The following is a 288,358-nucleotide window of genomic DNA, read 5'->3' as shown; positions in this document are numbered from 1 at the left end:
ATGTACTCCAGACGCTCATCTACGTCTGGAGAGCTGGAAGCTCACACTCCCCCCCCTAACGTACGTAAGTGTCTGCTATTTGTTTTGCCATCTATCAAGATTATATCTGGGCACTAATTCATGCAATTGGTTACAACACTGATCTTTGTCTTTTCTTCACCACCAAGGGGGGATTCTTTGTGAAAAACATCATTCTCCCATAATACCTTTTACCACCACTTAATATCAGCATACCTAATATGAAAGACAGAACTCATATGAATATCAAGGTAGCTTATCTGATTTATGCCATGCCTATCACTCTATCTATATATGTATTATAAGATATATAGGATTAAGACTATCTCTATGCTAATATTTTTACAGACTTAAAGACATCCTAACAATAGTCTATGTGAGATAATAACCTTCCTTCTCACTGTACTAACAAGACGGTCTAGATTAACCATTTATCTCTGTGGCTCCTCTAACCTGACGACATCTGTAGGCATCATCCAACATCAGTGAGGTAATGGATGCAAGCTCCTCTAATCTTTAGCAATATACACACTTGTTGGGCAACCTACCATACACCCATTTATGATATAGATGCACTCTCTTACCAGATTTCTTACACCACCATTGAGGGTTGGAATCCACCACCATCCCTAACGAACCCGGATATGAATCTTGTCTAGGGGAAACTCATTGGATGGACTAAGGGTAGACAGTGAATCTCCAACAAACCTTACAATAGCCCGATCATATGACTATATATTGGTGCATACACTGAGTGAACCATCACTTACCTAACAGGACTATTACTGCATCCTCCAACCCACATTGAGTGTTTGACAAGTGGACATTGTTCCACCATTAGTGTAGGGATTTTTCCCGTATGGTGAGGGGGATGCCCTATCCCAGCTGCACCTTTCTAGTGACTAGGTAGGGAATAACAGACATACTTATTCCTTAACTTTGTCCTATTGGTCAATATGACCTAAATGTTTGACTATTATTTTCGTGTGTGTTTTTTCACATGAATAAATATCTGTTGTGACACTAGGTAGTGTGTCCGTCCACCACTTTGTTACTTTTCAATTTGAAATTGTGTGAACATAGCCTTTCTGTGTTTTCAATCCACTTCTGGTTGAGGTTGCTATATGAGTACCACAATACTGACTAAAATATACTGTGTGTGAACACAGCCCTATAAGGTCTATGTGGAGGAGAGGTCTCAGACTTAACTCAGAGTAAAATTTATGAATGTATAGCATTCACCATCTTTTCAACCTCAAGACCACAATACTGAACCAACAGCTTGGCTACAGAGTGGTATCGATAGCAACCACAAGAGATGAGCAAGTAGTACTCGATCAAGTAGGTATTGGATCGAATACTACACTATTCGAAATACTCGTTTTCGATCAAGCATCTGTCCGAATACTTAGTAAAAATTTGATTCCCCTCCCAAATTTCCTAGCACCTTTTTTTTAGATCAAAAACTATGCAGGGGGGTGGGAGGTGTTAGAGGCACTAGGAGCACGCTGGCATCGAGAGAACAGTGTCTAAATTCCTTGGCTGGCTTACTCATGTGACCTGCAAAGTACAAAAACTTGGGACTTCCTGTTCGTCGTCAGAAGCCATGTTGGACCTAGAAAGCGAGAGAGGCTGTTGCAGGAAAAGGGAGTTTTTAGCTGATTTTAGGCAGAAAAGACCACAACAGCCCTTGTTAGGGCTACTAGAAGACACAGCACAGTATATTTCGTCCATATATATAGACAAACGGCCAGCTACCGGGACAGCAGCTGCTTTATTCTCACAGATAGAAAGCTGGTGTATATTCTGAATGAGCTGCACTGGGTTTAGTTGCTCCTACAGTATAACTGTTGCAGGACAATCTCAGGGATAGTTTTTATGGAGTAGGTAGAGTGTGGATTTAACTGACTGTAACAAAGCAAGGCACCACAAGCCCTTTCCTGGGGTACTACAATACACAGCATAGCGTATATATCTGCATATACAGTGAATAGGCAACATATATCTATATTCATACAAAAGGGAAAAAAGGCTATGTATCTGCCGAAGTTATACATCAACTTTTCTACCTATACTGTATACGTCAGTGTTTGCTTATCTGTTGTTAGCTACAAGTTGTCGCAGTGCAGTACATAGCGCTCTGCAAACAATTAAAAAAAAATATATATATATATAGAAGAAAAAAAAAACTGCAGACGTTATACATCCACTTTTCTACCTTTATTCTATGTTCACACTACGTAAAACTACGGCCGTAGTTCTCTCCGCAGAACTGTGGCCGTAGTTTTGAGGTTTGGAACATAACCTTATTTTCAATGGGATCCTGGCCGGAGTGTACACTTATCGCATACACTCTGGCCGGGTACAGGTACGTCATGGATCACTGTCACTTAAGGACCGATGACGTACCTGTACGCTGGTCATTTAAGGGGCCGCCGGGTGGCAATCACAAAAAGAGGGTTGCTATTTACTACAGCAGCCATCTTCCTGTGTCACGTAGGGGGCATTGTCTCGCCACGCCCCCCCCCCCCCCCCGACGGCGATCGCCATTACAGCCATCTCCTTCCAACCACCCTCCCTCTGCTTACCACTCTCCCTCTCCCAACCTCTCCTTCCTACCACCCTCCCTCTGCCTGCCACCCTCTCCCATGGATGTGTGGTGATATAGTGTCCTGCCCTCTGCTTTTTTTCTCTTCTTTTTCAGTGTAATTTTTTTTTTGTAAAATATTCCCCCAAGTAAAAAAAAAGTAAAAAAAAACACACAAATAAAACATAAAAACAGTACATAAAACATGCACAGTAACACTTACATGTGTAAAAGCATAACACTTACACTTACACACCCCCTCTAAGGATGCCTTCACACACCAGATTTGCAGTGGATTCACAGTGAAATCCACTGCGGATCCAGGGTCGGTGCATCCCTATAAGAATACATACACGTAGCAGGAATTACATCCCGCTGCGTGTATGTAAGTTAACCCCCCAGTGGCCGGAGCATACATCACCTCCTCCCTGCTCCGGCTTGCTTCGGGGGTTCTCAGCAGGATGTCTTGCTCAGCCAATCAGTGGCTGCAGCAGGGCAGCGCACTGATTGGCTGCGCAGGACGAGCTGATGCTGGGAGCCCCGAAGCAAGCCGGAGCAGGGAGGAGGTAATGTATGCTCCGGCCGCCTGGGGTTAACTTACATACACGCAGCGGCATGTCATTCCCGCTGCGAGTATGTATTCTCATAGGGATGCACTGACACTGAATCCACAGCAGATTTTGCTGCAAATCCACAGCGTGAAATCCGCTGTGGATCCGGTGTGTATAAAGGCATCCTAAAGAAAAAAACAAAAAAATGGCCCACAGGTTGTTCTCGGCTGAGGAGGAATACCCATGGATTGCCTCCAATACTGAGACAACCAGTGAGGGAGAAGAGGAAGATCCGTCATTCCTTCTTCCTCTTCTACCTCATCATCATCATTATTTAGTGATGATAAGCCCCCAAGGCGCCACCCCAGGAAGCCCCACAAGCCCCCTTAAGTGACTCCACCCCATACGGACCACATATTTCTGAGTTTGTTGGGGTTACTTGTGGGGGGTTTACAATGTTTTGGCAGCAAGGGGGCTCTGCGAACCCTGACATTGCCTTCGTCCTCCATTCTGGCCTAATCCAGCTTCCAAAATCCAAATTGCGCTCCTTCCCTTTTGAGGCTTTCCTTGCGCCGGCTTTGCACTTTGGGTCCACATGTGGGTTACTCCTGTAATCGGGGGGAATTTCTCTACATGATTAGTTGTTTATTTTTTCTTTTAGCCCCTTTTGAACATGAAAAATTCAAAGTTACACTGACGTTTTAGCGTAAAAAAATTTAATTTTTTATTTTCACTGCACATTTTCCACATTTGTGTCTTTCACGAGTGGGGTCTATATGCTCACTATACCCCTTGTTACGTTCTTTGAGGGGTGCAGTTTCCGTAATGGTGTCACTTGTGGGGGGTTTCCACTGTTTTGGCAGCACGTGGGCTCTGTGAACCCGACATGGCCTTTGTCCTCCATTCTGGCCAAATCCAGCTTCCAAAAGCCAAAGGTTGCTAATTCCTTTTTGAGGCGTGTCCTGTGCCCGCATGATACATTATGTCCCCACGTGGGGTATTTTTGTACTCGGGGGGGGGGGGGGGGGATTTTCTACAAGTTTTTGAGTTTTATTTCCTTTTAACACCTTGTGAACCTAAAACAATTTAAGGCTGGGTTCACACAACCAAAACCAGGAGTGGATTGAAAACACAGAAAGGCTATGTCCACATAATGTTGTAATTAAGTGGATGGCCGTTATTTAATGGGAAATATTTGCTTTTATTTTAAAATAAAGGCCGTTGTATTGAAATAATGGCAGTTATTTACTATTATATGGCGGCCATCAACTCAATTTTAACATTGTGTGAACATAGCCTTTCTGTGTTTTCAATCTACTCCTGGTTTTGGTTGCCATGAGGACCTGACATGAGGACCAAATACTGCCTAAAATATACTGTGTGTGAACCAAGCCTAAGGCTAGACCAAGTTTTAGTGTAAAATAATTAAATCTTTCAATTTTACGGCACATTGTGTGTGTCACCAGTGGAGTCCATGTGCTCACTGTAATCCTTGTTACGTTCCTTGAGGGGTGTAGTTTCCTAAATGGTGTTGCTTTTAGGGGTGTTTGTTAGGTTTTGGCACCCCAGAGCCTCTGCCAACTAGAAGTGGTACTTTGGCCAATTGTAAGGAGGCTTCAAAATTCACTAGGCGCACCTTTGTATCTGAGGCTTGTGATTGCATCAAATAGTGCAATAGGGTCACATATCATATATTTCTATAAACTGCAGAAATGGGGCAATAAATATTGGGGTGCATTTCTCTGGAAATAAGTTTTCTATTATGAGAGATATTGGGTCACAATATAATTTCTGCAAAGAAAATAGAATTTTTCAATTTTCTCATACACCTAAAGGGTTGAATAACTTTCTGGAACTGATTTTGAACAGTTTGGGGGGTGCAGTTTCTGAAATGGGGTGCTTTGTGGGGCTTCATAATATACAGCCCCCTCAAATACGCTTCACATGTGAACTGGTCCCTTGAAAAATCAGATTTTGAAATTCTTGTGAAAATTTGGAAAAATGATACTAAACTTTGAAGCTTTCTATTGTCTTGAACAAATGAACGCAAGTTTAATAAATGCTTCAAACATAAAGTAGACATGTTGCTAATGCTATTTAATATCTAATTTATGTGGCATAACCATTTCCCCTACAAGCACAAAATTTCAAAGTTAGAAAAATGCAATTTTTCTAAAAGTTTCGCATTATTTGTTTTTTTTTTTCATAAATATAGGCTGTAAGTATCTACTTAATTTTATCAGAAATATAAAGTATAACATGTCATGAGAAAAGAATCTCAGAATCAGCTGGATAGGTAAAAGCATCCCGAAGTTATCAATGGATAAAATGACACATGTCATATTCCTGAAATTTGCTACGGTCCTTAAGGCCATTTTGGGCTCAGTCCTTAAGAGGTTAAAGAAGGTTATACAAATGACCAACATACACTTATTTCTGGAAATGCTTATAAAGTGTTTTTTTTTCTCTGCCCTTACTACTACAACAAGGCTTCACTTTCTGGATAAAATGATGATGTCACGACCCAACTGCCAAAGCTTTGCAGGCTGTGGCTGCTGGAGAGGATGCTGGCAGGGGGATGCTCAGTGTCCCTCCAGTGTCTTGTGTCCCTCAGTGTCCCCCTGCCATAATCCTCTCCAGCAGCCACAGCCCGCACAGCTCTGGGAGGTAAGTCGTGTCACGACTGCTTGATGCTCTCCTACGTGCCTCCACCCTGGGTTGAGCCTTCCATAAATCAAATTTGAGTCCCTTTAGGTCAACTTTTCAAACATTTAAATGGACACCCCTGGGTTGGTTCTTGTGTCATTTCACCTTTTTTTTTTTTTTTTTTAATGGCCCATTAAGCCGCAGGTTGAGGAGAAAATGAGCTGAACCATACACTTCATACACTTTGTTGGGTTGATAGGGGTACACTGGAAGGCCAGCACCTCCTAGGCGTAGAGGTACAGTTTCAGCGTGGGCTGAACCAATTCAATGGACCAACTCCACAACCATGACTCAGTGTGCTGATGTAGCGGGAGATGTAGTGTTTCTGGCCACAAGCTTGTGTCCCTTTTTGGTGGTCAAGAGTACCTTTGTGCTTACCGCGTAACTCAAAGCCCACCTGATGTTACAGCACATGGCTAGGGATGAAATAGTGAGGTGCTGCGGCTGCCACCAGGTCGCGGAAGACTTCAGTCTCCACTGCTTGAGTTCACTGTTTTCTTACTAATGGATTCTTTTTCAGGTCATTCATGGTTGGGAGGAAAGAGGGTCAGAGTGAAGTTTCTGCAGTCCAGACTCTTGGCTAGTGATGAGACTAGACTGTGGGTGGATTACCGGAATGGTGGACAAGTGACTGGAAGCGTTATCATCTATCGATTTTACCCTGTGGCCCAGCTGCTCTGGCCACAACACCGGTGTATCCCCTGCTTTAATGTGCGATAAAGACAGGGACACTGGATGAGTGCAAAAAGAGCCTGGAGCCCATTGTACCCTTAATCTGCCCGGCCTCTGTGACAACATGTGCACAGAGTTTGTATGTATCCTAAATCTCTGCTTGGGGGCAGGGCTAGAAGGGGCTTGGTTAGCAGGGGGCCCAGTGAACAGTGCAAAAAGAGCCTTGGTACCTTTAATCCGCCCCTTTTGCAAAATTTTTTTCTTTATGTCTTTTTCAGGTCATTCGTACTTGAACTGTTTTTAGAGCCCCTACTCAATTTGGAATGGCACAGTGCGCAAACTGCCCTCAGTTTTTCGTTTGCGCAAACATTAAAATATCTCCAGACCAAGGAAGAGCAAGCCCTCAATTGGGGAGCTTTCCGCAGGGGCCTCCTATGGGGAAGAGCTGCGGCCCTGCTGGTTTGAGCCTGCATTTTCACTATGGACTGTCCTCTGCCTCTGGCAACCCCACTGCCTCTTCCTGGCTTTTGCCGTGCTATGCATGCCTCGACATCCCCACAGCTTTAACCGCTAGACATGACACTTGGCACTTCGTCACAAGACAATTTTAAAGAGGACGTGTCTGACAACATAACGCACACACTAACACACAATGGCAGTTAGGGGTGGGTGCTGTTTGATTTTCTCCTTGCCTATGCTATCTGCGGTTGTCATAGGCGACGTGATTTAAAAGGGTGCATAAAAATGTTTCTTTTGCTTAAAATTTGGCTATCTGTCCATGCCAATGTAGAGGAAAGGAGGTTTACTGGTGTATTTTCAACTTTACATAGAAGTTATATTGTGTTTGGAGTTTATTGTTGAAAGGCTGTGATAGTGGCGTAATGATGCAACTTTGGTGAGTTAGATCCACTCAGGCTTGCTTCCCATGCTGTCCCAGTTTCATTATAGAGGTGTTGGCATAATTTCCTGAGGTGTCATTGTGGACTTGGTGACCTTTAACCCCTTAGTGACAGCCGATACGGCTTTTTACGGCGGTCACTAAGGGTCATTACTCTGCTGCCATCAGCTTTTTACGGCGATGGCAGAGAATAAGGCTACGGGGCCGGGACGGCCCCCACCCCAACCCCCCGGCTACCGGAGGTAGCTGAGGGGTTGGGGCAGTGTGTGGGGTCCGTCCCGCCCCCCCCCCCCCCCTTACCGACGATCGCCGCTATTAACGTTATAAAGGAGATTACCGGTGCTGCCGCCGCCTTTCATCTCCCCCCGCCGTGAATCTACGGCGGGGGGAGATGAAATAAGTGTCCCCCAGACCTCAGATCAGCCACCCCTAGTAGGGCGATCACTAACCCCCCTCCCCCGGCGGCCATCATTTCCAATATGGCCGCCGCCATCGCTGTGAACCGACTAATCTCGGTTCACAGCGATGGAAAAGTTAAAATGAATGAAAGCCCCATGCTCTCCACCACCAGAGGTAGCGGAGAGCATGGGGCAGTCATCGGGGACCCCCCTGTTGGGTCCCGGTACAAGCGCTTGTACCATGTGCATCCAGGCACTTTTTATCCCCTGTCACCATGAATGATTGGTGACAGGGGATAAAAAGTGATGTCCCCCCACCCCCCAAGTCGCCCCCCGTCCCCCAGTCACCCCCCCTTCCCCATACACTCACCTGCTCCTTGAGCTCCTTCCTCCTCGACCTCCTGGCTGGTTATGAAGTGCGCATGCGCTTCACAGCCAGCCAACTCTGAAAATTTAAAGTGACAGAGACCAATTTGGTCTCTGTCACTGAACTATGATTACTGAGATAGAAAATATCACAGTAATCATAGTAATACAGTGAAAATGAATATGTAAAGTACAAAAAGTGACAAACATACAAAAAAATAAAACACACACTTTTTATTATAGTAATAATTGCAGTTTACTCCCAAATTACCCCTAACCCCTCCCCAGATTACCCGTAACCACCGCACGTTGCCCGTAACCACCGCACGTTGCCCGTAACCACCGCACGTTGGCCGTAACCACCGCACGTTGCCCGTAACCACCGCACGTTGCCCATAACCACCACAAATTGCCAGTGACCCCCTCCCGATTGCCCGTAACCACCCCAAATTACATGTACCCACCCCAGATTACCTATAAGCACTTCAGTTTATCAGTAACAATCCCAGATTGTCTGTAACCCTTCCAGGTTGCACATAACCCCCCCAGGTTCCCCGTAATCATGCCAGATTACATGTAACCCCCCCCCAGATTGCACGTAACCACAGCGCGTTGCCTCTGACCACGCCACGATGCCTCTGACCACGCCACAATGCCTCTGACCACCGCACATCGCCTCTGACCACCGCACGTCGCCTCTGACCACCGCACGTTGCCTCTGACCACCACACGTCGCCTCTGACCACGCCACGGCGCCTCTGACCACCCCAAATTGCCAATGACCCCCTCCAGATTGCGGTGCCCATGCCAGATTACAGGTATCCACCCCAGATTGCCTATAAAAACTTCAGTTTATCCGTAACCACCCCATATTGCCCGTAACCACCCCACGTTGCCCGTAACCACCCCAGATTGTCAGTAAGCACTGCAGGTTGCCCGTAACCACCGCACGTTGCCCGTAACCACCCCAGATTGTCTGTAAGCACTGCAGGTTGCCCGTAACCACCCCACATTGCCCGTATCCACCCCAGATTGTCTGTAAGCACTGCAGGTTGCCCGTAACCACCCCACGTTTCCCGTAACCATCCCAGATTGTCTGTAAGCACAGCAGATTGCCTGTAACCAGCCCACGTTGCCTTTAACCAGCCCACGTTGCCTGTAACCAGCCCAGGTTGCCGTAACCACAGCAGGTTGCCCGTGACCACCCCATGTTGTCCGTAACCACCCCAGATTACCTGTAACCACCTCAGGTTGCCCATAACCACCCCTGGGTGCCCGTAACCACCCCACATTACCTGTAATCTCATTTTTTTTTATTTTATTTTAGTAACTGCACTATTCTAATAACCATTACTAGCTGCGGTTTTGCTCCTGTAAATTGGTGCTCCTTCCCTTCTGAGCCCTGCTGTGTGCCCATACAGTGGTTTATGCCCACATATGGGGTACCGTTGTACTCAGGAGAACCTGCGTTACAGATTTTGGGGTACGTTTTCTCTCCTGTTCCTCGTCAAATTGAGAAATTTCAAACTAAACCAACATATTATTGGAAAAATTCGAGTTTTTCATTTTTACTGGCCAATTTTGAATACTTTCCTCTAATACCTGTGGGGTAAAAATGGTCACCACACCCCAAAATGAATTCTTTGAGCGGTGCACTTTCCAAAATGGGGTGACTTTTGGGGGGAATCTATTCTGCTGACACTACAGGGGCTCTGCAAACGCACCTGGCGCTCAGAAACTTCTTCAGAAAAATCTGCACTGAAAATGCTAATTGGCGCTCCTTCCCTTCTGAGCCCGGCTGTGTGCCCATGCAGTGGTTTATGCCCACATATGGGGTACTGTTCTACTCAGGAGAACGTTCTTTACATATATTGGGGTGACATTTCTCTCCTGTTCCTCGAGAAATTGAGAAATTTCAAACTAAAGGAACATATTATTGGAAAAAAATCGAGTTTTTCATTTTTACTGTCTACTTTTGAATACTTTCCTCAAATACCTGTGGGGTCAAAATGGTCACCACACACCAAGATGAATACTTTGAGGGGTGCACTTTCCAAAATGGAGTGACTTATGGCGAGATTTTACTCCGCTGGCACTACAGGGGCACTGCAAACGCACCTGGCGCTCGGAAACTTCTGCAGCAAAATCTGCATTGAAAAAGCTAATTGGCGCTCCTTCCCTTCTGAGCCCTCCTGTGTGCCCATGCAGTGGTTTATGCCCACATATGGGGTACCATTGTACTCAGGAGAACCTGCGTTACAAATTTTGGGGTACTTTTTTCCTCTTGTTCCTCGTGAAATTGAGAAATTTCAAACTAAACGAACATATTATTGGAAGAATTCGAGTTTTTCATTTTTACTGTCTTCTTTTAAATACTTTCCTGTAATACCTGTGGGGTCAAAATGGTCACCACACACCAAGATGAATTCTTTGAGGGGTGTACTTTCCAAAATGGGGTGACTTATGGGGGTTTTTCTCTCTGCTGACACTACAGGGGCACTGCAAACGCACCTGGCGCTCAGAAACTTCTTCAGCAAAATTTGCATTGGAAAAGCTAATTGGCGCTCCCTTCCTTCTGAGCCCTACTGTGTGCCCATACAGTGGTTTACACCCACATATGGGGTACCGTTGTACTCAAGAGAACCTGCATTACAAATTTTGTGGTGCTTTTTGTCTCATATTACTTTTGAAAATGAGAAACTTTAATCTAAACCTATATATTATTGGAAAATTAAAATTTTCAATTTTTTTACTGTCTAATTGTGAATACTTTCCTCCAGCCCCTGTAGGGTTAAAATTCTCATTATACCCCTAGATTAATTCTTTAAGGTGTGTAGTTTCCAAAATGGGGTCACTTATGGGGGTTTTCAGGATACCAGACTTCTAAATCCATTTAAAATAAGAACTGGTCCCTAAAAAAATCAGTTTCACGAAAATGTGATAATTTGCTGATAAATTTCTAAGCCCCATAACACCCTAAAAAAGTAAAATATGTTTACCAAATTATGGCAGAATAAAGAAGACATATTGGTAATGTGACTTAGTAACTAATTTATGTGCTACGACTTTCTTTTTTTAGAAGCAGAGAATTTCAAAGTTCATAAAATGCAAATTTTTTAAAATTTTTCATGATATTTTGATGTTTTTCACAAAAAACACACAAAGTAGTGACCAAATTTTGCCACTAACATAAAGTGCCATATGTCACAAAAAAACAATCTCAGAATCGCTAGCATACGTTAAAGCATCACTGAGCTATAAGAGCATAAAGTGAGACAGGTCAGATTTTGAAAAATTAGCCTGGTCATTAAGGCCCAAACTAGCTGCAGCACGAAGGGGTTAAGTGGTCGAATTCTGATTTCCAAGTGTCGAGCATTTTTCTCCCATAAACTCTAATTTGATTTGATATTTGATCGAATAGTCGAGTATTTGGGTCTACTTGACTCGATATTTGAAAATTCAAATATTTCACTGATCGCTCATCTCTAACAACCACCAAAAGGAGTCAGAAAGAGGCAACATGGGTAGACCCAGTGTGAGGAATGTAGACAGTCCTTTCTTTATTCATGTAATATGTGATAAGTGATGTTTTACAGTATGTGGTGGTCTTTTATATGTGTTTTTACAATTGATTCTTTATATATGAAGTGTAACAGAATTTGTGTGCAAGCCCAGAGCTGATTTAAGTTAATGATATGCAATTATTGATTGGTATGGTGTCAGGTTGTATGTTTAGCTTGTGGAAAAGGCAAAATGCTCTCTACAAGGGGCAATAAGTATGGAGCTGTAAAAAAGAGGTTAGATGGTGGAGACCGCATCTCCAAGGCAGACCTGGCGATCATGCCAGCAGAGAGTGGATTCTCTTTCAGAAAATAAATGGGAATATGGGATCTTTCATAATTTGCTCCAAATAAAATGTATAGCCATAGAAACAATTCCATAGCATTGGGTATGGTGGGGACATGGTCTGTCTACCTGTCCTTGGCATCACATAAGGGGGATCTCATATTCTGAATATCTAGGGCATATAATGTTTGATATGCTAAGAATCAGACCAGTGAGATAAGAATTATGAAGAAGGACTGGGGCCCGTACCTTCGCCAGGGCACATGAGGAAGTATCCTTTTGATATTTTCAGGTATGTTCCTTTGATGGTTGAGGAGGATGACTGATGCTCTACCCAGAGGGGTGGAGTCAGAGATGTTGGGTGACAGTCCCCTGGCCAGCCCTTTCAGGCCTTAGATAAAAATAAGGCTTAGGGAACATATGAATGTCACAAAGTTAGGGATCTAAACTCTGCATTCACTCGAGCCAAATAGGCAAAAAGAGTCAGTGGAGCATCCTCTCATACACGAGGCTAGCATGATATCCCTCAGGGCAGGACCTAGCCAAGGATGGCTCCTGTAAGGAGACGACTAAAATCAACATATTAAGTGGCCTTTTTAGTCCATATCCAACTCAATTTACAAGTCTGAGGATTTGACAAGAGAAATACCAAAGCCAGGTATCTATCCACAGAAAGCTGTTTCAAGGTGTTGCATCTCCCCAGTAGGGAGCAGGATCCTGACTAGGCAGGAGCAATGCCTAGTACGCCACCATGGTAAAACAATCACTGATCTCAAGGAGACCAGCTAAAGAAAACACTAGTAAAAGCACTCAACACAGTGAAAACCTAGATGCATTGTCCCCTGGGAAATTCACTTGAAGAAGCAACTCCAAGCTACATATATTCCACAGGTGGAACAACTGGTTTTGTCGCAGCAGGGTAAGTAGTTTGTTATGGCATAGGGGTGGCAGACCTATGTCTTCACCTCTCCCTGTAACATCTGTCCAGTCTAACAGCATGAGATGATTAATACACATTGCTCCCCATTCTATGAAGATCATGGACGGAGATGAAAATACAAGCATCCATCCTCAAGGTAGGCCAAAATACCTTTTTTTCTCATGAAAACCTGTCCGGGCGTTGGACAGGAAGTTCCATAAAAACTATGTTAGCCACCACTGCTGCAGAAGTGTCCTGCTGTTGAACACCAGCAGCGTTAGGCCTTGCATCTGTTCCACTATCGCCATCATGGCATCCATGAGTACAGAAAACAAATTGGTTTTGCTCCAAAATTTGGGCACATGAGCTATTTTGTACATATTGCACTCAATTTTCTACCACTCTTTGTGCAACCCATTATTTTGGACTATAAGCTAACAAAATATGCCTCTCAGAGGTAATTTTAAAATGGTGCCTGTTATTTTCTGGCACACATTTTGAGCGTAAAGTATGGCAAGCTTAACTTGGCAAGTTGACGACTTTTCATGCAGAATGCATCACAAATTCAGGATATTTTCTAGTGATATTAAGAACACACATCTGCATGTACAAGACTTTAATTAGTTAAACAATGAAGTGGTTGCAGAGCTGTCTGGAGATCTGGAGATCCTTTATTCATCTTAATGGCAGGAAAATGGCAGAAATCAAGGCTAATGACTAGACATTAATGACCTATTGATTTAGTTTGGCTTCTCTTATTTAAAAAAAAAAGTGACAAACAAACATAGAGAAAAACAAATATTTCCCAGCTTGAGATATAGGGAGACCTCCATTTCCATAGACTTAACAATAATTAAAGTGGTTGTCTGGTGTTTTTCAATATATTGTTGCTTGTGCGTATCAAACAATAAACATGTTATGCTTACCTGTCTGCACTCTATAGGTGTTCTCCTTTGGTGTTGATGGGGTCCCCCTGCTGACTGAAGAGCCTTAACTTTCGAGACAAACTTGTTTCAGGATTGACAGCCCTACTTAGCCAATCACTGGCAATGGGGCTATCCTGACAATGAGTTTGTTTCGGAAGTAGAGGCTCTGCAGTTAGCTTAGGACATCAGCAACACTGCAACAGTATACTGGGGGAGCGCAGAGAGGTAAGCATAGAATGTTTATTGTTTTATATGCACTAGCAGAAATATGGTAAATATGCTGAACGCTGAACAACATTAATTGTAAAGTCCTTCTGATGAAAGTGCCATAGATTAACCAAACACCATGTAGATAAATATTATCTCCTGCTGAAACCTTTAGGGTGCCTTCACACATACCGACTCGCAGCAAAAAACTTGCTGCGAGTTTCTGCTACGAGCTGAGGTCCTGGAAGGCCCCTATCACTACATACAAGCAGTGGTCTGAAAGACCGCAGCGTGTATGTAATGCAGCCGCCCCCTTAACCCCTTCGGCTCCCGTACCGCTCCCGCACCGCTGTCTCCATACATTACCTGGCCATGGCTGCACGGAGTCCCGGGGTCCTGCTCTGCCGCCCAGCCAATCAGTGGCTGCGGCTGGGCAACACACTGCCGAAGGGGTTAAGGGGCGGCTGCATTACATACACGCAGCGGTCTTTCAGACCACTGTTTGTATGTAGTGATAGGGGCCTTCCAGGACCTCGGCTCGTAGCAGAAACTCGCAGCGAGTTTTTTGCTGCGAGTCGGTATGTGTGAAGGCACCCTTTAATATAAAAATGGTAAATTTACAATGAATAAACATTCATGTAAAAAACAGTTTCTTTTTAATAAAAACCAAGACAACCATAAAAATGTGTAGATTCTAGTACTGTTATTAAACATAACAAGTCTAAGCAGTGTCAAATCTCCAATTTACATAGCAAGAATACACATGGATATCATTACTGGGCTAATTTATTTTCATTGTCAAAGACAGGAGAAAGAGAGTTGGCATATTATATAAATATTAGCAAGAAAATTGTATGAATAAGGAGTATGGCTATTTTAGATATTAATAAAGGTGACTTTACTGTAATGAATTGCCTGGAGAATTTTCTGAATGCTGTAATATATTATAATTCATGTGGCACATCTCTCTACATAGTGGTGGTTAACACTTTTTTTTCCTTTTTCTTTATTTTTTATTTCTTTCCACTTTCCAGTTAAGTATATTTTTGATTTGTGTAAACCACTCTCATTCTTGGCTTTCTAGTAAAGTGGGGATGCTCATCACTTTTTGACAGCTTTTTGTGTATAAATGTGAATGTAGAGGTTCAGTCAACCAGTGAGTAGCACTGCCCACATGACTACTTTGCTCAGAATAAAGAGATTTACAAGAATAAATGACATGCTATTCCAGAGCTTTACTCACAAAACTATATGTAAATCTACCCAGCTGTTCCTGCTCTATACCATGCCGTCTGCTGATAGGACTTAAATACATAATTTCTTAGTTTGTTCTGTAATTTGGCTTGTAATCTAGTTAGTATTTTAGCCAAAATTTTCAATCAGAGAATTTGAACCAAAATACTATGTGTGAATCAAGCCTCCATGTGACAGGTTCCCTTTAATGTGGATTATGGTTTTATGATGTCTAGTAACCAGGACTGTGGAGTCAGTAAGCTGCAGCTCCAACTCCAAAGCCTCCATGTCCTGAAGAACTCAAATCTAGACTAGATGAACATCTTCTTTGTTTCTAAATTAAATATTCACCATACACAAAGAAAAACTGCCAGATACCTGTAATATAGAGGTCAGACATAGGCCCAGATTTAACAGCTCTCTGTCTGCATCCGAGCTCCTGAATCATCGCGCCCCCACAAGAACTACCTGCTCAGCCAGTAAGTGACTTTAACTGTGTCCCGCCTCAATCACTGATTGGCTGAGTGGTCATTTCTGAGCGGGGCCGTGACATCACCGGATTGGTAGTCTAGCGGGGAACCATGAGCTTTGAAACTGCACTGCAGGGGCATAGGGATGGGTAAATAGGACTTCTTTATTATAACCTCACCACCTTTTGTACCCTCTTGGATTTTTCACTTATATCAAGAATACCCCTTTAATTTCTACCTCTCACTCAAACACAAATGCAGCCTGCTGCAGCCATAGCGCACTGAAGAAAAAACGCAATCTTCTCCTAGAGAGAAAACAGCACATTGAGGACAGAGTTTACTGCTACACTCACTACTTAGGGCTTCTTCTCCTCCTCTATATTACACAAGATAACTTCATACTACACTGCAGCTCATATACAAACATCCAACATCCAGAAAGAGAACAGCACTGATCTCCCCCACACAATTGACTCTTCCAGCTCAGAAACAAGCTGCCAAATAGATACTGTCATTTTTTCCCTTACCATCCCTATGTATTTGGGCAAGTGCTTTATTACTGAAATATAGAGGAAATGCTTCACCATTTCTAACTAAATGTGAGAGAGTTTTACTCCACGACTCTGACTCCACAGTCCTGCTTGTAGCAAATCATGCGATAAAGTATATAAATTACATGATTTGCTATGTGAAAAACGCCATAGAATAAAACACTACGTGTAAATACATGTAACATCCAAAAATTGCTGCCATTTTTAGTAATTTTAGAACTCCTTCACACTTTACATCAACCATATGGCTATATACCCAGGCCAATGCCCCATGCAGAAGGAATATGTATAAACTTTCCTGGCGTGAAGGGGTTTTAACGTGTTTGGGGGGGGGGGGAGCTGCTTCAGTTTACCAGGAGCCAGGATAATCACAGGCAGTTGCAATCATGCAGCTGCCTGCCATTATCCCCTTAAATGCTGTTATCTATAGCAATAGCAGTTTTTAAGGGAGAAGTACCTGTTATTGACTGATGGGGACCCCCAAAGCGTGACTGTGGGACTCCTGATCACATTTCCTGACAGGTGGAGGAGTAATAATTACCTCAGGCAGGCTGTATTAGAAGAGATCTGATAATACCAATCAGTGCTACACAATGGAATAGCATTGATCAGTATATGCAATCTAATGATTGCTTATACTGTATAAGTCCCCTAGAGGGACTTATATTGAACATAGTAATTTCTATAGCAATAGCTGAACAATAGTATTTCCTTCAGTCTTTTTTCAACCAAAGCCAGTAGTAAATTGAAAACATAGAAACTGTACAAATCGTTGTATTATAATTTTGCCCTGTCAATTCCACTCCTGATGTTGGTTGAAAAAAGACTGAGCAAAACTATGGGGGAGATTTATCAAACATGGTGTAAAGTGAAACTGGCTCAGTTGCCCCTAGCAACCAATCAGATTCCACCTATCATTTTCCAAAGAGTCTGTGAAGAATGAAACGTGGACGTGGATTGGTTGCTAGGGGCAACTGAGCCAGATTAATTTTACACCATGTTTGATAAATCTTCCCCTATATGTGAACATAGCCTCAAAGAGTAAAAAGAAAATGCGTAAAATATTTTTTTTTAAACCCTCTTCCAATAAATATGTAATAAAAATATGTAATTAAAAATTGATATTGTAGCCTGTGGAATTATCAGATTTATTAAAATATAACTATATTGTTCCAACATGGTGAACAGTGAAAACAAAAAGAGGGAAAAAAAGCACCAGGCTTGCTAATTTTTAAATTATATATCATAAAAAATGTGTAAAAAGCGATTAAAAAAAATCTATTTACACCAGTATGATACTAATAAAAACTACAGCTTATTGTGCAAAAAATGAGCTCCCAACTAGTGCTGCTGTAAGCATTATGGCGCTTAGAAGGTAAAGAGGACCACTGTGTCAATGTGACCTGGACATCCGTGCATCAATGACCTTTGGTCATGAAGGAATTAAAGTGTTCCTGCCATGACGGTCTGCTGATGGATCAGCAGCGAGCTCCTCTGTTAATGCGGATATTCGGGTCTACAGAGTTATCTGGTGGCCATTCATACTAAGGTAAAAACGAGCTTAGTAGCTTCTCAAGTTTTTATTAAATAACGCAGTAATTGCTGCAGAGGCGGACTTATCACTTGTGCAGCCTGTTCAGCTGCACAGGGGCCCAGGCCAATAGAGGGGCCACCTGGCTCAGACTCTTAAGTGTCAGGTCAGTATGGCACATGTCTGTAGTGGGCCCCCTAGGTGGTATAAGCACTCTGGAAGTGCGGGCCCCCTGCTCCTGTGGGGCCCACTTAGTCACTGGATGCTGTGCCCTTCCAGGGCTGGTTCTCCTCTCTCCTCCTGCACACTGCTACTGACAACCCCTCCCCCTCCTGTACTCCACTGTCCAGAATACCTTGTGTGATGGGGAGAGAACATGTGGTGACAGGGGCTGGAGGGATCCTGCAGGATTATGACTGTCAGGTGTGGGACTGTGAAGAGGAGCAACTGCTTCACCCTTCACCCTCTGATGCTGATGTTTGATTGTAAGTTTATGCCTTTCTTTGCCAATATCTGTGCCCCCTCCCCCTGCAGCATAGTTTTTCTTTCATCTCCCTCCTAAGCAGCCACATACAGTACATGTATCCCACCTGTGCAGCCACAGACAGTACATGTCTCCCACCTGTGCAGCCACAGACAGTACATGTCTCCCACCTGTGCAGCCATGAACAGTACATGTCTCCCACCTGTGCGGCCACTTACAGTACATGTCTCCATTCTTTGTAGCCACATACAGTACGTCTTCCACCTGTGCAGCCACATACAGTACATGTATCCCACCTGTGCAGCCACATACAGTACATGTCTCCCTCTTATGCAGCCACATACAGTACATGTATCCCACCTGTACCCCAGCACTGATTAGGGGGCCCATTTGTTCTGTCCCCTATTAGTGCTGTTCTGGGGTCACTTCCACACTCTGAGCTATATATTCTAAACTCCCACACAGAATCCAGTGTACAGTGCACCCAGGACCCTCCATGTACAACAGCTGCAAACACCACAAATCCCAGCATTTACTGCAGTCTGATGTACTCAGGATGTTTTGGGATAGGAAGTACAAATGAGCAGACAACTCAAGGGGTTGTCCTTTTGGAAACTACAACTTCCAGCATTCTCTGAGAGCTTCATAAGTTTAAGGCATTCTGATTGTTGTAGTTATTTCGAGAGTTGTCACAAATACATCAGTACAGGGTGGGACCAGGTCAGCTTGACGCTTCTGACGGGTTCTTTATTCAGGTGTCCCCTTTGATCAGTTCTATTGGTGGGCCACAGGTACCCCAGTCCAACACTGGGGCCTGCACAGACTGCAGTACAGTCCTTTAGTGGTTCCTGGCTTCTGTGCTGTGCTGTAGGACCCTCACGAGAAACCAGGACACCGGATACCCGGACGTACATATATGTGTGCCTTTATGGCAGAAAGGTGGAGAAACAAATAGGTTATGGGGGCCCAAACACATTTTTTGCAAAGGGGCCGTTTGCAGTCTGGGTCCGCCCCTGAATTGCTGGGTGGGTTGTAGCCCCTTACTGACATATTCATTAGCCAGGTCCTAATTAATAGGGCAGGTAAATGTCATGATGATAATTTGGCTGATGGCAATTCTATAGAATGCGTCCTGACATATCTTATATGCTGAGAAGCATTACGAGTGAAATGAAACAACAGAGAAGAAAGATTGTGTTTTTTTAATATCCTGATATCTGATGTGGTATCAGTATACCTCCAGGTAGGATTGAAAGACAATATCAAAGCTATAACATATTATTTTTGTTCTTAAAATATCTGCTAATTATTTAATGCTCACAATAGAAGGGTTGCCAGTTACCACTATAGAACATATCTGGATTGCCTGGGGGATTTTCTGTGTACACTCTCACTTTGCTGCCTCTATTATGATCAGACATGTAGTTTATCACAGTCAGTACATTGCAATGTTCTTTTTCACATACAGTAATCAAATCAAGATAATACATCAATGTGAAGACTTGCAGTTACACGGCTCCCCTTTCTGTGTTTATTTTTCTCATGTTACCAGGAATTAGTTGAAATATATCAAAATAATAATCAAAAGTCAATCAATCCAGTTATGAGCTCTGTAGTAACTTCTATTGTTTGTTAGCCATTCCAGAAAAGTTTAGTTATTGCAGCTTGTGATGTTTACTAAACTACTATGATACTAACTATGACGAAAAGTTGCTGTTATTGTGCATATGTAATGGTTCAATGAAATACAATAACACAATGTTACTAAAAATTGTAGACTTTGACAAACACCTTCATGGGGGCTGTCATTTGTTAATGTATGAGAACATCTGGCTTTCGGCCACAGCAAAAAAAAAAACAACAAAAAAAAACTCAATAAATAAATAAAAAAAAATATATATATATGAAAAAAAAATATATATATGAAAAAATTTGATGGTCCTAAGTCACAAATATGTCAGCAGTGATAAATTCTTGTTACACTTTAATCTTTTTTCATTTGATGTAACATCAAAGAATAGCATCACAGGCAGAAAAAGACTTTGAACAAATTAAAGGATAAAAAGGCTCTGATCTGACAGATTACATTATTGCCACTGTGATATTGAAAGTAACCTTATTACTTATCAAGTATTAGGTGAGAACACTCATTATGTATGCTGATTTTCTACATTATGCAATTATGTACAATATTAACACAGTGGATAAATATATTTAATAGATGATAGAAAAGAAGATCATACAATGAAAGATAAAATGGAGAGGTTTAGCTGCATTTACACAGAGCATATGCCTTTGCAAAGGGATAAAATGTGCTGGTAAACTTTTTTTCATCATCTTTGTGACATATAGGGTATACTGAGAAATGTATAATTAGTTTTCTACTCTTTTTCCTTTGAAGAAGATTAATTTGCAAATATTTCCTGTAGGACTAATAAATGTGGGCCCATAGTTTGAGAGAAATATTTATATATTCAAACTATTTGTACACGCATGAAATATATGAAATTGAATATGACAATTTATATTAACTATTTTGTGTAATTATTTAAAGGTAAATGTGTTTTTTTTTATTATTTTTATTATTTATTATAATTTTTTTTAGAAATGACATTGTGCAGCACTATGCATGATACTAATTTCTCCACTGTAAATATATTTTGAATTTAGTAGATCTATGGAGATGGGTCTCTTACTAGAGATGAACTCTATAGAGAGGAACCATATGTGCTGTATGGGAACAGAGAAAATGGGTGCTCAGAAGTCTATTCTGTCGCCAAATTCATATTATCAATGGGTGATAAATATAGACTGGTGTAAACTGCCCACAGCAACCAATCACAGCTCAGCTTTCAGCTCTGGTAACATGAAAGCTGAGCTGTGATTAGTTGCTGTTGGAAATTTATACCAGCGTATAGTTTACACCCTTTGATGTGCACCCATGATCTATAGCGTCATTATTATTTTTAATTATATTTTTATTTTAAAGAAATTATCTACTTACAACTGACTAAAGGATTTATGAATTTCACTTTTACTTTATGAACAAGAGAAAATGTAGCTTTAAAATAATGTGCTGTTCTTCAACAGTTTTATATAGCTAAACACCTTAAAGGCCACTAATATGGCCAGCGTTCTCTTCTATACCAATTTGCTTTTATAAATCTGTAGAATAAAATCTGCACTAGTGTACTATGCTCCTATATTATACAGTGCTGCATAATGTGAGATAAATTCACGTTCAATTCAGTGACAGTATTGAGGACTGGGTGACCACTGCACAGACTACCTAGAAAAATTCCAGGCCTGCTCACTAAGGCTCTTTTAGGTGGCCTGATATGGGGCCATCTACGGAAGCAAACAAGTGCCAATCAGCGAGGGTGGTACAACTAGTGGAATGGCTGTGCCACATCCCTGTATTGTTCATGCAACCATTCAAAAACATTATCACCTGCACATCTTCTGTTTACACAGGAAGATGTGCGGCAGATAAACAATAATTTTTAGGGCTGCTCAAAAGATGAGATCAACTGATGAGTGAATGTTATCCTGCTCCTCGTCTGACCGCTGACATTTTAACACGGGCTGGTTATTGGCTGAAAGAGTGTTCCAAAGTTCCTCTATATGCACACATACACAGCTGACAATTAATGAACAGACCACCCACATGGCTACTTAGGGGCCGATTCCACAGGAGCGATAATCGGCCGAAATGGCCCCATTCCGCCCCAATTCGCCGATTATCGCTCTGTGGAATAGAGAAAATGATCGTGTCATCGGCTGATCGTTATTTAGGGCCACACCTAAAATCATCGGTCCCCCACCACGCATCCCTACGCTGGAATAGCGGTGCACGGCGGGCAACTGACTATTTGAGAACCGCAGCATACATTACCTGTTCGGGATTCTCCTGCACTCCGTCTTCCTCCCCGGGTCCCGCTCGCAGCATCAGCAGCTCCGGAGCGGCCTGACAGAGCAGTCAGACCGCTCAGCCAATCACTGGCCGGGAAAGGTAATGTTTGCTGCAAGGGCTGCAAGGAAATCAGTAACGATGTCCCTACAGCTCTCGCTCAACGATCATTGGGCCGTGGAATAGGCCCAGTAAACGAGCGGCAATCTAGCAGATCGGTGCTCGTTTACATCGTTTTTCGGCCCGTGGAATAGGGCCGTTAGACTAGAATGAGTAGCAGTTTACTTAAATTACTAGTTTTCCTATATAATTTTCCCACAAAAAAGTGCCCTTTAATTTTAGATAGCTGAACCTTTCTTTGACAACTCCTCCTCCTGACTTCTCTTACTTATACTAGGGGGTGTAACGGATAGGTCAGGCATGAGGAAGTGGATCCCCTGGATCACTGAGGAGTGCTTATGTACCGTCTCCAAGGAATAGAGTCTAAGGAGCTCTTGGTTTTACACCAGAGCCCACCACAAGGCAGACTGTGCTTGGGAAACTCACAGTGCATCGCAGTAATATCTTGACACAAAGGAATTTATGTATAGGGAAACTGACAGGTAGATTTGAGATGTAATGGGGTAAATATATATATATATTAGAGATGAGCGAACCTCGAGCATGCTCGAGTCGATCCGAACCCGAACTTTCGGCATTTGATTAGCAGTAGCTGCTGAAGTTGGATAAAGCCCCAAGGCTATGTGGAAAACCTGGATATAGTCATTGGCTGTATCCATGTTTTCCAGACAACCTTAGAGCTTTATCCAAGTTCAGCAACCCTAGCTAATCAAATACTGAAAGTTCCGGTTCCGATCGAACCCGAACCCGGTTTGCTCATCTTTAATATATATACAGTATATATATATATATATTATTTTTCTCCCCCTCAGTTCGCACCCCCAACAGCTCCAGTATCTCCCATCAAAAGTGCTGCAATGATGTCTACTGTGCACTTGTACATTGAATACTTGAAGCTAAAGCCTAGCATTCGTGTCAGGAGTCATTTGTAGTATATGCATGGAGAGACTCAAGAAACCAGTGACTGTTTGCAGAGTCACATGCTCAATGTCTTGGGACATCATCACAGAAGAATTTCTGCTAGCTTAAACCAGAGCAGGGGTAGCACTATAGTACTGGTCAACTGAAGGGTATGTACATTTTTTTATCCTGTTCCATGTCTGTGTTTATCAATATGTAATCATTGGACAGTCCGGTTAATAATTAGACATTACATTCAAGATTCACTACCATATCCCATTGTATTGTTTACTTTGTTTTTACTTAACTTTGACTGTCATGACCTGCAATAATATACTAATGTTAATCTTTATGTTCTACTGGTCCATAGAAATGATGGATGGGGTCAACGTGAGCTTGAATTTCTCAACCATACCCAATGTAAAAATGTGCTGCTTCCATAGAATCTGTCCTTGGCTTTCTGTGACTAATGAGAGCATTTGGAGGATAGTTTCTAGATTATATTGGCATTGAGAATTGAATTCACTTCACTACTTTAATACACCATTAATGAATCCCTTTTTCAAATGACCTTGTAAACCGAGTAAATAATGAGCACTGTTACCCAACAATATTCCTGGGAACTTTGTCATTAGAATGTACTAAATCTCTGTAAAAGCCGTGCAATTTGATCTCATATTTGTTAGCAAAAGATTCTTTTATTGGGACATATCACTTACAGTGTCCTTTATATTCCATTAGGATTACAATATAATGTCTTAAGATATGTAATGCAATTCTATCTATCTATCTATCTATCTATCTATCTATCTATCTATCTAATATTAGTTTATGTGCATTTGCAACCATAAAGAAAAAATGTAAGCTATGTTCATACATGTTGGAATTTCATTGCAGTAACACAATAAATTGATGTAGAAACATAACAAAATCATGCAGTAACACAATAAATGATACATTACTGCAAATAAAAGATGCAGTAGAAAAAAATAAATTACAATGTGTAAAGACAACTGTCAGGTATCTGCAGTTCCTGGTGTGAACTGGGCCTGGTGTTTGCTTTTATGTGCCACACCCGATTGCTTCTCAGTTTTCGGCAATGCAGGATTTAAGCTGAGAAGCTTTTGGACTTGATTATGCACCTGTCTTGTCTCTGTGATTAACAGGTTTCTCTGCCTGTCTGTAACCTGGTAGATCAGAGTGCCGTTCCAATGGGGATACGGACCGGGCTCTTGGTCAGCATAAAACAAAGCTGAGTCCCAGCGCTGGCTATTCAGTTAACTCCCTGGTCTTAGCTTCCCTGTCTTCTCCTGTGATCCCCGTTCCTAATCCCTCTGTTTACTCGACTTGTTATCTGACCTCCTGCCTGACTTTTTTTACTATACCATTACTGACTCTGTACTGCGCTGCCTGTTTGGATTTGACTCAGCTTGTTTGACTATTCTTTTGTGTTTATTTGTCTGTCTTGTTCCGTGTGCACGCATTTAGCGTAGGGAACGTCTATGTGGTTGTCCACGGCCACCTAGGGCCGACTAAGGAGAGTAGGCAGGGACAGTGGGTGGGTTCAGACCTAGGGCCCACTGTCTTGTTGTATCTGTACCTCTTTGTCCTGACAACAACCTTAACCTCTTCATGTTCACAATGCTTATATACAGTATATGTTCCTATTGCACATGCCCCCCAAAAAAGGAACATATATGTATACCTTCCTGCAGTGAAAGTGTTTTAAATGTGTGGGGCAGCCGTGGTCACACATTACTTACACTGACAGGCAGGGGTAAAACAATTACCTCCGTCCTGTTGGATCAGCGATCTGTGCGTAGAATCTTCTCTTAGGCAGATTATGCCCTGATTGCCAATAGTACTGATCAATACTATGCTATGGCACAGCATTCATTAGTATATGCAATCTGAGCATTGCATATATAATTTGGCCCCGGCCCTTTAGGAGTGACTTTGGCACTATCCCTTTAAGAGCGACTTTGGCACCATTCCTTTATAAGCGACTTTGGTACTGCCACTTTATGAGCGACTTTGTTTTCGGCCCTTTAAGAGTGAATTTGGTATCTGTCCTTGAGGATCGAATTTGGCACCGTGCTTTTGACAGTGCCATCCACAGCAGCCTTATAATGATAAAATTGCTGAAACTGTGGAAATCTGTATTTATATCAGTGAGACAAAAATGTAAATACCTACCATCTTCCCTTGGCTAATAGGGGACATGTGACTAGGTGGATATTGTCAGGCATTGAGTGAAGGACCTGCAAGTTTCGATTGGCTTCAACATTTCTGTCATTTTGCATATGTACTGTGATTGACTGGTTAGGGCTGTGCTGTTTGCTGTTCGAATTTTGCCATTCATTTATATGGGAAATTTTTGGTCTTTAAAGGACAAGTGCCATGAAAAACTTTTTCCCAGTAATTGAAGCACATTACAAAGTTATATAACTCTGTAATATGCTTCAATCACCTATCTGCCTCCCTTCCCTGCCTTTTCCCCCCTCAACCCCCCACCAGGAAGTGTCCTGACTCACACAGACCTAATGACTGTCGTCACCGTCACCAAGCTCTTCTCTCAGCTCCTTCTCCTGTTACACAACCTCCCCCCTCCCCTGCCTTGTCAGGTGACTCAGCTTGCTCAGCTCCCATTGGCTGAACAACTGCAAGCCATCACTTGTCACATCTCACTTGCTTATCTTCCCTCAGACTGACTCTGGCACTTAGGCAGCTCCCCCCTCCCCTCATACCCTCTCTCCTGCTGCCGTGGACTCAGTGAAGGAGTCAAGAAGATAAGCTGAGCAAGCAGAGTCACCTGACAAGGAGGGGGAGGCTGGTGTAACAGGACCTAGAGCAGCCCTCCTGCTAATGACTCATCGTAACAAGAAGGAGCTGCCTGGTGATGGTGACGACAGTAATCAGATCTGTGTGAGTTAAGTGCACTTCCTGGTGGGGGGTGGAGGGGGGGGGGAGACAGGGAAGGGAGGCAGACAGGTGATTGAAACATATTACAGAGTTATATAACTTTGTAATGTGCTTCAATTACTGGGAAAAAGTTTTTCATGGCACTTTCCTTTAACCTCTAGACGACCTAGGATGTACCTGTACGTTCTGGAAGTCTGTGCTCAGACGACCCTGGACGTACTGGAATGTCCCGAGCTATGAAGCACGCTCCGGAGCGGAGCCCGCTTCATAGCAGGTGGAAACCGGCTGAAATCAGCAGCTGACAACTCACAGGTAATGACATTAACTCCTTAAACACCATGATCGCGGCGCGGCCGGCATTTAAGTGTAAGTGACAGGGGGAGTCACCTGTCACTCACCAATCGGTACCCTCAAAGTGTGACTGCGGGGGTCTTGATAATTAAAATGGACCGCCGGAGGTCTCTCACCTGCCTCCGTGCGGTCTGATCACCGCTCTGGTCACTGAACCTGCACAGGCAGGCTCGATGAGCAGAGCACCGATAACACTGATCAATGCTATGCCTATGATGAAGAGTGGTCATGTAACCGCAATTCCCTGCGTAAGTGAAAAATACAAGTGACCGTGCGAAAACTACCCAAACAGTGAAAACAAGTGCCCAAGCCATAGTGCAGTGAAGTGTGACATGCTAGTGAACAAAGTGACTACTAATACTCACCTATCCCAGATGTGTATGGCGTGAAACTCTAAAACATTGCTGCATGATAATTAGTGTACACGTGTATACCAATATAAAATAAATTAAAAAATTATAAAAATATATATAAAAAAAATAAAAAAGAAAGAAAGTGGAAAAAAGTGAATAAAAAATAAATAATAGATAAATAAACAATTAATGGTAAGCAAATACCCAATGAAAATAAAAAAAGTGATGTTTATTGCATGTAACAGTGATAAATCATAACAATGAAAGATATGCAATTATTATGAGTGAATGTATATCATATGTGTGTGAGTGGGCATAGAGTGTAATTGAATAGGTGTATGATTGTGTGGTTAAAAACGCAGTGGTGATGGCATCATTAAATATTACCATACATTGTCTAATCATTACGTGCTTATTGGATATTGTGAAAATAATTTTTAAAGAGACAAAGTATGTGTATATATAAAAATATATATACCTAGGACTTCACTGCATTGAGCGCTTTCACTAGCAGCAGGCAGTGTTGTCGTTTGGCTGGTCTCCCTGAGTTCAGCAATCTGTTTCTCTTATGGCTCTACTAGGCATTGCTCCCACCTAGCCAGAATCCTGCTCCGCACTGATGAGGGGCAACACCCCGAAACAGCTGTGTGTGGATGGTTACCTAGCCTTGGTTTATCCCTTGTCATTAAATTGACTTATAGGGCCACTTAGTATGGTGGTTTTGGTGGTTTCCTAACAGGAGCTACCCCTTGGCTGGGTCCTTCCCGGAGGGATATCTGGCTAGTCCTGTGTTTTTAGACTCTTCAATGAGGCTCCATGGGCTCTTCTTTTGCATGTTCATGTTTCCCAGGGGGCAATACACCTAGGACTTCATTGCATTGAGCGATTTTACTAGCAGCCGACAGTGTTGTCATTTGGCTGGTCTCCCAGAGATCAGCAATCTGTTTCTATATATAAAAATATATAAAGATACAAATGAAATTGTGTATGTGTGTTAAAAATAGTTGTATGAGTGAAGTGAGAAGAATGTGTGAATAGTGTATAATACCCAAGATCCTTCTACATAATTGATATTGTGCCAAATAATTATGAATCAAGGCCATTCTACATAATTGAATGATAAAAATATAAACAAATCTATCAAATTAGAATGTAAATAGACCATAGCAGAATCAAATAACAAATTTAAATAGATATATCTACATACAAGTAGTAGAAAGTGCATAAATAGTGCATAAATACACATATACAAGATACATATAAATAAATAAATAAATAGAGAAGATCAACCTTGTTGAATAGCAAATAATGCCCAGTGCCACAGTACAGACATTGCAACTATACCCGATTATAAAAAAATAATAAGGATAAATATAAATATATAAAGGATCTATCCACTCTTATAAGTGCAAAGTGCATTTCATACTGTACTTCCATCCTATGTCGTGTACCAATCTATCATGTGCCAATAACATACAACAGCTACAGCCCTGGATGTCCAAAACAATCTACAAAGTGTGCCAAGTGTACAAAGTGTCCAGTGCTCCATGTAAACAGTCATTCCGAGGGTGCGTCACCCTTCGCCACCAATTCCACAACGGAGGAAGAAGGTAGAAGGGTCCAAGACAACTGGTAGGTATACTGGGTCTCATTTATGCAATCCACATGAGGAGAGAAGCAAATGGAAAAGTGGGGAGGGTAGTATTGGTCTATCCCTTTATCATAAAATACCTACAAGAAATTGGAAACATAAAATATGTTTTATTAGAAAATCTAAAGATAAAATGCCTCAAAAGAGGCAGTATAAAATAGTTAAAACCAAGGAAAGGGAAAAGGAAATAATTAAAAACGAAGCAGAACGCAGAACAAAGGACCAGTGATAGAGCATTCCAACTGGCCGGACATTGGAGGAACTTCATACATAGTTCATTGGGCAGAAATACCTAAGCCCAACACTATAAAAGGACCTAAAAATAGAAAGGAGAACAAGAGGAAGATGGAGAAACTGTATGATATTATCACAAAAAGGGTACAAAACTGTTGCCTTCATTAAGACCCATGGGGGCTATTGTATTTAATAGATATATCCATTTTGTCTCTTTTTGAGCCAGGCGTTGTTTTAAATCACCTCCCCGGGCATTGATGTAAACACAATCAATGCCCCTAACTCTCAATAATGTTTCATCACAATTGTGTGCTTGCTTGAAATGTCTAGGTATTGTCTTCAACTCGGCAATATCTGTTGTGTTCTTCGCTGCACGTATATCCAAAACATGTTCCCTGACTCTACGTTTTAATTGACGCGATGTCATGCCTACATATATTTTCGAGCAAGGACATATGGTATAGTATACTACTCCTTTACTTTCAAAGGTGATGGAGTGACACTTCCGGTTCCACAATCTATGTATATTGGGAATTAACAAATGTTTTCATATGTGGGGATGACTAACTAGCTATGCGATTCAAGGGGGGTGGATAGGTGCGGTATGGAGCGGTTTTATAAACTGGGTATATCCATTACATTGATTACAATATCCATCACATGACCGGGTTGTATCACATGACCCGGTAACGTCACTTCCGGTTTTGCCGGTATTACGCTTATGGACTCTTAATTTGAATGAGACGCACATGTGGGGGTATGTATCTGATTGGTCCTGTGGGATCACATGATTTGTCATTTTATGATGTGTAGCCTACTTTTCCACCTTTCTGTTGGGGATTTATAATAGCTCCAGCTCCCATCACATGTATTTTAACATAAGTTGATTTTTGAATATATTCAATAAAAGATCATTTTTCATATTGTTGGTCTTGCATTTGTTTTCTTGTTTTTTGGGTTTGCTTCCATATAGTGCATTACGTAGACACAGGAACCCCCCCAAACGTTACCATATTGCATTCTTTTTTTACGATTTCACCTATTTATATCTTCATAAATAATATATTTGGGATTCCGTCATACATGTTATGGTAGAATGAAAGACACCATTACAAAGTACAACTATTCCTGTAACAAACAAGCCATTTTATGGCCTTGTAGATAGAAAACTGAAAGTGCTAGAGCTCTTAGAAGGGGAGGAGGGAAAAACGAAAGCGCAAAGATCAAAATTTGCGCGGTCCACTGAGTCATTTTGGGCCTGGTCCTCAAAGGGTTAAACGTCAACTTCTTAAAAAAGACAAATTCAATGAAAACAAAAAATACTTAACACACCTGGCACCGTTGAGGGCTTTGAAATGCAGTTTAAATGGAGTCTCTATACCGTAGGGTTTATGAGATTAGCCAGTTCTCACGTGGATTGGTGAATACACATTGCTCTGTTCTGGTGGTGCTCTATCGACTAAGCCAGTGCTTCTCAAACTGTGAGGCGCCCCCTAGTTGATGGTGAGCCGCAGCTTGGGAGGAAGTTCTCACAAAAGTGACCACAAGCTGCACTGTCCTTTTCCTGACTGCAACAATCTCTGCTTTGGAAAATAGTAAGAGACCGGCCATTTTGTGACCATTCTCTGTAAAGATCATCCCTGTACTGCAATACCGGCCGGATGATCTTTCTGGCCACAGAGTTCTGATGCGGGTGCATGCGGGTGCTCCATCAGTACTCCCCACTTCCGGGATCCCGGCCGCTCGCTCCACTGTTTGCACTGACAGGGTTTTCTGTGGCCACTGTTCAATGAATAGCGGCTGCAAAAAAATTGTTTGCGGCGCTGCTAGGGATCCCGGACAAAGCTTATACCATGTGAATACATTCCAGCCGGGATCTCATAGATTACATATTTTTTCGCAATAATCACAGCAGTTGTTGAACTGTGCAACAATGGCCATAGTTATCCGAAAAAATATGTAGAGTGAACATAGCCCTAATGTTATACAGAGATTAGGAGACAAATGGAGGGTAGACTGAGCAATAGTTTTTATATTTGCATGGATTTCTATCATAGATGGCGAGGCCCCAACATCCTCTTGGTCGCTTTGGTGAGGCCCAGGCATCATTTTGTCTGTTCGATTAGGCTCCAGTAGAAAAAGTTTGAGAAGCACTGCTTTAGGCAATTCATACATCCAAAGCAAAGAAATTAAGCTGTGGACACTCAACACAAAGTGCTGTTTATTTAGTGTCTATACAACCCTATCTCTTGCATACAGTTAAGATTAACACATAGCAGGTGCATTTCACTAAAGCCCCTATTACACACGGAAACTGTGAGAAGCAAACCAACACTGTCAGTGCTCGTTTGCTCCTCGTTCTCTGCTTGATGCCGGTGCGTGTAGGTGCAGGAGGGGCCGTGGGGAGGTGCGGGGGGGCTGCCCGAATGATCTAGCGAGGATAGCGGCAGGCTGCTGCCGCCACTCCTATTCCACGGAGCAATGACAGCAGATCGCTGCTATCATTGTCGTTTGTCTTTCAACATGTTGAAAGACAAACGACAGCAATGATCAGCCGACATCGTTCATCACGGCTGATCGTTGCCTTCTATTACACAGGACGATTATCAGTCATATCGGCCAATATTGACAGAATATGGCCGATAATCGTTCCGTTTCATAGGGCCTATAAGGCTTCAGTTGTTTTGTGCATCTTCCGGCCTCGTAATACGTAATGGCATCAGTACAAGCAAATTTAAATACCCGCCCCATCCCCATCCAATGTATTTCTTAAATGCAATACAATTTAAAGTGGCAGTGTATCCCAAAACTTTATCTTACATAGATATACATACATACAAATGATAAAAACATACATACTGACTTATAATGTTCCCTGATTCTAATATACATGCATCTTATTGTCTTGCCAACATAGTCCTAATGAAGGAAGGTATACCACTAGAGATGAGTGAACATGCTCGTCCAAGCTTGGTACTCGTTCAAGTATTATGGTACTCGAAGGTGCTCGGTACTCAGACAAGCATCTCGCAATACTCAATGAAATTGCATCTTCCTTTTCTTGCATTTTTGCAGGAAGCTCGGTGACTTAGGAGTATACTGCTGTCCCTAACATTCCTCTTCTCCCCCACATTCTTTATTAATTCCCTAATTGTTCTTATACAAATCTGTTGCCTAAGAGTATTTGGGCATTACCCTACGACCCCCAGCACCACCGTTGGAGACGGGCTGCCTCTCGCACATGTGCGATTCATCTAGGCTTCCACCAATCCTCTCAGAGATGAGAGATGTAAGTATAAGTCTTTGTTTGTCTGTGAATGTGTGTGATTTTTTTTTTCTTTGCAAATTGTATAAATGAGAGTGAGTTTTTTTGGCCTCCTCTTCACTGCTGACTGGGACTTGTAGTGCAGATTTCGCCATCTTGGCTGCACACTGTGCAGAGCGACTGGCTCCAGAAAGAGGACAGCACGTGGTCCACATAGACCCCAAAGAAATTGCTCAAAGTCCTCTCAGTACTCATTCTTGCTGCAGCTGTACCTTGGGTTGCTTGGATTTGTAGTGCAGCTTCACCTATCCTGGCTGTGCAGTGTCCAGTGTAACGTGTGCTCTAAAACATACAGCACCTGGTACACACAGACTCCATAGACTACACCAAAAGTTCTTCCAGTACTTACAGTATTTTTGCTGCAGCATCTTGACTTACTGGGACCTGTAGTGCAGCTACAACTATCCTGGCTGTGCAGTGTCCATTGTAACGGGTGCTCTAAAACATACAGCACATGGTAAACGCAGACTCCATAGATTACACCAAAAGTCCTTCTAGTACTCATTTTTGCTGCAGTATCTTGGCTTGCTGGGACCTGTAGTGCATCTAGACCTATCCTGGCCCAAAATGCAACTTACGCTATTGCCTGATACTGATGAGTGCTGTCTCTTCCGTACTATTCACAACAGTCTAGTGAACATGTTTTTGCCCTCAGGTATATTTGCTACAGTCTAGTGAATACGTGCTTGCTTATAGATACATTTACTACAGTCCAGTGAACTAGTGTGTGCTCTGCGGTACACCAACCGCAGTCTAGTGAATACTTTTTTGCTATCTGATTGATTTACTGCACTGGAGGGAATGTATGTGTCCTTTCAGTTACATTCACTCTAGTCCAGTGAATCAATGATGAGGTAGCAGCTGAACCACCCAAAAATGTATCCTGACACAGCCTGCCTCTTCCTCCAACTCCTCCACCTCTTCCTCTCAATTACCATCGGTACCTTAAGTCGGTAGCTCTAGGCGCAGGGCGTGTGGAAGCCTAACTTTCTGATCTGTCCACCAGTGTAATCGCATTCCCTCATCCTGCAGTGGCAGAATCTAGCTCTAGGCGCAGCAGCACTGCCATGGGTGAGCGGCAACAGGCGCTGCTGAAATTGATGAGCTTAGGTGACATGCCCACACGATGGAATTCCAAATTACACATGTTAGCCAGGGTTTACCAGCACCACAGGGCGATTGTACACTGCCAGATGACAACTTTCACAAGAACTGGTAGTCAGGTTAGTCAGCTTTCTCAAGTCTAAAATGAGGAGTGGACATGGATGTCTGAAATATGTCAGGTGGTAGGCCCCTTTGAGGAGTCAACACAGATGGTCAACGGCGAGGGGAAGAGGATGAGGAGGAAGAGGAGGAGACTGTTTGCGAGACTGAAGAGAGTACCTATGCTCATTCCTTCTTATCTATTGAGCATGTATGGGCTGAAGAGGAGGAGTTAGAGGAGGAGGAAATAAGGAGTCAGCCTATTGAGGAAAGGGAATTCTTGCATGTTGGGACTCTGGCGCACATGGCTGACTTTATGTTAGGCTGCCCTTCCTGTGACCCTTGCATTAGAAACAATTTTTCCAACAACAATTACTGGGTGTTTCCCCTCCTGGACCCCCAGTGTAAGCAGAACTTTTCCACTATGATTCCTGTAGAGGGAAGGAGTATAAGAGTGAATCAATATCAACAGGCCCTGGTGCACAGGCATAAACTATCCTACCCATCTGACACCGCTAGCGGCAGAGGACTTAGTTCTGTGGGCCAACTAGCGCAGGAGAGGAGGAGAGCAGGCAGCTTGTCAAGCACTGGCAGGGGAACAGTCTCCAAAGCCTTTGGCAGTTTTATAGCACCCCAGCACAACTAGACAGAGTGGGGGGGAGCTGTGCAGAAAGATGGTGAGGGTGTACCTAGCTGACCATACCAACGACCTAAGTGATCACTCTGCACCATACAACTACTGGGTTGCAAAGCTGAACATGTGGCCCGAACTGGCACTTTACGCCTTGGAGGTGCTGGCCCGCCCTGCCTCTAGCGTGTTGTCAGAGCGGGTCTATGGTGCAGCTGGTGGCATCATCATGATAAGCGTAACCGCCTGTCAACTGACAGCGCTGACAGGCTGACGCTTATTAAAATGAATAAAGTCTGAATTTCACCCCAATTCTACTCTTCTCTGAGGGAAAGCAGCTCAACATAAAGATTTTTCATGTATCCTCTCCTCTTCCTCCTCCTCCTCCATCTCTTCTTACACAAACGCTGAGCCAACAGGCAATTTTTCAGAGGGCCAACTGGCTCTCTTCAAACAATGTTTACCGAGGGCCACCTACAGGCCCTCTCTCCAATCAATTTTTTAGGAGGGTCAACTACAGAAACTCAAAAACAATTAATTAGGAGGGTCAACTACAGCCTTTCGACTGCAATCTCATTGGTGACTCTGTTGTCACCGCCATGCTGTGTCAGGCAAAATTCTGGGGTGGTTCACCTGCTACCTCAGTCGAACTTGGTTAATCTGTTTTCACCGCCATGCTGTGTCAGGCTTAATTTTTGTGTGGTTCACCTGCTACCTCAGTTGAACTGGTCAATCAGTTGTGATCGCCATGCTGTGTCAGGCTGCATTTTTGGGTGGTTCACCTGCTACCTCATCTAACTTGGTCACTCTGTTGTCAACGCCATGCAGTGTCAGGCTCAATGTCTTGGTGGTTCACCTGCTACCTCATTTAACTTGGTAACTCTGTTTCCACCGCCATGTTGTGTCAAGCTGAATTTTTGGGTGGTTCACCTGCTACTTCACCTGCAACCTTTGGTGTAATGGTATGATTAGGCAGCCTCAGAGGCATCCATGCATTCTGCCCGTGCTGTTTTCTGTATATTTCCATGGTGTTTCCATCATTTTCTGAGGTTTCCATGTTTTAACGCAACCTTCCCTGTGTAGAGCTTTGGTCCCCTGCAAAAATGCTCGAGTGTCCCATTGACTTCAATGGGGTTTGTTATTCAAAATGAGCACCGGATCATCGGGAAAAATTTGACTCGAATAACGAGCACCCGAGCATTTTAGTACTTGCCCATCTCTAATTGTGACAAATGTTCTGTATTTAGAAATATTAGGGCTGCAAATGTTTTCAACCAATGGATGTAAACAAGAATGTTCATGTGCAGTGACCGCTAACAGAGTATTTTTAAATGGTGAAGTAGAAAAGCAAGGCATAGTAGAAAGTTTTGAAATATTTAATTATACAGTAGGTTTTATTTCCTCAGGATCGGACAATTGCTTTAATATATAATTTCATTAAATACTTATAAATAATTAATTCTGCTAAATTAAATTAGGATTAATTATGATTCACATATCAGGCTTTAAGATCTTGACACAATTGATTTTAACCCCTTCTTACATCTTTATGTACGTATAGTTGGTGTACCATGACATACTGCTATTGTGAGCACACAAACTCAGAAACTTGATGTTATGTCTGCGCCCGTTCAGACCTTAACGAGGTACTCTTACAGTATAGTAAAGCCAAGAATGCACTTTTAGGCTGTGTTCTATGTTGTCTGAATGTCAAAGGACTGATCTGATCACGCTCTGGACCAGGAGAAATCCACTTGCTTCTCTAGCTATATCTGTCATTTTGTTTTGGATTGGATTGCTTGGAATTCTGACCTCATTGCCTGTTCTTTTTACCTATTTTTGCCTGCTGTTTATGTACTGTTCTGCACTTGAAAAAAAACAGACTAAACACAGGACTTCCGACCAGTACAGAGACATAAGAAAAACAGATCGCTGATCTCTGGGAGACCAGCCAATACGACAACACTGCCGGCTGCTAGTGAAAGCGCTCAAAGCAGTGAAGTCCTAGGTGCATTGCCCCCTGGGAAACATGAATATGCAAAAGAAGAGCCCGTGGAGCCTCATCAAAGAGTCTCAAAACACAGGACTAGCCAGATATCCCTCCGGGAAGGACCCAGCCAAGGGGTGGCGCCTGTAGGGAAACCACCAAAACCACCATATTAAATTGCCATATAAGTCAATTTAATGACAAGGGAAAAACCAAGGCCAGGTAACCATCCATATACAGCTGTTTCGGGGTGTTGCTCCTCATCAGTGTGGAGCAGGATTCTGGCTAGGTGGGAGCAATGCCTAGTAGAGCCATAAGAGAAACAGATCACTGATCTCAGGGAGACCAGCCAATACGACAACACTGCCGGCTGCTAGTGAAAGCTCTCAAAGCAGTGAAGTCCTAGGTGCAGTCCTAGGTCCTAGGACCAGTACATAGAGTCACGGCTCAATGTGTCCATCAATCACATGACTGCCTTCTCTCTGTGAGCATTTAGATGGTTTGAGAAACACAGAAATTCCTGTTTTCTGACTGTTTCCTGTTTTTTGAGAATAAAAAAGAGTCAGATAACAGGAAGTGCCTTGTTTTCCATGATATAAAAAAATGAAAAACTTGCTTTTAATCATATCTACTATTGATTTATATTTTAAAAGTTATAATGACAGTGACACATTAAGTGTAAAATTGTAGGCTACAACCAAAGCAACACCATAATCTGGCATTAGAATGAATCATTTTATTCTCACAATACCCATTGTTATATAAAATCAATTCCTGCTTTATAGTTATACGGTTGCTCAGGTAGGTTTTCACAAGGTTGAACTGTAGATTGTCCCCATATGGACTGTTTCAGCATACATAAGCAACTGTATAACAATAAAGCAAGAACTGATTTCATATAACAATGTGTATTGTGAGAATAAAATGTTTCATTCTATTGCCAGGTTATGGTGTTCCTCTGGTTATGGCCCGCAATTTTACACTTAAACTTGACTCTGTTGACTCCATTGAAGTCTATTGAAGCTCTTGAACATTCTCAGTTAAAAGTTATCAATAGATAAAACCAGCAGACACAATGTTATGTATTGACTTAAAAAGATTAGGATATAGTAAATTATCATCTGCAGGCATCCAGATGTATATAGAAATTTATTTGTGAAAATCTTATGAAAATATGTTCCATATTATTGGATTTGTACATAAACTCATTTGTATCTCATTATATGATTGACATTGTGACAAATTAACTTGTGCAGCAAAGAACACTGCACATTGCTTCCATATGAGCTGATGTTAAAAAGAAGAAGGTCATACTTTTTTTTTGTAGAAGAGTTATTCCTATTGTATTTTGATGGATATTATTCACATAGGGCAGATGGTAGAATTTCCCTGAACATCTGTTGCCCATCATTTCTACGCAAGGCAACCCAGATGCTGTTGACAACTTGTATGTAAATCATGCTGACAATTTGTTCAGTGTCTTCTCTTTTGAGACTTAGGTTATCATGGTCATAACATTTATCAGGTATTGGAGAGATTACAACCCCAGCAGAGTGCTTTGCATTGAAATAAATGGCATTAGCTAAATACATTGAGATGAGTTTTTCAACATCAATCTATTTCACTCCTGATCACGAAATAGCCCCTAATTCATCTATACCTTTATGAAGGAAAATCTACTTAAACCATGAAAAAAAAAGTAAAAATAGCTGAACCAATCAGTATTTTTTAAAGTTATTACTGACCCCTCGTGGACATAGTGGATTTTGGTCTTGGATGAAGGGTCCTCAAAATGCGGTGTCTTTGTCCAATAAAGCATCCATTACTCTTTGGAAGTCCTGGGAGTCATTATCTTGTGTTTTCTGGAGTGACTGAACAATTTGCCTTACTTTTAGGGAATAGCGCTGATGACATCCACCTTTCTTTGCTCTCTTCTTGATCTACTGCATTGGGTTTCCTTAAGATATATCTTGCTGGTGAAAGCAACATCCCTATAATACATAGAGCTCTTAATAGTGGGGTGCCTAATGTACAACTGCTATAGGTGAGTGTGCATTTCAGTGATTTTTTTTTCTTCTATTGTGTTTTCTTTATATATATTTTAAGAGGCGTCATTCCAATAGTTTTAATGTCCGCAATCGTCACCCACAAGCTGCATAAAAATTCATCCATAGTGCATTCATAATCCATATTATTTCAGATCCGTAAAAAAAAAATTGGATACAGTGCTGGACTTCATCAAAGTACATTTCATACTTCAAGGCATAGCGGCCAGGGACCCAAGCAACACATTTACGTTCCAAACTGCTGACACTTAGTATGATGTTGCAGGCAGCTTAATGAGATAATAATTAATAAGATATTAATTGATGTGTTCACAAGTAGAGATGAGCGAAGCAGTCAAACATTTGTTTCACAATGTTCATGGATTTTGGGTCGGATTTGCAAATATTTTTGAATCTCAAGCAAACAAATCTCATTTAAAAAGCCAAACTACTGTATAGTAGCTACAATAGTGGGACTATTACAGAGTAAGGCCTGTTTTCACAGCACCCAGTGACTTAGTACAATGCACACCCAGCACCTAGTGACTTGGTATTATGTGCACTCATATAATGACTTCATATAGTGACTTCATATAATGCATACTGTCTTTACAGCACCCAGTGACTTGGTATAATTGACCCTGTCTTTACAGCACAGAGTGACTTAGTATAATGGACCCTGTCTTCACAGAACTCAGTGACTAGGTATACTGCACACCCAGTGCCCAATGACTTGGTATAATGAACACCCAGCACCCAGTGATTTGATATAATGCACACTCAGCCCCCATTGACTTGGTATGCTGGACACTGGCTTCACAGCTCCCACAGAAAAACAACCGCAATTTGCCCTCCTATCCTCTCCATCCCTCTTTCCCTGCTTTTCTCTGCTCTGAATGCCTGCTGCAACCTGCACTTCACTACACACAACTGACTGCCCACCTCCAGGAAGAAGAGGTTTGCCCTATATAGATGGTGAAGGGGAGGAGCTGATATCACAGTAGGGCTTGCAGGTGATTAGACGGATACATGGGATTATGGGTAATCCGTTGCTCCTGCCAAGTGACAGTACTGTAAGCTGTCAATTTATGTGGGAAATTCATTGGTTCAGTGTTAATCACCCCAGTGACGGGACCAGAAAGCAGCAATTAGAACAGATAGCTGTTAAGTCAAAGAGATACATGGTACCATTTATACAGTATATCCTGCTGTGCTTCCATAATTTAGAAAATTGCTTTTATTCTCTGGCACAAATAGTCTAAGAGGCTTTCCCAAGCTCCTGATATGCTGCTAGCTGGAATTCTCTCTCTCTCTCTCTCTCTCTCTCTCTCTCTCTCTCTCTCTCTCTCTCTCTCTCTCTCTCTCGTGACGCCTAGAAGCTGAGTCCAAAACAGACTCAGGTATGGGAGGAAGAGTAAGGTGGTGTTACAGCCTGGTGTGTTTCAGGAGCTTGGGAAAATCTCTTTGACTCTTTTTATTATAGCATAAAATAATTTTTTTTAAATTCAGGAAGCACAGCTGATCTATGAAAGGTAACATATGTCTCTTTGATGTATCCTATTTTCTTAATAGATCCTTAATTTTTATTCATTCATTCAGTACTGTTTTATATGCCTAGAAGGCAGTCAGAAAGTAGTAAATGGGCAACTGAAATGCTTGTTGTTAGTGTATTTTTTTCTAGAACTATCAATATCTATAATCATTTTTAACAAATATATAAAGATTTTGATCCCCTAGGTCTGTGGTGTGATTCAGGAAGCACTAATAGGACTCACTTGTTCTTTAATGTCAGCCTACTGTCAATTAAATGCCATGTGACCTGGATATATTCTATTCTTCTGAAAGCTGTTTTCACTATACAAACCGACATTGTTTGACAGTATACCATTGTGCTTTACTGTCAATGCCTATTGGAATATACAGTTCTTTACCTTTTAATACTTTCCCCTTAGTGTTATCACTTTGAAAACCGGGAAGATTTTTTTTTTATTATTCATTGTGTGATACAATACAAGGCATAAAGATCACAAAAAAAGCATATTGTGCATATAGTTATTCATAGTTCTGTCATGCAATACATACACAATAAAAGTATATTTCAGCACAATACATTCATTTTGGATATGCCTTATGCCCATGTAGCAATTTATAGAGAAATGGAAACAATGTTTAAATATTGGTATTTGGTAGAAGAATAAATCAACCACACTAAACATTTTGTTTCCTGAAACATACGCTTAACAAATGAAAATATTTTAATTAATTGATTAATTAATTAGATATATTTTTCCAAATTAAGCAGAGGAAAAAAAAAGATGGACTCAGTGTTAAAGAAAAATGGAATATCCTTTTAATTAGCATTTTTTAGTCTACCATTTAGTCTATAGTTAAAATGGAAAGCCTTCTTGTCTAGTGGTGAGTGAAAAAGTTCATAAATGTTTGTACGTTCTTACAAACTTATCACTTATTGTTCGTCGATCAATTTGTTCTATGGAATGGTAATAACAATCATATTCGAACAGATTTATTTGACAGATTTTTTAAGCCAAAGCCAGAAACAGACTATAAACTGGTCATGAAGGAAATACTGAGATTTGTACTCTTTTCAAATCCATTTTTTGCTTTGGATTAAAAAAAATGTTTCAGATAAATCTGTCTGTGTAAACACTTTATAAGTATGAGCCTGGTCAGCTTTGCCTATTATAGGCCATTTGCACTGCAGTGCATATCAGCACTGCAATGCAATATGCCTGTAATAAGGCAATACCAAGGTGTAGTGGGAAATAAAATAACGTTTAAAAAAAAAGAAAAAAAAGGACACACACACAAAAATATATAACTAAACAAAGTAAAATATACACATTATCACCTAGAGCCAACAATACTATAATAAAAAAAATACACATATTAAGTATCTTTAAAGGAGTTATCCAGTGCTACAAAAACATGGCCACTTTTTTCAGAGACAACACAACTCTTGTCTCCAGTTCAGGTGTGTTTTGCAATTAAGCTCCATTCACTTCAATGGAAATGAGTAGGAAAACCCCTCCCGTACTGGAGTCAAGAAAGGGGTTGTCTCTGGAGGAAAGTGGCCATATATTTGTAGCGCTGGAAAACCCCTTTAACCCCTTAAGGTCAAAGTCAATTTTCGTTTTTGCGCTTTTGCTTTTTCCATTTTATGTTTAAAAGTCCATAGCACTTGCATTTTTTCACCTAGAGACTTATATGAGCACTTATTTTTTGCAAAACCAATTGTACTTTGTAATGACAGGCATTATTTTTCCATAAAATATGCTGCGAAACCGTAAAAAAATCATTTGCGCTGTCAAATTGAAAAAAAAAACAACAATTTGTTTTGATTTCGGGGAGTTTTGCATTTACGCAGTTCGCCCTATGGTAAAACTGACTTGTTATGCATGTTCCTCAAGTTGTTACGATTACAATGATATGTAACATGTGTAACTTTTATATTATCTGATGGCTTGTAAAAAATTCAAACCATTGTTAACAAATATATGTTCCTTAAAATCACTCCATTCCCAGGCTTATAGACGCTTTTATCCTTTGGTCTATGGGGCTGTGTCCGGTGTCATTTTTTGCACCATGATGAGTTCTTTCTACTGGTACCTTAATTGCGCAAATACGACTTTTTGATCGCTTTTTATTACATTTTTTCTGGATTTGATGTGACCAAAAATGCGCAATTTGTGATTAATTAATATTTTGGGCCATTATGTGTGCGGCAATACCAAATATGTTTATTTATTTGTTTATTCATTTATATTTATAAAATGGGAAAAGGGGGGTGATTTGGACTTTTATTAGGGGAGGGGATTTTTTACTTTTTTTTTTACATAAACTAGAAGCCCCCCTGGGGGACTTGTATATAGACAGCACTGATCTCTCATAGAGATCAATGCTGTGTATATACACAGCAAAGATCATTGTAATCGATGATAGATTGCTATGGCCTGCTGCAGGCCATAGCAATCTATTGCCGAGCCGGGATCAGCGTCATCCTGACGCTGAGACCTGGGCCAGCCAGAAGAACGAATCTCCCCCCGCGATCGCATCGCGGGGGGGGGGGAGAGATCCGTGCCACTAGACACCAGGGACGTGCAGTACAAAGCACTTCAATGCAGCTGTCAGGTTTGACAGCTGCATTGAAGTGCTTAATTAGCCGGCGCGCCAACGGGACCCACGCCGGCTAATAGAGCCGGGATCGGTGCCATTCAGAGCGGGGTCCCGGTGGGACCCCGCTCTGAACACCCCCCGCGGCACCATGACGTACCAGGTACGTCATGGGACGCTAAGGGGTTAAGGCCCTGTTCACACAACGAAAATATACGTTACCTTGTCGTCTATGGAATCCCAGCCGAAGCGTATACACATACTATACGCTCCGGCCGGGATACCTAGCTGCACCGTAGAAAACTGACATGTCATTGAATAGCGGCCACAGAAAACCCTGTCAGTGCACACAGTGGAGCAAGCGGCTTCGCCACCACTTCATTGTTTGCAGGGGGAAGTTCTGATGCGGATGCGCACAGATGCGCCCGCATCAGAGCTCTGCGGCGCTAAATATAAGATGAATACAGTCCCAACCGTAAAGCATGGTGGTGGAAACATCATACTTTGGGGGTGCTTTTCTGCAAAGGGGACCGGATGTAGTATGATTTTGGCCAACAACCTCCTTCCCTCAGTAAAAGCAATGAAAAAGAGTCATGGCTGGGTCCAGCATGACAATGACTCACACACAGCCTGGACAACTAAGGAGTAGCTCCATAAAAAGCATTTCAAGGTCCTGGAGTGGCCTGACCAGTCTTCAGACCTGAACCCAATTGAAAGGCTTTGAAGATAGTTTTATTAAGTTGTTTTTCTACTGTATGAAAAACTCATTTTAAGCAATAAAATGCAAAATAGTTATTTAAAAATCAAGCAATTGAATTGATGGAATTTCTGGTTACAAACCTCTCTCATTCCTTTAAACCTTGGTGTGAGGTGGAGTACATGCTGTCTGTTGTCTGTTTGAAAGAAGATTTATGAGTATGACACTTGTCTAAATCATTAGCAATATTTGTCAGCAAAACAAAGGTTTAGACCCACCTGGAAGTTGTTGATTTTTTTAAAAACAAAGACAAATTGACAGAGAACTCATCAAGTAATTAACTTATACTTGTGACAAGGTTGATGAGAAACTGCACCTGGAGATAAGATCTTTTATTCTGTCATTTTAAAATGCCAGCGTACACCAAAGAAGCATATGGCAGGTTACCTGAGCAGCACTAATGGCCCAGTCATTTTTTTTTAAATAGGAGAGGCTGGTTTTAGTAGCAATAAATGCGGGAGAGAATTATGCTTAAGTAATTTACCTGAAATGAAGCATGTTTCAAACATCTGGACCAACTCTGTACACAATGTACTACACAACACTGTAGTTAAAAGTATAGTTAATCAGTTATACTGGTCTTCGGGAGCAAGGGTTCAGAATTAAATAAAAATTTTACAGACATAATTTCCAGAATATTGATGGTGCATACAGAACATAAAAACCAGAATAAAATACTATCTGTAGGGTGAAAAAATACCTGTTTCCTTATGTCCGCTACATAAAACACATTAATTACTTTTTAATCAATATAAAAACTTCAGTATTTAACAAAAAATTGAAAATATTAAAATGTTGGAAATTCACTGCTTGTAAGAAAGATGGTCATGCCACATAAATTATTTCAAAATAATATGTCTACTTCATGATGGCATCATTTGTTAAGTTCTCTTTTACATTTTTTAAGAAATTAGATGACTGAGAAGTTTAGCAGCAAATTTTTTAATTTTCATGAAATTTCCCAAATTGATGTTTTAAAGGGACTAGTTAATTTCAAAAGCAAATTTGAGAGGCTTGTATGCTACAAACCTGGAAACATGACCCCGTTTTAAAAGCTGCACCCATCAAAGAATTCACAACAGGTGTTTTGAACTTTGTTAACCCTTAAAATGGTTCACAGGAATTAAAGCAAAGTTAAGGTGACATAAAAAAAATATATACTTTGTTGCAAATTTTCAATTTTAAACATTTTTTTTTTGTAACACAGCAGATATTAACAAAAAAAAAATCAACAAGATATCTATTACACCGATTCTGTAGTTTTTAGAAATATCCCACCTGTGAGCCTGGTGTGCTGCTGGGCATGCATACAGGCCTCAAAGGTAAAGGACCACCCTGTGGTTTTTGTGGCCGCCTTTTCTATTAAGTAGTTTTACAGGCACCATAATGTGTTTGCGCAGGATTGGAGCTGTGAAAACGATATCCCACCCCCATAAGTGACCCCCGTTTTGAAAACGACACCCCCTAAAGTAATTGTTTAGGCCAGCAGTGAGTACTTTGAGCCCTTACTGTGGGACTGGGATTATTGCAAAGTCAATTTAAAAAATTTAAATTACTTTTTTTTTTTTTTTTTTTTTCACGAATGCATCATTTGGTAACTTATCCACCACCGAGTCTTCCACGCAGTCCAGCCATGCTACCCAAGGAAGTGAAACCCTTGCTCCATTAGCTCAGCTTCCTTCCCCACAGCCTGGCCCCTCCAGGGAAAGAAGGGATTCAGATCCACCACCATGCTCCCAGGAACTTTTTCCTGGACCCTTTTCTGGAGTCAGAGCAACCGGAGCAATTGATCTGTCCAGTGGGTGATGAGCGTGGAGACTTACAAGGGGGGTTGGAAGAGGTGTCTGATGATGACGATGAGACCTGATGGTCAGACATTGAGGTTGTTGTCATGGATGTAACTGAAAGTGAGGAGGAGAGTGAGGAAATGGAGTTGACAAAAATGACGTTTAGGATACACACCGCCACAGTTATTAGTTTGTTAATGCTGTTTGTGCCTTAAAGGGGAGGGTAAATATCACTTCATAGAACGATTGACGTGACTATAACTTTCATATTGGGGGGCGGAGCAAGCCGCAGCCATGAGCAGACGCGTCTGAGAGGAGCTCTGACTTCACTGCTACGTACCAGCTATTATCCTGCCGATATCCTGTAGCCACCTACTTCATTCTTTTGGGCATACATTCTGGCATATCCTGAGCCCACAATGAGCCGCTCCCGCCAGTCCACCGCGACCGAAAAGCTGAATTTCTTCGGCCGGCAAGGCGGACAACAGACCCAAAATGGCGCCCGCGCCTCACAGGATCCGGACCCGACACCCCCGGAGTCCTCGGAGCCCACGCTGGCTCAGGTGTCCGCCCAGCTGCTGGATGCCATACAGGCCTCTACCGTATCCCTGATCGGTAAAATAGACGAGGTCAAACTAGATGTCGGCCTCCTCAGACAAGACCTCCACAAACTGCGTGATCGCGTCAGAGAGAGTGAACACAGGATCTCGCAGCTGGAGGATGCGGCAGCCCCGCTCCTTCGTAAACTGACTGACCTGGAGAAGGCAGCTACCTCATGGGCGCAGCGGGCGGACGATTTAGAGAATCTGCTCCTGCGGAATAATGTCCGCATCCTGGGACTACCAGAATGATCTGAAGGTGAGGACCCCTGTACCCTTATGGAGCGCTGGATAAGAGACCAGTTTCCCAATGCAGAGCTTTCGGGAGCGTTCGCCATTGAGAGAGCACACCGCGTCCCGGCCAGGCCTCCTCCACCAGGCGTCATGCCGCGTCCCTTCTTGGCTAGATTCCTAAGCAGCCACGATAGAGATGCGGTGCTGCGGGCTGCCCGACGCAAGGGGAAGCTGTCCTTCCAGAATACCAGCATAATGATTTTTCCACACTTCTCGGCATCCCTCCAGAAGACTCGGGCTTCCTATACCTCCGTTAAGGCCCGGCTCCGTGAACATCAGATCGCCTACTCTATGTCCTACCCAGCCCGTCTTCGGGTCATCCATGAGGGCAAGACCCATTTCTTCAACTCTGTGGCTGAAGCCGAAGACTGGATCAATACCCTGGGGGGACCACCTCGCCTCTGACAGCCCATGGACATATGGTAATTTGGGAGGGAGGACAGCTTCCCTTACCGATGATATGCCATCATGCCCGGGACTGTTGTTGCTTGATACAGGACACTACGACTGATTCTTCACTTCCACCACTACGTGCCTTTCCACATGTGTGCAGGACCCCCTGCTTTGATGCCCGACGGGCCTGAAACCTCTCCTCCCCCCCCTCTCTCCCTGATTCTCCCCCACATCCTCAACATACTGTGCTCCCTTTTCTTCACCGCCCAACCCCCCCCCCCCCATTCCCTCACCCCTGTCCCCTTGCCTCTATTCCCTTCCCCCTCCTGATTGCCCTGGAGAAGGGGTTTTTCTCGTGCATTTTTGCTGCTTACATCCTCATTGCAGCTGCCCCGACGTAGACCAAACAGAGACATCACCGGAGGGCCCCACTGCGCCACTTGTGATCTTCTATGGCACTTCTTGTCCTCCTATGTATGTGCCAGGTGGCCATTGGAGGCCCGCATCATCAAGGGTGGCGAGTTGAGTTCATTTTTTATGGCCCCTTTGATTTTCAGAAATGTTATATATATGTCGATATGTGTGGTTTACATATACTTTCTATTTAGCAGTGCAGGACTGTAGCCTGCGTAGAAGTCACCAGATCGCAGACTACCCCCCGTGCTTTTCTTTGTTTACTGTAAAGTTTAGTTGAGAGTAGGACCACTTGGTCCTATATTGTGATTCTCGATTTCTCTTGTCTTTCCTCTTTTTCCTTTTACTCTTTTTTTTTTTCGGAAGCAGCACACAGGGTTTTCTCTTGCCTGATATGTCACTTAAAGTATTGTCACTAAATGTTAGAGGTCTGGGAACTCCGCAAAAGCCGGCCATGGTTTTCGCCTTTATACAACAACTACATCCACACGTCATATGTCTCCAGGAAACACACCTCCATTCCTCCACACTCAGATGCCTGTCCAAAAACTGGGTCCAATGGTCCCTGCATTCTACCCATACTACTTATTCTTGAGGAGTATCCCTATTAATACATAAATCCCTAAGGTGGGAACCAGGCACTACTCACCGAGACCCTGAAGGAAGGGGAGTCTTTGTGCAGGCCTGGATTGAATCAATCCCCATAGTTATCATAGGTCTGTACCTGCCCCCCCCCCCCCCTGCATCACTGACCATTGTCCATGAGGCAGCCAAATTTGCGGCCATATACCCCCAGACTATGGTACTCTGTGTAGGGGACCTCAACATGACCATGCACCCCCATATGGATAGGTTTACAGGGAATGCACCACCACCCTCTGACACTTCCCACAGCACTCTTAGTCTGTTGATGACGGAACTGGGATGGACCAACATGTGGAGACTGCTGTATCCCACCACACGAGAATATACATGTCACACTCCTGGTCGCCAGGCACTGTCACGTATTGATTATATGTTCGGTAACGCTAAGCTGTGTACAGCCCTGTCTTCTATCTCCGATTTACAAAGAGCAATTTCTGATCACTCTCCTATCCTTGCAGAATTTTGTCTCCAGCAGGTGTCCGCTAATAGGGGACCCCGTCGGATACATCCATTTTGGTTGGCGCTCTTCGCAGACAACGATAGAGTCCCTGACCAGTTACGTGAGTTTTTACACCATAACCGAATAGAACCATCCCATGGGGCATACTGGGACTCCCTTAAGGCTTACTGGAGAGGGTGTATCCAGTCATCTATTTCCTTTGTCAAACGGGAATCGGCCAGGCAGGAGGAGGGACTGGCTACCGCCTGCAAGTCCCTAGAGGCGAGGTACATTTCTGACCCCACTGACTCACATAGAACAAAATGGCTACGGGCAGGTAGGGACTATCTACTTTTCCTCCAGGAGAAAAGTAAACGTAAACTCTTCTTCAACTCAAAAAAAAAATTTGAAATAGGCAACCAATCGAGTGCTCTTCTAGCACAATTGATTCACTTGAATACTGCATCTCCAGCAATATTGGGAGTTGAGACGGAGAGAGGGGACGTATTGACCACTAGTCCAGACATCCTACAACGATTTTATGAATATTACCAAGATCTCTACCAATCTAAACTAGAACGGACCGAGGAAGAGATAGCTGCTTATTTAGACCAAATTGATCTACCCACACTAACGGATAATGACCTCCTTCTTATGGAAGCTCCATTATCCATTGAGGAATTAGAAACCGCAGTTGGCGATTCCTCTAGGGGGAAAGCGCCTGGCCCGGATGGGCTGCCCCTGGAGGCTATTATACAATACCAAGATATACTACTTCCTCAATTACTCCGTGTTAATCACAAATCCTTTGAGTCACAGACTCTTCCTGATTCATTCTATTCTGCAAATATTGTCCTCATCCTAAAACCTAACAAAAACCCGAAAGAATGTGGATCGTACCGTACCCTCGCAGTGTTATTACGCAACGACCCTATCTATAGAGGAGTACCCTACTCTACTGGCGAGGATCGTCTTGGCCTCTATGCCGACGACCTTCTTCTCTTCCTGTCGGAGGTTGATGTCTCCCTGCCTAGAGCTATAGCGATTATAGACATGTTTGGCACCTATACAGGCCTGTGTATGAACTGGTCCAAATCGTTCCTATTATACACCCATGAGGACAGATTGCAGTTACTAGGCTCCAATGTTAGTGGTCTTCTTGTAGTAAACAACTGCCGTTACCTTGGCATTCAGCTTAGTGCTAGCCCTACCGCCATCCTCTCCCTAAACGTGGATCCCCTTATTGCCCTATTCAGAGACAAATTCAGGGTCTGGGGATCTCTACCGTTGTCTGTGGCTGGTCGTATCAACTTAATCAAGATGGTGGTCCTTCCCAAGTGCCTATACGTACTCCAACACGTTTTTGTCCCAACTCCCAAATCTTTTTTCCAACTTATGAATTCTTCCATTATCTCCTTTATATGGGGATCCTCCCGCTCTAATGGGGATCCTCCCGCTCTAAGTTGCAACTAGCTAAATTTCAACGTCCCAAGGACATGGCTGGATTTGCACTCCCGATTTATATCTCTATTATTTGGCTGGACAGTTGAAATATCTGGGTGATTGGACGATGGCTGTCCACCCCTTGGCGTCTGAACAACACCTATTGGATGTGACTCCTCTTCCCTCCCTCTGGTCAATCCTGACAGCTCCCTCAATACCCACACGACATTTAATGCCTATACATAAGGTATCTAGACAAACCTGGCAGGCAGTATCCAAGATAACAAAATATAATGAGGTCCCGGAGGAAACTCCCCTGTGGCACACCTCGTATCATACCCACTTATTATCTCTGCCAGACGCACGGTATTGGACGAGTATGGGAGTCCTGTATCTCTCTAATGTATATAAGGACAACACGGTAGTTTCTTTTGACACACTAAAATCCAACTACGACATCCCTAATGCTAACTTCTATAAATTCTTACAACTTCGTTATGCTCTCCAAGCTCAATTCCCTATCCCCACCACCTCCATCTCTTCCTACCCTCTCATAGGTATATTACGTACTCAAGGGCTAGAGGTCTAATTTCCACACTGTACTCCTACCTGATTAGGGCCAAGGCAACACACACTCCGGTACCAGGTTTAGAAAAATGGAAAACGCTGATACCTGCTATGTCTCCAGAGGCATATGAGGAAATACTGGAATCCCACCTCTATGTTTCGCCGTCCATTAACAACAAGCCTATACAGCTATATTTCCTGCATCAATGTTAACTGACCCCGGTTCGGCTTCACCGAATGGGACGAATACCAGCCCCTACTTGCCCTAAGTGTTCAGCAGAGCCGGCTGATTTCTGGCATATGGTGTGGGTGTGCCCCAGGATAGTCCAGTTCTGGAATGATGTCATACATGTTTTATCCACTGTGTGTGATACTCAGATACCGTTTGACCCCACTGTGTGCCTCTTTGGCCTGTTAGACGAGGAGATATGGAGTCACCACCTTCGTATCTTTCTTAGAGAGACACTATTTCTGGCCAGAAAGGCTATCGCCTTACGCTGGATTGACAGGCGACCACCTGATAAGTCGCAATGGATATCCCTGATAAATGTGGTAGTTTCCTATGAACGCTGTGTGTTTGTACACAGAAAATGTCCTACTAAATTCCAAAAAATTTGGGACCGATGGTGTAGTTCCCCCCTAACCACAATTGCCCCAGAGGACTTACCAGCCTCCTGATTTGCTACGAATAAGTGGTGACTTCATGTGCTCCTTTTTGCCCCTAATTGTGCTGCTTCCGATCTGTTCCACATGTTTGAGAAGCTTTGGTTGCGCTGCTCCTGGTTAAATTGTTTACAGTAAGTAATATTTCAGATTCTTCTGTAACAAGTGTAGGATCATTGTATACGTATTACTCTATGCTGTTACGACTCTCCTGATCTTACTCTGTATTATGCTATACACAAAAAAAAACTTTCATATTGACATGTCAGCCTCCTTACCCCCAACAGTTGCCAAAATAGGGCAGAGGTGGTCAGGTCGTCACCTTTTTGTTTCTGTTTGTCTATCCGGGAAGTGATGATTAGGAAGGAACAGATGCCGCACTCTGCTGAGGGCCCTCTGCCCCTTCCTTTAAGCAAGTAGGGTTAGGGTCAGCACTTGGACCCTAACAAGTTTGGTGACATGTCAGAGGTTTGGAAATGATGGTTACCCTTCAGTTGAATTTGTTGGGATATATACATATTGTAAGTTTGCACAGTATGAGAGAGAAATCTATCTAGCTGTGCTCATGCTTGTTTTTTAGCACTTAAACCAGTTAGCACTTAGAATTGTGACTTGTCACATTAGTCAACTAGAGATGTCACTATTGATGGGTTCATAGTTTTCAGTTCATAGTTCACATTGTAAAAGTTCAGCACTTATCTCACTTTTCATTGGTTGTTGTTTGATTGCACAGTTTGTGTTCACTTTCACCACTTTGATAGTTTAAAAGGATGTGTGCTTCCCCCCAAACATTTGCACTATGATGCACCACACCACCCCTTACTAAGACACCATGTATAAATATATTGTACTTTTTTCTTAATTTAATATTTTCTTATTTTGTCTTAAAGGGGAACTCTGGATTGAGGCAAGAAAGAAATGAAACTTCTGCAGAAGCATATAGTATTATTTATTACCTATCTATCCCAGTTTTGAAACTACCAAAAATCCACTTGTTTTGTGTTTTTTTGTTCTTTTTTGTGTTTCTGTATTTCCTGGTTGAGCAGATGTACTTAGTACTACAGGTTCCAGAATGCATTGCTGTCCCTCTGTTTTAACCAGGCTGCTGCACAGAATTAGGCATAATGGTGTCATTAGGCAGCCTCAGAGGCATGGATACATGCTGCCCCTGCTGTTTCTTTTCCATTTCTGTTGTGTTTCCATCAATTTCTGAGGTTGACAAGTTTTCACATGACCTTCCCTCTACCGAACTTGGGTCCCCTGCAAAAATGCTCGAGTCTCCCATTGACTTCAATAGGGTTCGTTACTCGAAAGGAGCACTCGAGTATCGGGAGATATTTGTTTCGACTAACGAGCACCCGAGCATTTTAGTACTCACTCATCACTACATGCAAAATAAAGTCAAACATCTGTGAGGTCATAAAATACAGAGAGTTTACCTGAGTTCAAAGCAAGGAGACAGCATAGGTACACATCTCTTATTAGTGACTGTCTATAAAGGTCTGTAACAATCTACCTCAATACGCTGTCAGCCAACAATAAGAAAACTCCGGACTCCAGCCTTTGGGCTTATAAAAAGATTGTAAATTTAAAACAGAACAAAAACTACACAAGAAAAAGGGAAACCACAGAGGGCATAAACAACATCAAAGACACCACATGATAAGAAGGGGAAAAACAATAGGGAGGAAAGGGAGGGGGGGAAGGAGGGTAGTAGGTTTTATCATCTTGCAATTGTAGGAGTGCCGTGGACCAAATCCCAAGGATCCCAGATCTGTCTAAATTTATCTATCCTTGAGTTATTAAGGGCAGAGAGATATTCCATACGTTGTATATTCGCTATTTTCCCCAATAGTTGATCTTGAAAAGGGGGGGGGGGGTCGCAGACTTCCAATTAGCCGCTATCAAACATTTAGCTGCCGTAAGTATGTGTAAAAGCAATTTGGCAGAGTGTTTTCTCATGGATTTAGGAGACAAGTTAAGTATATAGGGGTCAGCTTCTAGGGTTAGAGCAATGGATAGGACTGATTGGATAAGGTCTCTGACCATCTTCCAATAACCTTTTAGCTTATTGCAGTCCCAGAATATATGAGTCAAGGTCCCCGTTCTCGAGAGCAACACTAGCAAAGGTCAGAAACCTGTGGAAAAATATGATGTAGCAAGTCAGGAGTATGGTACCAGAAAAGCAATATATTATATTGGTTTTCCTTATAGGATACACATGATGAAGATTTAGCTGCCTTGGACAAAATGATTTGCCACACCTCCATAGGTAGCGGTCTACCAAGATAAGATTCCCATTTGGACATGAAGCCATGTCAGGCTGAGGGAGAGTCTAGGGGGGTGCCAGCATATCATACATATTAGTGATCAAGCCTCTGTTGGACACTGCACATTTACACACCCATTCAAAAGAGGTAGGCTTAGACACCGGTTCAGAGCCGTAAAAATTTTCCAACCAGCAAGCAAGTACATCATAATATAAATGGGCTTGGGGTGGTAGAGAATACCTTTCCTGTAACTTAGCAAAGGGCAACAGTTTCCTTTGAAATATGTCCGCTATTTCCGCCAGGTGGAAAAGTTTTGCCGCCTGCCAGGGCCTGATCATATGACCCATCATGCTCTCAGGGATAGAGGGGTTATAAAGAAGGGGTAATCAATGAGGTGCGGAACCATTGTAAAGGATACATCTTATTGGCTGTCAGCCAGGTGTCAGTGGTAAGTTTCATAGGGCCTAAAAGAGTGGGCCAGGTAGCTGTGTCTGGTGGATACCAAATCAGAACCCCTGGATGTACCGGTACTATCCACAATTTTTCTATCTTAAACCATCTCGAGAAGGCCTGCAGAGCTGTCCAAGAGGGTATTCTGCGAAGGTAGACTGCTAAGTAATATCGGAACAAGTCCGGTACCCCTAGTCCTCCCTTAGAGGTCCTGGACACCATGACCGAGGCAGGTATTCTGTGTCTCCCCTTGTTCCATATGAACCGAAAAAATTCAGATTGAAGCTTTTTAAAAGCTGATTTGGGAACTGGTACTGGAAGGGTCTCCAACAGGTACAAGATTTTTGGCAATATGGACATCTTAATTGCCTTAATCCGGCCTATAAGAGAAAGAGGTAGTGTAGCCCATTTAGAAAGCAAAGAAGAGATTTCCTTGAACAGTGGGATACAATTATGTTTATACAGGGTTACATAGGAGGCAGTAATATTCGTGCCCAGGTATTGGAGGCAGGTAGACATGTATGGGTATGTGTCTTTAAGATTCTCTACAACTGTTGCTGGGAGATTAAGAGGAAGGGCTTCAGTTTTTGTCTGGTTGATCCTGTACCCAGAGAGCCGACCATATTCGTCTAACAATTTATGGAGGTTAGGCAGGGATATATGCAGGTTTCTCAGAGTCAGTAGGATATTGTCTGCAAATAGAGATAATTTAAATTCCCTATCCTGCGCCAAAATACCATGGACATCCCTGCAAAGACGGATCTGAGATGCTTAAGGTTCTATACATAATACAAAAAGCAAGGGCACCAGGGGACACCCCTGCCGAGTCACATTTCGTATTGCCAATCTAGAAGAAATAGCATGAGGGAGGCGCACCATTGCTCTTGGGTTAGAATATAGTGCTTGTATAGCCGTTAAAAATGGCCCTCGGATACCGAAAGCCTCTAAGGTGGCTTGAAGAAATGGCCAGCCAAGCCTATCAAAGGCCTTTTCTGCATCCAACCCAAGAAGTAGTCCTGAAGTTTTGGATCTATTCACTACATCTATGAGGTCAATGGTGCGCCTCGTGTTGTCACCTGCCTGGCGTAGTGACAAAAACCCAACTTGGTCCTTATTGATGAGACTCGGCAGGAGGGCCCCCAGTCTGTTTGCCAATATCTTAGTGAAGATTTTTAGATCGGCATTTAATAGTGAGATGGGTCGATAACTTTCACACTTGGAGGGGTCATTACCCGGTTTCGGGACAATCTTGATATACTGTATGATTCCAGCATAGTCTGTGGAACAGGAGAACCAGACAGAAACGAATTATACAGAGGCAGGAGATGGGGAGAGAGTTCAGTGATAAAGTATTTATAATAAAGGTATGTAAGCCCTTCAGGGCCTGGTGCTTTTCCATTGGGCAACTCTTTTAGCACCTCAAGTAGTTCTTCTAGAGAAATAGGGGCGTTAAGGTCGTCCCGGTTAGTCTCAGAGAGTCGGCAGCATACATGATTGTAAATATTGCTGGAGGTGGGCAGATCGGGCCGCTGGGTCAGTAGGTAAATCAGATGGAAGGGAATATAATTTAGCATAGTAATCAGCAAACAGGGAAGCTATACGATTCGGTACATACTGCTCACAACCAGCAGTGTCTTTTATAGCCTGTGGCGAGGCCTGTGCCTTAGTGTCCCTCAATTAAGATGCTTATACATTATGGGCCTTATTGGCCCTTTCATAATACTTATGTCTTGTGTAGACCAACAGCTTGTTCCATAAGGTCCTTCAGCTGTGACCGGACGGCTACCAGTTGTTTCAGTACAGAGACAGAGGGGGCTGTGGCTAGTCTACGTTCAAAAGAACGCATACGGGTGATTAAGTGCTGTTTCTTAAGACTCACATCTTTCTTCAAATTTGAGGATAGGGAAATACACTGCCCTCGAATGACCGACTTATGGGCCTTCTAAAGAACTGACTGCGAGGAGACACTAGCAGCGATCTCAAGAAGGTAGTTGCGGATACATTGTGTCATGGACTCCTTATGCTCCGGGACCTTAAGAAGGAATTCATTTAGTCTCCAATGACATCTCCTCAGAGGAGTATTCAGTGGTTTAAGGACCAGGAGCACCGGAGAGTGGTCCGACCAGGTGATACCAGTGATCTCAGATGTATTAATTAACCTCAGACCTAGAATGTTACAAAAAAAAATTGTCTATGCCTGTATGAGTGGAGTGAGGATGAGAGTAAAAAGAAAAAAAGTGAGATGGGGTGAGATATCTTCCACAGATCAAAGAGGTGTTTTTTGCGAATGATTTGCCAAAATCTCTGGGAGAGCTGAACAAGGGAGGGTTGCGGGAGGCCTGGTTTCATGGCTAACCTATCAGAATGCAAGGAGACAGGTATATAAAATCTCCTCCAATCAGTAATATTGGCGAGAGAAGGGATTGTAGAGAGGTAGAGATAAGAGAGAACAGTCAATAAAGGAAACGTTTTTGTCCCGTGTTTGAACAATACAGGTTGCATATGAGTATAAGCGTATCTTGGAGGCTTCCAGTTAGGATCACATAACGACCTACCAGATCTACAACTGATTGGGATACAGTAAGGGGACAGTTCTTAGCTATCAAAATAGCTACACCACCGCGTTTATTGTCTTGAAATGCAGAGTGAGAAGTAGGGAAGTGATATTTAGCTAAATTGAAATTGCCTGAGCTGTCATGGTGCGTCTCTTATATGAAGGCTATATCAGCATGGGAGGATTTTAACTCTTTTAGCAAAAGTCTCCATTTACAATTGGAGTTGAGACCTTTTGCGTTAATCGTTAGGAACCGCACCATGACATCAAAGGAAAAAAAATGGGACCTTGCATAACTTCTCTGGTGTCCAGTACCTCAGAGGTGATAAAACTCCAGTGACCTAGCATCTCCAGATTAGCTCGGTGTGCCCTCATCCATGGAAAATCTTGACTTCGTCCACTCAGGGCTGCAAAAAGAACAGGACCATCAGTAGGGGTAGAGGGAAGGAGGATAGGAAGGGAGGAAAGAGGAGACTAGACAAACAAAACACAGACAAAAACACAACTATACAGTGTCATCCAGCTGTATGTGAAACTCTATAACCTCTGAATAATAAGCCTCAAATACAGCTCCTGCTAGGGGGAAGCTAAAAATCTTCTCAACTAATTAGGGAAAATATAGATAATATGCAACTAAACCTCTTCAGATCCGAAGAGAATTGATTAACCCTAGCAGCTAAAGGGGGGAATGGTACCAATATCAGGGAGAACAGTTAAAGTAAAGTAACTCTTAATCGCGGCGTCGGGGGAACGCCTATATGTAGCAACAAGTAAGAACTTGAAAAAAGAGGGGGGAAATACAGAAACAATCAACTAGCAAGTATGGTGAGCCTGCAATATGGCTGCACTAAGTGGGGCTCAACTAAATGTACTGTCCAGAGGATCCTGTACTCTCAAGACTACGACTGAAGAGTCATGGGTGCAAGATCAGGGTCTCCAATTTCTCGATGATCGTTGACTCTTCTGGGGAGAATCGGCCGGTGGGGTACGCTTCTTCCTGTTGCGCATCCTTGACCAGACCAGTGGCGGTGGTGAAGGAGGTGGGACCAGCTCCCATGGAGGCAAAATAGGTTTGGTCAGGCCCAATTCTTCACAGAAATCCTGAGGGTCTCTAGCTGAACGCATAGTCACTGCACGGCCGTTGTTCCTTGCGGTTAGGCTAAAGGGGTAACCCCACTGGTACGGCATATTAGAGTCTCTCTGAAGCTGAAGCAGAGGTTGTAATAATAGTCTCTTTTGGAGGGTCACCCACGACAGATCAGGCATCAATTGTACTTGTGCATCATTAAATTCTATCTGTTTAAGCTCTCTGGCTTTGGACATTATAGTCTCTTTCAACATGTAGTCCGTGAAACAGCAGACCACATCTCTTGGTTGGGAGGATCTGTACTTAGGGAGCAGTGCCCTGTGAGCTCAATCCAGTTGGATGTTATGGTCAGAGGGTGCAGAGAGAACCATATTGAACAAAGAATTGAGGGTCTTTCTTAAATCCTCCTCTCCATCTACCTCGGGAAGGATCCATATGTTATGGTTATGGCGCTGGTAGTCACAAATTGCCACATGTTTAGCTGCTACAGTAGATTTGAGGTCAGCAACATATGCTCTGGTAGAATTGTGTTCCTCCCCAACATTGTCCATTCTCTGAGCTATATGCTGTAAGTCTTGTCTGACCGCTGCTATTTTGGCACGACAGGCCTCTCATACTTCCTGTGAAAGAGCTTTAACCCCTTAAGGACAGAGCCTGAAATGGCCTTAATGACAGAGACAAATTTTATGAATATGACCAGTGTCATTTTATTCATTAATAACTTCGGGACGCTTTTACCTATCCGGCTGATTCTGAGATTGTTTTCTCGTGACATATTGTACTTTACATTTCTAGTAAATTGGAGTCGATACTCATAACGAATCTTTATGAAAAAACCCCAAATAATGTGAAAAAATTTGAAAAAATGCATTTTTCCTACTTTGAAACTTTTTTGCTTATACAGAATGTGGTTATACCACATAAATTATATATAAAATAGCATGAGCAACATGTCTAATTTATGTTGGAAGCATTTATTAAACGATCTTTCATTTTTTTTTAGACAATAGGAAGCTTAAAACATTATCAGCAAATTTCCAAATTTTCTGTAAAATCTCAAAATCAGATATTTTTAGGGACCTGTTCAGGTTTAAAGTGTATTTGAGGGGCCTGTATGTTAGAAAGCCCCACAAGCACCCCATTTCAGAAACTGCACCCCCCACACTCTGCAAAAGCATATCCAGAAAGTGTTTGAACCCTTTAGGGGAGTCACAGAAATAAAAGCCAAGTGTGTAAGAATTTTGAAAATTTTAATTTTCTGTACAGAGATTTTATTGTAATCCAATATTTTTTATAATTATAAACATATTACCAGAGAAATGCACCCCAATAATTATTGTCCCGTTTCTGCAGTTTATAGAAATACCCCATATGTGGCCCTATTGCGCTATTTGACGCAACCACAAGCCTCAGATATAAGGGAGCGCCTAGTGAATTTCAATGCCTTCCTTATATTTGGTCATTTTTGACTGTACCACTTCAGGTTGGCAGAGGCTCTGGGGTGCCAAAACCTAAAAAACACCCCTAAAGGGACACCATTTAGAAAACTGCACCCCTCAAGGAATGTAACAAGGGGTGCGCTGGGCATTTGGACCCCACAGGTGCTTCACAGATTTTCTGAACAATATGGCGTGAAAAAATTTTTTATTTTTTACACTAAAACGTTGTTCCAGCCTTTAATTATTCATTTTCTTAAAGGGATAAGAGGGAAAAAAAACACAAAATGTGTAGAGCAGTTTCTCCCGAGTACGGAAATACCCCACATGTGGCGATAAAGTGCCAAGGGGGCGCAGGACGAGCCTCCAAAAGGAAGGAGCGCCAATTGGCTTTTGGAAGCTGAATTTCACTGGAATGGATTTCAAGGGCCATGTCGCATTTACAGAGCCCTCGTGCTGCCAAGACACTGGAAACCCCCCACAAGTGAAAAAAAAAATAAACCACTTATCATGTACATAAATTTCCCCCGATTACAGGAATACCCCACATGTGGACACAAAGTGCAAAGCCGGCGCATGGAAATCCTCCAAAGGGAAGGAGCGCAATTTGGATTTTGAAAGCTGGATTTGACCAGAATGGAGGATGAAGGCTATGTCGGGTTGGCAGAGCCCCCGTGCTGCCAAAACATTGTAAACACCCCATAAGTGACCACATTCTGGAAAAAACACCCCTCAAGGAATCTAACAAGGGGTGCAGTGAGCATATGGACCCCACTGGTGATGGGCACAAATGTGGAACAATGTGACGTGAAAGGGAAAATTTTCATATTTTCACTTTCATGGCACAAATGTGCCCGTCATCAAGTAGTCCATATCCTCACTGCACCCATTGTTAGATTCCTTGAGGGGTGCAGTTTCTAGAATGGGGTCACTTGTGGGGGGTTTCCAGTGTTTTGGCAGCATGAGGGCTCTGTAAATGCGACATGGCGTTCATCATCCATTCTGGCCAAATCCAACCTCCAAAATCCAAATGGCGCTCCTTCCCTTCGGAGGCTTGCCCTGCGCCCACATGGTGCTTTATGTCATCATGTGGGGTATTTACGGACTCGGGGGAAATTGCTCTACTCATTTTGGTTTTTTTTTCCTCTTTTAACCTCTTGTGAAAATGATAAATTCAAGGCTAAACCAAAATTATAGTGTAAAAAATGTAATATTTCATTTTCACGCCACATTGTTCCACATTTGTGCCCGTCACCAGTGGGGTCCATATGCCCACTACACCCCTTGTTACGTTCCCTGAGGGGTGTAGTTTCCATAATGGGGTCACTTGTGGGGGGTTTCAACTGTCTTGGCAACACAGGGGCCTTTTGAATGCAACATGGCCCCTCGAAATCCATTCCATCCAAATCCAGCCTTCAAAAACCAAATGGCGCTCCTTCCCTTCGGAGGCTTACCCTGCACCCGCATGGCGCTTTATGTCCACATGTGGGGTATTTCCGTACTCAGGGGAAATTGTGCTACACGTTTTGTGTTTTTTTTTTATCTTTTAGCCCCTTGTGAAAATGAAAAAATCATGACAAGATTAATGATTTAGAGTAAAAATTTTACAAAAATTACACTAAATGTTGGTCTAGCCTTGATTTTTTCCATTTCCACAAGGGGTTTAAAAAGAAAATGAACACAAAACGTGTAGGGTAGTTTCCCCTGAGTACGAAAATACCCCACATGTGGGCATAATTTGTCATATGGGCACAGGGCAAGCCGCCAAAGAGACAGAGCGCCATTTAGAGGCTGGAATGGAGGATTGAGGCCATGTCGCATTTACAAAGCTCCTGTGCTGCCAGGACAGTAGAAACCCCCCACAAGTGACCCCATTCTGGAAACTAAACCCCATAAGGAATTTAACAAGGGGTGCAGTGAGGATATGGACCCCACTGGTGACGGGCACTTACGTAGAACATGTGCCGAGAAAATAAAAAATTAACATTTTTTTCATTTTCACGTCCCAAATGTGGCCGTCACCAGGGGGCCATATCCCCGCTGCCCCCCTTGTTAGATTCCTTATTGGGTGTAGTTTCCAGAATGGGGTCACTTGTGGGTGGTTTCTACTGTCCTGGCCGCACAGATGCTTTGTAATTGCATCATGGCATCCTCTAATGGGAATGGTGGCCATACCTACTTAGCTGGGGAAAAGTGACAATTCTAATTTATTTGGGGGTATTAGGCCAATTATTAGTTTATAAGGTTAAAAATGACAGGTGTCCATCAAATTTAACCTGTGTTGACCCAGAGGAAGGCAAAAAATCCTCGTGAGGCAGACAACAGTAGCCTCATCACAGGGGAAAAATTCCTTCCCGACTCCATAATGGTGATCAGAATAATCCCCGGATCAACGTGACCCCTGAAATAGGAATAAGGGACATTAGAAATGTAGAACCCCAATGACGTGTGGTGCGCCTTGAAGCGATCCAGTATGCAGAGGCCGGGGTGATCAGGACAGTTGTCACACGGGAAAATTGTGTCCTTCCTGATCCCCCTGTTACCCCACACTCTGCACTTCTTCTGGGGTCTCCTGTTTTCCAGTGTGGGGGACGTCACCTGGAAAATGTTGCCCTGGTGCGATACGGGGTCCCTCACATCCAGAAGCGCTGGGTCTGCTCCATGGCTGCTAAATATTAGGGCTCTATTACTGCTTCTGATATGTTCGGATCGTGCCGCAAGATACAGGGCAGCGAGGGACCGGAAGAGGGGGTGCTGGTATAAAAGTTATCCCCGTACAGGTGGTAACCTTTATCCAGCAGTAGGAAGATCAGTTCCCGGACGATCTTCCCACTTGTTCCGAGGATGGGGGGGAGGGGCATCTGGGGGCTGGATTCGGGTGTCCCTTCCTACATACACTCTAAGGGTACGTGCACACTGCGGAATCGCGACAGATAACCCTTTGTGCATTCCGCAGTTGGCACCCACCGGCGGAGTGATGCAGGCGTGTGTCTCCACACGTGTCATAGACTCCATTCTATGCACGGGCGGATTCCGCTCTCCGTCCAACGTATTCATTCTTTGGATGGACGATGGAATCCGCCTGTGCATAGAATGGAGTCTATGACACGGGTAGAGACATGCGCCCGCATCAGTCCGCCGGCGGGTGCCAGCTGCGGAATGCACAAAGGGTTATCCTTCGCCATTCCGCAGTGTGCACGTACCCTAAATCTGTAAGAGTACCCAGAGGTACGCTCACAGAGTTTGTAGAATTTCACACCATACCGTCATCTCTTATTGGGACGGTACTGGCGGAAAAGACGTGTCTGGGGGGCAACGTACGCTACGCTACCCCCCAGACATGTCATTGGATGATGAGCATGAATGGAGGAAAGAAGGATCCCCCCCATTCATCCTCACTGGCTGTTTCGGTGTCGGAGGCAATAATAACATATCCCTCTGATGCCGAAAACACCCTGGGGGCCATCTTTATACGGGGACTAGTATATGGGGTATGTAGTGGTGTAGTGTCAAACTTTATTCAATGTAGTGTGGTGTAATGTAGTGTTTTTTACGTGTTTTTTTTTACAGTAAGTATAAAAAAAAACTACGCCAACAAAGGAGCGTGCGGCACTTATCAGCAGACCGTGGCAGTAGGATATAGAAAAAAAACACCCTACGCCAAAAAGGAGGAGTTGCTGATTAGCAGCGCATTTTCGTGCGATGCTGATCAACACTCAGCGGCGATAGGGTGCGGAAAATAGAAAAAAAAAAAATTGCGGGAATTTTTTTTTTTTCTACATTCTGAACATCCCTGTAGCTGCTGATAAGTGTATTACACATATCAGCCGCTAGGGGGCAGCAGAGCACAAAATCCGGAAAAAGACGAGGCTGGAGCCGAAAATAGCCGAAAAAAGCCGATGGGGACCGCCGGAAAGAGCCGAGGACCGAATGAGAAGACGGAGGACACCGCGAACCCGGAAGGCGCCGATCAGGACCTCGGGACAGGTGAGTAATGTACAAATATCTGCTCTGGACCCCTCAGCTACCTAGCTGAGGGGCAAAACAAATGTGGAAAAATGAAAACTTCTTGCTTAAACAAGTGAGATTTATTTACAGTGTGTAATACTGCAGAGAAAAATGTGCACGTTTTGGTGCTGCACTATACCCTTGTGTGAAATAATAACATGAACCGTAGGGCTGGTAAAAATATAGTCTCTTACAGTGACAGGACTACAGGTCCCATAATGCTCATCCTTAGGCCGAACACATTCAGTCCTATGCCGACAAGTGAATGATGCAGGGTTTTACCGTGATTCAGTAGTCCTGTAGCAATGTTTATTACCAGTCCTTAGGTCAGTCCAAGACTCCTTTGCGCTCAACGCGTTTTTCCTGCGGTTCGCATTCATCAGGAGCGGTGTAGTTGGAGTGTAGTTTTATTGTACCTCTCTGGCTCTGATAACGGCCGCAGATACATGCCCGCGGCACAGATTTATATGCTCAGCACGTCTTAACCCCACCCCGCTCGTGCGTCACAGACTTCCGGGTTACCCCGATCACGTGTCCGTGACGTCATAGTATGCAGAGTGAGTAGGCGTGCTCAAGCTGGTCAAGTATGATGGGGATCGTGGGGAACTCCGCCCCGTTCCTGGCTCGATACGGCATAGTGGATAGTATGTTCCAGTGAGGGTAAGTGATGTACATACTCAGATCATGGCAACATAATGTTAACTAGAGGGGCACTCAGTCTTATCGCTAGTGAGTGACCTCGAATACCAGAAAACAACAAAAAACATAAAACAAAAAGCACACAAAGAACAGCTACCACCAAGTCAGAATAAAGTATGTCCAATAGGTGTCAGCATAAGGTAGTGTTAGTAGTTCTCCCTCGGGCAGCACAGAGGCTACATATACATTGCACACAGGCAGCACAGCGGCCACCATCTATACTGATGCAGATGCCCAGATAAAGAACACCATGGCGGTAAATCACACTTCGGGCGCCTGGTACCAGACCATGGCACAGCACGGCGGCTGCCACAATTGATGAGTGGCACCAAGCGCCCAAGCAGCACGGCGGCTGCTAAAGCATATATACATACAACGATGGTGCCAGGCATTAAGACAGTACGGCGACTGTCAACATTAGAATGCTGGCTCCAGCTAGCAGGGCAGCACGGCGGCTGCTGTACTGGGCTCAGATGATATCAGGCATTAGGACAGTACAGCGACTATCCAAGATAGCATTCTGGCCCAAGCTGCTAGAACAGCACAGCGGCTGCTATGGTATATACAGATAGGGCCAAGCATATAAGGCAGTACAGCGACTGTCAGCATTAGTCTTGCTGGCTCTACCTGGCGGGACAGCACGGTGGCTGTTAGGTCATGTATTTCCTAGGACCATGTCGTCAGACAGTACGCTTGCTACCCCCCAAGAAAACACACATAGTATCTTGGTCCCAACCGAGGGGCAGCATCAGCGGGCACATAGTTTCGGGTTCCCTTCAATCAGTTAGATCATCAGTTCATCTGGTGAGTGTCCAATGCAGCCTATATAAAGCTGCTGTATTAGATGTAGTCATTGAGTCCTTGTGGCTTGAGAGCACAGAGTTTATAAGTCCATTCTGCTTCCTTCCGCAGGATAAGGTTCTCCCAATCACCGCCTCTCACATTTGTTTTCACCACTTCGAGGACCTGGAAAGAGATTTGTCTCGGGTCACAATTATGCATCTCTTTACAATGTAGCCCTACCGGGGTATCCCTGCCATGTGTAACGTCACCTACATGTTCCCTCATCCTCTCTCTCAGAGGTCTGATCGTTTTACGGACGTAGTCTGAAAGATAGACTCACCTCCAGCTACCTAGCCCCTATTAAAAGGGCGGGGACATGGATAGATAGACAAACACCCGGGATGTTTAAATGTGGTCACTGCTCCATGTGTAGATATGTCAATCCAAGCAAGGCAGTCAAAAGTGCTGTCACAGGGATCTCCTATCCCATCAATGAATTCACTAACTGCTCCACGAAGGGGGTGATTTATGCACTTACCTGTTCATGTCCACGTAACTACGTTGGTAAAACGATCAGACCTCTGAGAGAGAGGATGAGGGAACATGTAGGTGACGTTACACATGGCAGGGATACCCCGGTAGGGCTACATTGTAAAGAGATGCATAATTGTGACCCGAGACAAATCTCTTTCCAGGTCCTCGAAGTGGTGAAAACAAATGTGAGAGGCGGTGATTGGGAGAACCTTATCCTGCGGAAGGAAGCAGAATGGACTTATAAACTCTGTGCTCTCAAGCCACAAGGACTCAATGACTACATCCAATACAGCAGCTTCATATAGGCTGCATTGGACACTCACCAGATGAACTGATGATCTAACTGATTGAAGGGAACCCGAAACTATGTGCCCGCTGATGCTGCCCCTCGGTTGGGACCAAGATACTATGTGTGTTTTCTTGGGGGGTAGCAAGCGTACTGTCTGACGACATGGTCCTAGGAAATACATGACCTAACAGCCACTGTGCTGTCCCGCCAGGTAGAGCCAGCAAGACTAATGCTGACAGTCGCTGTACTGCCTTATATGCTTGGCACTATCTGTATATACCATAGCAGCCGCTGTGCTGTTCTAGCAGCTTGGGCCAGAATGCTATCTTGGATAGTCGCTGTACTGTCCTAATGCCTGATATCATCTGAGCCCAGTACAGCAGCCGCCGTGCTGCCCTGCTAGCTGGAGCCAGCATTCTAATGTTGACAGTCGCCGTACTGTCTTAATGCCTGGCACCATCGTTGTATGTATATATGCTTTAGCAGCCGCCGTGCTGCTTGGGCGCTTGGTGCCACTCATCAATTGTGGCAGCCGCCGTGCTGTGCCATGGTCTGGTACCAGGCGCCCGAAGTGTGATTTACCGCCATGGTGTTCTTTATCTGGGCATCTGCATCAGTATAGATGGTAGCCGCTGTGCTGCCTGTGTGCAATGTATATGTAGCCTCTGTGCTGCCCGAGGGAGAACTACTAACACTACCTTATGCTGACACCTATTGGACATACTTTATTCTGACTTGGTGGTAGCTGTTCTTTGTGTGCTTTTTGTTTTATGTTTTTTGTTGTTTTCTGGTATTCGAGGTCACTCACTAGCGATAAGACTGAGTGCCCCTCTAGTTAACATTATGTTGCCATGATCTGAGTATGTACATCACTTACCCTCACTGGAACATACTATCCACTATGCCGTATCGAGCCGGGAACGGGGCGGAGTTCCCCACGATCCCCATCATACTTGACCAGCTTGAGCACGCCTACTCACTCTGCATACTATGACGTCACGGACACGTGATCGGGGTAACCCGGAAGTCTGTGACGCACGAGCGGGGTGGGGTTAAGACGTGCTGAGCATATAAATCTGTGCCGCGGGCATGTATCTGCGGCCGTTATCAGAGCCAGAGAGGTACAATAAAACTACACTCCAACTACACCGCTCCTGATGAATGCGAACCGCAGGAAACGCGTTGAGCGCAAAGGAGTCTTGGACTGACCTAAGGACTGGTAATAAACATTGCTACAGGACTACTGAATCACGGTAAAACCCTGCATCATTCACTTGTCGGCATAGGACTGAATGTGTTCGGCCTAAGGATGAGCATTATGGGACCTGTAGTCCTGTCACTGTAAGAGACTATATTTTTACCAGCCCTACGGTTCATGTTATTATTTCACACAAGGGTACAGTGCAGCACCAAAACGTGCACATTTTTCTCTGCAGTATTACACACTGTAAATAAATCTCACTTGTTTAAGCAAGAAGTTTTCATTTTTCCACATTTGTTTTGTTTCTGATGAACTTAATGAAAACCAATGAAGTATTTATGAAATAGCAATTACCTAGCTGAGGGGTCCAGAGCAGGTATTTACTATTTTGGGGGACTCTGATTGCCGTGCCACCGGCCCGATCGCCGTGAACAGCCAATTGATCAGCCAATAGCGGCGATCGTGAGCACGGGGGGTGTTAACCACCCCCCGTGTCGAGAAGCTAAGATGGCCTGCTATGATTTATAGCAGGCCATCTTCCCCGATCGCTGTGTGCGAACACGCAGCGATAGGGGAAACATCGGGCGTAAATTTACGCCCTGATGCGTTAAGTACCAGGGCGCGAGGGCGTAAATTTACGCCTGATGTTGTTAAGGGGTTAAAGGCATATTTTGGAGACACTGGGGCCATATCTGGTCAGTGGACGGAGTAGACATGGCAGATTTGTCTTGGTCAGACGCAGATGATCTATTAGACCACCAAGGGTCTGCATGCTTATCTGCTTGTTGTGCATGTTTAGACATATGGGGGCCATCCCTTAGCTCCTGGAGGAACCAATGAGGAAAAAGAGAAAGCAATCTTGTGGGGTGAATGGCGGGTGCGCTTCTGTGGGTCCCCTGCTGTCTTTGTTGTAGTGGGGTATTTTTATTCCCAGTAGCAACTCTGGCAGCAGAAGGAGATGAATCTCTGAGGTTGTGCGCCTCAGTCTGTGCGGCGTCTGGGGCTGTGGTGACTTCCTCCTCCGTCCTATTGGAGCGGATCGCTGACAAATAGGTCTGGCGTTCAGGGGCCAATGAGTGCCCGATTGTCACCCCGACAGTCACTTTGTCCCCCTGACCCTCTGACCCGTAAGCTGGAGAGCCGCTGGCGGAGTGTGCAGGAGAGGAGGAGGACGAGCCGTCTGCCTGAGGCGGCGTGTGCCGCGCTGCCGGCGCCATCTTGGATTTCACACATGGCCCGTCTCCTGTCAGAAATGCGTCCTGTGAGCGGTGGTCCCACAGAGCTGGGACGGATCCTGGACCTCCACGTCCCCTTCCCAGACATCGCTGGATAGATTTGGCGGGCTCAGCAGCAAGGTATCCCCAAATTGAGTCGTTCCCCCGGCGAAGCTCCAGAGCACACGTTTGCTCAGTCCAACATCCGGTCCCGCCCCGAACTGTCTCTCTTTATGTAGTGATATCTCTGTGATGCTTTTAACTATCGTGGTTATTCTAGGATTGTTTTTTGTAACATATTCCTCTTTATGTTTGTGGTATACTTTGGTTGATACACTAAGTTTTTTTTTGTAAAAAAACACATTTGCACAAAAATGTGAAAAATTTACAATCCTTTATATTCAAAATTCTCTTATTCTGAGAAAGATAGTCATGCCACATAAACTAATTATTACTGAAACATCTACAACAGCAGACATCACAACCACCCCAGTGAATAGGCCCGGTGAGAGGGCATTGCTTCAAGGGTCAAGAACAAATGAGAGCAATGAATTCCTCCGAATCCATGAAGAGGTGCCAAGGAAAACACACCTTTTCAAATTTACCAGAACGATCGTGGGCCTCAGCAACCAACTCCTCCATTCTACCAAGTTCCCGGAGTTCACCCAGCCACTCCGCTATGGTAGGTACTATGGGCGTTTTCCAGTGATGGGGATGACCATACGAGCCGCTGTCAAAAAATGCTGCATAATCCCCTTTTTAGATGTGGCAATTGAGCCTGGTAGTTTTGACAGTAAGGTCAGCTGGGGAGAATTGGCAACAGTCTTCCCAGAATATGCAGTGTAAATACCTAGGACCTTGTCCCAGGAATCATGAATTTCCGAGCAAGCCCACCAAATGTGTAGCATGTCACCTGCCTCAGTCAGGCATCACCAGCAACGATCGGAGACCTCAGGGAACATGGCATGCAAAGTTACGGGGCAATAATACCACCTGGAAATGATTTTGTAGTTCTTTTCTTTCGCCTTGGCAGCCATGGAAATACCATGGGAAAGTTCACAAGTTTTCTGGAGAGACTGTGTGTCAAAAGAGATCGGATCGGATTCCCATCTATCAAAGAAGGAAGCCCTTTCAGGGTTGGCAGAGCTGACCAGCATCTGATAGAGAACTGAAACACTGTGTAAGATTGCAGAGGGAGAGACCACCAGATTATGAAAATCAGTAAGCGTGGAGGCATAGGTACCCCGTGGGAAAAGAGCCCGCACAAATGAAACCAGTTGCCCATATTCCAGCCAGGATGGCCCACAACCCGTCGACTGAGCTTGAAAAGAAACCAGAGGAGAAACAGGATCACCAGTCATACAATCTCGCATCCTGGCACAAGCAGAGCTATCCCATACTAAGAATGTGCTTATCTGCCATCCCGGCCGGAAAGACGGGTTGTGGAGAATTGGGGAAAGAGGCCCAGAAACCTTGGACAGGCCGTGTTTAGAGACCCATCTGTCCCAGACGCATAGCGTGTGTGACACAAGGAAGGGGAGAGTGGAGAGAGCGCGGCGATCTTCCAGGGAGTTCCAAGGGAGAAGAGAGGGATTCACCGGACATATGGAATAGATTACATCAACCCACCTCTTTAGTTCCTTATAGTGTACCCAGTCCAAGACTCCATGCAAGTAAATCTGGGAGCCCCATACCACCCGCCAATTTAGATTGTACAAAGGTTGCATATTTAATCCGTGGTTTGCTCTTACCCCATAGGAATTTGGAAACAGCCTGGCGCAGAGTCCGGAAAAAGGCCACGGGAACAACAATAAGCACAGTTTGAAATACGTACAATAGCTTAGGGAGGATGTCCATTTTTACAATGGCCATCCTTCCAAACCGCGAAGCTGGTTTAAAAAAGTATGAGGTCATTTCAGAAAGAACCTCGTGCAGCATTGGGGTATAGTTCAAAGCAAACAGAGATCAGAAGGAATTTTAATGCCCAGATAAACAATAAACTCCCCATGCCACTGAAAAGGGAATGAGGCCCTGACCGCACCAAAGGGCTCCTGCGGGATAGAGACGTTGAGGCCCTCAGTTTTGGATAGGTTAACTTTAAAATTGCTCAGGTCACCAAACCGCTGAAATTCTTGCAGGACAGAAGGAAGGGAAGTGAGAGGAGAAGAAAGATATAGCAAAAGATCATCAAAGTGCCAATTTGTGGTGATCCTGCCAAAGCACTGCCCTCTGAATTGTGGAATTTTGCTGAAGTGCTACTGCCAGGTGCTCCATGGTTAGAATGTAAAGCATGGGAGACAAGGGACAACCTTGTGAAAGTGAACCATTGGCCCGGACATATGCTGACAGACAGGTATACAATGCCATGATCCGCTCCACGAAATGTTGACCCAGCCCCACCCCCGCCAGGACCGATCGCAGGAACACCCAATGTACCCTATCAAAGGCTTTCTCAGCATCTATAGAGAGTAAGCACAGAGGGGATCTCGAGCGGTCAGCTCAAGACAGCAACGCAAGCGTCTTGAGAGTGTTGTCCCTTCCCTCCCTACCGGAAACGAAGCCAACCTGGTCTGTGTGAATAATTTGGGGGATGGGCGTACTTAAACGAGTCGCCAAAACCTTAGCGTACAGTTTCAGATTGCAGTTGATAAGCAAAGTGGGGCAATAGTTCTTACAATGTTTAGGGTCCTTACCAGGCTTGGGCAGGACCACCACATGCGCCTCCAACAAATGGCGAGAAAAGGGACAAGTAGCAGAAATGCTGTTAAAACATTTAGTCATGAACGGTACCAGTAGCTCCTTGAACGTCTTAAAAAAACAAGCCGTGAAGCCATTGGGCCCCGGACTTTTACCTCCTTAAGCGTCATTGATGGCAATCTGAAGTTCCCCCTCGGAGAAGGGAGACTCCAATTCCTCAGCTGACTCCTCAGAAACCGAGTGCAAATCCGTTTCTTGCAGGTACGCAGATACCCTACTTTCCATTTCCCGCACTGACAACTCCGAAAAACGACCCTAATATCATACAGAGTGAAAGAGATCTGTAATCTCTCTAGGATTATGTACATCATTACCCTGCTGGTCAAGAAGACTAGAAATGTGCGTAACCTGCGTCCTTGGATGAATCAAGGGTGCCAGGGCCCTGCCACTCTTGATAGCATGTTCGTAAAGGAAGCTACGATAATGCTCCTGCTGGGAGGAAGAGGACTTAACAAGGAGGTCTTTAAGCTGTTCCCTAGCCAACATCAGTGCAGTCAAAGCCTCATCAGTGGGGTTCTGTTTATGGGCTGTACAGAGAGTCTCAACATGGTCGAGCAATTTGATAACCTTAGCACTCCTTTCTTTCTTGATCCTGACCCCCTGCTGAATCAAGGTCCCCCTGACTACACACTTAAGTACGGACGCGGCGATACCAAATATGTGTATCTTATTTATAGGGGATCATTTATAAAAGGGGATGGGGAATGTGTAAATTTATTTTAATTATTTATTTATTTATGTATTTAATTATTTAATTTATTTGTTTTAATTATTTATTTGTGTGTGTTTTGTTTTTTTTACTTGTGCAGGTACATATATAATGCATTACATTACATGTGCTGTAATATTACATGTGCATTATATAGTGAATGAGTGTCAGTGTCACACACATACTAAGTATAGGCATGTCCCCAAGTGGTCACAATCTCCTACCTTTGCCTCCATGTAGTTATAATCCACCCTCCCATACCCCCCATGTAGTCATTATTCTCATTATGTGTTCCCATGTAGTCATAATGCTCCCTCGTGTCCACATATAGTAAAGAAAAAAAAAACATCCTGTGATCCCATGTAGTCGTAATTCCCCCACCCCCTGTCCTCATGTAGTCATAATCCCATCCCATTTCAATCACTCCCATGCTGCTGTGTCTCTCTGGATGCTTTCTGGTGCAGAATGATCATCAATGTCATGGAGTAGCCTTGCCAGGAAGACATAACTAGCTGCTCAAGATCACATCTAGGTCATAGGCCTAACCCAGCTTGTGATCTACAAGTGAAAGGCACAGAGCAGACAGCTGATCCTCCTTGATCTGTGCTACCTGTCAGTTATGTCTGTGACCCTATAAGGGCACAGACACAGCTGACAGCCGAGGCACCCTATATAGTTCAGGAGCAAGCAGTGCGGCATTACACTGGAGTCCCTGCTTCATTACGTATTCTGTTGGTCTGGGCACTATTAACGCAGTGTGCCTCACATTATGCGTTCAGAAGCAGAAACATCTGTCTATTGGTGATCACTCTGCTTTAGCACTGTAGTGAGCAGTCATAAATATAATATCTGCAGAGCGGCACCCTCAAGGGTCATGTGATCTGCCACCTGAAGTGAAGTCTTCACCTTGCCTCACTGCAGATGTGGCCCTGCCTCCTGCGTATTCCCTCAACCTGCGGATAATACTCCCTGTGGTATGTGTACTGTAGGTTGAAAAACAGTGATCTAGACCAGTGCTTCTCAAACTTTTTGTTCTTGGGCCTCACCCGGCAATCCATGTTGATGCTCGGGCCCAGTAGCGGTCTTGGGCACCACGCATACCACGCAATTGCGTGGGGCCCCCGACATCCAGGGGGGCCCCGCTCTGGTGCCCAAGATCTGCCCTGCCCTGTCAGTGCCGCTGCTGCCTGTAACTATGTGCGCTCGTTACGAGCCATTGGCTCCCTCCCTGTCAGTCACTCTTGTGGCCGCAGGAAGTGTTTTCCCTGCGGTCACAAGAGGCTGCTCTGTGTCTCTGGTGCCGGCGCTCGAGGCGTCACTGGAGCGCCGGTGCCATGACAACGGGAGAGCGGCCTTATGTGACCGCAGGGGAAACACTTCCCGCGGCCACAAGTGGGAAGAGACGAGAAGAGGAGACGCCGGACCCAGGTGAGTAAAAATGTTTTTTTTTGTTTTTTTGTGTGTGTTATATATAGGGGGCCTATATAAAACGGGAGGAGCGCATAAGGGGGCTATATAAACGGGGGGAGCTCACAGGGGGGCTATATAAATGGGAGGAGCGCACAGGGGGCTATATAAATGGGGGGAGCGCACAGGGGGCTATATAAACGGGGGGAGCGAACAGGGGGCCTATATAAACGGGGGGAGCGCACAGGGGGCCTATATAAACGGGGGGAGCGCACAGGGGGCCTATATAAACGGAGGGAGCGTACAGGGGGCCTATATAAACGGGGGGAGCGCACAGGGGGCTATAAAAACGGGGGGAGCGCACGGGGGGCTATATAAGCGGGGGAGCGCACAGGGGGGCTATATAAACGGGGGGAGCGCACAGGGGGCTATATAAATGGGGGAGCGCACAGGGGGCTATATAAACGGGGGGAGCGCACAGGGGGCTATATAAACAGGGGAGCGCACAGGGGGGCTATATAAAAGGGGGGAGCGCACAGGGGGCTATATAAACGGGGGGAGCGCACAGGGGGCTATATAAACGGTGGGAGCGCACAGGGGGCTATATAAACGGGGGAGCGCACAGGGGGGCTATATAAACGGGGGGAGCGCACAAGGGGGCTATATAAACGGGGGGAGCGCACAGGGGGCTATATAAACGCAGGAGCGCACAGGGGGGCTATATAAATGGGGGGAGCACAAAGTGGGGGGCTATATAAACGGGGGGGGGCTCTATATAAGTGGGGTAGTGCACGGGGGCTATATAAACGGGGGGAGCGCACAGGGGGGCTATATAAACGGGAGCACACAGGGGGCTATATACAAGTGGGGTAGCTCACAGGGGGCTATATACAAGTGGGGGAGCTCACAGGGGGCTATATACAAGTGGGGGAGCTCACAGGGGGCTATATAAGGGGGAGCACACAGGGGGGCTATATACAAGTGGGGGAGCTCACAGGGAGGCTATATACAAGCGGGGGAGCTCACAGGGGGTATATAAAACTGGGGGCAGCACACGAGGTATATACAACTGGGGGCAGCACACGGGGGGTATATACAACTGGGGGGAGCACACGGGTATATACGACTGGGAGAAGCACACAGGGGGTCTATATAGTATACTGGGGGAGCACACAGGGGGGCTATGTATAACTGGGGGATCACACAGGTCTATATATAACTGCGGGAGCACACAGGGGGGTCTATATACCACTGGGGACAGCACACAAGAGGTATATACTACAGGGGGCAGCACACAAGTGGTATTTACTACTGTCGGCAGCGCAAACGGCGTCTATATAACTGGGGGCAGCACACAGCGGTCTTAATTACATTGGGACTGCACAGAAGTGCCTATATGCCTCACTACTATACTGGGGCACAGAACATACCTAATTATTAAGTGGGGGCACAGGGACACCTTTAATCTGTGGGGGCACAGAGGGGCGTAACTACTATATAGGGGTACAGGGGACCTAACTACTGTATGTGTTGGAGCCTAAAATATTTCTCTGACAGATTCTGGAGGCAAGATTACCAGCCGGGAGAAGACTTCAAGGTGGCCCAGGCTGGATGGAGAGAGAAAGAAAAAAAAGTAAAAGAAGCTGATCAGAGAAGACGCCTCCTGTAAGTCACTGGATGTAACTGCACTCTGTTATAGGGTCTGTATTGATAGGGGTCATGGTGTGGCAGTATTATGTTATGGCATCATTGGTAATATCTTCCTGTTTTGTTCAGAGCAGTTTTGAGGTGATATGTAATCTCTGTATGGTGGTAGGAGGGTTATAAGAGGACTACTGGGGGGGGCAGCGCATGTCGAGGAGGGGGGGGGGCATGGGGGGGGCCCCAGACATGACTTTGCTTGGGGCCCCAGAAATGCCAAGACCGCCCCTGCTCGGGCCTCACCAACAAACATATACAACTATGAAGTGCCAGATACCGCCACGTAGTGCACATAATATCCCAGAGCAATGTCAAAACAACACCAAAGTGCAGAAATAATTGTTGCTTCACCTTTAGTAAACCACCAACACAGTGCAGAAAATACATACTGCTCCACCTACACTGTCAGAGTGATGTGCAGTGGTCCTGACACTGTCAGAGTGATGTGCAGTGGTCCTGGCACTGTCAGAGTGATGTGCAGTGGTCCTGGCACTGTCAAAGTAGTAGGTATTCCCATAATAGCTCCCATATAGTAGTTAATACCTTCAATAGTGCCTTACAAATAGTTAATTCCCCCACTAGTGCCCCACAAATAGTTAATTCCCCCAATAGTGACACATCAGTGTCCCACACATAGTTAATCCCCTGTAGTACCCCACAAACAGTTATATCCCCCAGATTAGGTATGGGGTTTTCCCCCTGTGTGTATGATCCTGTGCTTTTCCCCATATAGTAATAATGTCTCCTGCTGTGTCCCCATATAGTAATAATGGCCCCTACTGTGCCCCCACATAGTAATAATGTCTCTTGCTGTGTGCCCATATAGTAATAATGCTCCCTGCTGTGCCTCCATATAGTAATAATGCCCCCTGCTGTGCCCCCATATAGTAATAATGTCTCTTGCTGTTTCCCCATATAGTAATAATGCCCCCTACTGTGCCCCCACATGTAGTAATAATGCCCCCTGCTGTGCCCCCATATAATAATAATAATAATAATAATAATAATAATAATAATAATAATAATAATAATAATGTCCAGTGCTGTGCCCCCCAACATAGTAATAATGCACCTGCTGTATCCACCAGTTAAGTTCCCCTCGCTGCCTACAATCAACCTGACCACTCTACACACAAACTACTCCACCTGACCCCCCCCCACACACACACTACCCCACCTGACCCCCGACACACACACACACCACCCCACCTGACCTCCATCCCCACACACACACTACCCCACCTGACCCCCCCACACACACACACACACTACCCCACCTGACCTCCCCCTCCCACACACACACATACTACCCCACCTGACCCCCCCTCCCCCCCCCCCCACACACACACACTCCCCCACCTGGCCCTCATCCCCACCTGACCCTCTCCCTGGTTTCCATATGTCCCCCTCTCCCCCTGGTTTCCATATGTCCCCCTCTCCCCCTGGTTTCCATATGTCCCCCTCTCCCCCTGGTTTCCATATGTCCCCCTCTCCTCCTGGTTTCCATATGTCCCCCTCTCCCTCTGTTTTCCATATGTCCCCCTCTCCCTCTGTTTTCCATAGTTTTCCACAGTGACCGGAGGACAGGAGCCGGACGGGCGCCTGCGGCTGCAAGCAAGCAACTTGTGAGCTCCACGACTGCTGCACCAATACTACTGGTCCGCCACTGATCTCCGCTCCCTCCAGGTTCTGTGCTGTCCTATCCCAACAGGATCTGCCTCTGCTTGCAGCTGCAGGCGCCCGTCCGTCTCCTATCCTCCTGTCACTGTGAGGCCCCATTCACACATCCGTGGCAGTTTTTACTGTCAGGAAATCCTGATCAGGAGGCCTCAAATGTCATCAGGAAAGTATCAGGATTTCCTGACAGTAATCTGTTTTTACCCTCAGGAAACCATCAGGAAAAACCTTTAGGATTTCCTGATCAGAAGAAAAAATATTACATGGTGGGAGATGTTGTACTGCAAACTGGATGGTCACAGCTTGCAGAACTACAACTCCCATCATGACCGGCTGACAGGTCATGATGGGAATTGTACTTCTGCAGTCTGTGGCCATCCAGGTTGCAGATCATGATGGGAGTTGAAATTCTGCAACCTGAATGACCACAGGCTGCAGAAGTACAACTCCCATCATGACCTGTCATGGTGGGAGTTTTACTTCTGGGGGGGGGGGGGAGTGATCTCACCTGTCCCAGTTCCATGGTCTTCTGATCTGGAGCGTGAGGATACAGGGGTGCCGTGGGCTGCTGCTGGGTGTGGGGTCCGGGCGGGGGCGCTAATCAGGTCCGGGGGGATGGTGCTGCTGTGTGAGGGGTCCGGGCGGGTGCTTCTGGGTGAGGGGGCAACTAAACTGAGGTCCGGGAGGGGCGCTGTGTGTGGGGGGGGAATTTCGGGGGAGCAGACGGGGACAGCAGCAGCAGGAGCACACAGCCTGCGGCACCAGGAAGCAAGAGGCCGGGGAGCAGACGGAGACAACAGCAGACTGCAACTCGGAACCCAGAGGGAGAGCGCGGTGCTGGCGGCGATTGACAGGTGGGCGGGCCAATCACGAGCAACGTTGCGCTGAGGCCGTACAGAGCCTCAGTGCACCAGATGAAAAAAAAAATAGCTGCAAGGGGGGCTGAGCGGGTGGCTGGAGGAACAACGCGGGGCCTCCCTGTCAGCTGAGCGGCCGATGTCAGGCACAGACAGGGACCCTGCTCCTCACCAAACTGTGAGCTGCGCCTCACCAGTGAGGCGCACCTCACAGTTTGAGAAGCGCTGATCTAGACTATAAAGAATGAATGCTTTGTTTCTAAAGCAGTGAGTGGGTTAATGTAAGGATTTATAGTTATCTATGGCAGTGAAGGGATTACTGTAAGAATCCCTGGTGTCTGGGGCAGCCCCTGTTGCAAAAAATTATCACCCTCATAATAAGACTCTATTGACAAGTTAGCATTTTTTGTTTTTAATTGTGGATTCACTAGTGTACCTCTTAGCAGCCATTGAAATGGCAGTGAAATAAAAAAAAACAAAAAACTTTGCTCTATGGTAAAACGAACATGCTATCCATGTTCCTTAGTATAATTACAACTATAGAAATTTTTTATAACTTTAATTTTATTTGACTGCTTTTAAAAAATTAAAACCTTTTAAAAAATAAATAAATGTTTTTTAAAATTGCTCTATTACCATCCCTATTTTTTTTGGGTCTATAAGGCTATTTGAGGTGTAATTTTTTGTGCCATGATCTGTAATTTCTATTGGTTGCGTATATGCGACTTTTTGATCACTTTTTATTACAATTTTTCAGATTTGTATGACCAAAAATCATCAATTTTGCACTTTGGCATTTTCTCTGCTTCACCATGCAAGTTTTGCCAATTCTGAACATGGCAATATCAAATATTTATATTTATTTATAAAATGGGAAAGGGGGGTAATTTAACCCCTTAAGGACAGAGCCTGAAATGGCCTTAATGACAGAGACAAATTTTATGAATATGACCAGTGTCACTTTATTCATTAATAACTTCGGGATGCTTTTACCTATCCGGCTGATTCTGAGATTGTTTTCTCGTGACATATTGTACTTTACATTTCTGGTAAATTGGAGTCGATACTCATAACGAATCTTTATGAAAAAAACCCAAATAAAGTGAAAAAATGCATTTTTCCAACTTTGAAACTTTTTTGCTTATACAGAAAGTGGTTATACCACATAAATTATATATTAAATAGCATGAGCAACATGTCTACTTTTTGTTTGCGGCATTTATTAAACGATCTTTCATTTTTTTTAGACAATAGAAAGCTTAAAACATTAGCAGCAAATTTCCAAATTTTCAGTAAAATTTCAAAAATCAGATATTTTTAGGGACCTGTTCAGGTTTAAAGTGTATTTGAGGGGCCTGTATGTTAGAAAGCCCCACAAAGCACCCCATTTCAGAAACTGCACCCCCCACACTCTGCAAAAGCATATCCAGAAAGTTTTTTTTAACCCTTTAGGGGAGTCACAGAAAAAAAAGCCAAGTGTGTAAGAAATTTGAAAATTTGAATTTTCTGTGCAGAGATTTTATTGTAATCCAATATTTTTCATAATGATAAACCTATTACCAGAGAAATGCACCGCAATATTGATTGCTCCGTTTCTGCAGTTTATAGAAATACCCCATATGTGGCCCTATTGCGCTATTTGACGCAACCACAAGCCTCAGATATAAAGGAGTGCCTAGTGAATTTCAACGCCTCCGTTATATTTGGTCATTTTTGACCGTACCACTTCGGGTTGGCAGAGGCTCTGGCGTGCCAAAACCTAAAAAAAAACCATAAAGGGACACCATTTAGAAAACTACACCCCTCAAGGAATGTAACAAGGGGTGCGGTGAGCATCTGGACCCCACAGGTGCTTCACAGAATTTCCAAACAATATGGCGTGAAAAAAGAAAAAATTATTTTTTACACTAAAACGTTGTTCTAGCCTTCAATTTTTCATTTTCTTAAAGGGATAAGAGGAAAAAAAAGACAAAATGTGTAGAGCAGTTTCTCCCGAGAATGGAAATACCGCACATGTGGCGATAAAACGTCAAGGGAGCGCAGGACGAGCCTCCAAAGGGAAGAAGCGCCAATTGGCTTTTGGAAGCTGAATTTCACTGGAAAGGATTTCAAGGGCCATGTCGCATTTACAGAGCCCTCGTACTGCCAAGACACTGGAAACCCTCCACAAGTGATCCCATTTTGGAAACTACACCCCTCAAGGAATCTAACAAGGGGTTCAGTGAGCATATGGACCCCACTGGTGACGGGCACAAATGTGGAACAATGTGACTTGAAAGGGAATATTTTCATCTTTTCACATTCACGGCACAAATGTGCCCTTCATCAAGGGGTCAATATCCTCACTGCACCCCTTGATAGATTCCTTGAGGGGTGTAGTTTCCAGAATGTGGTCAACTGTGGGGGGTTTCCAGTGTTTTGGCAGCACGAGGGCTGCGACATGGCGTTCATCATCCATTCTAGCCAAATCCAACCTCCAAAATCCAAATGGCGCTCATTCCCTTCGGAGGCTTGCCCTGCGCCCACATGGCGCTTTATGTCCACATCTGGGGTATTTTCGGACTCAGGGGGAATCGCTCTACACATTTTGGTTTTTTTACCCTCTTTTAACCCCTTGTGAAAATGATAAATTTAATGCTAAACCAACATTATAGTGTAAAAAATGTAATATTTCATTTTCACGCCACATTGTTCCACATTTGTGCCCGTCACCAGTGGGGTCCATATGCTTACTACACCCCTTGTTACATTCCTTGAGGGGTGTAGTTTCCATAATGGGGTCACTTGTGGGGGGTTTCAACTGTCTTGGCAACACAAGGGCCTTTTGAATGCAACATGGCCCCTCGAAATCCATTCCATCCAAATCCAGCCTTCAAAAACCAAATGGCACTCCTTCCCTTTGGAGGCTTACCCTGCACCTGCATGGCGCTTTATGTCCACATGTGGGATATTTCCATACTCAGGGGAAATTGCGCTACACATTTAGTGTTTTTTTTATCTTTTAGCCCCTTGTGAAAATGAAAAAATCATGACAAGTTTAATGATTTAGAGTAAAAATTTTACAAAAATTACACTAAATGTTGGTCTAGCCTTGATTTTTTCCATTTCCACAAGGGGTTAAAAAAGAAAATGAACACAAAACGTGTAGGGTAATTTCCCCTGAGTACAAATATACCCCACATGTGGATATAATGTGCCATACGAGCACAGGGCAAGCCACCAAAGGGACAGAGTGCCATTTAGAGGCTGGAATGGAATTACAAAGCTCCTGTGCTGCCAGGACAGTAGAAACCCCCAACAAGTGACCCCATTCTGGAAACTACACCCCATAAGGAATTTAACAAGGGGTGCAGTGAGCATATGGACCCCACTGGTGACGGGCACCTACGTAGAACATGTGGCGAGAAAATAAAAAATAACATTTTTTTCATTTTCACGTCCCAAATGTGGCCGTCACCAGGGGGCCATATCCCTGCTGCCCCCCTTGTTAGATTCCTTATCGGGTGTAGTTATCAGAATGTGGGCATACCGGTTCATCCTTTCTTATGAAGCATGCTCCGGAGCGGAGCAAGCTTCATAAGAGGTGGGGGCCGGTTGCAGTGAGCGATCGCACTGCAGCATGTCCTTAACCCCTTAAACACCGCGATCTCGGCACGACCGTGGCATTTAAGTGTAAGTGATAGGGGGAGTCCCCTGTCACTTACCGATCGGGAACCCCGCAGTGTGACTGTGGGGTCCCGATCCTTGTAACAGACCGCCGGAGGTCTCTTGCCTGCCTCCGTGCGGTCCGATCGGCAATCTGCTCACTGAGCCTGCACAGGCAGGCTCAATGAGCAGATAGACTATCACACTGATCAGTGCTATGCATATGGCATAGCAGTGATCAGTGTGTATACTGTAATAAATGAATGTAAAAGTCCCCCAAAGGGACTTAAAATGTGTAAATAAAAAAAGTCATTATTACAATACCCCAAAGCTCCTCCCACAATAAAAGTTTAAATCACCCCCCTTTCCAATTATATAAATAAAACATAAAAATAAATAAACATATAATACACCGTAGCGTGCGTAATTGTCTGAATTATTACAATAGTCATTACTAATGGCGAACTGCGTAGATGAAAAAAGGGAAAAAAGTGCCAGGGTTACCGATTTTTTGTTACATTATATATTAACAAAATTAAATAAAAAGTGATCAAAACTTCAGATACTTACAAATATGGTATTAATAAAAACTAGAGATCATGTAAAAACTAGATTTGCATTTCCAGGGAAATACATAGTGCTTGAAAAGAGCACCCGTTTACCAGTGACTTCCTTTTAACTTTAATGCTGGGTGACGTCCCTTTAACCCTTTGAGGACCAGGCCCAAAATGACCCAGTGGACCGCGCAAATTTTGATCTTAGTGTTTCCGTTTTTCCCTCCTCCCCTTCTAAGAGCTCCAGCACTTTCAGTTTTTTATCTACAGGCCATGTAATGGCTTATTTGTTACAGGAATAGTTGTACTTTGTAATGGCGTCATTCATTTTACCATAACATGTATGACGGAATCCCAAATATATTATTTATGAAGATATAAATTGGTGAAATCGCAAAAAAGAATGCAATATGGTAACGTTTGGGGGGTTCCTGTGTCTACGTAATGCACTATATGGTAAAAGCGACATGATACCATTACTCTATAGGTCAGCCCGAACACAACCATATGCAGGTTACACAGATTCTCTAATGTTATATATTTTTTTGAAATGAAATCCTTTTTTTTGGCAATTAATTATAAATAAAATGGGACTATTGTGACGCTTATAACGGTTTTATTTTTTCACCTACGGGGCTGTATGGGGTGTCATTTTTTCCGCCATGATCTCTAGTTTTTATTAATACCATATTTGTGAAGATCGGACGTTTTGATCACTTTTTATTAATTTTTTTATATATATAATGTAACATAAAATCGGTAATCCGCGCACTTTTTTTCCCTCTTTTCGTGTACGCCGTTTACCGTTCGCAATGACGCTTGTTATATTTTAATAGATCGGACAATTACGCACGCTACGGTATATTATATGTTTATCTATTTATTTCTTTTTATATGTTTTATTTATATAATGGGAAAGGGGGGTGATTTCAACTTTTATTGGGGGAGGGGTTTTGGGGTAGTGTGTTAGTGTTTTTAACTTTTTTTTTTTTTACACATTTGAAGTCCCTTTGGGGGACTTTTACATAGTTTAGTTTGATTTCTACACTGATGAATGCTATGCCATAGGCATAGCATTGATCAGTGTTATCGGCGATCTGCTCATTGAGCCTGCCTGTGCAGGCTCAGTGTAGCAGATCGCCGATCGGACCGCACGGAGGCAGGTGAGAGACCTCCGGCAGTCCGTTTTACCGATCGGGACCCCCGCAGTCACACTGCGGGGGTCCCGATCGGTAAGTGACAGGGGACTCCCCCTATCACTTACACTTAAAAGCCGCGGTCGCGCCGCGATCGCGGCGTTTAAGGAGTTAATGACACGCGGCAGCGCGATCGCTGCAGCATGTCATTACCGGTGAGGTCCCGGCTGCTGATTGCAGCCGGCCCCCACCTGCTATGAAGCGCGCTCCGCTCCGGAGCACGCTTCATAGCGGGAGAAACACCCAGGGCGTACAGTTACGCCCTAGGTCGTCTGGGGACAGACTTCCATGGCGTAACTATACGCCCTGGGTCGTCTAGGGGTTAAGAGCGACTTGGGTCCCATCACTTTAAGAGCAACTTGGCTCCCGTCCCTTTAATAGCGACATGGGTCCCGTTAGGAGCGACCTGGGTCACTTTAATAGCGACGTGGGTCCCTTCGCTTTTAAAGGGACCAAGGTCGCTCTTAACGGAACCCAGGTCGCTCTTAAAGAGACCCATTTCGCTCTCAAAGGGACCCATTTCGCTCTTAAAGCGTAACTGTCATTTCAGGGTCATTTTTTTTTAAACCAAAAATATCAATAGTACAAGCGATTTTAAGAAACTCTGTAATAGGTTTTATAAACCAAAAGAGTTTCCTTCTGCACTGAAAAAGCCATCTCCCAGCCTCCCCCCTCCAGGATTTCTGTCTCCATTATGTGGCTATGGAGAGGGGAGGGGCTGTTAGGAGTGACTGAGCACAGAGCAGTCTTGCAAAGCACAACACCCTGCAATCTTCTCTCAGTAAGTTCATAGATAAGCACTGACCTCTCTGACCCCAGAATCCATCCTGTGTTTTAGGTGCCCAGACAGTCTACAAACAGCTGACCTTCATGTCACCTCTTCTTGCTCCCTCATCTCCCTCAGCCCCTCCCCCCTCCATAAGGATAGAATGGAGAGCAGAGCCAATCTTCACTGGCTTCTCTGTAATGAAGACGTGTTTGCCTGATAATGCACAGATAAGAAGTCGGGGGGGAGGCTGGGAGATTGCTTCTTGAGTACAGAAGGAGGCTTTTTTGGCTGATAAAACCGATTACAGAGTTTCATAAAATCTCTTATACTACTGATTTCTGCAAAAAATAAAAATATGACAGTTACACTTTAAAGGGACCCAGGTTGCTCTTAAAGGGACCCAGGTTGCTCTTAAAGGGACCCAGGTCGCTCTTAAAGGAACCCAGGTCGCTCTTAAAGGGACCCATTTCGCTCTTAAAGGGACCCAGGTTCTACTTAAAGGGACCCAGTTTGCTCTTAAATGGACCCAGGTCACTCTTAAAGGGACCCAGGTCGCTCTTAAAGGGACCCAGGTCGATCTCAAAGAGACCCAGATCGTACTTAAAGGGACCCAGTTCGCTCTTAAAGGGACCAATTTCACTCTTAAAGGGATCCATTTTGCTCTTAAAGGGACCCAGGTTGCTCTTAAAGGGACCCATTTCGCTCTTGAAGGGACCCATTTCGCTCTTGAAGGGCCCCATTTCGCTCTTGAAGGAACCCAAGCCGCTCTTAAAAGTGACCCAGGTCGCTCTTAAAGGGACCCAAATTGCTCCTAAAGGGACCCATTTTGCTCTTAAAGGGACATATTTAGCTCTTAAAGGGATCAATTTCACTCTTAAAGGGACCCAGGTTGCTCTTAAAGGGACCCATTTCGCTCTTGAAGGGACCCATTTTGCTCTTGAAGGGCCCCATTTCGCTCTTGAAGGGACCCAAGCCGCTCTTAAAAGGGACCCAGGTCGCTCTTAAAGGGACCCAGGTTGCTCATAAAGGGACCCATTTTGCTCTTAAAGGGACATATTTAGCTCTTAAAGGGATCAATTTCACTCTTAAAGGGACCCAGGTTGCTCTTACAGGGACACAGGTCGCTCTTTAAGAGACCCAGGTCACTCTTAAAGGGACCAATTTCATGCTTAAAGGGACCCAGGTTGCTCTTAAATGGACCCAATTTGCTCTTAAAGGGACCCAGATCGCTCTTAAAGGGACCCAGGTCGCTCTTAAAGGGACCCAGATCGCTCTTAAAGGGACCCAGTTCGGTCTTAAACGGACCCAGGTTGCTCCTAAAGGGACCTATTTCACTCTTAAAGGGACCCAGGTCGCTCTTAAAGGGACCAATTTCACTCTTAAACGGACCAATTTAGCTCTTAAAGGGACCCAGGTCGCTCTTAAAAAGGACCCATTTTGCTCTTAAAAGGACATATTTCGCTCTTAAAGGAACCCAGGTTGCTCTTAAAGGGACCCAGGTTGCTCTTAAAGGGACCCAGGTCGCTCTTAAAAGAACCAAGGTCACTCTTAAAGGAACCCAGGTCGCTCTTAAGCGGACCCAAGTCGCTCTTAACGGGACCCAGGTCGCTCTTAAAGGGACCCAGGTCGCTCTTATAGAGACCCAGGTCGCTCTGAAAGGGATCCAGGTCGCTCTTAAAGGGACCCAGGTCTCTCTTAAAGGGACCCATTTCGCTCTTAAAGGGACCCAGGTCGTACTTAAAGGGACCCAGTTTGCTCTTAAAGGGACCCAGGTCGATCTCAAAGGGACCCAGATCGTACTTAAAGGGACCCAGGTCGCTCTTAAAGGGACCAATTTCACTCTAAAAGGGACCAATTTCACGCTTAAAGGGACCCAGGTCGCTCTTAAAAGGACCCATTTTGCTCTTGAAGGGACCCAAGCCGCTCTTGAAGGGACCCAAGCCGCTCTTAAAAGGGACCCAGGTCGCTCTTAAAGGGACCAGGTCGCTCTTAAAGGGACCAGGTCGCTCTTAAAGGGACCCATTTCACTCTTACAGGGACCCAGATTGCTCTTAAAGGGACCCAGGTTCCTATTAAAGGGACCCAGGTCGCTCTTAAAGGGACCCAGGTTGCTCGTAAAGGGACCCATTTTGCTCTTAAAGGGACATATTTAGCTCTTAAAGGGATCAATTTTATTAATAATTGATTGCAAAAAAAGCATTTCATAAAAAAAATATATATAACATTAGAGAATCTGTGTAAACCTGCATATGGTTTTGTTCGGACTGACCTATAGAGTAATAGTATCATGTCGCTTTTACCATATAGTGCATTACGTGGACACAGGAACCCCCCAGACATTACCATATTGCATTCTTTTTTTACGATTTCACCTATTTATATCTTCATAAATAATATTTTTGGGATTCCGTCATACATATTATGGTAAAATGAAAGACGCCATTACAAAGTACAACTATTCCTATAAAAAACAAGCCCTTACATGGCCTTGTAGATAGAAAACTGAAAGTGCTAGAGCTCTTAGAAGAGGAGGAGGAAAAAACAAAAACGAAAACGCAAACGCAGTCAGTGCCTGGGGCAGTATCTCGCCCCAAATAATAATTGGCTTACCATGCAATTAGTCATCAAGGTATGTGATGTTTTAGCTTGAACAGCTGCAGAAGGCCGGTGGCTGTAAATGAGACCAGGAAGCGGCATTTTGGGGCACAAGGATAGGATCTGACTCTTGTCAAATTTTATGTGGATTTGTTAAAGTGTAAAATCATTCTAGAATGGGAATGATCTGAGTAGTTTTGAACAATGCATTTTCAACAATGCTAGCCTTGCTAGGTCTATTATAAAAAAAAAAAAAAAACTGTTAACCTTGTGGGGATTTTTCATGCAGCAGTGTTTAAACGGGAATCTGTCAGGTGCAATTCATATTCCAAACTGCTGAAACTGTTAGTTGTTAGGTATCTTAGGAGACACATGGTACCTTTTATACATCCATTAGTGCTTCCAGAAAGTAGAAAAGATGCTTAACACCTCCTCCCCTTCCATCCCTTACTGTGCTTGGAGCACGGTTTACAGCTTACTGTTTATCAAGATGGTTCGGGTATGGAATGGTTAGTTAGGAGATGATCCTGTCTGCAGCTGATCAGGAGCTTGAAAAAACCTCTCTGACACTATGTGCAGGGCCATATTTACCACTAGGCATTTGTGGTCCGGTGCCTAGGGCAGCATCTTTCAGGGGGGCAGCACCAGGGAGCAGGGGAAAAGAAAAAACTTTTTTTTTTTTAGTCTCCCACCTCCTGTTTAAATTTGCCAGTAAATCTAGAGCCTTTTTGAAGGGGGATGGGCTTATGGTGGAATTGTTCAGGTCAGGTATGGCGGTGTTATTTAGTAACAGTATAGTGGTATTGGTCAGGTCTTGTATGGTGGTGTCATTGAGTCACAGTATGGCAGTATTGGCCATGTCTAGTGTGGTGGTGTTATCCAGTCACAGTATGGCGGTATTGGTCAGGTCCGATGTGGTGGTGTTATCCAGTCACAGTATGGCGGTATTGGCCATGTCTAGTGTGGTGGTGTTATCCAGTCACAGTATGGCGGTATTGGTCAGGTTTGGTGTGGTGGTGTTATCTAGTCAAAACAATAAAAAAAAAAACACAGCGCCAACTCAGGGGCTGACAATTAGTCAAATGGCACTCCAATTATACACCACCGTTCCCTGAGTCCTACCCAAGTGGGAACAACACCATATCACTATATCACCATCAGAAGTTAGGGAGTATCATCCCTTTACCGGGTTCCCTTTAACTGACTTCACTTATGATGTGCCCTGCAAGACCACCTTACCACAGGCTGTCAAGACAGGAAATAAAACAAAAAGCCCACTCCCGGACACCATCATATTCAAATGATTCTACTTAGGGTGGGCAGGCTTAAGCTGGTCCGAAGGGAAACACACACCTTTTCTTATAGGCATGTTAATTTCACCCCTGGTAAGTGACCTAAAGACCCCTCCCTTCCTCACCAACCTGGCCTCATCCTTCCCTTTCTACCCTTCCCTTGTTCCCACACCATACACTATCAATTTTTTAACCCCTACCCATGATTATAGCCCCAGCTAACCCAGTATTGCTGTGGCTGTGCTAGGGCTGTGGCCCCTGCTACATGCTTTATATTTATCAAAATTGCAAGGGGCACAAGCATTCTGGCCCTCTACCATCACATAGCTTATCCTGAGAATAGGTAATGACTTGTAAACATGGGACAACTTATTTAAAGGGGTTATCCGGGATAAGGAAAAATCCCACTAATGCAGACATCTAACTATGATTTTGGAAAATTGGCACACAAAAAATCAATGTGTAAACATAGACTTAATTGAGCCTGACCAGGTGGTTTTGTGTTAGTCACCACTGTCACTTCCACAGTTTGCTGTTGTCAAGTGAATGCTTTTCAGCATATTTATATTACAGAAATGCCTCTCAGAAATGCATTTCAATCATTATTATAAATAGTACTAAGAGATGAAATTGACAGCAGCATAAGGGGAATATACTCATTAATATGACTTAAATCTGGTCCCAAAGCATGAAACAAACAAAACTCATCTAAAAGGCTGCTTAAGGATTAATGACTTAAAGACCTGGATTTTAAAGATTTCTGGTTGCAATCAGATTAATATTAACTCACCATATGAATCTCCTACATTAACTGAAGGAATGGAAAAGCTTTTCTTAACAAAGCTATATATAGGTAAAGTATGTAATGTGTATATAACATATTAATGGTGGGAATTGAGCAATGATTTCCTAGGAAAACTTGTATAAAAAGTTTCCACTTTACACAAAAAAAATCTCAAGTTGTTTAGCATATATCAAGCATGAACACTCAGGGTTCACACACTGCGAAATCAAACAAAACAAAAAAGTGTAAAATAGATGTAAAAACAGACATTTTTGTCTCATAATAACCCAGATGCACAATAGAAACTGATGTAAACTGCCCAAAGCAACCAATTATAGCTCTGCTTTTATTTTACCAGAGGTGGAGGCTGAGCTGTGATTGGTAGTTATGGGCAGTTTGTACATGGATACAGCCTATGGCTTAATTCACACAGCCTTTAACAGCGTCCGCTGCATAGCAACAGACGCTGTTAAAATGCCAGCCGTCGGTCTGCATTTAGGATGTTCCTGATTCCATTGCATTGATCAGTCCGTTTTTTTACTTAAAAATAACATATTGTGAACATAGGCTTTGGCTTTATCCATATTTTCCAGGCAGTCCTCGGACTGCATTCACCTTGTCCAGGCAGCAAGATTCAATTTCTGATTGTTCTGGTTCATGCAAACCTGAACTTTCACCAAAATCACTCCTCTCTAATTAAAAGATCAAAGATCTAGATGTAGAAGTGTCGCACAGGACTTTTATACACATTTAAACTATGTTCACACACTGTTAATAACCGGCCATTCCGTGACCCCAGCCGGGTCACGGAACGGCCGGTCTCTGGACGGATCATCTCGGCCACTACTTAAGTACCGGCCGGATGATCTGTCCGGCCACAGAGCTCTGATGCGGGCGCATCAGCGTGAGCCCACATCAGAACTTCCCCCTGCACACTATGGAGCGAGCCGCTCCAATGGAGCCGCTCCAATGGAGCCGCTCTGGCCACACGCTCCATTGTGTGCAGTGGTGAATTGAAAGTGAAGATCATTCGGTCGGCACTGCAGTACCAGCCAGGATGATCTTCAGCAACACTAGCCTTTCTGCGATCCGGCCAGGCCACAGAACGGCCTGTGTTTTGCATAGTGTGAACGTGGCCTTAGTACGATTAATCAAAAAAACTGCAGAAAACAAAATTAATCTCTGGATTAAAAAGAAAAAGTATCCAACTCAAAAATATGTCTAATTCAAATTATAAAATCTGTTTGAAAAAAAAATGCTGTTTTTTTTTATACACATAATAAATTACTGTATCCATATCTCATTTGAATCTCTTGACATCAATAGATCTCAATAGTGATGGGTAGTTAAAAAATGATCAGTTCAAAATGAACTAATCTTTAAACTGACCTAAAAATATCCAGTTCACTTTCCTGGCAAAGATTATTTAACCCCTTCAAGACCAAGCCTATTTGCACCTAAAAGACCAGGCTCATTTTTCAAAATCTGACCTATCTCACTTTATGCGCTTATAGCTCAGTGATGCTTTAACGTATGCTAGCGATTCTGAGATTGTTTTTTACGTCACATATGGCACTTTATATTAGTGGCAAAATTTGGTCACTACTTTGTGAGTTTTTTGTGAAAAACATCAAAATATCATGAAAAATTTAAAAAATTTGCATTTTATGAACTTTGAAATTCTCTGCTTCTAAAAAAAGAAAGTTGTATTACATAAATTAGTTACTAAGTCACATTACCAATATGTCCTCTTTATTCTGGCTTCATTTCATAAACATATTTTACTTTTTTAGGGTGTTACGGGGCTTAGAAATTTATCAGCAAATTACCACATTTTCGTGAAAGTTTCCAAAACTGATTTTTTTAGGGACCAGTTCTTATTTTAAGTTGATTTAGGAGATTTGTATACTGGAAACCCCCATAAGGGACGACATTTTGGAAACTAGACACCTTAAAGAATTAATCTAGGGGTATAATGAGCATTTTAACCCTACAGGGGCTGGAGGAAAGTATTCACCATTAGGCCGTAAAAAAAATGAAAAATTAAAATTTTCCAATAATATATACATTTAGATTAAAGTTTCTCATTTTCAAAAGGAACATGAGAGAAAAAGCACCCCAAAATTTGTAACACGGGTTCTCTTAAGTACTACGGTACCCCATATGTGGGCGTAAACCACTGCATGGGCACACAGAAGGGCTCAGAAGGGAAGGAGCGCCAATTAGCTTTTCCATTGCAGATTTTGCTGAAGAAGTTTCCGAGCGCCAGGTGCATTTGCAGAGCCCCTGTAGTGTCAGCAGAGAGAAAAAAAAACCATAAGTCACCCCATTTTGGAAAGTACACCCCTCAAAGAATTCATCTTGGGGTAGGATGAGCAATTTGACCCCACAGGTGTTAGAGGAAAGTATTCAAAATTAGACAGTAAAAATGAAAAACTCAAATTTTTTCCAATAATATGTTCGTTTAGTTTGAAATTTTTCAATTTCACGAGGAAAAAGAGAAAAAAAGTACCCCAAAATTTGTAACGCAGGTTCTCCTGAGTAAAAAGGTACCTCATATGTGAGCATAAACCACTGCATGGGCACACAGCAGGGCTCAGAAGGAAAGGAGCGCCAATTAGCTTTTTCAATGCAGATTTTGCTGAAGAAGTTTCTGAGCGCCAGGTGTGTTTGCAGAGCCCCTGTAGTGCCAGCGGAGTAAAATCTCGCCATAAGTCACCCCATTTTGGAAAGTGCACCCCTGAAAGAATTCATTTTGGGGTGTGGTGAGCATTTTGACCCTACAGGTATTAGAGGAAAGTATTCAAAAGTAGACAGTAAAAATGAAAAACTCGAATTTTTCCAATAATATGTTCCTTTAGTTTGAAATTTCTAAATTTCACAAGGAACAAGAGAAAAAAAGTACCCCAAAATTTGTAACGCAGGTTCTCCTGAGTAAAAAGGTACCTCATATGTCGGTATAAACCACTGTATGGGCACACATCAGGGCTCAGAAGGAAAGGAGTGCCAATTAGCTTTTTCAATACAGATTTTGCTGAAGAAGTTTCTGAGCGCCAGGTGGGTTTGCAGTGCCCCTGTAGTGCCAGCGGAGTAAAATCTCGCCATAAGTCACCCCATTTTGGAAAATGCACCCCTCAAAGAATTCATCTTGGTGTGTGGTGAGCATTTTGACCCCACAGGTATTAGAGGAAAGTATTCAAAAGTAGACAGTAAAAATGAAAAACTCGAATTTTTCCAATAATATGTTCCTTTAGTTTGAAATTTCTCAATTTCACGAGGAACAGGAGAGAAAATTCACCCCAAAATCTGTAACGCAGGGTCTCCTGAGTAAAACGATACCCCATATGTGGGCATAAACCACTGTATGGGCACACAGCGGGGCTCAGAAGGGAAGGAGCGCCAATTAGCATTTTCTCTGCAGATTTTTCTGAAGAAGTTTCTGAGCACCAGGTGCGTTTGCAGAGCCCCTGTAATGTCTACAGAATAGAATCCCCCCAAAAGTCACCCCATTTCGGAAAGTACACCCCTCAAAGAATTCATCTTGGGGTAGGATAAGCATTTTAGCCCCACAGGTATTAGAGGAAAGTATTCAAAATTGGCCAGTAAAAATGAAAAACTTGAATTTTTCCAAAAATATGTTGGTTTAATTTGAAATTTCTAAATTTCACAAGGAACAGGAGAAAAAATGTACCCCAAAATCTGTAACGCAGGTTCTCCTGAGTACAACGGTACCCCATATGTGGGCATAAACCACTGTATGGGCACACAGCAGGGCTCTGAAGGGAAGGAGCGCCAATTTGCTGGAGCAAAACCGCAGCTAGTAACAGTTATTAGAATAGCGCAGTTACTAAAAGACAATAAAAAAAATTAGATTACAGGTAATGTGGGGTGGTTACGGACAGTCTGGGGTGGTTCCGGGTAATCTAGAGGTGGTTACGGGCAGTCTGAGGTGGTTACGGGCAGTCTGAGGTGGTTACGGGTAATCTGGGGTGGTTACGGATAATCTGGGGTGGATACGGTCAACATGGGGTGGTCACAGGCAACCTGCTGTGGTTAGAGGCAACCTGGGCTGGTTAGAGGCAACCTGGGGTTAATACGGACAACCTGCTGTGGTTACAGACAATCTGGTATGGTTACAGGCAACCTGCTGTGGTTACGGACAATCTGGGGTGGTTGCGGACAATCTGGGGTGGTTGCGGACAATCTGGGGTGGTTACGGACAATCTGGGGTGGTTGCGGACAATCTGGGGTGGTTACGGACAATCTGGGGTGGTTACGGGCAACCTGCTGTGGTTACAGACAATCTAGGGTGGTTACAGGCAACCTGCTGTGGTTACAGGCAACGTGGGGTGGTTACGGACAATCTGGGGTGGTTACGGACAATCTGGGGTGGTTACAGACAATCTGGGGTGGTTACAGGCAACCTGCTGTGGTTACGGATAAACTGAAGTGCTAATAGGTAATCAGAGGTGGGTACCTGTAATCTGGCGTGGTTACGGGCAATCTGGAGGGGGTCACTGGCAATTTGGGGTGGTTAGAGGCAAGGTGCAGTGTTCAGAGGCAAGGTGCGGTGGTCAGATGCAAGGTGCGGTGGTCATAGGCGACGTGCGGTGGTCATAGGCGACGTGCGGTGGTCAAAGGCGACGTGCGGTGGTCATAGGCGACGTGCGGTGGTCATAGGCGACGTGCGGTGGTCATAGGCGACGTGCGGTGGTCAGAGGCAACCTGCGGTGGTCAGAGGCAACCTGTGGTGGTCAGAGGCAACCTGCGGTGGTTGCGTTCAATCTGGGGGGTTACATGTAATCTGGCATGATTACGGGCAACCTGGGGTGGTTACGGGCAACCTGGGGGGGTTACAGACAATCTAGAATTGTTACGGATAGAGTGAAGTGCTTATAGCTAATCTGGGGTGGTTACATGTAATTTGGGGTGGTTACAGGCAATCTGGGGTGATTACGGACAATCTGGAGGGCGTCACTGGCAACGTGTGGTGGTTACTGGCAACGTGCGGTGGTTACGGACAACGTGCGGTGGTTACGGGCAACGTGCGGTGGTTATGGGCAACGTGCGGTGGTTACGGGTAATCTGGGGGGTTACGTGCAATCTGACGTGATTACGGACAACCTGGGGTGGTTATGGGCAACGTGCGGTGGTTACGGGCAACCTGCGGTGGTTACGGGTAATCTGGGGCGGGGGGGGGGGTAGGGGTTATTTGGGAGTAAACTGCAATTATTACTATAATAAAAAGTGTGTGTTTTATTTTTTTGTATGTTTGTCACTTTTTGTACTTTATACATTCATGTTCACTGTATTACATCATAGTTCAGTGACAGAGACCAAATTGGTCTCTGTCACTTTAAATTTTCAGAGCTTGGCTGGTTGTGGAGCGCATGCGCACCTCATAACCAGCCAGGACACGGAAGAGGAAGGAGCTCCAGGAGCAGGTGAGTATATGGGGAAGGGGGGGGGGTGACTGGGGGACGGGGGTGACAGGGGGGGTGACAGGGGGTTGGGGGGCGACTTGGGGGGTGGCGGGGACATCACTTTTTATCCCCTGTCACTAATCATTCATGGTGACAGGGGATAAAAAGTGCCGGCGGCACATGGCACAAGCGATCAGCGGTATATAGTATATACCGCTGATCGCTTGTACCGGGACCCCACAGGGGGGGTCCCGATGACTGCCCCATGCTCTCCGCTACCTCCGGTGGCGGAGAGCATGGGGCTTTCATTCATTTTTCTTTTTTGATCACTGTGAACAGACATTAGTCTGTTAACAGTGATCGCGGCGGCCATCTTGGATCCGATGGCCGCTGCGGGAGGGGGGGTTAGTGACTGGGGCACTAGGGGGCTGATCTGGGGTCTGATTTTTACTTATTTCATCTCCCCCCACCGTGGATTTACGGTGGGGGGAGATGAAATACAGCGGCGGCACCGGCCCATTAGTGACCGCCGTTTCAGCGGTCACTAAGGGGTTAATGGGGGTCAGCTGCGGAATCGCAGCTGATCCTCATTATCTCCGGTGCTGTACACAGATGAGAGCGGGATCGCTGTCCCTGCAGCGATCCTGTTCTCATCACAAAGCCCCTGTCAGTCAGGAACGTATATGTACATTTCTACTGCACGGGGCATGTGCAATAGGAACGTATATATACAGATGGCTGACGTGAAGGGGTTAAAAATGAACTACAGCCAAGGGGCAACAGAAAGTCCAGCACAGCAGCTCCAGCTCTATGACTGTCACACTGCTATTTGCTTTTTTTTTTAACAATATTTTATTAGTGGCTTATGTAATATTTGAACATACATATTGAAAATTCATTACATATTCAAAAAGAAAGTCGCTCACAGGCAACAAAGGATTGTATGTTTACAATATCATACAGATACTATGAGCCTTTGTAATAACCTTAAAAGACATACAGTATTATCATATACAATACAATGTAGTCTTACCAAAAACATAGGTAGAAAAACAGTAACCTATAATATCACCTTAAAACATGGTATAGATGTCAGATATTCAAATATGCTATACATAATATATAGAATGGAGAGAATTGTCTTTAACAGAGAAAGGGAAAAGCTTAAGATATTTGGAGTGCTCCCAGAGTTCCCTTTTGGGCGGCCATGCAATACCAATCAGTGTCCTTAAAATGATTAATGACAGAGTCTCTCTCTTCTATAATAAAATCATGAATTAGAAATTGTGTCCATTTGGACATAAATGTTTTTGTTGATTTTTCTTCGGTGTGCAATACATCCAAAATTTCCCAATGAAAGATCTCCTTTAGAGCGGAGATTACCTCAGAAATGTCTGGTAGAGTATCCAGTATCCAGTATCTTAATAAACATTTCAGGGAAACTAATAGAGTTAAATGAATTCCTTTAGAGGTAAGTAATTTAGGAGAGGGAGTAGTAGAGTCTATATCAATAAAATGAAAAAGATAACTAAGAGGGAGAAGTGGTATGGCATGGCCCCAAGTGGACAAAAGATAGAGCCGCACAGAATCCCAAAATTCCTGCACTCGCGTGCAGGCCCAGGCACAGTGAAACAAGTCTGCTTTAGGAAGTGAACATTTCGGGCAACTGTTTATGTGAGCAGTGTGGGAGTTGGAAAAAGGAATATTAAAGGCATATATAGCCTTGTGTATAAAGCGGAAATGTATTTCACGTAGACCCACATTGGGAGTGGCAGAATGCACTAGTTGAGACCCTTTCATTATTTGTTGGGTCAGATAATCTGAAAAAATTACGGAGGACCATTTTTAAAAAAAAAAAATTGTCTAGATAAATTCTTTTGAGAGCGTGATCTAAGTTCTCCATATGTATGTGATAAAGAATTATGTACCGGTGGTGTTGGGAATAGATTATCAAATTCTATATCACTTTCTGCTTTTGCTATGTCCCGCACTCTGAGGCTATGTTCACACTACGTATATTTGAGGCTGTATGTTTGAGGCTGTATAGCAACCAAAACAAGGAGTGGATTGAAAACACAGAAAGGCTCTGTTCACATAATGTTGTAATTGAGTGGATGGCCGTCATTTAATGGCAAATATGTGCTGTTATTTTAAAACAACGGCTGTTGTATTGAAATAATGGAAGTTATTTACCGTTAAATGGCGGCCATCCACTCAATTACAACATTATGTGAACAGATCCTTTCTGTGTTTTCAATCCACTCCTGGTTTTGGTTGCTATGAGGACCTGACATAAGGACCAAATACAGCCTCAAATATACATAGTGTGAACCCAGCCCCAGTGGAAGTAAGAAATTCAATTATAGAATCGTATTGAGGTAAATGAAATGAGGACAATTTAAATCGTGTTCTGACGATATCCCATGATAAGAAAGTGCTGGAATTAGTATCCAGCAGATCCCCAACAGAAGAAACATGTGCACTCTGCCACTCCGAGTAGTCCAATTTGTCTGAGTCAGGTGGGTAAAGTGGTGAATGCCACAGAGGAAATCTTTTCGATAGGCAAAAGGGTAAACCATATAATTTTCGTATCGCCTTCCATGTGGCAATGGTGTCTTTAAAGATAACACTTCTCTTAATTTCTGGGGGGAGTTCTGGTAATTTAGCATGTAGCAGGGTGGGTAAAGGCCAAGGTGCTGCTAAAGCTTTCTCAATTAAAATATTGGAGAAATATGACGTGTCCATAATCCAATCTTTAGCATGGCGAAAGAGAGCGGCCAAATTATATAATCTAATATCTGGACATTGAGCGCCACCTTTGTAAGTAGGGAGACAGAGAGTGGAATAGGCAATATGAGGTCTCTTTGATTGCCAAATAAATTTAGTGAAATATGATTGGAGTAGGGAAACGTCAGAATGTTTGAGTAAAAGGGGTATTGTTTGCATTGGATATAACAGTTTTCCAAAACACATCATTTTGATTAAGTGGGTACGGCCTAGAATTGACAATGGTAGAGATTCCCATCTCTGGAGATCTTGTTTTATTCTCTTAATTATAGGGCGATAGTTCAGGGAATATAGTGAGGAGGGAGTTCTGCCAATCTGGATTCCAAGATAAGTAATATAGGATTTAGCGATGGAGACCCCCGCAGGACCCGAAGTAGACCTCTTATGTGGAGTTAGATAAAGAAGTTGACTTTTATGTATATTGATTCTATACCCAGAGAAGGAACCAAAAATTGTTAAGGCATCTAATACTGCCGGAACATGTAGATCTGGGTTATCTAAATATATCTAAGTATCATCAGCAAAGCATGTAACTTTGATGACTTGGGAACCAACCCCTATGCCTGAGAAAAAGTCAGAAGAAATAAGATATCTAGCCAGAGGCTCCATCGCCAAATTGAACAATAGAGGGGATAGGGGGCAACCCTGTCTGGTACCTTTTTGTAAGGGAAAGCTATCTGAAAGGAAACCCGGGGTATGAATTCTAGCTTTCGGAGATGTGTATAATGTGGAAATAAAATCTTTGAATTGACCTGTGATACCAAATTTTGTTAAGGTCATGTCCAGCCACTCCCAGCTGATATTATCAAAAGCCTTTTCGGCGTCAATTGCCAACAGACCTGGAGAGTGGCTGGAACGACCCCCAGATTGGACACCAGACTGGGCCGCTAGTACCGTTCTTATATTAGTGACACCAGAACGTCCTTTTCTAAAGCCAACTTGATGGCTGCCTATTAGTGATGGTAGGATGTCTGCTAATCTATTGTTCATAATCTTTGCCAACAATTTTAGGTCTACATTTATTAAAGAGATTGGCCTGTACGAAATAGGAGATGTCGGATCCTTCCCTGTTTGTGTAGTATTTTGATATATGCAGTATCTCCCGAGGGGAGCATGTGATGGTCAGTCAGAATAGTTTGGAAAGTAGAAAGAAGAGTGGGGGAGATGGCAGAAGACATAGATTTATAAAATTCCGCACTATAGCCATCAGGGCCTGGAGCTTTGTTATTTTTAAGTGTAGAGATAGTGGCAGTAATTTCCTCCAATGTGACTGGGGCGTTGAGAGAATCAAGAGAAGGTGTATCAAGAGAAGGTAGAGTTAATGACTCTAGAAAGTTCTTACCAGCAGCTAGATCAAGCCTATCTTTGGAATATAGTGAGCGGTAAAATTGTTGTAAAAGTTGTGATATGACTTTAGGATCTTTTTGTATATTACCCGCTGTATCTTTGAGAGCAGGGATATGTGTAGTAGGTCTACGTCCTTTAGCAAAGTTAGCTAACATTTTCCCTGATTTATTACCATAGCAGAATAAACGGGATATGCATTGATCTCTATATATAGCATTGAGTTTTTCCTGTGCAATTTCAAAAGCTTGTCTAGCTGCTGTCCATTTAGATTTATTGTCATCTGTAGGGGAAGACAGGAAAAGAGTGTATGTAGAGCGCAGATCTTGGGAAAGTTGAAGATAGTTTTTACGTGCTTCACGTTTCTGGGCAGCCACATAAGAAATTATTTGGCCCCTTAGAACTGCTTTTGCAGTCTCCCAGAAAAGTATTGGGGATTGAGTTTGATAAATGATTCATCACTAGCTAAATGAGAAGGAAATCTCCAAATAATATTGGATCCCTTCTGAAAAATGTCTCTTAATTGTAAACTAACAGGGGAGTGATCCGAAATTACTATATCATGAATTTCAGAGTCTTCTACTCTGCCAAGAGAGTCCGGTGACACTAAACAGTAGTCTATTATTGACCAGGCCGTTTGGGAGTGAGAGTAAAAAGAGTATTCTCTACCATCAGGGTGTAGATGACGCCAAGAATCAGATAAGGAGGTAGAATTAAGGAAGTTGGATAAAATATTATCTGATAAAGTAAATACAGTAGGGGTCTTAGTTCTTTTTCTATCTTCAGTTGTATTAAGAACAGTATTTAGATCTCCACCAACTATTTTAAGATTATTGTCATCTTTCAGAATGAGGTTTTCCAATTTTTTAAAAAAATCAGGTCTCTGAGTGTTGGGACCATAAACGTTATATATGCTATATTTGCCCGCTGGAGTGTCAATAAGAAGATGACATATCCTGCCTTCATCATCTTGATATTGAGGTAATACCGTACAGGTTAAATTTTTATGTGTAAGAATAACTACCCCGCCTTTACGGTTAATAGCTGGTGAACCATAAACAGCACCCACCCAAAAACGTTTAAGTCTGAAATAATCCGATTCAGTTAAATGTCTTTCTTGCAATAATACTATATCGGCCCTAAGTCTCTTAAGGTGTTTCAGTATAGAAGTCCTCTTAGATGGGGAACGTAGTCCCTTAACATTCCAAGTGATTAATTTCATACAATATTAATAGAAGAGGAGGTGTTAAGAAGAGACCCTGGAAGCACAATAATATAGTGGGTAACCCTTTCAGGCAGAAAATGAGGATAGCATGTAGCATTTTCAGACAAACTAAAGGTGATATACCTAAGAATAAAACAGTTAACAATATAAACTAAGCGAATAAAGTGAGATGTGGACTTCACTTTTTTCGTATTGTCCAATGTTCGGAGCATTCGCAAACTCCGCATTATGGAGAAGAAATAAAGAGAAAGAAATAACTGGTGGAGAGGTCACATCAACCTCCGCTCCACTAAATGAGTATATATAAAAATTAAAGACATACACATCCCTACCCTCCTGAGAAATGTGTGAGTTGTCACAGGGAAGCAAATAAATAAAATAAAACAAAAGGGAGAGCCAGTATATAATGATTAGTGCTTAAAGAAGTTGTACTTTAAACCTAAAACCATACAAGGTGGAATTATACATATACATACATATATATATATATACACACACACACACACACACACACACACACACACACACACACACATATATATATATATATATATATATATATATATATATATATATATACATAAATACATACCTACACACACACCACCAAATTCATTACTACCTAGACTAAAGAAAATAATAATGTAGTAACAAGGTGTCCCTAATATAGTATTTAGTCAACATATATAGGGCTAAATAGAGAAAAAAAATACTCAGTTTTAATGAGCAGCATAGCGTCCAACAGAATAGAGATGGAGTTCATAATCATTCCATTTTTTTTACCGTGTCAGTAGGGCCATCCAAACGTCGTCTCTTGTGCTTGTCTTGAATAGGTGGAGTGAGACCCTTTACATCTTTAAGGGAAGAAATGGCTTCCTCAGGAGAACTGTAAAGAGAGGCTGAACCATCCGATTTGAAAACTTTCAGTATGGCAGGATAAAGAAGAGCAAATCGTATTTGATTTTTCACCAATGTTGAGCAAATGTGTGCAAAAGCTTTACGTTTTTGAACCACTGCTGCGGAGTAGTCATTAAACATGAGGATTTTGTGGCCATGAATTGCAACATCAACGGTAGATTTTTTAAAGCTTTGTAAAATGTTATTTTTATCATTATAATTCAGATACTTGACAATCACTTGTCTGGGTTTCTGTTCCTTTTGATTTGCATCTTGCTTTTGTTTCGCTGGTGGGGGTCCCACACGGTGAGCTCTTTCCACAGTAATGTGACCTGGGATACCCAAGGCTTGGGGAATTTCTAGAGAACATATAGCATGTAATTGCATGGCTGGAATGGATTCAGGTAAACCTATAATACGTAAATTGTTGCGCCTAGAGCGGTTCTCTAGATCATCAGTCTTTGTTTGCAATGAAGCTGTGACATTCATATTCTGTTGTAGTTTTATTTTTGTAGAATGTATTTCATCTTCTAACAGGCTGACTCTCTCCTGAAGTTCAGTAATCTCTGAGGTATGCGTTGCTATATCTCCTTGTATGGTTGCTAGGGAGGAAACTATAGTGGCCTCAAGAGAGGATTTTATGTCATTTAATATCATTATGGACACTTGAATTGCCAGTGCCTTGCAAGACATATTTAGTCCTGGTATTATGGTGTCACAGAGGTCTGGCACTGGGGTTTGTGAGGTATGTGTTTCCTCTGTGTGTGCCTCAGCAGCAGCACCTCGTGTCGGCGCCATTTTAGGTGTCCCTGTGACAGAGCTGTGAGGTAAATGAAGGAGGGCTTATGGGTAGGTGTATAACTGGTTCCCCGCTTAATGAAGTGGTGCCTCCGACTCCTCGGCACTTAGAGAAGTCAGAGATGTGGTCCGGCAGGGCCGGTAATGTCAGGAGTCAGAGCGGGGAGCGATATTATGAGCGGAGAATGGAGGAGCTCACTCACACTGCTGCCCACCCATACGCGCCGGAACCGGAAGTCCGCCATTTGCTTTTTAGTCCCCAATGCTGCAAAATGAAAGTTATAAAACAGAGCACATCCTAGAAAACACTAATAAATTATATATATATACACACACATACACTACCGTTCAAAAGTTTGGCGTCACCCAAACAATTTTGTGTTTTCCATGAAAAGTCACACTTTCACCACCATACGTTGTGAAATGAATAGAAAATAGAGTCAAGACATTGACAAGGTTAGAAATAATGATTTGTATTTGTAATAACATTGTTTTTACATCAAACTTTGCTTTCGTCAAAGAATCCTCCTTTTGCAGCAATTACAGCATTGCACACCTTTGGCATTCTAGCTATTAATCTGTTGAGGTAAGCTGGAGAAATTGCACCCCACGCTTCTAGAAGCAGCTCCCACAAGTTGGATTGGTTGGATGGGCACTTCTGGCGTACCATACGGTCAAGCTGCTCCCACAACAGCTCAATGGGGTTCAGATCTGGTGACTGCGCTGGCCACTCCCTTACCCATAGAATACCAGCTGCCTGCTTCTGCTGTAAATAGTTCTTGCACAATTTGGAGGTGTGTTTAGGGTCATTGTCCTGTTGTAGGATGAGATTGGCTCCAATTAAGCGCTGTCCACTGGGTATGGCATGGCGTTGCAAAATTGAGTGATAGCCTTCCTTATTCAGAATCCCTTTTACCCTGCACAAATCTCCCACCTTACCAGCACCAAAGCAACCCCAGACCATCACATTACCTCCACCATGCTTAACAGATGGTGTCAGGCATTCTTCCAGCATCTTTTCATTTGTTCTGCGTCTCACAAACGTTCTTCTTTGTGATCCAAACACCTCAAACTTGGATTCATACGTCCACAACACTTTTTTCCAGTCTTCCTCTGTTCAATGTCTGTGTTCTTTTGCCCATCTTAATCTTTTTATTTTATTGGCCAGTCTCAGATATGGATTTTTCTTTGCTACTCTGCCCTGAAGCCCAAAATCCTGCAGCCGCCTCTTCACTGTAGATGTTGACACTGGTGTTTTGCGGGTACTTTTTAATGAAGATGCCAGTTGGGGACCTGTGAGGCGTCTGTTTCTCAAACTAGAGACTCTAATGTGCTTTTCTTCTTGCTTAGTTGTGCAACGCTGCCTCCCACTTCTTTTTCTACTCTGGTTAGAGCCTGTTTGTGCTGTCCTCTGAAGGGAGTACTACACACCGTTGTAGGAAATCTTCAATTTCTTAGCAATTTTTCGCATGGAATAGCCTTCATTTCTAAGAACAAGAATAGACTGTTGAGTTTCAGATGAAAGTTCTCTTTTTCTGGCCATTTTGAGCATTTAATTGAACCCACAAATGTGATGCTCCAGAAACACATTCTGCTCAAAGGAAGGTCAGTTTTGTAGCTTCTGTAACGAGTTAGACTGTTTTCAGATGTGTGAACATTGCACAAGGGTTTTCTAATAATCAATTAGCCTTTTGAGCCAATGAGCAAAAACATTGTACCATTAGAACACTGGAGTGATAGTTGCTGGAAATGGGCCTCTATACACGTATGTAGATATTGCACCAAAAACCAGACATTTGCAGCTAGAATAGTCATTTACCACATTATCAATGTGTAGAGTGTATTTCTTTAAAGTTAGGACTAGTTTAAAGTTATCTTCATTGAGAAGTACAGTGCTCTTCCTTCAAAAATAAGGACATTTCAATGTGACCCCAAACTTTTGAATGGTAGTGAGATATATATATATATATATATATATATATATATATATATATATATATATACTCGGTGATGTGGCCCAAAAAAAATTCTCTTGTGGTCAGAGGCAAAATCCTATGGTTATATACATATGTTTCGTATTCTCTAAAAAAAGGACAAGAAAGCAAAAATACAGCACAACTGTATATATACATACTTATGCCCTTGTCTTCTTTCTAAGAGAATGCAGTGTGAAGCTCTGTTCACACAATGTTTTTATGTGAAAACACAGCCGTTTTTTGACAATTATCGCCATATTTTTGCCTCAAAAAATGTTGCATGAATATAGCATAGAGGGAATAGGGAGATCTGGGACAACACACTTTAAGGTTATGTTCTCACAAAAAAAAAATGATGTTGGTCTTTCAATTTTAATGTGTGCTGTAACTACCCAATGTCGGAGAAATAGGAATAAGGCAGTCGAATTTCAACATGCTTGATCCCCTGGTTTTGAAAATGTTGAAGATGTCAAAAGTTTTGATCTGCCTGGGTCTGAGTATTCAGACTCATAAAAAAAAAATGAGTCTGGCTCCATAAACTTAAATCATGAGCCTGACTCTTATTTTCTTACATCGGGGGGAGAGGATACGCTGCTTGTTCTCCCAACTGGTATGGGCCAGGCCAATCAAAACTTTTGTTACAAATATTACAAAACAGTTGTTACAAATGACTGGTACAATTTAAAGTACATAATCTGTTGATTTCTAACTCGTATTTCAGAAAAACTAAAGATTGAAAGAAATATTCCCAGAATTTTTTTCATACCATCAGGAATCTCCTCATCCAACGTGACTGGTACTTTCCCTTAAAAAAAAAAAAAAAAAAAAACAACAACAACAAAAACAATAAAAAAATATGCAGACCCTGTTACACATCTTACCAACACAGTCCACATACCAAACACAGAATGGCCCAGATTTACTAAAACTGTCTAATGTTTAATTAGAATATTTAGTCAAGACAAAGGGGGAGATTTATCAAACATGTTGTACAGTGAAACTGGCTCAGTTGCCCCTAGCAACCAATCAGATTCCACCTTTCATTTTCCAAAGAGTCTGTGAGGAATAAAACGTTAAAATTTGATTGGTTGCTAGGGGCAACTGAGCCAGTTTCACCATTTTTGATAAATCTCCCCTAAAGTCTACAAATTCAGGGGGGGTTCTGAGAGGGGTCACATGGCGATCACAGGTGCTATGTGTAGCCCGGGACCATGGATATTAGCGGGCGCGGTCTGATCTCTTCAATCATTGCTGTATTAAGTATACTGCAGTGATTTCTATGGGAGATTACTGCAGTAATACTGAAAGTCCCCCAGGGGGCTAAAAGTTAGTGTACTATAAAAAAAAAAAAATCCCCTCCCCTAATAAACGTTTGAATCATCCCCCTTTTTCCATTTTATAAATAAAAATAAATAAATAAACATATTTTGTATGGGCGTGTGCGCACTCGCTTGAATTATTGAATTATCACATTCATGATCTCACATGCTAAACAACATAAGCCAAAAACTCGCCAAATTGCAAATGTTTTTGTCAAATCCACATCAAATCCATAAAAGTTTTCATAAAAAGTCATCACAAAGTCGTATATATGCAATCAATGTATCAATGTCGGGAGAAAAGAACATAAAGGGGCATATGATCAAAACCTTTTAATTTGTTAACAGCCTAACTTAGGTTCAGGAGGAAAGTGTTTTAATTAAAAATAAATATATAACTGGACACAAGAACAAGAGGTTACATTCTGAGGTTAGATGGGGAAAGATCAGAAAATATGTTATTGAAAGATTAGTAGATGCTTGAAACAAACATCAGATGTGGTTCAAAAATCTACGGAAAGTAAATTAAACATGCTTGGGATAAATATATATCTGTCCTAAGATAATAAGAATGGAAATAATATAAGGGCAGACTAGATGGACCTGGATGGTCTTTTCTGTCGATAATCTTTTATGTTTCTAGCAAGAACGTTCTTGTTTGATCACATTTGTATAGCCATTTAAATCATTGTTATTGGCTCTGCAAATGGTTGATGTCCAGCCAACAATGATAAAATTCAAAGGGTCAGATTATTGATGGAGCTATTTTAATTGACTTAGTTATGTGAATGCTCAACAACCTTAAAGCTTGTCATTTTGCAGTGTTTGGCCCATGTAAAAGAGTCTTAAGCAGAAGATACAATCCAAGATGGAGCTATACAGAAACACAATAAGAAATAATCTAGGAATACCTGCCAGTAAACACTTCTTTGGACCAGGTCACAGTATGACAGATTTAAAAGTCTTTCTACTAAAAGGTCATTCCATGAGTAGCAGGGGAGGAAAGTCAAGGAATTCATACAAGAACTTTAAAATAAGAACTTTCCAGCCATTGACACAAGGACTCAATCTTCGCCTGGATTTATGAGCCATTACTTCACACCCCAAAGCAGTTACTTCAGATCTCCAAACTCCTGAATCATCGTTTTGATTACTCTTCCAACTGTAATAAAAACCTCAATTTTATTGCTTTGTCCTCTTTTGATGATGTATCACCCCATGTATAATGTCTTGGTATAAGATCTCTTAAAAGTTGTGTTCTTCTTTTAGTAAGTCCTTAAACTTGCTTGATGAGAACTCAATGTTCTTTGATTGCTTGTAAATAAAAGGGTATAATTTATATATATATATATATATATATATATATATATATATATATATATATATATATATATATAATTTTTTTATCCCACAAAGTATTAAGATTTTTTTAAAAACAATAAATCACAATATTTTCTGCCATACATGTATTGATTTTTAAGATGAAAAAATATCTATTTTATAATAATGTAGAAAAGTTAAAAAGTGTGAATACATTTTATGCGATGTAAAAGTTTTCAATATAACTTGTGCTCAATACACATGGAAGTGGTACAGTTTAGTCTTCATGTACTGTAGTTAATTTGAAACCATATAACATCTCTGTGTCCAACAACGCCACAATATAGCTGTAGTGTTCCTGTACAGGTGTGCCACTACATTTCTATACCACCTGTCACAAGGTACGTATGTCAGGTGACACACTCTGGGTTGAAGGTTGCTGTTTGCACTTTCACCACTTGGTGTCTCAGTCTCCCCTACTCTCTTGCACAGCTGAAGTGATAAAAGGGTTAAACATGTACTATATTCTGTTCTTTGTTCACCAATGAGTAGCTTGGGTGCCTCACACTACACCACATATCAGATAAGTACACTCTCTCCCTTCTAGCACTTTCCCCACCAATAGGATATTAGTCCCAATCACCCCTATTTAAAGTGACACTGTTACCACATTTTCCCAGTTTGAGTTCTTAACACATGTGTAAAGGGTACATTTAGCAGATTTCATACACTATTTTATGTCATCCATCATAATGCTTATTCCAGTAAAAAGTAAACTTTATTGTATTTGAATTGCGCCTCCTGGGCGGAGCTTTTCTGCTGAAGCACCACTTAGCTCCGCCCACACCATCACCGTTGTCCCTCCGCTTTGTGACGTCATTGCTGCCAGCCGCTCTGCTGTTGAACAGTTCATCTTAGGTGGCCCTCACAGCCTGTGGTTTTATCTGTCACAGCGAGGGAGCAGTCACATTGCTGTGTGTGTACTGCTCCCGCGTCCTCCTTCACTGCTTAGTTGGCGCAGGCGGGCATTGAAGCTGCCCTGCTCCTGCGCGTGGCCTGTGGTGTCATCCAGCGAGGGGGCGACGTGGTCGGGCAGTGATGCTGCCCTGCTACTGATTTGGCCGTCCCTCCCCCCAAACAGCTCCCGATGTCACCAGGCGTGGGGCAGGGATGCTGGCCTGCTTAGCTGTGCCTCCCCCCGCAAAGGCCCCGGTATCACCTGGCGTGGGGCAGGCAGTCGGGCAGTGAAGCAGTGCAGCATCAAAATGCAAAAATGTGGTGACAGTGTCACTTTAAGGTTTTTCTTCTTTTAGTAGATGGCACGTCTCTCTTAATATCAACACAGTTACATCTATACGACAATTCTCTTCGACCATCTAGAGCCTGAAACTATTTTTCATCAACTGCATGAGTTCTGAAACACTTTTTCATTGACCTTCTATGGCCTGAAACAATATTTCAGCGGCCAGCTTGAGCCTGAAACAATTTTCATCGACTGCACGAGGTCTAAAACACTTGTTCATCGACTTCCTATGTCCTCACACACATAGGAGGGTGTTGGTAGGTAAGATAAATCATTTTCTTACCTCCTTATCTTGAAGCTGCAGTCTCCCCCTTTATATGTTTCAGAACGGTGTGAATGTTTTCATTGCGGCTGAATCATCCATGCTATGTCGCTCCTTGGCCCCCTTTGAGTGACAACTGTTATGGACACACCTCAAGAGTGCTGTCATATTGACTGTCTGCTCCAAATTACAAGTTATAAGTTTATAGTGCGCACTGAGCATCAAACACCCTGACACAGTGATGGTTAAGGTGGATCTCCTTTATTTAACCCCTTGCCTCTAAAGCCTGTTTTGGCCTTAATGACCAGGCTCATTTTTCAAAATCTGACCTGTCTCACTTTATGCTCTTATAGCTCAGTGATGCTTTAACGTATGCTAGCGATTCTGAGATTGTTTTTTCGTCACATATGACACTTTATATTAGTAGCAAAATTTGGTCACTACTTTGGGTATTTTTTGTGAAAAACATCAAAATATCAAGAAAAATTTGAAAATTTTGCATTTTATGAACTTCTGAAATTCTCTGCTTCTAAAAAAGGAAGTCATAGCACATAAATTAGTTACTAAATCACATTAACAATATGTCCTCTTTATTCTTGCATAATTTGGGAAACATATTTTACTTTTTTAGGGTGTTACGGGGCTTAGAAATTTATGAGCAAATTATCACATTTTGTGAAAATTTCCAAAACTGATTTTTTTTAGGGACCAGTTCTTTTTTTAAATGGATTTAGAAGGCTTGTATACTGGAAACCCCCATAAGTGACCCCATTTTGGAAACTAGACACCTTAAAGAATTAATCTAGGGGTATAATGAGCATTTTAACCCTACAGGGGCTGGAGGAAAGTATTCACAATTAGGCCGTAAAAAAAATCGAAAATTTAAATTTTCAAATAATATATACGTTTAGATTAAAGTTTCTCATTTTCAAAAGGAACATGAGAAAAAAAGCATGCCAAAATTTGTAACGCAGGTTCTCTTGAGTACAACGGTACCCCATATGTGGGCGTAAACCACTGTATGGGCACACAGCCGGGCTCAGAAGTAAAGGAGCGCCAATTAGCTTTTTTAATGCAGATTTTGCTGAAGAAGTTTCTGAGCGCCAGGTGCATTTGCAGAGCCCCTGTAGTGTCCGCAGAATAGAATCCCCCCAAAAGTCACCCCATTTTCGAAAGTACACCCCTCAAAGAAATCATCTTTGGGTAGGATGAGCATTTTGACCCCACATGCATTAGAGGAAAGTATTCAAAATTACACAGTAAAAATGAAAAACACGAATTTTTCCAATAATATGTTTTTTTAGTTTGAAATTTTTCAATTTCACGAGGAACAAGAGAAAAAAAGTACCCCAAAATTTGTAAAGAAGGTTCTCCTGAATACAACGGTACCCCATATGTGGGCGTAAACCACTGTATGGGCACACAGCAGGGCTCAGAAGTAAAGGAGCGCCAATTAGCTTTTTCAATGCAGATTTTGCTGAAGAAGTTTCTGAGCGCCAGGTGCATTTGCAGCGCCCCTGTAGTGTCCGCAGAAGAGAAACCCCCAAAAAGTCACCCCATTTTGGAAAGTGCACCCCTCAAAGAATTCATCTTGGTGTGTGGTGACCATTTTGACCCCACAGGTATTAGAGGAAAGTATTTAAAATTAGACAGTAAAAATGAAAAACTTGAATTTTTCCTATAATATGTTTGTTTAGTTTGAAATTTCTCAATTTCACGAGGAACAAGAGAAAAAAAGTACCCCCAAATTTGTAAAGAAGGTTCTCCTGAATACAACGGTACCCCATATGTGGGCATAAACCACTGTATCGCCACACAGGAGGGCTCAGAAAGAAGGGAGCGCAAATTAGCATTTTCAGTTCAGATTTTGCTGAAGAAGTTTCTGAGCGCCAGGTGTGTTTGCAGAGCCCCTGTAGTGTCCGCAGAAGAGAACCCCCCCAAAAGTCCACCCATTTTGGAAAGTACACCCCTCAAAGAATTCATCTTGGGGTGTGGTGACCATTTTGACCCCAAAGGTATTAGAGGAAAGTATTCAAAATAAGACAGTAAAATTGAAAAACTAGAATTTTTCCAATAATATGTTCGTTTAGTTTGAAATTTCTCAATTTCACTAGGAACAGGGGAGAAGCTGCATGCCCAAATCTGTAACGCAGGTTCTCCTGAGTAGAACGGTACCCCATATGTGTGCATAAACCACTGTATGGGCACCCAGCCGGGCTCAGAGGGGAAGGAGCGCCAATTAGCATTTTCAGTGCAGATTTTTACGAAGAAGTTTCTGAGTGCCAGGTGCGTTTGCAGAGCCCCTGTAGTGTCAGAAGAATAGAACCCCAGCAAAAGTCACCCCATTTAGGAAAGTACACCCCTGAAAGAATTCATCTTGGGGTGCAGTGAGCGGTTTGACCCCACAGGTATTAGAGGAAAGTATTCAAAATAAGACAGTAAAAATGAAAAACTCGAATTTTTCCAATAATATGTTTGTTTAGTTAAAAATTTCTTAATTTCACGAGGAACAGGAGAGAAAACGTACCCCAAAATCTGTAACGCAGGTTCTCCTGAGTACAACGGTACCCCATATGTGGGCATAAACCACTGTATGGGCACACAGCAGGGCTCAGAAGGGAAGGAGCGCCAATTTGCTGGAGCAAAACCGCAGCTAGTAATAGTTATTAGAATAGCGCAGTTACTAAAATACAATAAAAAATGAGATTACAGGTAATGTGGGGTGGTCACGGGCAACCTGGGGTGGTCACGGGCAACCTGGGGTCGTCACGGGCAACCTGGGGTGGTTATGGGCAACCTGGGGTGGTTACAGAGAATCTGGGGTGGTTACGGGCAACATGGGGTGGTTACGGGCAACGTGGGGTGGTAACGGGCAACGTGGGGTGGTAACGGATAAACTGAAGTGCTTATAGGTAATCTGGGATGGATACCTGTAATTTGGGGTCGTTACAGGCAATCTGGCGTGGTTACGGGCAATCTGGAGAGGGTCACTGGCAATTTGGGGTGGTTAGAGGCAACGTGCGGTGGTTATAGGCAACGTGCGGTGGTTATGGGCAACGTGCGGTGGTTATGGGCAACGTGCGGTGGTCAGGGGCAACGTGCGGTGGTCAGGGGCAACGTGCGGTGGTCAGAGGCAACGTGCGGTGATTAGGGGCAACGTGCGGTGGTCAGGGGCAACGTGCGGTGGTCAGGGGCAACGTGCGGTGGTCAGGGGCAACGTGCGGTGGTCAGGGGCAACGTGCGGTGGTTAGGGGCAACGTGCGGTGGTCAGGGGCAACCTGCGGTGGTCAGGGGCAACGTGCGGTGGTCAGGGGCAACGTTCGGTGGTCAGAGGCAACGTGCGGTGGTCAGGGGCAACGTGCGGTGGTCAGGGGCAACGTGCGGTGGTCAGGGGCAACGTGCGGTGGTTAGGGGCAACGTGCGGTGGTTAGGGGCAACGTGCGGTGGTTAGGGGCAACGTGCGGTGGTCAGGGGCAACGTGCGGTGGTTAGGGGCAACGTGCGGTGGTCAGGGGCAACGTGCCGTGGTCAGAGGCAACGTGCCGTGGTCAGAGGCAACGTGCGGTGGTCAGAGGCAGCGTGCGGTAGTTACGGGCAATCTGGAGGGGGTCACTGGCAATTTGGGGTGGTTACGGTCAAGATGTGGTGGTTATGGGCAACGTGCGGTGGTTACATGTAATCTGGCGTGTTTACGGGCTACCTGCGGCGGTTACGGGCAAACTGGGGTGGATACGGGCAACCTGCGGTGGTTACGGGCAAACTGGGGCGGATACGGGCAACCTGCGGTGGTTACGGGTAATCTGGGAGTAAACCGCAATTATTACTATAATAAAAAGTGTGTTTTATTTTGTTTGTATGTTTTTCACTTTTTCACATTTACACTTTTTCACTTGTTCTTTTTTCACCTTCATTTTCACTGTATTACTATGATTACTGTGATATTTTCTATCACAGTAATCATAGTTTAGTGACAGACCAAATTGGTCTCTGTCACTTTAAATTTTCAGAGCTAACTGCTTCTGACGCGCATGCGCACATCAGAAGCAGTCAGGACGTCGAGGAGGACGGAGCTCCAGGATCCGGTGAGTATATGGGGAAGGGGGGGTGACTTGGGGGGGGCACGGTGACACTTTTTATCCCCTGTCACCAATGATTTATGGTGACAGGGGATAAAAAGTGCCGGGCAGCACTGGGAACAGGCGATCGGCGGTATATAGTATATACCGCCGATCGCCTGCTCCGGGACCACACGGGGGGGTCCCCGATCACTGCCCCATGCTCTCCGCTACCTCCGGTGGCGGAGAGCATGGGGCTTTGATCATTATTTTATATCCATCCCTGTGAACAAACATCGCAGGGATGGGGGCGGCTATCTTGGATCTGATGGCCGCCCGGGTACGGGGATCTGGGGTCTGATCGGGGGGCTGATCTGGGGTCTGAGGGGACATTTTTCATCTCCCCCCACCGTGGATTCACGGTGGGGGGAGATGAAAGCTCTCGGCGGCGCCGGTAATTCCCGGTACCGGAGATCACCGCTATAACGGTAATAGCGGTGATCTCCGGTATCGGGGGACAAGGGGAGGGGGCCGGGGGACATACTAGTTGTGGCGGTGGGGGGAGGCAACGTGCTGCAGCCTCCCCCCGCCGCCCGATCGCCCGATCTCCCCATAGACGCTGCGATCGCATTGACCGCGGCGTTTATGGGGTTAACTGCCCGGGCAGAGGCAGCAGGGGGATGCTGTGTGACATAGCATCCTCCTGCTGCCCGATCTTCTATAGGGACAGCGGGGGGAGGCAGGGAAGCCATGACGTTCCTGGAACGTCATGTTGCGGGAACTACCTGCTTTACATGACGTTCCAGGAACGTCATTTTGCGGCAAGGGGTTAAAGATGCCAGCCAGTTTATATACCCTGAGGGCGTTTGTTCTTTTACTAAGTCTTGTGTCAGTACTTCATTGGCTGAGGTACAAGAGGAGTTAGTTACGTAGCACTAATGTTACTAACGTAAGCTATAAGGAATGTAAATATCTCTATACTTGTTTAGATCAGTGCCATATTGGAATGACTTTACTAAATATACAAAATATCGCACTGTAAAGAAAGGAAGACAAAGCAAGTTTTCATGTTGTAGTCCACACCCAGGCCTGGCCTGGAGGCCAGAGACCTAGTTGTTTTTTTTTCTGTTTTTTTTCTAGCAGTTGAAGTTCAGAGGGAGAGAATTAGTTTGTTGGAGTTTTCAGAGAGAAAGGGTATGCAGTGCTAAATTTAGAGGTGGTGTAACTGTCACCTGGGATACATTTTCTACATCTGGGGTAAACATATGTACACCTAGTAAATCTACCCAAAAGAGTTTTTTCTGTAGTGGAGCAAAGTGCAGACTGATTCTACGTGGAGGCCCATAGGGTTCACTGTATGGCTATGTTCCCACTATGTTTTTGTCTCTGTTTTTAAAATATAAAAATTACATCCCTCATTTTGAGGTCATTTTGCTGTTTGACCAGTTTTTGGTACATTATTCTACTTTAGGTGGACTAATTGGCCTTTGGGTGTGGCTTTAATTAAAAAGTCCATTGATTTTAATAGTAAAAACGATGAAAAGACGGTGAAAAATGCTAAACTGTGAACAACTGTAAAACAATGTCCGCTGTTAGCAAAAGATATCCAAAATAATTGACATGATAATATTTTGAAGTCACCGCAGACAACGTCCATTATTTAATACATTTTGTGCATTGGACATCCGTCATTCAATTGACTTCAATGCATTGCATTGCCTTTTCTCTTTTGTGAACATAGTGTGAACATAGCCTATGGGTGCTGTGTGAGACTTTTCATGCTGGACCTGCAGGAAAACTACAGTGCCTAAAAGACAAAAAAAAGCCTGGCATTAAGAGCTAGCATCTGAGAAAGAAGCCTAAAAAGTGAGTAAACCTTCTAAGATTCATTTTGGATGATTAACCCCTTCACGTCCCATGACGTACCTGGTACCAAGGGGAGTTCAGAGAGGGGACCCTGCTCTAAACTGCGCCACTCCTGGCTGGTATCTGCAGCCGGGGAGCACCTCCATTAGTCGACGCGGGTCCCGTTGCCGCGCTCTCTAATTAGGCATTTAAATTCTGCGATCGCGCAGGTGGGGGGTGATCCATTCTTCTGGATGGACTGGGACTCATTGTTCCACTGACGCTGATCCTGGCTTGGCAATACATTGCTCTGGTCTGCAGTAGGCCATAGCGATGTATCACCAATCTCACTGATCATTGCTGTGTATATACACAGCGTTGATCTCTATGAGAGATCAATGCTGTGTATATAGAAGTCCCACAGGGGGACTTCTAGTAAAAGTAAAAGATAAAGTAAAGCATTTTTTTTTATTAATAAAAAATCCCCTCCCGTAATAAAAGTCCAAATCACCCCCCTTTTCCCATTTTATTAATTTACTAAATAAACAAATAAAAAACCATATTTGGTATTGTCATGTGCATAATCGCCCGAACGATTAGATTATCTCATTCCTGATCTTGCATGGTAAAATTCCAAAGTGCAAAATTGCACATTTTTTGTTGTATTAAATTAAAAAAATTAAAAAAATTAAGTGATTAAAAAGCCACATTTACGCAATCAAGGTACCAATAGAATGTACAGAACATGGCACAAAAATTACACCTCATAGAGCCCCATAGACAAAAAAAAAAAAAAAAAGTGTTATAAGAATGGGAATAGAGCAATTTTAAATAAAAAAGTTTTTCATTTTTTCATTTCCTGTCATTGTTCTGGTTTTGCTACATATTTAATGGGAAAATAAAGTCTGTCATTGCAAAGTACAATTTGGTGTTGCAAAAAATAAGGGCTTATATGGGTCTCTAGGTGAAAAAAAGCAAGCGCTATGTCCTTTTAAAAATACAGTAAAGTGGAAAAAGCAAAAGTCCAAAAAACGAAAATTGGCTTTGACCTTTAGGGGTTAAGCTTGAAGAGAGCTGTTAAATTCATTTAAGATTTGACACTTATTTGGACCTACACTACTTATGCTTATTGTATAATTTATGTGCTTTTCTATACTAGGGATTCAAGTAAACTACATACTGAACAGGAAGCTTACTGAGCTCACTGTCAGGACAGTAAAAGTACTGTAGTAAGTGTATTAACCTCTTAAGGACCCATGACGTACCGGTACGTCATGGATCACTGTCACTTAAGGACCCATGACGTAACGGTACGCTGGTCCTTTAAGAGGGCGCCGCGGACCGGCCGCATGCGATCGGGAGAGATGGCCTGCAGAAATACACTGCAGACCATCTCTCCCTGTCGGCATCGGGGGTTGTTAACCCCCCCATGCCGACGATCGCCGCTATTGGCTTATCAGTTCAGATCAGCCAATAGCGGCGATCGGAACCTTTCCAAGCCATCGGTGACCCGATGACCCGAAAAAAATGGCGGTTGGTGCTGTCCAAAAAAAAGTAATGGTGGTCACGGTGCCACCGGCCCGATCGCCGTGAACGGCCGACCGGTGCCGGCCTGCCGTTCACGGCGATCAAAGTCCCCAAAAGTTATAAATACCTGCTCTGGATCCTTCAGCTAGGTAGCTGAGAGGTCCAGAGCAGGTATTTGTACATTACTCACCTGTCCCGGGGTCCTGATCGGCGTCTTCCGGGTTTGCGGCGTCCTTGTCTTCTGGTCGGGTCTTCGGCTCCTTCCGTGACGTCCCGTTCGGCTTGTTTCGGCTATCTTCGGCTCCAGCGTCGTCTTTTTTCGGATCTTGCGCTCTGCTGCCCCCTAGCGGCTGATAAGTGTAATACACGTATCAGCCACTATAGGGATGTTCAGTATGTAATAAAGGTTTTTTTTCCCCCCCCCCCCCCTTTTTTTTTTTCTATTTTCCGCACCCTATCGCCGCTGAGTGTTGATCAGCAACTCCTCCTTTTTGGTGTCTTTTTTCTATATCCTACTGCCACGGTCTGCTGATAAGTGCCGCACATAAGTGCGGCACTTATCAGCAACACCATTTTTGGCATTTTTTTTAATACTTACTGTAAAAAACACGTAAAAAACACTACATTACACCACACTACACTCCATTGAATAAAGTTTGACACTACACCACTACATACCCCATATACCAATCCCTATATAAAAGTGTCCCCCGGCGTGTTTTCGGTATCGGACGCATACGCTATTATTGCCTCCGACACCGAAACAGCCAGTGAGGATGAATGGGGAGGATCCTTCGTTCCTCCATTCATCCTCATCTTCATCCTCCAATGACGTATCTGTGTGTAGCGTAGCGCACGCTGCCTCCCAGACACGTCTTTTCCGCCAGTACCGTCCCAATAAGAGATGACGGTATGGCGTGAAATTCTACTAACTCTATGAGAGTGCCCAAGGGTACACTTACTGATATAGGGTACGTGCACACTGCGGACTGGCGAAGGATAACCCTTTGTGCATTCCGCAGCTGGCACCCACCGGCTTACTGATGCAGGCGCGTGTCTCCACCCGTGTCATAGACTCCATGTTATGCACAGGCGGATTCCATCGTCTGTCCAAAGAATGAATACGTGGGACGGAGAGCAGAATCCGCCCGTGCATAGAATGGAGTCTATGAAAACGGACGGAGACGCGCGCCCGCATCATTCCGCCGGTGGGTGCCAGCTGCGGAATGCACAAAGGGTTATCCTTCGCCATTCCGCAGTGTGCACGTACCATTAGAGTGTATGAAGGAAGGGACACCCGAATCCAGCCCCCAGATGCCCCCACAATGCACCCCCCCATCCTCAGAGTTAGTGGGGAGATCATTCGGGAACTGATCTTCCCACTGCTGGATAAAGGTTACCACCTGTACGGGGATAACTTTTATACCGGCAACCCCTCTTTCGGTCCCACGCTGCCTGAGCTACTGTAGCTTGCGGCACGATCCGAACATATCAGAAGCAGTAATAGAGCCCTAATATTTAGCAACCATGGAGCGGACCCAGCGCTTCTGGATATGAAGGACCCCGTATCGCACCAGGGCAACATTTTCCAGGTGACGTCCCACACACAGGAGAACGGGAGACCCCAGAAGAAGCGCAGAGTGTGGCGTAACAGGGGGATCAGGAGGGACACAATTTTTCAGTGTGACGCCTGTCCTGATCACCCCGGCCTCTGCATACTGGATCGCTTCAAGGCGCACCACACGTCATTGGGGTTCTAAATTATCTAAATTCTGTCCTTTATTCCTATTTCAGGGGTCACGTTGATCCAGGGATTATTCTGATCGCCATTATGGAGTCGGGAAGGAATGAGGCTACTGTTGTCTGCCTTACGAGGGTTTTTTTGCCTTCCTCTGGATCAACACAGGTTGAATTTGATGGACACCTGTCATTTTCAACCTTATAAACCAATAATTGGCCTAATACCCCCAAATAAATTAGAATTGTCCCTTTTCCCCAGCTAAATAGGTATGGCCGCCATTCCCATTGGAGGATGCCATGATGCAATTACAAAGCGGCCAGGACAGTAGAAACCCCCCACAAGTGACCCCATTCTGGAAACTACACCCCATAAGGAATCTAACAAGGGGGGCAGCGGGTATATGGCCCCTGGTGACGACCACATTTGGGACATGAAAATGAAAAAAAAATTGTATTTTTTATTTTCACGGCACATGTTCTACACATGTGCCCGTCACCATTGGGGTCCATATGCTCACTGTACACCTCGTTAGATTCCTTATGGGGTGTAATTTCCAGAATAGGGTCACTTGTGGGGGGTTTCTACTGTCCTGGAAGCACAGGAGTTTTGTAATTGCGACATGGCCTCCATTCTCCATTCCAGCCTCTAAATGGCGCTCTGTCTATTTGGTGGCTTGCCCTGTGCCCATATGGCACATTATGTCCACATGTGGGGTATTTTCGTACTCAGGGGAAATTACCCTACACGTTTTGAGTTTAATTTCTTTTTTAACCCCTTGTGGAAATGGAAAAAAATCAAGGCTAGACCAACATTTAGTGTAATTTTTTTAAAATTTTTTACTCTAAATCATTGATCTTGTCATGATTTTTACATTTTCACAAGGGGATAAAAGAAAAAAAAAACCACAATGTGTAGAGCAATTTCCCCTGAGTACGGAAATACCCTACATGTGGACATAAAGCACCATGTGGGCGCAGGGCAAGCCTCCAAAGAGAAGGAGCGCCATTTGGATATTGGAGGTTGGATTTGGCTAGAATGGATGATGAACGCCATGTCGCATTTACAGAGCCCTCGTGCTGCCAAAACTCTGGAAACCCCTCACAAGTGACCCCATTCTGGAAACTATACCTTACATGGAACCTAACAAGGGGTGCAATTAGGATATGGACCCCTTGATGACGGGCACATTTGTGCCGGGAAAGTGAAAAAATGAAATTTTTCACTTTCACGTCACATTGTTCCACATTTGTGCCCGTCACCAGTGGGGTCCATATCCTCATTGCACCCCTTGTTAGATTCCTTGAGGGGTGTAGTTTCCAGAATGGGGTCCCTTGTGGGGGGTTTCCAGTGTTTTGGCAGCACGAGGGCTCTGTAAATGCGATGTGGCCCTTGAAATCCATTCCAGTGAAATCCAGCTTCCAAAAGCCAATTGGCGCTCCTTCCCTTTGGAGGCTCGTCCTGCGCCCGCTTGGCACTTTATGTCCACATGTGGGGTATTTCCGTACTCGGGAGAAACTGCGCTACATGTTTTCTGTTTTTTTTTTCCTTTTATCCCTTTGTGAAAATGAAAAATTGAAGGCTAGAACAACGTTTTAGTGTAAAAAAATACTTTTGTCTTTTTTCACGCCACATTGTTCAGAAAATCTGTGAAGCACCTGTGGGGTCCAAATGCTCACCGCACCCCTTGTTACATTCCTTGAGGGGTGTAGTTTTCTAAATGGTGTCCCTTTAGGGGTGTTTTTTAGGTTGTGCCACCCCAGAGCCTCTGCCAACCTGAAGTGGTACAGTCAGAAATGACCAAATATAACTGAGCCATTGAAATTCACTAGGCGCTCCCTTATATCTGAGGCTTGTGGTTGTGTCAAATAGCGCAATAGGGCCACATATGGGGTATTTCTATATACTGCAGAAAAGGGGCAATCAATATTTGGGTGCATTTCTCTGGTAATAGGTTCATAATTATGAAAAATATTGGATTACAATGAAATTTCTGCACAGAAAATTAAAATTTTCTAATTTCTTACACACTTAGCTTTTATTTCTGTGACTCCCCTAAAGGGTTAAAAACTTTCTGGATGTGCTTTTGCAGAGTTTGGGGGGTGCATTTTCTGAAATGGGGTGCTTTGTGGGGCTTTCTAACATACAGTCCCCTCAAATACACTTTAAACCTGAACAGGTCCCTAAAAATATCTGATTTTGAAATTTTACTGAAAATTTGGAAATTTGCTGCTAATGTATTACGCTTTCTATTGTCTAAAAAAAATGAAAGATAGTTTAATAAATGCCGCCAACATAAAGTAGACATGTTGTTATGCTATTTAATATATAATTTATGTGGTATAACCATTTTCTGTATAAGCAGAAAAGTTTTAAAGTTGGAAAAATGCATTTTTTCACAATTTTTCACGCTATTTTGTTTTTTTTCATAAAGATTCGTTATTATTATCGACTCAAATTTACTAGAAATGTGAAGTACAATATGTCACAAGAAAACATTCTCATAATCGTCCGGATAGGTAAAACCATCCCGAAGTTATTAATGAATAAAGTGACACAGGTCATATTCATAAAATTTGCTCTGGTCCTTAAGGCCATTTAAGGCCCGGTCCTTAAGGGGTTAAGAATAAACATGGCAATGCCTTCAGAAATTCTAAAAATCCCAGATTGTTCCCTTGCTCAGATTGCTTCTAAGCTAAAGACACAAAACATATTATGTATCTGAGCAAAGAACGGACAAACATAAAATGACACAGAAGGGCGCTCATATATTGCAGTATTCAGGATATAAATAGAGCAAAATGTCCATGCAAGAATAAAATTAACCTTATAATGTTGTGCAAACAATAAGCACAACAGTAGTAGGGCTTAAATAGAGTCAGCAGCCAGGTATTCAGTGTGCAGCTGACGGCTCCCGTCTCAATGCCGCTACTTCAGAAACTTGAAGAAAGGACTGTAGATAGCTGAGAGAGCCTCGGCGCTGGACAAGTAGAATGCACTGTCAAGTACCAAATGTATTATTAAAATAACTTGTTTTATTGAGCAACATGTTTGTGCGACATGCTGCCGCCTTTATCAAGCTCCTGTAGCATGTATACAAGTGATCACTCTTATACACTCCATATGATTACGTCACCTCCCACCTTGGGGCAGAGAGATGATACTGCCTGACCTTTACACATAACATCTATATAATCATTTGAATACAGAAAAAAGAGTAGACTGAGTAAACTCAAACCATTCATCTCCACAAACTATAAAAAAAAATTACAGAAAGCTGCTCACAGCAGAGTATTCCCATCCTGACATGGCTCAGGTGATCCTACTACAAGCCATGCACCTCTGAGACCTCACTTCCGGTCAGTGAAAGGAATTCCAAGCTGTTATTTCAATGTCTGCCAGATCGTGCTTCAGATCTTGCAGCATCAGCAAGTTTTTCCAGCCTCAGGTCCTGCAGCTTCGGCAAGTGCAGTGACCAAGCTGTTAACACTTCACACGCTGGAAGTGCAGTGACCAAGCTGTTAACACTTCACATGCCGGATCAGCACTGTGAGCCACCTAGCTCCGGAGAGTACACAGACCAACATTGCTCGGCGGAATCCAGAGCTGCTGACCTGCAGATCACCCGACCCATTACTTAGGAAAAATAGCTAGAAAGGTATATTCATAATAGAGGATAAGACACTGCTAAAATTATATGAATAAAACTATGATCAATCAAAAGATAGTAAAATATAATTATGACTTAAAATTCAAATAATTTATTTGCCTACATGTGCGTGCATGCATGTGGGTCCGTGCATTATAAACACAAGTCCCCACGCTCGCACATAATTGATAAAGGAATGTAAACTCAAGGAACCGGAGATAAGAAACACAAAAAAACACACAAAAAAGCAAAAAAAAAAAAAAAAAAAAGAAGCAAAAATGCAAAACAAAAAACAAAACAAAAACACACACACAAAAAAACACACAAAACAAAAAAAACAGTACCATTTATATCTCCAATCTCTAGCTCTAATGCTTCATTTAAGTAATCAGGTACTCGAGTTCTTAACTCGAGTTCTTGATCCAAAAGGCTTCCCTCCTATTAAGAGTCTTGTATCTGTCTGTTTCATTAGTCTGTATTTGTTCTATGGGCATAACCCTGATGCAACCAAAGTTGCCTTGAAGTATTTCACAGAGGTGTCTTGATACACTGTGTTTAATGAAGCGAGAATTAGCATTAAATCGATGACTCGGTGTCTGCGTGGTCCTCCCAACATACTGAAGACCACACTTGCACTCGAGGAGGTAGATTACAAAGTCAGAACCACAATTTAGATCTGAACTAATGTTGAAGGTCTCTCCAGTGATATTAGATTTGAATTGTTGTGCTTGATCTTTTATACTTACACAACACAAACATCCCCTATTCTTGCATTTAGAAACTTTCCCCCTAGTTTTCAGTTTTTATTTAGGTGGTCTTTTTTCTCTAACTCTACTCGGGGCTAGAATGTTTTTTAGTGCTTTCCCCCTCCTAAACATGATTTTGTTTTTTGGGGGGATAACGGTCTTGAGTGTAGGATCTTTAAGCAGGATTTTCCAATTTCGCTCCAGTGCTTTCCTGATATCTCTGTTATAGATGTTAAAATGTGATGTGAAATTGGACTTGTAGTTGTCATTGGTGTTCTTAATATTTTTCATTCTTTTTTGCGTCATTGGGATATAGGATCTCTTTTTTGGACTTTTAGGCTGCTGAAAGAAAGGCTTTGGGGTAACCCTTCTGTTTGAACCTATTTTCTAAAGTTTTTGCTTGTTTTTTGAAAACGTTAGTGGAACTACAATTTTTCCAGATTCGTCTGTACTGATTGAAAGGAATGTTTTTAACCCATTTCTTATAATGGGCACTATGGTAATCAAGATGACTATTCGTATCCACCTTTTTTAAGTGAGTACTTGTCAAGATTTTCTCGTTCTCGATTTTTACTTCTATATCTAGAAATACCATTTTCTCGGGATCTATATGAGCTGTGAATTGCAAGCCCCACTCGTTGGAGTTAAGATGTTCTACAAAGGACTCTGCAGATTGTCTCCATTCCAGATCACAAAGAGGTCATCAATATACCTCTTGTAATAGATGACATGATCAGAATACTACGGGGAACTGTGAATGTATAGGGACTTGAACACGCCCATAAAGATGTTAGCAAAACTGGGCGTGGCCCGAGTGCCCATCGCGGTCCCTCGCGTCTGGTGATAGATGACCCCTGAGTAAGTGAAAATGTTATGGGTAAGTATAAACTCAAGTCCCTTTACCAAAAAATCTATTTGGCTCTGTTCATACTTATTCTCCTTCTCCAATGCCTCAGAAACAGCCCTTAACCTGAGGGAATGCTTGATGTTAGAGTATAAAGCTGTAACATCAAGGGATATAAGAATATAATTTGACTTCCATGTGATGTCATAAAGATCACGTAATAGAGACGTGGAGTCTTTGAGAAAATATGGCAATTTGGTTTCAATCCCCTGAAGATGTAAATTTATAAAATAGGACAATTGGCTTGTGAGAGATCCAATGCCCGATATGATTGGTCTGCCAGGTGGATGCTCTTCATTTTTATGGACTTTAGGCAGATGGTAATAGAATGCCATATTGGGAGAATTCACCTGGAGAAATCTCTTCTCTTTCTTCTTCAGAATATCTTCGCTAACTCTTCGATTAATGATGAGTATTCACTGAAATAAATTGTAGAGGGATCTTTATCTAAAACCTTATAATAGGAAGAATCAGATAGAACCCGAAGTGCCTCCTGGTGGTAGTCATCAAAATTTTGAATTACTATTCCCCCTCCCTTATCAGCAGATTTAATCACTAGATCTGTATTATCCCATAATTGTTTCATAGCCTGACGTTCCTCTATGTACAAAGGTATCATCAACAGTACTTGTTGACCCAGTTGTACCTCTCTTACTATTTTCAATTTCTAAATGACGTAAAAGGGTTCGTTTTCTGGTATAATTGTTTAAATCAAGAAATAATTCAAAATCATTGGATAAATGTACAGGACAAAAGGACAAACCTTTAGCTAGTAGTGAAATCTCGTGTGAGACTAAAAATTTTTAGGCCTTCCGACCCTGTGCACCAGCCCTCGGGCGGGAACTGCTCAGGGGACGAAGAAAAAGATCACCAACTATTTCATGGTCAGAGAAAACCAAAGAGGAAAAAAAAAAAACAATACAGGGGAGTTAGAGGAGGGAGACACAATAGAAGAGCTAGATATAACCCCAATTCAAAAAAAGAAACAAAGTGAAGCAGTGAAGATTTTAAATCTCTCCACCCATATTTTAAACTCACATGAGACTTCACTACTAGCTAAAGGTTTGTCATTTTGTCCTGTACAGTTATCCAATGATTTTGAATTATTTCTTGATTTAAACAATTATACCAGAAAACTAACCCTTTTACGCAATTTTGAAATTGAAAATGGTAAGAGAGGTACAACTGGGTCAACGAGCACAAGTACTGTCGATGATACCCTGTCGATGATATTTTTGCTTTTTTTTGTGTGTTTCTTATCTCTGGTTCCTTGAGTTTACATTCCTTTATCAATTATGTGCATGCGTGGGGACTTGTGTTTATAATGCACGGACCCACATGCATGCACGCACATGTAGACATATAAATTATTTGAATTTTAAGTCATATTTATATTTTACTATCTTTTGTTTGATTATAGTTGTATTCAAATAATTTTAGCAGTGTTTTATCCTCTATTTATTATGAATATACCTTTCTAGCTATTTTTCCTAAGTAATGGGTCAGGTGATCTGCAGGTCAGCAGCTCTGGACTCCGACGAGCAATGTTGGTCTGTGTACTCTTTGGAGTTAGGTGGCTCACAGTGCTGATCCGGCGTGTGAAGTGTTAACAGCTTGGTCACTGTACTTCCGGCCTGTGAAGTGTTAACAGTTTGGTCACTGCACTTGCCGAAGCTGCAGGACCTAAGGCTGGAAACACTTGCTGAAGCTGCAAGATCTGAAGCACGAGCTGCCAGACATTGAGTTAATATCTTGGAATTCCTTTCACTGACCTCAGAGGAAGTGAGGTCTCAGAGGTGCATGGCTTGTAGTAGGATCACCTGAGCCATGTGAGGATGGGAATACTCTGCTGTGAGTGACTTTCTGTAATTTTTTTTATAGTTTGTGGAGATGAATGGTTTGAGTTTACTCAGTCTACTCTTTTTTCTGTATTCAAATGATTATAGATGTTATGTGTAAAGGTCAGGCAGTATCATCTCTCCGCCTCAAGGTGAGCGGTGAAGTAATCATATGGAGTGTATAAGAGTGATCACTTGTATACATGCTACAGGACCTTGATAAAGGCGGCATCACAAAGCACAAACGCGTTGCTCAATAAAACAAGTTATTTTAATAATACACTTGTCACCAAAACGAAAAATGCTGAACTTACGTAGCAAGAAAATTCAATCTTTATTAGATACATGTATTTTAAAACAATTCATAAAAAGAGAAAAAAAACTAACATTAAAAAAGAACGGTGGCTATCCCGGAGGTGGTTCTTAATTTGTTGACTCGTATTATTTGCTGCAATCCCTGGCCCACAAAACAAGTCTTTCTTACAGATGGATAAAGTACAATACACAATAAATAACACTGAATAAATATTAAATTACAATACCAAAAGTGCTAGTGCATAAAATTCATTAGATTCACGTATATCATGACATTAATTCCATGATCCACTTATTTATCGTTATTAACCCACAAATTCTGGGATTCAGCAAGTATACTACCTTACAGGTCTGTTTGTTATGTAGCTCCTCCGGGACGCCACGAGTGTACAGGTGGAGGCGGAACCAGGAAACGGTTTCTAATTTAAGCAGAGCTTCATCTATGACATCACTCACCTCACAAAGTAGTACAAATACTTTATCCAGTCGTGGCTTTTATGTACGTAACAATGGAAACGGAAAGAGAAAATATACTTACAACCACAATCCGGATAAGAGGAAACAGAAGAAGGGTACAGGGGAAGATGGAGAATTAAAGGTAATTAACCTATCTACTCACAGTTTTACATCCTCAGATATTGCTGTACTAATGAAAGGATTCACCTTCTCACCCTGTAATTCGTTTGACCCCTTTGTAGCGGTGAAGGATTTACATATGTTTGCTCGAACACTGGTTTTTAAGAAATGCCATCATCAGAATAATTTAGATGAGGATTTCCCCACAGTAATGGAACATGAAGCAGTAAGATTTTTGGAGGGTTTATTGACGGAACAAGATATGACAACGGAAGAGGTGAGTAAAATGTATACAAGACAAATCTAAAAAATTCCCTCTACTATCTACCTGCCCAGCCATATACCTGTTTGTGAAACTAGTCACCACGGAGTTTGAAAAGATGCCATCCCATGTGCGCAATGATAATTTGACAAAGGAAGAAAGAATAAGCCTGAGAAAAATGCAACAGATGAAGGATGTACAATTCAAGCCTGCCGATAAGGGGGGAAATGTAGTAGTGTGGCCAAATGAGATGTATGAGGCTGAGGCTCGACGACAGCTAAATAATCCTAGGTGTTATAAGAAGTTAACATTTAATCCATTATCTTCTTACAGGGGTGTGTTGTAAGACATTCTGGAGAGACATCAGGAGAAAGGAGTTCTGACACCTTCATTAGTCAAGGCACTCACAGTCCCTGAACCAACAGTCCCTACATTGTACCTCCTGCCAAAAGTGCATAAAGATATCAGAACACCGACAGGTAGGCCAATAATATCCGGTTGTGGATCACTTACAGAGAGGATAGGGAGGTACATTGATCATAAACTAAAACCATTTGTAGAATTTTTGCCTTCCTATGTAAGAGACACTGCTGACCTCATAAAAAAATTGGATGGAATACATTTAGATCAAGACATGCTGCTGGTGACGTGTGACGTCGAGTCACTATATACTAATATTAAACATCATGACGGTCTGGAGGCGGTAACATATTTCTTACGTAATGGGGATGTGGACAATGACACAATTGAATGCTTAAGCGAGTTACTGTCTTTTACTTTAACACACAATTTCTTCATCTTTAATGGGTCCTTCTACCTACAGCTCCAGGGAACGGCTATGGGGGCACCCTGTGCGCCCTCGTACGCCAATCTTTTCCTGGGGCTGTGGGAGAGGGACCTTCTCCTGTCAGATCAGCCCATCTCAATGGAACGTGTCCTAATGTGGGCACGGTACATTGACGATGTTTTCCTGATCTGGCAGGGGACTGAAGAGGATCTACGGATTTTCATGGAGCAATTGAATAACAACATCCGCAATATCCATTTGACATACAAATGGAATGCGGAAAAAATGGATTTTTTTTTGGACATCATGATAAAAAAGGATTCCTCTGGTTATTTACAGACGGACGTGTATAGGAAGTCCACATCGGTGAACTCAATCCTACACGCAACATCCTCCCACCCAACATCTACAATTAAGGCAGTACCTACCGGCCAATACCTGAGGATCCGCCGTATTTGCTCCTCTGATGAAGATTTTGAGCGACAGGCACAGGAGCTACAACGAAGGTTCCTGGACAGAGGATACAGTAAGAGAACATTAAAGAAAGCATATAAACGAGCCAAGACAACAGACAGACAACAACTGATTCACACATCCATCTCAAGGAGGTCAGACAATCAGGTAAGATATATTACTAATTATCATGGCCAATGGCAAAAAATGAGAGAAGTGATGCAACAATATTGGCCTGTTTTATTGTCAGACACCACCTTACAGAAATACCTACCGAAGACACCGTCGATCACTGCTAGAAGATCTGCCAATCTAAAAGACATGTTAACAAAAAGTCATTACCCTGGACAACAAAGGAATCCCTTTAATACCAAAGGACCTAAGTGGGGATGTACCCCGTGCGGGAAATGTGTGGCATGTCCTAATGTCGAACGGGCCACGAACTTCACCGACTCTTCTGGTCAGCATACATCCGACATCCGACAGACCATCACATGCGACACAAAGTATGTGGTCTATTACGCTACATGCCCCTGTGCCAAAATATACATTGGACTCACTAGCAGAGCGTTGAAGATACGTGTTCGAGAGCATATGAGGGACATTGAAATGGCACGTAGTGAGAATGTGCATACCAACTTAAAACCGGTAGCACGACATTTTAGAAAATACCATGACTGCAATCCCCATCTGCTAAAGGTCAAAGGCATTGACAAAATGGACATAGGAGTCAGGGGGGGGGGGGGTGATTGGAACACACGCCTGGCCCAATGTGAAGCCAAATGGATATGGAAGTTAAAGACTGTGCATCCTATGGGCATGAATGAGGTTCTGAGCTTCGCTCCATTTCTTAATTAAGGTGCCAGATCCTTAGTTTTCTTGTCCAAATCCCATTGTTTTTAATTTTTTTCATTGTTTATTTAAAATAAAAAAAATTAACAAATATTCTTATATATTTTCGGTTTTAGATTCTTCTCCCCCATCAGCAGCACCTGCATGGATGTTCCAGATGAAATACATGAAGTTGAAAACGATGAAAGAGTAAAAGAAAAAAAAAATTCCCCTTCCTTTTTTTTTTTTTTTTCACATTCACACTATGCGTTTTTGATGCGTTTTTTGTGATTTCACGATATTTGAATTGCACAATGCACTTGCACTTTATTTGATGGCTTGTTTTCATGATTATTTTGTTTGACACGCAACACACTCAACACACCAAACACACATTTTTTATTTGTTCCACATATCAGCCCACTTACACATGATAATTGACATATTTACACACACATATACTTTTTTGCTAAGAAAATTTATGTTTTCACACAAGTATACAGCGTTATGTGTTATGTTTTTTTACAATAAATTATATATTTATATAATCATTCACAATTTTTTTTACACTCTATATCCAATATTTACGTATGCACACAATTAAATTTGCTCTATTTTTAACAGTCCGTGGCAGTGCGCATGTCCGGAAAACTTCTTGCTCTGTTGCCCGGGGCGGCCCATGTGACCGGCGGCGCTGCCATGACGCACATCGATCACGTGGCCCGACGTGTCGGGTCATGTGACCGGCGCCGTGACATTGCTTCCGGTTTGGCCGCGCCGTGCATACGGAGGAGAGATGGAGGACTGAACATTCGCCAAATAGGCCACAGGTGATTACTAAATAACAAGTGAAGCGATTGGTGGGATGAAACTATTTATACCCTAATCGGATGGGACGTCATCACCCCCGGACGAAGGCAATGAAACGCGCGTCAAAGGGGTGGTGGCGTCCCGGAGGAGCTACATAACAAACAGACCTGTAAGGTAGTATACTTGCTGAATCCCAGAATTTGTGGGGTAATAACGATAAATAAGTGGATCATGGAATTAATGTCATGATATACGTGAATCTAATGAATTTTATGCACTAGCACTTTTGGTATTGTAATTTAATATTTATTCAGTGTTATTTATTGTGTATTGTACTTTATCCATCTGTAAGAAAGACTTGTGTTGTGGGTCAGGGATTGCAGCAAATAATACGAGTCAACAAATTAAGAACCACCTCCGGGATAGCCACCGTTCTTTTTTAATGTTAGTTTTTTTTCTCTTTTTATGAATTGTTTTAAAATACATGTATCTAATAAAGATTGAATTTTCTTGCCATGTAAGTTCAGCATTTTTCTTTTTGTTGAAAATTGTCAGCAAAGCTGTAGTAGCAGCAGAGAGGCTGCATGCAAATAGTTGACCACAAGGTATATGATAGGATATACAATATTACATTGAGACAAAAGTGTGTATAATAATACACTTGGTACCGGAGAGTGCATCCTACAAGTCAAGCGCCTAGACTCTATCATCTATCTACAGTCCTTTCTTCATATTATGTGTCTGGACATATCACAACCAAGAGACCTAAATGATTTATATAATCTGCAAACCACTTGTCCAAAAATATTATGCCCTGACCCCTATAACTTTATTATTTTTTCATCTACAGTATGTAGCTGTGGAATCATTTCTGAAACAAGATCTATAATTTTCTTTGTACTACATTTGTGAAGAAGTGACTTTTTGATGACTGCAAAAGAACCATTACAAGTTGTTGAGCTGTTACATCAGATAGATCTTTAAGACAATAAGTTGTTTATTAGTTAGTGGTTACTCATATACCAACAGCCAAATGTCCAGTTACCCTCCTTTCAATGTTGAATTGTGAGTCATGTAAAAAAAAAAATGGGGAGGGGTCAAAACATGAATCCAATTTCGCCACATCTGAATTTTTTAATCATCTCCAATTAGAATCAAACTATGTGCTTTTGATGGTCTACTATACCCAAAACCCTAAAGCCCCTGTTAGTATCAGGTATAGCAAAAGGCAGTAGGACAGGACACAGACAGTGAGCCCTAGCTTAACCTGCCCACTGTCCCTGTCTACTTGTCGCGGACAGCCCTAGGTGGCTGCAGACAACCACAATGGCAGTCCCTACACTGATAAAGTGTAACACTGAACGGTGACAGACAAAACAAACACAATGGGCCAGAGTAGACAATCCGGGTCAGCAACGGTCGGGCAGCACAAAATCAGAATCCAATAGGCGTAGTCAAAAAACTGGCAATAAGGTTAGGGGCAGGCAGAAAGCAGGGATGGTAAGAAATACAAAGCAGAAGGGTCAGAACAAACACCGACTAGCAGAGTCAGAAGCAGGCAGAGACAAGCTCAATAACCAGCAAGGAGTATACAGACTGAGGGTATGTGCATACTGAGTAATTTAGACAGAAAGTCTAAAGCGTAATCCGCTGGACAGAGGACGGAGGGCGGAATCCTCGTGTGCATAGAATGGAGTCTATGACACGGGCGGAGACGCACACGCCCGCTGCAGTCCACAAGGGGACGCGAGCTGGGAATTTTGCGACGGAGGTTCCATCTGAATTCTTTAGTGTGCACATATCCTGAGGGTGTTATATAGGAGGCCACTGGTCTGGTTCAGAACACAATTGGACCATCCCCCTGATCTGCAAGCACAGGCACCTGACAACAAAACACATCCACTGGCAGGAAGACTTGCCAGTCACAAAAAGAACGAAAACAAGATTAACCATGACCTGGCCAGACAGAACTCAGCAGGTGAAGTCGGGTGTGTCCATGAAATCAAGTGGGCAGACAAAATAAACCAGTGCTCAGACTAATGCAAAACAAAACAGAGAAGCAGAACAAATACAAGAAAATAGGCACATTCTCTGCCACACAGCACAAGCTGAGGGACGCATCAAGCTCCGCAAAGATCCAGTCCTGAGAGCAATGTTTAAGCATTCTTTATCATATTTAAAGAAATCTGTGGTGGTGTGCCGGTAGCCGGCATCTCGATGGAGTTAAGGGTCACTTGGGCACTAGTCACGGTAGCCTGGAGTAGTGTTAGACCCACCATGGACTGTTGGCACTGCCACAGCACAGAAAGAGAGAATAGCAAAAGTATACAGAGGTGTGTAGGTGCAGGTGCTTTCACAGTAGATCAGAGACCAGTGCATTTTGGAAAAATAGAGTACTTTACTGGAGACTAACTCAATGCAAACAGTACATGTGATGCCAGTGCTGTGAATTCATACAAATCTTTACAGAGAACTTAGATGCTGCCAGTTGAGGTAGAGCCAGTGCTTGTAGTAGTAGGTGCTTTGCAGTAGAGGGAGAGAGAAGAGTTGCCAGAGGGGCCCTTCCCAATGTTGCAAGTATGCTCTGCCGTAACAGTTGAAGTAACAGAAGAGGTGAAAAAAATACTCGTACTCACGGATGATTGTTCTAGTCTTCAACCACTTTATGCCCCCCTAGTTGCGGAATGCCTGTGCTAGGTGTGTAAATACGAGCCCCAGTCATCAGTTATCTGGCTGTAGCAGACTCCCAGGATTACCCAGTAATCCTGCACTGCTCAGTGGGATATGTAGATGTACTGCAGCTTTGTCCCACTGGGGTCAGTCCCTATTGCTTCAGGTAGCAGCCATGCACGTTTTTGAGAGGTTCCTGGCATGGGCAAGGTGTTCTCTGTGTGGTCCTTTTGCATATCTCTGGCAGTGCTCCTCCTGTTCCTCCTTGCACAAAGATGGAAGTAGCAGTCCTGCTGCCGGGTTGTTGCCGGGTTGTTGCCCTCTTACAGCCTCCTCCACATCTCCTGGTGTACTGGACTGTCTCCTAGTAATGCCTACAGCCTCTGGACACTATGCCGACAGACACAGCAAACCTTCTTGCCACAGCTCACATTGATGTGCCATCCTGGATGAACTGCACCACCTGAGCCACTTGTGTGAGTTGTAGAATCCATCTCATGCTACTGCAAGTGTGAAAGCACCACCAACATTCAAACATGACCAAAAGTGACCACCAGCAGAACCACTTCTTTATTGAGTGTGTCTTGCTAATTTTATGTTAAATTGGTTGTCAATTAATGTTGCTTCCTAAGGGTCCATTTACACAGAAAGATTATCTGACATATCATCTGCCAAAGATTTGAAGCCAAAGCCAGGAATGGATTTGAAAAGAGGAGAAATCTCAGGCTTTACTTTATGACCTGATCTCTGTTTATAGTCTGTTTCTGGCAGCTAATGTGTCCCCCTTTTGAAATATATATATAGTCTTGTGTTTGAATACTGTAACTCAAGGGTCTGGTGATGCAATAAAGACTACAACCATCCAGTTTTAGCTTATTATGTCAGGTGATTTAATCAACTAATCATTTGCTTTAATTTAAATCGTATTTGCATACATTAACTGTACACCCATAGAGTTTAATAACAAATATTTTCTAGAAGCTTTTTTCACAGAAGTCTTCTAGTAGATATTCTTTTATGATTTAACACAAAGACTGGAGCAAAATTCTAAAATTATTTACTATTTTTTTTGGCATACTGAAAAATGAAATGTCAGAAAGGGGGTCATTTATGTGGTCATCTAAATCTAGGCTCACAGTAGCATGTGTATTTTATTGACATATATTTTGTAGGAAGGGAACCAATTTATTTCCATGAGACAAACTCTTGCTGTTTGCGCTGGTTCAATCATGATACAAATTTTTTCACATGAACTAAAGCTGCAAAGGAAAGGAAGAAAAATATGTAATTTACTTTCTTTTGTTTGTTTTGAACAAATATATTTCACAGCACAATAACTATCAGCAGGGTTCTAATGACCAATGTTACGTGCTGGTCTTACAGTATCTGGCAATGCTTAATACCACAGGCTAGAAGATACTGTACATGATACTGCATCCACATGATCATCTCAGTATCTGTATGAGTTTTCAGAAACAATTTTAGTCATTGGCACTTCTCACAAAGCTTTATTTGCTGTTTAGGGTTCACACTACGTATATTTCAGTCAGTATATGTATACTTCAGTCAGTATATTTCAGTCACTATTGCAACCAAAACCAGGAGTGGATTAAAAACACAGAAAGGCTCTGTTCACACAATGTTGAAATTGAGTGGATGGCCGCCATTTAATGGCAAATATTTGCTGTTATTTTAAAACCACGGCTGTTATATTGAAATAATGGCAGTTATTTACTGTTATATGGCGGCCATCCACTCAATTTCAACATTGTGTGAACAGATCCTTTCTGTGTTTTTAATCCACTCCTGGTTTTGGTTGCAATATGAGGACCACAATACTGACTGAAATATACGTAGTGTGAACCCAGAGAGTGAGGCTGTATAATGGATGTAAAGCTTCTTTATCTATTTCTAGATGGTATATAACACAGATCCTTAATTAAAATTCTGGGGGAAATAATAAAAAAAAAATGGTTCATGTTTAGACAGTGTAGATTAAGATTAGGCAGTCCAAGAATTAGCACCTTCTTGTTGGCTTGATGTTATGCCAGAAATGTCCATCAGAAAACAAACACCTTTAGACCATTGGCTTAGTATAACAGGCAACATTTGTTGTAAAGATACTTATGCTCTACAATGTGGTGTATAATTATATAAATACATGTAAATATATGAATTTGTATACTTGTATGTATTATGTGGATCTTGCGATTCATTTCGAAGGAATAGTGGGCCTTACTTAAATGGAGATAAAGGAGATACATTCACCCTGTCAGCATGCACGAGTAAGAAGGGATTGCCAATTCCGTTGGAAGTGATCACATTAAAAGCCCTCTCAGTCACTACTGTTAAAGATGTGATATTTTGTATATTTAGTAAAGCCATTACAATATGGCGCTGACCTTCTAAACAAGTAGAGATGTTTACATTCCTAAAAAGCATAAGTAAACACCAGTGCTACTCAAATAACTGTTCTAGTACCCCAGCCAATGAAGTACTGACACAAGCCTCAATAGAAGAACACACGCCCCAAGGATAATATAAACTGGCTGCCATTTTAGAATAAAGGAGATCCACCTTAACCATCACTGTGTCAAGGTGTTTGATTATCAATGCACACAATAAACTTTAATGGTGCGTTCACACCTACAGGATCTGTAGCTGATTTTCTGCAGCAGATTTCATTTAAATAACTGAACACAGCATCAAATCTGCTGCAGATCTGCTGCAGATCCTGTAGGTGTGAACGCACCCTAAAACTTGTAATTCGGAACAGACAGTATATATGAAAGCACTCTTGAACTGCATCCATAGCATTATGATGTACATTGAATAAAATAAACTTAAGACCACAAAGTTGTGAGTCAATCTCTGGTGTATTGAGTGACTTGGCCCTGTTGTACATTCTAATATTTCTAGTATGGCGTATGACACAAACCATGATGAAATCCCTGGACAATGGGCTGCCGGAGCACATAGTAATCAAGTAAGTGCCAAACCTGGATCAGCATCATTGAAGGGTTTTTTCAAGCCATTTAAATGCCACTGTCAGTTTTCACAGAGGCATTTAAATGGTTAATAAGCCAGTGCGGCAATAGGGCAGCGCAGACAAGTCGTGGTCTCCAACTGCTGATAGCAGCTGGAGGTGGCGTTATACAGAGATGTCTCGTGTCTTGATGGTGATGGACGTCAAAATGGGTTAAGGGGTTAATATTAAAATAAATACAGATGCAATAAGATGGATGTATATTTTATAACAGCATCTAGACTATGTTCACACACAGTATTTTGCACAGTAATGTTTTTTAACCTGTGGATTACAAATAAAGAAACTAAACATCTTACCATTACAGTTTTTCTCCACTCCTTATTTTGGCTACAAATACTGATAAAAAATACTGAACACACAGAATAATGAAAATACAGAAACACTGTACAAAACACTATGGCGGACATTTATGATTGTTAAACTTTTTTTTAATCAAAGCATAGGTGTAGGGATAAAGCAAATACCTTTCTCTTGTCTCTGTGGGTGGGTTTGTGTCACTGTCTGCCACCACCCCACTCTCCATCCACTGGTCGGTCTTCAGGTTGCCCCTGCCTCAACTTTGAATGATTGACAGCCAGAGGTGGCAGAGGAGGCCTTAAGACATAGCTGTGGCTGGAAAGAGGGACAGGCACAGACAGGGGCAGGCACAGAAGTAAGTTTATGGAGAGAAAGGTAACAATGAGATGCCTGCTTTATAGGTAACTGGAAACCAGCAGCACAAATATATGCATATCAGTGCTGTCGGTTTTCTTTTAAATATGCAAAAGAAGAGCCAGTGGAGCCTCCTCAAAGAGTCTCGAAACACACCCTTGGCCGGGTCCTTCCCGGAGGGATATCTGGCTAGTCCTGTGTTTCGAGACTCTTTGATGAGGCTCCACGGGCTCTTCTTTTGCATATTCATGTTTCCCAGGGGGCAATGCACCTACGACTTCACTGCTTTGAGCACTTTCACTAGCAGCCGGCAGTGTTGTCGTTTGGCTGGTCTCCCTGAGATCAGCGATCTGCTTCTCTTATGGCTTTACTAGGCATTGCTCCCACCTAGCCAGAATACTGCTCCACACTGATGAGGAGAAAAACCCCAAAACAGCTGTATGTGGATGGATACCTGGCCTTGGTTTTTCCCTTGTCATTACATTGACTTATAGGGCCACTTAATATGGTGGTTTTGGTGGTTTCCTTACAGGAGCCACCCCTTGGCCAGGCTCTTCCCGGAGGGATATCTGGCTAGTTTGCATATTTATGTTTCCCAGGGGCAATGCACCTAGGACTTCACTGCTTTGAGCGCTTTCACTAGCAGCCGGCTGGTCTCCCTGAGATCAGCGATCAGTTTCTCTTATGGTTTTCTTTTAAAGCAATATATACATTTTTCTCTCTTTCTGCAGTACCCCTTAACTAGCTTTAGATTGAGATTTGATGATATAATTGTACAGCCAATCAGTGCAGAGCCCGTGAAATTGTCAGAAACATCATTGCTGAGGTGTAGGGGTCACATTGGCTGCTAAATTCACATGACCATCTCATATAAAACTACAGTATCTGTGATGCATTCTGAATGCCATTTTCATCCCACTCACTGTGCTGTATACAGTACATTGCTATCTAACTGCCCACTTTCATGAATGCTGTGATTTAGATTAATGAGATAGGTAGTTAGTGGGGTGTTTAGCAAGCTTAGAGACAAGGTTAGAATAGAGTTTTCACAGCAAGCATTTTCTTTTCCATAGACAGCAATCCAAAGGTTTAGTATTGCAGGTTACATCTTGAATTTGCAAGTTCAAAGTAATACAAAAGATTGATCACATCTGTTATACCCAGTAATCAATTGTACATAGGGTTAGTGTACTGTTATCTATCCAGAGTGGGTAGAGCTGTATTTTTCTTCAGTTAAAAAAGTGATCGCATTTGTTATACCTAGTAATTAATCGTACATAGGGTTAGTGTACTGTAATCTATCCAGAGTGGGGAGAGCTGTATTTTTCTTTAGTTAAAAAAAAAATTGATCAAATCAGTTATAACCAGTAATCAATCGTACATAGGATTAGTGTACTGTAATCTATCCAGAGTGGGTAGAGCTGTATTTTTCTTCAGCAGAAAAAAAAAATCACACCTGTTATACCCAGTAATCAATTGTACATAGTATTAGTGTACTGTAATCTATCCAGAGTGGGTAGAGCTGTATTTTTCGTCAGTTAAAAAATGTATTGCATCTGTTATACCCAGTAATCAATCGCACATAGGATTAGTGTACTGTAATCTATCCATAGTGGGTAGAGCTGTATTTTTTTTTTTTTTATATTTTATATCATAGCTATATTTTTTTTGCCTTTTGAATATGGTAAGAACTAGAGGTGGTAAGCTAGCAATGCCAGGCATAGGAAGAGGTAAGAGACAAGGCACTCCTTCCAGTGCTCAGTCCAACATATAACCGAGAACATCGCCAGTCGCAGGACCGTCAGACTTGTCATTTCTTGCTCGGTTCCCTGTGCGCCTTATTACTGAACAGCATCGCCAATCTGTTCTTCAGTGGTTATTGGACCCTGAATCAAGCTCTTTGACCTCCTCTTCCTCTTCGTCACGGCCAAAAATGTCATCATCATTATCGTCCAGTTGGAAACAAACATGGGTAGAAAGTCCCTACCCAATATACAGGCCACTGAAAAAAATCCAGATTCTGAAGAGCTCATTGACCACACAATGCAGTTGGGGTCAGAAGGCGGTTCAAAAGATCAAGAGGCCAAAGAGGATGATTTAGTCTGCTCTGACGCCCAATTGCTGATGCCCTCAGAGGAGAATCAGGAAGGTGGTCTGTCATTAGAAATACCAAGTGGTAATCAATGCCTGAAAGGGCCTGTGACTTCTAGCCCACAGCTTGAGGATGTAGACTGTGAAATAGAGGAAGTCACCTGTGGTGATAATGATGATGATGACATTGCAGATCCAACGTGGTCTTTGGAGCGACCGCTGCTGGGGGCATCATCAGTGGAGGATGAGGAGGATGGGGTAGTTACAGTCTGGGTCTGACCTAAGAAAGTGAGAGGGCAGTCGCGGAAGTCCCCTTATATTACTGCGCCAGCGGGGGTCAGTGGTGGCAGCAGGGAGACCGGTATTAGGTTTTCGCCATCTAAGAGGTACTGAACCTGTGAAGCCTGGGCCTTTTTTGATCAAGCCTCTGATTCTCCGACTGAGGTGATATGTCGGATTTGCCAGCAATGCGTCAGTAAAGAAAAAAATGAAAAGTGTTTAAGTACCACTAGCTTTAACAGGCGCATGCAGGGAAAGCATGAAATGCTGTGGAACAGTCGCTTGGAGAAAAAAGGCCAAGCAGGTCCTGAGCTTTCAACCACGTTGACATCTTCTGCCTCTTCCTCCTCCACTTCCAAGCCAAAGTGGCCCTCTGCTGAGGACACAGCTCACACCTTCTCCTACCAGTGTGACCTGCATGCCGTACAGCAGCCAGTCCGGCAGCCAGCCTTCTGTGTACCAAGTGTGGGAGCATAAGAAACGCTTTCACCCCAACTGTTCCAAAGCCAAAAAATTTATTGTTGGTGTTGCCATCTTGTTGGCTTTGGAAATGTTGCCTTTACGCCTGGTGGACACAGATGGCTTCCGCCACGTACTGGCCCTGGCTTGCCCCCGGTGTCAGATGCCTAGCAGGCATTTCTTTGAAAGAAAAGCTGTCTCTGCCCTGGCCCAGCACATTTCAGAAAATATATCAAGTGCGTTGGGTGCATCTGTGTCCACCAAAGTCCTTCTGAATACAGACACATGGACCAGTAGGCATGGTCAAGGTCGTTATATATCCCTGACTACTCACTGGGTGACTTTAATGGAGGACACTGCCTCTGGTGCCTCTGGTGCCTCTGGGTCTCCATTGACAGTCTCTGCTGGGATGGTGCATAGGCAGGATCCCCAGGATCCCCAGGCCGTTCTTAAATTAATTTGTCTTGGAGACTGTAAACACACAGGTCAAGAGCTGTGAAGGGCCTTGCGCACTCAGACCGACCACTGGCTGGGTGCTAAGAACCTGGCACCAGGTAAGGGTTGTGCGACAACGGGAGCAGTCTGCTTGCTGCCCTTAAGATCAGCAGATTTACGCACGTGCCTTGTCTGGCACACGTCATGAACCTGGTCATTCAGAAATTTCTTAAGTGCTACCCGGTTGTTGATGGACTTCTGAAGAAGCCTCGAGGTCTTAGCTCCAACTCCCGGCGTTTGCACCCTGCTTCGGCATGACTGGCATCATTGTAACCGGATCGGGACCTCCACATCAACCGTTACATGTGTGATGTGGCAACACGCTGGAATTCCACGCTCCACATGCAGCGATTGTGGAAGCAGCGTAATGCTATTATACAGAATGAAATGTTGCATGGCCTAATTGCCTGACTCACAGTGGTGCGGACCTCGGGGTGTTCTCTCATAGAGAGTGGAGACAGATGTAAGATCTGTGCACCATATGTGCGGAGCTGATAATGTATCATTAGAACACTGTTGGTGGGAATGTGTGGAGGTAAATAAATTTTGGAAAGAGTTTTGTTTTGTCACGTTTATTTGATCTGGGAACTGAAGAAGAATATATTTGCACAATTCTGGGGGTGTATGAGGATCAGCATATGTCGAAATGTATAAAAATGTTAAATTATAAACTTCTCCTGATTATGATTATACTGCGAAACTGGATCTTGCCCAAAGCTCCAGGATCAGGGAGTGGAAAGAGCTGGGTAGCACAATTCTAAAGAATGAACTCTGGCATAGTACCTATATAAAGATATAATAATAAGAATGTAAAGTTAAAAGAACATGTTGCACATTGGAAGAAATACTGGAGTAAAAATATTAATTAGTGTTTTTTTTTCCCTTCTTTTTCTTCCCTGCCAGCCAAGGGGGGTGGGAGGGAATGGGTAGAGTAGTTATGGTTAATATTACTATAATGAGTTTTAGTAACCCAACTAGGAAGAAGTAAATAAAGGGATTTAAAGATTTAATTAATGTAACTTGTGTGGTACTCTCGGGGTGCCTATGCTGTAGGAGTAAATAGGATGAGAGTACGATGGAAGAATGGGGTGGCGGCGGGCTGCATCTGCGCTGAGTCCAGGGGACGGGCGGGACGGGGGGCCAGGGGATCCCACCAAGGTGCTATGTAGTATATTTAACCCCTTAGTGACCACCGATATGGCTTTTTACAGCGGTCACTAAGGGTCCTTATTCTTCTGCCATTAGCTTTTTATGGCGATGGCAGAAAATCACGTTATAGCGGCGGTCGTCGGTAAAGGGGATTACCGGTGCCGCCGCCGCCTTTCATCTCCCTTCCGCCGTGAATCTACGGTGGGGGGAGATTAAATAAGTGTCCCCCAGACCTCAGATCAGCCCCCCTAGTAGGGCGATCACTAACCCCCCTCCCCCGGCGGCCATCATTTCCAAGATGGCCGCCGCCATCGCTGTGAACCGACTAATGTCAGTTCACAGCGATGGAAAAGTTAAAATGAATGAAAGCCCCATGCTCTCAACCACCGGAGGTAGCGGAGAGCATGGGGCAGTCATCGGGACCCCCCCTGTGGGGTCCCGATACAAGCGATCAGCGGTATATACTATATACCGCTGATCGCTTGTACCATGTGCTCCTGGCACTTTTTATCCCCTGTCACCATGAATGATTGGTGACAGGGGATAAAAAGTGATGTCCCCCCACCCCCCCTGTCACCCCCGTCCCCCAGTCACCTCCCCTACCCCTTATACGTTACCTGATCCTGGAGCTCCTTCCTCTTCGGCGTCCTGGCTGGTTATGAAGTGCGCATGCGCTCCACAACCAGCCAACTCTGAAAATTTAAAGTGACAGAGACCAATTTGGTCTCTGTCACTGAACTATGATTACTGTGATAGAAAATATCACAGTAATCATAGTAATACAGTGAAAATGAATGTGTAAAGTACAAAAAGTGACAAACATACAAAAAAATAAAACACACACTTATTATAGTAATAATTGCAGTTTACTCCCAAATTACCCTTAACCCCCCCCAGATTACCCGTAACCTCTGCACGTTGCCCATAACAACCGCACGTTGCCCGTAACCACCACACGTTGCCCATAACCACCGCACATTGCCTGTAACCACCGCACATTGCCCGCAACCACCCCAAATTGCCAGTGACCCCCTCCAGATTGCCCGTAACCACCCCAAATTACATGTACCCACCCCAGATTACCTATAAGCACTTCAGTTTATCAGTAACAATCCCAGATTGTCTGTAACCCTTCCAGGTTGCACATAACCCCCCCAGGTTCCCCGTAACCAGATTACATGTAACCACCACACGTCGCCTCTGACCACGCCACGTCGCCTCTGACCACCACACGTCGCCTCTGACCACCACACGTCGCCTCTGACCACCACACGTTGCCTCTGACCACCACACGTCGCCTCTGACCACGCCACGGCGCCTCTGACCACCCCAAATTGCCGATGACCCCCTCCAGATTGCGGTGCCCATGCCAGATTACAGGTACCCACCCACGGTTTATCCGTAACCACCCCACATTGCCCGTAACCACCCCAGTTTGTCTGTAAGCATTGCAGATTGCCCGTAACCACCCCACGTTGGCCGTATCCACCCCAGATTGTCTGTAAGCACTGCAGGTTGCCCGTAACCACCCCACGTTCCCCGTAACCACCCCAGATTGTCTGTAAGCACAGCAGGTTGCCCGTAATCAGCCCACGTTGCCCGTAACCAGCCCACGTTGCCTGTAACCACCCCACGTTGCCTGTAACCACCCCACGTTGCCGTAACCACAGCAGGTTGCCCGTGACCACCACACATAGATAACCACCACGGGTTGCCCGTAACCACCCCACGTTGCCATAACCACAGCAGGTTGCTCGTGACCACCCCATGTTGTTTGTAACCACGCCAGATTACCTGTAACTACCTCAGGTTGCCCATAACCAGCCCAGGCTGTCCGTAACCACCCCACATTACCTGTAATCTCATTTTTTCATTTTATTTTAGTAACTGCGCTATTCTAATAACCATTACTAGCTGCGGTTTTGCTCCAGTAAATTGGCGCTCCTTCCCTTCTGAGCCCTGCTGTGTGCCCATACAGTGGTTTATGCCCACATATGGGGTACCGTTGTACTCAGGAGAAGCTGCGTTACAGATTTTGGGGTACGTTTTCTCTCCTGTTCCTCGTCAAATTGAGAAATTTGAAACTAAACCAACATAATATTGGAAAAATTCGAGTTTTTCATTTTTACTGGCCAATTTTGAATACTTTCCTCTAATACCTGTGGGGTAAAAATGGTCATCACACTCCAAGATGAATTCATTGAGGGGTGCACTTTCCAAAATGGGGTGACTTTTGGGGGGAATCTATTCTGCTGACACTACAGGGGCTCTGCAAACGCACCTGGCGCTCAGAAACTTCTTCAGAAAAATCTGCACTGAAAATGCGAATTGGCGCTCCTTCCCTTCTGAGCCCGGCTGTGTGCCCATGCAGTGGTTAATGCCCACATATAGGGTACCGTTCTACTCAGGAGAAGCTGCTTTACATATATTGGGGTGACATTTCTCTCCTGTTCCTCGTGAAATTGAGAAATTTCAAACTAAAGAAACATTATTGGAAAAATTCGAGTTTTTCATTTTTACTGTCTACTTTTGAATACTTTCCTCTACCCCAAAAGGAATTCTTTGAGGGGTGCACTTTCCAAAATGGAGTGACTTATTGGGAGATTTTACTCTGCGGACACTACAGGGGCACTGCAAACGCACCTGGCGCTCGGAAACTTCTTCAGCAAAATCTGCATTGAAAAAGCTAATTGTCGCTCCTTTCCTTCTGAGCCCTCCTGTGTGCCCATGCAGTGGTTTATGCCCACATATGAAGTATCTTTTCACTTAGGAGAACCTGCGTTACAAATTTTGGGGTACGTTTTTCCTCTTGTTCCTCATAAAATTGAGAAATTTCAAACTAAAAGAACATAATATTGGAAAAATTTGAGTTTTTCATTTTTACTGTCTACTTTTGAATACTTTCCTCTAATACCTGTGGGGTCAAAATGGTCACCACACACCAAGATGAATACTTTGAGGGGTGCACTTTCCAAAATTGGGTGACTTATTGGGGGTTTTCTCTCTGCTGACACTACAGGGGCACTGCAAACGCACATGGCACTCAGAAACTTCTTCAGCAAAATTTGCATTGGAAAAGCTAATTGGCGCTTCTTCCCTCTTGAGCCCCGCTGTGTGCCCATACAGTAGTTTACGCCCACTTATGGGGTACCGTTGTACTCAAGAGAACCTGCTTTACAAATTTTGGGGTGCTTTTTCTCTCATGTTCCTTTTGAAAATGAGAAACTTTAATCTAAACGTATATATTATTGGAAAATTTTGATTTTCCATTTTTTTACTGCCTAATTGTGAATACTTTCCTCCAGCCCCTGTAGGGTTAAAATGCTCATTATACCCGTAGATTAATTCTGTAAGGTGTGTAGTTTCCAAAATGGGGTCACTTATGGGGGTTTTCAGGATACCAGACTTCTAAATCCATTTAAAAAAAGAACTGATCCCTAAAAATATCAGTTTTGGAAACTTTCACGAAAATGTGATAATTTGCTGATAAATTTCTAAGCCCCTTAACACCCTAAAAAAGTAAAATATGTTTACCAAATTATGCCAGAATAAAGAAGACATATTGGTAATGTGACTTAGTAACTAATTTATGTGCTACGACGTTCTTTTTATAGAAGCAGAGAATTTCAAAGTTCATAAAATGCTAATTTTTTTAATTTTTCATGATATTTTGATGTTTTTCACAAAAAACACACAAAGTAGTGACCAAATTTTGCCACTAACATAAAGTGCCATATGTGACGGAAAAACAATCTCAGAATCGCTAGCATACGTTAAAGCATCACTGAGCTATAAGGGCATAAAATGAGACAGGTCAAATTTTGAAAAATGAGCCTGGTCATTAAGGCCCAAACTAGCTGCAGCACGAAGGGGTTAAAGAGTAAGTCGGGGGCTCAGTGTTGAGTAAGCTAAGAGCAGCTAGTCTGGTACTTTTTTTGACATCTTAAGTGTTATGTTATGTTCAAGCCTCAACAGATAGATGGATGCATGTTAAACCCATCTGTTTGGAGGCTCCTGGCTGTTCATGATACATGGACGGTGGGTGCTCTCTGGACAGATAGGGGTTGGAGACTAGAGGCTCTGGAGAGACGGGGTCTTGGTTGCCAATGTGAGAGTGGACAAGTTCGCCGTTTGCCCGAGGGTAGTATGGAAGAAAAGGTGTGAATATTAAGAGGCTAAGCTGTTGGAGAGAGTAGGTGGCTTAATATGTCAATGTGGGACTGGGTCTGGCTTGCCCCATGCGGTCCCACCTTGGGCCTCGGGGCGGTGAGGATGGCGCTGCATCGCTACCTGATTGTATGTGATAACAAAATAGACTACTCGTAGTGGGGGCAGAGGGGGGTTGAAGATTAAGGAATATAAAACAAGATTATAGGATGGGCGTCCTTCGGGATTAACCACACAAGATGGTAAGGTTATGAAATATGTTGTAAACTTAGTTGGACCGGGTTACTACAGTAATAATGTAATCTGTGGTAGGAGGGAGGGGGGATGGGGAATTTATGTAATTCATGTAAAGAGGAATCAAAGTTTTTTTTTCTCCTTTTGTATAGTTATATATGAATATAAATAAAATAAAAAAAAAAGATCTTTGCACCATCCTTGTCAGTTTTAAAGAGGCCATCAAAATGGTCAGTCGAGATGGTGCCCTTGTCAGCATCACCGTTGTAGGGATATTTTTACTGGAACAAGAATTATGCACTCTGCGACAGCAGGTCTCAGCAGTGATGGAGGAGGGAAAAGAGGAGCAAGAGCAGGAGGCAGACACGGAATCTTACTCACCGGAGAATGTAGATGACCCAACTGTTTCACAGTTGCATAGATCTCCTTTGGGCACTGGTTCTAGGTTGAGGGAGGGTGCAGGACGGCAGTATAGCTCCCACGGTAGAGCGCATGAGGCTAGCCAGGCCTCTGGTGACGGTCATAAGGAAGAAGTGGAGGAGGATGAGGAGGCAGGGGTGGACACCACCGTTACTGATTCCCCTTCACTGGTAAGAGGTTGGCACAGATTACAGGAGGAGGAGGAGGATGAAAATCCTGTTGGTGCCCCTCAACCCTGAGGCTTAGGAGATCCCGGTAGCATCTCACACATGAGTGCTTGGATGCTACATTACTTCCAACAGGATCCATGCATCAAGGCAATAAAAATGAACAGCTATTACTAGGTGGCAACCCTCCTTGATCCACGTTACAAGACCAAAGTGAGCAAAGTGAGCAATGTTAAATTCTTAAAAATGTCAATTTTTGCCCTGGACAGCAGTCGGACGCTGGTAGATCAGTGGTGTAAAATCAATTTTATGTCAGTTGCACCAAATCAAGTTTCTCTCTGCACAGCATTGAACGTTGGTGGATTATATATATATATATATATATATATATATATATATATATATATATATCTATATATATATATATATATATATATATAATTTCCCCATGGCATTTGTGGACACTGATAGTTTAGCAGTTTAAAAATATGCTTTTTCCCAGGACAGTACTAGACATTCTGGCAGCAATATCACAGGCAATCTCTTAGACCGAAAAGGTTCTAGAACAGACTCCTGGAAGTGGCAGCACCAGCAGTGGCACGTTAATAAACCCTAAAGGGGCCTAGCACATAGACCTGGAGGAAGCAGCTGCAGCACTCTGACTCAATTTGACCCTTAAGGGCTTGCACATAGAACTGGAGGTGGCAGCAGCACTCAGACTCTCTTCAACCCTAGCACAGTTGACGGTGAAAATCGTAGCAAGACTTTCTTTAATTCTTTCAAGCATCTGAGAAAAGAAAGTCTCCAATGAATAGACACACAGATTTTTTTTAAATGTCCTGTAAAATTACTGGGATAAAAGGATATGCAAAATAGCTCTCACACCTCATGAGCAAAGAGATGTCCCTTCAAGTCAAGTTTTGCTCAAAGTTTGCCAAGCCAAACAATCTCTCCAAAACAAAAGATTTCCCATCTGCAGACAGCTGTTTTGTGGTATTTGCCTCTCATCAGTGCAGAGCAGGGTGTTGGCTGGCTAGTGAGAGGTCTATCGAGGTGGGTAAAAGAGGTAGTGACTTTCCTTAAGGACAGCTTGTCATAAAGTCATGTGAAGAATTCTCAGTGGAGCAGCAATGGTCTGTAAGTCTCCACACGTCTTTATGATTAGCTCTCCTTCAGGAGAGTCACTACCACATTGACCCACGTCAATAAAACCTCTCACTAGGCAGCCAACGTGCTGCTCTGCACTGATGAGGGGCAAACACCCTGAAACAGCTGTCTGCAGATGGGAAATTTTTCCTTTTGGAGAGATTGTTTAACTTGTCATAAAATCCCCAGTCAATGTTCTAAGGCTCCTTGATTGAGCCAGAGTTCATTTGAAGTGACATATCTTTGCTCAAGAGGTGTGAGAGCTATTTTGTACATGCTTTCTTCCCAGAATTCTCAGTGGAACAGCATTGTCTCCACACTTCTTTATGATGAGCTCTCCTTGAGGAGAGTAACTACCTATTTGACTCATGTAAAATTACTAAAATCTGACAGTTGGTATGAATGGGCAATTAAACTGCCAAAAATGAAAATGAACAATTAGTTAATTAGGATATACCTAACTAGACTGGAAAACCCCACCGGCAAAAGCACGTACCATGTGATGGAGAATGGAATAGAGAAAAGCCCAGATTTAAGAAGGTTTTATGAAGATTGTATTTAAAAAAGAGTGGCACATTTTCCAAGTTCCAAAATTAAAGAAGAATTTCCCTTTGTACTTTACCTTTAAAAAACAAAAAAACAAATATGGCTCAAATAATGTGTTCAAAAACCCTGTTTAATCTAGGCCTCTGGCTTTTTCCAAGACATGCATACATATGAACACCAGTTGAATGTGGCAACAAATTGCAAGATGTAACCCATGCATGAATTTCTTGGGGTGTTTGATCTTTCTTCAGCTTGCTTGATCTGGGAAGTGGTAAATCCTTGATGGGGTATGGGAATGACCTTCCCTTGCTTTGGTCACTTCCAAATAACTTTACCCAAATAGCACATTCACATGTCACTCTAGGGCTGCTGGGTAAAATCTACAGTGGATTATTATGTCGGTCAGTACTATGTAGAGTTTCGGAAACGCATTTCAATAGAGTACTGATGGTTGCTGAAAAACAGCTGCACATCCGTTGCGGGTTTTAGGCAGCATAAACCAAAAAGCAATCATTCACGGATAAATGTACTAAAAATAAGGCAAGGTAACCTGCCATTTAGCAACAGCAAATTTAAACATGGGAATGTTTAAACATATACAAATTACAGGATTATCCTATTCATTTTGGTTTCAAGAAGATTACTCATGGTGGGTGAATATTTTATTGGGGACTTTACTTGGATACAGACTGGAACATGCCTGAGAGCTAACTGCTGGCTGATGTTTCAATGGTCAACATCAGGCATGGGGGTAGTGAAATCTGGTCCTATCCAGGCTTGATTTATCTTCAGAAATGTGAATCTCTCCACAGGCAACACAGCCTGGCATTCTAGGGGTTTACAATGGCCCCTGCTGTTTTACACACCCTCTCTGATGCAACGCTGCTGGCTGGGCATGACAGTTGAGTGAAAGTAAATTCTGCCAGCTGCAGCCAAATGTTCAACTTCTCTGCCCAGAATTGCACCAGGTTGGAAATATTTAGGGGCAAGGGTAACTCCAAGTAGGATTTTTACCTGGAATTTAAGCTGTTGCCTTATGGACAGTTCAGTTTGGGGCTGATGGGTTTCTTCCCCTGGTGGCTTCAGGAACTCCCTCATAAGTAACTGGAAGCTCAACTGATAGAGTTTAACTTCGGCGTCCCTGTTCGACAATGGAAAAAACATTGCCATTTTCCGGCAGAAGCTAGGGTCCACCAGGGTGTCCAGCCAGTACTTGTTCCTCCTGTGCATGCCCTTTAAGCACTTGTCAGATCACAATCATTCCAACAAGATCGTGGCCATTAGTGATGAGCAAATACTGTTCGATCGAATAGATATTCGATCGAATAGTGAGATATTCGAATATTCAATATTCGTACGGATATCCCATGAATATTCGATAAATATTCGATAAGCGTTCAAATACCCCAGCTTCCGGTTTCACCCTCCAAATGGTCAAATAGATGTTTTTCACTAATCGAATACTTGTTCCCATAGACTTTAATGGGATTGAATATTTGATCGAATATTCGAATATTCGTGGGATATTCGTACGAATATCGAATATTCGAATATCTCACTATTCGCTCATCACTAGTGGCCATATGTACAAGGTTTACTAAGCGCTTTTCCTCATCTGGGTCCTCTGTGCAACTCGAAGGTGGGCTGGGTTATCTTCTTTAAAAAGAGATTACTCCATCTCCTCTGGTGTGTTTCCAGGAACATTGGTATTTGGAACACCTAGGCAAATACCTCCACCAACAACAACAATTCGTCCATCTCTGGGATCAGGTTCACATTATAGGCAATAATGTTACTTACAGTCTCCATAACGTAAAGGGGGGGGGGAGTCATTCACATGTATTTAATGCGGCTGATCAAGAGTGGCTTCCTCAAGCGGTACCAACAATCATCAGACATCACACATCGGTGACCTGGAAATTACAGTTATGCTTGAAGCTGCCAAAATGTGTGATGAGGAAGTCAGAGACTACCAATCTCTGCTATTAAAGCCGATCCAACATGTGGAAGGATGAGTTTAGCTGATGTTCTTGCAGCCTGTGATTGTGTTCTGTGTTGTGGAGGGCATTCTGTGCCACGTAGGAGTGGCTAAAGTGCATACATATTTTCCTTGCCATCTTCAGGAGATTTTTTAGTACTGGGAAGGAGCAAAGGAACCTATACACAATGAGTTTTAGCACCTGAGCCCTCCACAGAACTTGTGTGAGCCCACTCCGCTGCAGTATCAACATGATGTTCCTGCTACTGTCCACCACTACAGTGGCCACCTGTAAATGCCGAGGGGTCAACCACTTGGATCCAGGATCCATATACTAGGTTAACTTGACACTTGCTTAACACTAGGTTAACTTCACACAAAGCACCCACACACTGGGTTAACAGTGGGTTAACTTCACTCAAAGTACCCACAGACAGCAACCTACAATGGGCTTTCCTATCCTTGAATCTTCTCTACCTATCTCTCTCTTTCTTTCTCTACCTCTCTCCTATACCTTGCGCTCTCTTCTCCCTACCTTTCACTAGCATGCCTACTGCAATTCCTCTCTTCTATACACGCACAGACGAATGCCCACCTCCAGGAAGTGGATCACAATATATATATATATATATATATATATATATATATATATATATGTAGAACAGCGTGATGGGTGCGTGGTAACATCACATTGTAATGTGCACATGATTGGACGGCTGCAAGGCATTATAAATATTTGCTTGCATCCGCCCAGTGACTTTGCTGTAGTTAAACATGTGCAGCCCCCAACGTGGATGCACGAAGCATGCTAAATTTGCTTCGCTCATCACTAGTTTCCATTTTGAAAAATCTCCAGGCATGGCCTGATCAATTACATAGTGGATATTATTGGTGCCTTATGGAACCCATTAACATTAACTTACAGTGAAGTACATTGACTTTGTTGTGAAATAATAGTGCTGCATGTAACAGATAGGTAGAATCTTGGTTGTGCACTCCACCCATCCCACCCAGGTAGTGTTATTACTTTTGCCGGTATATGATGGATCTTGAATGCCCAGAGCATAGGCGTATCACATGCCATGGAGAGGCCATAGTACAGTGTAGAGTCTTCCCCGAGCATGAGGCCACCTTATTGGGGTGGGGTGTTTTACACTGTTTGCAAATGGTAACCAAAAGTCTAATTATTTTTGTGGGATTTTTTTTAGCAGTTGGGGGGCTGCTTTTAACTATTTTGATATCTGAAGTGGGTCTGTATCTTGCTATTGCGGTGAGCTGTTGCATTTTTCTGTGTTTTTGTTTGTTTGCAATTTCAGCCATAGCAACGTGCTCCTGCCTGGTGTGAATGGTGTTCTAGGAGAAATGACCAAGTTTGTCTTTTTTTCTGTGTTCCAGATGGAGAGAGTGGCTGCCTCTACTTGGTTGTGCACTCCACCCATCCCACCCAGGTGGTGTTATTACTTTTGCCGGTATATGAAGGATCTTGAATGCCCAGAGCCTAGGCGTATTACATGCTATGGTGAGGCCATAGTAGAGTGTAGGGTCTGCCCCGAGCATGAGGCCACCTTATCGTGATGGGGTGGTTCACACTGCAAATGGTATGTGGGAGTTTTTTTTGTGGGAATTTTTTTAGCAGTTTGGGGGGGGGGGGGCTGCTTTTAACTATTTTCAGTGTAGAGTCTTCCCCGAGCATGAGGCCACCTTATTGTGGTGGGGTGTTTTACACTGGGGTGTTTGCAAATGGTAACCAAAAGCCTCATTATTTTTGTGGGATTTTTTTTTAGCAGTTGGGGGGCTGCTTTTAACTATTTTCATGTCTGAAGTGGGTCTGTATCTTGACATTGTGGTGAGCAGTTGCATTTTTCAGTGTTTTTTTTAGATGGAATCTATCTATCTATCTATCTATCTATCTATCTATCTATCTCCAGGTAGTAATGAAACATTTCAATTTAGTCTCTTTTGACAGGCATTAATATATTCTGTGGTAATGTTACTTAATAACATTAGTAACTGCTTCAAAAGAGTTAAAGAGTTTACTGTCTAATTTTTATTCACCGGCACATACAATGTGAAAAGAATAGAAATATGTCAAGATTTGGAAACTTAATGTTGCTAGTAACAAATGAGCGCAAGTTTGTGGTGTCATGATGGAGTTAAAATTCAAGGCCTAGTTCAAAAAGAGAAATTACTGAAAATACTACAATCCTAAAATCTCCTTTGTTCTTCTTGTCATTACTGTATGTATTTTTGAAAACTTTATCTTTTCATTACATTTCTAAAACTTTTTTAATTAGTATAATGAAAATGGCTATTGTATGAATGGTTATACAGCATTACTTTAGTAATTCTATAATTATTGTCTTGATAATTAGTTATGGTTTGTTACGTTTTAAAACATAGCATTCCAAGCATTTTATTTCTCTCTAAATTTAATTTACTTTTACTCTAGAAAGCTTTAACATTTTCTTACATTATGTCTTGACTGAAAAATTGTAGATACTGATGCTTAGTTTAGTGGTAATGCATTTTCAAGGTCTTATGCTTTTGCTTGCAATACATAAAGTTAAATAACATTGCAAAAACACCTTTTCTCTGGCACATATGAAGAGACAGTTTATGTTGAAAATCTGGATTGTTATGGCAACAATTGATTGGTCCATCTCCAATCAATATGTGTATTGTTTATACATAGCTCTTTTTACCATAATGGGCGACACTTATGAAGACCGACCTACCCATACACCGGTCCTAAATGAAGCCCCGCTCCCAACTGCCTGGCCGAATTCACTTAGAGGCTTACCCCTTTGAAACAGGCCTGACCTGCTCCTGCCCTGTGGTGTAGATTTCTGCCATGATTTTTGCCTGCAAGCACGTAAGTAAGGAGCAGGAGGACGCCACAACCCCTCCCCACCTTTCTGAGCCCCTACCCTGCCCGTCCATCAGGCAAGAGGGGGATACAGCTGGCATATGCCAGTGAGAAGGGGAAAATCAGTGCCTTCTCCCTAGTGTACAGTGGAGCAGCATACATAAATGTCCCCATTGTGTCTGCACCTCTGTTCTAGCAGCATGCAGTGCAATGCCCTCTGGCGCCGGCTCCAGACCCTGCTCACTGACAGCCCACTCAGCCAATCATTGCATTGTTCCACCACTGCCAGTGATTGGCTGTGGTCACTGTGATGGGCACCAGAGTTGGCGAGCATCAGGGGGAGCATGGACAGGTAAGTATGGCTGCTATATTCCTGCTTTATTGTTTTTATTGTAAAGTTGTATTAAACAGTTGTGAAGCTAATGGCATCATCATGAATGATGATGCCGGGAGGTCCAAAACGGTTTACATATTAAGGCTACAGTACTGACATGCTGTATTGCTGCATACTGTATACTTCTAGAGATAAGTAATAACTGGTAATATGCTGTGTACATGTAATCCAAGAGATTAGAATTGGCCAGTAACATACTATATACTCCTGCAGATCAGTTACCTATAACAAGTTGCATACTCCTAGAGATCAATGATGACCAATAATACGGTCTATATTGTATGTTCCTAGAGATCAATGATTACTGACATGCTATATATTGTATACTCCTAAACATTAGTAAATACTAGTACTATGATATATACTTTATACTCCTACAGATCAGTGATAACTGTAACACACTGATAATCAATAAAGCAATGCATTCTCTTCGAGAGCAGTGTTAAATGTTATGATGTAAACAATACTATTGTCTGTAAACATTGCTTTATATTGTTCTATACATGGTGTGTATTGAGTGTTGTACAAGTGCTGTATACCAGCTGTAGGTTACACTCACTAAATCAGTGAAGTAGGAAGCTTCAAGTCACTCCCATAGGACTGGTGCATAGACATATCCTGTATAGAAGTGACCCATCACAGGTGTGTGAAAAGTGACCCCGAAGCACTTGGTGTGAAATCAATGCCCTTTCAGACAAGATCACTAGGGAACACTGCAGGCCATCAGTTGCCTCCCTTCTCTGCTCATTGTATATTGCACTGTGCTTTCCCTGTTACCTTATCCCCATCAAGCATCTGACTGGGAGCTAGCTGCAGGTACACTAAACACAGCATGCACCATTACACTGCAGTGTGCATGAGGGGATATTGGCTATTGTTACACTAGACTGCAGGCTGACCAGAGGTAGTATTTAAACCAGACTAAAAGCAGTTAAACTGGACTGCACATTTATGGGTGTGTCAGATAAGCTAGATTGTGGACTAGCTAAGGACAGTCCTGTACAACAGTCTATGAACTGGTTGGAATGGTATTTATTTTTTTGTTAAGTCAACCGTTACAGTGTTACAGGGAGTAGGGGTATATACAGTGCTGGGGTGGGGATCTGAACAATGTTGGGAGTAGGGGGTGCATATAGTGATGGGAGGTGGGGGTCTATTAAGTGCTGAGGAATGGGTGTGTATATAGTCGTGGGTGGAGAGGAGAAGGAGTCTATACAGTTCTTGGGGAGCGGGTCTATGCAGTGCTGGAGAAGGGAGATCTATAGTCCCTCTGCCTGCATCCCATCTCTGCTGCCTGCACTTAAGCACGACGCAATACGTTGGGCTGGTTCTCCCTCACTGTCCAGACACACATGTTCCATGGTGCAGGTTGTATGCTTGGTACATATAGATTTTTTTCTCTTTATCATGCACCAGGAATAACTATACTGTATATAGAATTGGCTAGCAGTATGTAATGCATTATTGAATTTTGTATTGTCTACTTGCCTCCACCTATATTTCTATCATGCTAGTGTATTTCTTTTTTTCCCCTACTAGGAATAAAGCCAGTTGGTGGTTACTGCCAAGGATAGGGAGGATAGCACATTTTATTTTCTTTGTGCTATATGGTTGTATGTTTTTAAGTGTTTTTACACTTTTTTCTGGGCTTAAATAAAATTATATTTGAGGAGTGCGGAATGTAGTACTTTCTTTTCTTTCTTCTTTGATTACATTATGATTTTTTTGTGTACTACAGCCACCCCATTTAATATTATTTAGTGTTGCCCTCCCAAAAATCATATCTGAATCCTGTTTTCTTAAATGGCACCACAACTAGTTTCACTTTGACATCCTTCACATCACCATCAAATATAGTTGCAATAGAAAATAAATATTAGTGATGTTAAATAACCCTTTTTTTTTTTCTTTTCTTTTTTGCAAATTTAGGTGGATTCAGCTTTTATGTCATTAATTTTGTGGCAAAATTGAAATATTCTCTATATTCCTCAGGATGTTACAATTACGATACAATGTACAGTTTATGTTATGTTTGCTAACAACTCCCTGAGAGCTTTATAAGTGTGGGACATTCTTAGAGTTGTAGTTGTTATTCACAAAGAAGCTGTGGTCAGTCCAGGATGGGACAGGGTCAGTATGTCGATTCTCACTGGTGTCTTATTGTGGCTCCCAGAATCAGATCCAGTGGGCTTTGAGCTAGTCAGGACCCAGAGAAGAAGACAGGAGCGTGCAAGAGGAACAAGAGTGGTGTCCTGTTTATTTTCACTGGCCCACCATAGAAATAATAAAAGAATGTTGCCACTACATTCTTGCAGATGAATTAAAATCTGTTGTTACCATGTAGGTCTATAAATTCTAATGGTAGCAAATATCACAGGGGATTTGCTCTCATATGCACACTGGGAAATCCGCTGTGAACTTATTGTGTGCAAACTACCCAAAACATGTTTAAAGGTTTCTAATATGTCAAGCCTTTATCTTCTTTTCTTCAGACTATACATATTTAAATCCTTAAAGCGTTATTGTCATTGTCATTAAATCCTTAAAGCGTAACTGTCATTTAAATGTAATTTGTCAGAAATCAATAAATATTAACCCCTTTCCTTCGCAGCCTATTTTGGCGTTAATGCCCCGGGCCTATCGTTCAAATCTTACCTATCTCTCTTTATTTAGTGATGACTCTGCAATGCTTTTAACTATCGTAGTTATTCTGAGACTGTTATTTCCTAACATATTACTTTTCATTTTTGTGGTATACTTTTGTTGATGCACTCATTAGTTATTTATATAAAAAAAAAACACATATGTGCAAAAATTTGAAAAATTTAAATTTCTTTATATTCAAAATCTCTTTGAGAAAAATAATCTCTGAGAAAAATAGTCATGCTACATGAACTAATTATTACTGCAACATCTACAACATGTCTTCTTTATGGTGATGTCATTTGATGGACGTCCTTTTACTTTTTAAGATGTTAGAGGGCTTCGAAATTTTGCAGCGATTTTTCAAATTTTCAGGAAAATTTCAAATTCTGATTTTATTAGGGACCAGTTCAGATCTGAAGTGGATTTGTGGGGCCTGTATGCTAGTTATCCCCATAAATCCCTCCACTGTAAAAAGGTTACATATGACATGTTATCTTTACTCATCAGGTCAGTATGATTACAGATATATCCATTTCATATAGCTTTTATTATAGTTTATGGCATTTATACTATAAAAACTGTGTGTCTTGCATATTGTAAGAGTGGTAATATTTTAATTTTTTCATCAATGGAGTTATGTGAGGGTTTTTTTTTGTGACATAAGCTGATATTTTTAGTGGTATACCTTTTGGGTACATGTGACATTTTCTTCTATATTTTTTAGGGGGTAAGACAAAACATTGTCATTTTGGTTAGTTTTTTATTTTTATTTTGGCGTTAATCAGGTGGAATAATTAATGTAAAGGGTTAACAGACGGGGTCATTACTGATGCAGCGATACCAAATATATGTATCTTATTTAAAGAGACTCCGTACTCACAATCTGCCCCCCCCCCCAAACCACTTGAACCTTCAGATAGCTGCTTTTAATCTGTCCTGGGTCCTGGGGTCCGTTCGGCAGGGGATGCAGTTATTGTCATAAAAACAACTTTTAATCTTAACGCTGTGTCTAACGGCCGGGGCTTACATTTGTATATGCATTAGGCTGGCACCACCTCTCCGTCCTTCCTCCCCACCCTCCTCATTATTAGGAATGATCCAGGAACATTTACTGCTGTTTGAGCTTTGCACAGGTGTATTAACAATCCAGCCCATGTGCCGGGCTGCCACAGATGGGGAATAGGAAGCAATCTGCCTGGAGTATTCTTAATGATGAGGAGGGTGGGGAGGAAGGACAGAGAGGTTGTGCCAGCCTAATGCCTATACAAATGTAAGCCCCAGCCGTTAGACACAGCGCTGACAGATTAAAAGTTGTTTTTATGACAATAACTGAATCCCCTGCCGAACGGACCCCAGGACAGATCTAGGATTAAAAGCTATCTGAAGGTACAATTGGTTGCGGGGGGGGGGGGGGGGGGGGGGTCAGATTGTGGGTACGGAGCCGCTTTAAAGGAGATCATTTATAAAGGGAGGAAGGGGAATGTGTATATTTATTTAATTTATATTTATTTAGTATGTATTAATTTAATCTATATATTTTAATTAATTATTTATTTATGTATGTATGTGTTTGGTGTCCTTTGGTGTTGGATCCGGCAGGGAAGGGGTGCCTAGGGGGGAGCACAGCAGTGGCACAGCATGTACCGCAGCCTCCTCCCAGCACCCAATCGGCGGGAGGCAGCAGATCTCCTCATAGTCGCTGCGGTTGCACTGACCCCAGCATCTATGGGGTTAAGTGCCCCTGGGGAGCACGGCTCCTCTCCGGGCAGTGGTGGGGGGAGGAGGCTGATGCACATTGCAGCTAGGGACAGCGGGGAAGGCAGAGACAGTATGACGTCCAGGGATGTCATGAGGCAGAATGGCACTGCTTTTCATGATGTCCCTAGGCTTCATTTTGGGGGAAGGGGTTAATAGTGCAAACAATTTTAATAAATTCTGTAATAAGTTTTTATTAAGCAAAACAGTTTCCTTCTGTACTCAAAAGGCTGTTTTCTTACCTCCCCCCTCACTTCAGAAATAGCGGAATTTCTTAGCCCATTATGCTTTAAATAAATGTTAGGGGTTAAGGGGGATGACGGAGCACGGAGAGTAGAAAAAGCAGAACCGGAAAACACTACATCCTGCAATCTTCTCTTATCAAGCGCCAAGATAAGCATTGACCTTTCTGACATCTACAAACTGTACAGCTGCTTGTCTCCTCTTCCTGCTCACTTATCCCCCTTGACCCCTCCCCCCTCTATAGGTTACAATGGTACTCAGCAAACCATTTTTCACTTTGCTCCTCTGTAATGAAGATGGCTTTTTTTTCCCTAATAAAATCTATTACAGAGGTTTTTTTAAAAAAAAAGATCATGCTATTGATTGTACTATTTAATTACAGTTACATTTTAAGTCTTTTCCAATATATTTTCAGCATTAGACATTAATATGACTATGACTGAGATTTTACTTGGGAATCCATGTTTTCACTGGAGCTTCTTTCTAACATTGTACATACATATTTTAGAGACATAAGCAAATAAAGGCTTCCTAATTATAGTGAGATACCGTGAAGTTTGAGAACTTTAAATTGTTTCCTTACGCTCCTCTGCATCGCTTCACATGCCAAGGTTACTCATTGTCGTATGTCTTGAATTTTTCATTAATTGAGGCGGTCAAATAATAAAATTCTTACATACAGGTATAGAAAAGTAAAGTGTAGTAAATCTGTGCTACTATAGACTACTTTTTATCATCATTTTTATGAAACATAAAGGATAATGACACTTTTGGATTCATTTGTTTTCTTGTTTATTTGCTTCCTAAATGCAAAATTAAGCAACTGTCTAAACAGTTTTTTTTGTTAACATTTTCCTAACATTTTATTGCCCCAGTCTGGGTAACTCTTTCACCTAGCTGCTTGTGCTGTTGCTGTTAACACTGATCTGACAGCACTTGTCCTGGCTGTATTGTCTCTCTTTAATTTCCTACCCCTTCTTTCAGTATTAGATAAAACAAACATGGAAGATCAGTTGGAAGAAGGCAGTAGTTTTCAGGGAAAACAGTTAATACAGTATTGAGAAAGCAAAGCACACAAATGTCATTTGTAAGGGGGAGGAGAAAGAGATTACACAAGGTTATGAGTTTAGAGAGAAAGGAGCAGACCTATAGAAAACTTTGCATCATTGCCTGTCTGCACAAGCCCTCATGGGCTGTAGATGGGAAATTCCTTCCTTTTCTAGTAAAGGAAACATTAACATTGATACACAGAGCTTACATCCAGCATGTATTTATATGGACATGCCAGTATGAGAAAAGTCTGAAGGCAGTAGATGGTTGAAAACCTATTGGCAGGGGTCATAAAATGAACACAAGAGTAACAACTACAGACTGAAACGGAGTGCAAATTTTTAACTCAAGATCGCCACTATTATGTGTAAAAATCATTTTTTCCATGTCAAAGGCGTCCATAGCCTATAGCCTTTAACTTGATTATACTATTCTAACGACAATTGGTGTTGATATAAATGACAGTGCTTTAGTATCTTGGTTAGTCTGTTTTTATAACCTGCAGTAGTAATTTCATTAGCTCTGCCCATTAAGTGGTTAGTTGTGAGTAGAAGCTCTTCCAATACAAAACAATTTTCATGAAGGACATAGTAAAGCAATATATGAACTCAGGCTATGCTTTTTTAATGGAGAAAATGAAAAAACTAATTTTGATTAACATCTACCAAAATTTATATTTATTATTAAATTTACAATTTTCCCCACTGGCTATGTCATTGTATTAAAACCATTTAGCCATTAAGCAAGTTGTAAAAACAGGTTTATTTCTTAAAAATAAATACAAAAATATAAATATAAAACATTGGCAAGATACTATTTGATGAAATGACGTTCTACTAACATATATATTCACCAGCTGCATCACACTTACTAACATCACATGTACATTTCAGTACATTTTAATGTACATAATGTATCAGCGTATCAGAAAAATCACTTCTGTATTCCTTCGGGAAAAAAATAAAATAAAAAAATACAAACAAATCAAACTGGTGCTGCAAATGCATAGGCAGCCATTTACTCAATAGAAGCAATGTATTCAGGAGTTTGTACGAGGAAGCAGTCTTCTGTTCAAGTTTTCAAAATGACCATTTGATTGACAGACAACATAGAAACCATGGCATTCAATCCACAGCTTGTAATTAACATTAGCCATACTCTAGGGTGATAGTCTACATTGAATAAAAACTGATGAAATAAATGAATGTGGTAAAAAGAAGTTTTTTTTTGTTTGTTTGTTTTTTCCTTTTTTATGTGTTATTGTTATTATTTTAACACTGTGCCAAGTGTCAGAAAAATGTATTTTAAAATTGTTAATATTATTTCCAAGTGCCCGCAAACTTATTCCACTATGAAATAAAAAAAGTGATGACACATTTTTCAAGTTAGGAATCTTTATCACTTTCCCCGTTGCCATACATTTCCGCTAGTTTGTTGAAACGTGGACCCCATTCTTTGAGGTATTCATAGTTTTGGTCCCCTTCTGTTGTACTGGACTCTAGAGAACTTAAAGATTCAGCTATAGAATCATTGCCTTCATATGCATATGTTGCAAGTGAATCATATGGTGGCGCAGTAGGATCATTATCATGCTCTTTTAACCTTTGGTTAATAAAATCGCGAACATCTGTATTATCTGGCACAGAAGCAGTTCTCCGAGGTAACAACAAATTTTCAGGAATAATGTCTCTACGATGTTTCTTATCCTCCATAACACCTGGATTTCTAAGAGTGCCAATGTCAAAAGCTTGAGTGTCTTCTTCTCCACCTCCTTCGTCATTATAACTGACAATGTTATCCCGAATGTCTTCTTTTGACAATACCAATGGCTCTTTCTTTCTCTGTCTTTTCAGGGCAGCAAACAGCACTACAATAACTACAAAATAGATAAGCAACAAAAAAAATAGGTTTAGTAAAAGATTCTGTTCATAAGACTAGTCCATGCAAATCATTATTTAGAAGGCTAGCTGTCTGATCGAATCCTACAAAAGATCTACTGTAGCACAAATTGATGTAAAAATCTTTGATGACTAGGAAATAAAAATAGAACGGAGTCATGCAGCACTGTGGAACTAGGTCCAGAAATTGGCAAGTAGAGGGGAGAATGCACTCAGGAGTGTCAGTTATATAATACCGACCAAATGTACCATCAAAGATGAAGAGAATCAAACAGCATCCAGAAACAATCAAATTTCTTCAAACTTTATTACAAATTCAAAAGAATAGCAGCAACATTTTGACCTCACTAGGTCTTTATCAAGCATATGTGCTTGATAAAGACCTAGTAGGGTTGAAACATCACTTATATGCTCTTGGATTTGCAATAGAGTTTGAAGAAATTTGATTGATTTTGGACGCTTTTGGACTCTTTATCTTCTATAAAGGTGTCATAACATCAGTATGATGTTTATGCTGCCATATAGATAACTACTTAAAGAACTCATGCTAACAACTACATTGAGAAATTGATTGATTATCTGAGGGATGTGCCGGGAAAGCAAATCTGATCCATGGAGGCCTCATCTTGGAATTAACAGGCATTTCTTTTATTTGGGGGGTATTTGTTATTACGCCATTCACCCTGGGGTAAAACTGACTTGTTATGCATGTTCCTCAAGTCATTACAATTAAAAGATTATATAACATGTATAACTTTTATTGTATCTGATGGCCTGTAAAAAATTCAAACCATTGTTAACAAATATATGTTCCTTAAAATTGCTCCATTCCCAGGCTAATAACGCTTTTATCCTTTGGTCTATGGGTCTGTGTGAGGTGTCATTTTTTGCGCCATGATGTGTACTTTCTATTGGTACCTTGACTGCGCATATACGACTTTTTGATCGCTTTTATTAATTTTTTTCTGGATTTGATGCGACCAAAAATGTGCAATTTTGCACTTTGGGATTTTTTTGCGCTTACGCCGTTTACCGTGCGAGTTCAGGAATGTGATTAATTAATAGTTCGGGCGATTACGGACGCAGCGATAGCAAACATGTTTATTTATTTACTTTTATTAATAACCTGGCAAAAGGGGGGTGATTCAGACTTTTATTAGGGGAGGGGGCTTTTTGTTAATAACACTTTTTTTTTTTTTACACTTATACTAGAAGCCCCCCTAGAGGACTTCTAGTTTAAGTGCATTGATCTCTCATTGACATCTTTGCTGTATAGTTATACAGCAAAGATCTATGAGATCAGCACTGCTGCAGCCTAAAGCATCCGAGTGCCGAGCTGGGATCAGCACCATTTTAATGGAGACCCCGGCCGGCACCAGTCACGGAGATCGCTCCTCTGGGACAACGTCCCAGAGGAGCGATCTCCGACACTAGACACCAGGGAAGTGCTGCGTCCGGTAATCGGATGCATCTGATTACTGTATTAGCGGGCACGGCGATCGGACCGTGCCCGCTAATAATCGCGGTCCCGGGCTGCAAGCGGCACCCGGGACCGTGGCGGTTCAGAGCGGGGTCGCCGTGTGGCCCCGACCTGAACACCTCTCGGGGACACATGACGTACGGGTACGTCATATGTCCCTAAGAGGTTAAAGGATCTGCCGCTAATGCCACAAATACCACAGGACACCTTTGGAGGTCTTATAAAGTCCATACTTTAATCAGTCACAGCTGTTTTGGCAGCATAACAGGAAACTATACAATACTGAGCTGGCAGTTTTAGGCTATGTTCACATTACGTAAAATAACGGCCGTTGTTTTCACTGGCCGGACTTTTGCGACCAAATCTACGGCCATAGAATTATGATCATATGGGCTAGTCGTGAAACTACGGCCGTTGTTTAATTTTTATTCCTAGCATGTTTATAAGCGGGATGAAACAGGTCATTTACTTTAAATGCTGCGCCCAGCCCGAGAAACTACTCAGAATTTTTTTTACATCAAAATCAAGTTTAATTCGGCAGATATAAGTTTTACATTCGCGGCCGCATTAAAATCCACGGCCGTTGTTGCAGTATTACTGGCCGGAAATAATTGACATGTTCATTTTTCACGGGGACGTATAAACAACGGCCGTTATCTGATGCATAGCGTGCATTCAACAGCCATAGTTACATTGCATTGCAGTCATAATAGGGAACCTCAAAACAACGGTCATAGTTTTGCGGCGCGGACAACGGCTGTTATTTTTCGTAGTGTGAACATAGCCTTAATGTCAGAGCAGATAAAAGTATATGTATGTTAGAATGATTTGTGCATATTCAAAACATATATTTATGAAATTAATGTTTAAAAATTGGTTAAAATGAAAATATTTGAAAATTAAATGACAGTTAATTTGGAAGCAGTAATTTGCATAAATTTTTGCATTCACAAAGAATGACCTGCAGAAGTTTCACTTATCTTTACTGAACATGTCTAGAAAATTATTCACTGAAACAAATACTGGGTAAGCATATAAAGTGTCATTTAGTAGGTCTGTCTTTTTTCATATTTTTTTCTGTGTCACTTTATGCTTTTTACTCACTTTGAAATTATAAATGTCCTATTTTTTTATTATTTTGAATTAAAAATACACAAATGCAAAGGGGATAAGTCTCCAGAATTCCAATTTCATTCATTGCCCTTCTGTGCCTTTAGATAAGCAAGCACATCATTGTAGAAACTAATTATAAAATATGAATATTGCCGATTCTTTCTTACTAAATTAAATATAATTTTTTTTCCTCTATAAATGTGTTTGCCTGAAAAGATGTGGATAAATGGATAATCAACCATATAATACAATTATTGTTTGATTGTTTACAGTACCTAACCTTAAGCACTATTGGTTTAAATATTTCATGACCAGGATATTGTGCTGTAAATGGGTACAGAATCCCAGAGTATGAAATCCACAGATGCAAACATGTAAAAAATAAATAAATAAAAGCATTCAGTGCTGCCAGCATCCTTTAATAAGGAGGAGGAAAAAAAAACCTGTTTGCATATAAAAAGTTTTAAATTCCCTTTCAATTAGGAAAACCTTTTTTCCTATTCACTATTAGTTAGTTTGAGTTATGCTAAGTTTACACGAGGCGATTATTGGCCCGATCGTACTATTAACGATTTCAAAGTAACAATTTTTTTTTTTTAGAACGATCTGCGTTTAGACGGTACGATATATGGTACAGAAAAATCGTTTTGCGATTGTGCGCCCGCAGCCCGGCCCGCCCGCAGCCCGCCCCCACGCTCAATCGCAGCCCCCTGCGCCGCTCCGATCGCCATCCCCGCCGCCACGGCCCAAGAGCATACGTTACCTGCTCCGCGCAGCAGGTCTTCCGACATCCCCGGCTCCCATCTTCAGCGCATTGATTGGCTGAAGGGATGAGCCGGGAATTTCAAACGGCTCCTCTTCAGCCAATCAGTGCTCCTCTTCAGCACTGATTGGCTGAAGGGGAGCCGTTTGAAATTCCCGTCTCCCCTCTTCCGCCAATCAATGCACGGCAGCACTGATTGGCAGAAGGGGAGCCGTTTGAAATTCCCGCTCCCCTCTTCAGCCAATCAATGCACGGCAGCACTGATTGGCTGAAAGGGAGCCGTTTGAAATTCCCGGCTCCACTCTTCAGCCAATCAATGCACGGCAGCACTGATTGGCTGAAGGGGAGCCGTTTGAAATTCCCGGCTCCCCTCTTCAGCCAATCAGTGCTGTCGTGCATTGATTGGCTGAAAAGGGGAGCCGGGAATTTCAAACGGCTCCTCTTCAGCCAATCAGTGCTGCCTTGCATTGATTGGCTGAAGAGATGAGCTGGGAATTTCAAACGGCTGCCCTTCAACCAATCAGTGCTGAAGAGGAGCACAAATTGGCTGAAGAGGAGCCATTTGAAATTCCCGGCTCATCTCTTCAGCCAATCAGTGCGCTGAAGAGGGGAGCCGGGGATGTCGGAAGACCTGCTGCGCGGAGCCGGTAACGTATGTTCTTGGCCGCGGCGGTGGGGGCGATCGGAGCAGTGGCGGGTGGGGGTGGCGATCGTAGCGGCGGGGGTGGCGATCGTAGCGGCGGGGGTGGCGAATGGAGCGTCGGGGGTGGCGATTGGAGCGGCGGCGAACGGAGCGGCGGTGGGGCTGGCGAACGAGGCAGCGGCGGGGCTGGCGATCGAGCCGGCGGCGGTGCGGATGAGCGGGGCGCGGGCTGCGAGCGGGGGGCCGGGCGGCGGGCGAGCGGACTATCACGCGACGACTGTTTACATGGAACGATCGGCAAATTTTTTGCGATCGGCGAAGGACGATTTATGAACATGTTAAAAGATCAAAATTGACGATTTTTCGATTGTTTGCCGCGTTTACGTGTACGATTATCATTCGAATTCGATCGTTATCGCAAAAATTCGCCCGATAATCGTTTCGTGTAAACGTAGCATAAGAGTATCTAAGGGTCCATTTATACAGAAAGATTATCTGACAGATTGTCTGCCAAACTCAAAGCCAGGAACAGACTATAAACGGAGATCAGGTCATCAAGGAAAGCCTGAGATTTCTCCTCTTTTCAAATCCATTCCTGGCTTTGGCTTTAAATATTTGGCAAATAATTTGTCAGATAATCTTTCTGTGTAAATGGACTCTTAGAATAAGTATTTAATCATTTTCCCGCATCATAAAGAATGATAGAAACATAGAAAATTGTCAGCAGAAAAAGACCAGCTGGTTTATCTGGTTTGCCCTAATAGTATTTCAGTTCTTATTCTCTTAGGATAGAGACATGTTTATCCCAGGCATGTTTAAATTCAGTTATTGTAGATTTACCTACCACATGTGTTTGTTCCAAGCCTCTACTACTCTTTCAGTACAGTAATATTTTCTTATGTGTGTCTGACCTTTCCCCTAACCAATGTAAGATTATGACCTATTTTTCTTGAGTTCAGTTTTTAATACACAAACTTATTAAACCATATTTAGTCCTTTAACCCCCTAGATGACCTAAGACATACTGGTACGTCCTGGAAGTCTGTGCCCAGACGACCCTGGACGTACCGGTACGTCCTGAGCTATGAAGCGTGCTCCGGAGCGGATCAGCAGCCGGCACCTCATCGTTAATGACATTCTGCAGCGATCACGCTGCAACGTGCTATCAACTTCTTAAACACAGCGGCGTTTAAGTGTAAGTGACACTGCAGGGGTCCCGATTGTTAAAACGGACCGCCGGAGGTCTCTCACCTGCCTCCGTGCGGTCCGATTGGCGATATGTTCACTGAGCCTGCACAGGCAGGCTCAATGAGCAGAGCGCCGATAACACTGATCAATGCTATGCCTGTGGCATAGCAATGATCAGTGTATAAAATGAAAGTAATGTATGTATAAGTCCCCCAAAGGGAATTAAAATATATATAAAAAAGTTAAAATTACTATTACTCTACCCCAAAACCCCTCCCACAATAAAAGTTTAAATCACCCCCCTTTCCCATTATATAAATAAAACATATAAAAATAAATAAATAAACATATAATATACCGTAGCGCGTGTAATTGTCTGATCTATTAAAATATAACAAGCGTAATTTCGAACGGTGAACAGCGTAGACGAAAAGAGGGGAAAAGGGTGCGGATTACCGATTTTATGTAAAAAAAAAAATTATTAAAAGTGATCAAAACGTCCGATCTTCACAAATATGGTATTAATAAAAACTAGAGATCATGGTGGAAAAAATGACACCTTACACAGCCCCATAGGTGAAAAATTAAAACTGTTATAAGCGTCACAATAGGCCCATTTTATTAATAATTAATTGCCAAAAGACAGGAAATAATTAATTGCCAAAAGACAAAAAAACAGGATTTCATTAAAAAATATATATATATAACATTAGAGGATCTGTGTAAACCTGCATATGGTTGTGTTCGGGCTGACCTATAGAGTAATAGTATCATGTCGCTATCATACCTTGTTTGGGTATTTCCCAAGTCATGTCATTCTTGACTGTGGCTTGTTGGAAGGTGGTTTCCTTGACTTAAGACCCCTTTGGCTTGGTTGTTACTTCTGGATAGTTCACTGATGTTGAGAAACACCTTATGGTGTCTCCACAGTATTTCTGCATATTTGTGTTCTCAGGGGGCAATGTTCCTAAATTCACCGACGTTGAGAAACACGTGATAGTTTCTCTGCAGTGTTTTGGTTGATCTCCCTGAGGTCAACCATTATTCTTTTGAATGCACTTACTAGGCTTTGTTCCCACTAGCCAGAATTCTGTTTCACACTAATGATGTGAAAATACTCTAAAATAGCTGTCTGTGGATGGATACATTGCTTGGATATTTCCCAAGTCATGTCATTCTTGACTGTGGCTTGTTGGAAAGTGGTTTACTTGACTGGAGTACCCTCCTTGGCTTGGTTGTTCCTTCCAGGTAGAAGGTCTAGCTGGCTCACTGATGTTGAGAAATACATGAAGTTTTTTTTTTTTGTAGTATTTGTGCGTGTTTATCTTCCCAGGAGGCAATGTTCCTAGATTCATTCTTTTGAAGTCTCCAAAACTGGACAGAGTATTCGTAATCATGGTCTTACTAGGGCTCTATACAGTGGAATCACAATCTCCATCTTTTTACTGGTTATACCTCTAGCTATACATCCCAGCATATGATTAGCTTTCCCAAACATCTGGTTGCACTAATGACTCAATTTAAGGCTGTCAGAAATCATTACCTCAAAATGCTTTTCTTCTGAAGTCTTTGCTAACACATAACTGACTAAATGTTACTCGGATAAAGGTCCCTTCTCCCCAAATACATTATTTTACATTTGGAAACATTGAACTGCAATTTCCATTGTTTTAAACACTTATCTAGTAAAGCTAAATCATTTTCCATATTCCTCACACCTTCAAGAATATCCACCTTATTGGATATGTGTCATCAGCAAACAGACAAACTTTACCTATCAAACCTTCTCTTATGTCACAAACATATAAAAAAAAAAAAACAGGACCCAGAACAGACTCTTGAGGCACACTACTAAGAATAAAAATACACACCATTAACAACAACCCTCTATTATCGTCCTCCTTTAGCCAACCGCAAATGCACGTTAGCTGGCATGTAATTACTGGAATTTTCTCTACTACTCTTCTTGTGAATGAGTATAAAATTGACAATTCTCCAATCATCAGAAATGTCAGGAGCAGCCCATCTCCTCAAGTCACTGGAGTGTCCGTTCGGCCCCTTTCTGACAGTGTCCCTGGCAACCAGAGGAGCGTGCCCGGGGACCTCCTGGAATCCCGGAATTCCAGGCGGTCCCCGGACACGCTCCTCCTTCCTCACGGACCGGGAAGGCATCAGCAATCAATTGCGGCAGGTTGGAGAATATTCGAGTTCGATTGAACCTACGATCTTCCGATGTTCGCTCATCTCTACTCATTAGTTACTTTTGTAATGCAGCAGTATTTCTTCTTAAGAATAATCACTTAAATATTTGAAGAAGGTTTTATTCCCCTTCTTAACAGATTTTGCCATTTGTTCCTCTTTTGAGGTTTTAGCAGCATTTATAATCTGCTTTGTCCCCCTCTGTCTGGTTTTATATACCTCTCTGTCAGCTAAATTTCCAGTCTTTTTATACTTCCTATTGGCTACCTTTTTTTTTACAATAGCCTTAACATCTCTGGCAAACCACAGTAGTTTCTTCTTAATTTTAGCTTTGCTAATTTCTCATTCCTATAATCTAGTTGCCTTTAACCCCGTGTCAAATTAATGTAATGTTCCTCCATCCTGCCTTCAATGAGCCATAGCGCTTTTATTTTTCCACCTACAGAGCTGGTTGGGGTGTCATTTTTTGCACCTTGATCTTTTGATCGCTTTAACTTTTTCTGATATATAATTTAAAAAATCAGCAATCTTGTTATTATTATTATTATTTTTTTCATTTACTAGGTTCACTGTGCAGGAACAAAAATGTTATATTTTAATTGATCGACAATTCCGCATGCTGCGATATATATGTTTATTGATTTATTTTTTTTATATTTTTATTTTTATAATGGGCAAGGGGGTATTTCAAACTTTTATTGGGAGGGGGATTTATAAGTTTTTTTGATACTTTTAAAAACGTTTTTATTACACTTTTTGTGGGGGCTCCGATCACTCAGTGACAGGAGCTTGTCCAGTGACTGAGTACTTTAAACGCCGCAACCGCTATAGATCACAGCATTTAAGGAGTTAATGGCAAGCAGCTGCGGGATCGCAGCTGCCTGTCATTACCCTTGGCTTCCTGGACTCTTGATGTGTGCAGGGCCACTCTCACTGCAGTGGTCCCACACTCATCAAATCCGCTGAAGGTGGGAAAAGTATACATACATTCCTACTGCATGGGGTATATGCAGTAGGAACGTATATATACATGTTACTGACGTGAAGGGGTTAATATGCCAATTTGGAAGGGGTTGGCCACTTTATAGTAAAATTTACTTACTGACAGCAGCTCCCTGTGTACCTCATAGAGATAAAGTCAGACTCCCCTCCACCACCATCTCCTTGAATCATGACTAACACTTTCAAGAACTTCAGCCTTACACTATTGCCTTTAACAAACATTGATCTCTGAATGCCTTATTATTCTGATTACAGGAAGGCAAAAATTCTGAAATTTTAACCAGGCCCACTATTTTGCCCAGCTCCAGGCTGAGAATTTGAAATTCCCTTTTAACCAAGTCATTTTGTTTAAAGAAAAAAAAAATCTAATTAATGTCACTGTCTATATTAGCAGCCTCCACTATCTTTGCAATATGTCTTCTATCCCTGCTGACAGTGGTCCCCAGGAGACATCTCACCTACTTTAACACATCTTCATCCTGCCCTACAACAACACCTCTAACAGTTGAGTCACCCACAAAAAGCTGTCTTCTCTTCAAAATATTTTTCTTCTGCACCTGACTTTTTACTACCAGACAATGACCCATTTAAAACAACTTCCCTCACACTAGTCTGTGCCTCAACAGCTATGTCTCCGTCAGCAACAACATCCCTATCTATAGTAGGGCAGCAAGAACACAATAACAATTATACACAGAGAGGCTAACCGTACCCCAATACTGCTCCACTTCTCGTAATCTCCCTAAACTAACTGTTGTTCAAACTGCCCTTCTCCTCAGAGATCTTTGAGGAAATGTCTGATTACAAGGCTATCAGCAATACCTGGCTGGGATAGTCTTACCAAATTAGATTGAAATGTACAGACTAAAGACTGCAGCTAAGAAATTTCATGGCATAAACTAGACATCGCTTGCAAACTGGTACAGCACCCGGGTTCAAAAGTGTACTATGGTAGACAGCAGGCAAATAAGTATTACACTGCACCAAACCAGGCATCTTTCATTAACAAGTGAAAACAAGTACTTATAAAAGGAAAAAAAAGAACCTCCTGCCGTTACCAAACTCCTGCCATTTTCAAACTACAGTACTGCAATAATGATACTGGGTTCTTTGGAAATGTTTAAATATTCACACTACTGTACTGACATGCTATATCAGTACAGCAGCACAAATATTTAAACAGCACCCTGAGCACTACAGTACTCGGGCGTAAAGCTTGATCGTGCACCCTGATGCTCAATTTCAGCACTATACTTCACCAAACATGCTCGCTCTGTAAGGTGCTAGCTCTGCCAATATTCTTTCTACAACTGGTGGATTCACTACAGCAAAATGGAGCTCATTTTACTCTATCTCTGTGGTAATTAGAAAAAAAGACACAAAGTGTGCGTTACACAGCCTGTAATAAATTTGTGTTTTCCCTGGGTTTTGTTCAAGACTGTGTACTCCACTAATATCTAAAGATGTTTTAGCAGAAATATGTCTAGAACCTTTCTTTTCAATAGCATTACTATCCTTAGACAGTACTCCAAGGAGTGGGTGCCAGCTATGGCATGCATCTATCTATCTATCTATCTATCTATCTATCTATCTATCTATCTATCTATCTATCTATCTATCTATCTATCTATCTATCTACCTATCCATCCATCCATCCATCCTTTCATCTATCTATCTATCTATCTATCTATCTATCTATCTATCTATCTATCTATCTATCTATCTATCTGTCTACCTATTTATGCTCCTAAACAACACATAACAATAATTCCTGTAAATGGAATTTACAAATACAATTGTATGAAAATTTTTTTTTTTATTTTAATCATAAAAAAAAAAATACTTACGAAGAAGTATTATGATGCAGAGAAGAATTGCAATTAATGCTCCTGTACTAAGGCCGGCCGGTAGGAGTAAGGCCTCAGCACTGCAGGACTGCATGTTTCCTTTATTATCACAGGTGCATACTCTTATAGTCAAAGTGCCAGTGCTGCTCTGAATGGGATAATCATTGTCAGATATGACCACTGGTAGAAGATAACTGTTTATTTCATGCCTGTTAAATCCGTTTCTTCTTGTTAGAATTCGAGCAGTGTTATCTGCAGATGACAATATAAAAATAATTCCACTCATAAGAAGAGGTACAACTTATAGAAGCATTCCTCCTTTTTATATTTGCTGCCTGGGAATAAGGTGGCATACTTACACTTATTTGGCCAGGCTGACTGCTAACTCTGTGCTAAGCTCTTTCTAGTTTAGAGGCCATTCTGATTCCACTTTGAGATCATGTGACAGCTCCTCTATGCTCAGTGCATTTGAAAAGGACAGAATTTAACTTTTTAACTATATAAGAAGCTCTCATAGAGGGATACAGAAAACAGTAACTTCTGATCTATTTAAAGCACTGAGCATAGACAGTCAAAGGCACGATCATAGATTACACAGTGGGACCAGAACAACCTCTGAACTGGGGAACAGCACAGAATGGAAAAGCAGTGATCAGCCTGGGTAAATGTGCCAACTTACTTTCTGGCAGTGAATAAGAAAAAGAGGTGGGAGTGCATTTTAAATGTAAAATAATAATATAAGCAATAGAGATGAGCAAACCTTGAGCACGCTTGTGGTCATCCTAACCTGGAAATTCAATTTATTGTGGCTGAAGAAGTTGGATGAAGCCCAGTGACACCTCCCCATTTTTGGAATGAGCATGGAGGACTGGCTTACCTGCCATCTCCCAAGCCCACCGTCATATTGCTGTAACACCAAGCTTCTCAAGTAGTTTCCCATTGTCCTCAGTTGCTTTGTTTAGCCAGCTAAGTGTGTTGTGGTTGGTGACCATTGTGAAGTTGCACCCATGGAGATAGGACTGTAGTTGTTGGAGGGACCACACAGTTGCCAAACACTCTTTTTCAATTGTTGCATGGGAAACTCTCCATTTCAGGGTTTTCCTGCTTAAATAAAGAACTGGGTGTTCCTAAGCTTTCTGATTCCCCTGACTGAGAACTGCACCTGGCCCAGAAGTGCTTTTATTTTTAAGGACCTTTATCAGGGTACTGTAATTTTGCACAAACTTCCTCTAGTAGCCAGCTGTACATAGAAAAGACATTACTTTGCTGATCTTTCCTGGGTCTTCTTTGTTATATTGGCAGGTCTTCTGGGAATCTGCCAATATCCCATTCTGAAGTCCATAATGGTTAGGTAGGAAACTTTAACAAGGCCTAGCATTCATGTGTTCTCTATGGGGAGAGGTAAAATGCAGCCAGAGTGCTGTGGCTGCAGGTTATCTCTTCCAGAACAAAGGGTTATTTTCCATCACGACCATTAGTATGACCACCAATATCATCTGTCAGTGGTCATTCGGGAGAGCCCCATACACCTCAGATTGACAGCCAAACCTACCTTGTGTGGCGGACAGGGCTGAATTAGGGTTGGTGGAGGCCCTGGGCGACAACACCCCCCCCCCCCCCAAAAAAAAAAAAAAAAAAACACAAAACTATACCACGATCTATACAGATGGTTGCTTACTGTAGACGACTTAGCACAGACCCCCCCCCCCCTTGCTCCTGACTGTATGGCTATAGTGCAGGGGAAGATTTCAGGCCCTAGAGACAGAAGCGGGGGGGGGGGGGGATTAGTATCAGAGTGGATTCCCACATTGTGTTTGGGTTAATAACGCAATGTGAGAACACAGCAAATTCTATGCGCTCTTACCCACTGTGTCAGGGCCCTATTACACGGCCTGATATCCTGGGTAAGCAGCACCGTCCTGCTAGGGTTCGGCTGGTGGGGGCCCCTAAGTGGTGGAGGCCCCAGGGCACGTGCCCTCCCTTTAATCTGGCCCTGGTGGCGGGTGAAGCCGACAAAAGTGTAAGGTGTATGGGGATTATAATCAGCTACAATCAATGGTTCATCCTGTATTATTTATCTCCTGCTTTATAATACGATTTTAACTTTCAATGTAAACCTGTCTTTGGCAATAAGAAGATGACTTCTGAAAAAAAATCTCTGCAGAACCAAAAGTATCAGCTTATTGTCTTTCTTAGGAGTCAGTGTAAAAGCTCTGGCAAATTGTAACTGAAAAGATACTAGCAAAACAAAATGTTTCATATAATGATTTACATTACTTTCTTTGTTTTAACAGTTTTGTCAGTGCTTTTAATACCTAAAGGCATCAACAACTTTTACATTTAGACCTCAAGACTTTTTAGTTCCTGAAATTGGAACTGGACTTTTTCAGTTAACTCAGAACCTCCAACATTTGTTCTGTCTATTGTGTTAAAGATGAAAAGACAACTGCATACGCTTTTTACAGACACTTTCTGAACTCCTTTGTCAACACAGCAACAAAACGTAGATATGAGTGAGTGATACTTGATCGAGTAGTTATTCGATTAAATACTACACTATTCTAAATACTCCTCCCACCTTGCCTGGCGCCTTTTTCTGGCCAATAACTATGCAGCGGTGTGGGTCTAGTAGCATGCTGGCATCGCAAGAACAATCATTGGCTGGCTTACTCTTGTGAGCTCTCAACTAAAAGAATTTTGCTTTTCCTGCTCGTCGTCAGATGCCATCTTGAAGGTAGTGAGAGAGAGCTTTTCTTAGGGCTACTTCAACACACAGCATAGTATATATAGGCTGCCTAATAGCACATCATCTACTTAGACAGGCAGCTGATAATTCTCCAGAATAGGTTCTCCAGACCTATTTGCTGTGGGTGCTATATGATTGGTTGTTATAGGCAACATAATTTAACCCCTTAACGACATCGGGCGTAAGCTTACGCCCTCGCGCCCTGGTACTTGGCGCATCAGGGCGTAAATTTACGCCCGATGTTTCCCCGATCGCTGCGTGTTCACACACAGCGGTCGGGGAAGATGGCCTGCTATAAATCATAGCAGGCCATCTTAGCTTCACGGCACGGGGGGTGGTTAACACCCCCCGTGCTTACGATCGCCGCTATAGGCTGATCAATTCAGATCAGCCAATAGCGGCGATCGGAACCTTTCCGGGTCATCGGCGACCCGATGACCCGGAAAAAAATGGCGGTCGGTGCTGTCCGAGGACGGCACCGACCGCCATTACTGTAAAAAGTAATGGTGATCGCCGTGCCACCGGCCCGATCGCCGTGAACGCCCTGGACCCCTCAGCTAGGCAGCCGAGGGGTCCAGAGCAGGTATTTGTACATTACTCACCTGTCCCGGGCTCCTGATCGGCGTCTTCCGGGTTCGCGGCATCCTCGTCTTCGTTCGGGTCTTCGGCTTCTTCCGTGACGTCACGTTCGGCTTCTCTCGGCTATTTTCGGCTCCAGCGTCGGCTGTTTCCGTATTTTGCGCTCTGCTGCCCTCTAGCGGCTGATATGTGTAATACACGTATCAGCCACTATAGGGATGTTCAGAATGTAGAATTTATTTTTTTTTTTTTTTTCAAATTTTTTTTTTTCTATTTTCCGCACCCTATCGCCGCTGAGTGTTGATCAGCATCGCACGAAAGTGCGCTGCTAATCAGCAACTCCTCCTTTTTGGCGTAGGGTGTTTTTTTTCTATATTCTACTGCCACGGTCTGCTTATAAGTGCCGCACATAAGTGCGGCATTTATCAGCAACTCCTTTGTTGGCGTAGGTTTTTTTTTTATACTTACTGTAAAAAAACACGTAAAAAACACTACATTACACCACACTACATTGAATAAAGTTTGACACTACACCACTACATACCCCATATACCAATCCCCGTATAAAGATGGCCCCCAGGGTGTTTTCGGCGTCAGAGGGATACGTTATTATTACCTCCGACACCGAAACAGCCAGTGAGGATGAATGGGGGGGATCGTTCTTTCCTCCATTCATCCTCATCATCCAGTGACGTGTCTGGGGGTAGCGTAGCGTACGCTGCCCCCCAGACACGTCTTTTCCGCCAGTACCGTCCCAATAAGAGATGACGGTATGGAGTGAAATTCTACAAACTCTGTGACAGTACCTCAGGGTACACTTACAGATTTAGGGTACGTGCACACTGCGGAATGGCGAAGGATAACCCTTTGTGCATTCCGCAGCTGGCACCCGCCGGCGGACTGATGCGGGCGCATGTCTCTACCCGTGTCATAGACTCCATTCTATGCACGGGCGGATTCCATCGTCCATCCAAAGAATGAATACGTTGGACGGAGAGCGGAATCCGCCCGTGCATAGAATGGAGTCTATGACACGTGTGGAGACGTGCGCCTGCATCAGTCCGCCGGTGGGTGCCAGCTGTGGAATGCACAAAAGGTTATCTGTCGCGATTCCGCAGTGTGCACATACCCTTAGAGTGTATGTAGGAAGGGACACCCGAATCCAGCCCCCAGATGCCCCCTCCCCCCCCATCCTCGGAGTTAGTGGGAAGATCGTTCGGGAACTGATTTTTCCATTGCTGGATAAAGGTTACCACCTGTACGGGTATAACCTTTATACCAGCACCCCCTCTTCCGGTCCCTCGCTGCCCTGTAGCTTGCGGCACGATCCGAACATATCAGAAGCCGTAATAGCGCCCTAATATTTAGCAGCCATGGAGCGGACCCAGCACTTCTGGATATGAAGGACCCCGTATCGCACCAGGACAACATTTTCCAGGTGACGTCCCCCACACAGGAGAACAGGAGACCCCAGAAGAAGTGCAGAGTGTGGCGTAACAGGGGGATCAGGAAGGACACCATTTTCCAGTGTGACACCTGTCCTCATCACCCCGGCTCTGCATACTGGATCGCTCCAAGGCGCACCACACGTCACTGGGGTTCTACATTATCTAAATTCTGTCCCTTATTCCTATTTCAGGGGTCACGTTGATCCAGGGATTATTCTGATCGCCATTATGGAGTCAGGAAGGAATTTTTCCCCTGTGATGAGGCTACTGTCGTCTGCCTTACGAGGGTTTTTTGCCTTCCTCTGGATCAACACAGATTGAGTTTGATGGACACCTGTCATTTTCAACCTTATAAACTAATAATTGGCCTAATACCCCCAAATAAATTAGAATTGTCCCTTTTCCCCAGCTAAGTAGGTATGGCTGCCATTCCCATTAGAGGATGCCATGATGCAATTACAAAGCCTCTGTGCGGCCAGGACAGTAGAAACCCCCCACAAATGACCCCATTCTGGAAACTACACCCCATAAGGAATCTAAGAAGGGGGGCAGCGGGGATATGGCCCCCTGGTGACGGCCACATTTGGGACGTGAAAATGAAAAAAATTGTATTTTTTATTTTCTCGGCACATGTTCTACGTAAGTGCCCGTCACCAGTGGGGTCCATATGCTCACTGCACCCCTTGTTAGATTCCTTATGGGGTGTAGTTTCCAGAATGGGGTCACTTGTTGGGGGTTTCTACTGTCCTGGCAGCACAGGAGCTTTGTAATTGCGACATGGCCTCCATCCTCCATTCCAGCCTCTAAATGGCGCTCTGTCCCTTTGGTGACTTGCCCTGTGCCCATATGGCACATTATGCCCACATGTGGGGTATTTTCGTACTCAGGGGACACTACCCTACACGTTTTGTGTTCATTTTCTTTTTTAACCCCTTGTGGAAATGGAAAAAAATCAAGGCTAGACCAAAATTTAGTGTAATTTTTGTAAAATTTTTACTCTAAATCATTAATCTTGTCATGTTTTTTCATTTTCACAAGGGGTTAAAAGATAAAAAAAACATTTAATGTGTAGAGCAATTTCCCCTGAGTACGGAAATACCCCACATGTGGACATAAAGCGCCATGCGGGTGCAGGGTAAGCCTCCAAAGGGAAGAAGCGCCATTTGGTTTTTGAAGGCTGGATTTGGATGGAATGGATTTCGAGGGGCCATGTTGCATTCAAAAGGCCCCTGTTTTGCCAAGACAGTTGAAACCCCCCACAAGTGACCCCATTATGGAAACTGCACCCCTCAAGGAATGTAACAAGGGGTGTAGTGAGCATATGGACCCCACTGGTGACGGACACAAATGTGGAACAATGTGGCGTGAAAATGAAATATTACATTTTTTACACTATAATGTTGGTTTAGCCTTGAATATATCATTTTCACAAGGGGTTAAAAGAGGAGAAAAAAAACAAAATGTGTAGCGCAATTTCCCCCGAGTCCGTAAATACCCCACATGTGGACATAAAGCGCCATGCGGGTGCAGGGTAAGCCTCCGAAGGGAAGGAGCACCATTTCGTTTTTGAAGGCTGGATTTGGATGGAATGGATTTTGAGGGGCCATGTTGCATTCAAAAGGCCTCTGTGTTGCCAAGACAGTTGAAACCCCCCACAAGTGACCCCATTATGGAAACTACACCCCTCAGGGAATGTAACAAGGGGTGTAGTGAGCATATGGACCCCACTGGTGACGGGCACAAATGTGGAACAATGTGGCGTGAAAATGAAATATTACATTTTTTACACTATAATGTTGGTTTAGCCTTGAATTTATCATTTTCACAAGGGGTTAAAAGAGAAAAAAACACACAATATGTGTAGAGCAATTTCCCCCGAGTCCGTAAATACCCCACATGTGGACATAAAGCGCCATGTGGGCGCAGGGCAAGCCTCCGAAGGGAAGGAGCACCATTTGGATTTTGGAGGTTGGATTTGGCTAGAATGGATGATGAACGCCATGTCGCATTTACAGAGCCCTCGTGCTGCCAAAACACTGGAAACCCCCCACAAGTGACCCCATTCTGGAAACTGCACCCCTCAAGGAATCTAACAAGGGGTGCAGTGAGGATATGGACCCCTTGATGATGGGCACATTTGTGCCATGAAAGTGAAAAAATGAAATTTTTCCCTTTCACGTCACATTGTTCCACATTTGTGCCCGTCACCAGTGGGGTCCATATGCTCACTGCACCCCTTGTTAGATTCCTTGAGGGGTGTAGTTTCCAGAATGGAATCACTTGTGGGGGGTTTCCAGTGTCTTGGCAGCACGAGAGCTCTGTAAATGCGACATGGCCCTTGAAATCCTTTTCAGTGAAATTTAGCTTCCAAAAGCCAATTGGCGCTCCTTCCCTTTGGAGGCTCGTCCTGCGCCCCCTTGGCACTCTATCGCCACATGTGGGGTATTTCTGTACTCGGGAGAAACTGCGCTACACATTTTTTGTCTTTTTTTGCCTCTTATTCCTTTAAGAAAATGAAAAATTGAAGGCTAGAACAACATTTTAGTGTAAAAAATAAATTTTTCTTTTTTCACGCCATATTGTTCGGAAAATCTGTGAAGCACCTGTGGGGTCCAGATGCTCACCGCACCCCTTGTTACATTCCTTGAGGGGTGTAGTTTTCTAAATGGTGTCCCTTTAGGGGTGTTTTTTAGGTTTTGGCACCCCAGAGCCTCTGCCAACCTGAAGTGGTACAGTCAAAAATGACCAAATATAACGGAGGCGTTGAAATTCACTAGGCGCTCCCTTATATCTGAGGCTTGTGGTTGCGTCAAATAGCGCAATAGGGCCACATATGGGGTATTTCTATAAACTGCAGAAACGGGGCAATAATTATTGGGGTGCATTTCTCTGGTAATAGGTTTATAATTATGAAAAATATTGGATTACAATAAAATCTCTGCACAGAAAATTAAAATTTTCAAATTCCTTACACACTTAGCTTTTATTTCTGTGACTACCCTAAAGGGTTAAAACACTTTCTGGATATGCTTTTGCAGAGTTTGGGGGGTGCAGTTTCTGAAATGGGGTGCTTTGTGGGGCTTTCTAACATACAGGCCCCTCAAATACACTTTAAACCTGAACAGGTCCCTAAAAATATCTGATTTTGAAATTTTACTGAAAATTTGGAAATTTGCTGCTAATGTTTTAAGCTTCCTATCGTCTAAAAAAAATGAAAGATAGTTTAATAAATGCCGCCAACATAAAGTAGACATGTTGCTAATGCTATTTAATATATAATTTATGTGGTATAACCACTTTCTGTATACGCAAAGAAGTTTCAAAGTTGGAAAAATGCATTTTTTCACATTATTTGGGTTTTTTTCATAAAGATTTGTTATGAGTATCGACTCCAATTTACCAGAAATGTAAAGTACCATATGTCACGAGAAAACAATCTCAGAATCAGCCGGATAGGTAAAAGCATCCCGAAGTTATTAATGACTAAAGTGACACTGGTCATATTCATAAAATTTGTCTCTGTCATTAAGGCCATTTCAGGCTCTGTCCTTAAGGGGTTAAAGGGGTGCAGGATTTTATATTATTATTAGGACAAGTTGGCTTTCTGTCTATGCTAATGTAGAGCAAAGAAGGTTTCCATGTATTTTTTTCCACTTTACATAGAGGTTATATTGTGTTTGGAGTGTATTGTTGAGAGGCTGTGATAGTGGCATAATATTGCTAATTGGGCATGTTGGATGCACCCAGACATGCTTCCTCTGCTGTTCAAGTTGCGTTCCAGAGGCTCAAATTTAGGTTTTTAAGAAACAAGCATTATTCTCCCATAGACTTTATCGGGGTTTAATATTTGTAGTGCTGAGTGAACATCCTGATTAGGGATGGTCCAAACCGAGTTCGTATCGGGTTCGTTCGAACCCGAACCCTCGGTAATGATTCCCGCTGTCTGCCCGCTCCGTGCAGCAGGCAGATCCAGCGGGAGGAAAGCCTGGAAAAATGGGATACAGCCATAGCCATAGGCTGTATCCCATTTTTCCGGGCGGTCTTCCCGCTGGATCCGCCCGCTGCGCGGAGCAGGCAGACAGCGGGAATCCAATGCCGAGCATTCGGGTTCATCCGAACCCGAACCTCGGCGGGTTCGGACCATCCCTAATCCTGATGTTTGGATCCCGAGCAAGAACATAAAAAAAAAAAATATGTTGTGATTGCTTCGTGTTTGTCAAACATTTACAAATTCACTAGTTATGCACATGCATAATGATTATCAGGTGTAAAGAGTAAATTACGCAGCTGAGTACATTCGCAGGTTCGAATATGTTCGAAAATGATCGTTATAACCATTCCGATCATCCAACAAATTGTTTGTGATCATCAAACACAAACAATCAGCGTCATGTTCGTACGAACACACGAACATTTACGAACGTGTTCGCTCATTACTAGATATTGGATTGAATAGTCGAACATCGAGGTCTGTTCAAATCAGATTTTGAGCGTGTGAATATGTCACTACTCGCTCATCTCTAACAAAACATTAACTAAATGTTTAAATTTACACTTCCTATTATGCAGTTGCCTGAATTATTGCATAATTTATAACAAATAGAATTCTCATCTGTGATTTGTACAAAGATTAAAAACTTTGTCTAAAAAAACATACTTATTTCGCTATTGTTATAAAAAAAAAATTCAACTCTATTTACAAGAATAATATATTTTATACCAAGGAAAGCCCTGTTCATATGACTTTTAATGTTCCATCATCAGTATATGTCCAAATTCTGCCAGTGTATACCTCGACTTCCCCGCAGCATGATCATAGGATTGAATAGACTAAATGCAACTTACTTACAGTTACATTTGGTCTGTCTCACAAGGTGGTAAACTTTATTTGTGGAGCATAAAAAGAGCAGTCATATGTTATTCTGTATTTTACATAATATCACCACTGTACCTTCATTATCCTGGACTGTAAAGTTTGGATTAACTGATGCTAAACTGAAGAAGAACTTTTGGCCACCTGGCGGCTCATCTTTGTCCACCGCACTTATGGTCTGTATTAACTGTAAAACATAAAAGAATATTAAATGTAGAATAATAGTTTGACAAACAATACTGCAGACATACATAAAGTTTGAAAATTAGAAAAGATTGAGAAAAGAACTAGAAAGTTGGATGTTAAATAAATTATGTATTTCCTGTAAGGGGCTAAGTCAAGCTAACAGAAGAAGGTAAGCTCCAGTGTCTAGGGATTTAAATGACTGGCATTATTATAAATGTGCAGTCATACTCTTAATATCTTCCTGCTGTGAAGTATAAACATCATTATTAATGTGTCATCTATAAGGGGGAACGTTAAAACACTGTTGTCTGTTAACTATAGGAGACATAATCTTCCTAGTGTGAGACTGTATTTAAAGTTTTCTCTGGGACCTAAATATTGATGGCCTATCCTTATCCTATCAATCAAATATTGATGGTTTATCTTAAGGAAGGAGGAAAGAAAATGTGAATCTAAAAATCTAAAGCATGGCATTTCATTTTGAAGTGATGCCTACATATTAAAGGTAGTTTTTCTACAAGTGGTTGACAGCTCACATTCATTTCTTTGAGATAAAAACTGGGGAAGAATACAGATTGGTGGCCTGTACTAGTGTGGATAGTAAAGTTACCTGTTAAGTTAATCAATTTTGGATATTTGTGTATCTTTCAGGTGTTGCAGTAGAGCTCATAGTTTTCTCCTTATAGACCAATGAAATTTGATCCATATAATATTATGCACGTTGTATGCAATCACTAGGGATGGAAACCAATTATTCCAATTTTTTGCAATAATCAAGAGTCTCAGAAAGAAGTGTTTTTTTAAACTCTTTTAATTATATTGTAGAAAAAAAATCTTTGAACACACAATACAAGAGTTATTCTCTTCAGCATTTCTGGTTAATTTCAGTTAAAATCCATGGCCACATGCCTGTACGGCTTTTAATCTGACCCTCCCCAGTAGGAATCACAACCTAAATTCCAACCAGCTACAGGCAGCACAGCATGCTTACAGCCATGGTTATACTGGGTCAGGGGCATTAACTGAGATCAGTTGGCATCTTCTATCTTCACCGGGTCAGCTCCATTATCTGCAATCGGCCAACCAGTGTTTGAGACTGGACATTGCTGCAGCCACTGATTGGCTGAGCTGAAATTGCAGGAGTCTCAGCACAACAATTGGAGTACAGTCAACAGCTATTCTTACAGATGCTGCATACTGTAAAAGAGCAGAACACCTGTCAAAATGACTTCCAGTCTTTTTATTTATTTTTTTTGGTTCTCCTTTTTATTTTCCATATATCGGTATTGTTGGGACTATATTGAATTTATTGGACTGCATTAATGACCAATGGATTATTATTTTTTAATAAAATGGTCAATGATAAGTGTGAATGTTTACATGTTTTACAAAAATTTACTTTTTTAAAAAAAAGTGTCTTTTTTATGCACTTTATAGGCTTAGTAGTAGAAGCCACCTCATAGACGGCATCCATTAATAAGCTGGGTTTCAGTATTAGCCCATAAAATGGCTAACACTAACCCCCACATCATTACCCTAGCAACCACTGCTACAGGGGTACTGGAAAGAGCCAAGTAGTAGTAGTTCTGGAGCATCAAAAAGAGTGCTCCTGGTATGGACGACAGGAGGCTGGTATTATTAAGCTGAAGAGAGTGTTTAGATTTACTAGGCTTTTGCTGTTTGTTTTTTTACCTGGCTGGTTTTAAGAAAGAGGGGGAATTCTTCATGCTTTCCTTAAAAAAAATTTTTTTTATTTATTTTAAAAATAAAAAATATACATACTCTTCAGTCTGGCCCCAAGAGCTTATGTGAAAATGCATAGCTTCCCACTTAACTCCTTGGGGGCTGAGAGGAAAAGTATTCATACTTTCCCCTGACTTGGGCTCCAGTCTTCTGTTTAGGCAGACCCTCTACACAGCTCTTAATGTGCTCAGTCGACTCCTGCAGTTTCTGCTCAGCCAATTTGTGGCTGAGGCAGGACACTGTTGCAGTCACTGAGAAGCTGAGCAGTGACTGCAAGAGATACCTGGAACACAGCAGGTCTGGTGAAGATAGAAGACCAGAGGCTGGCAATGAAAATGAAATGAAATTCATGTTTGGCCCAGAACCAGAATAAGGAGATTCCCGCACTGACCCGAGCTTTACAGTTCACTCATCCCTAATTGTGACCCAATGATCTCATTGTAAACCCCTCTTCATGTAGTGCTGACATTGAGATGAGATAACTGCGAGATCAATACCATACTTAGAAGTAATGGACGTGGATACCTCCTCTACACTACACAGGTAGAAGTTGGTGCAGGTCACCATGCATAACAAGGAAAAGCTCTGTGCTGGTCTGGCATCTTCCCCAGAAGCTATACAAAATAAGGTATAATAGCAAATAAATAGAAAAATAAGCTACAGACTTTTTTATGTAGAATTAGAATGGATTGCATAGTCATTTCTATAACCATTTCCAAAAGTAGCTGCAAAATGCGGAACCTAGTAGTAGCTAAAGTAAATTTGTTTGTGGTCTGTTAGCATACAGAAAAGGTTTTACTAGCATTTTCTTGAGTGCCTGTCTACTGTGTTGTCCCAGAAAACATGTGCACATAGAGGGGCAGGCACCCTATTGGTCTGTAGTACTGTCAGTCTCCAGATAAGAGACATGAGCCCCACTCTAGAGAGAATTGCAAAGAGCTCAGCAGCAAAGTGCTGCCCTAGGCACCAGACCACAGGTGCCTAGTGGTAAATATAGCCCTTCTCCTGTGTATAAGAATAGGTGATTTCAGATTTGTGACACTTTCTGGTTGGAACTAGAGTGGGACAGACTGTATACCAGGGAGAGAAAGCTTTTAGGTGAAGATAGGTAGGGAGGGATCCCCAAAAGGGCTAAAAGTATAGAAATCAGAGATTTAGAAGCTGTTGTGAGACATTGTGTCTTTCCCAAATCAAAATAAATGTTATTATTTTCTGTCCACCTACTTTTAGACCACCCTGTATAAATATCATTACTCTCTAAAGTTCCCCATTGAAGCCTAACTTTGTAATTTAATTGCATTTTAGGCTGTTTTCAAACACACACTAAAATAATATCAAAATACGGCTATGTCTTCACTGTCATAATGTGTTGCAATAAAGTCAATGAAAAAATGGCTTTGCACTCTGTATAGAAAACAGATTACGGCAGTCAAGATAACAAACAAGCTCACTATTATGCCTGTTTGTTTTTCTGTTTTTTGTTTTTACCTGTACCCACATTGTTGTATTTTAACTCAAAATTACAACCGTATTTTGGTATTATTTTAATGTGTGTGAACATGGCCTAAAGCTAATCCACCCTAATTTTTTTTTTTTTTTAATCTATAAACTTAACTTTCTCATTAATTTCCACATAATATCAATCAGTGCATAAAAATTGTGTTAGCCAAGGAACTGAACTATGAGAACCCTTTCACACCTTTTAACAACTTAAAGGATCTACCCCCCCCCCCCCCCCCCTGGCAAAATGATTATTTCTGCTACGTTTGCTCCCATCTTTCACCTAACAAGCTTTTTCTCTGGGATAATATACTTGATGTAATCTTTAATTTGTTGTTATATGGTTTCCTTTTCAATTATTCTTAAAGGAAAACTATCAGCAGGTCTGTACACACCAACCTGCTGATAGGTACATGTAGTTGGATAGGTGATGATTCTGGTTCTGGTTTTCTTATTTTGCTCCTCGGCACCTTTTTTTCCCAGTAGTTTAATAAAAAGAAATTATGCAAATGAACCAGTTTGGGGCACTGGGGATGCTCCACGGTCGGTCCCCCAGTGCACTGTTCTGCCCACCTGCTTTTACGGCCTCCTAATTATGCATAGTCTCTCTGTGCTCTCCAGATCTTGTGAATGTGCAGTAACAGCTTCACATATGGCGATGTAATTCTGCCAGCTTTTAGTATTATGGGGCGAGTGGATAATACACAGTTTAGTGCGGAACTACCTAGTTCAACACTGAAACTACATATTTTCTAAAGTCTACATAGTACTAACGGGCATAATGATTTGCTGATGGTTTTATGCAGCAGCCCTGTGCATGTAAATGCACAATCAGGCTAAGTTAACACTTTGTAATATTTTAGTAAAGAACCGGCACTTATTGCAATGGAATCAGCGTCCATTCTTTACTGCAAGAGCGGCATTGCATTGAAGTCAATACAATGCCACCTGCTGTGTTCACACAGCATTAATACCTATTAATTCTGGACGCTGTTCACTGAACAGCGACCGGAAATAATAGCTGTTTGCACAATGCAAATTCAGCCAGCGGCGCACATTACGCTGAAGTTAATGGCTAATTGATTTGCGGGCACACCCGATGGTGCCAGTGAGTCAAATGTAAAAAAAAAAAATAGTATCGGCTGCCGGAACGTCCAAAGTACAGCCCGGCAGCAACAGATGCTGTTAAACGTAGTATGAACATAGCCTTCGAGTGAGGCTTTTTGGGTGTGAATAAAGCTAGGGTGGGACTGTCACTCCCATACCCCATCAGATGTTATCCCCCTTCTCTGTTTATTTAAGATGGAGATAGCTTAAACACCCTTAGAGAAGAAATTCCGAGTGCTGTCCCTGCCCCACCACCTCCGATCCACCGGCGTTCAATGATGTCCATGGAGAAAAGGTAATTATACACCACTGGTCCACCGATGTCCACCTCTGTGCTGGAAAAAAAATTGATGTTACGCTGCTGGTTCTCTGATGTCCACTGCTGCCTACTGCTGCCCATGGTGCAAAGTTAAAACTTAACTGGCTAATTTTGACTGGTTAATTTTTTTTTATTTAGATTTTCCATTTTTTTTCTAATCTTTTACAAGCATTAACAAATTTGTCCTTTTGTAATAGTCCCAGTACTGTAGTTACTATAGTTTGGCCGCTTTATTGAAATTTGTTTTCGAGATTCAATTCGCAAATATTACATTGGACCCAAAATTTGCGAACCTCGCAAAACAAACTTCTGGCATCTTTAATTTTGATGCCTTAAAACTCAGTTTTCGGGGCCCTCCAATTTATTTTTTCTTTACAATTTCACCCAGCATATATGCCCCCCCCCCACACACACACACACACAGTTTTGTAGCATTTCTTATGAAAAAAAATGTCTGTCATTGCAAAGCCCAGTTGCTGTACAAAAGGGGCTCATAATGGCCTGTAGGTGAAAAATGCAAGCTCTGTGTCCTTTTAAACATGAGGAGGAAAACATTAAAGTATAATAACAAAAATGGTCTTTAAGGGGGTTGTCTGGGATTTTTCAATAAACTACCATTGCATTGACCTCTGTAGGTGTTGTATATTCTACATATACTTCTATTTTTTATTTAGAGTGTTTACTGTGTTCTCAGGCTTAGTCACATGACCACTCTGCCTGTGTTTTCTTTACTTCCTGTGTTGTCACGTTCCCTTTCTGTTTCCTGTTCCTGCCAGTGAGGGAACAGTGAGTCATCAGGTGGGTGGGGTTATACATGCACATTTCCTTAGCCCCACCCCTAACATCTAATCGACATCTGAGCCAAGAAGAAACTGCAGCAGTAAGGGCTACATGACAGACTACAATCACTGTACAGCACTGCAGCATAGGTTGGATCTATAAACAGTAAATAAAGGAACTATGGGGGTGCAGAGGAACAGGAAAGCAGTTGCCCATAGCAACCAGTCAGATTCTAGGTTTCATTTTCCAAGGCCTTTTTTAAAATGAAAGAAGCAATCTGATTGGTTGCTATGGGTAACTGGGTAACCTGCACAGGCTTTGTTAAATCTTCCCCTATATTATTACTATTGTACTGTAAGGATATAAAGTGTTAGAGCAGAGCTGCTGCTGCTGTGTGTCATATTGAGAGCAGGTATATACCCCACCTACTAGTAGGATGGCTACTGTAGTGTATATGTAATCCAGGACTACAAATCCTACACATGTACATGTACAGGTGTGCTGGGTTTTGCTGGGTTTTGTAGTCCTTCAACAGATAAAAGTGTAAAAAAAACCTAGTTTATTTGATAACATAAGTAATTGTCAGACACTGAGCCACCATGCTGCTCAAAAGGCACTTATAGTAATACAGACATTTCCCTGCCTATGGGTAGAGTGGGTGGAGCTAGATTCAGAGAGGAGGGGGTGGAGCTATAGGCTTGCAGAGCTGTGATGTCACTGCTGACCCCTGTGACCTGGAAGTTCTTTATGTAAACAAACACAAATCCAAAACGCATCAACAGAGGAGGAGGCCAAGGGACACAGGGGAGAAAAAAGGTAAGAGAATACAACTAAGGGAAAGGGACGGATTACAAATTATTCACATTTCCAATAAAAAAAAAATGTTGGACAACCTCTTTATGGAAATACAAAAAGGTTAAATAAATGAAACTTTATCCACTCTAAAAAAGGCATTAATTAAAAGTAGAATTAGTCCCACAAAAACAGCACTGCTGTTGGAGGGGGGCAACATTTTTTTTTTAAGTGCTTGATCATTAAGGGCCAAAATAGGCCAGTCACTAATGGCCAAAACTGAGGGGTTAATGGCTGTCTGAGAAATTTCCTGCCATGCTGAATGCACTTGGCCAAGTAAATTAGTTTTACTCCTGGGATTATGGTGTGAGGTGGCATAATTTACAGAATCCAAACCCATCTATATTCTAGGAACCAATGTTACAAGCTTTTCTCTTAAGTGTCCCAGGAGCCATTTTTCAACACAAGACTGTTTGTTGTTCATTCTACTGTAAGTAAGCTGCTTAACCTTATTGTGTTACCATGGCCTATTGATTCTAGCAAACCAGGGATCTTCCTCAGACATCCCTGAGGAAGCTGCTAGATGGCGTAACGCGTGGGGTGATTCCTTTTCTCATCTGTTGGACTGCATATGGAGATTTTTTTCCATTTCCCCCTTGTTTTTACTCTATGGGGGAGATTTATCAAACTGGTGTAAAGTAGAATTGTCTTAGTTGCCCCGAGCAACCAATCAGATTCCACTTTTCATTCCTCACAGATTCTTTGAAAAATGAATGGTGGAATCTGATTGGTTGCTAGTGGCAACTAAGACAATTCTACTTTACACCAGTTTGATAAATCTCCCCCTATATCCTCTTCTGTTGCATTGTGGCTCACAGGTTCTTTTGTTGGGGTAGAGATGTTCTACAACTACTATTGTATATACAGTCCAGGGTCAGGTTGATTAGATTAGAGTAGATTATTCCTAGCTGGAATGCCAGTAGACTTCTGTTGACATTTTAAGTGATTTAAATGTAGAGTAGTATTTGGGGTTTTGTCTCCCTTGTTGTATTACTCCTGTACATTTATTTTTATATGCATTTTTTGTACTCATGTTAGTTATGTAATAAAGATTTTTTTTGTGATGTGCTGTGCATATTTTTTTTCTTTTTTTTCTTTTTGAGAATTGTATACTATTTATGTGCACTGGTTTAGCACTCCATTATTATGAGTGGTGCCCACTAGCTTTGTATATATAACCTTTAAACTAAATCCACACCCAAAAGGCAATTAGTCCACCTAAACTAGAATAATGTGCAAACAGCCATCATTGCAATGACTGGCATCAAAAACGTGAAATGACTCCTGTAATTTTTACCTTAAAATGACGCCAGTGATTTTAAGGCTGGGTTCACACACAGTATTTTTGCTCAGTATTTTGTTCCTCATATTGCAACCAAAACCAGGAGTGGATTGAAAACACAGATAGGCTATGTTCACACGCTGTTGAAATGTAATGGTTGGCCGTCATTTTATGACAAGTAATAGCAGTTATTTCATAACAATGGCTGTTTTCAAATAACGCCAATTATTTGCCATTAAATGACGGCCATCCACTAAATTTCAACAGTGTGCAAACAAAGCCTGTGTTTTCAATCAACTTTTAATTTTGGTTGCAATATAAGGACCAAAATACTGGGCCAAAATACTTAGTGTGAACATAGCCTAAAAGATAATAAATGGGTAGGAAATGGGTATCAATCCTGTGTCATAATTTCATGACTTTTTCTTGGTGTTGTTAAAGAGTGCATTTTCTTGCATTATGTCCATGGTGCAAGAAAAATATATATATCCCTGAGTTATCCTGTCACTAATTCCATTCACTCTCATATAACTGTGCCTGGCTAAGTGCCAGTGAAAAGGCAACACATTTGTTAAACATTTTGTTCGTTCTTATCCAAATCCCTTAATCTGACAGGGAGATTGAATATGGCAACATCACTTATTGCATCTCAGTAAAACAAGGACTATAAAATGGAACTCTCATAGGAAAATCAGCCTAGAACTGCTGATACCTACAAAGAAAAAAGTAAGCTGCACATTGGCAAAAAGAAAGAATTATATTTTTTCCAGTATACTTTGCATTCTTGAGTCAGTAGACAGCTGCTATGCATTAATTTTTTTTAATAGTATCAGGAGGCAGAAATACTAGTTTGCATCAATAGTTCTTTCTCCACCTGATAAACAAATCAACTTAAGTAATTCAAACTTTAAATAAAATATTGTCTGCAGATTTTCTGTTCCAGGAAGAACAAAAAAAAAATAAAGGAAAAAAAAAATACTGCTGTGAAAACTTCAATTTCATTTCCTTTTTAAGATAACTTCTTGACAGATACCTTTCAAGATTTAATAGGATTTTTTCAATACTCTTACTGCAATAGAAACCCACAGGTAATGACTATAGCAATAAAACACGACTGCGACCAAATGTTTTCAATTTAAGGTGTTTTTTTTCTGCATTATTTTTTCTTCTTCCAAAGAGTATATAAACAAATGTAAGTTAATAATTAAAGTAATTGGTAATATTGTTAATACATCAGTAGTTGGAGTTAGCTGTTACATGCAGCTAACACTCTACTACTGCTATCTTGAGGAAGCGATCACAATGCAAAATGTGGCAGAATCACTTAGAATCAATCTATAGGTGTTAGTTGTAATGTACATTTGATGTGGCACCTGTATTAGGAATGGCAGTTACTATAGTGTCCAACTGTGGGCCTCAGCATTAAAAATAAATAGAATATGGGTGCATTTGGGATAGATGGTTCAATAATCTACAACCCATATATTAATGAGTTATACTATGTGACATAATGTTATATTGCTAAGTGACCCTCCACCTCAGTCTGGTTTGTCTTAAGACATTTTGATTTTTGTTGTGTGTAATTTTATAAAGTCTTTTTAATGGTAACAAGCCTCATTTTTCTTTTTTATGTATATACACGCTACTACAGTGTCCGAGATCTATTATTATTGTTAAATTAATCTATATCATAAAAATCAAAGTCTGTCTGTCTGTCTGTCCTTCTGTCTGTCTGTCTGTCCTCTATAGACTTCCAAACGCCTGAACCGTTTGACCCCAAATTTGGCACACAGATACATTGGGTGCCCGGGAAGGTTATTGCGAAGTTCCCGTCCCCGCCAGATGTACAGGAGGGGAGGGGGAGGGGAAAGAGGGGCGCCCCATAGAGATGAATGGGAAAATCTCCTCACTGCAAACACAGGTGATATAATTAGCTGCAGCAGACACGGCAGTTGGAGCCTTAGCAACCAATAGGATTACTGCTTTCATTTTCACAGGGAGCAATGGTTGCTAGGGAAGCTGCCTCACAACATCCACAGTAATAACTGGTAGACCCCCTACTCCATCTATACAGGACATGTATATAAAGGACCCCCTACTCCATCTATACAGTACATGTATATACAGGGCCCCCTACTCCATCTATACAGTACATGTATATAAAGGACCCCCTACTCCATCTATACAGTACATGTATATACAGGACCCCCTACTCCATCTATACAGTACATGTATATACAGGACCCCCTACTCCATCTATACAGGACATGTATATACAGGGCCCCCTACTCCATCTATACAGAACATGTATATACAGGGCACAACAGATATACCAAACTGTGACTGGGTAACACTGCTACACCAGACCGACCTGACCAATACCGCCATACTGTGCTGGATAACACTGTCATACCAGACCTGACCAATACCGCCATACTGTGACTGGATAACACTGCCAGACCTGACCAATACCGCCATACTGTGACTGGGTAACACCGCCACACCAGACCTGACCAATACCGCCATACTGTGACTGGATAACACCTCCATACCAGACCTGACCAATACCGCCATACTGTGACTGGATAACACCGCCACACCAGACCTGACCAATACCGCCATACTGTGACTGGATAACACTGCCACACCAGACCTGACCAATACCGCCATACTGTGACTGGATAACACTGCCACACCAGACCTGACCAATACCGCCATACTGTGACTGGATAATACTGCCACACCAGACCTGACCAATACCGCCATACTGTGACTGGATAACACTGTCATACCAGACCTGACCAATACCGCCATACTGTGACTGGATAACACTGTCATATAAGACCTGACCAATACCGCCATACTGTGCTGGATAACACTGTCATACTAGACCTGACCAATACCGCCATACTGTGACTGGATAACACTGTCATATAAGACCTGACCAATACCGCCATACTGTGACTGGATAACACTGCCATACCAGACCTGACCAATACCGCCATACTGTGCTGGATAACACTGTCATACTAGACCTGACCAATACCACCATACTGTGACTGGATAACACTGCCATACCAGACCTGACCAATACCGGCAAACTGTGACTGGGTAACACCGCCACACCAGTCCTGACCAATACCACCATACTGTGACTGGATAACACCATCATATCAGACCTGACCGATACTGCCATACTGTGACTGGATAACACTGCTATACCAGACCTGACCAATACCACCATACCGTGACTGGATAACACTGCCACACCAGACCTGACCAATACCGCCATACTGTGACTGGATAACACCCCCATACCAGACATGACCAATACCGACACTCTGTGACTGAATAACACTGCCATACGGGTAAATACAACCCTGCAGGTATACAGGACACTACAGGTATACAGGACCCCAAAACTATACACTACAAGTGCACGGGACCTCCACAAAACTATATACTAGAGGTATACAGGACCCCAAACTTTACACTACAGGTATACAGGACCCCAAAACTATATACTACAGATATACAGGACCTCCACCAACTATATACTTCAGGTATACAGGACCTCCACCAACTATATACTACAGGTATACAGGACCCCAAACTATACACTACAGGTATACAGGACCCCAAAACTATACACTACAGGTATACAGGAACTCCATCAACTATATACTACAGGTATATAGGACCCCAAACTATACACTACAGGTATACAGGACCTCAAATCCATACACTACAGGTATACAGGACCTAAACCAACTCTATAATACAGGTATACAGCACCTTCACCAACTCTATACTACAAGTATACAGGACCCCAAATATACTATAGGTATACAGGAACTCCACCAGCTATATACTACGGGTATATCGGACCCCAAACTATTCACTACAGGTATACAGGACCTCCACCAACTCTATACTATAGTTATACAGGACCCTCAAACTATTTACTACAGGTATACAGGACCCCCGAACTATATACTACAGGTATACAAGACCTCCACCAATTATACACTACAGGTATCCAGGACCCTCAAACTATAAACTACAGGTATACAAGACCTCCACCAACTATACATTACAGGTATACAGCACCAACTATATACTACAGGTATACAGGACCCCCGAACTATACAGTATAGGTATACAGGACCTTCACCAACTGTACACTGCAGGTATACAGGACCTCCCTCAACTATACACTATAGGTATACAGCCCCCCCAACTATGCACTACAGATATGCGAGACCCCTAAAAACTATACATTGTGGGTATACAGAACCCCTCCAACTATGCACTACAGGTATACACTAATTCCACTGATTAACTCAGATGAAACAATACCTTTAGCTTGGCCTCCTGGGCACCTTAGAACACATCTAATTAACACACTGACACTTTATACCCGGGCAGCGCCGGGTACATTTTCTAGTTTATTTATAAAGTGCCCTTAATTCCAGAGCGCTATTCAGGCGACAGGGGTAACAAACAAGAACATTTCATGATCAAAGCACATTACATGAAGGCAAATGGCAGACTGGTACATGGAGAAGAGGACTCTGACCACAAGGGCTTACAATCTAGCTCCAGTCCAACCCTTTAACCATTTAGATGCCCCAGTCAATAGTAATTAAAGCACCTAACTTGTTTTACATAGGTAAGGGGCTCCCTCTCTAAGCTCACCAGTACCCCTAGGATACAATTATGGGGTGACAATGAATTGCCATAGCAATTGTCGATATACCCCAACAAAAAAATGTACATGTGCCAATAACTTGTCATGTGCCTTTCAGCATCAGTTACAGTTGGATTATTACCGCTTGGTTCTGGGGTACATGAGTTAGCGTTTTATCAATAATAAACACTTAGACCCACTGGTCCCTCATTTAGTGTAGAAGGAAAACACTATGCCACTGTTACCTTTGGTGATGGTGATGTTATAGTCAGCAGGTGTCTCTAATCTATACAGAACTGCCCTACACATTGTGAATGGTACAGTTACAATCCCGTACCACATTAATAACAATAAAAATTGATGCTCATGGGCACATGCCAAGTTATCAAAAGATGGACATTTTTGTTGGGGTATACCCACCACTATTGTTGTCTTATGTTTCAACAAATAGTTTGAAATGAGGAAATCCCCAGTGTTAGTAAAACATGGCCACTTTCTTCCAGAGACAGCACCACTCAGTTTCATTAAAGTGAATGGAGTTTAATTGCAACAACACCTGAACTGAAACTAGACAGTTGTGTTGCCTCTGGAAGAAAGTCTCTGAAAGAGTGTTGTATGTAACAACTGAATACAAGGATCCTCTGGATCACTGTTCGTGATGACATACTCCACACCAGGGAACGGAATCAAAGGTGCTGCTGGTCTTCCCCAACATCTGCCGCAAGGGGGGATGGACTGGCTGTGGCAAGGGGCATAACATTTCTTGGGGGACTACCTAAGGGGCATAAAATTTACAGGGGGCTATCTACAGGGACATAACATTTACTAGGGGACTAACTATAGGGGCATAACATTTACAGGGGGACCACCTACAGGGGGCTACTTGGAGGCACAAAAGGATTTAAAGGGGCATAGAGGGATTTAAAGGATACCTGTCAGGACAGATGCTGCTGGACTAGCAGCAATGTTAACTCCTAATCTAGAAGTCTGTTTATCCTTGGAAATGCACCACATGTGATCCAATGGAGGTTCTTAGCATTTTAATCATGTATGGTGCTTCACCAGGGATACATGAACTTCAGAATTAGGAGTTAACACTGCCTCTAGTCCGACACCATCTGTAGTGACAGGTATGCTTTCACTAATAACAACTAGACCTAACTATTATATGGGGGCTTAGAAAAAACTGTAATTTAGGGACACAGAGGGGGCTTAACAACTATAGGGGGTACAGAGGAGGCCTAATACTATATGTGCCGGAGAAAAGAAACTAACAGGTTTCTCTGGCATATTTTGATAAGAAGAGTCATGGTCCAAAACAGTCTGACCAGAGAAGACATCACTTGTTAGTCACTACATATAAGTCAATGTCGTTATTTGTACAGTGTAGAGCTTGAATCTACCACTATTTGGTCATTGTATAGGTAGATAGTTGTCTTAGTTTAGTATAGAATTTTATTCAGTAACAGTATGGTGGTAATGTCAAAGGTTATAGTTTGGTGATATTATTTGTATACTGGTAGTATTGCAAATACTGATTTTTCCATCAAATAACACGCTTTAATAGAGAGTAGTATCATAGTGCTGCAATTAACCAAAACACACAGTGTAAGGTGACATGTACTGCAGGTTTAATCCCAGGATGCCAGTTACTCTTGCAGTTTTCACTCACTGCTTTTAACCCTTGCAATGCAAAGCTGTAGGAGACCTGGGCAATTACAGCAGGTGCCCAGCAACTACATATGTGCATATTACACAACTGCATAATTTTTGGACAGAAAAAGGATATGTTGATTTCAATGGGGTCGTCCACACATCTGTGTATGCATGGGGGCTTAGACTGCACTTATCTGGACTTTTTATCTGGACTTATCTGGTCTGTGATTGCGGGTGGCACATATGGGGGCTACCTGCAATCGCAGACCATGCATTATGGTCTTGTCCATGGATGTGTTGATGAGGCCAATGGCTCTGCTGCACAAGAGACCATATAAACCAGTCGTGCCATTCACTTCAATACCCGCAAATACTAGGTGGGTAGAGGAGTGGGGATGGAAACAGGAATGCTGCACTGTAGTGTTGGTTCCTAATGGTGGAGTAGTGCTAAGTCATCAATTTTATAGCATTAATGTTGACTATAATTGTCATGAGGAGTATAGTGAACCTTGAAACAATATAAGTGTTATAAGTGTTATAAGAAAACATTTCTATATCACACTAAGGTGAAAACCACAAAATGCAAACTGCCCTCATTCCAGCCTCTTTATGACAATCTATAATAGAATTGGTTCTCTTGTTATTTATAACATTAAACCAAAGTACAATATTTAAAAAAGAAATACACACTGTACCTGCCCAGGTCTTGCATTTTCACACACAAATGTATCATAAAACATTGCAAACTGTGGAGCATTGTCATTAACATCCAAAATTAGAATGTAAACAGTGGCTCTTGTGTTTTGTTTGGGATTATCTGTAAGAGAAGAATACAATAATTAAAAAAACACTTATTATGATAGCACATTATATAAATTATAAATATTGTTGTATCCTGACACTATAATACCATGGAAAACAAGAAATTGGTTCTGAAGCCTCCAAAGTTCCAACTCAAAATAAAACAAACATTAAGGAGATATTACTGCTGACTGAATTTCACAGTACAGGACAAGTGGTACTTAACCACAGAGCAGACACTTCTAGACACCATTACATTCATTTTTGTAGTACATGCTCCATTGGTTGGCATCACATGTCTCCTAAGTGATGCACAGAAGTTTTGAACAGTAAGGGCCCTATTTCACGGGGTGATTTTCGAGCAAAAAATCGTTATATTGTTCAAATAAAACACCAGGACTGATTTTCATGATAGGAGCGGGACCGCGTGGCTACCCCGATCTGAACCGGCGCGATCCTGGGTGTTATTAATGGCCCAGGACAGTAGCCGCACCCGCTAATGAGCCATTTAGATGCAGCTGTCATGGCTGAGAGCTGCATCTTAATTGCTTTTTATACCCTATCCCTGGTGTCTAGTAGGTAGATTGCCCCCCCCCTCCCCCTCCATACGATCAGGGAGGGGTGATCCATTTTAACTTACCCGGCCAGGCCTCAGTGTCGGAATGACGCTAATCTCGGCTCAGTATTCTGCTGATTTGGTCTGCAGTAAACAAGACCAACAGAGCATCAATCTAATGGACTGGTGCTCTGTAATGTACGCAGCATTGATCTCAGTTGGAGATTAATGCTGTGTATATAGAAGTCCCTCAGGTGACTTCTAATTACTTAAAAAAAAAAAAAGTTTTTTTCAATAATAAAAAATCCCCTCCCCTCATAAAAATTTAAATCACCCCCATTTTCACATTTTATAAATAAAAATAAATAAACATATTTGGTATCACCGCGTGCTTAATCTCTAAACTATTAAATTATCACACTCCTGATCTCGCATTGTAAATTACATAAGCACAAAAATCCGCCATAGGGCAAAATTGTGCATTTTTGGTCGCATCAAATCCAGAAAAATTTTAATAAAATGCGTTCAAAAAGTTGCATATACGCAATAAAAGTAGCAATAGAAGGTACAGATCATGGCGCAAAAAATTACACCTCAACTAGCCACATTGACAAAAGGATAAAAGCGTTATAATCATGGCCATTGAAAATAAAACACACTTTTTATTTAGGGGGGAGTTGTGTTTACACCATTTGCTCAATGGTAAAACTGTCATGTTATCTATATTCCTAAAGTTGGTACGATTACAACAATATGTAACTTGTATAACTTATTTTATGGCTTTTAAAAAATTATAACCTTTTTAAAAATCTAAATGCTCCTTAAAATTGCTCTAGTACCATGCTTCTAATGCTTTTATCCTTAAGTCTGGAGTGAAGAGTTATTTTTTGTGCCATGATCTGTACTTTCTATCAGTACCTTGATTGCGTATATGCGACTTTTTGATCCCTTTTTATTTCTTTATTTTAATTATTTTTTAAATTTTATTTTATTTTCTGGATTTGATGTGACAAAAAAATCATCAGTTTTGCACTTTGGCGGATTTTTGCACTTACGCCATTTACCGTGCAAGATCAGGAATTGTATAATTTAATAGTTCGGGCGATTACGCACGCGGCAATACCAAATATGTTTATTTATTTATTATTTATATATAAAATGGGAAAAGGGGGTGATTAAAATTTTTATTAGGGGGAGGGATTTTTTTATTAATGAAAAAACTTTATTTTTTTACACAGTAATATGAAGTCCCCTCGGGACTTCTATATACACAGCACTGATTTCCCATTGACATCAATGCTGTGTATGTAATAGAGCACCGGTTCATTAGATCACGATTGCACTGCGCCCGGTAACTGCCGCTGTCCCTGGTTGTTAACAGCAGGCGTGATTGCGGCAGTTCAGAGCCCCCTTCCCGACCCAGGGTGTACAGTTATATCCTGGGTTGTGAAGGGGTTAAGAATGATATATTAAGAAATTAAATCACATATAAAGCCTAATTGTAAATAATCTGTAAAATGTTAAATATTTATTTGTAATGAATATCATGAGTAAGTTAATGTTTATTTTATTTATTTTGTTACTCTTTCTTTTCATCATTTACTATCGTACACTACTGACTAGCATGTGAAGCTATTTTTCATCCCCATTCTAAGATTGTATTTCAAGTTATTATATTTTATAAAGTTTGAAGATAATATGTTTAGAAGACAAGCTTTTAAAATGTAATTTATATTGATCATATCTGTATTTTCATCAAAATGTAGAGCTTGCTCGAGTGAAGAGCTTATGAAATATGAATGCATAGATGACCCTTTGTAGAAAGTGTAATAGCTATTGGGCTATTTTATTGTGGAAAAACAGGAGCAGTATTAACAAAATATTATAAAATGCTTTGTTTATTAAATAAAAAAATGTTAGTGTGAAAAAAAGGTTAAAGTGTGTGTTTTTACATCCCCCTTGTGAATAATAATAATAATAATAATAATAATAATAATAATAATAATAATAATAATATAATACAATAGATGGATAGATGAATAGATGGATAACTAGTCAGACAGACAAACACATTTCAGTGGCTCTATTTGGCACTATTTGGGACCTCCATTGCAGATTTTATTAAGATACCCCTCCAGTTTTTTTTTTTTTTTTTTTTCCTGCCTGGTCGAAAATCCTATAAAATGATGGTCACCAGCCCTTAACCTGATGGAAACATGCACTGTTTCCATTTTTATTCATTATTTTTATTTCATTTGATTATAGAACTGAGCCATGAGCCCAGCCCTATACATTAATCAGTCAAGACAGGGAGGGTGTGGGAGGGGAGAGGTGTGCATGCTGCAGCTCACCGTCTTTTTTGTGGCACTTCAGGTCTGCAAATGACCATCAGAAGACAAAGACAAAGGCATAATTTATTTTATCTCCTTATCACCTATCTGCCTGTTCCTGCAGCTGCACACCATGTATGGGGAGGGAAGGGGAGGAAGGTGAAGGAAGGAAAAAGAGTTTGTATATTATTCTAGTTAAGGCCTTTTTGGTTGTGTTTTTTTTATTGTAGGTCCATTGAATTTAATAGCAAAGAAAAGGAAAGGACGTTAAAAAATGTGTGTGTGTGTGTGTGTGTGTGTGTACACAACAAAAAGTTTTTTTTTTTTTTTTTATATTATAGATACCTTTGCTTGAACTTTCCACCAGGCATCCTTGTTTTAAAAAGAAGGGGTGTTTGCCTGGCAGATCATCATCTGCCTTTCCCCCCCATAGCTAGGCTTGATTCACATGTCTCTTGTGTACAAGGAATGATCTGTCAAGCAAATCAATCCAGGCAGGGAGAAACAGGTGGATAGTCACTCAGTACACGGTTCTCTTTGTACCAGGTGTTTTTTAAAACTATGGGATAGATTTATCAAACTGGTGTAAAGTAAAATTTTCTTAGTTGTCCCTAGCAACCAATCAGATTCCACTTAACATTTCCCAAGGAATCTGAGAAGAAGGAAAATTAGAATCTTTGATAAATCTTCCCCTTTGCGTATGTTTATAAACATTGCAGGGGAATAGTGGGGAGGAAGAGGCTGGTGGGGAAGGGATGCCCCTCTCCGTGCCGAGTGTGCAGATGGAGACCATAGATAAAAGTTGGATAACAATAATAGGAAAAGGGTTAAAGTGAGATTTGAATTGGAAGCATAAATCAACTATTTAGGTAAGAAAAGAAAAGAAAGGCTAATTGCCAAGCCTGAGATGGATGAAGCCGATTTGATCGGTTCTGCTCCCTGTGAGAGGCGGGAGCAGAATTAGATCGGTAACGTGGTATGGACTGCATAATAGATGTGGGACTTATCACAGGAGTGTATGGTGAAATAAGCAAAAATTACCTCTGGGGGTGACAGGTCAAGAGGAGGGTTTGATCCCCTGGAGAGGTATGGGTAATGGATGTATATTGAGTAAGGTGAATGCAGGCCTGGTAATAAATAAAAGGAAGTTGAGACTATATGGGGGATATTTACTAACAAATCTAAAAACACAATTTTGTCAAAGATGTTTTGGCATAATTTCCAATCTAATGTGATTAGTCAAATGTATGTAAATTGTCTAATAGCATAGTAAATGTGTCTTAAAAATAATGGTCTTTTAATTAGTCTAATAAATTCACCTGGTTCGGAGCAAACGTAGTGATGCGCTAATATATGCAACTTTTTTAAAAAATTGTTCAGCTAATACATTTAGCTAAAAAAGAATTCTGGCGCACTTTCGATCTAATTAACAACAAAAAATGTAATTCAAAAAGTCGCATCTAATTTGGATAGTCTTGTCTAAAAAAGCTTCATAAATTCATATTAGAGCTGTAGCTCGGTTTTATATTTTATGTAATAAATATGAATTAATAAAATTATTTAACTTAGATCAGCTGCACCTAGTGCCGGAGGGGGGGCCCAGACCACCAGTCTTAGGATAGGAAGAATAATAGAGGAAGGGAAGTGGAAGGAGATTCAGTGGTATACCAAAAGGTATAAGAGGTGCGCTCGGGGGACTGAGGGGTCACCACACCGAATGTAAAGTTGGTCTCTTGTATGAGAAAATAATGTGTTGGATAATATATGCAGGGCTGCCATTGATGTCAGAGGGTTTATATATAAGTTTGTATAGGGGAAAATTAGTTATAATATGGTTGTTAAATGTTTTTAATATTTATTGTTGTGAAAAATAAAGATATAATTAAAAAAAATTGCAGGGTTGATTTTGGTATTATACTTTTTATTTAAATATTTATTAATTTATCAATATAATTAATTTTCCAATTACATATTTCTGAATGAAATCAGGATGTATAGAGACAGACTGTATGAACAGTAAACTAAGGTATTAAAAAAATAGCATACAAATTATCTTATATGTAACAAAGTATTAAAATATGGGTTTAAAAGAAACCTTCACATAAAAGACAACATACAATTGATTTAAAGTACTGTCCGGAAAAACATTATTTGTAAATAAGCAATGAGACATTAAAATGAACTAAGTTGTTAAAATGTCATTGTCATTATGTTTTCCCAAACACTCTTGTTCTTGTACTATTTGTGATTTGTGACCCTTTGTCTTTCTAAATAATTCTGCTTGGCTACTGGACAAAGACAGATGGTTGGCTGTACTGAGCAGTCTGTGCTTTTGAAGGTACATTTAAAATTTGGACCCTGGGATTGTAAAGAAAAAATAGCTAAATTCATTAAATTAAAGTTACATTTTTGGTACAGAATTGACATTTTTGTTTGAATGCCATGTTCATAACTAAATCCAAATATATTAAAAGTTGTTCACTGCCAATGACAAAAATATTCCACATTATAAAAAAAATAATAAAATACTCACCCACATAGAAAGTATTTACCAGCTGTGTTACTACTTTTAAAAATACTTAAATTGAACAGCAGAAAATAAAGTACAAATAATTTGTCATTTAACTCCCATTATGCTGACTTTGTTCTTAATGAGTTTGAAAGTGGTGAGGTGCCAGTAACTGTTGAGGAGCTAATCAGACTATTGTGCTAATATTATATTATAATATTATATATATATTATATTATGTCATATTAAAATGTTAAAACTTATTTAACAGAACTAAAATAATGTTAAATTTTTAGTTTTTGCAAATAGCGGACGTTTTTTTATTAGTTGTTCACACACAGTTCCTTTTTTGTCACGGTTCTTTCTCCATTTTTACTATTAAATTCAATGGAATTTCCAATTAAGCCACAACCAAAGGCCAATTAGTAACCCCAAACTAAAATAATGTGCAAACACCCGTTATTGCACTAAGGGGATGCAAGGCTTCGAAAAACGTCCGTTATTTTAGACTCAAAATAACGGAAGTCATTTTAAACGGAGCTGAAAAAAACATGTGAACATAGCCTAAAGGGGTATTCTGAGAAAAAATGATAATTAAGCTATTGATAGGGTTAACCAAGGTTAACCATTTCTTAACATACTTATTTGTCATTAGTTGTCCACCCTGGGAGATCGCTGGTCTAGTCATGTGACCCTCTGGGCCATGATCTTCTTGTTTCCTGTGACGTCCTGCATGTTCTCTTTTTCGTTTTATAAAGAAAGCTCTCCTTCTTCTTATTGGTGGCAGAGCACTGAACCCTGTTTGGCTGGCTATTGTGTACCAGCCAATCAGGATTCAGAACTCCTCTGTCAATGTGAAGGAGAGCTGGACGCAGGCACAGTACGGGTACGATAACGGCACACACATCACAATACCCGGAAAATGTGGGACTTTACAGAAAAAAAGAAGATTGTGAGACCGAACCAGCGGTCACTAAGGCCCCATCCCCCCAACCCACTCCAGAGGACAGCACATGAGTGGCATATACCACAGACTCCACCCATCTCGAAGAACACAAAGCCACCTTGCTCCACCCCAACTTAACCAACCCCCCCAACCCGAGGACAGTGCCTTGGAGGGGCCCACAGCTCCTTAAAGTAAAAGCAACACAAAGTAACACACACGTAGCCCCACTCACATAGGCAGACATGCACAGTAACACACAGACAGACACATGCAGTAACATACACAATAAACCACTCAAACAGACACTCAGTAACAGACACACAGACAACAGAAACTGCAGTTGGCCTGTAACAGTTAAATACTGCAGTTCCCCCTCTGGCCACTAGGTGTGCTGTGTAAGGAAACAAGCTTAACCCCTTAAAGCGAACATTTGCTTTCAGGTACATTCGCTTTAAGTATCACCCATGGATAGAACGGTGGCGGTGCAGGGAAGCCAATGCTGTAGTCCATTTTTTGAACCACGGCCCGGTTCCTGTATATGGCGCCATTCTATTCACGGGTACAGTGGAGCCGCGTCATAAAAGGGTGGGGGTTTCCTCCCACTGGTGGCGGGCTGGCTCACCTTCAGTGCTTTACCCCCGGCCCTGTGCCCGTGAAAAGAACAGCGCCGTACACAGGAACTGGGCTGCGGATCAAAAGAAGCTTGATGGTACATTCGCTTTAAGTGCAAAATGGCCTTAAGGACTGCGACAATGTTTAATTTAGCGTTTTCATTTTTTCCTCCTCAACATCTAAAAGCTCTAACTTTTTTATTTTTCAAGCTACTGGGCCATGTGAGTGCTTTTTTTTAGGAACAGGTGTAATTTGTAGCCTTCTTTCGGCTTATTTCGATCTACCATACCATGTATGATGGAACCCCCAAAATATAATTTATGGGATGAAATTGGGGGGAGAAATTCTGCAAATTTTGTGGGTTCCATGTTTCCGTAATGCACTTTATAATAATACTAACATGATATGATGCAGTTTATATAGCTTTTCCAATATTTTACTATTTTTTATTAACAGTAAAACATTTTTTTTGCAAATAGATGTGATTACAATGAACTTTTTTGACTCCAGTTTTCATTAGTACCATATTTTTGTAGATGAGGCATATTGATCAATTTTTATAATTTAAAAAAAAATAAAATGTAAAAAAAAAAACATATTAAATCCCGGTATTTTTACGGCTTTTTTTATGCTATTTACTGAGCTGGAGCGAAAGCTGGAACTGAGCTAGAAAGGAAATACTAAAAGGGCAGACTAGATGGACCCAGTGGTCTTTTTCTGCCGACAATCTTCTATGTTCTATGTTTCTATGGAACAATATAGGTTTATTTTTATAGATTGTATGCATGCTACACTATAGAATATGTGTATTTTTTATGTTTATGTGTTTTATTTATAAAATGGGAAAGGGGGTGATTTAAACTTTTATTGTGAGAAGGGCTATTTCATGTTTTTAAAAACTTTTTTTTTTCTTTATGTATTTTATGTCCCCTTAGAGGACTTTAACATTTTTATATTACATTTAATACACGGATCATTGCTTTGTCATAGCATAGCATTGATCAGTTTTATCTGCGATCTCTGCATAGAGCCTACCTGTGGCAGACTCTATGCATTGATCACCGACCTGACTGATACAGGGGTTAATGCTTGGTCACTGCATGATCATGGTGGCCCGTAATTAACAGTGAGGACCTGGCTGCTGATATCAGCTGGTCCCCACATGCAATGAACTGAGCTTAGCTCCTGAGCTCAATTCAAAGCATTACCGGACCCACTGGTGCACTGATATGTCATGGGTCCTTAGGTGACAGGCTCCCATGATGTACCAGTATGTCATGGCTCCTTAAGGGGTTAACAGAATGTAAAAAACAGTGTAAGATGTAAACAAAAATGTAAAATTGGAGGTAAAGCTGATATAGGAGGAAAAGTATATGGAGGGGGGAGGGAGTTGTCTAGGCTTTGACAATACAGTTGGATTTTTTTTTTTAGACAATGTTATTAATCTTGGAAAAAACCCTTAAATGCCCTAACACTAAAATTTGGGTAAAAAGTCACTTTGGAGAAAAGCAATGATCTCAAGCACACTGCAAAATTGTCATTGAAATGTATTTTTTTTTAGTTGTCAAAGCCTAGGTCTCACATTTGTCAAAAGTCTGTGACACAATTAAGAAACTTTTGTTTACAAGTACTATCATCTCAAATGAAATACTTCAAAACAAATCTGTCCCAATGAATGGAGTCAAACTCATTGTAAACCAATATTCAAAACTGTTAAAAAAAACCTGCTCCATTAGAGGTAAATAGGTATGCATATTTATATTAGTAGCATATTTTCAATCTTCAGCTTTTAAGTAAAATCTGTTGGTCAAAATCATTAGTAATTTTATCATTTTAGTCATTTATTTTCTTATTCCGTTACATAAAATGAATGACATTGCTCTAGTTTTACAAACATTGACTGCAATATAATTCCATCAAATTAATACAGATTTCTCTGCCTCCCTTTGAAGGATGTAGGTAGTACAGTGATATCATTGCACTGCTGGCATCACAGGAAAAACAATCACTGTTAGGGGTCAGACACTGGACAACTTCCTTACTCCCACCAGCATATAATGAGTTTTATCAGCATATACTTACTCTTTATGTAATTAGCCCTATATATATATAATTTTGATGGATAACCTTCCAATTATGATAGCTTATGATCCATAACCTAATTCAAATTTCCTTTCTTCCTCGGTTTTTACTTAATGTACAGTAGTATAAAAATGACCTATTTCCTTTTATCCCCTCAGGTCAGGAAAAACCAGACCACCATAAATTATGAATTTGAACATTTACTTTAAGAGGATACTGGTTGGCAATAAAATACCAACTGTGACCATTTGTGTTATTTGTACTTCAGACAAATGTATTGCATTTTTAAGGGGTTGACTAATTTTTCATGGCACTTTATATAATGGCAAGTACAGTTTCTCATTTTGGTTTGTCCTTGTTCAGTAGTATTTTAGCAGTGACAACTACATAGACATTACATTGATGTCTGAGGTTCATGATTTAATGGACAGAACATACACATTGATTTGTCAGAGAAGTGGATGCATTGCAAAGAGAAAGTAGGACATATTTAACTTTAATCCTCTCCAGCTTCGTAGCTTATGTCTTTAAAAGCACATGTAGCTAAACTGTTTTACAGTACATAAAGATCAATAATCATTTTAAAAGTATTTACTTTTCAATCCTATGTTCAGGGGGGAACAATAGGAGTGAAGTCTATTACAGAATACACAAAATGTAATAGCCACAAAAACGCGAAGTCAGAGTCTATGTTACCAAAATAGATGAACACAACATAGAGTCAGACCTTTAGAGTGACAAATTATATATATTGTGAGAGATGGCTGTTCAGTAATTATGGCTCTGCCCCTGGAACGAGAATATAATATAAATCTAAAGTTCTAGTAATTACATTCCTTCTGAAAACAAACCTTACTAATAAGGGCTTGTGACATATGCCACAACAAATAAGCTATTTCCTGCTCTTCAACTCTATTCTAAAACATGATGAAATCATTCGTAAGAATGTTTCATAATACACTTAATAATGTATATGGAGTTTCATTGAGAAACCTTCTATCAAAAATTAGAATGCCATAAGAGTCCTTCAAATATCTAGAATAATGTGAAATACACATGGCTCCAAGTTTGTGCTATTAGGGATTGAGCACTCAACCATCTACACATTCCTTTAATCTAAAAGGAGCTTTATCTTTTGACCTACTGTATTGTTAAGACGTGAGTAACTCAAAGGCAAAGAGGAGGAATGTGCTACAATCCATTGCAGGTTTGATCCTAGGAAGAATTGAAGAATAGCAAAAGGAATGCGATTTATGAAAAAGTTATATTTTCAGGGAAGAGGATGTGAAATTATTGGAGGTCTTAACAAAACTAATGTGGATAAAACTTTATTGAAAGGGTTTGTAGAGTACTAAATATAGAGCAACTTCAACTAGGATTCTACAGTAGAGTAAGTAGATGACCCTTCATATTGACACAAAAGACATACTGTAAAATCTCAGAGCATTGAGGAGGTGACTGCTGTAGTCATTTGGGACCTGCATGATATTAATTGACTGCATTCTAGTGTTTTTTGTGTACCCTCCAACTACTGCGCCTTAAAGACACTACGATAGAAATACTATTTTAACATTTGGTAGTTAAAAATCTACCTGTTTAAATTCTAAAGCTGTACAATGTTTATAACCAATTGCTGTGGTGATCGGAATGATTTAATGCCATATGAGAATGAATGGAAGATGAATAAAATGTAGCAATGATGATGTTATTACTAAAGATGAAAGAAGTTTTAGCTCTAAAATTGAATATGATAGCAGATTGTCAATATATTTGTGCTATTAGGCTATGTTCATACTACGTATAGAGACCGGCCATTCCATGACCCCGTCGGGTCACTGAACGGCCAGTCTCTTCACGGATCATCCCAGTCGTTGATGCAGTACCGGCCGGATGATCTTTCGGCCACAGGGTTCTGATGGGGGCACATTAGCGCGCGCCCGCATGAGAACTTCCCCCTGCACACAATGAAGCAAGCGGCTGGAGCCGCTTGCTTCATTATGTGAACTGACAGGGTTTCCCACATGTCAGTTATTTGCGGCGCCACACGGGATCCCGGCCGGAGCGTATATGAGGGTTTATTAAGGTGTGCCCTTGGCATATGCCTCAGAAGAGGGGCAGATTTCTCCCCTTCTCAACAACATATGCCAGCTGTAATCACATAAACAAAAATAGGGGGAAAATGCCAGGATCACTAATTTTTTTTGTTACATTGCATATGTAAGGAAATTATAAAAAGAGGTCAAAACATCCAATCTACAAAAATATGGTTCTAATACAAACTAGAGGATCATGGCGCAAAAATTAACTACAGCCCACAGGTGAAAAAATTAAACCGTTATAGTAGTTACAATAGAGCCATTTTAATAATTATAAAAACGTGGGGGACATTTGAAAAAAAAATTGAAAATCTGTGTAAACTTGCATATGTTTGTGTCCGGACTGGCCTATAGGCTAACAGTATCATGTCACTTTTACCATAAAGTGCATTACGTAGACATGGGAAACCCCACAAAAGTGACAAAATTGCTTCCTATTTCCAATTTCAACAATACTTATTTTCATAAATAATATTTTTGGGGTTCCATCTTACATGTTATGGTTAATTGAAAGGCGCCATTACAAAGTACATTTTTTCTTAAAGAAAAAAACAAGCCCTTACATGGCCTGCAGATAGAAGAATGAAAGCGCTACAGCTCTTAAAAGGCAAGGAGGAAAGAACAAACATGCACATGCAAAAATGGATATTGGCGTGGTCTGGTTATTTACGTCATTTTTTGCTAGGTTATGAAGAAGTTAAAGGCTGACTCTTTTTGGGCATCCACTTGGCACATGGGAGTCAATGTACTGTAGGTAAATGTTACATTATGCATCTTGATACTGATCTGTATGCACCATACGTCATTAAATATAACTGAATGAGTCACCAGTAAAGAGGAATCAATGTGTACTTGTAGATGATAGATAAATAGTGCATGCAATGTCAATAAGCTGTAACCAAGGATAACCAGACACTGCTATGAATTTAGAAATGCATGAACTCTCAAGACAGGAACAGAACATAAGTAAAGCCCCATCTAGAATAGTTCAGTTTTGAGCACTGGTGTAAAAAAAATAAGATAAAATAAAATAGCATATGTTACAAAGAAGAGTAACAAAACTGTATTTCTCTTTTGTTAACAGAGCTCACTGTTGAAAACTGCCTGTTTAGATCTTGGGAGTGAGTTTTAATAATGATGGACTAAAGCATAAGATATTTAGAATGTGTATAAAAGCAGAGGATGCATAATATGATGCCACTACAATCATAGAATGCATGCTGTCTATAAAATTGTTTATATCAATGATAAAAAATAATAAAGAATGAAGTACTATATATCTTAAGTATGACAGATTTATTCAGCTCAATGAATTGGTCCCTGGTAATATTTGCCATGCTGATAAATGATTTACTACTATAAATAAATAAACGTCGATAGATGAAAAGGAGTGTGGTGCATACTGTGGAGAAAAAAATTATTATTAGTTGAAGATAGTAACCCAATTTTCTTCTTTTCTGTAGAAAATAACAACTAGAGTACCTTGAAGCAGTCTTTATAGATGACAGCAGCAGCTTACTGTTATATGTACTACTTCAACACTTCCATGCAAATATAGCAAGCACCATATTAGTGTTTACACCAAACTCATACTGTATTGTCAGAACTGGCTTAACCCCTAGACGACCTAGGACGTAACGGTACGTCCTGGAAGTCTGTGCCCAGACGACCCTGGATGTATCGGTACGTCCTGAGCCGCTCAGGAGCGCGCTTCATAGCAGGTGGGGGCCGGCTACAATCAGCATTGGGCACCTCACCAATAATGACACGCTGCAGCAATCACGCTGCAGCAATTGCGCTGCAGCGTGACATTAACTCTTTAAACGCTGCGGCGTTTAAGTGTAAGTGACAGGGGGAGTCACTTACCGATCGGGACCCCGGAATGTTACTGCCGGGGTCCTGATCGTTAAAATGGACCACTGGAGTTCTCTCACTTGCCTCCGCGTGGTCCGATCGATGATCTGTTCACTGATCCTGCACAGGCAGGCTCAATGAGCAGAGTGCCGATAACACTGATCAATGCTAAGCCTATGGCATAGCAATGATCAGTGTAGAAAATTAAAGTAATTAATGTACAAGTCCCCCAAATGGACTTAAAACGTATAAAAAAAGTTAAAATCACTAAAACACTACCCCACAACCCCTTCCCCAATAAAAGTTTAAATCACCCCCCTTCCCATTATATAAATAAAACATATAAAAATAAATAAATAAAGATATAATATACTGTAGCATGCATAATTGTCCGATCTATTAAAATATACCAGCGTCAATGCGAACGGTGAATGGCGTAGACGAAAAGAGGGAAAAAAGTTTGTGGATTACTAACTTTATGTTACATTATATATAAAAAAAAAAATAATAAAAAGTGATCAAAACGTCTGATCTTCACAAATATGGTATTAATAAAAACTAGAGATCATGGAGGAAAAATGACACCCCATACAGCTCCATAGGTGAAAAAATATAACTGTCATATAAGCGTCACAATAGGCCCACTTTATTAATAATTAATTGCCAAAAAAAAGGATTTCATTTAAAAAATATATAAAACATTATCTGTGTAAACCTGCATATGGTTGTGTTCGGACTGACCTATAGGATAATGGTATCATGTCGATTTTACCATATAGTGCATTACGTAGACACAGGAACCCCCCAAACGTTACCATATTGCATTATTTTTTATGACTTCACCTATTTATATCTTCATAAATAATATACTTGGGATTCCATCATACATGTTATGGTAAAATGAAAGACGCCATTACAAAGTACAACTATTCCTGTAACAAACAAGCCATTACATGGCCTTGTAGATAGAAAACTGAAAGTGCTAGAGCTCTTAAAAGGGGGGGGGAGGGAAAAACGAAAGCGCAAAGATCAAAATTTGCGCGGTCCACTGGGTCATTTTGGGCCTGGTCCTCAAAGCATTAAACAGGATGTATAACCTAGATTTGTTTTTACTGATTATCCAGATATTGAAATATTACTGACTGTAATTGTTTTTATTATTTTATTTGTAGCACATTTAGGCTGGGTTCACACTACATATATTTCAGTCAGTATTGTGGTCCTCATATTGCAACCAAAACCAGGAGTGGATTTAAAACACAGAAAGGATCTGTTCAGACAATGTTGAAATTGTGTGGATGGCCGCCATTTAATGGCAAATATTTGCTGTTATTTTAAAACAACGGCTGTTGTATTGAAATAATGGCAGTTATTTACTGTTATATGAGGACCACAATACTGACTGAAATATACGTAGTGTGAACCCAGCCTAATATGGGGGCTGTCATTCAAGTAATACATTTCTCTCCCACAAATTTCCTCATACATGTAAATGGGAAAAGAACAAATGCAGAGATCAAGCAATGCTTTATAGATTTATCATAGAGCAAATGCACCAGGGTGGCACACCCAACAAGAAGGAAGGCCACCGTATGGAAAAATGTTCCATCATAAGGCCTGGTGGGGGCATCAGAGACATATCAGTGGAACCAACCATAACAATCAGAAAGGGAGATGAAGAAGTAAATGAAGAGGGTCAGGGGAATTTGAATGTCAAAAATGTTATTAATAGTGGCTTGGACCATTGCTTAGTATGAGATAACCATGGGGCAGGTCCAAAAATGTGGAAAAGGGTGCCAGATACCTCCAAAAAATACTAAGAAAGGTGGGTTTAAATTTATGAAAAAGGTGAGGGGTGTGGTACCAACGCAAAATTAGTACTTTACATTTCATAAACTATCAAGCTTAACTTCCTGTTAGCATGCTTTATTATAGAGTTATAGCTGTTATTGATGAATATGGTGCTTCAAAATCATCTATGAGCTCTAACCTATAGTAGTCTAGAAGGCATTACAAAGACTAGAAAAACAAACATAAAATAGTTATTTAAACATAACTTTTGTTAAACTCATTAAAAAGTGCCAGGGATCCTCCACTAAAATGTTTTACAGCAACACTTGTCAATAGCAAAACAAACATATACTGCATGGAATGGGACATAAGGGATTTCTGGGTTAAATATGAAGGTCTAACTCCTACCCTGTTATTCCCTGTATACGTATGCCCTATACCTAGGCAGGGTAATTGTCCATATAGGAATGCCCTTAATAAGAATCTATCCCTTGCTCATTCTACTGCCAGCGTAAGCACTAAACATGGTGGGCTCTTGTTTAATGGGCCATCTGCCCCCCCTCTCTTACTGCCTAAATAAAGCTCACCAAAGAGTCCATATATCAAAAGATCACTGTTTCACTGTTCACCAATATATCTAAAACAGCAAAAAATAAAATGATCTTCAGTCAGAACAAAAGCTGAGGTAATTAAGTCACTGATTGTGCACCAATTACAAGCCAAAAAATTGTGACCTACAGTAGACTAGCATTTAGTAGCAGCACCATAATAACATTAAATAATAGGGTGATGGCAAAACTACAAAATATAAGATAATGACAGTAAATAGTATGGTGAAAAAAAGCTACACAAAGCTAAACAGGATACATACTGAACTGAGTTAAGGTAATACTTTTCTGCATAGCACATAAGCCAATTGTCTAGGCACATAAAGGCTGCAAGTTTCAGATGTATATCCTGGAACATATGTCTGGTTCCTGATACTTTTGTAATTAGCTTAATACAAGTTATTTTTTAACTTATCTCAGCTTTTGAGGGATCACATCTCATTACTTCAACGTAGAAACATAAAAAAAAATCACCTCTGTCCTTTTACCACCATTATTATCCCTTCATCCAGCAACGTCTTTTCGTATGCAAAAAACAACAACAACAACAACAACAACAAAAACTGTTGTTTCATCATAACAGCCGTCAATAATGATCATAAATACTGTCGGCCGAGGAAAAAAGACATAGCCTATATCAAGGCATACACTGGCTGGGCAGCTGGCTCATCCACGCTTAGGCTATATTAACAACGGACAGACACTGTTAAACTGTTGGCTGCTGGGCTGCATTCAGCAGGTGACTTGCGGACACCGTCGTGTGTGCCCGCAAATCAATTAACCATTCACTACAATGTAAGGTACGGCCATGAACATTTTTTTTACGCTTATTCTAAAGAACGGGTGTTAAAATAATGATTTGTCAACACAGTGGGCGGCGTTGCATTGACTTGTAGTAAATAATGGACGCTGATTCCATTGCAACCAGCGTCCGTTCTTTACTAAAATATACCATTGTGTCCTACATATACTATTCTTATTAGTATAAAAGATGTACAAAATAAGCACTTTTATATCTTGTGTCACTTGTACTGCCTCATAGATTGTAAACTCTTGTGAGCAGGGTTCTAATATCATAGTATTATTATTATTATTATTATTATTATTATTATTATTATTTAATGATATGATATTTCTATTTATATTTCCTTATTTATTATGTTTTTATGTAACATACAAACAGAATTGCACTAAATTGCTTTTTGTATTTCCAATGTTTGGATTAAAAAGAATAAACAAAGAGCAAAAATCACCTTAGCAAGCAGGCTATTAGAAAAAATACAGAGAAAAAAATACTTCTATTGGAACTCAAAAACCTCCCTCTCTCCTAGCCTTTTTTTTCTCATTTTCAAATAACTCTCCATTTAGAAAATTATTTTGCAAAGATGGTTGTATCAGGAACTCAATCTTTCATTGCAACAAAATAACAGTGATGCTTCCTCCCTGACATACATAGTAATCATTAAAGTGAAACCTCTAAATATTGTGCATTAGGGTGAAGAAGTATTAAAATAACACGGGCCATATAGATCATAGTCCCAAAGGTTACATGTACACTATTTAGAGATTGAATAAAAATAAAAGCCTTTAGATAGAAAGTATAGCACTGACAATCAGAGAGAATCAAAGTGTGACCTGAGGGAAATTCTGAGTTTCTGTACACACTCCGGCTGAATGTATAAATAAGTTGTTCCTTTGAAGCACATCATTTTTTAAAGATATTACGGTCACAGAATAGGATTTTGGCGATTAGAGCAATTGATGATAGTGCAATGAAGAATACACAGTAAACAAGTATAATTATGAAATAGCTTACTAATTTCCGTAGCTATGATGCTTAGATTATGCCACTGGGATATTTCACGGTCCAAAGGTTTTGCTGTATAAATTGATCCATTTCCTGAGTGTATATTAAAAATTCTGTCAAGGTCAGTGTGTCGATCCAGAGAGAACCTAGCAGGAAAAGATGTTTATAAAACACATACTATTACTATAAAATATGGCTTGTTTAATACTAGTTTTCATTTTAAAAATCTACCACAGTGCTTCCAGCTTTCACTATATATTCATACCTAGAACAGAACCATATAACAAACGACTAGAGCAGGATTCAGTATATCTATTAAATATTGACTTTTGCCTTGAAATTTAGTGTGATGGTGCAAAGTTTTACCTTGCAGGAAACTACTTTATGTTCTGGTTTGTAACTGAACTTATATTCCAATACTCAGATTGTTAAAGTAATGCATAACCTTAGGGATACAATGTACGCATAACGTGCGTGCCTCCTTATTTAAGGACAGCATACTGTGTTGCTTAGTAAATATCACCTAATATGCTGTAAATAGGAAGATAGGTATTACTGCACTGTGTATATATATATATATATATATATATATATATATATATATACATACACATATTTTTATATATATAAATATTTTTTTTTTTTTTATATATTTATATAGTGTTCATCAAACAGTGGACAGGAAGGAAATGACCACCCCTCATTAATACAGTGGACTCATACTTATAAGTCAGCTTTTGACAAAAGGTCCTTCGAGTCCCCTCAGGCACCAGGATTTGGATAAAATTTCTTCTTCTACAACTACAAATCTGCTCCTTATTTTTAAACAGGGTCATTGTTGCCGAAAAGGATTTTTAAAATCTCATTCAGATATTATCTGAAACAAATACAAATTACTGCTGTAGGTTTATGCATGGAGAGTATAACAAGGGGCTGTGTATAATTAAATCAGAGGGGATACCAAACCTGGGTACATGTTCATCACTAGATTCAGTTATTTCCCTATTTGAATGCCAGAATATAAAGTAGTACAATATATTTTACAGTACTAAATTATGTACTGCACTGAAAATGCAATGCAGAAAAAGCCTGCTAAATCCATATTTGTTCATTATTGGAAAAACCATATTAGTTATTATCTATCTGAAGATTGCTGATCCCTTATCGTGTGTATTTTTGCATACTGCTCACTCGCACACACACATTTTGGTTGATTTACATCATGCTCACCACTTTTAAAAAAGTGGGAGGAGTAAGGCATAAAAGAGGCGGGTCCACAGCAACCCACCAGAGTTAGTATGATGATGACAGAGAGCTAGCATAAATCATAGCAGAAATCTAAGCCACCATAGAGCTGATGTATTCCCTGGGCCATGCATGGCCTGAACTACACAGGTAGATTTATTAAGGGGTTGGTGCCTCTTAATAAATCTGCTAATGTGAGCAGGGGCAGAGAATTTACTTCAGACTAGCGTGAGCTATGCCGGTCTTAGTAAGTCATCCCATGTGAGGAAAATGTCACTACTTTTTTAATAATTTTGAAGGAAACATTAAATGTTTAACACACTAAAATTACCTTATATGACTAGAAATAGTGTCTGGATCTCTTGCCATTACTGTCCCAATGATAGTCCCAACTTCGATGTCTTCATGGACTTTAAACATGTAGCTAGGTCGGCCAAAAATAGGAGGCTCATCGGCATCTTCTACTGAGATTTTCACAGTTGCAGTATCTTTAAAAGGACCAAGATAGTGGAAATGGGGATCTATATGTGTATTTTCAGCTTCTACTTTTAAGGTATACAATCTTTTACTTTCATAATCCAATTTCTGTGTGAAAAAAAAAACAAAAGGGAAAAATGTCACTGAACATGTTTAACAAGATAAACATTAACACACATCTCTCTTTTGTTCTCTATCTTATAATTTTTCTGCATGCATAGGCGATGTTCACACAATTTTTTTTTAGCTCTGTTTAAAATGAAGCCCGTCATTTTGAGTCTAAAATAACGGACGTCATTTAGCAGCCTGGCCTTCCCTTATTGCAATGAAGGCTGTTGGTACATTATTCTAGTTTGAGGTTACTAATTGGCCTTTGGGTGTGGCTTTATTAAAAAGTCCATTGAATTTCATAGTAAAAACGGAGAAAGAAAGGAGAGAAAAGAAAAACTGTGTGTGAACGTCCGCTGTTTGAAAAAGACGTCTAAAAATAATTATCATGATCATTATTTTGACATCCGCAGTAAAAATGTCTGTTATTCAATACACTGTGTGCATTGAACGTTCCTCTTTCCATTGGTTTTAATGCATTGCCATTGCAGTCAGTTAAACTGCGGCAATAAGGAACTTTTTTTTTATAGCAAAAGCGTCCACCTTTTCTCTATTTTCCACGTTTTGTGAACATAGCCATATGCAGATAGTCTCTGTGACTGCTATGAATCATAGAGAAGATAGACTCAAACTCAGAATGGCCCAATCATCTTAAATGTGCATAAGGCTCCCATTACAGGCAGTATAAATATCTCCAACAGCTATGCAGACAAAGGACTGTATATATATAGTGTGTTTGTTTAGAAAATCATTTAAATTGTTTACTGTCAACTGTCTATCTCTAAACTAATTCTGCCCACTGTACCCTGAAGCCTCTGCACTGTTTGTTGAAGTAGAGCCTATGCAATGGAAGTCGCACCCCCCCCCCCCCCCTTCCCCCCAATACTTGTCCTTCCCACTTGATCCACTTCTTGATCTGGCTCAAAAACTATATGAAAGAAAACAGTGACCATTTTCCAGAAATTGCTGTGTATGATGCAAAGTCAAAGTCAAGGAATTGATGCAAAAATTAGAAAAAGTGTAAAGAAAACTGGTTAAATGTGCTTCCCCTCTCTTTTGTATCAACCTCTTTTCAAGCTCTGTGCTTAATACTACATGAAAAAAAAATGCATTTAGGCTACTGCACTTAATGTTAACATGTCTTAATAGATGTCCTACTGTTATTTTTTACATTTGAGATTTAGGTAACTTTTTATTACCAGTGGTATGCTTCTTTATTTAAGGGGTTATTCCTTTTATTGGGATAGTTCCTTATCCCTCCCTGCATATGGTATTGTACATATATTTTCTTATATATATGTTTGATAGGTAAATTGCATTATATATGGAACAGTTATAAAATAAAGGAATTATAAAAATAAAAGTGGTCCAAGCTGTGCAGGTCTGCTGAGGTACAATCCAAGATGAAAAAGGGTCCCCATTGTTAAATTCAAATACACCTGCTAATAAAATTTAACTTAGCCTTGATATCATTAGCTAACATATAACGCTGTCCTCTGCATCCTTTTATAGTCAGCAATGTGTAAAACAAATTGCAATAAATATTTTAAAAAAATAAGTGAAGAATTACCATCACAAAATATAGCACTATGCAGTTTTTGTAGGTTTTACTACATTTAGAAAATTGGTTTGCCAATTTTCCCTCCAGTTAAATGTGTATTGAAGCTTACTTTAGGGATGACAATACTACTGGAAACTAGAAAGTTAAAGATTATAAAAATGTATTTATCATCTCACAAATGGAACATCCTGACAGTTCAAGCATTGCATTCTCTTAACAGGCTGGGAAATCTCTATTCATTTGCTTTCTATCACAATTATAGCACTACATAGCTTCTGCTACTCCAATGGGTATTAGCCAGAAGGTATATGCTTGCCTTTCTACTACTAGGTCATTCGTGTGACCTATTCTTATTCCTCCTGTGAGTCATTCTTGATGCAGACTCTAGTCTGGTAATTAACTGCTCTTTCAGCCTCTAAAGACTAATTCCTATCTCAGCTGACAAATGCAAGGCCACCAATTGATTCTAAAATAGTGTACTGCTTCATTCTACAAGCCTGTCATTTAGAATAGCTGACATTTCTTACTTTTGCTTGTATCAAAGACTATTAAGTAGAACAATCATAAACCTTACATAGTATTGAATGCTTCCAAAACCACTGAGGGTTATTAACTGAGTTCTTTAGTAAAAAGAGACAATGTCACTGGTGTATAATTTCATTTATTCGTATGTGCCTGGTTTAATGCTAGTAAAACAATTCAGATACTGTACTTTGGAAATGGTCTTTTGTAAAAATATTGTCATACCTGACATTGTAGGTAAGACTGGGTTAACAGTACCTTTTGTCTTCACGTTCTACTGGTTTCCATTTTTATGACAGCAGAATCTGTTTTTAACTTCCCTATGTGTACATTTTTATGCTTATTAAAAGCTTAAAAAACACATTAAACACAGAGTTTGAACCTTACCTAACTTTTCAGCATAAGCTTTGTGTTTGTTCATGAGGAATAATTGTAGATGTATTATATAATTTTCTAAATGTTTTGGCTGTCTTACCCACTGCATGTTTTCTCTGTTTCTCAATTCAGCTTCATAGGGGATGGAAATGAGCAGCTACTGCAGAAACCCAGTATTCATTCTAGGAGTAATGAGTTTTGTGTGGAAGTAGATTCAGGCTATGTTCACAATACATAAGCTACGTAATAATCATGGCCGGTGTTGCATATTTATGTAGTGCTGCCTTCTATGGAATCCCGGCCGGAGTGTATACACATGGTATACACTCCGGCCAGGATTCCTATCGGCGCCGCAAGAAACTGACATGGCAGTTTTCTGTGGATGCTAAGAAACAGCGGCCTCAGAAAATCCTGTCAGTTCACACAATGGAGCGTGCGGCTCCGGCCACACGATCTATTGTGAGCAGCGGGGAATTCCGAAGCGGGCGCCCACAGATTCTCCCGCATCCGAATTCAGCGATAGCAAAGATCATCCGGCTGGTACTGGAGTAACTGGACTGTATATTTAAAGTTAAAGTGCTAAATTCATATGCAAGCTACCAACTTTAGCAGAAACTGTATCCTGTATTTGCTTCAAAAATGAAAGGAAGCTCAGTAAAGTTACTTTTGTTGTCCAGGTTCACATCTGTGTCCAGTCACAATTATTTTCAGTTACTCTATTTGCTCTTAACATAATGGGTACATCTACACCCAGACACCACTATTAATGGAGTGCCCTAGAGTCAGAGACTATGCCATACATTCAGACCCTAATTGGTAGTGATAAGCGGACCGTCGGACTTCTGGTCCGACGGCATCTGCGCTCTGTTGTCATACCTGTGATCCCGGCCGCATAGATGCAATCCCGCGAATATGCGGCCAGGGTATTCCAGGGAATTCCAGATCGATTCCCTGGAATATTCTGGCCGCATATTCCCGGGAGCGCAACTATGCGGCCGGGATAACAGGCATGACAATAGAGTGATTTGCTTTCGGACCAAGTACGAAAGATTCGCTCATCTCTACTCATTGGCCACAATGAAGGTGCCCAGAGTACAGCTTTAGCCCTTTAGTTACTGTAACATCATCAACTCTGTCTGGAGATCTACAACTTTCAGTTGGACATACACATAATCTGCCATCTTCCATGTGGTTGTCATCACTATGGTGTTTGGTACATAGAGAACACACAGAGAAGGGGAGATGTAGCACCCCTATATCCCTATAACTCACCATGGAGGCAGCATCAGCTGAGGACATTACAGAACAATAGTTATCAGTTTGCTTTGAATCCAGCACTAGGATGAGACAGTAAAACATTATTTGGAGATTGCAATGTCTCTGTATGTATGTATTTATGTATGTCTCACTTACTATTTCACTATATATTGTATTTCCTTTTCTCTCTTCTCCATAGACTTCTATGTACAGTATGTAAACTGAACCCTCAGTGATCTATCTCTACTTTAAAGATGAATTTTGGCAGTGAATTTAAAGAACATAGTCATTGCATATGATAAGGAGCACAGAGAAGTATTGTCAAGGTAGTTTTTCTTGAATAAGACACATTGCAAAGTTTTTGTAGTCACTTGTTTGTAGTCACAATTTAAAGTTCACTGTTTTAGGGGAGGTTTCATAAATAGCTTTTTCTAGCAGCTTTGATAGCAATTTTCTAGTCAGTGTTTATTTTAGTTGAAGCCAGTAGTCAATTCAAAAAGAATGAGAATTACAAAGGAAAGACTTTTACTTCTCCCTGCTGGATCAATTTCTGATATGACTTTGAAAAAAGGCAAAAACAACAACAAACAATATTGAAACACTGACACAAAAACTGCAACAAAATACTGTTTGTGTGTGTATTTGTGTTTGTATATATAAAGGGGTTATGCTCCATAATAAATGCTCATAAAATAAAATGTTTTATCATGAAAATTACTCTATTCTTGTAAAAAAAACAAAAAAAACAAAAACAAAACAACAAACATTTGTAGCCTTATTTTTTTACCTACCACAAATAATTCAATAAAGTAAATGATTTTCATATGCCCTCAAATCCTAAATGGGTCACTAACAAGTATTGAATATCTTACCTGCCTATACATGTCTCATTAAATATTGACACATAAAAAATATATATATATATGTATAAATGCATCCTCAAATATTCATAAGCTCTTATAATTCTGCACATGGATAAGACAGATTTGTTTTCTAACGATATACTGTATATAGGAAGGGACTGAAGGCTCATTGTTGCACATCGGGAAAAAGGCTGGCCTGTCTGCTTTTATCCCACAAAGCTGGTATTGCTGCACAAATTACCTTGACTACGATAGCAGGGTTGCACACTGGTCAAAGTGTCATATTGATCAGTCTACTGTAGAGCAAGCACCTACAATAGGTATGTTAGCATCAGGACCAGTCCATGTGACAATGTACAAGGGTGGGCTGATCAAAACAATCATATTTTTTTTTTAAATCAAATTAAAGACTCACGGACAGCATCGGGGTGCACTATGAGAAAAATGCATTCTAGTAGAGATAGTGTGATGCTCTGTTAAATGTTATGATAGATAAACCTGGGGTCCTCAAATTCATGTGGATTTCACCATCACATGTATCATGTACCTAAAGAACATCCCTTCATGGCACTGGTATACTTTAAGAACAGTTGTCTCAACAGAATAATACACACTATGTTCATACGTCAAAAATAGAGAAACACCGCAGATTTTGATATTTTTAAAAAAGCCCGTTATTGCCGCTATTTAACTGACTGCAATTGAAGTCAACGGAAAGACGGACGTCCAGTGCACACAATGTATTGAATAATGGACGTTTTTACCACAGACATCAAAATAATGAACATGATCATCATTTTCTGACGTGTTTTGCAAACAACGGACATTTTTTATTAGTTGTTCACACATAGTTTTTATTTTGTCACCGTTCTTTCTCCATTTTTAATATTAAATTCAATAGACTTTTCAGTTAAGCCGCACCCAAAGGCCAATTAGTAACCCCAAACTAGAATAATGTGCAAGCACCAGTCATTGCACTAAGGGAAGGCTATGCAGCTAAATGACATCCGTTATTTTAGACTCAAAATGAGGGGCGTCCTTTTAAACGGAGCTGAGAAAACATTGTGTGAACATAGCCTTACACTGCACAGAATGCTCAAAAATAATTCAAGGAATATAAATACTTTTAACAAACAACAAGTTGTCCCTCAATTCCTCAAGGTCTTAAACCTAATTCATGGAGCCCCCAACTTCTTAACCTTCATGATCAACCAATAGCATCATGCCTTGCCAATTCCGAGATGTTTGGGAGACATAAAGGTAGCCTACAAAACATTATGCAGCTGCTTTTAATATTTTGGATTCTCAGACTTTCCTGATTGGTGCCCGACCATCTGCTCAAACTCCAAAAAATGCTCACACTGAACGATCCATTGTATTAAAACAAAACATTCACATCTATGGGAAGCTGTATTGTTTCTGGAATAAGTGAAGGTCCAAGAGCCTTGACCCTTGCTGATCATGAATTTATAACATATCCTCGTAATATGACAACACTAACTTATAGAGGAATACAACTTTAACTTTTATCATAAAAATTTTATCTGGTTAGAAACAGGGGTTCGGTGCCCCTATTATAGTTTTTTTTCTCCTCATATACATAAATAGAAACATTGGAAAAAGCTAAATATGCTAATAGCTTTTTCCACCAGATTCATTGAATGTCATAGGGTTGTTGAAGCCTGCAATTCAAGTCTATAGAGAGCAACAGCACTTACGTAACCAAAACAGTTTCAAAATGGAACAGTCTTTGTTGCCCTCAGCAAGTGGTCACAACATTTTTTTTTTTCTCGGGCTACGTAGTTAAAATAAATTTTGTGCTCTGGGCAACAAAGACAGTATTTATTTATTTCCCCCATGGGGGAAGGGGGGTCTAAAAATTAGAGGGCATTGTTCTTTAACCCCTTAAGGACAGATCCAATTTGCATTTTTGCTCTTCCATTTTTTTCCTTCTTGTGCTTAAAAGGCCATAACACTTGCATTTTATCACCTAGAAACCCACATGAGCCCTTATTTTTTGCGCCACTTATTGTACTTTGCAATGACAGGCTGAATTTTTTCATAAAGTAAACTGCATAACCAGGAAAAAACTCAATGTGTGGTGAAATTGAAAAAAAATATATATATATATATTTTTAAAAATTTTTAGGGGTATTTGTTTTTACACTCTTCGCCGTTTGCTATACTTGTTCCTCAAGTCGTTATGATTACAATGATATGTAACATGTATAACTTTTATTTTATGTAATGGCTTGTAAAAAATTCAAACAATTTTTAACAAATATATGTTCCTTTAAATCACTCTATTCCCATGCGTATAGCGCTTTCTATCCTTTGGTCTATGAGGCTGTGTGAGGTGTAGTTTTTTGCACCATGATGTGTTCTTTTTATCGGTACCTTGATTACGCATATGCAACTTTTTGATCGCTTTTTATTACAATTTTGCACTTTGGAATTTTTTGTGCTTACGCCATTTACCGTGAGAGATCAGGAATGTGATTATTTAATAGTTCAGGTGATTACGTACGCGGCGATACCAAACATGTTTATTTATTTATTTATTTTTTATAACATGGGGAAAGGGGGGTGATTCAAACTTGTATTAGGGGAGGGGGCTTTTTATTAATAATAACTTTTTAAAAAAAATTTAACACAGGCTTTGTTCACACAACGTCAAAAATGGAGAAAATACTCCCGATTTCACTATTTAAAAAACGTCCATTTTTGCAGCGATTTAACTGACTGCAATGGCAATGCATTGGATTCAATGGGAAGACGGATGTCCAATGCACACAATGCATTGAAAAACGGACCTTTTTGCCGCGGACGTCAAAAAAATTAACATGAACATTATTTCCGGACGTCTTTTGCAAACAGTGAACATTTTTTATTAGTTGTTCACACACAGTTCTTTTTTTGTCACCGTTCTTTCTCCGTTTTTACTATTAAATTAAATGGTCTTAATTTAAATTAAGACACACCCAAAGTCTAATTAGTAATCCCAAACTAAAATAATGTGCAAATATCAGTCATTGCACTAAGGGTGCTAAAAAACATCCGTTATTTTAGACTGAAAATAACGAGCATCTTTTTGAACAGAGCAACAACAAAAAAAAAACGGCGCAGACCCGTAGGCCATAATGGCGCAGACCACGGCTGGGTAAGGAAGCAAGGATCGCCCCTCCGTGACTATGTAGCGGGGGGGGGGGGGGCTTAATTGCTTGCGGCTTAATTGAAGAGTCCATTGAATTTTATAGTAAAAACTGAAAAAGAATGGTGACAAAAGAAAAACTGTGTAATCAACTAATAAAAAAAAGTCAGCTGTTTACAAAAGACGGCTGAAAATAATGATCATGTTTATTTATTTGACATCCACGGTAAAAACGTCCGTTATTCAATGCATTGCGTGCATTGGATGTCCGTCTTCCCATTGACTTAAATGCATTGCCATAGCAGTCAGTTAAATTGCGGTAATAATGGATATTATTTTAAATTTCAAAATCTGCCACGTTTTCTCTATTTTTGACGTTGTGTGAACATAGCCATACATTGCTTCAGTATTATTTTAAATGTATAAAACTTCTAGATCTGATATACGTGCTGACTTATCCTACATAATCATTATTATGAAAATTACTTATTTATGGAGCATGTGGCAAACACAAGTGCAATAAAGACAAAAACAGTATAACTGAGGCAGAGAGGGTCATGTCCTCCAGGGCTTTCAAGCTTTTATTGCCTCTTGTGTATACATATTGCAGATATAGACTCTACCCTTTGTGTATAAGCCTACAAAGGCCTTATTCTGCGCATTTATATTTCTACTATCTATCCTCTTGACCATTCTTTTTTATTGGTTTTGATCCCCTTCACATATCATGACTCTGCCCCTGTCACATTTCACCATGTCCTCAAATATCCACTGACACAAGAGGACAGAAGATTGAATTACACAACATCTGTAGCTCCATCAGCTGCAATAATGTTGCTCTGAGCTATCAGGTGATTTGATGGAAAGCAGGCTGTTCTGCACATAGATATTACAAATCTGAGCACATTGCAGACAGTCATGACTGGATTCAATAAGGTGCTCAGACCCGAGTCCCTCGATAGGGAATGATATGAAATAATATGAGACAAAAATAAATAAACAAATAAAGGTGGGTTCTGCTGGCTTACGACTATTTAGCAAACAATGGTTCTATCTATCTATCTATCTATCTATCTATCTATCTATCTATCTTATTTATCTTAGGATACTCCTAACACGATATATTATTTGGTAGCAATGCTTAATTTTTAAAAAATATAAATTTGGGGGTGGTAGTTTTTTTTTTCTTTATAGAATTCACATATCACACCTATTAATCTATTGAATTAAAGGGGCAGTTATATGAAGATGAAGAGGTCTAAACTGATACATTTTGTAAACTGGAACATATTTCAAATGCATAATGTATAAGAATTTCTGAAAATGTGCTCATTGAGAGATATATACTTACTTATCTCCTATGTGTTTGCTGTGTTTAATAATCTGTTAGCCTTTGGAGCATCCACTAAGATGCACTCAACTGAAGTGTCCTGATCTGTCCCATTAATGTTAGCATTTAGTCCTCACTGCACATGCAAGCAAGGGGGAACGTGAGAAAGTGTGTCCACTGTTTCACAGCAACAGCAAGGTCACCATTCAGAATGGAAACTAGAAATAGATCAGATTCACCTTGAAAAACAACAGAGATGTAAGTTATTTTACTTAAAGGAGAAGTTCACAAAAGAAAAATATTTTAAATCAAATGATGCCAGAAAGGGCCAGATGTTTGCAATTTACTATAAAAAAAACCCCTCCAGTCTTCCATTACTTATCAGCTGCTGTATGTCCTACAGGAAGTGGTGTATTCTCTCCAGTATATGACAGTACAGGAAAGAATTCCACTTTCTGCAGGACATACAGCAGCTGATAAGAATTGGAAGACTTGAGTTTTTTTTTTTTTTTTTTTTATTAAAAGCAAATTACAGATCTCTGGCACCAGTTGATTAGAAAGATTTTTTTTTTTTTTTTTTTTGTTTCCATTTTTTTAGAACTACCCCATAGCACCATTGCACTCTTTTACACATACACTACGTATGTGGTAATAATCCTATTTTGTCAACTTTGCTTTGTGGGACTGCTCCCCTGATTCTGAAACCAGGAATTTATGGTTATGTGACTACTAAGAAATATGTTTTTATTTAAATTAATATTTTTTTGTACATTTTTGATGACTTATTGTTTGTTAATAATTATTTATTGCTATTAAATGATTGCTGTTTTTTTATTTGTTTAGTTTGTTTACTATAAGCATACTCTTGTATTCTAACACATTTTGTTTTCTGTCATAAAGACACAGACTGTTGTTAGTATAAAACTTAATGTGTCAACAGAGCAAAGCACAGACAGCTTTCAGGTCCTTTCTAGGTCCCCAGGGCTGACTGCACAAAAGGGTCATCCAGTATTGGTTCATGTAACTAAGAAGTCTGTGGAAAGGTTTAAACAGCCAAGACCATAGGTTACGCCGATCATTGATGTCATAGCAGGAGATGTCATTATGTTGATGTTTAATAAAGCTAGGACTTGCATTAAACAAGTAAATGGCACACAAACAAAACTGTGGATAGTATTACTTTTAAAAGTACAGAGCACAGTTGTATAAAGTTATGCAAAATTACTGCAAGACAGTAATGTCAAAGACCCATACAGTACTTCCATGTGGTTTAGACTGAGCAAGGAGGAATGTGAAGGTAACATAGTAAGGCTATGTTCACACAACGTCTTTTCATCTCCGTCTAAAATAACGGACGCTATTTAGCAGCCTGACCTCCCCTTAGTGCACTGACGGGTGTTTGTACATTATTCTAGTTTGGGGTTACCAATTGGACTTTGGATGTGGCTTAATTGAAAAGTCCATTGAATTTAATAGTAAAAACGGAGACAGAACGGTGACAAAAGGGAAACTATGTGTGAACTACAAATAAAAAACGTCAGCTGTTTGCAAAAGATGTCCGAAAATAATGATCATGTTCATTATTTTGACGCCCGCGACAAAAATGTCCGTTATTCAATATGCTGTGTGCATTGGTCGTCCGTCTTCCCATTGACTTCAATGCATTGCATTGCAGTCAGTTAAATCTCGGCAAAAACGGACATTATTTTAAATATGAAAATTGGCCGCCTTTTTAATATTTTTGACGTTATGTGGACATAGCCTAACACAGACAATAAGGCAGAAAAAGACAAGTGTCCATCAGGTTCAACCCAGAGGAGCTCCACTGTGCCGATACAGAGAAAAGCGAAAACCCCAATGAAGCAGCTGACAATTGCCCCACCACGGGGAGAAAATTCTTTTCTGGCTCTAAAAAATCCCTGGATCAATGTATCACCAGAAATCTAATGCCTATAACTTGTATTATTATATTTTTATATCCAGACCTCCCAGAGGTCCCATAATCTCACTGCTCTTACAGTAAAGAATCCAGGTCTGTTCTGATGGTGAAACCTTCTTTCCTCTAGATGTAGAGGATGCCCCCTTGTCATGGTTACAGGCCTTAGAGTAAAAAGATCACTACAAAGATCTCTGTACTGTCCATTCATATAATTTTAGGTATATTTCCATATAATTTTGGGTATGCTCTAACGCAAACATTATACTGTAAGCACGAAGGGTGGCAAAAACAGACTATTACAGTTTGAAAATATGGACCATTAGAGACTTTTTAGAATTTTTCATTGCCAAAAAAAAAAGATGCAGTTGGGACCTTTAATGTGTTAATGTACAGTTATTAACTAGTCTAGGATTTTTTTGAGTAGATATTAAATGAGTAAAAATGTTGCTACTGCTATTTTCTTTTTGGCACTTGTCTGTACACATTTAACTAATCTAATATATATGTTAGTATGATACTCTTTGGCTATGTTCCCACTATTTACTAACAATGGCTGTTCTATAGTGAATGGCCGTTGTTTAACATTAAGCCACGGCCATTGTTGTAAAACTATGGCCGGAATTCATAATCATGAACATTAATTCTGGCTATAGAACAAGAACAGCCTTTGTATATACTCATCTGTACATTTGGGAACATAGCCTTATGAAAGTTATTGGGATGCAAGGAGCTGGCATGTTAGATAAATCATCCTTGATTCTTTGCATACTTGAGAAATAAGCCCATGGCAAAAAATAAAAGCAGCAGCTTATTACCTTTGCCCTATGGAAAAAGCATGCATGTTTTGGCTAGGTGCACAAACAGTAAAATAAAAACTAAATTATTTTCTGTGAAGATAAAAAAAAAATGTATGAAAATGTGAAAACAAATAGTCATCCAATACTTGTACATTGTAGTGTATGCCATTTTTAATAGTAGAGTTTAGGGGGGAGATTTATCAAACATGGTGTAAAGTAGACCAATGAGCAACATAAAGATGACCCTTGCTTGTACTGGGGGACCGCTAAGGCAGTCTTCAGGGGCAAAATTATCAATTATGTATACGCAAAAAAGTGGCCAATCATTACTCTGAGGGCAGTGAAAAATTACGTATTGCCTACACCTCATTTTTGGCGAACCCAGCCTCACCCCTGATGGAGGCATGGAAACTGGCAAAACAAGATTTTGATCTGTGGTTAGACAGGAGAGAGAGAATCCACTGGTCACATTTCCAAAACGAATTATTTCACTTTGGAAATAAATCAGGGCGTCTCCTTGAACGACTAGCAAAAGGACAATTCCCGCCTATGCAGATCGCAGCATTGCGTACTGCTGCACATCAGATATTGACAAACCCAAAGGAGAAAAGCAAATCACTTAGAGATTTCTATGCCTTCCTTTACAGCCCCATCCCTCCCCAACAGACAGACGGACAACGATTCCTAGATGGAGTCAATCTACCGACACTCACACAAGAACAACTGGACGGACTAAATGCAGAAGTGACGGAACAGGAGGTATCAGCAACCATTAAGCGTCTACACTCGGGCAAGGCCCCGGGTCCGGATGGCTTTATGGGAGAATTCTAGAAAGCTTTTTGTGATCAGACGGCCCCGGTCTTTGCCAGACTGTATAACAAGATAATTAGTACAGGCAGCCTGTTAATACACTCAAATCTTGCGCACATCAAACTGCTGCTAAAACCCAGTAAGGACTCTTTGGGCCATAATTCCTACAGGCCAATATCCCTGATAGACCAGGACATAAAGATTTTATCCAAATTGATGGCGGACAGGCTTAGCGTGTACATGAGCGATCTGGTGGGCCCTTCACAAAAAGATAATAAATTATACAATTATTTCACAATTTCAGTAAAAGTTTCACATTTAGATCAATCTTCACACTATAAACTATTCTTAATAGGAAATTGCATCTCAACTGAAAATAAATGCCAGTGTTGATTGAAGATCAGCAGTTTCTTGACATTTTCTATTTTTTTCTCAGTGATTTACCATTTAAAGGATCAGTATATTAAACGATTATGTTTAACATTAGCTAATCCATAAAATTAATACAAGTCCTAGAGGGGAATATACATAAAGTTAAATAGCTACACATAAATGAATATAAAATTTAGCAAAGTAATCATATTTACATATATAAACTATCTTATACAATATTCATACAGTGCACACACAGCACAAAAATATTTAGTAAAAAAAAAAAGACACAAAGAACGAATGTAAGGTGGCAAGTGAACAGTCAGTTATTGAAGTTCATGTGTTGAAAAAATCTGAGTGTCTTTAACAAGGGTCAAATTGTAAAGACTAGACAAATAAGTAAGATAGTGAGTCTCCTAGTTTGCAGTGGTTTGCAATAAAAGTTGTCCAAGAAAGGTCAATCATTGAACTTGTCATATGGTTGTGACCTTTGACAGAGGCATTAATACAAAATAGATAAGAGAAGGATAAATTGTCAGTTGCAACTCCACAAAAGATATACTGTAGCACAAATTGCTAAAACCAAAAAGGTTAATGCTTACTGGGATACAATATCAGAACATACCGGGCACTACACATCTTGCTGTGTACGGGTTTGTGCAGACACATATCAGTTACAGTACCCATACTGACCCATGTTTATGCTGACAGTATCTAGAGCATGCAAGTATTTATTAACCCCTTACAAATAGGCAAGTCATGAAAAAGATTTCCCAAATCATACCGTACCCAGGACCGATTCTAGCTTTTCTGCCGCCTGAAGCGAAAATGAAAATGTCCCCCCCCCCCATTAACTAGTAATCAACTGTACACATACATATATACTAGCAGCAATTATACTGCACATATAGGTATTTATTATCTATATCTATGCCCGCAGTGTATATACTGCATACTTACATGAACCAGCTGTGTGACTGTCATTCCCTCTGTCTCATGCCTCATGGCAAGGGGCAGTAATGTGATAACTTATAAAGGATGAGAAGTATAAAGCATAGGATCCGCATAATCGCCGACCATGCTTTTTAGGTCACCTCCCTTGATCAAATGCACTAATCCTCCAGAGTGCCCCCTGTACTAGTGATCACCTAATACCTGTAACACTGGGGGTTGTGGTTCCCCTGTGCCACCACTAGCGATGGTCTTCACCAGAGCCACACCGCAAGGCAGAACGGATTTGCTGCGGCAGGCGACCCCCAGGTCGCTACCCCTGGCTTGGCTGCTAGTGGTGGTGGTGTCGAGGTGCAGCTGGAGACTAGTAGGCAGATGGCAGTAGGTTGGAAACACTAGGGAGGATACAAGGAGAGGAGTATACAGGCAGGATACACTGGCTGGATACAGGAGAGCTGGGACTACACACTAAGGAAAGCATGCAGAGGCTCCAACACCTGTGGTGGGGCAGGGTTGCAATTTGTAGGAGAGCTGCAGAGCAGCAGCCAATTAAAGGCACACTAACCCTTTAAATTGTAGCAGAGCCGGCGGGCGCGCTCCCTAGGAGACAGGGACACGCCCGTCGAGCTGACAGGGAGCCGGAGGATGAGGAGACTGAGGAACCAGCCCTGCTGCCGCCAGGGAAGACAGTGGGGCCACAGAAAGAAGTACTGCTACAGCCGGAAGTAAACGAGTGCCGAGCCGAGGACGGCGCCATCTTGGAGCGGTCCCCGGCCGGCTTCTAGACACCAGGGATGACGCTGCGTCCGGTAATCGGATGCAGCTGTCATGTTTGACAGCTGCATCTGATTACTGTATTAGCGGGCACGGCGATCGGACCGTGCCCGCTAATACCTACGGTCCCAGGCTACAAGTGGCACCCGGGACCGCCGCGGTTCAGAGCGGGGTCGCCGCGCGGCCCCGCTCTGAACTCCCTTACCGGCATCAGGGCGTAAAGTTACGCCCGATGTCGTTAAGGGGTTAAAGTGCATTTATTGTAATATGAATAAATATGTGCATACTATCCACTAAAAAGTGCCAGTCCATGTCAATAAAAAATTGCAAAATTCACAATCAATAATTCACTGCAATAAATCACTGCAATTAATTTAAATATATAATCAACCACATAATAACGTATCATAATTATTCACCTTGTAATAAATTTTATTTTTTTACAGCATTAAAGGATTTACATTTATTTTCGAGAAAGTTACTATTGATGAAACTTCATACAAAATCTACAATGGGGGACAAACAGGAGGAGGACTTGGAGTTGGAAGCATTGAATGCTTTAGAAGATCTATTGCATGAACAAGACAGTCAGGGACAAGGTAGGTTCCCTGACAACATCTTACCTAGATACAAGACCTTTCCCCCATTATCACTATGTCCTCAGATTGACATCTTCACAAAATTGGTTGAGGAGGAATTTAGACAAATAAGACCATCTGTAAAGAATGACAATCTGAATACAGCCCATCGTCAGGCCCTTGGAGAGCTACAGGCTATGGATGACGTAGTCTTCAAGGGGTCTGATAAGGGTGGGAATATCGTAGTTTGGCCGATAGAAAAATATGAAAGGGAGGCCCTGAGACAACTAAGGGACAGGTCCACATATAAAAAAACTTACGTTTAACCCTTTGGATAACTTTGTAAAAGAACTAATGCCCATATTACAAAGAGCAGTTGACAGAGATACGATACCGAAAAAAGTGTTTGAGGGCCTGGTACAGGCGTATCCCCAAATTCCAACATTTTACCTCTTGCCAAAAATCCACAAAGATCCCCTTGATCCTCCAGGGCGTTCTATAGTGTCAGGAATAGATGGACTATGTGATGCCATCTGTAAATTTTTAGATTACTATTTGAAACCGATGGTGGAGAATTTGCCATCCTATATCAGAAATACTACGGACACCCTGGCTAGGATCGACGGGATTCTGACATGTTTCTAGTTGCAGCAGACGTGGAATCATTGTACACGTGTATACAGCATGAGGTAGGATTAAAAGCTGTAAAATTCTTTTTGAGGATGAGCAACTGGGACTCTGACACCTGTGATTTAATTTTGGAACTATTAGGTTATGTTTTGACCCACCATTTTTTTGTATTCCGGGAAGTTTTTTATTTACAGATACGCGGCACTGCGATGGGGGTGGCCTGTGCCCCTGCCTATGCTAACCTCTTCTTGGGGTATTGGGAGAGGACGGTCTTCCAGGATGGGGGGGTGGGGGCCGTTCCCCATGTGCAGCGCTGGCTTCTTTATATAGACGATATTTTGTTTATTTGGCAGGGGTCGGAGTCCCAGCTTCATAATTTCATGAAACAGCTTAATCTAAATGAAATTAATATTCATCTCACTTACAAACACAGTAAAACAAAAATTTAATTTTTGGACATACAACTGGAAGTGGATGCATATGGGGTATTACAAACCGATGTATATCGGAAGAGTACCTCAGTGAACTCCCTTTTACATGCATCTTCAGCGCACACACCAGCGACAATCGGGGCAGTACCCATTGGACAATTCCACGGGATGAGGCGTATTTGCTCGTCCGAGGAATTGTTCGAAAAACAGGCAACAGACCTTAAAGATAGGTTTATTGAAAGGGGATATAGCAAGAGGAAAATAAAGAGAGAGTATGAAAGAGCCAAAAACACAAGAAGAGAAGCTTTATTGCAGAAAAAAATAAAGGAAAAAGCTAGTGAAAATAACATTCAATTTATTTCTACATATAAAACAGACTGGGAAAAGATGAGAGAGATCATGAAAAAAAAAAAAGGTCAGTATTGTGCACTGACGCAGTATTGGCTAAAAAACTGTCGGATTCTCCTATGATGACAGCTCGCAGGAGCAAAAACTTAAAGGACCTCTTGGTGCGGAGTCACCACGCACCTAAGAGGAAATGTCCTTTTGGCGGTGCCAGCACCCAAAGAGTGGGTTGTTATCCATGCGGGGGATGTGTGGCATGCACTAATATAGAAAGAGCAGTGAGCTTTAAATCAGCAGATGGAATGATAAATTTTCAAATTCGTGATTATATATCATGTAGTACAAAATGTGTTATCTATTATGCCACATGTGGCTGCGAAAAAACCTATGTGGGTTTAACCTCTAGAGAACTGAGGATAAGGACAAGGGAACATGTGAGAGGGATAATCGCTGCAAAGGAGGAGGACTTTGGTCAACTCAAAACCATACCAAGGCACTTTAAAATATTCCATAATTGCGACCCAAAGTCCTTTAAAGTGAGAGGAATAGAAAGGATCAATGGTGGCATCAGAGGGGAAAACATGAGAAGGATTCTGGCCCAAAAAAAAAATGCAGGTGGATAACGACTCTTGGTACGCTACACCCTATGGGTTTAAATGAACAGAGAAGTTTTGTATCATTCTTGTAATATCAGTTTTTAAAATTTTGGTTTTAACCTTTGTCTTTGTGTATTTTTTAGTGATTTCATGTTGAGTGCTGATATATGAGAATTTTTTTCACCGTGGAGTCATGGATGATGAACTATTTGGAAAATGCCATGTGATCGATCTACCATAGATATATTTTATAAAGAAAAGAAGAACAAAATAAAAGAAAAGAAGAAGATAAGAAATGAGAGAGAAAAAAATACTGTATGAATAATGAATGAAAGTTGATGGACATGGAATATGGACTACAGCACAATAGTAGGAACTATATAGACACAATAATCGGTGTTGGATATTTAGAGTGTATGGATGGATGTATGTAAATATGAAAGTGGTTTTAAGTTATGTGTATGGGTGTGTGGGTATATGGGGGTAAGGGGTGGGGGGGAGTGCGGAGAGGGAAAGGGTATGTAGTGGTCAAAGGATGGGGTGGATTGGTATATAAGAATTATGATACTTTATTATGTGGTTGATTATATATTTAGATTAATTGCAGTGATTTATTGCAGTGAATTATTGATTGTGAATTTTGCAATTTTTTTATTGACATGCACTGGCACTTTTTAGTGGATAGTATGCACATATTTATTTATATTACAATAAACGCACTTTAATGGACATTGCACTTTACATATTTTTCACAAAATAATTGTGATTTTTGCACATAGAATACAACACTATTCACAAGTGAATATTATGTGATTTTTTAATATAGATTTTCTGGCACTTTAATGGGTACATTATCACTCTTATGTATGTAGATTAGTGTTTGTAGTCTGTAGATGAGGTCCTATATATATTATTCTGTCTCATGTCTGGGTAGTCGATAGTTGAAACATGCACTTTATTTATTACCTGATTCCAATGGTGGTGCGCCAGGAGCCGGGATCCAGGTACGGGTATCCTTCCAAAGCGGCCTCAAGATCCGCAATGCGCATGTCTGCATGCGTTCCACGCGGCGGGCGTGCGTTCCAGCGCTGAGTGCCGGAAGCGGAAGTGATGTGATACTCGTACAACCCGGCACCATATAAATAATGGGGTTAGACTGGGGTTAAGCCACACCCTCCTGAGGAAGCAAACCAACGCGAAACGTCGTTGAGGGGTATTCGGTGGCAGGTACACAGCAGCAGATATGGGTGAGTGTTTGGGACTTTATGGTTTTTGGACGACGGCGATAATACTAGTACTAACCTGCATATAAGGAGTTTGTAGAATACATATCACTACCCTTGATGTAATAAGAACATAAATTTATATAATTATAGCTGTCTGCTTGCACACTGCCATCTGCTGGTCTATTCTATTATTGCAATTCTTTTTTGTGTGTTGTTATTTTATAATAAAGTAATTGATTTTAAATGTGAACTAGCCTCACTGTGGTTTTTCTGTATAAAATATTTATAGAGGTGTTGATGTTGAGGAAATGGTAGACTGTATATAATCCAGGGTTAGACTGTGGTAATTTGGTGATTTCTTTACTATCCAGGTGGAATTAGTGGTATAATACAACTGGAGATAAAGAAGATTCTTGTGGTCAGTGAAGATGTTAATTGGGTGCCTTGCCCCCTCCAGAAGGTGACGCCACTCCTCAAGGGCCAACTTGATCGCCAGTAGCTCCCGGTCTCCTATGGTATAATTTCTCTCGGCCGGAGAAAAGGTCTTCGAGAATAAACCACAAGTTCGAATCTTCCCTGATGAGTTCTTCTGGGTAAGGACTGCCCCAGCCCCAACTGAAGAGGCGTCAACCTCCAAGGAAAATGTCCTGGCGTGATCTGAGCGAGACAGTACAGGAGCAGAAGCAAAGGCCGACTTTAGCTTAGCAAAAGCTTGTTCCGCTTCGATGGGCCACTGCTTGGTATCAGCACCCTTTCTCATAAGGGCCTCAATTGGAGAGACCACGGTGGAAAAGTGGGGTATAAACTGCCGGTAGTAGTTGGCGAATCCTAGAAATCTTTGTATGGCCTGACTTTGCAGCACTTCTTGTACATGACCTACATGGGTCTGCAGATCTGGGGAGAAGATCAAAATATCGTCCAGATAGACAACGACACAGATGTACAGAAGGTCCCGGAAGACGTCATTGACAAACTCCTGGAAGACCACTGGGGCCTTGCATAGGCCAAAGGGCATAACCAGATACTCAAAGAAATCAAGGGCAGTGGATAACGATTCTTAACTGTCACCTTGTTAAGGCCCCGGTAATCAATGCACGGACAGAGGGACCCGTCCTTCTTCTGAACGAAGAAGAACCCAGCACTGGCTGGGGATGTGAACTTGCGAATAAAGCCTTTTTGCAGATTCTCTTTGATGTATGCGGCCATGGCTTCAGTCTCTGGAACAGAAAGCGGGTAAACTCTACCACGAGGAGGCACAGCCCCGGGTAGCAGATCTATAGGACAATCATACGGCCGATGAGGTGGTAAAGTGTCAGCCTCCTTCTCAGAAAAAACATCTGCCAGGTCTTGATATTCAGCTGGAAGGTCAGGTAGTGACTTGGAAGAACCCGGTGGAGACCGAGAAAACCTCACCGGGGGGGTCTTCAGACAGCAGCCAGAGTATTCTGGACCCCAACATAAGATTTCACCGGTCCTCCAATCTAAGTTGGGAGCATGGAGCTGCAACCATGGTAACTCCAACAAGATGGCCGAAGAAGAGCGGGACAAAGCATAGAAGACCATCTTCTCCGAATGCAGCACCCCCACCTGAAGGGTTAATGGTCCAGTCTGAAAACGAACAACATCGCTGAGAGACTCGCCTGTAACAGAGGAAATGATCAGGGGTTTGGCAAGTGGAACCACTGGTATTTCCATTCCTTCACCAGGGATGCAGCGATGAAACTTCCAGCAGAGCCAGAATCCAGGAAGGCTGAGAACTGCAACCGGCGACCAGATGGAGTGAAGATCATAACCGGGAAGGACAATGTGGAGAGGAAGCATATACACCTAGGGAGGCCTCTCCCACCGGACCTAGGTGCAGGAGTTTTCCGGCCACTGTGGACGCTGAGGACAGTCCAGGCGGAAATGACCAGAACCAGCACATTAGAGGCAGAGATTCTGCTTCAGGCGACGTGTTCTCTCCTCAGGAGTCAGGCGCACTCTCTTTACCTGCATAGGCTCTTCTGATACAGGTGAGGGCTCAGGAGTGGACGGCCTCTGAAAATCTGGAGCCAGGCAGAACGCCCGGCGAGGACGATGTAGCATGCGCTCTTGCCGAAGCTCCTCCTCGCGCTCAGAGAACCGGACATTGATCCGGGTAGCCAGGTGGATCAGGTCACTTAACGAAGATGGGAGATCTCATCCAGAAAGCACGTCCTTCACTTGACTGGAAAGGCCCTTCTTGAAAGTGGCCACTAGGGTGGCGTTATTCGAGTCTAGTTCCACGGCCAGAGTGCGGAACTGTACCGCATACTCCCCAACAGAGGAGTTCCCCTGTTGCAGGTTGAGGAGAGCAGTCTCCGCATATGAGGCTCGAGCTGGTTCCTTGAACACACACCGGAACTCTGCCAGGAAGGTCCGGAGGTTAGTGGTGACTGGATCGTCTCAGTCCCACAATGGTGTTGCCCAGGCCAGGGCTTTCTCCTCCAAAAGGCTGATTACAAACGTCACCTTGGAACGCTCAGTGGTGAACTGTTTTGCCAGGAGCTCGATGTGCATGGCGCACTGAGTGACAAATCCTCTGCACATCTTGGGGTCTCCACCATACTTAGATGGAAGTGCCAGGCGTAGGTTTGGGCCAAGAGGTGACGTTACTGGCGCCGAAGGTGGTGGAGTAGCTGGAGGAGCATGTTGTGCTGACGCACGCTGCTGTAGGGCAGTAGCCAATTGCGGTATCTGCTGAGACTGCTGCTGAATTTGTTGAGACTGCTGGGCGACCACACTTGTGATCGCACAGATATCAGGCACCACGCCGGGATCCATGGTTGGAGCCTACTGTAACACTGGGGGTTGTGGTTCCCCTGTGCCACCACTAGCGATGACGTAAGCTGCACCAGGGAGCGGAGTCTAAGGGGCCGCTAGTCTTCACCAGAGCCCTCCGCAAGGCAGGACGGATTTGCTGCGGCAGGCGACCCCCAGGTCGCTACCCTTGGCTTGGCTGCTAGTGGTGGCGGTAAGGTGCAGCTATAGACTAGTAGGCAGATAGCAGTAGGCTGGAAAAACTAGGCAGGATACAGGGGCAGGATACACTGGCTGGATACAGGAGTGCTGGGACTACACACTAAGGAAAGCATGCAGAGGCTCCAACACCTGTGGCGGGGAGGGCTGCAATTTGTAGGAGAGCTGCAGAGCAGCAGCCAATTAAAGGTACACTGACCCTTTAAATTATAGCAGTGCCGGCGGGCGTGCTCCCTAGGAGACAGGGACGCGCCCGTCGAGCTGACAGGGAGGCGAAGGATGAGGAGACTGAGGAACGAGCCCTGCTGCCGCCAGGGAAGACAGAGTGGCCACGGGAAGAGGTACGTGCCACGGCTGTTACATTACCCCCAAACTGCATCTTTGTTGGTAATACTGACCTCCTAATAGAAAATACCCATACCCCTCCCTCAGCAAAGACCCCCTTATACCAGACAGTCCCCCCTGCCCTCCCCCACACACATACACAGAGCACCTAGAAACACTGCATACCCACCCCAGCACAACACAATTTACACCATACCACCTGTTTCTGATCTGTCTCCTGGCTACACAGGTCCTAGGAGGCTGTGAAGGGTCAGGACCTCAGAAAACAGAGCTCATGATGCACAGGAGGGGGCAAAGGGCACACAGAGGAGGGTGCACAGGACACAGAGGAGGGGGACACAGGACACACAGAGGAGGAAGACACAGGACAGGCAGCACATAGCTCTGCAGGGTCAGTTTCCTGGCCTTCACATTGTTTTCACCTCTGCAGGCTGCCATGTTGAGTCCCATCCTCCTCCTTCTTCCAGTCCTGACGCTCAGACAGTACACAGTGGAGGAAGCACGGCAGGGTTCACAAGGAGACTTTGTGTTATTGTGCATCCTCTACTTTTTGCTTTGCAGATAAGGCAGCCGGGACCCAGATAATGCAGCAGGGGGAAGGGGGTCCTGTAACTGCTGCTAGGCGGCTGCTGTCATTTAGATAAGTCAGAAATAACAGTGCAGGATTGTGCCGCCCCTCAGGGACCTCAAAATCTGCCGCCCGAGGCAGAATCCTCACTCTGCCTCATGGCAGGAGCGGCCCTGACCATACCAGCACATCATAATGCACAGGAACTCTATGACACGAGCTCAGGAGCTAAGCTTGCTTCTACCAACACCTGGGTCTTCACATTTAATAATGGGCAGCAAGGATTGTGCTCTCATCTGCCATTAACCCCTTAAATGGCATCTAAGTGTAAGTGACAGGAGCTATGCTTGTGTTACCCTCCGATCTGAACCCCCACAGTGTGACTGCAGGGGTCCAAATAATTTTTACTGCCTGTTAGAGGTTTCATACCTCTGTGCAGTAAGCTCAGTGATCTTCTTATAGAGTCTGCTTTAGGTATGGCATATTGACCAGTGTTAGCCATCTGATTATTGCATGTAATAGTCCCCAAGGTGTAAAAAATAATCTATCTATCTATCCTTAAGGCCAAAATAGGCTGAGTGATTAACACCTTAACGACATTGAGCGTAAATGTACGCCCCCGCAGGGTGGGCATTAACGCAAACGGGCGTACACTTACATATAATGTATAGCAGGCCATCTCTGCTTGTCGGCACGGGTGGTGATTAACCTCCCTCCGGCCCCCGTGCTGACGATCGCTGCTCTCAGCTGATCAATACAGATCAGCCGATAGCAGCTGAAAACAGCTTTCCTGGGTCATCGTTGACCCGGTGACCCGAAATGCAATGGTGATTGGTGCTGTCCGAGACAGCACCAATCGCCATCAGTGTCCTGAAGAAAGATGGCGCCGATGCCACCCCCACGATCGCGTGATAGGCCGGCCATCATGGCGATCAAACTGTAAAAAAACAGTGTCCCCGGGTTCTGCACCCCTCAGCTAGGTAGTATGTGGTGTAGGTGCACCATACTCACCTGATCCCAGCGTCCGTAGCGACGATCGGCGGTCCGCAATGTCCTCGGCGCGACTTACGGGATTCGTTGGGTCTTCATCGTCTAACTTCGGAAATCTTCGTATATCTTCAGCTCTTCGGGCTTCGTCGGGCTTCGGAAGTCTTTGGCAGCTTTGCTCTACTGCCCCCTAGTGGCTGATCAGTGACTGTTATTCACTGATCAGTTGCTTTGAGTTAAAAAGATTTTTTTTTTTTCAAATTTTTTTTCCTTTTAGTGCGCCGCTGAGTGCTGATCAGCATCGCACGTAAGTGCGCTGCTGATCATCAACTCCTCCTTTTTGGCGTAGGGGCGTTTTTTTCCCCCTATATCCTACCACCACTGGCTGCTAAGTGCCGCACATACACTTTAAGGCTAGGTTCAGATGCTGTAACTGTGCGGCTGTATTTTTTATGCGGCTGTAAATGTGCGGGTGAAACTCCGGCCGTGAGAAAAAATAGACATGCGGCTCAAAACATACGGTCATTTACTTGGAAATCTGGTTCAACTAAAAATAACAAATAAAATGTTAAGAAAGTGATGCAAACACCTCTGGATGCATCTGGGAAAGCAGGGAATACAGTTTACATGAATCGCTATTACCGGGGTTTGCGATCCTCTGCACTATAGCCGATGTGTCTCATGGTTAATATATTGAATTAATAAAACACATTTTCTTTGTAATAAAGTCCCTTTCATTGTTCAATAATTAAATGTAAACGATTCCATCATTTTGCAATTAAATATACTGTTAAAATAAATAGATATATAAATAAATGTATATTTCTATATATATTTATTTTTTGACAGTATGTTTAATTGCACAATGATGGATTCGTTAGAATTAAATTATTGAACAAAGAAACTGTATTTATTTCAACGAAAATGTGTTTATTAATTAAATATTAATTAGTACAGGAAGCTCCATAAGCCGTTAATTCATATTCCCGGCAATAGAGCATTCTGTACTAATCATCACTTAACTTTAAGGTCAAAGCCAATTTTCGTTTTTGCGCTTTTGCTTTTTCCATTTTATGTTTAAAAGTCCATAGCGCTTGCATTTTTTCACCTAGAGACTTATATGAGTGCTTATTTTTTGCTAAACCAATTGTACTTTGCAATTACAGGCATAGTTTTTTCCATAAAATATGTTGTGAAACCGGAAAAAAATCATTTGCGCTGTCAAATTGAAAAAAAAACGAATTTGTTTTGATTTCGAGGAGTTTTGCATTTACGCCGTTCGCCCTATGGTAAAACTGACTTGTTATGCATGTTCCTCAAGTCATTACGATTACTATGATATATAACATGTATAACTTATATTGTATCGGATGGCCTGTAAAAAATTCAAACCTTTGTTAACAAATATATGTCACTTAAAATCGCTCCATTCCCAGGCTTATAGCGTTTTTATCCTTTGGTCTATGGGGCTGTGTGAGGTGTCAGTTTTTGCGCCATGATGCGTTCTTTCTACCGGTACCTTGATTGCGCATATACGACTTTTTGATCGCTTTTTATTACAATTTTGCACTTTGTGATTTTTTTGCGCTTACGCCGTTTACCGTGCGAGATCAGGAATGTGATTAATTAACAGTTCGGGCGATTACGTGTGCGGCGATACTAAATATGTTTATTAATTTATTTATTTATTAATTTATATTTATAAAATGGGAAAAGGGGGGTGATTTGGACTTTTAGGCTCGGTTCACACGTTGTAACAGTGCGGCTGTATTTGCGGCTGTAATTGTGCGGCGATATTTTTGGTGGTTCGTGTGTATGCTTGAAAGTATAGGATATGCGGCTGCACAGTGCACACTATGTCTGAATCTACGGCCCTATCGTAAACGGACCCGTAAAAAATTAACAAGACCATTGTTTGCGGCTGGACATGCGGCCGAGGATTGACAGGCGGTCCGTACAGAGTACTTCAAAAATAGCCGGCAATGATGCCGAATGCCGATGCCTCTAATAGTTAATATATTAAATTAATCAAACACATTTTCTTTGTAATCAAGACACTTCCGTTGGTCAATAATTTATTTCTAACGAATCCATCATTTTGCAATTAAATATACTGTTAAAAAAATAGATATATAAATAAATGTATATTTATCTATATATTTATTTTTTGACAGTATATTGAATTGCACAATGATGGATTCGTTAGAATTAAATTATTGACCAACGAAACTGAATTTATTTCCACGAAAATGTGTTTTATTCATTAAATATTAATTAGTACAGGAAGCTCTATAAGCCGTTAATTCATATGCCGGCAATAGAGCATTCTGTACTAATCATCACTTAACTTTAATTAAAACATCAAATGTTTCTTCTAATTATGTTATGACAATAGCATTATTAGAAGAAACATTTAGAATTATATGTGCGCTCAGCTGATTGGCTGTTCGGCTGAGCGCACATATAATGAGCCGGTCCGCAGCACACTGACTTCATTGTGCTGCGGACCAGCGAAGAGGACACATCGGGGTGAGTATAGAGCTCTCCACACCCCCTCCCCAGCACTGCACCCCTCCCAGCAAGGAAGGGGGGTCACTTAACCCCTTCCTTGCTGGGATGGGTGCAGTCTGACATCAGTCTGGCCCCCAAGGGGTTAAGGGGGATGCAATACATCCTCCCTTAACCCCTTGGGGGTCAGACTGTAAGCAGCGATCTGTAAAGATGCTGCATACTGTAAGGAGCACAACACCGCTCACAATGATGGGTGTTGTGCTCCTGTTTGTGTGTTTTTTGTGTGTTTCTCCCTTTTTGTTTTTCAGATATCGGTATCCTGGGGATTACGTCGGATTCCGTGGACTACGTCGATGACCGGCGGTTGTTCTTTGAATTTTTTTAATAAAATGGTCAATGAGGGGTGTGGGGGTGTTTTTATTTGAATAAAAAATATTTTTAACTTGTGTCTTGTCTTTATTTCTTTACTTTATAGACTTAGTAGTGGAAGCCGTCTAATAGACGGAATCCATTACTAAGTTGGGGCCTAGTGTTAGCCGGTATAAAATGGCTAACACTAACCCCCTATTATTACCCCAGTACCCAATGCCACCAGGGGTACTGGGAAGAGCCGGGTGCCAGTGGTCCCGGAGCGTCAATATTGGCGCTCCTGGACCGGGCGGCAGCAGGCTGGTAAGATTTAGGCTGGGGAGGGCCTAAAACAATGGCTCTTCCCACCCTGGTGTTACCAGGCTGCTGTCGTTTGGTTTTTAACCCGGCTGGTTATAAAAATAGGGGGGACCCTATGCGGTTTTTTTTTATTATTTATTTATTTAAAAAAAAAACGCATAGGGTCCCCCCTATTTTTATAACCAGCCGGGTTAAAAAACCAAACGACAGCAGCCTGGTAACACCAGGGTGGGAAGAGCCATTGGTTTAGGCCCTCCCCAGCCTAAATCTTACCAGCCTGCTGCCGCCCGGTCCAGGAGCGCCAATTTTGACGCTCCGGGACCACTGGCACCCGGCTCTTCCCAGTACCCCTGGTGGCATTGGGTACTGGGGTAATAATAGGGGGTTAGTGTTAGCCATTTTATACCGGCTAACACTAGGCCCCAACTTAGTAATGGATTCCGTCTATTAGACGGCTTCCACTACTAAGTCTATAAAGTAAAGAAATAAAGACAAGACACAAGTTTAAATTTTTCTTTATTCAAATAAAAACACCCCCACACCCCTCATTGACCATTTTAATAAAAAAATTAAAACAACAATCGCTGGTCATCGACGTAGTCCATGGAATCCAACGTAATCCCCATTATACCGATATCTGAAAAACAAAAAGGGAGAAACACACAAAAAAAACACAAACAGGAGCACAACACCCATCATTGTGAGCGGTGTTGTGCTCCTTACAGTATGCAGCATCTTTACAGATTGCTGCTTACAGTCTGGCCCCCAAGGGGTTAAGGGAAGATGTATTGCATCCCCCTTAACCCCCTGGGGGCCAGACTGATGTCAGACTGCACCCATCCCAGCAAGGAAGGGGTTAAGTGACCCCCCTTCCTTGCTGGGAGGGGTGCAGTGCTGGGGAGGGGGTGGGGAGAGCTCTATACTCACCCCGATGTGTCCTCTTCGCTGGTCCGCAGCACAATGAAGTGACTGTACTGCGGACCGGCTCATTATATGTGCGCTCAGCCGAACAGCCAATCAGCTGAGCGCACATATAATTCTAAATGTTTCTTTTAATAATGCTATTGTCATAACATAATTAGAAGAAACATTTGATGTTTTAATTAAAGTTAAGTGATGATTAGTACAGAATGCTCTATTGCCGGGAATATGAATTAACGGCTTATGGAGCTTCCTGTACTAATTAATATTTAATTAATAAAACACATTTTCGTGGAAATAAATTCAGTTTCGGTGTTCAATAATTTAATTCTAACGAATCCATCATTGTGCAATTAAATATACTGTCAAAAAATAAATATATAGATAAATATACATTTATTTATATATCTATTTATTTTAACAGTATATTTAATTGCAAAATGATGGATTCGTTAGAAATAAATTATTGAACAACGAAAGTGTCTTTATTACAAAGAGAATGTGTTTTATTAATTTAATATATTAACTATTGCGGCCGCAAATACAGCCGCACAGTTACAGCGTCTGAACCTGGCCTTAACCTGAACAGGTCCCTAAAAATATCTGTTTTTGAAATTTTACTGAAAATTTGGAAAATTGCTGCTAATGTTTTAAGCTTTCTATTGTCTAAAAAAAAATGAAAGATAGTTTAATAAATGCTGCCAACATAAAGTAGCCATATTGCTAATGCTATTTAATATATAATTTATGTGGCATAACCATTTTCTGTATAAGCAGAAAAGTTCCAAAGCTGGAAAAATGCTTTTTTTCACGCTATTTTGTTTTTTTTTCATAAAGATTCGTTATAAGTATTAACTCCAATTTAACAGAAATGTAATGTACCATATGTCACGAGAAAACAGTCTTAGAATCAGCCGGATAGGTAAAAGCATTCCCAAGTTATTAATGAATAAAGTGACACAGGTCATATTCATAAAATTTGTCTCAGTCCTTAAGGCCATTTCAGGCTCTGTCCTTAACCCTTTGAGGACCAGGCCCAAAATGACCCAGTGGACTGCGCAAATTTTGATCTTAGTGTTTTCGTTTTTCCCTCATCCCCTTCTAAGAGCTCTAGCACTTTCAGTTTTCTATCTACAAGCCATGTACTGTAAGTGCTTGTTTTTTACAGGAATAGTTGTACTTTGTAATGGAGTCATTCATTTTACCATAACATGTATGATGGAATTCCAAATATATTATTTATGAAGATATAAATAGGTAAAATCGTAAAAAAGAATGCAATATGGTAACGTTTGGGGGGTTCCTGTGTCTACGTAATACACTATATGGTAACAGCGACATGATACTATTATTCTATAGGTCAGCCCGAACACAACCATATGCAGGTTAAACAGATTCTCTAATGTTATATATGTATTTTTTTATGAAATCCTTTTTTTTTGGCAATTAAATATTAATAAAATCGGCCTATTGTGACGCTTATAACGGTTTTATTTTTGCACCTACGGGGCTGTATGGAGTGTCATGTTTTCCGCCATGATCTCTAGTTTTTAATAATACCATATGTGTGAAGATCGGACGTTTTGATCACTTTTTATAGATTTTTTTTAATATATAATGTAACATAAAATCAGTAATCTGCGCACTTTTTTCCCTCTTTTTGTGTACGCCATTCACCGATCACAATGACGCTTGCAATATTTTAATAGATCGGACAATTACGCACGCTACGGTATATTATATGTTTATCTATTTATTTATTTTTATATGTTTTATTTATATAATGGGATAGGGGGGTTATTTCAACTTTTATTGGGGGAGGGGTTTTGGGGTAGTGTAATAGTGTTTTGAACTTTTTTTTTTTTTTTTTACACATTTGAAGTCCCTTTGAGGGACTTTTACATTCACTAGTTTGATTTCTACACTGATGATTGCTATGCCATAGGCATAGCATTGATCAGTGTTATCGGCGCTCTGCTCATTGAGCCTGCCTGTGCAGGCTTAGTGCAGCAGATCGCCAATCGGACCGCACGGAGGAAGGTGAGAGACCTGCGGCGGTACGTTTCAATGATCGGGACCCCCGCAGTCATACTGCGGGGGTCCCGATCGGTAAGTGACAAGGGACTCCCCCTGTCACTTACACCTAAACGCTGCTGTTGCGGCGTTTAAGGGGTTAATGACACACGGCAGCGCGATCGCTGCAGCATGTCATTACCGGTGAGGTCCCGGCTGCTCACTGCAGCCGGCCCCCACCTCCTATGAAGCGCGCTCCGCTCCGGAGCGCGCTTCATAGCGGGAGAAACACCCAGGACGTAGAGTTACGTCATGGGTCGTCTGGGGACAGACTTCCATGACGTAACCCTACGTCCAGGGTCGTCTAGGGGTTAAGGGGTTAAGGGGTTAAAATTAGATTGTTGAGAAAGACAAATCCCAACTTCTTTTATATCACATAGATGGCCTGGTGCATGTACATTGGAGAAAAGATATCACCAGGTTGTACTACAAATATGTGAGCAAGGCAAGCTGATGAAGACAATATAATATTGTCTGTAATGTTCGGCTGGGAAACCCTACATTTTTATGGCTGTTACTTTGACATACAGTATACCATCAACCTTAATATTATTGTAAACAAAGTATACCCCTTTTCTAATGGTAAACACTCCCTTCAGCAGCATAATAGACAATACCATACATAAGCACTTGCACTTTGAATTATTATGTGAAAGGAGCAATGGTATATTGATTGCTTACTAAAGTGCTCCACATACTTATTGCTATGAACTTTTATATACTTGTATTAGCTTGGCCCTTTTAATGAGATATTATGATATATTGATTTTTGCATTGATTGTTCTATGTGTAGGTGACCCAATACTTTCTTATCTTATGTCGCAAATTATTATTATAATTTTTTTTTTGACTAGTCAATAAGGATTAAATATTGGAATTGACGCAGTAAATATTGATTTTGCTTAATGCCTGACTCATATTAATTATATTAAAAAAGATGTGTCTAATGATCTGTTTTTATTTAGACCTGTAACTATGAAAAAAAAAAGCCACTTTGTCTAAAGGAAAGAAGGTTTTACCATCATAACAAAAGGAAATTTTGTACTGCAAGAGCAGTGAGATTATGCCACATATGCTGGTTAACCCCTTCGCGTCAGTAACATGTATATAGACGTTCCTACTGCACATACCCTGTGCAGTAGGAATTTATATATATATGTCCCTGCACTGATGGGGGCTTTCCCGATTTCATTTGTGTCCGGGGCCGCAGGTAATGAGAATCAGCTGCGATCCCGCAGCTGAATCTCATTAACCCCTCAAACGCTGCGATCTAAAGCGACCGTGGCATTTAAGGTACTCAGTGATAGATCAATACCTCTGTCCTGTCGGATTGGCGATCTATGTGTAGAGCCTGCTCAATGGCAGGCTCTATACATAGATCACCAATAACACTGATCTATGCTATGCTGTGGCTGTGCTGATTGCATATATTACAGTGTTAAAAGAGTAAAGTATTTAAAAAAAAAACCTTATAAACCCCCCAATAAATGTTTAAAATACCCCTTTGCCCATTATAAAAATATAAATATAAATAAACAAACATGTTACATATTGTAGCGTGCAGAATTGTCAGATATATTAAAATATAACATTATTGTTCCTGCACGGTGAATGGCATTAAGGGAAACAAAAAAAATGCACCAGGATTGCTGATTTTATTAAATTATATATCACAAAAAAATTCATAAAGAGCAATCAAAATTTTTCTGCTACACCAATATGATATTAATAAAAACTAGAGCGCATCATGGCGCAAAAAATGACACCCCAAGCCTCCCTGTAGGTAGAAAAATAAAAGTGCTATGACTCTTAGAATGCGGGGAGGAACATTGCATTAATTTGACCCAAACTTTTGTGCATCAAAGGGCTCTGTCTTGAAAAGGTTAAACAAGTTCAAGGGTTCCCTGGATGCAAAAAGCATCCTGTATAAGATGGCTTAGGGCTCGTTCCCACTGAGCAAAAGCAGCTGAATTTCTGCGCTGAATCATCGCTGAAATTTCAGCCGTTAAAATAGGTGCAGAGCTCATTTCCATTGTGTTGAATGGAAATTCTGCTCTGCAGTTCACACAGTGGAATTTCCGCACTGAACTAATCCGCTTTCCGCCAGAAGAATGAACATGTTCATTCTTCCGCTAGCGGAAGCCTATACAAATCAATGGGGCTCTGATTTTCTGTTTCAGCGCGGATTCAGCGCGGATTCAGCGCGGAATACAAGCGTAATACAAGCGGAAATTACTCGCTGAATCAGCGCGGAAATGGGGAAAAGGGGGGGGAGGAGGATTCTAGTATATGTTCTGGTATAGTCTAGTTTACTCACCAAATACTCGCTGAATTTCAGCGCTGAATGGATGCGGATTCAGCGCGGATTCCTTGAGTATTCCGCGCTGAATTTGTCAAGAGCTGATTACGAGCTGAACACTTTCCTAGCAGAATACGCAGGGATTCTGCTTGCATTCTGCTTATATTCTGCTCGGAATTCAGCGTCAGTTGATTTCAGGCGGAAATATTTCCTTGCGTAATCCGCTCCTTTTGCTCTGTGTGAACGTAGCCTAATATCAAGGGGAGGAGTTTGCAGGGTCTCAGGTCCCTTCATCCTATCTTACTAACGTTGTTGTGTGCCTGAGGAATCTTCGTAGGTGCTACTGGTTTCTGTTATTGCTGTTTTATTATTCACCAGGATGCTTGATTCTACCTTTATTGTGTAAGTTTAGAGGTATCTCTGCATGCTGGACACATGAGCTCATAATGACCAGGGATTTAAATCAATACTAGTATACTTATATACTAAATCTTTTTCCACTAAAACTAAATATAAACCTGTTTAGCTCCTACTGTTCTGTAACATGTTATCCACAGGCTGCACATTGTGTTTAGTGTGCCAGGTTCCCTTATGATACTTACTATGTACAACTAATATTTAATCCAGTGCTTACCAAAAGCAGCAGATATGTTCTCATGAAAAGTTAAAATCTGTGACACAGAAAAAGATTTACAAACCTTAGAAATATTGTAAGTAGAACATAAAGTGTTAGTAATGTCAGATTAGCCCTGTTTATTGAGCAGAGTGTTCACTTACAGTACAATAGCTCAAAGGAAAGTCTTCCAGCAATGAAAACAGCTCAATAACTTTTAAATGTCTGTTGTTTTTTGTTACGGTTTTTTTAAATAATTGATCATAGTAAATTGACTTTTTCAGAGTTCCAAAGTGTAGGATGCTGTTATATTCAATGATCCAGCCTTCTAGGTGATTTATATGTTGTGTCATTAAACACTTAGAATATGTGTAAATAATATGTTGTAGTTTGTTTTTAAAGCATTTTCAAGTCCTAAAAACTTGGAAGGGATTTAGTCTTGGATCCATAAAGTTTTTTTTTTCTTGCTGTGCAATATAGCTCTGAGTTGAGTAATTGAAATTCCTCTTTACCGTTTATAGCTAAATGGTTTAGAAAAATCCATTATCAAGGTACATTATAAGAACTGTGCTTATTCTTTGTAAAATTCAAATACAAAGATCTATTTTGAAGTTATGTTGTTGAATTACAAATAATTCTGAAACCTTACCAGGTAATTAGAATATTATGTTCGATTTTTTTGAGGCCATAGTTAACAAGAATGCTAATAAAAAATTAATAAGACAGTAATTGGTGATTGTCAACAGCACGTGGACTAAAAACTTTGCTCAACAATAAAAGGCTATATTCATGCAATGTGTATATAGAAGTCCCCCAAGAGACTTCATATTACTGTGTAAAAAAATAAAATAAATGTTTTTATTAAAAAATATCCCCTCCCCCTAATAAAAATGTATATGACCCCCCTTTTCCCAATTTATAAATAAAATAAATAAATAAACATATTTTGTATTGCCGCATGTGTAATCGTCCGAACTATTAAATTATACCATTCCTGATATTGCACGGTAAATGGTGTAAGCACAAAAAAAAAAAAACACCAAAATGCAAAATTGCTGATTTTTTTATCACATCATATCCAGAAAAATTGTAATAAAAAGTGATCAAAAAGTCGCATAAAAACTATCAAGGCAACAATAGAAAGTACAGATCATGGAGCAAAAAATGACACCTGACTGAGCCCCATGGACCATAAAATAAAATAAAAGTTATACAAGTTACATATTGTTGTAATCGTACCGACTTGAGGAATATAGATAACATGTCAGTTTTACAATAGGGCAAATGGTGTAAACACACATAAATAATTGTGTTTTATTTTTTATTTCACTGCGCAAATGTTTTTTTTACAGTTTTGCAACATATTTAATGGAAAAGTTAAGTCTTTCATTGCAAAGTACAATTAGTGGCGCAAAAGATAAGGGTTCGTGTGGGTCTGTAGTTGAAAAAAGGAAGTGCTACGGCCTTTTTAACACAAGGAGGAAAAAAATGAAAGCGCAAAACGAAAATTTGCTATTTGTTAAAGTAATTGATAAGACACTTGTAAATAGCACTTGTAATAAGCATCCATTAGGACACAGAGTTGACCTTTAACTTTTAAGAGTCCCTTGACACGCTGTCCATACTAACATTTTCTTATAAACACCTGTAAACAAAAGAGTTTGGTGACTGCCTTAGTGGTGACAAGATAACATAAGATTTCTGCCACTGTAAATCTGTATAGTGTCTTTTGAAATAGAGGCCCCTTTTGTGGATAGAGGTCCTTACATAGCAAATAGTGTCCATTAGTGTCCATAATATTCACCTAACATCATCCTCTTTAAAAGGCAGCAGTAGCTATCACTGTAGTAACATGTTTTCAAAACACTAATTCCCAACAAAACTACCCCTCCCACCCATAACAAAAGTCAGTATTCTTGATACATAAATGGTGTAATTACCATGCAATTTTCTTAAACATTACATAGTGTAGCCAACATGGCACAACATAAATACTTATCCCAACTGGGCATACATAACAAAAACAAAAACTGCCTGAAGGGTGCACAACAGAGGCTCTCTAACCACCTCTAATCCACCGATGCTGGGACAACATATAAGCTCAACTTCTGGCCCCTGAAACTTGGGCACCTGTGGATGTAGAGGTGGGTTTCAGAGGAAGAACTGACACTATGGAAGAAAGTGACATGGTGTAGGCCACTTGAGGGACTACATGGCTTGTAGGAGGAGCTGGATAAGTGGTTTCCATGTCCTGGTGTCAGGCTCACAGCTTAGGTATGTCAACCAGGGCTTGACATTGGTGCAGGGGTTGTTTATTGTCACACTGCTCTTTCTCTGTAGGAACAGAGGAGGGGCCCAGTGGCAAAACACTCAGCTGTCTGATTGCTCCAACTAACCATCTACATGACCCTTGCACCAGGTTCCAGGTTATGCAGGTACTCCAGTAGGTAGTCCCTTTTTACAGACATCCTGTTCACAAACAAGGTATGGCCATGTAGATTGTCCCTCAGAAAGTCATAACTAGAGATGAGCGAACTGGGTTCGGGTTCGAGTCGATCCAAACCCGAACGTTTGGTATTTGATTAGCTGGGGCTGCTGAACTTGGATAAAGCTCTAAGGTTGTCTGGAAAACATGGATACAGGCGATGACTATATCCATGTTTTTCACATAGCCTTAGGGCTTTATCCAAGTTCAGCAGCCACCGCTAATCAAGTGCCGAAAGTTCAGGTTCGGATCTACTCGAGCATGCTCGAGGTTCGCTCATCTCTAGTCATAACCTTTCACCTTGTCAAAGTCCTGTATAATTTCCTTCCTCTGCTGACTGCTTATTACACCTGGATGCAGATGCTCCAGACATGTTCTCACATACCACTCCTATTGTTTCCTGTCTTGGTACTGTCTCTCATGAGACAAAGGTGGACTGAGAAGAGATAATGCTGGCGCTGTTGTGGATTGACCTCTAAGGGTTCTTTCAGAGGGCTCAAGCTAGCATAACGAACTTGGTGGAACTGAGGCTTGGTCAGGAAAGCTGGATGGCCTCAGTGGGTCTGCTGTGTGCTCAGGAAAGCTGAATAGCCACAGTGGCACTGCTGCATGCTCAGTAAAGCCGTGTGCCTCTGTGAAACTACTGCACTCTCAGGAAAGCTGGACAGCCTCAGTGGGACTGCAGCACCCTCAGGAAAGCTGGACACCTTAGTGGGACTGCTGCACGCTCAGAAAAGTCAGAATGCCTCAGTGGGACTGCTGCATGCTCAGGAAAGCTGGGTGGCCTCAGTGGGTCTGTTATGTGCTCAGGAGAGCTGGATAGCCACAGTGGCACTACTGCATGCTCAGGAAAGCTGTGTGCTTTTGTGGAACTACTGCACTCTCAGGAAAGCTGGAAAGCCTCAGTGGGACTGCATGCTCAGGAAAGCCTGAAAACATCAGTAGGACTGCTGCATGCTTAGGAAAGCAGGACAACCTCAGTAAGTCTGCTGCATTCTGGTTCCATGGAGTGTAACTTACATTAGTGTCTGCGTTCCCCAATGACTCCCTTTCACATCCCAGCCAGACTTGATAGCCTCCCAGTAGCTGGTTGGTGATGGAAGGGCCATTGTGGCTTATCCTCCTCCTCAGGTCACCCTATAAGGACTCGTGGACAGCTGTACTCTGGGTAAGCACCTGTACCATGGTGCCAATCTGCTGCCATGGAATGGATCTATCAGTAGACTGGTTGAGTACTTGCTGCCTCTGGATGGAATGTGGCTGGCAATAGGTATTAGGGACATAAGCAATCATTGATCAAATCAACCTGATTTAGCTGATTACCGCTCCGTGTAATAGAGCCCTAAGAACTCATGAGCCTCCTGCTCCACCATTTACTCAGCAGCTCAGGTCAGGCATAGTGTGAGGGTGCCCTCACACATCCTTTTTGTGTGGCATTTTTCACACCTCCCCCAAAAAAACTTTAGTTATAGTTTTGAAACTCCAGGTATTCCTCAAGTATGTAGCTGTTAGCATATTCCAACTGTTTATATAATTTTTATGCAATAAGAATGTTGCTAAAATAATACTTTTTATTTATCATATATTCATCAGTTTGTATCACAAGTTATTGTGTTATTGTAATCATGGTTGCTGGAGAGGGGGTGGATTATATCTGTGTGTACAAAGACCTGTGACAATGACATCATTGCAAGTCTTTCTGAACACAGAAATGAGCGTCAGGATGGCAACATAGACTGTGTGCTGAATGGTGAAGGACATGTGATAATGCCATGTGATTTTGGGAGGAAGGAGTAAGCCTCTTTCTCAGTCTCTTTTTTTCTAGAAGAATCTGGCGTGTTTGGCTATGTTCACACATAGTATTTCCGTCAGTCTTTTGGTCTTTTTTTTTGTTTTTGTTTTATGTTTCCCAACCAAACCAGCAGTGGGTTGAACAAAACTGTGTGAATTTTTTCATTATAGTTTTGCCCTGTCAGTTTTGGTTGAAAAAAGACTAACCTGACAGACAGAAAGACTGACAGAAATACTATGGGGGAGATTTATCAAAGGGTGTAAAATTTAGACTGGTGCAAATAGGCCACAGCAACCAATCACAGGTCAGCTCTCAGCTTTGGTGAAAGGAAAGAGGAGTTGTGATTGGTTGCTGTGGCCAGTTTGCACCAGTCTAAATTTTACACCCTTTGATAAATCTCCCCCTATGTGTTGACATAGCCTATACATTGTGAGCCACAAAACTGCCGAGTATTGTACATCACCTAGAGGCTATGTTCACACATCTTTTTATGCAAAATAACAGCCTTTGTTTGATAACGACGGTCATGATAATGAGCATTATTGATGGCTGTGATTGTAAAACAACAACCATTACTTTCAAAACACTGGCTCTTGTTTTGCATAAAAAGACTGTGTGACCACAGCCATAAGAGAGTGTAAAAGGTGAGTGCTGCTGAGGGTGAGGGTTTTTTAGTGAGGGGTCTTTTAGTGAGGGTCTTTTAGTTACTGACATCCAGTAGAATTGATAAATAGAATATCAAAAACTAATGTATTTTGGGACAGTACTCCTTCAGTACCTGGATGTACCATAGTACATAATATTTTGAAAAAAGCTCAAGGAGCTGCAGGAAGTCCACATTGCTTGTCCACTAAAGATGGCTTCTGTATTTTTTTTCCTAATGATGTTGCAGAAGAGGTGATTTTATGTATAAACTTAGAAGGACGAAGCATTGCTTAGGAAAAAATAAAACGTGGAAAAATATCTCAAAAGAGGAACTTTATTCTTATATTGGACATGGACATGGACCCAAATTCTGATCCATACTACAAAGCAACACTGTCCTTGAATATATATGAGGACCATAACACCAGACTATAGGGCCCTTGTATTTACTTTTTTGTGTATTTTTCTTATCTTACTTGGCAATTTTGAAAAAACTTGTAAAACTTCTTTTGTTTGAGTTTCTCCATAGTGCTTGCACACAGGTTTTAGAGTCCCATGTTACATAAAAGTGTAGATTTCTACACACATGTGTTCTAGGGTTAAAGGAAGTCTTAGACAATCTTCACAAAAGGGATTTTAGACTATTTTTTAAGCTGTAAAGTAGTCAATGTTTGTAAACAATGAAAATTTGCGAGATTGCCATGGTATATTAGGCTTTATACTTGGTTGCACTGTGAATTGACCTCTATAATAAAAACTTCACTCCTTTCAGCTTTGTCATGTGATAAAAAAAGAAAGAAAATATCCTTGAAAATGAATGGACTGTAAATAAAACATGGTTTATATAAGTGATCTAGCCAGATGTGCCACTTAGCTAATGTGGGCTGATTTAATAGATGTAAACAATATAATACCAGCTTTAAGCTGTTTTCTACACAATATTTTTCCTTTCAATGTTCTTTCTTTTGTTCCTTCTTTCCATCCTTATGCCAGTTGTAGCTAAACTTTTTTTCACCTGAATTAAATATTGATTTCAGGATGTACCTATATAATCTGGCCGAGGCCAAGTGGCCAAGCCCCTTTGACACCCAATATATAAGGTATAGGGCCCAGTAAGGCTATGTTCACTCAACGTCCAAAATATTGAAAAAGGGTCCAATTCATTTTTTAACCCCTTAAGGACGGGCCAATTTTCGTTTTTTCGTTTTTGTTTTTTCCTTCTTGTGTTTAAAAAGCCATAGCACTTGCATTATTCCACCTAGAAACCCACATGAGCCCTTATTTTTTGCATCACTAATTGTACTTTGCAATGACAGGCTGAATTTTTGTATAAAGTACACTGCGAAACCAGGAAAAAATTCATTGTGGGGTGAAATTGAAAAAAAAAAATGCATTTCTTTTACTTGGGGAGTATTTGTTATTACACCATTCACCCTGGGGTAAAACTGACTTGTTATGCATGTTCCTCAAGTCATTACAATTACAACGATATACAACATGTATAACTTTTCTTTTATCTGATGGCTTGTAAAAAATTCAAACCCTTGTTAACAAATATATGTTCCTTAAAATCGTCATTTTTTGCGCCATGATGTGTTCTTTCGATCGGTACCTTGATTGCGCATATATGACTTTTTGATCACTTTTTATTACATTTTTTTCTAGATTTGATGCATCCAAAAATGCGCAATTTTGCACTTTGGAATTTTTTTTGCGCTTACGCCATTTACCGTGCAAGATTAGGAATGTGATTAATAATAGTTTGGGCGATTATGCACGCGGCGATACCACATGGGGGACTTCTAGTATATGCACTCTGATCTCCCATTGATCTATGCTGTATATAGATCGATGAGATCGGCACTTGATTGCTTTTGGCTGCTGCAGCCGAAAACAACAAAGTGCCGAGCCGGGGTCAGCGCCATTTTGGCGGAGACCCCAGCAGGTTATAGACACAGAGATTGCTCCTCCGGGACAACGTCCCGGAGGAGCAATCTCCGCCACTAGAAACCAGGGAACGGCTGCATATGGTAATCAGATGCAGCTGTCAACTTTGACAGCTGCCTCCGATTACCTGATTAGTGGGCACGGCGATCGGACCGTGCCCGCTAATAGCCGCGGCACCGGAGATCGCGGCGGTTCAGAGCGGGGTCGCCACGCCCCGATCTGAACACCTCTTGGGGACATATGACATACGGGTACGTCATGTGTCCCTAAGAGGTTAAAAAATGTCAGTTTTTGCCGCAATTTAACTGATTGCAATGGCAATGCATTGAAGTCAATGGGAAGACGTACGTCCAATGCACACAGTGTATTGAATAACGGACGTTTTTGCTGTGGACGTCAAAATAATGAACATGATCATTATTTTCTGACGTCTTTTGCAAACAGCGGATGTTTTTTATTAGTTGTTCACACAGTTTTCCTTTTTCCACCATTCTTTCTCTGTCTTTACTATTACATTTAATGGACTTTTCAATTAAGCCACATCCAAAGTTCAATTAGTAATCCCAAAGTAGAATAATAAGCAAACACCAGTCATTGCACTAAGGGGAGGCCAGGCTGCTAAATAACGTCCTTTATTTTAGACTCAAAATAACGGATGTCATTTTAAACTGAGCTGAAAAAATGTTGTGAATGTTGTGAAATGTTGTTGTGAGCCTAACCCTCACCTAGCCTTACACCATTGCATTGCCATTTCAGAAATAACACAAAACTCCCTTGTGATGAATATGGACAGCCCTGTCCCTATTCATGAGTTTGTAGTTATATTATATGTGGTTATGAAAGTGAAACACTACAGACTGTTATGTGTATTCCACTTACTATACTTTAGCTTGTCCAAACATCAAAAACTCTGGGCAGTTTATTGAGGGTCTCTGGTCAGGAAACACCAGGCCTGGTTTATTGAGGGTCTAAGGAAACCTGGAGTTTTTATCTACTTCAAAGAATGGATAGACCCACTCAAGCACAACACCCCCCCAACCATAGAACAATGGTTCAATTAAAGGACATATGCAATGAGGTGTCCCTGGTCCTTCCCCATTATCACCTAATCAGCCAATTAGGGAAAACTCATTATCCTAATCACCTAATGGGCGGCCATGAAATCTAAGCTGGATTTTGACTGTATAAACTAGGGTGGCACCAGCAAAACTTGGTGGCAGTGGAGGGGGTCAGTCTGACTGAGCTGCGATCCATTGGCCTGGAATCTCCCAGTGATAAGGCAAATACTTATGTGGGAGACTGTAATATATGTAAAGGACCCTGTGATGCCAGGGCTGAAGATTTTTCTTGTGTTGCCATACAGGATGGACCTCCTACAGAGAAGGCTGTTGTCCATATGCCAACTGAGGAAGGCATGGACAGTGTTAATAAAGCTAAATGCAGCCTTGAGCCCAATGATATTACTAAAGGGTCCCCAGATACAAAGACTAGGAACTGTGTGGAAGAAACTGTGGAAATGGAGGGAATAGTTGGAGCCCTTGTTAATATGGACTACCCAGATGTATTGCAAGATGGCAGAAGTTTAGTGGATCGACCTGGATCATGGGAGTCCGTTGACAATGGACTGGTTGTCGCTCTAATTGCGAGAGGAGTCAAAGATGACAGGCTCCTCAACATCAAAACTGACACTCCAGATATCAACAGTTTGCGGGTGGCCAGGATGAGACCTCTTTATGAGAAGCTTCTGGATTCTGGGAAGAAAGAGGACTGGCTTAAGATTAGTGGACATATATTGTACTATTGTTATGTGAATTCTGTGATTGTGGCCACCAGTGGTTATGATATACGTGATGTCTGTGTGAGAGGTCGGTTGACCTCCACTCATAATCCTGTGACTTAGTTAAAAAGTGTGTGCTTCCCCCTGCTAATGGGTTGTCCCTTTAGAGAAAAGGAGCATGGAGATGTCCGGGAGATTATCTGTGAATTGATCTTCCCTTGCCATCTCTTAAAAGGGGGAGGTGTGATGAATATGGACAGCCCTGTCCCTATTCATGAGTGTGTAGTTATATTATACGTGGTTATGAAAGTGAAACACTACAGACTGTTATGTGTATTCCACTCACTATACTTTAGCTTGTCCAAACATCATAAACTCTGGGCAGTTTATTGAGGGTCTCTGGTCAGGAAACACCAGGCCTGGTTTATTGAGGGTCTCAGGAAACCTGGAGTTCTTACCTACTTCAAAGATTTGATAGACCCACTGAAGCACAACACCCCCCAACCATAGGACAATGGTTCAATTAAAGGACATATGCAATGAGGTGTCCCTGGTCCTTCCCCATTATCACCTAATCAGCCAATTAGGGACAACTCATTATCCTAATCACCTGATGGGCCGCCATGAAATCTAAGCTGGATTTTGACTGTATAAAATAGGGTGGCAACAGCAAAACTTGGGGGCAGTGGAGGGGGTAAGTCTGACTGAGCTGCGATCCATGATTTCCCCTACCCCCTGGCAAGGCAACGACTATTGTAAGTCTTAGATAGTTCCTGCTTATTTCTCCCTTTATTTTATACTGTTATTGCATGTATGTATGTCATCTTATTTACCTTTTTTGTAAGCACTGTACCTTTTGTCTATTGAAGCTTAAAACTTTAATAAGTTTGGTCCTTGTATGCTCTAAGAATCCATAGCCTTTGGATGTAGTGTTTTAACCCTGTGAGTGACAGCTAGTTCTGTTGTGGGTTGACAGTGTCCTTTCACACTTAATTTGAAAGGTGGTGGCAGCGTCTTTGTTGAGGTGCTGGGACTGTGTTGGGGTGTGATTTATGCTCAATTGCCACCTGAGTGGTAGGTGAGTGCAAGATTGAGTGAGTGGAAATAGATTAACCCCTTGCAGTGGCATCCCCGTCATGTGCTGGTAAGTGTGTACGTGACAATTTGGTTGCAATGAATATGGACAGCCCTGTCCCTATTCATCACATCCCTTTTATCTAAAAAAAAAAAAAAAAAAAGGTATATTCTATTTCACATTGTCTTTTTTTAAATAACTTTATGATGTATAGTTCTTTATGTATAGTTTGTCTCTTGTGATTCATCTTCACCTTTTTAATGAATTTTTAGTCTATTTTTTTCTGGTTTGGGAATTCATTGCTCATAAATTTTCAAATCTGTGTTTAAAAGCAGAACCTGTGGGACTCGATGTTCTCTTGCTGTTGTTGACTTCTCTCTGAGGTGTTAAATTAGGCACTGAAAATTCTTTGTGATAATTTATTGTTGCCTCCTCATTAGAATGACAGTTTGCTTTTGTTACATTGTATTCTGTTTCATGCTGTTCACTGTTGCAAAGATAGTGCTAATTTCCATGAAATTCAGTCTGATAATTTTGGAAGTATTCTAAAATGCATTATCTCAAATGTAATCATGTTTATTATTCAAAGAGCATTTAGCACAAAATACAGGATAAACTGTTTTTCTTTTATTACTTAAAAAAGTCACTGTTAAAACAAACTGCCCAATGTAATCACATTAACAAGGTAATGGAATGCCATTATTGTAAGTGTTCACTTAATTAATGGTCATGGTCACCTTGATAGAAGATATTCAATGAAATCTCATTTATTTCAATTTAACAGTTTATAAAGGTGATCAAGCACAAGGTTCATTAGAATATAATGCCATTGCCATTTTTAACAAGTTAGCTTGCAAGTCACCTACAAGTTATGATAAAGGGGTTGTCTGGCTCTAGAGAATGTAAAATGTTTCCCCACTGGGGAATCCTATACTGCAGATTACGACATTCCAGATTATGACAGCATATAGATTGGAGTTTTAAGGATGAGTAAAGGGAACGGAGGGGGTTATGAAAGGAGAAGAAGGGAAAGAGGGGAGCGAAGGGTTAGTGATCGTAAACATACCAAAAAACACTAACACAATCCAGACTGATTCATACCTATGATTATTACTATAATAATAAATCTAAACTACCATCAGGGTGCCTACGGGTAGTGAGTTGAAGCTTAATGGAAAACATGTAGTCAAGGCAGTTCAGGTCAGTCCATTTCTTTTTAACCCCTTGCCTCTTCAGCCTGTTTTGGCATTAAAGGGGTTATCCAGCGCTATAAATCATGGTCACTATCCCCCTACTGTTGTCTCCAGTTTGACATATTCCTCTTTACGTTTGTGGTATATTTTGGTTGATACACTCAGTAGTTTTTTGTAAAAAATAACACATTTGGGCAAAAACTTGAAAAATTTACGTTTCTTTATATTCAAAATTCTCTTGTTCTAAGAAAGTCATGCCACATGAACTAATTATGGCTATGTTCACACAACATTTTTTCAGCTCCGTTTAAAACTACATCCATTATTTTGAGTCTAAAATAACGGACGCCATTGCCCTTAGTGCAATGACTAGTATTTGTACATTATTTTAGTTTGGGATTACTAATTGGCCTTTGGATGTGGCTTAATTGAATTGTCCTTTGAATTTAATGGTAAAAACGGAGAAAGAACGGTGACAAAAGAAAAACTGTGTAAAAAACTAATAAAAAAATGTCCGCTGTTTGCAAAAGACATCCTAAAATAATGATCATGATCATTATTTTGACGTCTGATGTATACATGTCTGTTATTCAATACACTGTGTGCATTGGACTTCCGTCTTCCCATTGACGTCAATGCATTGCCACTGCAGTCAGTTAAATCGCAGCAAAAACTGATGTTTTTGACGTTGTGGGAACATAGGCTATCACTGTAGGCAATTTAAATCTCTGTTCCCCTATCTGTTAAAACAAGAATATAATGAATCATACTCTTATTGGGAATAACATTAACTAAACTGAAAATTAAATCCCAATTAAAATCTTACCTTGTTTAGGCTGGGTTCACACACAGTATATTTCAGGCAGTATTTGGTCCTCATGTCAGGTCCTCATGGCAACCAAAACCAGGAGTGTATTGAAAACACAGAAAGACTATGTTCACACAATGTTGAAATTGAGCGGAGCGCGCTTCATAGAAAGTGGGGGCCGGAGCAGCCGGCACCTCACCGTTAATGACAGGCTGCAGTGATCGTATTGCAGCGTGCCATTAACTCCTTAAACGCGACCACGGCGTTTAAGTGTAAGTGACAGTGGAAGTCCCCTGTCACTTACCGATTGGCACCCCCGCAGTCACCCGATCATTCAAACAGACCACCGGAGGTCTCTCACCTGCCTCCGTGGGGTCCGATCGGCGATCTGCTCAATGAGCAGATCGCCTATCACACTGATCAATGCTATGCCTATGACATAGCAGTGATGAGTGTGAATAAACAAACAAATGAAAGTAAAAGCCCCTTCCCCAAATAAAAGTTTAACTCTTCCCCCTTTCCCATTATATAAATAAAACATATAAAAATAAATAAATAAACATATAATATATCGTAGCGTGCATAATTGTCTGATCTATTAAAATATAACAAGCGTCATTGCGAGCGGCGAACAACGTACACGAAAAGAGGGAAAAAAGTGTGCTGATTAATGATTTGATGTTACATTATATTTAAAAAAAAAATAAAAAGTGATCAAAAAGTCCGATCTTCACAAATATGATATTAATAAAAACTAGAGATCATGGTGGAAAAAATGACACCCCATACAGCCCCGTAGGTAAAAAAATAAAACTGTTATAAGCGTCACAATAGTCCCATTTTAATAATAATTAATTGCCCAAAAAAAAGGATTTCATTAAGAAAAAAATATATATAACACTAGAGAATCTGTGTAAATCTGCATATGGTTGTGTTCAGACTGACCTATAGAATAATGTTACCATGTCGCTTGTACCATATAGTGCATTAAGTTGACACAGGAACCCCCCAAAAGTTACCATATTGCATTCTTATTTACGATTTCACCAATTCATAAATAATATATTTGGAATTCCGTCATACATGTTATGGTAAAGTGAAAGACACCATTACAAAGTACAACTATTCCTGTAAAAAACAAGCCCTTACACGACAGGAACATTACAAGATCAAAATCACATTAGGTAAAGGTAAATGGACGACTAATACATTTGGAAAGAGGACCCTGTTCACGAGGGTTCACAATTTAACCTCAAGTACAAAAACAACAATAATCCAAAAATATGTGAAATGATGGGCAGTTGTGAATGGTATCTACATAGGAGGGTATGTGACCCCAAATGACTTTCAAAATTGCATGACAATAAAATCTATTATCAGTGAAACCTCCCCTTACCCTGGGACTGATGTCATATGCAAAAGATGAATCGATAATATATGGTGCACAAATGTCTAATGTGTGCACTAGTTTATAGATTACAGATAGCTTCTTCATACATTAAGATCCTATTGGTTTCTGCATATTTTACATCAATTCTATCTAATGTGTCAACTTTATCTATGTTGGCTAATTATGGAACTCTGTGTTATAGTACAATTGTAGTTAATATACAAAATGTTAGGCAGTTACTAAATGTTATCTCTCAGATGAACTGTGAAAATAGTTTATTTGTCACATATGTCAAATGTTGGACTTTTTAGATTGCCAGGCAATTATCAGTGGTGGGATGGCTTACATTGTATAGTATACAAATGGTGAACATGTTTGCCAACTGCACTGCATCTGTTGTATAAATAATCTACTATTTATCTAATATCTTCAGCCCCTCTAGTGTATTAGGGTCATCATATCATGGAGCCCAATATGTTTAATTGAGGGATTGCCCTTATGAGGGCAGGAATCTTGCTATGATATGGCTTATATACCGTAAAATTTTACCAAAGTACAAATAAAGGTTAGATTTTGATTGGAATTGATCACAGTTTTGTCACTTTAGGAAACCACTGTGGGAACAGTGGACCTGATGTCACCCTTATGAATACTAAGCGTTGATGTTTCTAAAAAAAATACCTTGTCTGTTAAAAAGTTTAAGGGTTAAACAATGCAATAACCATGTTTTCCAAATGTATGTTATTTATCATTAAAAACCACATAAACTGTAGCTACGCAATTTTCTATTTAACCCCTAGAAGACCAAGGACGTACCAGTACACCTTGGGTGCCTGTCCCCAGACGACCCTGGGTGTATTGGTATGTCCTTTGCTATGAACTTAAAAGGGGGACTTAAAATGTGTAAATAAAAAGTAAAAATGTTTTTATAAGTACCCCAAATCCCCCCTTTCCCATTATATAAATAAAACATATAAAAATAAATAAACATATTGTATATAGAGATGAGCGAACTGGGTTCGGGTTCGAGTCGATCCGAACCCGAACGTTCGGTATTTGATTAGCTGGGGCTGCTGAACTTGGATAAAGCTCTAAGGTTGTCTGGAAAACATGGATACAGCCAATGACTATATCCATGATTTCCACATAGTCTTAGGGCTTTATCCAAGTTCAGCAGCCACTTTATCCAAGTTCAGCAGTGCAAAAAAAAAAAAAAAAAGTTAATAAGAAAAAATATATAACGTTAGAAGATATGTTTAAGGCTATGTTCACACTATGTATCTGTGCGGCTGTATTTTTTATGCGGCTGAAAATGTGCGGCTGAAACTACGGGCGGGGGAAAAAATAGACATGCGGCTGAAAACATACGGTCATTTACTTGGAAATCTGGTACAACTAAAAATAACAAAATCTTTAGAAAGTGATGCAAACACCTCTGGAATGCATCTGGGAAAGCAGGGAAACAGTTTACATGAATCGCTATTACAGGGGTTTGCGATCCTCTGCAGTAATGCCGATGCCTCTCATGGTTAATATATTTAATTAATAAAACACATTTTCATTGTAATAAAATCTCGTTCGTTGTTCAATAATTAAATTTAAACAAATCCATCATTTTGCTATTAAATATACTGTTAAAATATATATATAAAAATAAATGTATATTTATATATATATTTATTTTTTGACAGTATATTTAATTGCACAATGATGGATTCGTTTAAATTAAATTATTGAACAACGAAACTGATTTTATTACAAAGAAAATGTGTTTATTAATTAAATATTAATTAGTACAGGAAGCTCCATTAAGAGGTTAATTCATATTGCCGGCAATAGAGCATTCTGTACTAATCATCACTTTTCTTTAATTAAAACATCAAATGTTTCTTCTAATTATGTTATCACAATAGCATTATTAGAAGAAACATTTTGAATTATATGTGCGCTCAGCTGATTGGCTGATCGGCTGAGCGCACATATAATTAGCGGGTCCGCAGCACAGTGACTTCATTGTGCTGCGGACCAGCGAAGAGGCAACATCGGGGTGAGTATACAGCTCTCCCCACCCCCTCCCCAGCACTGCACCCATCCCAGCAAGGAAGGGGGTTCACTTAACTCCTTCCTTGCTGGGATGGGTGCAGTCTGACATTAGTCTGGCCCCCAAGGGGTTAAGGGGGATGCAATACATCCTCCCTTAATCCCTTGGGGGCCAGACTGTAAGCAGCGATCTGTAAAGATGCTGCATACTGTAAGGTGCACAACACCGCTCACAATGATGGGTGTTGTGCTCCTGTTTGTGTGTTTCTCCCTTTTTGTTTTTCAGATATCGGTATCCTGTGGATTATGTCGGATTCGGTGGACTACGTCGATAACCATCGGTTGTTTGGTGTTTTTTTTTTTATAAAATAGTCAATGAGGGGTGTGGGGGTGTTTTTATTTGAATATTTTTTTTTTCCACTTGTGTCTTGTCTTTATTTCTTTACTTTTTTAGACTTAGTAGTGGAAACCAACTAATAGACGGAATCCATTACTAAGTCGGGGCCTAGTGTTAGCCGGTATAAAATGGCTAACACTAACCCCCCAATGCCACCAGGGGTACTGGGAAGAGCCGGATGCCAGTGGTCCCGCAGCGTCAAAATTGGCGCTCCCGGACTGGGGCGGCAGCAGGCTGGTAAGATTTAGGCTGGGGAGGGCCTAAACCAATGGCTCTTCCCACCCTGGTGTTACCAGGCTGCTGTTGCTTGTTTTTTAACCCGGCTGGTTATAAAAATAGGGGGGGACCCTATGCGGTTTTTTTTTTTAAATAAATAGATAATTAAAAAAAAAAACGCATAGGGTCCCCCCTATTTTTATAACCAGCCGGGTTGAAAAACCAAGCGACAGCAGCCTGGTAACACCAGGGTGGGAAGAACCATTGGTTTAGGCCCTCCCCAGCTGCTGCCGCCCAGTCCAGGAGCGCCAATTTTGACGCTCCGGGACCACTGGCACCCGGCTCTTCCCAGTACCCCTGGTGGCATTGGGTACTGGGGTAATAATGGGGGGTTAGTGTTAGCCATTTTATCCCGGCTAACACTAGGCCCCGACTTAGTAATGGATTCCGTCTATTAGACGGATTCCACTACTAAGTCTATAAAGTAAAGAAATAAAGACAACACACAAGTGAAACATTTTTTTAATTCAAATAAAAACACCCCCACACCCCTCATTGACCATTTTATAAAAAAAAAAAAAACACCAATCGCTGGTCATCGACGTAGTCCACCGAATCCGACGTAATCCACAGGATACCGATATCTGAAAAACAAAAAGGGAGAAACACACAAACAGGAGCACAACACCCATCATTGTGAGCGGTGTTGTGCACCTTACAGTATGCAGCATCTTTACAGATCGCTGCTTACAGTCTGGACCCCAAGGGGTTAAGGGAGGATGTATTGCATCCCCCTTAACCCCTTGGGGGCTAGACTAATGTCAGACTGCACCCATCCCAGCAAGGAAGGGGTTAAGTGACCCCCCTTCCTTACTGGGATGGGTGCAGTGCTGGGGAGGGGGTGAGGAGAGCTGTATACTCACCCCGATGTGTCCTCTTCGCTGTTCCGCAGCACAATGAAGTCACTGTACTGCGGACCGGCTCTTTATATGTGCGCTCAGCCGATCAGCCAATCAGCTGAGCGCACATATAATTCAAAATGTTTCTTCTAATAATGCTATTGCAATAACATAATTAGAAGAAACATTTGATGTTTTAATTAAAGTAAAGTGATGATTAGTACAGAATGCTCTATTTACCAGGAATATGAATTAACGGCTTAATGGAGCTTCCTGTACTAATTAATATTTAATTAATAAACACATTTTCGTTGTAATAAAATCAGTTTCGTTGTTCAATAATTTAACTCTAACGAATCATCATTGTGCAATTAAATATACTGACCAAAAATAAATATATATATATATAAATATACATTTATTTATATATATATATATATATTTATTTTAACAGTATATTTAATTGCACAATGATGGATTCGTTAGAATTAAGTTATTGAACAAAGAAAGGGACTTTATTACAAAGAAAATGTGTTTTATTAATTTAATATATTACCTATTAGAGGCATCGGCATTCGGCATTATTGCCGGCTATTTTTGAAGTACTCCGTACGGACCACCTGTCAATCCACGGCCGTGAATTTGCACAGTTCCAGCCGCAAACAATGGTCTTGTTAATTTTTTACGGGTCCGTTTACGATCGGGCCGTAGGCTCATACATAGTGTGCACTCTGCAGCCGTATATCGTCTACTTTCCTGCGTATGCATGAACCGGAAAAATACGGCCAATGATTTACCGCCCGCAATACAGCCGCACAGATACATAGTGTGAACATAGCCTAAGGCTGCGTTCACACTATGTATATTTCAGTCAGTATATTTCAGTCAGTATTGCAACCAAAACCAGGAGTGGATTAAAAACACAGAAAGGATCTGTTCACACAATGTTGAAATTGAGTGGATGGCCGCCATATAACAGTAAATAACTGCCATTATTTCAATATAACAGCCGTTGTTCTAAAATAACAGCAAATATTTGCCATTATATGGCGGCCATCCACTCAATTTCAACATTGTGTGAACAGAGCCTTTCTGTGTTTTTATTCCACTCCTGGTTTTGTTTGCAATACTGACTGAAATATATTGACTGAAATATACATATACTGACTGAAATATACGTAGTGTGAACGCAGCCTAAACCTGCATATGGTTGTATTTGGGCTGCGTTATTATTTTGCATTCTTTTTTACGATTTCAGCAATTTATATCTTCATAAATAATAATTTTGAGGTTCCATCATACATGTTATGGTAGAATAAAAGACGCTATTACAAAGTACAACTATTCCTGTAAAAAACAAGCCCCCACATGGCCCTGTAGATAGAAAACTAAAAGTGCAAGAGCTCTTAGAAGGGAAGGGAAGGAAAAAAATAAAATGAAAATTTGCACAGTTCACTGGGTCATTTTGGGCTTGGTCCTCAAAGGGTTAAACTAGTTCATAGAGACACATTTTATTCTTCATAGACAACCCTGTTAGAGCATTTTAAAATAGGATAAAAACATACCTTTCTTATGGTTACAACACCTTCTTGTGTCACCTTTTCTGTTGTTATATCAAACATATTCATTTCATCTCCATCCATTATTCTGTATCTTACTTCTGCATTTCTGCCAATATCTGCATCTATAGCTTTTATATGACCAACAACTGTTCCAGTAGGAGAGGACTCAGAGACACTGAGATGGTATGTATCTACAATTCAAAGGTACAAATGGAATTCATCAACATAACATAATTTATAGGTTAATGATAAAGGTAAAGCTTCTAACATATTTTAGGTCACATTTATGTCACTAATGGAAGCAGTAATGAAGTCTCACTAAGAAAATGTAAAAAAAATATGAATTGGCTGCATTTCAAATATTTTTCAAAGTTAAATTTCTCTTAGCTCATAAAAGTAATCTGTTAACAGGGCACGCTATAACACTAAACTACAATACACATACAGTAGCTCTATTGTTTCTGTACAAACATTAAAGGATTCCGTAAATAAATTTGAACATGGTATTAAACAAAGAAATAACTTCTAAATTAAAATTTTATTCTTGTACAAAGTTGTAATTAAGAATTTTATGTTGAATTTTAAAACCAATATAAAAGAATTAAAGAAAGAAAGTTGTCATCTGGAGAACTAAAATTAATAAATACTTAAGATGGTCTAACAATTTATAAATATAATTATAATAGCAAATTATTTGAATAAAATTTCCTATCAAATGTAAAAAGATTATCATACAAGCACCATAAAAAAACTGAATCCATAGATTGCACAAAGAAGATGGCCAACTTGCTCTTTGGCATTAGTTTGTTTAATAAAAATAAATTTGACCTGTTGATATTTCATGAAAATGAATATTGTTATATTGTTTGTCACTAGTTTCTATTTCTTTATTTAGATCTGATAACAAATACTTAAAGGTACTCTGTCACTGCTAAACTTAAATGATCAATAGATTATATATCAATTCTATATCTGTAATTTTTATCTTTCTATGTTCTTGCATTCCTTTGCAAGAAGCCCACAAATGAAGGAGTCTAACTAGTCCTCTCCATTATATTCCTGAGTTAAGTAGTCCTCTCTATGCATCAAGATGCCCATTTTGTAGGCTTAAAATGGTAAAATACAAAGAATAAGAAAGCTATAAATTACAGATTTGGAACCAGCATCTTTTATCATACTTACAGAGGACTTTAGTCAATGTGTGGTAAAATACTTACTGTAACTCCCATCTCCTCTCATATTCTTCCGATGAGTCATGCAATGTACATAAGTATTCCTGACTCTGACAGAAGACTTTAACATGCATATGCTTGTACTGCATAAGCTCCTATGGTAATAAAAAAAAAATATACCCACCTCCCTCCCAGGACCAAAAACTATTTCAGATGAACTCATATTGCAAATAAGCACTCTATTGGCTATGTTCACACAACATCAAAATAAAAAAAACAAGGCGCCCGATTTTGATATTTAAAAAAACATCAGTTTTTTTGCCATGATTTAACTGACTTTTCCATTTTCACTATTAGGCTGGGTTCACACACAGTATATTTCAGGCAGTATTTAGTTCTCATGGCAGGTCCTTATAGCAACCAAAACCAGGAGTGGATTAAAAGCACAGAAAGGCTCTGTTCACATAATGTTGTAATTGAGTGGATGGCCGTCATTTAATGGCAAATATTAGCTGTTATCTTAAAACAATGGCTGTTGTAGTGAAATAAGGGCAGTTATTTATCGTTATATGGCTGCACTGCATGGATCCACTTAATCTCAACGTTGTGTGAACAGAGCCTTTCTGTGTTTTTAATCTACTCCTGGTTTTGGTTGCTATGAGGACCTGACATGAGGACCAAATACTGCCTGAAATATACTGTGTGTGAACCCAGCCTTAAAGAGGAACTCCAGGTAGAGGTTAAAAAAAATGAAACTTCAGAAGCATAACGCATTACTTACCTGTCTATCCCAGTTTTGAAACTACCAAAATCCATTTGTTTGGGAGTTTTTTGTTCTGTATTGTGTTTCTGTCCTTCCTGGTTGAGCAGTTCCCAGAATGCAATGCTTTCCCTCAGCTGATCATCACAGTCCCCCACCCATCACAATCAGTAAAATTTGTGCAGCAGCTGTTTCTGGCCATTCAGAGATGGTGGATCACTCAGGGGATTGGAGGATCCAGCCCTGCCTCCTGTGACATCACGCCCTGCCCCCTATCCACATCATCAGCCTGTGCTGAGCAAACACACATAATGTGAGACAGAGGCATGGTATATTTGTCTCCTAAGGGGGGAGAGCAGTGGGAGCAGGAGATAATGTGAGACAGAGGCATGGTATATTCGTCTCCTAAGGGGGGAGAGCAGTGGGAGCAGGAGACAATGTGAATTGGCACAGAGGCCATTTTTCTTTACTTCCTTGATTTCTATCAGCTACCAGTGTGGCAGAACCGCACAGATACGGTAATACATTGTATAGACACATCTTTATAACTTTTAATGTACTTTTAGTAGAAAACAAGTTTTTCTTATCCGGAGTTCCCCTTTAAATTCAATGGACTTTTCAATTGAGCCACACCCAAAGGACAACTAGTAACCCTAAACTAAAATAATGTACGAACAGCTATCATTAAACTAAAAGGAGGCCAGACAGCTAAATGACGTCCGTTATTTTAGACTCAAAATAACGGACGTCATTTTGAACTGAGCTCAAAAAAACGTTGTGTGATTATAGCCATTCTCTTGTATTAAATAACACCTCAAAATACAGTACAACACAAAGTCTAATCCTCAAAAAACTTTCCAAATCTTTCTGTTCTCATTTAACTCCAAAAAGATGAGTATTAATACCAATCAAAAATACAATTATATCTGCAATCACCCACAAGGTGCATATATTATATAACATAAAATATAAACTATTCAATGTCTATACACCAAATTCTAAACGCAGTAAATTTTAACTATTGCAGTATTGCAGTATTTTAAGAGCATTCTTCTGGGAAAAATAATTAGTAGTAGGTTCTGGAGCATATTTCCATACAATATTTACCCACAATAAGCCATCTTGAAAATGAAGGAATCGTCTACTATCAAACAACTAGTGGCAATGTTCACACAATGAAAAAAAAGAAAGAGAAAAGGCATTTGCCTTTTGGCTATGTTCACACAATGTCAAAAATAGAGAAAAGGCGGCCGATTTTCATATTTAAAATAACGTCTGTTTTTGCCGCGATTTAACTGACTGCAATGGCAATGCATTGGAGTCAATGGGAAGACAGACGTCCAATGCACACCATGCATTGGAAAACAGACGTCTTTGCCGCGGGCGTCAAAATAATGAACATGAACATTATTTTTAGACGCCTTTTGCAAACAGCGGACGTTTTTTATTAGTTGTTCACACACAGTTCTTCTTTTGTTACAATTTTTTTTCCGTTTTTACTATTAAATTCAATGGACTTTTAAATTAAGACACACCAAAAGGGCAATCAGTAATCCCAAACTAAAATAATGTGCAAACATCAGTCATTGCACTAAGGAGAGGCAGGCTGCTAAAAAACGTCCGTTATTTTAGACTCAAAATAACGCATGCCATTTTAAAAAGAGCTGAAAAAATGTTGTATGAAGATAGCCTTTAACTGTTTTTTTGCTATTAATTTCAATGGACTTTTCAATTAACCCTAAGGACATGGCCCATTTTCGTTTTTACGTTTTCGGTTTTTCCTCCTTGTGTTTAAAAGGTCATAGCACTTGCATTTTTCCACCTAGAAACCCACATGACCCCTTATTTTTTGCGTCACTAATTGTACTTTGCAATTACAGGCTGAATTTTTGCATAAAGTACACTGCGAAACCAGAAAAAAATTCAAAGTGTGGTGAAATTGAAAAAAAAAACGCATTTCTTTTATTTGGGGGAAATGTGTTTTTACGCCATTCGCCCTGGGGTAAAACTGACTTGTTATGCATGTTCCTCAAGTCGTTACGATTAAAACGATATATAACATGTATAACTTATATTGTATCTGATGGCCTGTAAAAAATTCAAACCGTTGTTAACCAATATACGTTCCTTAAAATCGCTCCATTCCCAGGCTTATAGCACTTTTATCCTTTGGTCTATGGGGCTGTGCGAGGTGTCATTTTTTGCGCCATGATGTGATCTTTCTATCGGTACCTTGATTGCGCATATACGACTTTTTGATCGCTTTATATTACATTTTTTCTGGATTTGATGCGACCAAAAATGCGCAATTTTGCACTTTGGGATTTTTTTGCGCTGACGTCGTTTACCGTACGAGATCAGGAATGTGATTAATTAATAGTTCGGGCGATTACGCACGCGGCGATAGCAAACATGTTTATTTATTTATTTATTTGTTTACTTTTATTTAAAACCTGGGAAAAGGGGGGTGATTCAGACTTTTATTAGGGGAGGGGGCTTTTTACTATTAACAACACTTTTTTTTTTTTTTTTTTTTTTACACATATACTAGAAGCCCCCCTAGGGGGTCCCGGAGGAGCGATCTCCCCCACTAGACACCAGGGAAACGTTGCCTCCGGTAAACGGAGGCAGCTGTCAACTTTGACAGCTGCCTCCGATTAGCTAATTAGCGGGCACGGCGATCAGACCGTGCCCGCTAATAGCAGCGGTCCCGGGCTACTCACGGCACCCGGGATCGCGGCACTTCAAAGCGGGGCCGCCGCGCGGCCCCGCTTTGAAGTGCAAGTGAGGACATATGACGTACGCATACGTCCTATGTCCTTAAGAGGTTAAAGACACATCCAATGCACTGATGGGTGGCTAAACAGTGAAATGATGGGTGGCTAAACAGTGAAATGATGGATGCCATTTTTAACTGAAAATGAAGGTTATCATTTTTTCTTTTTAAAAAGGGAGAGAAAAAAAATGTGTGAAGACAGCCAGTGACAGAATTCCTAACAGTTATGTGGAGGTGCCAGCATAGAATAGACAGTAATGACATCTTGTTTTTCTCTGTACATACATCATAATTAAGAATTGATTTTTCTGTATAGATAGGCAAAGATTTTCTATGGCTAAGGATATGTTCCCACTTCTAAAACATAGCAGGGAAATGTGTCCGTCTCGTTCTACTCACAATTGCGAATTACAATCATGATCATGAGAGATGAAGAGATAAGCAAAACGAATCCTGTGAAGCAGGACTTGCAAAACCTTGCTTGGGGTTGACAAATCATATTGAGAAAACTTCCAGTTTTGCTTTTATTAACAAAAATACAGGAAACAGGAGTGAGGTAAGGCTGGATGGTGCACGGCTGTGAGCTCTGCCCTTTTTCCTCTCTCCCCTGCCACTGATACAGGCTTCTAACAGTAGCAGGGGACAGAGGAGAGGGGACAGAGCAAGGGGCTTCAGCTTATGGGATCATTATGAATCCATAAGCTGAAGTCCAAAAACAACCTCGGCATTGAGACATCAATGACCCACAGTCATGAAAGGGTTATTGTTAAATACTGAACCAAAAACATAGATGACAATAAAAAACAATATATGAGGCATCATTCTAATATGTCAAAATTAAAGATAATATGTATATATATATATATTTTTTTTTTTATTTTTTTTTTATTACCCACTCATAAACCACAACGTCTAACTACACTTATGTATTGCAAGCTCTTTTGATATGGCATCACATCGTCGCTTCAACTAAATTTTTATTTACACAATAGCATATCTGGAAAAGTCTTAGCAAGGCAACTGAAACATAATCAACAGAAACAAAGAATAGGAAGTCTTTTTTAACTAAATTTATCAAAAAGTTATCATTTCTAAAGATGAGCGAACCTTTTGGACTTTTGGTCTGAAAGCAGTTTGCTCGATCGTGATGCCTGCGATCCCGGGTGCATAGTTGCGATCCCGTGAATATGTGCCCGGGATATTCCAGGGAATGGATCCATTCCCTGGAATATCCTGGCCAAATATTCCCGGGATCGCAAGTATGCACCTGTGATCGCAGGCATCAGGAACAAAAGTCAGACGGTTCGCGCATCTTTAATCATTTCCTACAATATACTGTCTGTGTTAAATTTACTTTACAATCTATAAATAGATCTTCATGCTGTCCAACCACTTAAAGATAAGAATCAATATTTAGTAAGCACATTGAGGCTTTGTTCACACAACGTCTATCATGATAATTATTTACAGTTGTAATGATTAAAGCACTGATGTACTGATGTACAATGCGTGATCATGGGCTAAAGTTTTCACCGTAACAATTTAACTCAATAACTTGGTTAGAGTAAAAAATTATTGTTTAATCTGCCGCTGAATCAGTGTGGCGTAGCCTAGAGTGTTTGTTCCCTAGGCCTGCGACATCTCTCCTTTCTTTCTTTCTTCCTTCCTTCCTTCCCTCCCTCCTTTCATTTCGAACAACCCATGCCAGATTTTTTTTTAATTCATCACTTGTCTACTCAGTGCACATGTGCCTTAACGATCCAACACGGCACATGTACACTGTTTAGACAATCAATACTGCCAGGGGTGTTCCTATTGATGAGGTGGGTGGGGAGGAAAAAGGAGAGGCAAAAAAGAAAAGAGAGCACAGATACTCTAGGCCACATCACATTAAAGGGGAACTCCACATAAGGAAAACTTGTTTTCTATCAAGCGTACATTAAAAGTTATATAGATGTGTCTATATAATGTAATACCATATCTGTGTGGTTCTGCCACACTGGTAGCTGATTGAAATCCAGGAAGTGAAGAAAACTGGCCTTTGAGCCAATCCACATTGTCTCCTGCTCCCTCGGCTCTCCCACCTTAGGAGACAAAATTTCCATGCCTCGGTCTCACATTGTGTGTTTGCTAGGCACAGGCTGATGATGCAGACAGGGGGCAGGGTGTGATATCACCGGATGCTTGGCTGGATCCCCCAATCCCCTAAGTGATTCACCATCTCTGACCAGCCAGAAGCAGCTGCTGCAACTTCACTGATTGTGCAAAACTCTGCAGTGAAATTAGGGCTATGTTCACACATGCTGGAGTATCATTGCAGTACTGCAGTGTGTTCACAAAAATGAAGTAACACAATTAAATTATTCTAAACGTCAGAGAGGATCAGAGATGGCACTGCCAATCCCACCCGAACAGAAAACAAGGCATACACAGTATATCCCATGCAAGATAATATCGGCTAAAGTCATTATTGTGGGGCTCATCTTCAAAGATAAAAGATGCTTGATCATAATATGTGCGTGGAGATGGAAAAAAAATTAAATTAAAATAGTGCTTTACTATATCAGCGTTACAGGTAGAGATAACTGTGCTGTGTGGGTGGGAACACAATGAAATGATAAAGTACTGCAAATAATTCAGTAGCACAATGAAACTGCAATGTGTGAACACAGCCTAGATGTTCTGCAACAGATTTGGGTGGGAAATGGGCAGAATGGGGGACTTTGATGAACAGCTGAGGGAAAGCATTGCACTCTTGAACCTGTAGTACTGTGTACAACTGCTCAACCAGGAAGTACAGAAACACAATACAGAACGAAAAAAAAAAAAAAAACAAATGGATTTTTGGTAGCTTCAAAACTGGGATGGATAGGTAAGTATTGCTATATGCTTCTGCAGAGAGTTAGGTACCAGAGTGTTTTTTGTTTGTTTGTTTGTTTTTTTAATTGTTGTATTACAATACCAATCCTTCCTAAACCAGGTAATGATCCAGTCATAGGTTATGTTCACACAACGTCAAAAATAGAGAAAAGGCAGATGATTTTCATATTTAAAATAACGGTCGTTTTTCCCCGCAATTTAACTGACTGCAATGGCAATGCATTGAAGTCAATGGGAAGACGGACGTCTAATGCACACAGTGTATTGAATAATGGAGGTTTTTGCCGCGGACGTCAAAATAATGAACATAATCATTATTTTTGGACATCATTTGCAAACAGTGGACATTTTTTATTAGTAGTTCATACACAGTTTTCCTTTTTCCACTGTTCTTTCTCCGTTTTTACTATTGAACTCAATGGACTTTTCAATTGAGCCACATCCAAAGTTCAATAAGTAATCCCAAACTAGAATAATGTACAAACACCAGTCATTGCACTAAGGGGAGGCCAGGCTGCTAAATAATGTCCATGTCAAAATAACAGATGTAATTTTAAACTGAGCTGAAAAAAAAAAATGTTGTGTGAACATAGCCTTACCAACAAACTTCCATCCCTTATTTCTCCCAAACATGGACATAAAAATATACACTACAACTTTAGCCAGTAGACTAATAAATCTGTTATATACATACAGATTCAGACTGGGTAGTGTTTGTATGTAGCAAATACTTCTTTGAATATTTTTTAGTCCCCTATTTTTATCATAGATTTCATGAGTGGAATAAATAATAATAGAGTAAGACACAGAATTGCTAACAATATTATACTATCCTTAACAAACCCTTAACTCACCTTCAAGAATTCAAAGCCTATTTTCTATCATCCCATATTTTCAACCTAGATATCAAGAAATAGGTAGAATAGGTTTCCATTTCTTTGGAAAACAAACTAGAGTTAGCACCTAACAGAAATATTGGACATGCACAACTCAATATAAATGATAGGTGCTAGATGGTAGGCATATAAACCAATATAACTATATCAAAAAGAAACAGCTATGCCAAATACGTAAACCATAGCACACCAAAATAATGTAATAAATAAAAGTACTTTATTATAACAGGTACAATATTCAATATTATAGATCCCACAAACTAAAAACAATTAAAATATAAAGCCCACAGGGGGGTACCCGGTATAGTACCGCCCACAATGACACCCCAGTCTGAGTATATCACACACCCTGCATAAGTAAAGTGCACGTGCAAAATATAAGTAATCTATGACATGGTACCAACAATCCAAAAATGACAATAAATAAATACGTAATAAGAAGTGTATTCTAATAGATAAGAAAGACCATGATCAGTATCACCTAATATAAAAAGAATCGTGTACAAAGGCAATAACATCAAAATCAGACCAAGATGGTAGAATACCACCATAAGTAACAAGCAACAGGGTGGTGATGGGGTGTCAAGCAAAAGAGCCCCACGCGTTCCGTCCGCCCAAACGGACTTCCTCAGGGGTAATGTACATAGATTAGGGACCGTTATTTATACAAAAAATATCAAAGTGATTGAGTGAATCATACACATAATAAGTAATACCTGTGTAACGGGAGCTGCCCACTGCTCCAGGCCGGCCGCAAAATGGCGCCGATAGCGTGACCCATGCGCTAATGCGCATGTCCGATTCATTGCGGTCACATGACCACGTCTGTCTAAGTCACATGGTCATCACGTCACAGGATAGCACCGGTAGCGTAACTCATGTATTAGTACGCATATCCGGTATCGCGGTCACATGACCGGGTCCGTCTAAAAACAAAGTCATGGTCACATGGTCGCGATTAATTGCTATGGAATCATATGATCACTATGGAACGATATATTTGTAATAGTCATCAAAGACGAATTACACATGATTGCATCGGATATATTAGAGTAAAACATATTAGATTGTAATTATAAATAACATATATACTCATAAGGCAGTCCCAACTAATGTCACTTGTGGCACAAGGTTGCGCATGCGTTTAGGATACTAATAACATAAGTCATACTACATCATAGAGCATCAATATATTAGGTACTATAAATATATACCAAACATGCGTTATCCAAAATGTTCATAGCGTTCCATTATTGTGCCGAACTCAATACACACACTGATGTCATAGTATGTGTAGTCCACACTGATGTCATAGTATGTGTAGTCCAATGATTCACTAAGTATGCGCATGCGCCGGCGTAAAAAGTATCGATTTCATATATCAAAAGCATGCAGCTTTACATATCCATATCATAATAAGTAAGTATAAACACTGCAATATGTATATAGCTCCATATAGCCCCCCAGAAGGAGCAGAAATACTACGTCATGTCACCCTCTGGTACAATGGGTAATAAACAAATACATAATACAGTCATCTATGGACACCTGCGGTCAGTCAGAGCATGGGCAGCTCCCCAAGTAAATATATAATAAGAAAACATATCAAAAAAACATATATATTTACACGTATGTACAACTATCTACAGATGGACCTGCACCCAGAAAATAAGGCGAGGCAATGAATGGAGCAAAAGTACGTAAATAGATATTTCAGACGGCAGATGTTACGATTACAAAATCCATATGGTGGACAGGTAGATATTTTCATTTTAGGCAAATAGTCCATTTCACAAACAGAAAGCTCCAATAGAGTTAGCACCTAAAGCGACTCTGTACCCACAATCTGACCCCCACAAACAACTTGTACCTTCAGATAGCTGTGTTTAATCCACAATCTGTCCTGGGGTCCATTCAGCAGGTGATGCAGTTATTGTCCTAAAAAACTTTTAAACTTGCTGCCTTGTGCCAAACGGCCAGGGCTTAGATTATCTGTGTCCTAACTTTGCACCACCCCTCTGTCCCTCCCCCCTACCCTTCTCATCACTAGGAATGCCACTGGCAGAATGTTTCCTATTCCTCTGCAGTGAACACTGCACAGGTGCCCTTACGATCCAGCCCATGTGCCATGCTCACACAACTGATGAATAGGAGACAATCTGCCTGGAGCTTTCCTAATGATGAAGAGGGTAGGGAGGAGGGACAGAGAGGTTGTGCCAGCCTAATGCATACACACTCCAGGCCACGGCCATTTGGCACATGGCTGCAAGTTTAAAAGTTGTTTTTTAGGACAATAACTGCATCATCTGCCGACCGGACCCCAGATCTTGGATTAAAAGCAGCTATCCGAAGGTACAAGCAGTTTGGGGTGGGTAGATTGTTGGTACAGAGTCACTTTAAGCTTTTCATTAACCATCTAACTCTCTAAATGTAAAAAAAAATAAAAAATATGCCTCTCCTCACCCCAAGTTCCAATTGACCTATAAGTTTACGTACACTTTGTTTGGCAGAATTAAAGAACATACTTAGAGATGAGCAAACTGAATTTCCGAAACCTAGATTTGTTAAGAACTTTGCAAAAAGGTTGTTAGAACCCAGTCCAGGATGGCGGGCACATTTTATTTTACAGTTCGGTAAAAGACCAGATGCAAAGGATTATCCATAGTTCCTTGCAGTCAGCCGATCAGCTGCAAGCCCCTTCTCCTTCACTATATATAGGAGCACAGCAGCAGCCAGCCAGTCAGCATCTGTACTGACAAATAATAAACACATACATTTACAGTAGCTAGACAGAGATAGGTAGAGGCAGGGAGAAGCAGGGGTAAAGCAGGGTTACAGTAGGCTGATTAGGTATCAGGGACAGATAGGGACAGAGGTTAATGTTAGGGTAGTAGTGTAAGCTGTGTAGCTGTGAAATTCTCCCTGTTTTGTCATTTTGTGTGCCATTATACTATGTCCACTGCTCGCCTTGGTGAGGTTAACCCTGTGAAGCATCTGTCTGGTTAAGTCAGGTGGCCTGTCCTAAAACTGGGTCTGGCAGCAGAAAAAACGTCATTGTACATCAGTGATCCACCAATGTTCACAGCTTTCCTGGTTAATGTTAACCCTTTGAAGCACCTGTCAGGTACAGTTTCCTATTTAACCCCTAGGCAACCCTGGAGGTACATGTACATCCAGGGCTGCCTCCATGTGTTCAGAGCGTGGCCGCCCGGCTCTGAATTGCCGTGGTCCCAGGTGCCACTCGTAGCCCAGGACCGCGGCTATTAGCGGCCACGGTCCGATCGCCGTGCTCGCTAATAAAGTAATCGGAGGCAGCTGTCAAAGCATTGTCCTGGAGGAGCGATCCACACATCTTACTGCGTCAAAGGTCAGCGCTGTAATGCCGCTGATTTCGGCTCAGCACTCAATTGCTTCCGGCTGCAGAAGCCGGAAGCAATCAATGTGCCTATCTCATTGATCTATGCTGCATATCAATGCAGCATAGATCTCAATGAGAGATCAGTGTACTTATACTAGAATTCCCCTATGGGGGCTTCTAGTATAAGTGTATAAAAAAAAAAAAAAATGTATTATCAATAAAAAGCCCCCTCCCCTAATAAAAGTCAGATTCAACCCCCTTTTCCCATGTTATAAATAAAAATAAATAAATAAATAAAAATGCTTGGCATGGCCACGTGTGTAATCACCCGAACTATTAATTAATTCCATTCCTGATCTCGCACGGTAAATGGCTTAAGCGCAAAAAAATCCCAAAGTGCAAAATTGCACATTTTTGGTCACATCAAATCCAGTAAAATTGTAATAAAAAGCGATAAAAAAGTTGCATATGTGCAATCAAGGTACCTATAGAAAGAATACTTCATGGTGCTTAAAATCACACCTAACACAGCCCCATAGACCAAAGGATAAAAGCGCTATAAGCCTGGGAATGGAGCGATTTTAAGGAAGATATATTTGTTAACAATGGTTTGAATTTTTTCAAGCCATCAGATACAATAAAAGTTATACATGTTACATATTATTGTAATCGTAACGACTTGAGGAACATATATGTCAGTTTTACCCCAGGTCGAATGGCGTAAAAATGAAAAAAAAAAGAAATGTTTTTTTTTTTATTTCACCACACATTGAATTTTTTTCTGGTTTCGCCGTGTACTTTATGCAAAAATTCAGCCTGTCATTGCAAAGTACAATTATTGGCGCAAAAATTAAGGGCTCATGTGGGTTTCTAGGTGAAAAAATGCAAGTGCTATGGCCTTTTAAGCACAAGGAGGGAAAAAATGAAAACGCAAAAATGTAAATTGGACCGGTCCTCTAAGGGTTAAAATTGGCTGCATTTTGCAAAAGCAGGTAATTGTTTTTTTTTTGTTTTTTTTAATGAGCATGTTTATTATTTGGATCATAATTAGAGAAGAGCGAAGCAAATCTGGAAAATTAAGATTTGCCGTGAATTTGCTTTGTTCTGGGAAGCAAATTCACTCGGATTCAAACAAAAAAATGGCGGCCACACATGCTGTCTTGAGCATCACTGAGCTGGAGAAAGTGATTAACCATAAAACTTCAAATTAGCTGCAGGCCCCTCTGTGATGTCAGCACCTCCCCCCTCCCCTTCTATATAAGGCAGTTTGTTAACGGAGGTGGCCAGTTGGCCGTGAGTGAGGAGGGAGCAGAATCGCAGTAGGCAGTTAGAGTAGAGCAGGAAGAGAGTAACAGAGCGATTTTTGGACAGAGAGTAAAGAAGAGAAGAGGATACAAGGGCTGATTGTGGATGATGTCAGCACCTCCCCCTCTTTATATGGTGGTTCGTTGATGGAGGTAGCCAGTAAGCTTTGTGTGGAGGAGAGAGCAGGAGGGCATCAGGCAGTTAGAGAAGAGCAGGAGGAGTCTAACAGAGTCATATAGGAACAGAGAGGAGAGGAATGGCAGAAATTGGATGATTGAATTTTTTAAAATTGTGATTTTCCAATCTTTTACACTTTAACAACAACATCCTTTAACAAGTTTTGAAATAATGTTAGCCTTTAATTACAATAATAAACATTATAGGCAGTCCTCATTATCAAAAACTGGAAGTTTTTTCACTTCAAGGACATTTCAAGAATATTGTGGGAACATAGCCTTCTATTGAGAATAAGGCTGTTATTTTACCTCAAAATAAAGTCATATTTTACCTATATTTTACAGTGTGTGGACACAGCCTAGAAGTAATTTTCCCCCCAATCTTTCAAAAGGTGCTCAAGTGGCGTATGCATGTACCCTAATATGAATAAATATCAAAAACTGGACCTTAAAAAGGACTTAGTCCCCACCGATGTTAATGGAAACTAAAAAAAGAGATGGGGAAACTGGTGCATATCTGTCCACATTTATCTAATTTTTGTGCATCACTGTGAGGCTATGTTCCCACAAATATCAAAAATACAAAAGTCAAAAATAGAGAAGTTTAAAATAACGTCCGTTATTGTCACAATTTAACTGACTGCTATGGTAATGCATCGAAGTCAATGGAAAGTCGGACGTCCAATGCACACAATGTATTGAATAACGAACATTTTTACAGCGGATGTCAAAATAATGAACGTGATCAGTATTTTCAGACGTCTTTTTATTTGTCACCGTTCTTTCTCTGTTTTTACTATTAAATTCAATGGACTTTTAAATTAAGCCACACCCAAAGGCCGATTAGTAACCCCAAACTAAAATAATGTACCAGCAGCCGTCATTGCACTGGGAAGGCTAGACATCTGTTATTTCAGACTCAAAATGACGGACGTAATTTTAAACAGAGCTGAAAAACCGTGTGAACACAGCCTTATCCATCTCACACTGGTTCTAGATTCTTTACTTACAATCTAGAGGCATATTTGTGACTAATAAGAGTTAAATAGTATAGTATAACACTGGTAGCTTACAGCCTTAAAAAATTAATGTGCACTGTTTACTGGCCTATAAATACACTTATAGAAGAATAATTATAATTTTGTTACATTCTTTATCCCAAATGAAACTAGTGTGTTGCTTTTTCACTGTACACCTCACTATAATGAGTACATAGGACAAAGCAATCAGCAAGGACAAAATACATCTATTTTTTAAGGATATTCTAGCATAAACGACATACTGTATCTGATTTTTATGCTACTAGACTAGTTCATGCATGCCTCTAGGAAGGAACTTAATGAGGTGATTTAAATCTAACCGGTGACATTTAGAACTGATTACTAGAATTCTATTAGCTGCTTTTTTGCCAAGTTCAGAAAAATGTATAATAAGGACAAAACATCATATAATTTTATTTAATGGGTCTGTGTGCCTATGAAAATGAATTAAAGAGAAAAGAGAAAAAATAAATTAAAACACTTTTTTTTTTTTACTTTCTCATTTAACTTATGTGTTTTATAGAATTCCATACTTTTTAAGATTAGTTTTTTTGCAACTTCTTTATTTTACATTTTTTAATTTTACATATTTTAAGACCTCTGTTGTAAATGTCTAGCCTGGATACAGCTGTAATAAAAAAAATAGTATTGGATTTTGTATAGCATATAAATCTTTGAATGTGAGATATTTAAAATGGTAAAGTATTAAAATACACATGGCTTTATGTACTATAGCTTTTGTACTGTTAAAATGGTAAAAATATATTACTAGTAAGGTTTCAAAAATTTGGGCCAAAACTCAAATGGAAGAGACACATTCCCTTTTCCACAACTGGAAACCCTCACTGCTTCAATAATGTAACAGCAAGAAAAGGTTTAACTTACTTCGGTGTGGGGATAAGGTCTCAAAGAGATAACTTAACCCCCTCCAGGTTCGCAGTAATGATATAACTGACGCCTGACAGTGAATAAAGGTCCACACTTTAATTCCACATATTCGACAATACAATGACAAGGGTCAGGGCGGCGCGTTTCAGTGTATCTATTGCATCTTTCTCAAGCCTAAATGAGCCTAGTGTACACAGCGGTATAAATACAGAAAAAAAGGAAAAATTAGCCGCACAGCTAAGACTCTGTTGACACTGCAGGTTGCACACTGCTCGTGGCTAAAGTACAGACAAAAAAACTGAAAGTGCAGCAGCAACTCACAGGTTCAAGGGCTTACCGTATATACTCCTCCCAGCGTACACATGGTAAACACCTGCTCTGTGTAAAATAAGCATATCGACATTCGGTCAAAAAAAAACTATATAAAAGATACATTAATATACATATTCTAATGCTTCGTTAAGACCAGACGGAACCAATGTATCTAACCTAAAAATCCAATACATCTCCTTATTGCGGAGAGTTTTAAAGGTTTTAAAGTTTTAAAACTCTCTCCAATAAGGAGATGTATTGGATTTTTAGGTTGGATACATTGGCTCCGGCTGGTCTTAACGAAGCATTAGAACATGTATATTAATGTATCTTTTATATAGTTTATGTTTTGTCCGAATGTCGATATGCATATTTTATGAATCATTAAATTTGTTTGTATTATTAGGTCCTATGTATCAGGATGTATTCACATTGTCCGGGGGATATGTGCATCTTAGTGCTGCAGATGAGTTTCTACTATATTCCTGAAACTAAGTTTAAAATTCATAATTCATTATTTACACATATTGAGTATTAGGCTCACCAATTATATTGTGGGCTATTTTGAGCATGGAGCAACTCCCACAATAATTCTATTTATCCCTAGATATAGATAATATGCTATTTATTACCTAATTAAAGTGACATTGTCACCCCCTATTTGCATTTTGACTGATTTCCACAGGTGTAAAGGGTAAATGTTACAGCTTTTATTACTTATTTTATATTATACCTCATGGTGCTTGTTCTGGTATAAAGTCGTTTTTATCACCTGTAGATTGGTATATGTGGGCCCCATCCGTGATGTCATCACCCCATAGGCCCCATCCCCTCAGCAGCCATTGGAATGGCCAGCCTAAAGCTCTAGGCCCCACCCCCTAGATTGTCCCACACCAAGGGCCGCTGAGGGGCAGGGCCTATGTGACAATGATGTCATGGATGGGGCGGGGCTAAGTGGCGTTAGGGGCCGAGTGATGTGGCACATAGGGAGCGAGGCCCCACCCACATATACCAATCCACAGGTGATAAGAACGACTTTTTACCAGAACAAGCACCATGAGGTATAATATAAAATAAGTAATGAAAGCTGTAACATTTACCCTTTACACCTGTGGAGAGCTGTCAAAATGCAAATAGGGGGTGACAGTTATTTTAGCATAAATTATATATAAAATACTTTTATTTCCAACTATCATAGAATAATTTAATAATTTTTTAAATTTTTGATTATTTAATTATTTATTTACTGTATATTTACTGTTGACTTTACAATTATACTATTATTTACTTCGTAATCTATTTTTATATACACATATAGATTTACCTAACTCAAATTAAACTAAATTATATTATAATCCTATTTTGAATATAAACCACATAGACATATTTATTATTAATTATTTTTAATAGCAACCATTGTGAAATAATTTATTAATTAATCATCATATACTGAAAAACGCACTTTACTGTTTGTGGAATAACTTATTACCTATTTAATATTATTTACTATACAGTTGCTCCATTATCTATTAATTTTCCTTATATATACTACTAGACTGATTATCCTAGGGATACCAAATATAATAGATGAATCCATTATCATAGCAATACGCTGCAGAATATCTCATCCACACAGCATAAACATGACCCTTATCGGCCTCTGTACCTTTGATCATGCGTTCCACGGACGCAATGCCTTCCAAGGATGGCACGTATGGATTGCCTTGCGTTCCAAAGGTGGAACGCAACCACCTAACCTCCGACGAAGCCAGATACGCCATGTCCGGTTTTAGCGGCATCAGACATCAGACACTCATGTAAGTAGTAATTATTATCTCTTCTATAGTATATATACCACTGTGTACACTAGGCTCATTTAGGCTTGAGAAAGGTGCAATAGATACACCAAAACGCGTTGCCATGAACCTTGTCATTGTATTGTCGTATATGTGGAATTAAAGAGTGGACCTTTATTCACTGACAGGCGTCAGTTATATTATTACCTGGAGGGGGTTAAGTTATCTCTTTGAGACTTTATCCCCCACACCGAAGTAAGTTAATCCTTTTCTTGCTGTTACAGTATACACTATTCCTTGCTTGGTTGACCCTTTGAGCGCCAGATATCTTTTTTCTCTTTGATTTATTGTTATGAGTTATTCATAATCTAATTATTTTAATTCTGAATGAGCGCTGCCTCTATATTGTTTTTTTTCCTGCTTCAATGATATCAACTTACACTACTATAGACAGTCTTAGGCTATATTCACACTACGTTTTTTCAGCTTTGTTTAAAATTACATCCGTCATTTTGAGTCTAAAATAACGGACGTTATTTAGCAGCCTGGCCTCCCCTTAGTGCACTGATAGGTGTTGGGACATTATTCTAGCTTGGGGTTACTAATTGGCCTTTGGGTGTGGCTTCATTAAAAAATCCATTAAATTTAATAATAAAAATGGAGAAAGAACAGTGACAAAAGGAAAACTATGTGTAAAAAACTAATAAAAACACCCGCTGTTTGAAAGGACATCCGTCATGATCATTATTTTGACATCCGCAGTGATAACGTCCATTATTCAATACGTTGTGTGCATTGGACGTACATCTTTCCATTGACTTCAATGCATTGCATTACAGTCAGTTAAATTACAGCAAAAACGGCCTTAATGTTAAAGATTAGTTTTATATGAAAATATGGCAAACAATATTGTAACTTTTAATACACAGTTGCCTGAATAGTCAAAAACATTTTGAAGGACAAGAGACATAATACAAAGGATCACAAGGTGAAAAGATATTTCGTTTTTCATGCAGCAGTTATATTGTACTAAATGTAGTTAAAATGTCTGTTTACTGTAGTCACTTACTCTGAGCAAATCTTGGCGGATTGTCGTTGACATCTGTCAGGGTAATATTCACAGTGGTAGTTCCTGATAATCCTCCCATCTGACCACCCATATCTTTGGCCTGAATAACAACTTGGTAATGTTCTCTGATTTCACGATTCATGTTTGGCAGAGCAGTTCGAATAATACCTTTATGAAAGCAAAGTAAATTGGCATGATGTAAAATGCAATAAGTATTCCAATTTGTTTATAGACAAAAAACCTTTTAGAGAGATACAGGGTAAGCGACATTTAACCTCCCCTACTTAGGGGGTTCTCAAAGGTTTTCTGCTTCTCCAAATGAGACAAAAATCCTACAACGGCACTGCAGATGACGCACTTGTTACTTATTGAATACAAAATGTTAGTAAAAATAACATTTGCACCACAAAAATAAAAAGGCCCCTGGAGATCAAAATGGTTTAAGTGCTCTTACATGGGAAGCCTGAAAATGGTAGTGCTAATAAGATACCACCTATATATAATGGCCTAGTGAACAAAAATAAATGGTAACCATCATGTTTCTCCATCCTGTTTAATTGCTTCATGTGCATCTGTAACTATCTGCATTTGTGTGGACCTATTCATTTAAATAGGCTGATCTGTGCAAATACAGGCAGTATAATGACCCCCCCCCCCCACCCCCATCATGGATCCTGCCCTCTACATGGATCTGTAACACCTTTGGATATTAGAAATGTGTTGGGCCTAAGTCTGTGGAGAATAAGCTGATGAGTGAGAGTCGCTTAAGACTCAGAATACATACACATGTTCACAGACTTAAAGGGCAATTCCATGCAAAGTTGAATGACCTTTGGTTTTTGTGTTGTTTCTTAATTTACTTTTTTTTTTTTTCTTTTTTTTTTTGGGGGGGTGCCACCTCTCTCTAGTTTTTTGTTGCATAATGATGTCAACAATTGTGTAATATATGAAATTGCTAATGTGCCAAGGAACACAAGTGCTTCCTACTGTTTCATGTGCAGTGCACTGATATCAGTAGACAGACAAGCAGAGAAGATGCACATTACGTCTACTTGCATGCCTCCTGCTAAGGTAAAGCTATTGTATGTCACATCCAAGGCGATGTGTACACAAAGTATTTTGTCCAGCATTTCTGTCAGTATTTTGGTCACAATTTATAGCCAAAATCAGGAGAGGAAGGACAGAGAAAAACTATAATGGAAACATGTGCACAGTTTCTGTGTTTTCAACCCACTGATGATTTTGGTTGGAAAACAAAATAAAACAAGATTCTAAGCAAATATTGTGTGTGAACATAGCCCCATGGAAAGAATGGCTGGGATTTAAGTTATTTCTAATCCCAGCCATTGCAATACAGTGTCAGCAGTAACATACAGCTGGCACAGATGTTGCAGACTCAGTTCTTGAGCCAATGACATGCCCACATGTCACATGGCATAAGACACCGGCCATTCTGTGACCCGGCCACGTCGCAGCCGAAGCCGCACGCTCCATTGCGTGAACTGACATGTCAGTTTTTCGTGCGGCCGGATGCAATCCATTCATTCAAATGGAACGTATGTTTTGCATAAGTCACGTCCGGAGTTGCAAATTGCAAGAATGGCTGTGATTTATATAAAACCTACGTTGTATGAACATGGCCTTATACTGCATTGTAAAAGTAGAGGGGGTGTTTACAAGGGGTTAACACAATCATACTGCAGAGACTACCTGCAGCAAAAACTAAAACAATAAAACTAACTGGAAATATGTGCCCAATCATATATATATATATATATATATATATATATATATATATATATATATATATACCAAAGGCTTCATAAGTTATAACATCATTGCTGGACTGTGAAAATGCTTCAGTTATTTGCTTTAACATCATTGTGGTAAAATCACATTGCAGAGAATTCAATTTGGTCACATTTCTCTCCAATGTAATTTTAGACCTCTTCAGTTGTAGGATTTTCCTTTATACCACTGCGATGTGTGCATGCTGCTCAGTTTCTCAGTTAAGAATACTAACAATGCAAAAAAAAAGTTTTTAACATTTTTTCCTTAGGGAAGGAATAAAGTTTTTAGCTAACATTAGGAAAATAGAAGTGCTTTTAGTAAAACTCACAGAGTTGTGTATGATAAATACTGTATCTGGTTTTACTGTGACAATTTCCATACAGAACATGTCATTTCTAAACCTTATATTTTCTTAAAGTGCCACTTGTATGACAGCTGAAGCTGCATCTTTTTCCAAAATGTGTAGTTAGCAGCTGAAGATGGAGTTTCAGAGAGAGGGGTCCAGTTGCCAAAGGAACTATATAATATTCAAAGCTGCCCCTACAGAGGAGCAATGTATCTGTTTACAATTGACAGATCACATTATCACAAAGATCCCATGTTGTAGATTCAGCTGCTTGATGTACAATGTTGTATAAGGCTATGTTCACGCTCAATGTATGAGACCGGCCATTCCATGTCCCGGCCGGGTCTCGGAACAGCCGGTCTCTGAAAAGATCATCTTGGCTGGTACAGCAGTACCGGCCAGATGATCTTTAGCGCTGCTAAATTCTCATTCTCAGAACTCCCCACTGCACACCAGCTCGCTCCATTGTGTGCACTGACAGAGTTTTCTGCGGCCGCTACTCAATGAAACAAAAACTTTCCTAACATTGTCAGCGTTCAAAATATCACATTAATGCCAAAGTGCAGCTACAAAAATATATAAAAGCATAGTAAAAGGGTTGCATACCCATGTAACTGAGCTGATAATTTCCCAGACAGCTCTAAATATCTAAACACTGACCTGTCAGTTTTTTCCGGCGGCGCACAGATCCCGGTCGGAACGCATACGATGTGTGTACGCTCCGGACGGGATCCCATTGCACACAGGGCTATGTTCAACTCCGCAAAACTACGGCCGTAGTTCTGCGGTGAGAACTACGGCCGTAGTTTTACATAGTGTGAACATAGCCTTAAAGTGTATTTGAGGGGACTGTATGTTATAAAGCCCCACAAAGCACCCCATTTCAGAAACTGCACCCCCCCCCCAAACTCTGCAAAAGCACATACAGGAAGTTTTTTAACCCTTTAGGGGAGTCACAGAAATAAAATCTAAGTGTGTAAGAAATTTGAAAATTTTAATTTTCTGTGCAGATATTTTAGTGTAATCCAATATCTTTTACAATGATAAACCTATTAGCAGAGAAATGCACCCCAGTATTGATTGCCTCGTTTCTGCAGTTTATAGAAATACCCCATATGTGGCCCTATTACATTGTTTGACGCAACCACAAGCCTCAGATATAAAGGAGTGCCTAGTAAATTTCAATGCCTCCGTTTTATTTGGTCATTTTTTACTGTACCATTTAAGGTTGGCAGAGGCTCTGGGGTGCCAAAAGTTAAAAAAACACCCCTAAAAGGAACATCATTTAGAAAACTACACCCCTCGAGGAATGTAACAAGGGGTGTGGTGAGCATTTGGACCCCACAGGTGCTTCACAGATTTTCAGAACAATGTGGCGTAAAAAAGGAAAAATTCTATTTTTACACTAAAACATTGTTCTAGCCTTCATTTTTCATTTTTACAAGGAGATAAAAAACAAACAAACAAAATAAAAAAAAGTGTAGCACAGTTTGTCCCGAGTACGGAAATACCCCACATGTGGACATAATGTGCCAAGCGGGCGCAGGACAAGCCTCCAAAGGGAAGGAGCGCCAATTGGCTTTTGGAAGCTGAATTTCACTGGAATGGATTTCAAGGGCCATGTCGCATTTACAGAGCCCTTGTGCTGCCAAAACACTGGAAACCCCCCACAAGTGACCCCATTCTGGAAACTACACCCCTCAAGGAATCTAACAAGGGGTGCAGTGAGCAAATGTACCCCACTGGTGATGGGCACAAATGTGGAACAATGTGACGTGAAAGGGAACATTTTCATTTTTTCACATTCACGGTACAAATGTGCCCATCATCAAGGGGTCCATATCCTCATTGCACCCGTTGTTAGATTCCTTGAGGGGTGTAGATTAAAGAATGGGGTCAATTGTGGGGGTTTTTCACTGTCTTGGCAGCACGACGGCTCTGTAAATGCGACATGGCGTTCATCATTCATTCTGGCAAATCCAGACTCCAAAATCCAAATGGTGCTCCTTCCCTTCGGAGGCTTGCCCTGCGCACACATGGCACTTTATGAACACATGTAGGGTATTTACGGACTCAAGGGAAATTGCTCTACACATTTTTTTTTTTTTTTTTTTCTCTTTTAACCCCTTGTGAAAATGAAAAATTTAAGGCTAATCCAACATTATAGTGTAAAAAATGTAATATTTTATTTCCACGCCACATTGTTCCACTTTTGTGCTCGTCACCGGTGGGGTCCATATACCTACTACACCCCTTGTTACATTCCCTGAGGGGTGTAGTTTCCATAATGGGATCACTTGTGGGGGGGTTTCAACTGTCTTGGCAACACAGAGGCCTTTCAAATGCAACAAGGCCCTCGAAATCCATTCCAAATCCAAATCCAAATCAAGCCTCCAAAAGCCAAATGGCGCTCCATCCCTTTGGAGGCTTACCCTGCACCCGCATGTCGCCTTAAGTCCACATGTGGGGTATTTATGTATTTAGGGGAAATTGCTCTACACACTTTGTGTTTTTTTTTTTATCTTTTAACTTCTTGTGAAAAAATCAAGACAAGATCAATGATTTAGTGTAAAAATTAAACTGGTCTAGCCTTGATTTTTTTCCATTTCCACAAGGGGTTAAAAAAGAAAATGAATGCAAAATGTGTAGGGTAATTTCACCCGAGTACGAAAATACCCCACATGTGGACATAATGTGCCATATGGGCACAGGGCAAGTCACCATATGGACAGAGCACCATTTAGAGGCTGGAATGGAGGATGGAGGCCATGTCGCAATTACAAAGCTCCTGTGCTGCCAGGACAGTGGTAAACCCCCACAAGAGACGCCATTCTGGAAACTACACCCCATAAGGAATCTAATAAGGGGTGCAGTGAGCATATGAACCCCACTGGTAACGGGCACTTATGTAGAACATGTGCCCAGAAAATAAAAAAATACCATTTTTTAAAAATTTTTCGGCACAAATATGCCCGTCACCAGGGGGCCATTTCTCTGCTGCCCCCCTTGTTAGATTCCTTATGGGGTGTAGTTTCCACAATGGGGTCACTTGTGGGGGGTTTCTACTGTCCTGGCAGCACAGAGGCTTTGTAATTGCATCATGGCATCCTCTAATAGGAATGGCGGCCATACCTATTTAGCTGGGGAAAAGGGACAATTTTAATTTATTTGGAGGTATTAGGCCAATTATTAGTTTATAAGGTTGAAAAGGACAGGTGTCCATCAAATTCAACCTTTGTTGATCCAGAGGAAGGCAAAAAACCCTCGTAAGGCAGACGACAATAGCTTCATCACTGGGAAAAATACCTTCCCGACTCCATAATGACAATCAGAATAATCCCTGGATCAATGTGACCCATGAAATAGGAATAAGGGACAGAATTTAGAAGATGTAGAACTCCAATGACATGTGGTGCGCCTTGAAGCGATCCAGTATGCAGCGGCCAGGGTGATCAGGACAGGTGGCACACTGGAAAATGGTGTCCTTCCTGATCCCCCTGTCACGCCACACTCTACACTTCTTGTGGGGTCTCCTGTTTTCCAGTGTGGGGGACGTCACCTGGAAAATGTTTTCGTGGTGCGATACAGGGTCCTTCATATCCAGAAGCGCTGGTCCGCTTCATGGCTGCTAAATATTAGGGCTTTATTACTGCTTCTGATATTTTTGGTTCGTGCCGCAAGCTACAGTAGCTCTGGCAGCGAGGGACCAGAAGTGGGGGTGCTGGTATAAAAGTTATCCCCGTACGGGTGATAACCTTTATCCAGCAGTGGGAAGATCAGTTCCCGAACGATCTTCCCACTAATTCCGAGGATGGGGGGGCCTCTGGGGGCTGGATTCGTGTTTCCCTTCCTTCATACACTCTAAGGGTACGTGCACACTGCGGAATGGCGAAAGATAACCCTTTGTGCATTCTGCAGCTGGCACCCGCCGGTGGACTGATGGAGGCGTGCAACTCCGCTCGTGACACACTCCATTCTATGCTCGGACAGACAACGGAATCCGCCTGTGCATAGAATGGAGTCTATGACACGGGCGGAGACACGAGCCCGCATCAGTCCGCCGGTGGGTGCCAGCTGCGGAATGCACAAAGGGTTATCCTTCGCCATTCTGCAGTGTGCACGTACCCAAATCTGTAAGTGTACCCTGAGGTACTCTCACAGAGTTTGGAGAATTTCACGCCATACTGTCATCTCTTATTGGGATGGTACTGGCGGAAAAGACGTGTCTGGGGGGCATCGTACGCTACGCTACCCCCAGACACGTCACTGGATGATGAGGATGAGGATGAATTGAGGGAAAAAGGATCCCCCCATTCATCCTCACGGGCTGTTTCGGTGTCAGAGGCAATAATAGTGTATGCGTCCACCATCGAAAACACCCATCTTTATACGGGGATTGGTATATGGGGAATGTAAATGTGTAATGTAGTGTAGTTTAAAACTTTATTTCATGTATTGTGGTGTAATGTAGTGTTTTTTTACGTTTTTTTGACAGTAAGAAAAAATATCCCTACGCCAAGAAAGGAGCTGCTGCTAAATGTTGCACTTATCAGCAGACAGTGGCGGTAGGACAAAGGGGGGGGAAAGGCCCCTACACCAAAAAGGAGGAGTTTCTGATCAGCGGCGCACTTACGTGCAATGCTGATCAGCACTCAGCGGTGCATAAAAAGGAAAAAGAAAATTGGGGGGGGGACTTTTTAAATCAAAGCAACTGATCAGTGAATAATATCACTGATCAGCCGCTAGGGGGCAGTTTACACGTAGATACATGGTGCGTTTACACGTAACGATTATCGTGTGAATTTATGCAATAACAATCGAATTCAAACAATAATCGTACGTGTAAACGCAGCGAACGATCAAACGACGAACGAGAAATCGTTCATTTTGATCTTTCAACATGTTATCAAATCGTCGTGCGTGGTTCGCAAAAAATTTGCCAATCATGCGATAGTCCGCCCGCCTGCCGCCCGCAGCCCCGGCCGCTCCCCGGCCCCCCGCTCATCCGCAGCCCCCTGCGCCAACTTGATCGCCACCCCCGCCGCCGCCGCTCTGATCGCCACCCCCGCCGCCCCCACCGCCACCCCCACCGCTGCTGCGATCACCACCACCCCTGCCGCCGCCACCGCCACTCCGATTGCCCCCGCCGTCGCCGCTCCGATCGCCCCCGCCGCCCCGGCCACGAGCATACATTACCTGCAGGTCTTCGAGGTCCCCGACTCCCCTCTTCAGTGCATTGATTGGCTGAAGAGGGGATCCGGGAATTTCAAACGGCTCTTCTTCAGCCAATCAGTGCTCCTCTTCAGCACTGATTGGCTGACGAGGAGCCGTTTGAAATTCCCGGCTCCCCTCTTCAGCGAATCAAAGCACTGCAGCACTGATTGGCTGAAGAGGAGCCTTTTTAAATTCCCGGCTCCCCTGTTCAGCCAATCAAAGCACGGCAGCACTGATTGGCTGAAGAGGAGTCGTTTTAAATTCCCGGCTCCCCTCTTCAGCCAATCAGTGCTGCCTTGCATTGATTGGCTGAAGAGGGGAGCTGGGAATTTCAAACGGCTCCTTTTCAGCCAATCAGTGCTTCCTTGCATTTATTGGCTGAAGAGGGGAGTCGGGAATTTCAAACGGCTCCTCTTAAGCCAATCAGTGCAAGGAAGCACTGATTGGCTGAAAAGGAGCCGTTTGAAATTCCCAGCTCACCTCTTCAGCCAATCAATGCACTGAAGAGGGGAGTCGGGGATTTTGAAGACCTGCTACGCGGAGCAGGTAACGTATGCTCGCGGACGGGGCGGCAGGGGGGTAGCGATCGGAGCGGCGGCGGTGGGGGTGGCGATTGGGATGGCGCAGAGGGCTGCGGTTGACAGTGGGGCCGGGCTGCGGATGAGTGGGGGGCCAGGCTGCGAGCGGGGGGCGGGCTGCAGGTGGGCCGGGCTGTGGGCGCGCGATCGCAAAACGATTTTTCCGTACGATATATTGCACCGTCTAAGCGCTGATCGTTATGAAGAAAAAACATTACTCCGACATTGTTAATCATACGATCAGGCCAATTATTGTTTTGTGTAAACGCACCATAGCCTCTAGTTTCTCCAGATACCAATCTGATTGAGCATCTGTGAGATGTGCTAGAGAAACACAGTTCATTGGGACACTACCTGATAACTAACCTGATAAGTCATGAGGAAGGAAACATGCTTTCAATTACACTGGCCATGCCTTCATCTTGCCTAGACTGGCTACAAATCCTGAGTACAGGGAGAGGCATTGCACTTAATGAAGTCTGACTTGTGGGATAAGGACATGGCCAGGGTTACTAGAAGCCACTGTGTCCCTTCCCCTGTGACTGAATATCTGTCATGGCACATCAGGTTTTAAGTTCTTTATTTGCTGTATGTGGCATTACTAAGAACAGAGAACAATGTTGGAACACTTCCCCCTTGCCCATCAGGTCCTTGGGTAAGTGTGTGAGGACTGAGGGACCTTAACGGATCCAATGTACCTTGAGTACATGTAGGTTTTACATGGACTTTTTTGTATCCTAAAACCACATAGATTCCACTTCCCCTTGTTTTCTTTGAGAAAAAATGTGGGTTAATGTGGGTTAGCTTACTACAGTATCTATTGTATGTATAATGACATAAGTTTGGGGGGGGGGAGTGGGGGGAGAGAGCTTTGCTGCACTTACCGGTTTCAGGTTCCACTGAAAAATATGGTTGTCCCTGAAGAATACTGTAAATGACTTTGGCACTGTTTCCGTAAGATGGATCATCTGCATCAGCAGCAGTCACTTGAACTACAAAGGTACCTGTGGTTAAGAAAATTTGCCTTAATTTAATTTCTATATAATAAAAAATATATATATATATATTGCAAGCTTAAAGGCGATGCCTGGGACAAATTAACAATAAGTGATCCTGCCAGGGCTGTGCTGGACATGACAATGATGTATTCTTATGCGTCCCGTTCCACTGCAGCTGCCAGTTCCGGGGTGCTCACTCTCTACTGCTGTCAGTGTTTCAGCAACATCAGATGACAAGCTAGAACACCCCCCTCCTTGTAAATGGTCACTTAGCATAGACTCTACTATGGCTTTATATATATATATATCACCGTCATGTCCAAAGGATTGCTAATTGTAAATTTGTCTAGGACAACCCCTTTAAAATAGTAATAAGCCATTTATCCATCTATTGAATTCAAGCATTGCCATCATGACATAATTTAAGTGGTGCATTGTCTGTACATAAGATGCCATTCTCTATTATGCTGAAAGGAAGATACAAAAAACAGATAAGCACCCCCACTGGGCTGTTTCCATGTTTAACATGGACTT

The 288,358-nt window shown here is 41.4% G+C and overlaps 1 protein-coding gene across 1 annotated transcript; it reads right to left on the bottom strand.

Annotated features, from left to right (window-relative positions):
• Nucleotides 1-155,421: 155,421 nt before the first annotated feature.
• Nucleotides 155,422-279,039, bottom strand: LOC138784618 (cadherin-10). Its single transcript, XM_069960241.1, has 8 exons — nt 278,898-279,039; nt 260,473-260,660; nt 209,499-209,752; nt 207,932-208,068; nt 190,626-190,747; nt 175,894-176,002; nt 166,170-166,421; nt 155,422-155,912 (listed from the first exon to the last, which is right to left on the bottom strand). Exons 1-8 carry the CDS (start codon nt 279,037-279,039, stop codon nt 155,422-155,424), a joined length of 1,695 nt encoding a protein of 564 aa, XP_069816342.1.
• Nucleotides 279,040-288,358: the final 9,319 nt, after the last annotated feature.

This window comes from Dendropsophus ebraccatus, chromosome 2, assembly GCF_027789765.1.
Source record: "Dendropsophus ebraccatus isolate aDenEbr1 chromosome 2, aDenEbr1.pat, whole genome shotgun sequence".
Lineage (NCBI taxonomy): Eukaryota > Metazoa > Chordata > Amphibia > Anura > Hylidae > Dendropsophus > Dendropsophus ebraccatus.
The sequence above is the reverse complement of the archived record's forward strand: the minus strand, read 5'-3'. Positions and strand labels throughout refer to the sequence as shown.

What these genes read in the sequence shown, in the direction of transcription:
- LOC138784618 (XM_069960241.1), bottom strand. Translation starts at nt 279,039, where the DNA reads ATGAATCGTGAAATCAGAGAACATTACCAAGTTGTTATTCAGGCCAAA. An exon ending in CATCATAGCTACGGAAATTA is followed by an intron (nt 190,748 to 207,931) that starts GTAAGCTATTTC and finishes CTTCTCTTACAG; the next exon opens with ATAATCCCAAACAAAACACA. An exon ending in TACAGTCCAGGATAATGAAG is followed by an intron (nt 166,422 to 175,893) that starts GTACAGTGGTGA and finishes TGTCATCTGCAG; the next exon opens with ATAACACTGCTCGAATTCTA.